The sequence below is a fragment of the Alnus glutinosa genome, chromosome 8 (assembly GCF_958979055.1).
Source record: "Alnus glutinosa chromosome 8, dhAlnGlut1.1, whole genome shotgun sequence".
Lineage (NCBI taxonomy): Eukaryota > Viridiplantae > Streptophyta > Magnoliopsida > Fagales > Betulaceae > Alnus > Alnus glutinosa.
The window spans coordinates 14,476,044-14,719,520 of record NC_084893.1 but is presented as its reverse complement, the minus strand read 5'-3'; the positions used below and the strand labels follow the sequence as shown (position 1 = coordinate 14,719,520).

Below are 243,477 nucleotides of genomic sequence, written 5' to 3'. Positions count from 1 at the left end.
TTCTCTAGTGATAATTTGAAGAGCATGCTTTGTATTCATTCAGATGTTCCTAACAAGCCTGGTTTAATTGTTGATGATTTGAGTACTTCTACGTCACATGCTTCTGATTTTGAATTAGATTCCACTATTATTAAGCCTGTGATAGTAGACACTACTTGTTTGGATAATTCTTGCTTGAATAATTGTGTGATGCCCAAGCCCAAGGAATCAGGAACACAAGGTAAGTTTGTTCCTACTTGTCATAATTGTGGAAAAATTGGTCATATTAGGCCAAATTGTTATTTGTTGAAATCCCACAGGCCTTGGATTAAGCAGGATGCTATGAGGAAAAGTAAAGTTGATGATTCTTCCTCATCAAAATATGTCTCTCCGCATAGGAGACATATAAAAGGTAAGGGCAATGTTATTTGTAAGAATGCTAACCATAATTTTGCAGAGAATGTCAAGAAGCATTCAAACAAAAGAAGCTTGCCCACCTGTCATCATTGCGGCATCACCGGTCACATCCGATCCAAATGTCCACAGCTCCAGAAGTTGAAGGTTCAGAGGAAGCTGCCAACAAGAGCTACATCAGGCACTCTACCTCCTATGGCACTTCAGGCTTCACGGCATTAGCAGCAGTTTGTTCCTGCCTATCAGAGTGGCAAATCAAAGAAGAACAAACCAAAGTGCTACAAGAGGAAGCCGCAGAAGCCCACTAGCAACCATGGCTATGAAGGGTTGCTGAGCCTGATGCAAGATATGCTAAGGAGTATGGCCAATATGGACATGACCCGCAAACCATCTCCACGGGTGAAGCAGGTATGGGTCAAGAAGGATGAGACCATTCACCCCATGAGGGGGAATGAATGCACCTAGCAGGAGAAGGTGTTCATGCCTAGGATTCGGTTCCTAATCCTAAGGCATCAGGTTTGATTGCTCAGTTTACTTGACATATTGTTATATGCAATCTAGGAACTTGTTATGTTTGCCCCCTATGTTTCTTGAGAGAACTGTGCATGTATTTTTTTTTGGGGAATACAGAAAAAGCAGGCCGAGGGACTGTTTTTTTGTAGTGGCATCATTGAGCGTATACAGGTTTGATCTTGCCTTTGCATATGATGTCATTTCCATATTGATTTTTTTTTTTTTTTTTTTTTTAAAAAAAAAAAAAAAAAAAAAAATTGTAGCATGTTGGTCCCTTCTAAGGTATGACAGCTCTCTCATGCATTTTACTTGGTTTATTAGTTCACTATGCATGGATGAATTTTTCTTACATATGGTTGAGAACACAAATTTGACATATGCAAAGGTTTCCTGCTCACTTGCTTTGATTGATAGCTACATGCGATGAAAAATGTGCACTATCTACGACTCTCCTATAAGGTACATCTTTCATTCTCTGACCTTTTTGTTTCTAGAAATTCTGGATAAGAGAAGAAGTTTTTGATACGATGACCAAATTGACCTCATGCTAGTTGAACCTAGAGCCTATAAACTCTGGCACTCCCTATAGTTTGCAGCACCATAAGAAACAAGCAGTTAATCGTATGAAATCTATGCTTTACAGTATATATTCTCTCCTTATGTGCTACATTTGCGTTATGCCTTGCCCTTTATGTGCAAGTAAAACATTTACGTTGTCCTTCATGGTACAAGTAAATCACTTAGGTGTTGCATCGCAGGGGGAGTGTATCAGATGAGGGTGGCTAGGCCCTAGTAAAGTTTGACTTTTGGCTTATCTTCCATTTATTTTCTCTTCTGTCTAAAAAAATCTGGTTGCTATTGGTCAAAATATTGAAATTCATACCTTATGGGTAAAGGTCTTCACACACCCATACATTGCATGAGCAAATAATGCTACTTTCCGTACTCGAGTTGCAAGGGACTCTGTGCCTATCTTATTTTTGTCTATCAACTATATGTTTTAATAATTTTGACATGCTTTGTGTCTAATTTCTCAAGACAGGGATACATGCGCGTGCTTTTATACTTGTGAAGGACCTATCCATGCTGTTTTTTTTTCTTCTTTCCATTCAGCTTGATTTTTTCCTTCCTTTTTGGTTGTAAAACTGGTTGACTTATATTACTCTGTTTCTCGGGTCCTTCTGAAACCGTTAGGGGGAGTAATTTTTATGACAGTTGGTTTTTATTACTCTATTTTACCTTTTGTCCTTTTGTGACAAAAATGGGGAGTAATTTTAATTTTTGGACTGGGAATGTATTTCCAAACCGGTCAAGTGATTTTTGTCCTAGAATGGCCAAATGGGGAGTTTGTTAGTATTTTGGCCCCATTCTGTGTTTGGACAAAATCACTTATGTGTAAAGATGCTGCAAACATGGATTCCACTTGTCAGAGCATTTTCAGAAGACTCTGCACTGCGAAAAAGATAGAAGATTTCAGTTTCCCTGTCAGCCGTTCGGACGACGTGTTCATCCCGACCGGACGCCAGACAGACCAGCATCATCCGTCCGCACGACGTATCTTTTTCGTCCGGACCCTACACTGTATCGAGAAGCTTCTGTTCCAGCTTGCATCCGTCCGGACATCTCAGTAGCCCGTCCGGACGTATATCAGTACTCGAACAGTCTCCGATTCTTTCCAAGTTCCAATAAAGGGAAGATCGATCAACCGTCCAGACGATGTGGTATCCTGTCCGGACGCGCGTCTCCTTAAGGCAAGAATCGCAATTCAAATATCACCGTCCGGACGTCAGTCAACCTTGGTCCGGACACGCACTCATCAGTTAAGGAAATTGCCGATTCGACTTCAACCGTCCGGACGTTCATCCTCCTTGGTCCGGACGCGCTAAGCCTTATATGGAAATTACTTGCAGCGGACGTGCGACCGTCCAGACGTCAGTGTCTCATCGTCCGGACACAGGTCTTAACAGGAAAGATTTTCAGCGAAATTTTCAGAAAATCCTATTGCACAGTTGTCCGTCTGGACGACCCAAGTTCACCGTCCGGACGGCTTCCGTACATATTACAGCAGTCGCCCATTCTGCACCTCAGCATATAAATAGAGGCCCCTGGGCATTGAGAACTGCAAGAATTCGGTATTGAATTCCACAAGAGCTCAGAGAAGTTCAAGATCCCTCTGAAGCTGTTTCAAGTGTGTTGCGCTACGACTGAAGCCTATCTTAGAGGTAGGCTCTGAGGTAAGGAATTCCATTGAAGACCCCTTCAAGTAGGAGACCTGGTTAGGAAGCGTTCGTGTTAGGTTACACGTCAGAGAGCAAGGTACGACCACTGCATCGGTACATGTGAGTGTTACTATTTTGTATCTAGCTTCGTCTTCTGAATAGTGGAATTCCTGGGTTTGGCTGCCCCAGAGTGGTTTTTCTCTTAATTGAGTTTCCACTTCGTCAACAAAAACTATGTGTCTTTTATTTTCCGCTGTGCTTGATTTTTGTTGACACTTGTTGCACACACTTTATTTTTAGAAGTCAATTTCAATTTTCATGCATGAGTACACTTCCTAGTCCTTTCTTTGAGGCATCGATGTACACTACAAAATTCTCAGATTCTGTATCTAGTGTTAGAATAGGTGCTGACACTAACCGCCTCTTCAACTCTTGGAAACTTTCTTTGCAAGTTTCGTCCATAAGTTGAGAGTGTTCTTCCTTGTGAGGGTAGTCACAGGTCCTGACAGTTTGGAAAACCCTTCAATGAAGCGATGGTAATAGCCAGCCAATCCAAGAAAACTCCGAATTTTGTGGACACTAGTTGTCCTTCTCCATTCTACTACTGCCTTCACCTTCTCGGGATCCATCGATACTCCTTGATGGGAATGGTGGGCTGAATCTTAAAGATCCCTTGCAAGTTCCAGATTGGCCAATCACAAGGTCAAGAGCTAAGAAGATTAAGGAAGCAATGCAAGGATTGGTGCAATACACTTGGGCCGAGTTTGCAAATTTATCAAGCAAGACCCTAACATTCAAGTTGGGCTTGAAAGAAGAAGAACCAACTTTAATCCATGTGGTTTAGTGGACTCTTTATTTCATTAAGTATACGCTTGTAGGCCTATTTTTATGTTTCTATGGTTGCAGGCATTTTGACCTTTTTAATTCATTAAGTGGACTTCTTTTATTAGCTATAGGCTTTTAGTTTAGGTTGTTTTGGGCCTGAAGATGTTCAGCCCATGTCTTTTAATTTATGAAGGCCTTAGTAGGCCTTAGGGTTTCTTGAAGATGTTTAAAAAGACTTGTAGCCACACTTTGAAAAAAAAAAGTTGAATTTGAATGAAGTTTTTCTTCATAGAAAACTTTTCAGTTTTCTCTACTAGTTCTTGATTGAACTATGAACTTATCAAAGGCAAACCCTTTGTGGCGTTCGCACCAAATCTAGGTTCTTGGACAAGATTTCAACGGGTCTAGATCGATTTTCTTGATTTGATTCTAGGTTCTTGGAACGGGATTTCAACGGGTCTAGATTTTCTTGACTTGATTCTTGGCTTTCTTGGGTAGGTTTCAATTTGATTGTGGGTTCAAAAGGGAGTTCGATCCCACGGGTGCACATCATTCCTTTACTAGAGATCATGTGCCCAAGGAAGGACATGTTATCCAATCAAAACTCACACTTCTTGAGCTTGGCGTAGAGTTGCTCCCGTTGTAAGTCTTTCCAACATCTTTCGCAAGTGCAACGCGTGATGCTTTTGATTCTTGGAGTAGATTAGAATATCATTGATAAAGACTACTATGAATTGGTCTAGGTGATCATGAAAAACCTGGTTCATAGTTCCCATGAATATTGTGGGGGCATTGGTAAGTCTCAAACGACATTACCAAGAACTCGTAATGCCCGTAACGCTTATGAAACGCCGTCTTGGGGATATCTCTTCCTTCACCCTAACTTGGGGATAACCTAATCGTAGATCGATCTTCGAAAACGTTGGCGCCTTGCAGTTGATCCAAAAAATCGCCGAACTTGAGCAATGGATACTTGTTCTTGACCGTGAGTTTGTTCAGCTTCTGATAGTCGATGTACATCCTCATCGATCCATCCTTCTTCTTCACGAACAAAACGGGTGCTCCCCATGGTGATAAACTTGGGTGAATAAAACTCTTGTCTAATAACTCCTGCAGTTGGGCCTTCAGCTCTATCGGCGCTATCCTATACGGTGCCTTAGATATGGGTCCCATTCCCGGAACGCATTCTATTCCGAATTCGACCACCCTTTTCGAGTGGTAATTTAGAAAAGTCCATTGAGAAGATGTCTAGAAAATTGTGTACTACAGGGATTTCTTGTATGTCAATCCCCTTCTTTGTGACTTCGATGATGAATGCTAAGTACGTTTGGCCTCCATTGATGATGGGCTCCCTTGCTTGAGCGGCAGAAACCACTGGAGGTAGAGGCTTAACTTACGATCCTATGAATGTAATTTCTGCCACTCCCCAAGGTTTAAGCGTTACTAGTTTACGTGCACAGTCTATACTAGCGAAATATTTAGCTAACAAATTCATTCCTAGGAGGTCATACCCGTGCAAAGCTAATACTACTAGGTTAGCTAGAAGAATCCTCTCGTTGATGTTTATAGGACATCCAAGTGCTATTCTACTACACGTTACCGTTTTCCCTACTGAAGTTGCTACGGCAAAACCAACTTCTAGAGTTCTAACGAAGAGTCTAGACGGTGTTACAAACATGCTAGATAAAAAGGAGTGGGTCTTGAATCAAATAAAACCGATGCCTTAAATCCAAATATGGGGATAGTACCTATCACCACATTCGTATCTCTTTCTGGCTCTCCAGGAATAAGCGAATAGACTCGTGCTGCAACCAACGATCTCGTTGCATTTCCTAGTGGTGGGGCTCCTACCTTGCCCTACAATCCTTGCTGAAATGACAAAACTGGCCACACCGATAACAGGTGCCTAACCCTACTCTAAAAAGTTCCCAGTGAACTTTGTTGCACTTTTGGCACAAACTTGGTTGCCTGACTCCTTTGGGACTGCTGGGGCTGGTTCTGTGGAACAGCTAGAACGCGTCCTTAAAAGTTTTATTGAAAGGGCTGACTTCCTATAGCCGCCCTCTTACTAGGTCCGACCCCTTTATAGGAAACTCCCTGAACAAATGTCCTATCCCTTTGCCCTGAAGGGCCGCTACATTTTCTTTCAAGCTCTCCTCGAAAATCAAGGCACGATCCATCAACTAAGAAAAGTTGCGGATGTCAAAGCACATCATTATGGTCTTAACGCGTGGGCTAAGGCCTGTCTTGAACTTCTTGGCCTTCTTTTCCTCATCTGGAATGAGGTATACATCAAACCTTGATAACTATATGAACTTAGTCGCGTACTCTATTACCGACATGCTCCCTTGAACTAAGTCCATGAACTTCTTGTCCTTTGCCTCCTACACCACTCCAGTAAAGAATTGCTTGTGGAACTCATCCCTACAGATTTCCCAAGTGATGGCATGTTCTGATCCCAATTCCAGGATAAGTAGGTCCTTCTTTGATTGCCACCATCTCTTCGCCTCACCAATTAGTCTATGAGTGGCATACCTCACCTTCTACTCCATGGTGCAGTCGATCGTATCCAAAAGCTCCTCGATGTCATTCAGCTAATTCTCTATGTTGAAGTGATCACCACTCCCATCAAAGTTATCGGAGTGGTGACTTTAAAAGTCCTTCAGGGTACAACCCCGTCATTCAGCAGGATACCTAGCCTCTTGGCCCTGTGCCATTGTCATGACTAGTTGGGAAATTGCTATCATGAGTTGTGTCGACTCTGGGTTGATAGCCCCATGAACCAGTATGTCCACGGGCTCAAGGTGGGTGTCCTTTCCATTATTCCCCAATTCTAGTGCGTTAAGCCTGGTCACTAGATTCCTTCGGAGTGTCATTATCTGCAATAAGCAGCAGAGTCAAAACCGACTCAAATCCAGTAACACTTAAGGCATAATTCTAAAGGATAACTATCCTAAGCTTTAGCATGATAATCTCCTTAGGGCTATCTTTGTAAGTCCAATAGTCTTTCAAAGCCTATCGCTCCGGTACCAACTGAAATGCCCTAGTGAAATTAACTAACTGGTAGTTAACTTCATGGTTCGTTTCTCAGTCTTATTCCAGCAGAACAAGACCACATGGATCTCGTCCTCTCTGAAAAGAGTCTGTAGCAGAAGACTTTCACTTAAAGGAATAAAGATAGAACTCTAAAATCCACAATCACGTCAAGAATAGCCAGAGTAAACTAAAACATCATCATAACATAGATAGCCAAAACTTTCAAAGTACTGTCAAGAGATCAGTCATCAAAATAGTAGAGATCCAAGCCAAAGGTCTAAGAGTCATCAACATCAAGAAGATACAACATAAAGATAATATCTATCAAATCACGGTAGGATTCACTAGGTCCTCTCCATATCGGCGCCAACCAAATGGGATCTAACTCCTCAAATATGATCCTAAGCACTCCCTCTTGTAGGACCAAATGTGCTCCGAACCCGTCATCACAAAAACTATCTATAAAACAATACATGTTTCATAAGTGGAAAAGATACAAGTGTAAGTTCACGACTTAGTGAGTAATAATATGCATGATACACAGGTTATCATTTGGTGAACTCAGTTTAAGTTTAAATCACATGCAAGAGAGTATTATTTCATTGTATAAGATGATGATGTATGCAATATAGATAGAGTATATGCTTATAACAATTGTCATGTCATAGTTCAGTTCCATATGCTTTACCTAAGATATTAACCCATTCCCAGCAGGGTGGCGCTATCTCAAGGGACTTGTAATACAATATTGATGTCTCTGATATGTACGCATACCATCATATACTAGCAGCCTGACCAAGTCTGACCTCGGAAGGCCTATGTGAAAATAAATAATGACTTCTAAATTACCAAGTGTGTGTTCGTGTGTAGCCAAATATCTTAAATGCGGAAAATAAAATAGACAAGATATTTATGACGAAGTGGAAACTCTATGAAGAGAAAAACCACTCTGGGCAGCTAAACCCAGGATATCCACTATACCGAAGACAAATCTAATTACAAGACACTTGTACTCACATACCTCTGATGCAGTAATCATACTTTTAACTCTGATATGAAACTCATCGTGAACGCTTCCCGACCAAGTCTCTTACATGAATGGGTCTTCAATGGAATCCTTTACCTTATGGCCGACCCCTAAGATAGACTTCACACGAAACAAAGAGCACACACCGGCAACGGTTAGAGAGCAAGCGGATCTTCAATTCTCTCTAAACACCATCTCTAAGCTCTATGGAATTCTATATTGAATTCTTACAAATTACAAGCCTAGAGCCATCTATTTATAGGCTTCAGAAAACCTAATTCTAGACAAATTCGAACTCTGGATGTGGAGCGTCCGGACGAAAGTTAGCCTCATCCGGACGGTCTTCTACGACCGCCTTTCCAGAATAGCACAACTCTTCCCAAAACAAGACCACGTCTGGATAGCTTGGCCGAGCGTCCGGATGGTCTTCACTGTCACTCCTTTTCGGGTCCGTAAAGGAAACGCGAAATATTTTGGAACGCAGGGTAGCATCCGGACTTGTTGCCACGTCGCTCGGACATCTTGCAGAAACTTCCTAAATAGTGTCGACTGAAACCCAACTCCGTGTAGAAATTGGATAAGCTTGACCTAGCGTCCGGATGGTGTTCCTCTGACATTCAGACGTCTTCAATGCTGAAACTTCTAGACACTGCGGGGCGTTCGGACGCCTTCAAAGGCCCGTCCGGACAGTTGCACAGGAACCGGTTGATTTGACTTGGAAATTGCATGGAATCTTCATGGACATCTTCTAGAAACTTGTGACCAATCACATGGCTTGAAACGAACGCTATCCATATAACTTGAAGACTTTAAATAAAACCGATAAACCTGTTTAAAAAGCAACCGTTTATAAAGTATTTTTGTCAACCAAAATGTTGCCAGCATAAAATACTAGCACTATGCTTCTAGCAAAACCGTAATCGTGACCCTCATTCAAGCATTGTGTGCCTGTCACAAAACAACCATTGGATCCAATCCCAACCATTACACATTATAGACTTTTGACCATAAAGAATAACCCGTATAATAGTATGCTCATGGCCATTTTTTCACATGAGACGGTGTACCATGTCATACGATGCAATTTAGTCTTCACCGTATTTTACATGCATGCTTTCATAATTTCATTATTTCATTATCTTGGCATTAATCACACATTTTCACAAAAATAGAATTTACTGTAATAAAATGGCATTTAATACGAGTTGTAAACATGCATGTTTTGATACACAAAGTATTTGCGCTATGCGAAAAAATAATAAGTATCCATGTGAGTTTTACTCACTTGTATTGCACGGCTCCTCCAATCTCCTTGAGGCTCCACAACCTCGAAATTTGAGAAAAACCTAACATCAGCCTTAAACTCGAGATAAAACAGGTCTAAAATCCTAATTAGCTCAAATTAGGCTTTCTGCCCGAATGACGATCGTTTGTCCAATGAATGGCGAACGTTCATCTCAGACAACGTTGTTCGTCTAGCGAATGGCAAACATTCGGCATTTGGGCAGAATCCTAAATTTGAACCTAAAAGCCATAAAATTGGTTCTAAGCAAGTTCTAGGGTCTTAACATGATTTCTAACAAAGTCCTAACCTCAATAACAACTCCATGCAGTACTAAGATGTTAAACCTACTAATCAAGCACTAATCTAGGAATAAAACCGAAAACTAAGAAAGGATGTAAAACTAGCTAGAGATATATTATCAAAACAATAAACTAGGCTATGAACACTAACTAATCAGTGCAAGGACAGCATAAGAAATGAGTTAGGTTAAGGAGGTTACTTCTCTTGAAGATCAAAGATTAAGAGAGCTCATTCTTTCTCCAAAACACCTCCAAGACACTCTTACTCTCCCTCAAGGGTTTATTGATGAAATGGGCAGAAATGAGGTGAAGAGGGCAAGGGTGGAGGATGTTTATAGGTGAAGAGATCGAAGTGGATAAGAATCAACTGATCTGGCTTTTGGTGAACGTTTGCCAAACGTATCGTGGACATTCGTGAAAAGCCTAGGGTTAGACGATCGTTCGGCATACAGCCATGATCGTTCTTGGTACGGTCTGACACACGTTGAAGGCGTGGGATGTACTGTCTGACACACAGTACAACACGTTAACGATTGTTCGTGATGGGGACCACGATCGTTCCTGAGGGAAAACCATGAACGTTCCTGGTGGGAACCACAAACGTTCTTAGTGGAACCACGAGCGTTCTTGGTGGAACTGCAAACATTCCTAGTGGAACTGCGAACGTTCCTGGTTCGGTCAACTCAAGAAAAAATAAAAAAGATCCCAATTTCCTATTTAGGACCTAATTTTCCTTGATAATTATTTGGGGCACTGCATAAAAAGTATGCACTTATTTATGGATTAATCTTGTCCAAGTTGTTTCAAAATTATATTGCTCAACCCAAAAATATGGGGGTAATTAAAATTTGCATTAAAAAAAATGCGCAACTTATCTTATCACCCATAGAATTATCCAAGGAAAAAATAACAGTTTAACACTACATGTCAGTTAATCCCCTTAACTCGCATATGTTAGCCTCTTAGTTTCATTGTGATAAAATATTTTTTGCTATTTTTGTGTTTTAAGCATCTTTAGAAATATAAAGGAAAAACACAAGTAATCCCTTGGTCTTAAAGCTTCAAATCCAGAAAAAGCAAATTCAGCAATTTTGCAAGGCAACACGCTCGAGCGCACATCAGTAAGGCTCGAGCGCATAAGAGTGCATTAGGAGCTTGAGCGTAGCAAGAATGCTTGCGCATAGGGAACCACCAACACATTGAGCTCGAGTGCAACCCGAGCTCGAACGCAGCAAGAATTGGGCTCGAGTGCATTTGAAGGCGACGTAATAGACAGCAAGGCAAAACTTGAAAAGGAAAGAAGTTTTACTTTTGATACTCGGACTGTGTGTTCTAGAAGGCCACGAAATCAACTAGGGTTGCTCTTGTATTCATGCATTAGAGAGACAACACATTACATAATATAAATTAATAGGGTTAGTGGCTAGATTTTGGGAGAAAAGTGCAGAATTTGCAGCAGCTTCTAGGGATGGAATGTTCATCAACAAAGGCGATTTTTAGCACCTCCATGAGCGGCTAAATCATCCATTCGGTATTGATGTAGACCTTTCCAAGTAATAATGGTGTAATTGTATTTTTCTTTGGGAATTCTATGAACGATGGTCGTTCAATCTTGAGATTATGCTTTTAATAAACCTTTTATCTTGTTTTAGAAAGTTGTTTATTTCTATTGAACTCAAGCTTCGTATTTTCTGTGATGTATAAAGGATGGTTTTACAACGATTTTAATAGACACGAAATCAAGAGGGTTTGATAGGCCATGCCTAAGAGGGATGAATTGTTCTACACCCTAATTAGTTTAATTTAGGTAGAACAATTCATGATTGCCGAAAGATGAGTTATACTTATCCATTGATTACGTGTATGCCAATAGATTTGATAACTCATACCTAGGGAAGGCGGATCATACTAAATCTTAATGGTTAGGTGGACGATCCATACTACCCAAAGATGAGTTATTCTTATTTCTTAATAAAAGAAATTTCTTGATGATATCATTGAGAACTTGACAAACAAACACGGGTCATATCATTCATGTAAATGAAATTCCCATGTCAAATACAATTTACCATTATTATGAGGGTAGCAGTGAAATCAATCCACTATATGAGTCCAACTTATTTTACTTCTACTTTTACTTCTTAATTAATTTCAATTGCAATACAAAAATCAAACATCTTTTCTAAATTAGATTAGAGTTAATTTCAGTAACTTAACAACGACGAACAGTCTATGAGGTTTGATACTCTCACATAGACTTATCCTATAAAGATTCGTTTTATTGCGAGTGATTATTTTTTTATTGATACATTTAACACCACATCAGTGATCTAACTTTAACAAGCATCATCCTCTGTTTTCAGTAATTGCTCAGGGATGAGATTAATGCGCCATTGCATACCAAATCTCTAGGGTTTCTAATTCATCTAGGTTATCTCAACATCACTACAATATGCATAGTAAGATTATACTAAATACACACATTTTATTTGCAGCATTAACCTAAACTAAACAATGATAATCTCTTACAAGTTGTGAGATCGAAAATTTAGCTAAGTTCATATCATCTCCCAAACCACAAGTAGTACGTTACCAATTCTATTTATTAAACGCACAAATTGTGTATGTGAGGAGACTACAAAATGTACTCAACCATACTCCCACGAAGTCCAACAAATACTATGTAATTTTAGGCATACCAATTTCTTCCCCAACAACATGGAATAAATTATGAATAGATATATTAAGATCATACTCTATTTCTCATAAAGAATTATATGGATCATAATATGCATCTCCAAAAAATATAAACATAGGCATATATCTCAAAAAAATATAATTTTAAACACATTGGATTTAAACACAATAATTCCAATTATTATAAAATATGCCAACCATATTTATGCATTTTATTAGATGGAATAATCACACAAAAAATCCAAATCATAAACTCATATGGAATAATTACACATAAAATTCCATTCAAATTCACTTTAGGCCAATAATATTAATTTCCTAAATATAAAATAATGGCAAATAATAGCACAAGTGCTATAGTAATGGCCTAACGGTGAAGGTGTGGTCAATGAATCATGAGGCAGGTAAGAATTTCCTCAAATCCAGTCTATAAATTTGCCATGTCTCCCTTAGTATATGAAAAGCATATGGTTTTTAAATAGTTATATTAAAATCATATGGTCTATAAATTTATCATATATCCCTTAACATATTAGAAGCACATAATTTTTTTTATTAGTTCTATTTAAAAATCACGCGATTCTCATATGTTCAAAGAATACATAGCAATTTTATAAAGTGGGTTAGATGAAAATTTTCCAACCCACTTGGAAGGAAATTTTTGTCTAGGCGTGGGCGCCCATAAATTGTTTTTTTAGCGGGTCAACAAGGTCGGGTTGGGAGTCAAATGCGAGCTAACATTCCCACGGATCCCAATGGTCCACTTGAGCAAGACTAGCCCAAATAGTTTAGCCCACCTCTCTCTCTCTCTAAAATAAGAATTTGGGCCAGTCCAAATGGGTTGCAAACCCTACCCGTTAGCCCAATAATTTGACTTGAAAAAAAAAAATAATTCTTTCACCCATTGCGGGCCAGGGCTGGCAAAACGGGTACCCGACACGACCCGTTAAGACTCGCGACCCATTTAAGCTAGACCCAGATACGACCCGTTTATGTTAACGGGTCGGGGCTCCAGACACGACACGACACGGCTATTTCACGGGTCACCTAACACGACCTGTGAAACCCATTTAACATAACGGGTCATATCAGGTCGGCATGACCCGTTTAGCATAACGGGTCATATCGGGTCGACACGACCCGTTTAGCATAACGGGTCATATCGGGTCGACACGACCCGTTTAACCCTTTTAAAAATAAAATAAAATTAGGATTCAGTGAATGCTTGTGAAACAGTTAATTCTTGGTGTCCTGCGGCTGATCTCGAAAAGTATTCACTGAATGGGGAATTGCATCCTTCAACAAAGGTTGCCGAGAAACAAAGCAAAAAATCCTCTGTTATGTGCAAGGTTCATGAAGTCTTGCTGCCAATTCTAGCATAATGGGTCGTATGGGTCGACACGACCCGTTTATAAGACAAAAACTATGATCAAGAATCATCAAGCAACAGAACCAAAATCAAACACTCTTCCAACTTCCAAGTACTAAAACCAAAGAGAAAGGAAAGTAAAAACAATGAAACTAGATGAGATTGAAGATGACCGAGAGTTTTTCCTCATTGCTTCAGCTCATCCATTAATTAGTAATTACAAAGCATTTACACTAACAAGTGAAGTTCGAACACATACCGCACGCCCTTGGTGGACTCGCCGGCGCAGGCGTCTCTGCCAAGCCTTCCAAAACCCTAACCCCGATCTAGATTTCCGGCAAAAACCCCCTAATTGGTTTGCAAACTTTGCAAAGATCATCATCTTGCGGCAAAGAGAACCCTAGGCCCACTTCTTGCGCCTGAGACCCAGCCAAGAAACCCGTGATCCGGCAAGTGCCTCGTGTCGACAAGGCCGCCGCCTCCACCGTGGCGGTGGATCTCGGGAACGACAGCGACACACGAGTCCGGTGGTCCACGTCGTCGGCGCCGAGAGGTAGGACCGTAGGAACCCTAGCCCTTCTGAGTTGAATAGGGTTTTCTCGGATCGGAGGGTTTTGGTGGGTGCAACCGTGCGAGTGCTGGGGGTAAAGGGATTGGAGAGTGGAAACTGGAAAGCAGAGGAAAGGGTTTAGGGATTCCGGTGTGAAAGGGAGTGAACTGTGAAGACACTGAAGGGAAGTCGAATGGGGTTAGGGCTTTTAGGGATCGTAGAAAAGGAGTGGGACATCTAATCAGACTAATCCCATTTCTTCTTCTTCTTCTTCTTCTTCTTTTAAATTTTTATAATAATAATAATAATAATAATAATTAAAAAAAAAAAAAAAGGTAATCGTGTCTGGTGAGTCACCCGCGGATGACCCGTGACATGACTCGTTTAACTGAGATAAACGGGTAGACCCGTTTATGACCCAAACCCGTTTAAAGTAGACCCAAATCCGCTAATTTCGTGTCGTGTTCGTGTCGGGTTGTCGTGTCGTGTCAAAATTGCCAGCCCTAATTGCGGCCACCCCTATACCCAACACACGACAACCATCGCTGCCTCGTTATCATCGAACACCACCATGGAGTGCAGCAAGCGATTGCGTAGGGGCCACTGCCTTTCGTGACGAAAGCCACCTCTATTGCAGCGACAATTCACTCCACCGCCCCATATAGATATGCTCCAGCTCCACCATTAAGAAGCATAAATCTACCGCTCCATCGCAATGACCATGAGGCAGCACACGAAACTCATGTAGCTCATATAATGCTTCTGTGCAGTGCGTGCACCGCCGCACCTGCTACAGGGCTACTGTGCACCCACAGTTCTATCGTTGCGCTGAGCTGCTCAAGCAGTGCTGCTGCTACTGCAGCTACGCATGGGTGGTGCTCCTGCTGCAGTACTTCTACATGGATGTTGCGTGTGTAGTGTTGCTGCTAAGTGAGCAATGCTACTGCCGCCGCTGCATGAGCAGCGCTGCTGCCACTGCACGAGCAGCGCTGCTGCCACTGCACGTGGTTCTGCTGCCATGACATTGTTGCCAGTTGCTGTGCGCATGCAGCATTCTATGGCAGGTCGTGCAGTGTGTGGGGTTGTGCAGCAAGTGGTACACAATGATCACAATCAAAAAACAGATGCAGGGCTCGCAAATACAACCGCTAATTTTATTTTTATTTTTTTAAAAAAAACACAATTCTTTATAACCATATTTCCATCAATTTCTTTCATACAGCATCATCAGAAACAAAAAGAATGAAGCTACAAATTTTCAAAGAATCATGTATTATCCCTTTTCTGACTTGCTTAAAGAATGTACGAGTATTTTTTGAATACTTCTGTGGAGGACAAGTAACCTATTTATCCCTTTTCTGATGTTGCAATGCAATTTTCAGTATACCTTGATTCTGAGAGATTTATTAGATCAATTATGGATTAATGTGAATGCTCTTCTAAAGTTCCAGAAACAGATTGCCAACTCCGTTCTCCAGATGGCACAGGCAGTGTTTGTACTGATTCCTCAAAGCTAAAACGAATTTGCATGTATTTCTTGTCCTACTTGAAGCAACGACTCAGGTTCTTGCTCTACTCCATCATCAATCTCATATCTCAGTAGTATCCCAAATAAAATCTTCCCCTGCTTCCATGAAACTTCTAGTGTTATATGCACTCAGAATAGAAATCAGCCAATAAAGAATCAAAATTCAAAGGAGTCTATTTTGGCGGACCTTTGATCTCCTATATGATGCTAAAGTAGCCAAAGGTTCATTTGACTTCTGCACTTGTCCAGCTTTGTGCACAAGATTGATCATCTGGCAACGGTTGCATCCACCCAGCGACTGAGAAAGAAAGCAGAGATGACCCATGAAAAGTTGATCAGGAAAAGTGCACAGATTCTCAGACCTTTCTGTCCTCAAGTATATATGATATTAAATCCAACTATTTTGGCTTCATAAATTTCCAAATATTCAATTAAGAAGTACGGATATACTTGGCAATGAAAGATGTAAATTAACAAAAAACTTTAGTTTCCTATACTCAACGCATCTCAAAACCAATGCAAGAAGATTATTCACATCTCCCAGATTTTCGCCCATACATCAGCTAGGGGGATAACAAAATCCGGACAGAACATTAGCTACAAATAAAATTTTAAAGGGTTTGCATCAATTTGTAATGATGAAGGTAACAAGAACTAGACTGAATTGAATCATTTTGCAGTTATGTATGCAACAGACATTATAGTTGAAAGGGATGCAACTACTTTGTGATGATGTATGAAGCAAGCATTATGGTTATGGAAAATTTTCATTACATCTGTAAAACTGTACAACATCACGAGGCTAAAGTTTTGTTAGTGTCAGGAATTAGCCAAAGCTTGTTGTTCTTTTGTGTTTTGACGCTGAATAGAAGCTGTTATCATTCCCATTCAAAGTTTAATGAACTTACTGTAAATTTGTTATCCCCAATTTTAAGATTTCTCCATCCATCTTCTGCATATGGTTCGCCTCCAGATATGACAAGGTTGGGGCGAAATGTCATTGGACTGGCTTCAACTGGCACTCCAAAAGAACCCTTCTTTACATCTGCTATCATCAATTAATAGTTTGCATACATTTTACAATTCAAAACATTTTCAGAACAAATGATACAAAAGTTGGAATGATAGCCAAAGGGGGAAAAAAAAATCCAGCTATAAGAAAAAATGGCTTGAATCTGTACTATTCTTTTATTTTATTTATTCTAAAGGAACACTATGCCTGATGTTAATCTAGAGCTTGTTTCAATGCATCCAAATATGTTTTTTGGGAAGCCAACTTCTGACTCAAACAAGCCCTCGATTACACACCTCTTGGCTGTGTCCTAACCATAGATCAAGTTACTTAGTATACCTTTAATTTTTAGTAAGCAACTTGACGCTCTATAAAGGTCAAGGTGCAATGATTTTTAAGTGAATGACTAATTCAATATTGCAAAGGGAAGGTCCAAGTTTATACACACCCTCAAGTAATTCCTTAGTATCCTAGATGTAGCAAAAAAGAAAAAATAGCCATTTCCATAAGAACTGAAAATTAACAAATTTCATTTAACTCAAACAAAACTGAATACAGTACGAGAACATACTTGAACTTAATCTGTTATTTAGGTCAGATACGCTCTCCTTGGATATTAATAAGAACTGAGCTTCATTGGAAAAATTCAATCTGCTCTGCCCATCCCTACACATTCCCACACTTCTGCTCTTATTCAAGTAATAACTGGTGGACATCGAACACCGCAACAAACAGCAAGGTTGCCCGACTGCATGGCTAAACCAAATATTGACTTCATTGTTGTAACCCTGGCCTTCATATCTACGCAACAAATAACAATTTGATTGCAACTTTGAGAGTTTAATATGATGAAGATAATGTATAAAGAATAAAAAGCATTTTCTATTTCATTTGATAGTTTGAATATAAAAAGTGATTCTTCCAGAGTTTTGAAAATTGTTATTTTAAACGTGTTAGACATTGTAACATTGTTCATAAAGCAGACTGTCTAAAATTGCTAACTCAAGAAGCCTTTCATCTGCCTAGTACAATCCCAAAAAACATCAGCATTCTTGTAAAAGACTCAAAGTTAATGAGGTCAGGTACATCTAGCAAGATGAACCATTATTAAATTGGCGTCTAAGAAAGAAGGTGAACGCATTTTTTATCTCATGGGAAATAAAACAAACCCTTTCTTGTATAATGTGGTCAAATGTATAAATCGATAATAAAGCACCTCTTGGTTAAAGTAGCTTAAATCTTTATATTTCTCAGAATTGGTAGTTGTGAAGAAGTTTGTAATTAAATGGAAAATGAAAGAAAAATAGATGAGGAAATAGAGAACATGGAAACAAAGATTTTCAAGTGGTTTGGTGATAAATACCTACGTCCACCACTAGGAAAAGCCTGATCGGGCTATATTATTTGATTACTATCACTCCTGCCTACAATCATTCCTAGAAGGTAATTATCCTATAAAAAGTATATACCTAATATGGAATCATATTATATATTCTAACATCCCCTTTCAAACTCAAGGTGAAAGATTTTGAAAACTTGAGTTTCAAAAGAAGGGCGTTTTTTTTTTTAATTTTAATTTTTTTATATTTTTTGCTGATTGGAATCTAATGTGGCAAGCATCAAAAACTGACTATGAGCTCAACCAACAACACCGTTGGATGAAGTTGATAAGATGATGAAAGCGATAACAATCCTGTGTAGTAGCAGCAAAAGGTTCGATGTGAGCTCAACTAGAGCAATAATCAAGTATGATGCGCAGAAGAATCTGATCGTAAACTCGATTTGATAGATGGTGGCTTACGCCCTACAACCCACCTGTACCAGCGATTCTGCCCCGCCCCGCTCTGACCCATGACTTGTGGAAATCACATGCAAAATTGTGGAATCTAATGTGGGCCTTTTTTTGGCTGACCTGCGGGGCGGCTTGTGGAAATTGGTTTCCCGCAAACCCCCACCACTCCGAACATACTAGTATATAACATATCTTTCTGCCTTTATGCCCCCAAAATGAATACCCTAAAAGTTCAGAAACGAAGCATCTCTCCCTACCCAGCCAGCCTGCAACTCTACTCCAATTCTGTTAGTTCATTGATCTTCAAGGCAATATCCATAGATTTCATTAATGGCTCCACAAATGTACTTCAGTCACAGACTGGTACTCTTATTTTATCTTACTCTGTTCCTCTTTGGTACTTCTCTTCTCTTCTGTGCCTGCTCAGAATCTCAGCTTCAAAGCAAACACTTCCATGCTAGAAGAAGGATGTTAGAAGTAAAAAAAGAACACTAGCCGAAGAAGAAGACCACCAGCCTATCAACCAAGATCCAGACCAAGCTTATCAAGCCACCTATCCTCCAAAAACCAAACCAAACTCTTCAAAACTAGTTTGTCCAGCAAAAACCAGACCAAGCTCGCCAAACCCATTTTGTCTTTGTCTAGTAAAAACCAAACCAAGTTCACCAAACCCGCCTCGCCCCATGAGAAACAATATAATTGCAGGTTGCGAATCACGGTTTTCAAACCCGTGACTTGCGGGCCAGGTCTATGAAAAACAGAAAAACAGGCCTGATCTGGTTAGTGCCCACCCCTGTACACAACGGCGGAAAGTTGTCGGAGGTGGGGCCCGAAAGGTGGACGGTGACGGCAGCCGAAGATGGTAGTGGCAAGAAGGTGGCCGAAGGTTGTGGAGGCTAGCAACAGTGGCCGGAGATAGGCTGAAAATTGGGCCAACAACAATAGGCTGATTATGGGCCACAACACACCAAACAACTTGGGCGAAAAATAAGGCCAACTATGGACCAAAGAATAGGGCTGACTTGGGCAAATAAATAGACCAACTTTGGGCCGAATATACCCTATGCCAACAATAGGCTGAATGACTGGGACAACAAACATGGCCAAAATATGGGCTGCATGGGCCAAATATAGGCTGTTTGGGCCTTTCATTTAGGGGTCATATCTGTTTAACCACCTAAACAACTTGTCGTTTAGAACAATTTATTTTGAGATTTGTTTTTTAGCAGTAGCTAAACGACCTATTGTTTAAGGGTCAAATATGTTGACACAACAGAGAAGGATGATGGGTTACCATTGCATGGTGGAGGGTGGCATGGTTGGCACAATCTTCTGGCGGCGCGTGTGAAACCTCCGTTGGGGCTGATTTTTGTGGCATTGTGTAGATTGGTCAATGAGCTTTCGAATGATGTGTTCAAAGATTTATTGGATGCTCAAAAGATAGAGATGCAAGACAAAAAGGATGTTGAACAACGGTGAGAGTCCTGAGAGAGCCGCCGCCGAAAACAAGGGAGGAAACAAAGGTTGGAGTCCACAAGGCCATTTTGGGTCAAAGATTGGCATTAGCTGATGGGTCTGATACTATGAAGAAACTCATAATGAAATGGAAAATAAAGAAAATAGCAAAGGAATAGAGAAAATAGAGACAGGGATTTTCGGGTAGTTCAGTGTTGCACACCTACATCCACCATTAGAGAAGAGCCTGATAGGGATACATTATGCTCTTAATTATTTGATGATATTTACATTACAAATTACTCCAATTTATAGGAGAATTGGGATAGGTGAAGATAAAGATAAGTATGGTAATCAAATCATTGATTTGATTACCGTCCAATTTGATTACAATCAATCCTAAAAGGTAATTATCCAATAAGGAATATATACCTCATATGGAATCATATCATATATTCTAACAAGTTGCAGTGGACCAGATATCAAAAAAGTGACCAAGCTTTTCATGTTGACCCAAGTTTACTCTAAGTTGCCTGACATATCATCGATCCTGATGTGAAGTTTGTTGCCAACTTTTTTTCTTCTCTGATAGTTACATAGCAATGTTATATTCATTGCTGTTGTCATCCTCATTACATCGTTGTTGCACAAGTTATGATCCTTAACCTAAAGATAGTATGCTAGTGCCAATCGATATCCCATTTTCTATCGCTGATAGATTTCATCTTTCTTTGCTAGCCAAGCAAATAAACAAGTAATTAGCAAATATAACTAGCATGTGCATTATATCTCACCTCTGGCCACGAAAACAAATTTCTTCTCCACTACCATTATAAGAGTCTGACTTAAGGTTGATCTGCAGCCTCTCTTTGCAACGTGGTGACTCTACAAATAGTATTCCTTGATGGAGGTCAATATAAGTACTTATAAGGCACATTTCTGGAACCTACAAAACCAAGTCATACAGATAAAAATTGAATTTGAAAAATATCCAAGAATGAATAAAGAGTATCTACTCATTTACATAATCAATACGTCAACCGAAAAATACTCCCACATAACACTTACATACATAATTGAATCATCTATGTTACCTAGAACCTTTCACTTTAACTTCACAGAGCCATGTTGACATGACATGGATAAGAGTATGGCCATTAGATACTGCTAAATTGTATAAAGTCTTTGGAAAACAAACTTCAATCCTGAACACGATATTAAACAAAATGAGACCTTTAATCTAAAACAAGGTCATCAGTGCTTTGCTGATAAGTTGAATCAGCAAAAAAAAGGTCAAGGACAGCCCATCCATGAGCAGAAGTGTAATAGATATGGCATAATAAACATGGCAAAAAAAGAGACAAACTGGTTGAAGGAACAAGTGGACTTTATCATAAATGCAGTATAAGAAATTGGGGAAATATGCCATTTCATTTTGTCGATTCACTAGCCTGCCATGACAAAATAGTGATCAACAATGCAAGAACCTAACCTCCTAATACACTCCTAGCACATACCTACACTATTAGAGGGTAAACACACTTGTTCTCAGCAATTACATTGAAGGCGGTTTAAGCAAGTTAAGAATCAAGGGATCATTGGCTAGTTGGATGATTTTGACATAAGTATTATCCTTACAAACAAGAGTTATAATTCCTATTGAAAGATCACATAAATTTATAACAGTATTGTCAAAGGCGAGCCGGGCGCTTGCCTAGGCACCTTGCCAAGACAATGGTCAAAAAGTTCTGGGCCAGGTACCATTAGTGAGGTATTCACCTTTGACACTTAGCGGAGCACCGTGCAAGAAGTCTTAGGCGCTTGAGGCAAGTGCCACGGTAAAATTTCCTACATTTGCAGCTGGACAAAATAGTTTGATGAGCATTGAATATTGCATTTTCAAGCTCCTTAATTCGTATATGTTAGGCCCTTAGTTTAGTTGTGATATGATGCTTTGCATTGTTTTTATGTAAAGATCATTCTCAAGACCTAACTGAAAAACACAAGTACTTCTTTGGTTTTTAAGCTTCAAAAGCAGCAAAAGCAAAATCCAACATTCTGCAAGGCAAAGGGCTCAAGCACCGCATCTAGCTTAATGAGCTCGAGTGCAATTTACGCTGAACTCGAGCACATTACCCAAAACATCAAGTTCGAGCGCACATCAGGAACCTCGAGCACAGACCTCAATCCACATCCTACGCTAAAGCGCACCTCAGGATGGGCTCGAGCGCAACCTGAGCTTGAGCGCCAATCTAAATGGGATTGGGCGCAGTCGTGCAGCAGAAGCTGACAGCAAGGCAAAATCAGAAAAGGAAAGAAGTTTCACTTCTCCTACTTGGACTAGAAGTCCTAGAAGACCACGAATTGAACTAGAGTTGCTCTTGTACTCTATAAATAGACCTCTAATTCGTGCTTTAAGGGTAAACCATATTACATAGAAGAAATCAATAGGATTAGTGGCTAAGTTTTAGGAGAAAAGTGCTTCAAAGTTCCAGCAACTTCTTGGGATGAAATTCTCCTCAACAAAGGCGATTTCTAGCATCTCCATGAGCGGCTAATTCATCCAAAGGGTATTGATATAGCCCTTTCCAAGTAATTATGGTGTAATTGTGGTTTTCTTTGGGAATTCTATGAACATGAATGATGGTTGTTTAATCTTGAGATTGTTTTTAATGTCTAAATTCGATTTTAATAAACGTTTTATCTTGTCTTAGAAAATTGTTTATTTTTATTGAACTCAACGTTCATATTTTATGTGATTATGTGAACGATGGTTTTACAACGGTTTTAATGGACACGGAATCAAGAGGGTTTGATAGCCATGCCTAGGAGGGATGAATTGTTCTACACCCTAATTAGTTTTAATTTAGGTAAATCAATTTATGTTTGCCGAAAGATGAGTTATTCTTATCCCTTGATTATGTGTCAACTAATTAGGATATTTGACAACCCATGCCTATAAAGGATGAATTGTTCTATACCTTAGTTTAGGTAGAGCATTCATACCTTGCTGAAAGATGAGTTATGCTTATTTCTTAATAAAGAAATTTCTTAACGACATCGTTAAGTGCTTGACAAACACACACGAGTCATATTATTCACGTAAGTAAAATTCTCATGTTAAATGCAATTTACCATTATTATGAGGTTAGTGGTGAAATCAATCTCCTATATCTTTTCCATACTATCTTGCTTTTATGTTTTTATTTAATTTCAATTAAAAACCAAAACCAAGTATTTTTTCTGAATTAGATTAGAGTTAATTTCAATAACTTAGCAACAACCCACAGTCCTTGAGGTTTGACACCCTCACATAGACCATATCCCATAAAGATTCATTCTATTGCGAATGGTTTATTTTATTATTGGTACGCTCACGACCACATCATAGTCCCCTTAAAGAAATGGTTGTTTAGACTTCAATAGGAGGACAATTTCGTTCACTTGTTTCTTTTGTTTTGTCTTAAGTAATAGAAAAGGCTTGGGGCAGCAAAATAAACAAAGGTATATCAGAAAGCGGGGTTGGATGGGTCCGATCAAATAAGTGAAAGGCAGAAAACAATTAGCCAAAAAATCGTATCAAAGACTGAAGCTTCAGGAGCCCATCTTGTTGGGACCACACAACCAGGAAACTACCTCTTGTTTTTTTCTTTTTCTTCTTTCAGTTTTTTAGTCTCTCTCCCTCTCTCCGCACCAAGAACACAGAACAACTGATCTTTCATTTTTTTAGGGACATCCATATCTCTCTCTTTGCTCTAAAAGAATTTTTACTTTTGTTTTCTTTTTTCAGTTATACTTAAGACTCTCTATCCATTGCAAATACTTTCTCTCTACCCCCCTAAATCTTTTCTTTTTCGACTTCAAAATCTTCTGGTACAAGTTAATGGCATTTATTTTCAAAATCTTTTGTTCTGTTAGGTAAATGGTTTTGGTGCTATGGGCTCGAGAGAAAGGCTTGGTAGAGAGTGGTGGTGGATTCTAAATATGAGAGTTCATGGGGCGTATGAGGTGGTGTTCTAGTGAGCTAGTTGGGGCGAATGTGGTAGGGTTATGGAAGAATATTAGGAGGGGTTGGAGAGAAGTTTCCAAGTCATTCCAGATTTGAGGTGGGAGATGACTCCAAGGTTAGAATTTTGGCATGATCTATGGTGTGGGGATATGGCCCTTAAGGAAACCTTTCTAGATTTATTTGGTATTGCTTGCGCAAAGAATGCTTCTGTTGCGGCTCACTTGAAACTTTCTGGAGGTTCCATTTAGTGGAATGTGAGCTTTGCTAGAGCGACTCATAATTGAGAGGTGGATATCTTTGCACAGTTCCTTAGGGTGTTGTATTTAGTGAGATTGAGACGGGAAGTTGAGGACAAACTGTAGTGGGTCCCTTCCAAAAGAGGTTTGTTTAGTGTTAAATCAATTTACAGTGTCATGGGTTATAATGATGGCTTCTATTTCCCTTGGAAGAGCGTTTGGCGGACTTAGGAAGATGGCATTTTTTGCTTGGTCGGAGGCCATAGAAAAGATCCTTACTATGGACAATCTCCAAAAGCGGCGCGTAATTGTGGTCGATAGGTGTTGCATGTGTAAAAAAAATGAGGAGTTCGTGAACTAACTTCTTCTCCATTGTAAGGTTGTTTGTGCCATTTGAAATGTTTTCTTCAATCGATTTGGGCTATCTTACGTTATGCCTAAATGAGTAGTCGACTTGTATGCATGTTGGTAGACAGCCTGCAACACTCAAAGTGCTGCTGTGTAGAAGATGGTGCTTTCGTGCCTTTTGTGGTGTCTATGGAGGAAAATGAAATACATAAGTTATAAGGACTGTGAAAGAATTTTGGAGGAAATTAAGTCTTTATTTTTCACCTATATCTTTGGACAATTGTTTTCGTTTCTCCTTTGGTGATTAGTTATCATTGTTTTTTTGTTCTTTTGCTCCTACTAGCTAAGTAGTTTCTCTTGAATACTCTTTGTATACCTGGGGGCACCTTACGTTTTTAATGATATCTCGATTACTTGTTTAAAAAAAAATTTCCATGGAAATTTCGGTCCTTTTCATAGTCTAAAACATATATAAATTATAAATAACTTATTTTTTCTACTTCAATTAAAATGGAAATCTTTTACTTAAAAAATATTTGTTTTGTTATTCTGTTTTGTTAGAATAGTAGTTTAATCTTATTTGACCGTTTTAGCAATCTATCTTGTTTAGAAGTTGTGACAAAACGTATCTTGTTGATAGACATTTTGTTAATCTTGAAGTATAATCTCGAGGCAAGTTTGAAAAGAGCTTTAATGCTACTTTTGTCTCTTTGATTCCTAAGAAGACTAGTGCCATGGATGTGAGAGATTTTCGCCCTATTAGTTTGGTAGGGGGGATTTACAAGATTATTTCAAAGGTCCTTGGGCAAGATTATCTCCAACACTCAGAATGCGTTTATTGGTGGTCGACAAATATTAGACTCTGTGCTTATTGCAAATGAATGTGTGGATAGTCAAATTCGATCAGGGGACCCTGGGCTGTTGTGTAAGTTGGATTTGGATAAGGCTTATGATCATGTGAATTGGGATTTTTTGCTATATTTGTTGCAACGTTGTGGTTTTGGGGAAAAATGGAGGGCTTGGATATGTTTTTGTATTTCTACGGTGAGATTTTCTATTCTTGTGAATGGAACCCCGTCGGGTTTTCTTAAAAGCTCTCGTGGTTTGCGACAAGGAGATCCTCTTTCTCCATTTTTGTTTGTCGTGGTTATGGAGGCTTTGAGCCGGATGTTGATTGCCGCCTTGGATTAGGGCAATTTGACAGGGTTTTCAGTGGGATCCAGGGAGTCCGAGTCTTTAGTCGTGAATCATTTACTGTTCGCTGATGGCACGTTGATTTTTTGTGGTGTGCAAGAAGAACAGATTCGACATCTGAGGTGTATTTTTCTATGCTTTGAGGCAGTTTCGGGCTTAAGGATTAACTTAGGAAAATTAGAAGTTGTTCCTATTGGTGCGGTAGAGGATGTCGATAGGTTGGCTCACCTACTTGGATGTCGGGTCGCTTCTTTGCCTTGACATACTTGGGTTTGCCATTGGGAGCTTCTTACAAATCCGTGTCCATTTGGAATGGTGTTGTTGAGAAAATGGAAAGGAGGTTGGCTGGATGAAAGCGTATGTATTTGTCTAAGGGTGGGCAGCTGACTCTTATTAAAAGTACGCTCTCCAATCTTCCTACATATGTCTTGTTGCTATTTCCTATTCCAGTGAGGGTGGCTAATCGTCTTGATAACATTCATAAGGCTTTTCTTTGGGGTGGTATTGGAGATGAGGCCAAATTTCATTTAGTGAAATGGAACAGGATTTGTACTCCTTTGCATTCAGATGGGTTGGGAGTTCATAACTTCATCCAGTTTAATCAAGCTCTTCTGGCTAAATGGTTGTGGAGATATGGTAGGGAGAGAGAGGTTTTATGGAGATTGGTGATTGACGCAAAATTTGAGAGCCTAAAGGGTGGGTGGTGTTCGAAAGAGGTGTCGGGTTCCTATGGAGTGGGTGTGTGGAAACATATTAGGAGGGGATGGGAGAAGTTTTATAATTTTGTTCGTTTTGAGGTGGCGGATGGGTCACTTATTAGTTTCTGACATGATTGGTGGTGTGGGGATAGTTCTTTGAAGCAGTGCTTTCCAATTTTGTCTAGTATTGCGAGGAATAAAGATGCGATGGTGGATGATAACTTGGTCATTCATAACGGAGTTATTCAATGGAATGTTCTTTTTACGAGGCAAATCCAGGATTGGGAGATAGAGATGGTTCTTTCTTTCTTCGATCGGATTTACTCCTCTTAAGTTCGATATGGAGAGGGCGACAGGTTAGTTTGGAACCCTTCTAAAAAGGGTTTTTCTGAGGTGAGCTCCTATTATGAAGTACTGATTAGAAGAAATGGCCCATCTTTTCTGTGGAAGAGTATTTGGCGTGTTAAGGCTCTGACTAGGGTGGCTTGTTTTTGTATGGTCAGCAGCTTTGGGTAAAATTTTGACGCATGATATCTTGCATAAGAGGAATGCCGTAGTGATTGAGTGGTGTTGCATGTGTAAGAAGAATGAGGAGTCTATTGATCATTTGTTGCTTCACTGCGAAGTCGCTCATGATCTTTGAAATTACATCCTTGTCCTATTTGGGGTAGAGTGGGTGATACCACGAACGGTGTTAGAGTTGTTGACTAGTTGGGGTGCGTCGGTTGGGTATGGTCGTGATAAAGAAGCTTGGCGGGAACGGAATGCGCGGCTCTTTGAAGATGTAGAGACATCAATGGTGGAGTTAAGGAAGCGTTTGCTTAATATGTTGTATATTTGGATAGCGCCCCATCATTGCTTGAATGCTTTTACTTTTATACTTTTTAAATTTATTCTCCTCTCGTCTCATTCAGGGGCTCTCTTGTATACTTCCCGTGTATAAGGGTTGCGCCCCTCTACGCTTTTAATGAACTGAGTTACAATTACTTATCAAAAAAAAAAAAAAAGTTGTGACAAAACGTATCTTGTTGATAGACATTTTGTTAATCTTGAAGTATAATCTCCTCTATAAATAATAAACGAAAGTGTGGTATCCTATGTGAAAATTAACCCACCATTTATTTTTTCAACATGGTATCAGAGCACGTTGGAGCAGGATCCACCAACAAAGAAGAAGCAGGTGGTATCGGTTTATCACAACGAAAGTATACTTTAGACCTTATGCAAGATACAAGATTCTTGGAGTCCAAACCAGTTGATAAGGCAATGGATCCAAATCAAAAACTAATGATTAATCAAGGAGAGCCTCTTGAGCATCCAAAAATGCATAGAAGAATGGTCGCAAAGTTGAACTATCTTCCCACTAGTCCGGATATTACTTTTGCAATGTGTGGTTAGTCAATTTCTTGAAAAGCCAAGAATGCCCAATTGGGTTGCAGTTCAACGTATTCTTAGATATCTAAAAGGATCACCAAGACGTGAATTATCATATAAAGCTAATGGACACTCATGTATTGGGGGTTATACTAATGTAGATTGGGCTTGCTCATCCTCAGATAGAAGGTTTGCCACAAGTTACTTGTACCTTTCTAGGAGGTAATTTAGCGACGTGGAAAAGCAAGAAGCAAATAGTGGTTGCCAAGTCTAGTGCAGAAGCTGAATACTGAGTAGTCTAACACTACTTGTGAGCTTATTTTTCTTTTGATGAATACTTGTGAGCCTATTAGTTAAGAAACTTTCTTCAAGAAATCGGTTTTAAAGTAGGAACACCTATGACACAGATTTGTGATAATCAGGGAGCAATCAACATAGCCACTAGTTCACTTTTCCATGAACATACTAAGCATATTGAAGTGGACTGTCATTTTGTTTGTGACAAGTTAGTCAATGAAGAGACCATTAGAAAATCAGAAGATCAAATGGCAAATTTATTCACCAAAGCTCTTGGTCACGGACGAGTTGCATATATTGTTTAGTAGTTTAATCTTATCTGGCTGGTTTAGTAGTCTATACTGGTTAGGAGTTGTTATAAAATGTATCTTGTTGATAGACTTTGCGTTACTCTTGAAGTGGAATCTCCTCTATAAATAATAAATGAAAGTGTGAGTATCCTATGTGAAAATTAACCCCCCTTTCGTTTCTCAACATCTTTAAAAAAGTAAAAAGTCGTTTAACTTTATCAAAATATCTTAGCACCCAAATATTATTTTCTTTTAAAAAATATGTATCAAAATACCCTTTTTTTTTTGTTTTTGTTTTTTTTTTTTTGGTTTTTTGTCTTTTGCTTTTGCTTTTGTTTTTGTTTTTTGTTTTTGGTTTTTGGTTTTTGGTTTTTTGTTTTTTGGTTTTTTGTTTTTTGTTTTTTGTTTTTTGGTTTTTATTTTTATTTATTTATGTTTATTTATTTATTTTTATCTGTCTTGTTCCATTGACATTTTTAAAATTATTATAAAGACAGTTCATTGTTTGTCAGAAAAATAATTTCCTATTTATGTGGTAATTTGAGTCCTACGTTTACATATCTTATTATTTTTTTTTTTGATAAGAAATCACCTAAGTGATCGCCTTTTTAGCATGTAATGCCTCAGACAACACAAGGACTTGGCACCTGGAGGTTGCCATTCGCCTTTGACAACACTGCTTTAAGACCAACACTACTATCTACATAACAATTTACCCATTTAAAGAAAAAAGTTCACCTTCTTCTGTGTAAGAATTTCACCAGTTAAGCTTTTAAGAAGCCACTCACGATCATATCCCAGACCTGCTCAAAATTCACAAATATATAACGTAAAATATTGCTCAAATCAATGACATGGTAATTCATTAACACTCGGGGACATCAAAACCATAGTGCTCATTACCAATCATGACATGTAGAAACATGATAAAAATGCGTTGATACAATGAATCCTAAAAAAATAGAATACAGATATGGTTAGAATATGAATCATGCATGACATCTTGTTTATTCATTGAAAAAGAGCATCATTCACCCAGAAAGGGTCAAATCCATGTCATAAACCCTTACAATGTCCATCCTTGCTTATGTTCATAGTCTACACTTTATAATGTCATATATACCAAGGCTTAAGGTGTGCCTGTTACATGTTTAAAAAAGGAAGAGAAAAATAGCATTTTGGATTCTCAAATACATTTAATAACCTATCAAATATGTACCAGAGTATATCCGAGATGTATACCTGCTACTCAGATCTCAAACAACAAAAAGCAATGACAAAAGAATCTAATCTCCTGTATCTCAACCATAGAAATACACTAGTGTAGGTGAAATGCACGTAACATGGTCAGGTGAAACACAACCTGTTAAAGTATGGGAAGAGATCGCTGACCTAATAATTGGATAATCATTCAATTTAAAATGAGATCAATATGGTCTTAAAAATCTGCTAGCACTTTGTTATATTACTACTCTATTCCATTCTTATTAGGTCAAAGGCTAGGCCACTTTGGAACTCAAAATCTTTCGAAGAGTTTGCAGAGCCATCCTATAAGGCTATATCTCTCACTTCTAATATTGTTACTCTCACGGAGGAGGAGGAGGTTGAGGAAGGTATAGTGCAGTTCTATGAGGACTCGTATAATCAACCAGAAGAGTGGAAACCAAACTGGAATCCAACTCTCTTCTATTGATTCTGAATGCAGTGGCTGGTTGGAGAGGCCATTGGATAAACATGGTGTTTGGGGGGCACTGAAAGAAATGAATGGGGAAAAAGCTCGTCAGGATGGTTTCCATACAAGATTCTCCAATCTTTGTAGGAGAGTGGTGTGAGAGGAGGTTATGAGCTATAACAGTATACCTATCTCACATCTCATCAGAAACAATGACAAGAAAAGAAGGTTCAAAACCAGCAACAAAAGAATGTATACTGCAATTATAAATGCGCAATATTTATTTTCCAGCAAAATATTTAAAATACAGAATCACAGAGAGATTATACTGCATGATTTCAATCAATTCGCAAGGTAAAGCTTCATGAGCATTGGGAGCTTTCACTGTCAGAACCGACAAACTGCACAGTGATTTGAATAATTGATATATAATTGGAAATAAAATCATATCATCATTGATATAATATTTGACATTTCACCTAACAATATGCATTAGTAAAACATGGTATTATCCCCAACAAACTAATGATGTTATATGCTCATCCAAGCATACAAAAATGTAATGTGTACATGACTTTGGATAATGCTGGCATTTATGGTGCTGACAGAGTCACTCAAGAGTATTACCAAAAGGACGCAAACATTTATAAAATGGCTACCATACTATGACAAAAGGAACAAGTGCACAGCCCTGTCAACAAACCGAGAATTACTAGAATTTAATGAGTGATGACTCATAATTCATCAAACCAAGACCAATTACAATGTCTAATACCAGTATTACTCAGAGGCCAACTTTCTGTACTGAATCCTGCACATGATTTTATTGGGTAGATGGTAATGGAGTTAAGGTAGAAACTACCAGCCAAGAGTCTGCTTCCAAGACCTGCAGTTTATTAACAGTTCAGATGCCAGATACAACAGAAAATGCATTATGTAAAGTGATGTTTCTGTCTAGCACAAGCACCATTGAGAGTACAAAATAATGCTGCATGGTTGCCTACTTTTAGTTTTACCACGGAAACTAAGCACCAGTTACGAGCAGAAGAATTGAGAAGTAAGATGATGAGAAGGAATCAACAGTGCAAACATGATAACAGCACAAACAAGTGACAACAAAGAAGAAGATTTCATTATATAAAAACTAAAATAGAATGAATCAGGACACAACCAAAGTTGTAATCCCTCCTTCCCACAATATTATTCCCTTCTTTCCCAAAATAGATGTCCCAGCTGCAAGGTCAAATTTTGAATTTTATATTTTCTAAACTTTTACCATTTCAAAGGAAAATTTTGAGACCCTTTTATAAACAAATCACTGAATAAGTTTTCAATTTTTGAGGGCTAGTTTTCTCACTTTTACTCCAAAGGAATGTGAATTAAATGCAAGATCTTTTCAAAAGTTGGAATCCCAAATTGAATTTGTTGAAGATGGAAACTTATGATATGCTGATATGTGTTACGGACCTCCGTAACAAGGGATGAACAATGGTAAATTGGATAGTAGGTGTGTGTGAATAGTGTGATAGTAGGGTATTCGAGGTACCCTGGGCCTCCTAATGTTACGATTATTTGAGGAGCCCTAAAAAACTCCCAAGCAACTACAAGAGTTGTCTAATAATTTTCTTCTTTATATTATTTCATTCTTCAATACCCTATTTATAGGGTTACAAAGCTGAAAATACGGAAATGATAAATAAATAAATATTACTAAACCTAATGGGATAATTAATTCCCTTATTTCCTTCCTAATAGAAAACCTAACATAATGGGATATAATTCCCTTAAATTAGGGATTCTTGCTTTATGAGCAAGAATCCAAATCCCTAAATATATTTTATTTGGTCATTGAGGCATAATATATAATTCCATGAATGCCCTTCTCACATAACCCTAGCCCCTAGGTACATAACAATATGATTCTCCATGATTTGATTGCTTGATTTTATTCCTATATGTGATCTGCAAAAAGTATCTTTCCATAATAGTTTCTAGTACTTTTCAATTTAAACAAATGTAAGAGCATCCCTAGTGAGCTCTCCATTTCAAATTTTTCACCACAATTTGGTGAAAAACTCAAAAAAATCTACTTCAACAAACTCTATAATTTCTCTATTTTGGCTATTGTCAGAATTTAACTCCAAATTTGGCTCACAAATTTCAAGAGTAATTGGATATTTAATCATTTCTCTCTCATTTACTTCACTTTTCACTTTTCCCCTCTCCTCATTTGTTAGGAGTGGTCCCTTAAAACCAATAAAAAATTAATATCTAGTTGAAATAGAGAAATATTTAGAGAGTTTGATGTAGGAAGTTTGTTAAAAGTAGTGGTTAAAATAACAAAAGTAGATTTTTTAACTAAAATTTGGAGAAAATTTTTGAGAGCTCACTAAGGATTCTCTAAGCATATGAAGTATCATCGAAGAACAAGTCAATATTCTTTTCTTCTTCTTTCAACTTGGGATCAGAGCACATTTGGTCCCTACAAAAAAAAAAAAAAAAATCAAATTTTTAGCTTTTTCGTTTTGTGTCTGTCCTGCTCAGATTGGTGATTTTAAAACTACGCTCAGTCTGCGCTTGTTGCCACAGCAGACTCACGTTCAAGATCCTTTGGGAAAGTCTAAAACGTTTCGGGCGAGTCTTTCCCGCCAGCACACCTGTGCCGATCGAAACTCTTCATTCTCGATCAGTGTGGTTGCGTGAAGGATCTATGTGGGCGAGGAACAACTGCACAGCCCTGTCAACTATATCGTCTGGTCCAAACCCAAACAATAGGTCGTTCAGCTATAGGCAAACAACAAGTCTCCCTAAAAGACAGGTCGTTTAGAGCAAGCAAAAAAAAAAAGAAAAAAGAAAAAGAAAATGAAGAAAAAATGCTGCTGAATTTTTGTTTCTTATAGACTATCTTATGCATGTTGCCAAGTTTATTTTTAAATATTTTGTTGAGTCCCGTTTTTGTGTAGTGGAACAATTATACTTGGTGTCTGATTTAAAATTGTCAAAGATAAATCAGATCTCAGATACTCACAAAAAGGGGTAGAGGGTTAGGTGATCTCCCATAGTGAAAATCTCACTCTCTAAATCACAATTGTGAAATTGGACGGGCTCAACTATCTTGTTTGGTCATAGTCTTCTCTTTCATATATTAAGAGTAGAGGAAAAATGGGATAATTGAATGGTAAAATCAAAGAACCAAAATTAGACAACACTGCGTATGACAAATGTGAAGCAGAAAATTCTACCATTAGGTCATAGTTGTTGCATTCAATGCAACGAAAGATTAGTCAGGCATAATTGTTTCTCAGTACGGTAAAGAAATTTGGGAAGTAGCAGCTCAAACCTATTCCAAAATTGGGAATGCAGCACAAATCTACGAATTAAAATGTCAGACTCATGGAACGACTCAAGAAGAGTGGTCTGTTGCAACCGATTTTCACTGGACTCGTGAATTCTCGTAGGAACTGGATCAATGCCAAAACTTCTAGACTGCATATGTTGCTGATGCTATGAAAATTTAGAAAATTATTGAAGAAGGTCGTAACTATGAATTTCTTGTAGGATTGAACACTAAATATGATTAAGTGCTTATTGTTAATGAATGCCTGGATAGTCCAATTAGATCAGGGAATTTGGGGTGTTGTGGAAGCTAGATCTGGACAAGGCGTATGATCATGTCAATTGGGAACTTTGCTCTATTTGCTTCAGCGTTGTAGTTTTGGGGAGAAATGGCTGGCTTGAATAGAGTATTGTATTTCTACGGTGAGATTTTCTATACTTGTGAATGGAACACCATCTGACTTTTTTAATAGTTCTCGTAGGTTGCGATAGGTGGATCCACTTTCACCTTTCTTATTTGTGGTGGTTATAGAGGCTTTGAGTCGGATGCTAATTGAGGTAATGGATCAAAGTCTCTTGACAGGGTTCTCAGTGGGGTCCAGGGATAATGATGCTTTAGTAGTGAATCATTTATTGTTGCTGATGACACACTGATTTTTTGTGGTGCACAGTCAGAACAAATTCGACATATGCTATATATCTTCCTATGCTTTGAGGCAGCTTCAGGGTTGCAGATGAACTTAGGAAAATCAGAAATTGTTCCTATAGGCAACGTGGAAGATGTCAAAGATTTTGCTCAACTCCTTGGATGTCAGGTCGCTTCATTGCCAATGACATATTTGGGTTTGCAGTTGGGTGCTTCTTATAAGGCCACCTCTATTTGTTTTCTTTGATAAGGAATAAACCAATCCTATTAAAAATGTAAGACGCCCCTTAGTACACTGGATTACAGAAAAGGAAATGCTTAACTTGAGAAACAAACTAGAAAATCATTTAAATTAAAAGATAAGGGGGACACAAGCCGTAGTCCAAAGCTATAAAATGTGATAAAAAGAGGATGAAATCTTCTCTAAGGTCTTCTCCAAATCCTCAAAGCGCCGATTATTTCTTTCCCTCCATAAGCATCAAAAGAGGCAAGTACGCCTCATTTTCCACACTGTAGCAATCCTTGGCCTACCCAACAACCACCAGCAAGCAAGTAGATCGATAACCCGTCAAGGCATAACCCAAGACATCCCAAAGAGACTGAAAAGAGTATTCGACAAAACAGAAGGCACATCACAATGGAGAAAAAGATGGTCCATGGACTCCTCAGCCTTCTTACACATGCAAAATTTGTTTATCATGATAACATGCGCTTCCTAAGATTGGCCAAGGTTAGGATCTTTCCAAGAGTCACCGACCACCAAAAAAAGGCAGCCTGAAGGAGCTTTGGTTAGCCACACACACTTCCAAGGAAAGCGAGTACCTTCAGAACAAGCCAAGGAGTGGAAGAAAGACTTGACCTTGAATAAGCCTTTTTAAGAAGTGACCCACCAAAGCTTGTCTTCACATCCTCTTCTAACTATAACTGAATGCAACACCTAGAAGAAAGAAGCAAAAACATCTACCTCCCAATCATAGGCCTCTCTAGCAAAGCTCACGTTTCACTGGTTGGAACAGCCCAAGAACTCCAAATTATTCTCAACAGAGGCGTCCTTCGCAGAGGCTATATCAAAACAGCTAGTAAAAGCTACCTTGAGAGTCGTATCCCCACACCACAATTCATGCCAAAAGCTAATCCTGGTCCCATTCCCCACTTCAAATCTAGTGTAGTCTGAGAAAGTCTCCCAACCTTTTCTAACATTCTTCCACAACCCCACCCTAAAGGCTCTTGCGGGCTCAAGGGAGCATCACACGCCCCGTAAACTGCCATATTTAGAGTCCACCACAATTCTCCACCAAGCATCTCTCTCAATTCCATAGCACCACAATCATTTACCTAAAAGAGCGCGGTTGAACATCCTCAAGTTACGGATACCCAACCCTCCCTCAGAGATCGGAGAGCAAACCTTAGCCCAACTAACTAGGTGAAATTTAAATTCTTCACCTATCCCTCTCCATAAAAAGTCTCATTGAAGCTTTTCAATACGATTAGCCACACTAACAGGGATGGGGAAGAGGGACAATAAGTACGTAGGTAGGTTGGGAAGTGTGCTGGTGACCCTGCAACCCTTGGACAAATACATCATTTTCCAACTAACCAACCGGCGTTCCAGCTTTTCCACAATGCCATCCCAAATAGACTTTGCCTTGAAAGAAGCCCCTAGCGGAATACCAAGATACTTCAAGGACAGAGAGGAAGTCCCACAACCCAAGATGCCAACCAACTCATCCACGTTATCCACATTAGCCACAGGAACCAAAACAAACTTGGCCAGAGTAACCTTTAAACCAGAAATAGCTTCAAAAAACAAAAGTAGAACACAGAGATAGCGAAGATGATTAGGGTTGACCTCACAAAAATCCAAAGTATCATCCACGAACAACTAGTGTGAGATATTTACGGGAAGAGGCCTAGATCGCACAAAGAAGCCTAAGAGAAGACCTCTATCAACAGTAGCAGTAATCATTTTGCTCAAAGCCTCCACGACTATTACAAAAAGAAAAGGAGACAGAGGATCGCCTTGCCTCAACCCACGAGAGCTACTGAAAAAACCAACTAGAGAGCCATTTACCAAGACGAAGAAACGAACTGAAGAAATGCAATGCGCTAACCAAGAACACCATTTCTCTCCAAAACCACATCTCCTCAACATGTACAAAAGGAATTTCCAGTTGATGTGGTCAAAAGCCTTCTCAATATCCAGCTTGCAAAGCAACCGAGGTTCGCCAGACTTGATACGACTGTCCAAACATTCACTAGCAATGAGGACCAAATCTAGAATTTGGAATTGGAACAGGATCTGTACTTCAATAAAATCAGAGGTGAGTTGGGAGTTCATAATTTTATTTAGTTTAATCGAACTCTTTTGGGAAAATGGTTGTGGAGGTATACTAGGGAGGGAGAGGCATTATGAAGATTGGTGATTAAAGCAAAATTTGAGAGTCTGAGTGGTGTTTGGTGCTCAAAAGAGGTTTTGGGGACTTTTGGAGTGGGCGTGTGGAAACATATCAAAAGGGGGTGGGATAAGTTTAACAACTTTGTTCGATTTGAGGCGGGGCTTGGGCCTATAGTAAGTTTCTGTCATGATCTTTGGTGTGGGGATAGATCGCTGAAGCTATGCTATCCGGTTTTGTTTAGTGTTTCTAGGCATAAAGATGCAAGGGTGGTGGATAATTTGTTTATTCAAGATGGAGTTACCTAACGGAATGTCATCTTTACGCGATCAGTCCGAGATTGGGAGGTGGAGATGGTACTCTCTTTCTTCGAGCAGATGTATTCTATTCAGGTTGAAAATGGAGAGGATTGGTTAGTTTGGAGTCCCTCCAAGAGGGGTCAATTTGAAGTGAAGTCTTTTTATGGTGTTAATTAGATAAGATGGCCCCTCATTTTACTTATATAAAAAAAAAAAAGATGGCCCCTCATTTCCTTGGAAGAGTATTTGGAGTGTCAAGGCTCTGTCGAGGGTGGCATTTTTTTTTTATGGATAGGAGCATTATGAAAAAATTTGACACATTATAATCTATGAAAGAGGAATGCTGTGGTGGTTGAGTGGTATTGTATGTGTAAGAAGAGTGGGGAGTCCATTGAACATCTATTACTTCATTGCGAAGTTGCACGTGATCTATGGAGTTACATTCTTACTTTTTTTGGGGGAGAGTGGATTATGCCGCGAAGGGTGCTGGAATTGTTGACTACCTAGGGCAATTCGTTTGTGTGTGTCCAACTAAGGAAGTTTGGCGATTAGTTCCGTTGTATTTAATGTGATGTTTTTGGCGTGAGAGGAATGCTCGGAAGCTTTTGCTTAACATGTTCAATGGACAGCGACACATCATAGCTTGAGTGTTTTTCACTTATGCAGATTTTTTGTATTTATTTTATATTCTTTCCTATTAGGGGTTCTCTTGTATACTCCTTGTGTATTAGAGTTGTACCCCTCTGCGCCTTATTAATGAAATGACATTACTTATCAAAAACAAAAATATGGTTAAGTTAGAGTTCAGATCTTGGGAAAGGATCCTCTTCCATCAAGCATTTGGCTATGTTCAGAATGAGGAGAGTTGCAGCGGTGCCATGTTCCACTCTTCTTCCCAAGAAAGATGGTCAGTCTTGGTTATTGCATCTCACCGCACTCTGGAAAAGGGGAATTCTAAGAGTCATGATAACAGAAAAGCAATGGATGCTACTTAGGATGAGAAGGATAAGTTGTTTCATGATTACATACTTGAGAGACTTGTTTGCGACTTCGTGGTCGCCCAAATCGGGGTAGAGGAGGTTGTTCTGGTGGTATTACTTGACCTTATGCTAATCACTCTTCAACCATTGATCAAACACCTGCTCCAAGATCTCCTAGTCCTAACAGTGTGGCGCTAAGCAAGGAAGAACTGGAAACCTTCCATCAGTTGATTTCAAAACTAGAACCACCTAACACTGCATCCTCCGCACATTCAAGTACTTCAAAGCTTCATGGTCAGAATGAAGTATAAATTCTCTGGAGAGTAGATAATGACTCCAATGCTCCAAGGCACGAACAAGAGCATAGAATTATTTGTCATAGGTGGAATACTTCTTTCGGGAGTCATTGAGCTTTTCACCGAAAAAGGCAATTGGCTTGCCTTCTTGGTTGAGAACACCACCAATTCCCAGATTAGAAGCACCACAATCAACTTCAAACAATTTGGAGAAATTTGGAAGCATAAGGGTGGGTGCCTCCGTTATTTTCTGCTTGAGAAGTTCAAAGCTCTTTTGGGCTTCTTTCGTCTACTTAAACATCCCTCCCTTAAGGCATTTTGTGATGGGAGCAATAATGGTGCTGCAGGTCATAAAAAACTTGCAAATTTTAAGCAGGAGTCTACTTGAAACCACAGGATTCAAAGCCCACCTTCCATAAAAACTACTTTAATATTAAAAGGTCATAAACTACTCGTACACGTTTTGTCTAACTAATGTCAGCTTTTACCACTGCAAATTCTAGATTAAGCATTTTACTTGTGTGAGTGGAAGTGTGCATGTGTACGAGATGATTCGTACTTACAAGTTCAGTAAAACAGTACCTAAAATGTGATCAAATCCATAAGCCAAACATGAATCAAATTATTAAAACTTCAATAGCTTCTATATTGTTCTGGTTTTATACTGTACATAGGAATATGAAGTCGTCACCAGAGTGAAGCCAAAAAATATTTCTAGTGTTGGGGGTAAGGGGAAACACTATACGTTGATATCAGAAATACCAGCACAAGTGGCAACGCAGCATACATCACAAGGTGGCCCAACTCATGCATGCAGAGTATGAAGTTGGTGCATGTGTGTGACCAAGTTACCCGATAAAGAGCATTAGATTTTCACCTCATTGATATATGGTTTTTCAAGTTTACAAATTTACAAACTATTCAAACTTGTATCAACAGTGACATCAATGACATAATATGAATGATAAAAGGTCAATTACCCATTGCCTGGTACTTGAAGCTGCGCATGGCAGCCCAAAACTTCACAATATGATTAATTTTTTTTTATTATTATTATTTTTTTAATAAGTAAAGATTTTATTAAAAGCACAGAGGGGCTCAATACTAGTACATAGGAAATATTCTGGAGAAGGCGAAGTCTGTCTAGTTACAGGTGCACTCTGTCCCATATCCAGGATAAGGCTATCCCTAGCTCCAGTCGTGTTGTTCCAGAATAGGATATCCACGGTTTAGTTTGGTCCGGTCCAGAACTTTACTGCCAGTTCCGTCCAGTTCATGCCCTTTTGATTTAGTTAGCTTCCGGTTCAGTTCAGCTTTGTTTATTTCGTCCGGTTCAGTATGTTTTAAGACTGGTGAGTCGTTTTTAGACCGGTTCAAGTGTGTTTAAGACCGGTTTAGTGTGTTCCAGGTTCAATTCAGTGTGGTTTCAGACCAGTCATTGGTGTTTTGTCCGGTTCAATTTGTTTTAAAACAGGTTCAATAGTTTTCTTCCAGGTTCAGACGGTTTGGAGATCAGTTCAGTATTTTTTTTTTTTTATAAGTAAGAAAACTTTATTAATAAAAGCGTAAGGTGTCCCGAAGTACATAGGAAGTATACACAGGAACAACCAATGCTAATCCGCAAAACCCACAAAACCTAAACCCCATAAGCCAAAAAAACACCCAAAAGAAAACTACAAAAGGGCCCAACTAAGATACAAGGCAACCCACCACCCGCCAAGGCACACCAACCTGCGCCATGTGTGCCTTGCCTTTCCGCAGTTCAGTTTTTAACAGCCGGTTCAATTGGTCTTTGTCTGGTTTAATTTTTGACCCATTCAGTAACTTTTCGCCTGGTTCAGTGTGTTTTTCACTCGGTTTAGTGGTTTTCTTTCCGGTTCAGCACATTCAGTGGTTGGTTCTTGCTATTTCTTGACTGGATTAGATGGTTTTTCAGCCGATTCAATTGTTTTTCGACCCGTTCAAGTGGTTTCTTCATCAGTTCAAGTGGTAGCACGATTAGGCTAGATGGAGCACCCATCGGGTTTGTTGCTCAAGTGGAGCAGTTCCCGTTCAAGTTTTCATTGTTGTTGGTTGTTTGTTATTGAGATCCAACCGGCCTTAGTGTTTTGCGGTGAGATCTGATTAAATCTTGGTTGTTGGTTGTTGGTTATCGAGATCTGACCGGCCTTGGCATTTTGCAGTGGGATCCGATCGGCCAAAGTGTTTTGCGATATCTGACCGGCCTAGGTGTTTTGCGGTGGTTTCGGACCAGTACGGTGGTTTCGGACCAGTAAGGTGGTTTTCGGTGAGATTCTATCAGCCCTGGTGTTTTGCGGTGAGATCCGACCGGCCTTGGTGTTTAACAGTGGTTTCCGACCGGTTTTTCGTGTTTTTCGGTGACATTCTACTAGCCTTGGTGTTTTGCGGCTAGATCCGGCCGGCCTTGATCTTTTGTGTTGAGATTCGACTGGCCTAGGTGTTTTGCGGTGGTTTCTAACCAATTAGTTGTTTTGCGGTGAGATTTGATTTACTTTTGGTGTTTTGCAGTGAGATCTAACTAGCCTTGGTGTTTTGTGGTGGGTTCCAACCAGTCGGCCTTGGTGTTTTGCGGTGAGATTTGATTTACTTTTGGTGTTTTGCAGTGAGATCTAACTAGCCTTGGTGTTTTGTGGTGGGTTCCAACCAGTCCTTCGTACTTTCCGACAAGATCCTACTAGCCTTGATGTTTTTTGGCGAGATCCGACCGCATGTTGTAGTTTTCCGATGAGTTCTCGACCGGCGTTGAAGCTTTTAGCGAATTTACCTGTTATATTTATTTTTATCAGTCTTTGTATTGTTTGCTCTAAGCTGTTCCAGCTCGAGGGGGAGTGTTAAGAGTACGTTTTTCCAGGTGTTTTTTCGTTTGCTTGTTTCTTCCAAGCTAAGCGTATATGATATATATGCTCCAGCTTGAGGGGGACTGTTAGAAGAGTCATTAGGGTTTGGGAGTATTTTGGTAATTGTAATGTTCCCCTAAACTTATATTACAAGATGTGTGTGTAGGCTACAAAACAAGTTGAATACAATAAGTTGAATAGCCTTCACCTTTTTCATCTAAATCGTTCAAACAAACTACAACAGGGTTGAAGCCGACGGCGATACATGACTACCTTCCTTGGGCCAAGAAAACACTCTCATTTTGAAAATAAATGGGCCTCCACATCCTCTTTCCCATTAGGCTTCATCACCTTAAGCCCTCTGGGTTGAAAATAACTCAAGCCCAAGAACCCAATGGCATGATTTAACATTACCTTCACCTTCCAACAAAACAATTGAAGCCTTCTCTCTCAGGTCCTTAAGATTGGCCTCTGTTGGGCTTTCAATCTCGGGCCCAAATACATCGAAGCCCATCTCTAATTTATCCAACCATTGATCTACTTCTTATTTAAGTGAAATCAAGAAATTCTCCGGGCAATGTCTATGCCTCTTTCCTTCCAAAACCTTCCAAACCCTTCAATGTTTGTATCCCTGAATTGCCCACAATACCCCTGATCGTAGTCTCTATTTCCTATAAGCGTCCCTTCCTACCAAAGCATCCACATATGACCGCCATCCATCCACCGCCGACTCCTAACTCCAAACTCCTTTCTGCTCAAAATACTTCACCACCTTCCTCATCTGTGAAAGCAATTGCCCCACTAGTACCTTCTCAGCCCTCCGAGATTATAATGAAGCTACGCCGCCCTCCTACACCGTATTCTGAAAGCTGTAAGAACCTTCCTTGCCTATTTGCTTGCGTCTATGCAACATACTCGAAGAGTCCTACATAAATCTCAATTTATCTGCTTTAAACAATTTCGCCACTGTATTAAACAACCATACCACGCTCAGCTTGCCCAACATCACCGCTTAATAAGCTCCTCTACTCCTCTCGGCAAATCGGACTCCACCGTTCCCAACTTTTGATAGAATCTCAAACAACTTAGCTTCGCCGTAAAAATAGCCCAAATAACCCATCGATAGTCGACGAAAACAAAAACTACAAAACTACGATGGCAATCCGCGTCATATTATTCTAACTACAAAATGCTAGAAACTGAATTTTCACAACTATCCTACAATGCTGACATTGCAATTCCAACCAACTCTTGGATTAGACATTGTTAAAAGTAAAATAAAAAATTTTAGGGGTTAGACGAGACTTTCACGTCAACATTGTGAGTTACACGTCACCAATGGTCAACACTTATGACAACCATTCTTCACTTACATCATAGATGACAACATAATGATGACTCCAAATTGACATTAGCAATAGATCAGGGGTGATTTGCAAGAATCTTATCACACCTTCCACATTTATGGGACTAACTAAGATTAATTATTACTTTTAATACAAAGGGTATACAATGCTAGTGCTTAATGTGGCAGCTTGTCCGAATGGAACCCTAATACCAACTACAGAGTAGTTAGAGGTGTTAAAACCACAACTTATCCCAAAAGCTTAAGCTAGTAGGAATGATGAATTTAATCATTTAATTTATATTTTAACACTTCCCTTCACGTGTGGACTCAAACTGCCCCTTAATAAATGAAGTCTAACACGTAAAAGATTTAATTGAAATATGAGGTAAATGACAGAGACATGGTTCAAACTCAGAACCGCTGTCTCTAATACCATGTTAAATCACCACTTATCCCATAAGCTTAGCTGATAAGAAATGGTAAATTTAATCATTTAATTTATATTCTAACAATGAGAGAAACAGAGAGAGATATCTCTCCACCTTGGTGCTATAATGTGTTGAAAAGTCTCAAAACTGCCTATGTTATACTACATCATAAAGCTTTTCTTTTTCTTTTTTTTAATTTTTTTTTTTTTAAAAAAAAACTTTTCCAGACTAACATTGTGGATAGGATATGGCAACCCATATTTCAGCTTGTACTAATAATGTTATAGTGTTAAGTGTCACCTTCAAGAACCAAAAGACACAAAATGCCTTCGAGTTGTATGTACATCCTAAAAGATGCTTCATCCCAGTTAGGAACTTTGGCAGAATAAGCTTGACTCTAGAATAATTGTGACGTGACATGTAGGGAATAAGCATGACCAGAATGGCCATAAAACCTGCAAACGATTTCTTATCTGCATAAGAGCGCCCATAGTGTGGCAACATAATTAAATATATAGATTTGGACTTATTGATAATGAAAGAACAGTGGAACTTGGGTGGAGAAGATGGTTAGGATTTGAATTAAATTTCAATTCATACAGAGCAAAGTATGAAGCAGCATGAAAAGGTAACCTTCGTCTGGAAAGGGGATGGACATTTCTCTAAAGTGATACCCACATCCAGTTTGATTTGGCAATGATACAAAGGAACTTCTCACGAAATCAATAAATTTCTGCATATATAACAAGAACGAAAAATAAGACAGAAAAAGAAAGATCCAACAAAATATTTTAAAAATTTATGATTTATTCACCTACATCTACAATATGTAATCTAACAATCGAAATTTTATTTGACAAAAAAAAAAAGAAAAAAGAAAAAAAGAAAAAAGTGAGCTATCTATGAAATTTCAAAGAAACTTATGCTAATTGGATGAAACTTGAAATATGCTCGGTATAATTTACCTAGAATATGTTCATGACATCATGAAAATGAAAGGAAATGCAGAACCATGAGAAAGGGTTCTTTAAAATTCGAGCATAGGCTTCGGGATAGCAAAATCTACCTTGGCATCTTCATATGTTGACATATAACCAAAGGACACTCTTACAGCTCCCGTTGGTTTTCCATTAACTACATCATAGTCATCCCAGCAAACATGGCCAGCCTAAACTCAAAAGTGGAATTGTTAGGCCAGGAAACCTTTATTATCATATAAAGATGAGCAGATATGAGCCACAAATACCTCAACATTTGAAAGAAGATCTGAGTGAGACAAGTCAAGATATTTTGCACATGCTCCAGGATTGCAAAAGCATCCTGTCTACACAGGGAAAGCATGCAAAAGATACCAATCAGCATTTTGTCAAAAAATGAGATGTTAAACCACTTATCTTCATTTTGCGCATCTGAGGTCATCAAGAACTAATACAAAGGCGTAAAAAAATTCAACAATATAAAATGCACATGTCTTAGGGCAAGTGGAAACATCCAACAAATTATGCTTAAGGCTTGACAATGTGAGCACAAAAGAAAAGGTTTTTAAATGTAATCTTACAACCAATCATTTTGGTCCACATACTAAGATACAAAAAGACCAATTAACAGAAAAGGTAAATTAAATACCACATGATGCCAATGCCAGATTTGCTTTCTCTCCCAGATGGCGGGAGTCGATTTCTCCCAGTGGCTGCACTTGGTAGCGGGAACCCAAGTGAATATTAAAAAAAAAAAAAAAAAAAAAGTTCCTCTTAACCAGTGGTTACACAGCTCTAAGAATGGGTCTGGCAGGTGTATGCTCAATTCTCCAGTGGACACTGTCGTAGAAGACCGAACCCTTCAGTCCAAGTTCTGTGGTCCCTTCCTCTGGTGTCCTTTGTATTAGTCCTGAGGTTTCCACTTTCAAATCCTCAACCTTTTGAGTGCGCCAAATTGAGTGCTCAAAATGGATCAAGAGACAAATGTATGGGCTAGAAAAACTCTTGGGGGTTTCATATGAACGTTTTGAATAGGATATTTCGGAGTTGTTCTCTGAAATTGAATCAGATGGAAGACTCAAGGAAGGGGACACTCACAAGAGGCCATCTGGAAAGTTATTAATGTGCTTTTAATGTAGAGCATTTGGAGAGGAAGAAATTGACTCTTCCTTTTTTTTTTTTTTTTTTTTTTTTTTTTTTTTTCTGATAAGTGAGTGCAGATTTTATAAATAACAGCGTAAGGCGCCCCTAGTATACACGGAGTATACAAGAAACAAATGCATCAACACCGACACGACCCAAGCAAAATCCACGTGAAACCCAAATCCCAAAAAATAGTAGAAGCCCCCGTCGAACACCCAAACCAGCTCCGAAAGCACCCCAACCTAACAAACCCCCCAAAACGCACCAGAAACCCCGAACACCCCTAAAAAAAAAACCAACAAACCCAAAACCCGAGCTGACATAAGCCGACAAAAAAAAATTACAAAAGAAATGCCAGAAATAAAGGGGAGAAAAAAAAAAAAAAAAAATTAGAGATGGTGGATTGTGGCGCCACACTCGCCGGCGCGGCACGGAGCCAGTGGGAGAAACCAACGGAACAGCGCGGATCGACTCCTCTTTGAGGACTGTAAGTCCAATGTGCTCTATTTAAAATCCTCCTTTTTGAAATCTCTCTTAGACTGGGCTCTAGGCAATAGAGAATTAAGAAGGTTAGTTTGCTCCATAAACTATGATGCGAACAGTGGCGGTGCTAGCCGAGGTAGAGTTAAGGGGAGAGTTGCTAGTTTTTTACAAAACCCAAGTTGTTATCACCTTCTAGAGGGGCTTCCGGTGGCATATTGGTTATGTGGGATATGTGGGTGGTGGAGAAAATCAAAGAGTGTGTTAGGGAGTACACTACAGCTTGCTCCTTCAGAAATGTCAAAGTTTCTCTTGCACTTCTTTTTTTTCTAGGCAATGTAATTTATTAAAAAGCGTAAGGCACCCCTAAGTAGGCAATATATACAAGAGACTCCAAAAAAGCAGAAGAAACCCTAACGATATAGCAAGAACACCCAAAAATCCCACACCTGAAAAGCCCTCAAACCCTAAACCCACAAAACAACAAAGTCCAAAAACCCCCCGAGGCACTCAATGCTAGAAAGCGTGAGTCTTACCTTTCCCCCACCTAGAGGGTGCTCCATTGGCATCATTGTTGATGGAGCATTCTAAGTTCAGAAGCTCCCTTCTACCCTTTTCCTTTTGAGGGGTAACATCTAAGCTGACATCGATCCCCTCACATGGATCCCCCATAAAAGCCCAATCCAAACGGCTGGCTGGGGGGAAATCACCCAAAGAGTAAGGAAAATCATTATGTTCCCTACCCCAGAAATCTCTGTCCACCTCTCACTATCCACCAACACCGAAGATGGACTGAATCCAATTGGCCACTTTTGGGATTGAACCAAGCCTGTCACCTTACCAAAAGAGAGAAGTGGGGCACAGAACACTGGCACTACCTTGGCGATCAAGCTATCACTTAACGGGTTTAGAGGTCAGCAAAGATGGCGACCCTAAATCAACAGCCCCAAGCCCTCCCAGAGCCAACCCTAGTATTCAAGTCTACATCAGAGACCCTAATTGTAGGAGTGGATGGAGGAGGGGCCACACCCGAAGCTTCCTTGCTCGAACCCATAATTAACCGACAGGGACAAAGGATTGAGAAAGCCATGTCGCAGAAGACTCTTCGCCGGTTTAGGTTTCCCTCCATCACTGGGCTGATCCACCATAGTAGACGATGCCAAAATCTGATATTCCAGAGTACTCTAGATGAACATTGACGACGACCTTGTCATCCAGGGAACATCGGCGACACCAGAACTTGTCGGGGCAGACCCAATAGAGACCCCTGCCAAAATCTATGGGACCAGACAAACCATTAGAGGAGCCTCCATCAAAGTCTTCGACATCCCCGAGACCTGTCACTGGTATTTTTCTGAAGCAAAGCTGAGAATGGAAGTATGAGAAAGAACCGAAGAGTGTGGAAGCTTGGAGAAGCTGAGGATAAGGTTGTCGGCTTAAGGGAGATACGTGGCAGAATATTGGCGGTAGCTCATGTGTGGGAGACAGCTAGGTCTCACTCACACGGGTGAAACGGTTCCATTTGGGAGCTTGAAGGCTTCAGGCTTTTTATGTAGATAAGCTAGTTGTTTTGATCAAATAATCAGCCTAGTCATTTTTGGGCCATTTCATGCGTTTTGTAAGGAACCGAGTTTAGACGGTATATAAGCTCAACCGGTAGGAATATTACCTAACTTTTGAATTGTGTTTTGGAGGTATTGGCATCCTCGAACTTCCTTCTTCCATTTGAATTTCCTTCTTCCAATTCCATCTAGTTCTTCTCTAAATTTCCAATAAACCAGAAAACCTGTTACAAATACCGAGAACATTTCCCGAATACTCTGGAATTGAGTCTCCTTCAACTTCTGCATTTTCTGCGTATCAGCTTGCAAACTTTGGATCTATGCAGCAGTCTGTTTGTTCACCTCATCCTGATGAAAATCGTGAGCCTGCAAAACTCCCGCCAACTCCTCACGAGTAATCAAATCAATACGAGATTGCAATGCAAGTTCTTTGGCCATAGTGGTAGATTGAGTTTTCATAGACAGTGGATCAAAGGCTTTGATACCAATTTGTAACAGGTTTTCTGGTTTGACAAAATATTGACAAAATATTATGTGAATGGCTGAGTTTAGCCTTGAGTTCTGTTTATTATATAGACGTTACATGAATACTATACATGGAAAAATAAAGTCCTGCATGATTCTAGCCTTCTACGTACAAACTATACAAAATAAGAGACGGAGAAATAAGGAAAGAATAAGGAGAAATAAGGAAAGAAATAATGGACAATTATGGACAGCTGTCCATTGACAGCCCCCCTCAAATTGATGCAGGGTGATCAACAAGCATCAATTTGCCACTTAGGAAGCAATGTCGATGACGAGTGAGCGCCTTGGTGAAAATATCTGCAATTTGGAGATCAGTGGAAATATGTGGAAGAGTGATAATCCTAGCTTCAAAGGCTTCCCGGATAGAGTGACAGTCCACTTCAATATGCTTGGTGCGCTCATGATAGACAGGATTGGCCGTGATCTGAATAGCACTGGTATTATCGGCATGTAGAGGTGTAGCATCAGTCTCAATAAAATCTAATTCAGCAAGCAAACCACGAAGCCAAATAATTTCTGAGCAAGCAAGAGACATAGCGCGGTACTCAGATTCCGTAGATGACTTAGAGACTCTGTCTTGCTTTTTACTTTTCCAGGAGATCAAGGCATCACCTAAGAACACACACCAACCAGTGATAGAGCGACGAGTATCCGCACAACCAGCCCAATCAGCATCACTATAAGCGGCAAGACGAGGAGAATTGCCGGCAGGAAAGAATAAACCACGGGTAGAAGTACCACGAACATAGCGTATAATTCTTCGGACAGCAGTCAAATGTAGATGACGAGGAGCCTGAAGAAACTGACTGACTTGCTGAACAGCAAAGGAAATGTCCGGTCTAGTAATGGTGAGATAAACGAGGCTTCCCACCAACTGCCGGTATAGGCTGGGATCAGCAAGTCACCCTCCTCTTTGCGAAGCTTGACATTTAATTCCATGGGAGTATCGACGGGAGGAGCCTCTTGAAGACCAGCTGTTGCCACCAAGTCACTAGCATACTTATGTTGATTGAGAGAAATGCCGGAGGGACCACGATGCACCTCAAGACCAAGAAAATATGTGAGAGACCCAAGATCTTTCATATGAAAGGACCCCGAGAGATGAGTCTTGAGCTGGTCAAGTAAAATAGAATCGGAACCAGTGATCACAATATCATCAACATAAACCAATAGAAGAACAATACCCATGTCCGATTTCCGAAGAAACAAAGAGGTGTCATACTTGCTCTGCTTGAATGAAAATTGCAATAAAGTGGTGCGAAATTTATCAAACCAGGCCCTCGGAGCCTGTTTGAGACCATAAAGGGAGCGACGAAGCTTACACACATGTGAAGTCGGAGAAGAAAACAAGCCTGGAGGTGGCTTCATGTAAATACATTCTTTCAGATCCCCATGGAGAAAAGCATTCTTAACATCCATTTGATGTAGGGGCCAATCATTAGAAGCAGCAAGGGCAAGAATCGTACGAACAGTTGTCATTTTAGCCACTGGAGCAAAAGTTTCTTCATAATTGACACCATACTCCTGATTATTTCCAAGAGCAACAAGCCTAGCCTTGTAACGGTCCAAACTTCCATCAGATCGAACTTTGACTGAGTAAACCCATTTGCATCCCAGGGGCACAACAGTAGGAGGACAAGGCTCAATGTCCCAGGTGTGATTGGCTTCTAGAGCAGCAATCTCTTCCTGCATAGCCTGTCGCCAACAATCATGCTTGGCAGCATGTGAGTAACAGTTGGGAATATCAAAAGTGGCCAATGTAGCAATAAGGGCTGAAATAGAACTGTCAGCATTGGAAGAAGAAAAACCATACCTATCCGGAGGTACAGACACTCGAGAAGAGCGACGAACCAAAGGCTCAGGAGATGTTGCCACGGACTGAATCTGGAGCGCGGTAGGATCAGATACCGGGTGAGCAACTGGAAGAGGCTGTGGGCGGGAGCGTCTTGTATACACAATACCTGGTTTAAATCGGGAACTGACAGGAGGAAGATCAGAGAGCCACTCCTCAAAGGAGGGAAGAACCACAGTAGAGGACGATGACAGAAAGGACACAGGAAAGAAATGTTGGTTTTCAAAGAAAATAACATTCCTAGAAATACGAGTACGACGTAAGATAGGATCATAGCAAACAAATCCCTTTTGACACACATTATATCCCAAGAAAGCACAACGGACAGATTGAGCTGATAATTTATGTCGCTCATGAGGAGGTAAATGAACAAAGCATACACAACCAAAAGTACGAAGATTATCATAACTAGGTTGCTTAGCAAATAAGCGGAAATAGGGAGACTCCATATGTAGAACTTGAGAAGGTAAACGGTTAATCAAGTGAGTAGCAGTTTTCATAGCCTCGACCCAAAACATGGACGGAACAGAAGATTCTAACAAGAGAGTACGTACCACATCAAGAAGATGACGATTTTTACGTTCGGCAACTCCATTTTGTTGAGGAGTAGAGGGACATGAACGTTGATGAAGAATACCCTTAGATGCCAAGAAAGCCTGAAACTCAGTAGACAAATATTCACCACCAGAATCGGTGCGTAATGTTTTAATAGAAGAAGAAAATTGATTGGCAACATATGCAAAGAATTCAGTAAAAATACGAAAGACCTCAGATTTAGAGCGAAGAAAATAGACCCAAGTAAATCTGCTATGATCATCAATGAACGTCACATAGTATTTAAATTTTTCATGTGAACTTACGGGAGAAGGACCCCAAACATCACTATGGATAAGTTCAAAACAGTGAGATGCCCGACTAGCATGCAAAGGAAAGGGAAGAATTTTGCTTTTACCAAGTTTGCAAGAAGCACACTCAAGAGAGAAAGAAGAACCATTTTTATTACCAAGCAAACCAAAATTCAATACATGAGATAAAATCTGAATATTGGGATGGCCCAAACGACGATGCCACACCATACTAAGATCGGAAACATTATTACAAGCAAAAGACTTAATAGAAGAAACTGGAGACGAAACTGGAACAGGTAAAAATAGTGGAAACAAGCGCCCCACTTTAGGTCCCTTCGCGATCTGCTCCCCCATTACCTGGTCCTGCACAACACAACCATCACCAGAAAATTTAACATCACAATTGTTTTCAACTAATTGACCAACCGAAATAAGATTTGTGGAAAGCTGAGGAGCAAGAAACACATCGGTGAGCGTAGGAGAGACATCTCCTACAGCAGCTATAGGCAGAGAACTGCCATTGGCAGTCTGAATAACAGAGTTACCAGCATAGGGTCGAACATGGCGCATAGCGGTGGGAGTAGGAGTCATGTGATTAGAAGCGGCCGAGTCCACATACCAGAGTTTAGGGGAATGTTTACCTTGAAACCCCATTGTAGATAAGGCTGAGATCAGAATCTGTTGTACCATTTCTGGGGTGCAAAAATCTGGTGGAGGGGCAGCAGGAACAGCAGTGGGCGCAGCAAGAACTGAAGTCTGAAATGCCTGGGCTGGACGATTTGAGGGACGAATACGACATTCCTTGATAATGTGACCCTTCTTCTTGCAATAAGAGCAGAATTTCTTATGACAATTAATAGCAATATGCCCAGACTCCTTGCAGCAAAAACACTGCAACGGTCGAGAATGCATAGGCGGTCCACGGCCTTGGGCAGAGAAGGCCACAGTGGCAGCCCCCGAACTGCCATGAGATTGCGCCAAAATAACTTGAGTACTAAGACGTTGTTCTTCACGAAGTAACTCACCAAAACAAACATCAAGAGAGGGAACCGGAGAGCGATTCAGCAAAGAGGAGCGAACAGGTTCATATTCTGGGCAAAGTTTCATAAGAAACTGATCACGCTGTGTAGTGGCGTGAAGAGTTTGAATAGCAGAAAGAGCGGCAGTAGGAACGTCCGCAGTAACCAAGGCCGCATATTCGTGCCAAAGAGTCAAAAAACCCGAGTAATAATCTTGGATGGAAAGGCTATTATGCTGAAACATGGCAATTTCATGTTCCAACTGAAAGCGACGAGCATCATTGACTTGATGATAAACCTGCTTCAAATAAGCCCACATGGCTTGAGCAGAGCGATGAGGCCGCAGGTGAGTGACAATATGAGGCTCCACCGAACCAAGAAGCCAGGACATGATACGGGCATCAAGCACAGCCCAGGACGGAGAAGACCCGTCAGCCTTAGATTTTTCAGAAGTTGACGATGAGTCAACATCCGTGCCATCAATATGAACCCAAAGCGCCTTGCCCTTGAGAAAGAACTCAAACTGAAATGCCCAGGTAGCATAATTGGTGCCGGTAAACTTAACACACACAGGAGCTGAATCCATAGGGAAGAAAAAAAAGAGACTCTGCAGAGAAGAGAAAGTCTGCCGAGAACGTCACTGAGAGGGACAACCCACACTGTTGCCCAGAGAAGTGCCGAGAAAACCACCGAGAACCACACAGAGACTGCCGAAACTACCAACCCAAGCTGCAGAAAACGATTTCGAGAGACTGAGGCCGAGAACCACCGAGAAACCGAGAAGCCACCGAGAAACCAAAAACTGCTGGGAAACCGAGAAACCACCGAGAAGCCACGAACCGAAAAAATCAGGAAGCAGAAAAATTTAGTAATTGTGCTCTGATACCATGACAAAATATTGACAAAATATTATGTGAATGGCTGAGTTTAGCCTTGAGTTCTGTTTATTATATAGACGTTACATGAATGCTATACATGGAAAAATAAAGTCCCGCATGATTCTAGCCTTCTACGTACAAACTATACAAAATAAGAGATGGAGAAATAAGGAAAGAATAAGGAGAAATAAGGAAAGAAATAATGGACAATTATGGACAGCTGTCCATTGACATGGTTTAATTGGAAATTTAGAGAACAACTAGATGGAAATGGAAGAAGGAAGTTCAAATGGATTGATCTGAAATTGAAAAGACTGAAAAGAGGCAAGTTCGAGGATGCCAATCCCTCCAAAACACAATTCAACACAATTCAAAAGTTAGGTAAAATTCCTACCGGATGAGCTTATAGACTGCCCAAACTTGGTTCCTTACAAAACGCATGAAATAGCCCAACAATGACTAGGCTGTTTATTTGATCAAAACGACTAGCTTATCTACATAAAACGCCTGAAGCCTTCAAGCTCCCAAACGGCACCGTTTCACCCATATGAGTGAGACCCAGCTGTCTCCCACACACATGAACTACCGCCAATATTCTGCCACGTATCTCCCTTAAGCCGACAACCTTATCCTTAGCTTCTCCAAGCTTCCACGCTCTTTGGTTCTTTCTCACACTTCCGTTCTCAGCTTTGCTTCAGGAAAATACTTGTGACAGGACCATACCAACCGTCGGTGGAACCTCCGGCATATTCTTCATCAAAATCTCCGACGTCTCTGGAACCAGGTTGGACCTTGGCATGGTTATGGAACTAGGCTTAAGAGGCCCTTTGGAATAAAACAGGAGCTTGGACTTGGACTTACGAATGGGATAAGGCTTGGGCTTGTGCGATTGCCTAAAGGCCCAAGGACCCATCTTACACCCAATAGGCTTATGACTCATCCCAAGCTTCACCATCCCAGCCAAAATCGAAGCCATCACCCCTAGCACCTTCTCGAAGCTGCCCTTCCACGCCCAAAGGAGAGAAAATAGATCCTCCTTTTTGCTTTGCACAACCCTACTCCCATTAGCAGCATCACGTGATGAAATGTCTGCGGCATGACTGGTTCCATCTATTGTGCTGGACCTTCTCGACCAGATTCTCTTGTGGTGTCTCTGGAGGGAACATAATAATAAAAGTTTCAAGGGCAACAAGAGGACATTGGCAAAGTTATGTCTTTATTATTTAATACTCGGTATATTTGGACAGCTGCGTTTTTAGCTCCTTTTGTGCTCAACTTTCATGATTTCCTCGTTCTTTTTTCCCCTTCTATCTAAGTGTACCCAAGTTGCGCCTTTCACTTTTAATGATTTCTGATAAACAATCGGCATATATCATTAAAATCATAAGGCGTCCCTAAGTATACAGAAAATATACAAAATGAAGCACCTACCTAGCTAGAAGGAGCAAAGAGAACAAGAAACTCACTATAACTAATCATTAAAGGAGACAGATAAAAAGTTGTCCACAGATACAAAGTTTTGAAAAATATGGACTTGATCTCCTCCAAAGTCCACTTGCAATCCTCAAAACTTCTGTCATTATAATGATATTTCCATTACTTATTAAAAAATAATAATAATTCTCCTCTTTGAATCTTGTAGATCTTCTCAACTTTTTTGAGTTCAAACGTTTTTAGGGTAGCTGTCACTCTTGTATAGTTTCTGTGCGAGGACTTTGCCTTTTTCTTTTAACAAATTAGTATTCATAAAAAAATGATACCAATGGAAAGAACCAAAAAAGATCATTAATTACTAAATATACACATAGTTTATGGAAAAAATCAGGAAATGACTACAAGATGCTTGCTTAGTGCCACTGGTATACACATGGAAATCTACAATTAAATGGCATGACCAGCATACTAAACAGGAGAGGCCATAGTCAGCATGCTACATGGATTGGTGGAAACTACTGAGAATAAATTATTGAGAGCAATCAATTAAATGTTGAAGTAGTTCAAAGAAATTGGTGTCCCTTTTATTTCAATTTTTTGCTAAGCATTAATCAATTTTGAATACATTTATTCTTTTCAGGGAGCCATCTATGTCTTCCATTTTGGGGACCTTTATTACTTTTAAGGAGATATTTGTAGCCAATGGTCTGCTGACTTTTCAGCTAGGACTACTCATCCTTCTTCATCTTTTCCCTATCTCTCTTTTTTTAAGTTGCAGAAAACTACTGTTGATCAAAGATCATACTAGCCTCTCTAATTTTGTGAACATATCGCATAATCAGTTTGCCCTTTTTCTTTATGCATAATAAAAAATTTATTAACAAAGAAAAAAGCAAATCCCTTGTACACGAAGAGTATACAAGAGAGTCGAGGCCTTAGCTGCTGCTACAATCTAGAACACAAATCAGATCTACCAGATTCCCTAAGGAAAAAGCACATTGGCTTCGTTATCCTCAAAGAGTCAACGATTCCTTTCTCTCCAAATGGTCCACAATAAAAGAGTGGGAATAACTTTCCAGATAGCCTCTTTAGGATGTCCCCACCCTAGAAATTTCCAGTAATGGAGAAGCTGAAGGATGTTACTAGGCTTGACCCAAGAGACCCCGAAGCTGTTAAGAACTAAGTGCCAGATATCAGGGGTATACTCACAATGAAGATGATCAATAGTTTCTTCATCCGTTTTACAGAGGCAACACCAGTTAACTAGTTGGATTAATCTTACCCTGAGATCATATTCCAAATTAAGCAGATTTGTTTCTTCAAGCACCTATCATCCTCCTGTTCAAATTGCATCAGATTTTTACTCATCACGCCCCCTCCATTTTTTGCTCAGTCCTGATCTGCCACATCTCTCTTGCCATAAAATTTGGAAGGCCTTATCATGTTTTAATGAATTTTGCTAATGAAGAAAAATTGGCAACTATCATTAAAGGGGATATGACTTCGGATACACACACACACACACACACACACAGAGACTAGACCTATATGACTTTGGGTGATAAACACAATGGATGTCATGTACCGATCATGCACTGTCAGGTATAAACTTAAAGGTCCTGTCTAGAAGTTGAAAACTCAATTAAATGTCGAAGGCCATAGTCAAACAATTGGTGGATATAGCATATCGGGATGGTGTTCCATGGATGGATGATTTTTGGCTGTCGGTTCCTAGGATTGAAACTAGTAAGGCATTTAATTTATGACTATTGACCTAGTTAAGCAGCAAGCCTGCAACTAATTTGCTGAAATTTTTAACGTGTAAATTTCAGAAAGTTTGGAGTCTTAATAAACCTGCTCTCGGACTTATCCTTAACATCAACTTTGGTGATGTTAAGTGATCCTCAACTTAAAATAGAAGCTACTTGAGAAAATCAACTAACCACTCTTAATGGAATAAAAACATGAAATCAACAATTTCTTATGCAGCAAAAGTCAAATACACAAATAAAATAACAAAATCAAAATGAAAACAGTTGATGTAAGCATCGGTTGATTTATCAATGTAAACGAATAAAACATAAATGTGCATGGGCATTTCACAAAAGATTTATCAATGTAAACGAATAAAACATAAATGTGCATGGGCATTTCACAAAATTTACCCGTAACTGAATTTCAGATAAAGATGCCAGTTTTTCCACTTCACGGTATCCAAACCAAGAACGATCTGGCCTTTTCAAGTTGAATGAGACTATAGGACCCCACTCATGACATGATACCTAACAGAAATGCCATAACTCAAATCAGATCCTTTTCTACAATCCGGAACAAGTTAGAAGGAAAAAGATGCATATCCATCTAGCGTCATAATTACTTGATTTATCCAAAAGTAAATAACTAAACTAATCACTTTATATGAACAATAACATTTAGGGACTCCAAAAGAGTGTCATGATCCAAGTTGCATGCACAGCTCAAGCTAAAAACGAAAATGATATAAAGCGTTACTTCTTAAAAGAATGTTCACAACCAAAAACACAAAAGGGAGGAAGCCTGCATTCTGGAAAAATTAAGGCATCCTTGTTCCCCAAGAGTAGGGCGCTTTTGGCCTTCACCCAATCATTTTTTTTTTTAATAAATAATTTATTTCATTAAAAAGAAAAAAGGGGCACAATCTTAGTACACAAGATGTGTATACAAAGAAAGTCCCCCTTCAATGCTAAAAGAAAAACAAAAATCCACAAATTCAGAAAAATTAGAAAACCGAGAGATATATGCGCCACAGTCCAACTAAAAAGCGATTTGACCAGGTTGTTCTTAAGCTCTTCCCTTCTCTTCTCACAATCTTCAAAACATCTAGCATCCCGCTCTCTCCATGTACTCCATATTAAGCACAACGGTACTATCCTCCACAAATATAGAACTGAAAGTCTACCCCCTGCCCTCACCAACAATCTAACACTTGTACGACCCTTGCAGTCATCACCCAATGGACTCCAAATAGGGTGAAGATCGCACTCCACAATTCTATTGCAACTTCGCAATGGAGTAAAAGATGATCAATAGATTTTCCGACCCTCTTACACATCCAACACCATTCCACCACTAATACTCCTCTCTTTCTTAGATTATCCAATGTTAAAATCTTCTCATGAGCTGCCGTCCAAAAAAAAAAAAAAAAAAAAAAAAAGAAAAAAAAAAAAAAAGAACCACCTAAACTCTCTCAAAGGGACTTTAACTTTCCAAACATTCCTCCATGGAAAAAAAAACCCCCCAGCTAGATAACTCATAACTCATGAAAAAACGACCTCACCTTAAATTTCTTCCTCTTTGAAGGAATCCATCGAATACAATCTTCACTACCTTGTCTCCATCTAATTGAAACTTTTTTTTTCTTTTGATAAATAATTGTAATTTATAAAAATAGTGCAGAGGGGCGCAACCCTTATACACAGGAAGTATACAAGAGAGCCCCTAAAAGGGACGAACAAAGAATAATTTTAAAAAGTCTACATAAGTAAAGACACTCAAGCTATGATGGAACGCTATCCAAATATATAACGTATTGAGCAACCGCTTCCGTAGCTCCACCATAGATGTCTCTACATCTTCAAAGAGCTACGAATTCCGCTCCCTCCAAATACACCACAATAAGCACAAAGGAGCTAACCGCCAAGCTTCTTTAGCACGACCACACCCAATCGCCGCCCCCCAACTATTCAACAACTCCAACACCGTTCGTGGCATAACCCACTATACCCCAAATAAAATAAGAATGTAGCTCCAAAGATCCCGAGCGATATCACAGTGAAGCAACAAATGATCAATAGACTCCCCACTCTTCTTACACAAACAACACTACTCAATCACTATAACATTCCTCTTACGCAAGTTATCATGTGTCAATATTTTGCCCAAAGTAGTTGACCAAACGAAGAAAGCCACCCTTGTTGGAGCCTTAACACGCCATAATTCTTCCAGGGAAAAGAAGGAAAAGGTGGAACATCTTTCTTAATAAGCTCTTCATAGAAGGATCTCACCTCAAATAAACCTTTTTTAGAGGGATTCCACACTAACCTGTCACCCTCTCCATGTCGAGCCGAAATGGAGTATAGTCAATCGAAGAAAGAAAGGACCATATCCATCTCCCAATCCTGGATTTGTCGCGTAAAAAGAACATTCCACTGAATTACACCATTATGAACAGCCAAATTATCCCCCACCATCGCATCTTTGTTCCTCACTATACTAAAAAGAACTGGAGAGCATTGTTTCAATGATCTATCCCCACACCACCAATCATGCCAAAAACTAATATTTGATTCATTCCCCACTTCAAAACGAACAAAATTGCGAAACTTCTCCCACCCCCTCCTAATATGTTTCCATACACCCACTCCAAAAGAGCCCGACACCTCTTTCGAGCACCACCCACCCTTTAGACTCTCAAATTTGGCATTAATCACCAATCGCCATAAAGCCTCTCTCTCCCTACCATATCTCCACAACCACTTACCCAAGAGTGCTCCATCTAATTGAATATAACACACACAAAAATGCAAGCACGAAACCTACCTCCCAATCTTGTACTGATCTGACAAATGACACATTCCACTAAAGAAGGCCATTGGAAGACATCATATTGTCCACAACTCACGCCTCCTTACAACAAGCAATACTAAATAACTCCAGAAGAGCTTCCTTCAATGGCTGATCCCCACACCAAGCATCATACCCTGAACAATATTAGTTCCATCACCCACTTCATAACTAATATATCTCAAAAACACATCCCACCCCTCCTAATATGTTTCCACACTTAACACCAAAAGGCCCCGCTACCTCTTAGAACACCAACCACCACTCAAACTATCATATTTTGATTGGACAACCACCCGCCATAACGCCTCCCTCTCCGTAGCAAAACGCCATTACAATTTACCCAACAATGCTTGATTGAACCTAACCAAATTTCTTACTCCCAAACCACCATATTGCATAGAATAACAAATCATCGACTAATTAACTAGATGGAATTTAAACTCCTCCTTAATACCTCCCCATAAAAAATCTCTTTGCAGTTTCTCAATCCTATTTGCCACACCCATATGATAGGAAACAAAGATAGATAATAATAAGTGGGTAAATCGGATAAAGTACTTTTGATCAATGTCATCCTCCCTCCCTTCGACAAATATAGCCTCTTCCAGGCCACCAATCGCCTTTCCATCTTTTCTACAATATCATTCCATATAGTAGCTGAATTGTATGGCGCCCCAAAAGGAAGTCCTAGATATTTCATTGGTAGCACCACCACCCTACACCCAAATATCCCAGCCAACCTTTCTACATCATTCACCTAGTTCTCAATATCGTCTTATCAAGACCAAGATTTTGAAAATGGACAATTAATTATTTTCTATCACTATAAAGGAAAACAGATTGGAGCATAGATACATCACGATGACACTATAATAGATGCAGTACAGCTCTAAACCAGAACAGAGACAAGGCAGCCACTAAGAACAAAATAATCGATGCTTCTGGCACCAAATGTGGTGCATTGATGAAGCACTTACTGCCATCTGTTGCAAGGTCTTTAAAATTCATCACTAAAACAACCAAGAAGGATAAAGTTTTCTTTTAAACTAATATGTGTTTAAAATGCATGTAATTTTCACATGCATGTTTAATAGACCATGTGAGAATTATTGGAAAATGCATGTGTTCACATGCATTTTGGACACATGTCAGTTGAATAGATTGGGTTGGCGGAAACCCAGTTAGAGGAAAACTTTATCCAACCAGGAAAAGTTAAGGCCCTTTGAGGCTGAAGCTGGTTTGAAGGCAAAAATTAGGATAAGGCTAAAAGGTGATCCTCTGAGTTGCACTTGCAGGTTTGATTATAAAACCAAAATTTGATTACAAATAGATAGGAAAGAAGGGAAAAGAAAGAAAAAAGGAACCCAGAATCGCACTACGGACTCTAAGAGAGCATCACACCAAAGAAAAGATGCCTTAACATCCAGCAAAGCAACGAATTTTTCCATATCCTTCATGAGCATCAGAAAAATATTGCTACATAGCAAAAATAAGTGGCCACCATCAAAACTTGTGGACCAAGTTACCAAGTCAATATGCTTGGATCAAACGCAAACCCAAAAGTGAAAAAAGCCACAAAACTCACCCACCAGGCACATATTAGCCAAGAACAAAATCTTAAACCAACTAACAAGATGCTGGGAAAAACTTAAAAGAATCACAATTCCCTAAGTCACCAAACCTCAAAATTTTTCAAGTGGCCGACTGAACAGGCTTTACCCTTGTTTCAGACATACTGATACTGAAGATCCATATTGAATAATAATTAAAGAAATCCTCTGCAGCTTTAAATCAGAGTGATACTCAACAAATTCCATTTCTTCTAAGTAAGATCTTTTGGGCAGCCTTTCAAATTTGCATCACACTTTCAAGGTGGAATCAAGGAACTTAAGTAGTTTTTTCAAAAAAAATCTTTAAGCTTTTCGATTATTGATTGTACAACATCTAGTCATTCTATCGAAGAAAGGCATCTCAACTTGTAACCAATTGGAAAGTCCTTTTATTATGTAACTAGTTGGATGAGACCTTAATGGGAGTAAAATCCTACCCAAGAATTTGGTTTGCAACAACTTTTGCAGGAGTAGGGGACCAGAGTAACAGATAATTTAAGAATACAAGGAATCATTTCCAAGTAATCATGTTGAACAAGGAGGCTTAGTAATGGTCTGGGCTTCTTTTAGTGTAGAAGAGAGGTTGAAGTGAACTATTTCTATTCTGAATAGAAACAGCCAAATAGCAGAGTTAAAACTTCGTGAATTTATTCATGTTATTGGAAGGAATTTGAATCCCCATGCAGATAAAGCTTTGATAACTTCACCTCAGTTAATTGTAACACTAAGCTTTAAGTCATGAGCACTGAAATTGTGAAGAGTTCTCTGTCGGCTGACTGTTGTAGTAGATAAGGTGGTGCAGAATGTGGCATCTTTAAAAGAGTAACGTCAGCTATTAATTAACAAAATTCACCTTTAAACTGTCACTTCCGTATACTGTGCACACACTGGCTCCATTGTCATGCCTTAAGGCCAAAAGCGTCTTCCTCACATACATAGTAAGTGATGCTGTATGCCTGAAAGGTAATAGTGAAGTGCACTTTAGAACGTTGCGTGTTAAACTAAAACATGAATATTCAATCAAAAGAGAAAGGAAAACAAACTGCAAGGAGAACGTGTCAAATTGAACTGAATAATAACTGAAATAATAACAGAAGCAAGCGAGAAAAGAGACAGAGAATTTACGTGGTTCGGTTTATGACCTACGTCCACAGGGTAAAGCCCAAAGGGCTACATTGTGCTCTTATTAACTTGCATTGTCTACAATACAAAGATCCCTATTTATAGGGTTTAGAGTAAATACTAATATGGTAATCAAATCCCCATGATTTGATTACAATTCAACATAAATAGAAAATATTACAATATCAACCAAATAAGGAATATACGGAAAATATAATATATTTTCCATATATTCTAACATCCCCCCTCAAACTCAAGATGGAAGATTCTGAAATCTTGAGTTTGATTATTCTTCTTTCTCTGAAAACCTTGAACGGGAACTACTCCCCCTGAAAACCTTGAATGGGAATTACTACCCCTGAAAACCTAGAATCACCAATCAGAACCGGATCATACCCAGAATCGGCCGCTCAGATGGCCCCCTGAAAACCAGGAATCACCGATCAGAATCGGATCATACCCAGAATCACTGATAGGAATCGGCTACTACCCAAAATCAGCCGCTCACATAGAATCGGCCGCACTAAAAAGGGGACTTCCTCATTCGGAACCTGTCCACGCCAACGGATTCCACAACCGTGGAATGACACCACACCAAGGGACCGCATCAGAAACGGCCAACCACACAGAAGAGAGGAGCACCCACTGGAAACCCACTCTCTGATTCACTCGAAATACTACTTCAGAACTTTTTTTCTTTTCTTTTTCTTTTCTTTTTTAAACTCCCGGAAAAAAACACACCACACGTCGCACAAAACACACTGCACCACACACTGCCCCCTCCACGTTCACCGAGAACCGCACAACAACCGAAAACGAAAGCACAAGAACCAAACCCTCCACAGATGAATATTAAGTCAGCAACCGAACCCCACAGGATAGAACCGAGAACACCAGCAGAATAGCTGATCAGCAACCACCGATCACCAAAAAATTTAGAACCACGGGACCCAGCCTTCCAAAAAAAATTCACCGCACCTCAGCTTTCCACAAAAAAAAAAAAATTCAGAACACCGAATCGCCGAACAGGATTTCTCATCATGAAGAACACTAGAAGCGCCGAACAGGTCCGTGAAGAACCTGCCAGAAATTCACACGACCAGAAATTCACACCAAAAATCCACACCCAGGACACTGACACTCACCAAGGAATGAATAACACACTGATTTCACCCGTCCTCGTTCACCAGAAATTCACAGTAGGCCACGGGAGGCCACTCCAGAAATTCACGACACCCACGAGAATAACACGCCAAACAGAAATTCTCACAGGAGTTCACGACAAACTCCTTCAAAGAAACACAAAACCTACCTTTTTTTTTTCCGCAACCAAACAGGCTAAACAACACCCCTTCTTCCCCAAATAAACATAATCAAAACATATCCACCGAAAAAAACAGCTCGCGAGCCCGAGCCCGAGCCTCCAGTTCCAGCTCTCTCCCTTTTTACACCAGCGCTGGAACAGGATGAGAAACAATGCAAACCTCCGGAACCGGTTAAAACCAGAAAACCCAGCTATCCTTATCCAGGATAGGGGACAGCAAACAACCAGAACCAAACAGTGACAGTCTTCTCCAACCAACTTGCTGGGAACCAGCCGGGACTACCAGAACTCCCTGGAAACGCCACTAAACACAACAGAAGTCCCCGGAAAACTAAAAAAAAACATACGATGAAATCCACAGAACTCACCTCACCACCCGAACCTTCAAAAACAATTGCCCAGACCAGATTGGCTAGGCACAGTACTCGTCCGACAGCACACCCACCGCCGAACACCAGACCAGCACAACCTCTTAACCAGAGATCCCACCAGACTCGGCTAACAGCCACCAAACCAGAGACGACCGAGAACTCCAAAAGCAGAGAACCACCGCACCCCCGAGAGACCACCGAGAACTCAACAGAGACGGCCGACTCCTTCACCAAGACCGGCCGGGTTCACCAGAAACGGCTGAGAATTCCACAGAAACAGCCGACTTGCCGAGAGACCAAGAGACTGACCGGAAACGGTTGAGAATTCCACAGGAACAGCCGACTTGCTGCTACCCAGGAACGGCCGACCAAACACCACCGGAAAAAGGGCACAGCCGAACCACCAGGGACATAATCAAACAAAACACCAAAGGAACACGTCGAAAATCATCGGAAATCACACCAGGACCATCCGACACCGTCAACAACCAAAAAATTGAAAAACTAGAAGAACCCTAATTTAGATGATTTTGGCTCTGATACCATGTCAAATTGAACTGAATAATAACTGAAATAATAACAGAAGCAAGCGAGAAAAGAGACAGAGAATTTACGTGGTTCGGTCTATGACCTACGTCCACAGGGTAAAGCCCAAAGGGCTACATTGTGCTCTTATTAACTTGCATTGTCTACAATACAAAGGTCCCTATTTATAGGGTTTAGAGTAAATACTAATATGGTAATCAAATCCCCATGATTTGATTACAATTCAACGTAAATAGAAAATATTACAATATCAACCAAATAAGGAATATACGGAAAATATAATATATTTTCCATATATTCTAACAGAATGTACTCTCTTCAACAATCATGAGATTATAACAACGCATACTCATGTTAAAAAGAAATACTCAAAAGTTGGCAGGCATTTTTTTCTTCACCATTGATGACAGATATGAGAACAAGCTATGTGAATTTACATAAAGGAGAAGCATCTAACAGTATTTTTGTTATTAATTAAAATCCAGTTGCAAGAAGTAGCTTCATTTATAACAGAAAACTAAGAGTCACTCTATACGTCAACACAAGGCACATCTTCCTTTCCAGAACTTTGAAAAGCTACATATGGAAAGCATTAAATGATTGGTCTATAAACTAAATCCTTGAACTCATATCAGTCATTTTTTCCCAGTCTGAATAACCATATGGACTATGAATTGTCTTATACTCTCAATCAAATAGATGAACTATGACTAGATAGGAAAGAACTGTCCAACAAACATTTGATCCTTTTGCTGCTACCAGTTCATCAGACATGGTCCTCTTGTTCCCCCAACTAATATTACTTAGGAGAAACTACACTAACCCTTAAACTTACACCCAAATTGAAATATCCTGCCCAAATGATTTAGCCCTTTTACTGAACCCCCTTCGTTAGGGTTTTTTGTTAAATCCAATGGAAAATGAAAATGACAATAATAATCTCATGCATATTATGGGAGTGGAGCTGGCCTGAAATAAAATATTATATTTCGGAATAAAGTAACCTCATCCACGGCTGGGACACCCATGAGAGTGGAGCCGAAAGAGACCCACGGAGAGGAGGGTTACGGCCAAGGAATTGTTTTACAATTTTTTAATTCAAGGGAATAATTGTGTTAGAATATCATATTACGGCCAAATATGGAAATTTAGGGGGCGTAAACGAGTTGAGCTTGAGCGAGTAGTGCTTCTTCGAGCTCAGCTCGTCTCAGTTTTTCTCGAGTACGAGCTTGAGCTTGTGATGAGCCCCATTTTTGTGATCAAGCTCGGCTCGCCAAGAGCTAAACCCCATGCGAGCTCGAGTACTTGGCTTGAGAAAGATGAAAGGCTGGAATGCCCCCACCGCCTGAAATTTTTCTCTCCAACAGATTCTAGGATAGATTCCAAGATTTGAAACACGGTAGCTTAAGGGTAGGCATTTTCGTTGATTTGACCAAACCAAACCAATTTCTCACCACTAAAGCTCAAGGGTAGGCACTAATCAAGAATGGCGAGTAGTTCATGGAGCGGAAGCTCAAGATGGGAGCTATACAGTTTACTTTCAAGTAATTTATCTCAATATGGTGCATGTGATCAGAAAAGGAAAAATTAAAAAAAAAAATAAAAATAAAAATAAAAAAATAAGTTGATGTTCAAGTTTGGGAAGAGTACTATGGAAAATATCACTTACCCCTTTGGTACTTTTGCTTACAGAAGAATGCCATCTGGACTTTGTAATGCTCCGGCTACCTTCCCAAGATGCTTGCTTAGTATTTTTTCTCACATAGTTGAACGATTTTTGGAGGTATTTATGGATGACTTCTCTGTTATTGGTTCATCATTTGATAACTGCTTATCTAATTGAAATTGGTTTTAACTAGATGTGAGGAAAAGCTCCAGCTGAAGGTGGGAATGAGATCTTGAGAATGGCCAACGGAAGGTGGGTGTGAGGAAGAAACTGTCATGATGTCACAAGTGTATTATGTTGGACATACCGTTGCACTACTACGGCCAACGGACATGTTGAAAGAAGAAAGGATTTGAAATCTTTTTCAGTAGCAGAAGATAGAAGACGCATTGGGAGATTGAAGGCTTGAAATCAGGCATGGTCTCAAGGAGCCATCTTTGTGAAAGAATTGGTCTTTCCAAGGCGTGGTGGCAAAGTGCAAGTAGAAGTGGTAAACAGTTGGAGAGCAATTAATCTTCTAAAATGTCCTGCGTTTTATTCTAAGAATAGGTGTTTTGGGGTGAGTGCGTTTTATATGCAGTTTCTTGCGTTTTGGGTATAACAGTGTAGTTGGTTTTATGTTATGGGATGCTGTAGTCTAAAAGACCTTGCTAACAAACACATTGGGCTTTTCAAACTATAACTAGACTATTATAAAAGAATCCAAGAAAGAGAGAAAGGTATCAAAAGAATAGACACAAATCAAATTTTATTTATGATAATATACTATATATAGATACATATGTATGCTGGTGCAGATTTGAAGAATGGCTCCATTGTGTTTGATGTGGTGTATATGGAGAGAACGGAATTCAAGCAATTTTGACGATTGTGAGAATGGCTTGCTTAAATTGAAGTTGGTGCTACAAACCTTGTATACGTGGAGAGTGTTGTTGACTACTTTGTCTGATTCTACTTTTTCTGATTTTTTAGATTTGAGTTTTTCTTTTTCTACGGATTAGGAGTTTCATGTATACATCATGTGTACTTTGGGTTGCGCCCTATAGGATTGCAATGTGCTTGCTAATCTGCCTGCTTCAATGTATGGTAGTATGCTTATATATATAGAGAACCAAAACATCTAGATAATCACTAGATGTGATTTACATCAATAGGACTTGTAGCAGCAACTATCTAACCTTATCCCATGATTATAGAAACCTAGTTTGTTACAACTCAACTAGTCTAACGTTTATCTAAAGAGGATGCTTCTTGATCTCACTTTACCACTTTAACTTTATCGTGAGTAGATGAGTAGTGTGATCCAATACGGCCCCTAATCTCGACGTGGTTAATTGAATGTTGAGGTTGGACTTGAGTATGAGGAAGCGTGCAGTAGCCAATGGCTTTGTGAGAATGTCAGCCAGCTGGTCTTTTCCTGAAATGAATCGTACATCAAGAGTCTTTGAGGCAACCATATCTCTTACAAAATGATAATCAATTTCTATATGCTTTGTGCGAGCATGATAGAGTGGATTTGATGTGAGATATGTAGCTCCAATGTTATCACAATGCAAGATGGGTGGTTGTGGTGATGTGACACCAAGTTCACCGAGAAGAGTCTGAATCCATACTAACTCAGCTGCAACATTTTGCAATGGCTTTATACTCGAATTCAGTGCTTGATCAAGATACTGTTGGCTGCTTCTCGAAACTCCATGAGAGAATGTTTTGGCCGAGAAGAACGCAATAGCCTGAGGTGGAACACCTGTCATCAGCGCAGCTAGCCCAATCGGAATCCAAGAAGGCAGTGATTTGACAGGAGGAGTGCTTGTAGATGCAAAATGTATGATTAATTGTGGACTTCAAGTAGTGCAAGATGCGCTTTATTGTAGACCAGTGAGAGTGCCTCGAGTCTTGCATGAATTGTGAAACCTTGTTGACCGCAAAGGCAATATCAAGACAAGGGATAAATATTGTAGTGATCCCACTATGCTACAGTAGAGAGTGTTGTCTATAATAGTAGAACCTTCAAAACTACTAAGAGTTGCAGAGGCCAACATTGGAGTGGAAACAGGCTTGGCAAGCACCATATTAGTCTTCGTGAGGATATCATGAATATATCTTTGTTGAGAAAGATGTAGGCCATCAGATTGCCAAGTAGCTTCAACTCCTAGGAAAAAGTGTAGAGGTCCTAGGTCTTTGAGAGCAAAGGAAGAGTGTAGATCACTTATAAGTTGAGAGATAGCTCCTGTGTTTGAACTTGTGATGATGATATCATCGACATATATCAACACAAAGATAATGGTGCCATGAGCTTTGTAAATAAACAAGGAAGAATCCGACTTGGAGCTTTTGAATTTCAGTTCAAGTAATCTGGCACTGAGACACGAAAACCATGCATGTAGGGCCTGTTTTAAGCCATATATGACTTTGTGCAGCTTGCAGACTGCCATAGGGTATGTAGGATGCTGAAACCCGGGAGGTTGACCCATATAAACTGTTTCTTGAAGAAGGCCATGTAGAAAGGCATTGCTAACATCGACTTGACGGACTGCCCAACCTGCAGATACAGCAATGAAGAGCACAGTTCTAATAGTGATAGGTTTAACTACTAGGCTATAGGTTCAGCAAAATCAATCCCAGGTTGTTGATGGAACCCTTTGGCTACTAAACGAGCCTTGTACCTTTCGATTTGCCCATCAGCCTTCCTTTTAATTCGAAAAACCCATTTGGAGCCAACTATGTTCATGGCTGGTGAAGGTAGGACAAGAGACCAGGTTCCATTTTTTAGAAGAGCATCAAACTCTTCATTCATTGTTGTGCGCCATTCAGCATGTTTGTTGGCTTGAGTGAAGCAGGTAGGCTCATCTTCCTGTAAGGCTAGGGAGGCCATGAGTGCTTGAGGAGTTGGATACTTGACCCGTCCATCATTAAACTTTGAAGGTTGGAAGATCAGATTCTGAGACCTTGTGGTCATGGCATGGACTCGGGTAGGAGCAGTTGACTCGGAATCAGTTTGAGATACCAAGGGAATTAGAGCATGAGTTGTGTCATTATCTGTGGGATATGATGCACTAGGAGAGGACTCTAGGAATGGAAGAGAGGGAGTATTATCATGATGCTGTGAGTTTGGAATGTTTGATGGAGCAACCAGTGGAACAGACACAGAGCTAGGTATGGGAGGAGTGGAGGGTCTGCTAGGATTGGAATTCATAAATGGAAATTTGTACTTATTGAAGACAAACATGACGTGTGATGTAGATTTTGCTAGAGGGAATGTGAAGACATTTATACCCAAGATGATTGTTGCTATATCCAATGAATACGCATGATTTTGATCGAAAAGCAAGTTTGGTGGAATTGTAAGAACAGAGGAATGGCCAACATTCACATCCAAAGATCTTTAGAAATTGATAATTAGGTGATATGTGAAATAAGCATTCATAAGGAGATTTGTGCTTTGTTACTTTTGATGGAAGTCTACTTATAAGATAAGTAGCAGCTTCAAAGGCCGAGTCCCATAGGTTTAAGGGAACACTGACAGTAGCCAGAAGAGTGAGTCCAGTTTCAACAATATGGCCATGTTTTTTTCTACAGAACCCATTTGATGATGGGTATGTGGACAGCTTAGACGATAAGAAACTCCCAAAGCATTTAGAGAGGTTTGAAGTGGTTGAAATTCACCACCATTGTCACTTTGGACACAGAGAATTTTGGTTCCAAAATAAGTTTCAACAAGTTGTTTCAACGAAGAAAAATAGCACAAACATCAGACTTTAATTCAAGAGAATAGAACCAAGTGTATTTGCTAAAATCATTCACAATACTTAAATAAAACCGATTGTTGTTACAGAATTTATTGGACCTGGGCCCCATACATTGAGAAAAGGCAACTGTAAAGGTTTGCTTGAAGTAGAAGGACTGATGCTGAAATGAAGACGATGACTCTTGCCCTGTTGACATGAAGAATGGAGGAGATCTTGGAGGAAAACACAGGCAGATTATTTGATCTAACAATTGGAGACGCTGGATGACCCAACTGAAGATGTCATTGATCCAAGGACACTTCCTCACCAATGAAGGCAGCAAGAGACTTGGAGGAAGAAGCATGAGAGGAGGGCCATAGATAGAGGCCGAATTTACTCAGGCCTTGGAAGAAAGCAGCTGGCGGGTTTGGAGGTCCATAACACAGAAAAAAGTTAGATGAAATTCAATGAAAACATGATTGTCACGAGTGAATTGGTTTACAAAGATGAGGTTTTTCTGGATTTGAGGTACATGTAAGAGTAAGAACAAATGAAAATTATGTGAAGGAGTAGGTAAGATACCATGACCAAAGTGTAAGATGTGCAAACCTTGGCCATTTCCTACTCAAATTTGGTTTGTGCCAGTGTAGTCCTCAGCATGCATGTTGAGGTTGGATAGATCATTGGTGAGGTGCACATTGGAGCCGGTGTCCGGATACCATGAAGAATCGGAGGCAGAAGTGGCTGAGGCCATGTCGGCATGCATTGAAGATGAGTCAACCTGGTAGCTTTGCTCATACCTGAACTAGCATGTGGCTGCTATGTGTGACACACTTGACATGTCGAGCATTGGGATGGGCTGGGACCAGATGAAGGGAATTGCTAAGGTGGTCCCTTACCGCGGCCACGGCCCCTGCAACAAGAAAAGTTGGTGTTACGATACCCGAAGTTGTATCCACGGTTGTTCTTTGGATAGGATGGACTTTGGCGTTGGGCTGTGTTAGCAATGGAAATATTCAAATCAATGGCTGATTTGTGTTGCTCTAAACACAACTCATATGATAGCATATAACCATAGAGATTATTAAGAGAGATGGAATCTTGCCTTGTAGTCACAGATGTGACAAGAGGATCATACTCGGCACCAAGGCTAGCAAGGATGTGAGAGACCAATTCGGAATCTTCAATGAGCTTGCCAACAGCAACTAATAAATGGGAGAATCCCTGCACTTTCTTAAAATAAGCGGAGATTGTTTGAGCCCCTTTCTTTAAGGTGGACAATTATTGTTTAAGTTGCATGATTCGGAATTGAGATTGAGCGGAGAAGAGTGTCTCCAATGTGAGCCATACATCACGGGAAGTAGAGAGGCCAACATGGGGTAAGGCTTCTACGGATAGCATGGAGATGATGGCATTGAAGATCAACCTATCTTGATGATACCAGGATTGATAGCCAAGATTTCCAACTAGAAGACCAAATGTGGTGTCTGGAATGAGCTGAGGGGGTCATAGAGTTTTTTTCATCGACATACCCGAACAGATTTTGGCCTTCTAAGAAGGGGACCATGAGAAACTGTCAAAGGATGTAGTTTTTGAGTGAGTTTCTTGGAGATGTGATGATGCACATTTTTGGATTTGTGTTGGTGTGGCGGAAGAGGGAAGGATGGTGGAGACAGGGGGTGAAGTTTGTGTGGATTCAGTTTCAAATGTGGGAGTAGCCATAGACGTTAGTCTTGAGATGGCTCTAATACAACATATGATTGTAACGTGTTTGCTAATCTGCCTGCTTCAACGTATGGCAGTATGCTTGTATATATATTGAATCGAAACATCTAGATAATCACTAGATGTGATTTACATCAATAGGACTTGTGGCAGCAACTATCTAACCTTATCCCATGATTATAGAAATATATATATATATATATATATATATACGAGTCGAGCCCTAACAAGCGAGTAGATCCTTATACGAGCAGGTTCACGAACATTAATCGAGTTGAGCCGAGTGTTTATATGAGTATGTATCATTTAATAATCGAACCTAGTTTCGTGTTCACGAACAACCCGTTTAATAATCGAGTTGAGTACGAGTTGAGTTTAATCGAGCCGATCCCGAATAAGCTCGCGAATAGCTCAACTCATTTACACCCATATATGGAATAATACACCATCGTTACGGTTACAACAAGTAACTTTTAAGTTTTTTATTCATGTTAGAATATCTTCGACTCCACTCTATTCTTTTGTTTCGTTGAGTGGTCCTTTGTTCGGCGATGTAGTTTGTTGAGGGGGTCGGATTAGTTTTGGTTGTGTCGCAGATGGATAAGAGTTTCATAGTGGAGTCGAAGTCCTTCACCTTCTTGGTCTTGGGTGGGGCGTCGACGTTGAGGGTGGAGGAGAAGAGGAGAAATTTCCTGGGTGTCGTCATCTTGAGTTCGCAGAGCTCCGAGTGGCTTGCGTCCACGTTGGATGGGTTGTTGGGTATCCCAGCAGAGCAAGATTTTGTTAAATCGTTCAGAGAAGGTTCGAAGGTTCTAATAGCTCGAAGAGGTGGGAATAAAGCTGGGAATTACTTAGAGGCAACAACGTTCGGGTTGGGCGGTCGGAAAGGGTCTATTTTTATCCTAGAGGGCCATGAAGGATGGGGATGGCTTAAAAATTCCGACGAGCTGAGAAAGATTGTAGAATTTTTCTCTGTCTCGGAGGGTTGCGGGCTTGGTTCTTCATCTTCGTCGGAGAAGAAGACTGTGAAGGATGTTTGGCCGACTCTAGGCTTGGCTCCAAAGTGGACGGGGCCTTCTTTCGCGGAGGTGTTGAGATCGGGCTCGACCTCTGCTGCGAAGACGATGGCCATAGTGGGTGATGGTCATTCCAGAATAAGGGCTTCGGTGGCGACACCTTGCGATTTTGATCTTCTTCCGACGGTGTGGCATGCTGAGGCTGATCCGAGAACGGCGGTGGATTGTTTCTCAATGGAGTCTCACACGCTTGATCTGCTGGACAAAGACCAGATTGTACGTCCACAGGGAAAGCATACTCGTTTGAATTTTGAAAATTCGAGATTGTGGACGTGGCGTAAGTCGGGACACGCTTTTTATTTGGCGTTGGGCCGGGCTGTGAGGAGAGTTTTGACCCGTTTTGTCGGGTCGGGGCTGCTTCGGAAACCCTTAGGTTTTCGCGTGGCCCGTCTCAAGCGGAAACCTAAAGTTTCCTGTCCGCCGCCTTCCTCGCCGGAGACGACATCGGAGGGATATTCTGGGTTGATTTTGAATCGGTTTCCTCCTGGGGGTTCGGAGGTTACAGCATTGGGAGCCAAAGAGGGCGCGAGTCCAGCTTCATCGGCCTTTGTTGGGGGCTCCTCTAGGTCGGAGCCCACGTCGGCAGCTGACACTGAGACTGTTACAGGTACAGAGCCTTTGTTCGGGGGGAAGTTGAGTTGCTCCCAGGTGTTTCCGGGTTTTTCTTGCCGGACTCAAGCCTCTAATCTGTTTGGTTTTCCCCCTTCTCCGGCAACGGATTTGGGTTTTCCAGCGGATCCGGCTACCTATCCTTCTAGGGTGCGGTCTGACTCTGTCTTGGTGAGGTCGGGTTTTGAGGACTATCAGGTTGGAAAGCATGGTGTCTCGTCTGGCGGTGGTGGGCTTGCAGAGTCTGGGCGTCCTTCGGTAGGCAGCGTTGAATGTGGCTCTCCTTCAGATTCTCTCCTTCGGCAGGCAGTGGTGCATTCGGATGCCCCTGCCTGGGTAAGGATTATTGGTGGGGGTCCTCATCTTGGGAAGTTTGGAGGTTCTCATGAGGTCTCGGCTCCTCTTTTTCAGTGGGTTGTGTTTCCTCCGTGGCCAAGGCCGTTCTCCCCTATGTATGGCTGTACCCAGTTTGTGTCGTCTGAAGTTTTTGAGGTGGGAGAATCTTCAAAGGGGGCCGGTCAGGAGGAAAGAGATGCGGTTTACCCCAGGGTTGTGCAGCATGCCAGTTCGTGTTTTCGCACGATGGGGGTTTCGTTCTTGGGAACTGATGAAAAGGGTTTTTTGGACTTCTTGACTTCGACTGAGAACCAGCGCTATGACTCTAATTCCCCTCCTAAGAAGGACAAGTTAAATAGGAAAAAGGGGAAAAGAGAGGTCAAGAATTTAGAATGCTCGATTAATTTCGATGCTAGGGGTGTGGGTTCCAGTCGGGTTCGAGGCAAGAAGTTGGGGTTTTGATGTAACTTTTCTTCTGTTTTTGGGTTTTTCGGGTGCTCTTCTTTTGCTTTTTTGTTTTTCTTTTGTTTTGGTGTCCTTTTTGTATACTTCCTGTATGCTTAGGGGCACCTTTATGCTTTTTTAATGCAATTTGTTTACCTATAAAAAAATAAAAAAAAAAATAAAAAAAAATAAAAAAAAAAATAAAAAATCGGAAAAAAATTATGATTATTACTGTTAGAATATTAATTAAATGATTAATTTCACTATTTCCTATTAGCTTAAACTTTTTGGATAACTGGTGATTTAACATAGTATCAAAGCAGAAGTTATAAGTTTGAATCCCAACTCCACAATTTACCCCCATTTCTGTTAAATATTCAAGCCTCACTTGTAGAGTGGGAGTTTGAGCATATACACGAGGAGAAGTGTTAGAATATTAATTTAAATGATTAAGTCCACAATTTCCTATCAGCTCAAGCTTTTGGGACAACTAATGATTTAACAATCATAAATAATTTTTCCTACACCGCATAAACACACATAAATGTTAAACAAATACATATACTTCCAAATTTTTCATCAGTAGAAGCAATATGCATACTACGAAGGAAGCCAATTCTACATACCGGGATATTGAAGATATGGTTAGGGAATTCAGAATTTTAAACCCATGACGAAGAGATGCTATGCTCAAGAATGAAGTGGTGCCATCCTCAAACAGTTCCTCAACCCCTTCTCTTCTTTTAACAAAGTCAATGTCAGCAATTGAGGCAGCAACTGTGCCTGTAAAGCTGTTATGGTAAAACAATCTGACAACCATGATGAGCACTGATTGCAAATTATATATCTAGGCACAAACCTCCGCTAAAGTAGTCTTTCTTCAATAACTTTGCAGCATCTGCAGAATTGAAATAATCAGAAACAAAATTAGGACAAGCATTTTTTTTTTCCTCAAAGATCAATAAGCCTAATAAAATTCTAAATTCTAAAGCTTCCATTCGCTGGATGATATAATACAAAGAATAGAATTCCAGGAGAAAAAAGAACACTTAAACAAATAAGCCATGTTGGTAAGAGAAAGCATAAGCATAGTCATTTCAATCTTCACTGCAGACAGTAGAGACAAAATATTAAACGGTATTGCTTCATTGAAACATAAATATAGATATTGCCTCAAAATACAATAAAAATTCTTGTTAAGTATATACATCTTTTACTTACTGATGTCCCGAAATTTTCTTTTTTAAAAGGGCAACTACCTACCAAGCATACTTTTACATTTGCATTGGCTTGTATATTAGAAAATAATGTTTTATAGCAGCTCTTCTTTTTCTAATATGAAGTACTTGGAATGTGCAGACTGCGGTATGATACTCAGTATGCACACTTACTGAGATTATTTCAAGAACTTAAACCTTTCATCCGTCAGCTCTAAATGTGCTTATGGGTGTGAATTTCCTTGGAATTTGTCTCCACCCGGGCCACTCGTATGTCTGTCTCTCAATATTCCTCAGAACCATTTCTGAGAATATGTAAAGGATAAATGAAATCAACAGAGTTGTTACTGGTACTTTGGCAACATTTTAAAACTGTTCTACAAGTTGGTGGCATTTTGGGAGGTACCAAATTAGTGAGTTTTGAAGGCCATCCCTTTGTTTCTTATGGGTACACCTGAAAGGAACGTTTGGCTTTTGAAGGCTGTGAACTATTAGTGCTGGAAAGAAGCTTCTTACTCTGAGATCACTGTATGTTTAGATGGATGCACCTCACCATTTCCTCTTGAATTTTAGCAAGTAGTTTTTTTTTTTACTTATATTCTTTTATTCCCTTTTATTTTTCCCAGTGTTTTCTCCTGTATACTCCCATATGTACTAGGTTGCACCACTTCTGCATTTCACTGATTTATTGATTTACTTGTCAGAGAAAAATCCTATCAGTTTACTATCTTCGACAGGAAGCACGCTATTCAAAAGAAAAAGTATAACCTCATCCATGACCATTTGTAACATGGTCGCCGACAATGTCTCAAAAAGATAATTCTGGTGCTAAGAGAAATGAATATTCACCAAGGACCTCTTCATTACTACGCTCGATGTCATCTGGATACCTTTCTCTTGTTTTTTATAGGTAATCAAAGAAATATATAAAAAGCATAAGGCACCCCTAAGCATACAAGAAGTATACAAAAAAAAAAAAAAACCAAACATGAGCAAGCCAAAAAAAACAAAAAAAATAAAGAGAAAACCCACAAAACCCTACAAACAGCCGAGAAACCAAGACCCATAGCCTAAACCGTAAACCTGCCAACAACACCCTAGACTACATACCATGAATAGTCTTTTTGCCTTTACCCCAACAAGAACGAACACTCCTAATATAAGATAACCTGCACTGCAGGACTCGGACCAAGAAACCCCGCCGAAGAAAGCCTTTCGCCGGGGGGAGACAGTGGTTGCCTCCACGGAGTCAGCAATCAATCCGATCAACTTCGCATCCTTCATCTTCCGAGAATATCTTGGAATCCGACGAATACCGAGTGGATAACTTTCATATGATATATATATATATATATATATATATGAAAAATAATAAAAAAATAAAATAAAATAAAATAAAGAACTACTAAACCTGAGTGGATACCTGTAAGAATGTAAAGTAGCATATTCAGCAAGAACCAGGGGTAAAAAACAACTGAAAAGAATTGATGAACTCTATATCTGGCCCATAAAAGCAATATAACAACTTATGCAGTATATGGGAGAATGTTCACATAAGAAACGCAAAAGCCTTTTAAACCACATGATACTTTCAAAACAATATCAATCTTTCAGCATCAAATGCTTACCATTTCGAGCAATGAGAGCTCCAAGTCCAGTTGGATAGCCAAATAGCTTTACAAAAACAATATGGAGACAAAAATCAATACCTTAATGTAGTATTTTCTTACTGATAAATTTTGCACTTATACACACACCTTATAGAAGGAGATAACAACAAAATCTGCAGGATGCTTTGATAAATCTAGTGGTTCGGTTGCACATCCTTTTGCCGCATCAATCAGTACCATCCAGCACCCTCTGTCAACATAAGAAGAGAAAAATTGCATTCTTTGACTGATATTCAAAATCATTCAAATCATTGATTTGAAGAACCAGCAAAGAGCCATCCTTTCTGTTACCCAGATGCACCAACAATAAGAATAAAATATGCTAACATTCACATACAACATTTCAAACTGATGTCTCATGCATTTGTTGTCATGCACACCATGATCAAAGATTCTGCAAAAAGGGGTTAATTAGACTTGTGGCTATAAAAGATACATGAAGTTTTTGTTCAACTCAAATTACACATGATCTCAGCAAGCCAAATCATCTCTCCTCTTCTTAAATCTAGCACGTAACTTAATCTCACAATTTTAGGTTCCTTTTAAGTCTTCTTTTCAATTAGAAAAAAAAAAAAAAAAAAAAAAAAAAAAAAAAAAAAAAAGAAGAAGAAGAAGAAGAAGAAGAAGAAGCAAGAACCAAATTATAGATATTTTGCACTCATTGTGGCGGCACAACAAACCTAGACAGGAATATTCAAAAAACAAAAGATGATCCTGGGCAATCATACGTAGATTTCCTAAATAATAATAATTGCAATCATGCCAAGGAAGAATGCAACCTCACCCTGAAAACGCTAAGAAGAGCTACTAAAATTTTATTAAACTTATTAAATTACCAATTGTCACAAAAGCGTAAACTTATAGGAAATTGTAAATTTAATCATCTAGCTAATATTCTAACACTCTCTTTCACGCGTGGGTTCAAACTCTCAAACTTCTCATTTACAAGTAAGGTCTAACTCATGAAATATTTAGGGGTAATTACCTTTTCTCCCCATAAACTACCAAAAAATGCGCGATGCCCCCATGAACTACCAACTCGACCAAAATAAAGCATTCAACTACCAAAGACAACCATTTTCCCCCCTTCCGTTAGTCAAAGGGGTTAAAATAAACGGTCAACAGGTCACGTGACCGTCACACGCCGTTTTACCCTTATTTTCTTCCTCTTTCCCCCCCATGAACTACCACCATCTTCCTCTTTTCCCCCCATGAACTACCACCATCTTCCTCTTTTCCCCCCATGAACTACCACCATCTTCCAACATGCCCCCATGTAAAACGGTACATGACCCGTTGACTGTTTCTTTTAACCCCTTTAATTGACGGAAGGGGAAAAAATGGTTGCCTTTGGTAGTTGAATGCTCTATTTTGGTCGAGTTGGTAGTTCATGGGGGCATCGCGCATTTTTTGGTAGTTCATGGGGGAAAAAGGTAATTACCCCAAATATTTAATTGAAATGGGGATTAAACTGTAGAATTCATGTTCAGACTCAGGACCTCTATTCTGATACCCTGTTAAACTATCGGTTGTCCTAAAGTATTAAGCTTATAGAAGATTGTGTATTTAATCATTCAATTAATATTTTAAAAGAATTCGATCTATATGAATTTGATAAATTAAATAGTAACCTTTAAATAGATTATTCCTAATCCTTTTCCTGCAAAGAGATTTCAAATAAAAAATAATAATTACAAAAGCAAGTAAGAAACTACTAACACAAAATAGAAAAAAGACTCAAAACACAAAAGAAGACTCCAAGGCCTCTGGTACAGCCCATTCCAACCAATCTAGAGATTTACCAGATTATCCCCACCTTACTGAAACTTAATTAGAACTGACCAACAACTTTCTAATGCAAAGAACCATAAAAATAAGACCTATTAGTAAATAAAATAGCCTACTAAAGGTGCCGATCAGATCCCACATTGAAACTAGAGCATATTTTTTAAAATATATATTCATCTTTGAACTTGTTTTCCCATGAACTTTTTTTCTGGCATCATTCTCCCCTAGTTAAAACAAACACGCCCTTGTGTTCTGAGGTGCTTTAGAATCAAGCTTTTCAATTTCTTTGCATCCTTAAAACAAAATCACAAGGCCAAGTTTGACACCACTTCACCTTCTTAAACAGAGGTAACAATGAAGATATTGGATGGTGCTTTTCAACCACATATTGAATTCGTCAGGGATGACAAAATCAAGTTGTGATTATTCCTTGTAAGGATTATGTTGTTGAAATTATTTTGAACTTGAATTGTGATGGCATTCCTATTCAATAGCTCCCTTTAAACAACATGTCCAGCAATCCCAGCCTCCACCTCTTTAATCTCTTCTTTCATCACACTATCCTCCTTTCTTCTTGTTCTAGAATAATACATGTGGATAGATGAGATGCACTTGACACCATCCAATGCTGAACAGTAGCAGGTTAATAGATTTATTTTCCTGCAACAGTAGATTTGACCCCTTTTTCTTCACTCTAATGTTTAATCTGCCATCAAGCAATTCAGTAGCTTTCTTCTCATCAAAAGCTTCTGCCTTTAGTTTTCCAGCATGCTACATTGACCAATCGTTTGAGCTCTGCTGCTGGTTCTTCTTGCTTTTCAACTTTCCTGCATGCATTTCTGACTCACTAACATGCTGTTCTGGCTTTCTAACTTCCTCCAGTGGCAGTTTAGTTCCACTCTCTACTCCTGTTGTCCAGCACTTCTTGCGTACAATTTTGGCAATTCAAAGATTATATTTAGAATGGAATGGAAAATTGTAGATTTTCTTTTTATAGAGTTTATGAATATCTCAAACTGCATAGCCATTTCATAGCATCTTCAAGATCTTCTTAAATGAACATGATAGATCTCTTTTTTTATGTTACATCTCAGCTCACTCTTGAATCAAGAAATAATCATAAATTAACTTCCAACTATTCCACAATTAAGAAATAGTTCTTACATTTCCTTGCATAATCAATCACACACAAATCACATTGTCGGAGAGATGGGCAAGATCATCTTGAAAACCTGATAGAATAATTTCTTCTTTCAGAAGTTTTTCACCCCTCTTCCCAAGTCAATACACTCTTGTAAGAACTCGCACTGTGTGAAATAATCAAGGCAGAACTTACTCCAACGCAAATTCAATGCATTCGAAATTCAGAACTAGATTAGGTTTCCTGATAAGATCTTGAAAACTTCTTGTATGGGATTTGATGTTTAAGGGCCTAGGAATGGTTAGATTATAGAAATAGAAACAGGTTGAATCTTGAAGGAATTTCATGGATGTTTGTTGTAGGGTTTGCATGGGAAGAAAACTAGAGGAAGAAGAGGCTATGTGTTTCTACATAACCTCTCTTAACTCATAATATATACTGTAAAATTCAAGACAAAGACCAAAATACCCCTGTAAAAAAATTCCTACCATCAATATACTCTTTTAACCCTAAGAAACTCTTCTAACACTCCCCCTCAAGCTGGAACATATATATCATATAAGCGCAGCTTGGAACAAATAAACTCTAAATTCTTTCAACACAAGGATTTTGTAAATCAGCTAACTCATCTCCGGACTTCACGAATGGTGTAGATATATCTCCACTAAATATCTGATCTAGAATAAAATGACAATCAACCTCAATATGCTTGGTCCTTTCATGAAAAACTGGCTAGATGCAATATATAAACCAGCCTGGTTATCACAAAACAATTGGATAGGAGTAGGAGCTGAGAATCCAATCTCTTAGAGAAAATGTTGTAACCAGGTCAACTTACTAGTATTATTAGCCATTGCCCTGTATTCTGCTTCGGCACTTGACCATGCCACAACTGTCTGTTTCTTACTTCTCCAAGTGACCAGATTATTGCTTAAAAATGTACAATTAAAATCCTGTAGTAGATCTGAGGGAACCTGCCCAATTTGCACCAGTAAAACCTTCTACTCGGAGGTGTCCATTCGGTCTGTACAATATCCCAAGACTAGGAGCTCTTTTCAAATATCGAATAATACAAGCAACAGCTTCCCAATGTGAAACCCTAGGAGCCTCCAAGAACTGACTAACAACACTAACTGCATATGAGATGTCTGGCCAAGTAATAGTAAAATAATTCAACTTTCCAACGAGACGACATTACCAACTAGGTTCTTCAAATAATTCCCCTTCATCCTTTGGTAATTTCTTATTAGGATCCATTGCAATGTCAACAGGACGAACACCCAAAAGACCCATCTATTCTAATAAATCAAGTACATACTTTCCCTGAGATAAAATTCATACATGTCCGAGATCTAGCAACTTCAATCCCCATAAAAAATCTAAGTTTTCACAAATCTTTCATATGAAACCACTGCTGCAAAAACAGTTTCAATCGATCAATGCCTCCTGAATCATCACAGAAAACACTGAGGAACACAGAGAACAACCTTGAACTAGTCAAGAAACACAAGAAACCAATCAAGAAACAAAGAAAACCGGCCAAAAACGTATGAAGAACACTTAAAATTAAACTTCACCTAATTAATTCTTATCCTCAATAAGGATATCCTTATTCCCGATAAGGAGTAGCGAGAACCAGAACCCAAACAAGGGTGCTCGTCTCCAACTACTCGCCGGAAACTTGCCGGCAAGACCAACTACGACTGCCACAAAGCGATCCGACAACCACGAAGCAAGACAATCCAACCTACCAACAATGTAAATGGCGACTGCAACGCTCTCTAACCACCATTGACATCACTGACCACCATAGAGACCTCCGACTAACACAACCATACACACTAATCAATTGTTTCTATGCAGGGTAGAAATAATACCTTAGCAGCCACAATATTGGTTTTGCCGATTACACCAAAACCATTGACGACGACGAAACTCTTGGCGGGGCTGACAATGACATCACACCACTAAAGACGGGGACATCGGTGCCATCTACCCCAAATCACAAGCATGAAGCCCAAAGTTCAGAAGTCCTCAATACCTCGATCAGCAAACAAGAGCGGAAGCAATGAAAGGGTGTGGGATGTAATCAAACCCTAGGTTCTTATACCATGTTGTAGGGTCTGCATGAGAATAAAACTAGAGGAAGAACAGGCTATGTGTTACTAAGTAACCTCCCTTACCTTATAATACATATACATATTGTATAGTTCAACACAAAGACCAAAATACCCCTATAACAAATTCACATACTTTAACGCCCCTTGATCTTAAAAGAGGTGTAGTGCAAGCCTTACTTACCTATACCTTTTTTATCTTCCACTCTCACGGATATTCACCAGCTTTGTTACTCTGGTGGCCCTTGACTGACCCTTCTCATATCGTTTAGATAGAGATTGTCATGGGTTTTTCAATCTTTTGTTAACCTTTAGCTGGGGGCCTTTGTACACGGAGAAAGTTGTCGAATAGCAGCAGAAACATTCCTATTGCTATTCTATGGTCTTTTCTGTCTTTCCACCTTTTTCTTGTGGCCTTTACCCTGAGGCATCCTATCTCAAGCAGGATCCCTCTGCTCTTTGGCGCTCGGGATTCAATTCAAGAACTAGTCACTCACCATCTGATTCACGCGGATCAGAGCCATCGAGTCGATAACAACAGTTCTTCGGTGCAGCTTTGACTCTACAGCAAGATCACAGCTTGTCGCCGTTAACTATCTAGTTCACCAACATACACTTTTAACCCTAATAAACTTTTCTAACAATAGTAGAACGGTAGATTAAAGGGCTAAAAAAATAAAAAAGGAAGATAGAAGATAGAAGATAAACCCAGGAGAATCACACCAAGGTCTCCTAAGCAATTACACCTAGAAAGGAAAAGGAAGTCACTCAAATATTTTTAAGAAAAGCTGAAGAAAGTACTGACCCCAATCTATCTGCAGATTTGATAGATTATATAAAAACCTTAATGTAGGATATTCATAACAGTTTTCCTTTAAAGACTAGGATTACTAAACAAAAACAGAAAGAGCTACTAAACCAAACAGAAAACTACTTAAGACCCAAAACATAAAAGAAGACTCATAGGCCTTTGGAATAGCCCAGCAACTTTCTGATAACAGAAAATATAAAAATAAGACTTATTAGTAACTAAAATAGCCTATGAGGGTGCAGATTAGATCCCACATTGAAACTAGACCATAGTTTAGAAACTTTTTTGTCGTGGATATTACGTAACGTTTTTGAGAAAGAGGGCTTAATTATCATCCCCATCTGTCATTCATTCATTCAAATTTTTAGAAGCTTTGTACAATATTCCAAACTAGGACAGCTCATTAGGGACAGATCACATCCCTTCTAGAACATGGACACATCACACAATACCCGTCATTCTTCTAGCAGTTTTCATTTTTTATCTTGTTTTTCAGAAAGCTTTTTGCTGGGTACATCAGATAACATACTCACAACGCATACTGACCAGCATTAACTCCATCCATCAAAAGCTACACCCAAATTAGATCATATTGCTCAAACACAAAATATCTTATTAGTGACATCATAATTACAAAAAAAATTACTATTTACAACCATTACAACATGTTATTTTATACAAACCAAATTAGTATGTCAAGAATTTCTAGTGGACCATAAAGTTAGAAAAGGAGTGCATAACATGATACGCGTTATATACTTGCAAATCGGAGAGCCTTCCAAGATTTTCTCTGAATCTTCCTTAATAATCTTCACCAAGTCAAGGCTGAATCTCAAACCTGAGAAATTGCACTCTGAGGGAAAGGCAAATAAGTTATATGTGTCACCTGCATTAGGTAAAATACATCATAAAGCTAAAGCGAGAGTCAAATATATGAACGTGTCCATCAATATCAAGCATATATAATGATGTAGCACCAGTAAACAGAGGAAAAAAGAAAGCAATCAAGAGAAAGAAGAAGCAGAAATTAAGAAAGGGAGAAAGAAGAAACCGAAAGATAGAGAAAATAGAGAGGAAATAATAGCGACGCACACTCAAATAATCATTATTCTTCAAAAACTATCTTTGTCTTCAGTTAACAGTGTTTAAATAGTAAATAGCAACCCTAATTAAACCCTAGAAGGGTTATGAGTGGGCTAAATAACTAAAACAAATAAAGCCTATAATTGAAGCCCATTATTACAACCCAAATAACTAAATAAAATAACAAGATGTCCGCATCAACTCTCCCGGGGTGGGAGAAAAACTCGACTCCATCGAGTTGTCAACTCCCAACAAACTGCGGTCAATCACCCAACCATAAGCTCAGTAGTTGAGCGAGCCTCTTTCGACGTCCATAAACACGTGTGAGTGGAGGGCGGAATCGGATGTCCCGACCAACTCCTCCGGAACGGGTGTGTGGTGCTCTAGGAAGAGGAAGATCCTGCTAACTCCAATAAAGCTCTAATAAATCTGGATCAAGCAGCTAGAGTAGCTCTCTAGGAATCCAGGCACAGTCTGAATCAGGACGATCTACCAAACGAACAAAGAAACGCTGCACCTCTCCATCATTGGTCAACACAATCTGTTCATCTAAAATAGCATCAATTTTATCTTTGTGTGCTGGGATAGATGGTACTGGAGTAGGGGTGGCAACAAGTTCAGGGTCAAGGTCCACAGATGGAGGTAGAGAAGGATCATTGGAGGGGTTAAAATGGCCTTTGTAAGCAACTAGATCCTCAACATTGAAAGTAGAGTGGTAACCAAAATGTGATGGAAGATCAATGACATATGCATTTTGACCAACTCGCTTTAAAATTTTAAAAGGACTAGTACTACGAGCCTGCAGTTTGGATGCGGATCCAGGTGGACGCCGCTCCAGTCGAATTCGAATCATAACATAATCCCCAATATTAAATTCAACCTATCGTTTATGCAAATCAGCTCTAAGTTTATATGATGCATTACTTGCTTCAAGTTGTTTATTGATCTCAATATGCAAGTCATGAAGATGTTGTGCAAATGCTTCAGCTGACATGGACACACTAGCATGGGGGGACATGGGAATAAGGTCTAACGGCTTCCTAGGCTTATAACCATGAACAACCTCAAAGGGACTCATACCTAAAGACCGATTCACAGAACTGTTATAAGCAATTTGAGCTGTAGGAAGGATCAAATCCCAATTTCGAAGATTTTCCTGGATTAGACACCTTAATAAATTGTCAAGACTGCGATTAACAACCTCAGTCTGACCATCCGTCTGAGGGTGGTAAGCAGCGGAGAATTTCAATTTAGTAACCACCATATGCCACAGAGTTCTCCAAAAATGATTAGTGAAACAAACATCCCTATCAAAAACAATAGTCTTAGGAAGGCCATACAATTTGACAATCTCGCTAAAATACAACCTAGCGATCCTAGACGCATCTGAAGTCTTGCTACAGGGAGAAAGTGAGCCATTTTCGAGAAACGGTCGACTACCACAAAAATAGGAGTATCTTAGCCACATCTTTCTTTAGGCGAGGCCAATAAAATTGACGTTCTACCTCCTCTATGGTCTTGTCACGTCCAAAATGTCCAGCCAAACCTCCAGCATGAATTTCCCAGACAATAAAGTCCCAAACTGAAGTCCAAGGGATGCACAACTTGTTGGTTTTAAAGAGATAACAAGCCTCAAGGCGGAAACCGTCCGCTGTATTCGACTGCCCGCTTTGCAACTCGAGAAAAATATCCTTCGATTTCTTCTGAGAGTTAAGGTAGCAAAGGGCCTCATGGTCTAAATAAAGAACAAACTCCTGTGGCCTGCACAACTGCATACAATTCTTTGTCATATGTGGAGTATCGTTGTTTGGCATCATTTAACTTCTCACTGAAATAAGCAACAGGGTGGCGTTCCTGGCTAAGGACTCCACCTATTCCTACCCCGGAAGCATCACATTCAAACTCAAAAACCTTGGAGAAGTCAGGAAGTCGCATAACAAGAGCTTCCGTCATTCGCTTCTTGATGAACTTAAAGGCCTTAGTTGCTTCCTGTGTCCACTGGAATTCTCCTTTCTTCATGCATTCCGTGAGAGGAGCCATGATAGTGCTAAACCCCTTGATGAAACGAAGATAAAATGTAGCTAGGCCATGAAAACTCCTGACGTCATGTATCGACTTGGGCTCAGGCCAACTAACAATGGCCTGAATCTTTGCAGGGTCAGCAGAAACTCCTGTAGAAGAGACAACGAATCCTAGGAAGACAACTTGGTCAGTGTAGAAAGAACACTTCTTTACATTAGCATACAGACTTGTGGCACGAAGAGTAGAACAAACCTGTGTCAGATGATCTCGATGTTGTTCCTTGGTTTTACTGTAGATGAGTATGTCATCAAAGTAAACGACGAGGAACTTTCCCATGAAAGGCCGAAAGGCTTGTGTCATTACTATCATAAAAGTACTTAGAGCATTGGTTAGTCCAAAAGGCATGACCAACCACTCATACAGACCATTCTTCATTTTGAAAGCAATTTTCCATTCATCACCCGGACGAATCCTAACTTGATGATACCCACTCTTTAGATCAATCTTAGAAAATATTGTGGCACCAACCATCATATCCAACATATCATCAAGCCTAGGGATGGGAAAGCGATACTTTACTGTGATCTGATTAATGGCACGACTATCGATGCACATCCTCCAAGAACCATCTTTCTTAGGAGTCAAAAGGGCCGGAACTGCACAAAGGCTTAAACTCTCACGGATAAATCCTTTGTGAAGGAGTTCATCTACTTGTCTCAGTAGCTCGGCATGCTCAGTGGGATTCATCCTATAATGAGGCAAATTTGGAAGAGGCGCTCCTGGAGCAATATCTATAGCATTTTGAATGTCTCTTAAAGGAGGCAAATGGTCAGGGAGGTCCTTAGGGAAGACATCCTGAAATTCCTGAAGAAGAGATTGGGCCTCAATAGAGGAGATGATTGGAGAGTCCAAAGGAACCTCCATGACAACCACAGCAAACACCACAGCATCATCCACGAGAGTTCGCTCAAACTCCGTAGGGCTAATGATATTTAACCCTTTACGTTCTATACCTTTCTTTGCTAGCTGCAAACCCATGGGTGTTGGGGGTAAAGCGTTCAGATGGATCTTCTTGCCCTTAAACACAAAGGAGCATGAATTGGATCGACCATGGATGGTCACATCCAAATCAAACAACCAAGGCCGACCTAGAAAAACATGACCAACATCCATTGGAATGACATCACACCATATGTGGTCCTTATATTCCAAGAACTGGATAGGCACCAGACAACGTTCTTTCACCGCTATGGAAGAATTATCAACCCAAGAAACGCTATACGGTTGAGGGTGAGGAGTTGGTTGCAATCCCAAGTGGGACACAGTAGTCACCGAAACGGCATTAATGCAACTCCCATTATCCACAATGACCTTACAACCCTTCCATTGATTTTGATATAAGTATGAAAAATAGCTGACGACGCCAGTCATCAGCATCTTTGGATTGGGTCAGGGTACAACGGACAACACTTAACCAGGGTGTATCAGAAACAGGGAGCTCAGGACCTAAATCCATAGAAAGGGTTCGGATACAACCTAAGAATGGGCCCTCAGCATCAACCAAATCATCAAACTCGTCCAGCTTAGGTTCATAGACTTGATCTTCCAGTGGCCCATCAACAATATCCTCACGTTCCTCAATAATTAGGGCTCGACTAGGACAATTGGCTGAAATATGGCCAAATCCCTTACAATTGAAATACTGCAAGCAAGAGGAAGTCTTAGGAATTTCTGGCCCTTTAAACTTATTCTCCCGTGCATGGTAACTACATGGTGGTGGCCCTAGAATAGACCTAGAGGGAAGAGTGGGCGCTGGGGAAACGGAAGGGCGATTATCACTACGCTTGCCATACGAAGTCCAAGTAATCGACTCATAATCTCTTACTAAAGAATACGCATGATCTAATGTATTGACTTCCCGAAGGACAAGCTCGCGTCTAAGATCATCTTTTAAGCCTTGTCTGAACCGACTCAAAGTCATGGCCTCATCCTCAACTACATGGCACCTGATTCGCAATTCATCAAATTGAGTGACATACTCAGTCATTGGTCGATTGCCCTATGTAAGAGCATTCCATTGGTCCAACAGGTTACCCCTGTAAGATTGGGGTAAGTACTTCTCTTGCAGACGACGCTTCATTTCTTCCCAACTTCCAACAGGAGGCGCATTGCGCCTCTCGAGGAGCTCTTCTACAGTTTCCCAAAAAAGCTAGGCAATGCCAATTAACTTCAAGCTGGCGAATTGAACTCTCCTAGTCTCGGGGATCCCATACCAATTAAAGAATTGATCAATATCCCTAGTCCATTGAGTAAAAACTCAAGGGTCCAAACAACCATCAAAAGTAAAGGCAGTTAACTTAATGTTTTTAAATAAGCGCTCTTCATGACGAGTAGGGGACTGAGTACCCTGACGGTAATGGTCTCGTTCGCGCTCATGATCACGGCCCCGGTTCCTACCATCACGTCCAGCATGTTGGATGTCCTCCAAATTGTTTAACGTAGTAGCTAGACCCCTGGTCTCCTCATGGTTAGCCACCATCTCATTATGGACACCCACTAATTCAGTTTGCAATTGTTGCTGGTTAGAGGCTAATTGAGCTAACTGACGGGTGACGGCCTCAAATTGGGACGGATCCATGGTGGAGGTACTAGAGGTAGGGGTAACTAGACGACCACTACGCAAATGCATGCAATGTAAAACCACTAAATGAAGTGCAATTGAGATCAATGAACATTAAGAGGCAGTAATGAAAAATATAAACCTAAGCAAATTTTTTTTTTTTTTTTTGGATTAAGTAAATCCAAACACAACAGACAAGTAATGTAGGTATTTTTTCTCATATGTCAAATTTGTTCTTCCAGAAATCCTGCGGAGATTAAGGAGCATTTAGTTCATTTTTACAACAATCTGTACTTGGAGAATTGTTCTTGGCGGCCTAGGATGGAGGGTCTATCTTTTTTATCCATTGATGCGGATGAGAGCATCTGGCTAGAAAGAGCGTTTGAGGAGAAGGAGGTGTGGGATGTAATCAGGGATTTGAATGGAGATAAGGTGCCGGGTCCTGACGGATTCACTGCGGCTTTCTTTCAGAAGTGTTGGGATTTTTTAAAAACTGACATTATGGATGTTTTTGCAGAATTTCATGCTCGAGGCAAGTTTGAAAAGAGTTTGAATGCCACTTTTGTCTCTTTGATTCCTAAGAAGACTGGTGCCATGGATGTGAGAGATTTTCGCCCTATTAGTTTGTTAGGGAGGATTTACAAGATTATTTCAAAAGTTCTTGCAAACAGATTTAAGTTTGTTGTGGGCAAGATTATCTCCAACACTCAGAATGCGTTTATTGGTGGTCGACAAATATTAGACTCTGTGCTTATTGCAAATGAATGTGTGGATAGTCATATTCGATCAGAGGAACCTGGACTCTTGTGTAAGCTAGATTTGGAGAAGGCTTATGATCATGTGAACTGGGACTTCTTGCTTTATTTGCTGCAGAGATGTGGTTTGGGGGAAAAATGGAGGGATTGGATACGTTTTTGTATTTCTACGGTGAGATTCTCTATTCTTGTAAATGGAACCCCATCCAATTTTTTTAATAGCTCTCGTGGTTTGCGACAAGAAGATCCTCTTTCTCCTCTGTTGTTTGTGGTGGTTATGGAGGCTTTGAGTCGGATGTTGACTGCTGCATTGGATCAGGGTAATTTGACAGGATTCTCTGTGGGTTCCAGGGTTTCTGAGGCCTTAGTTGTGAATCACTTGCTGTTTGCTGATGACACATTGATCTTTTGTGATGCTCAAGAAGAACAAATTCGACATCTGAGATGTATCTTCTTAGGCTTTGAGGCAGCTTCTGGTTTGAGAATTAATTTAGGAAAATCAGAAATTGTTCCAATTGGCGGTGTAGAGGATGTCGAAAGGTTGGCTAATCTTCTTGGATGTCGGGTTGCTTCTTTGCCGATGACTTACTTGGGTTTGCCGTTGGGTGCTTCTTACAAGTCCACCTCTATTTGGAATGGTGTTATTGAAAAAATGGAAAGGAGGTTGGCGGGTTGGAAGCGGATGTATTTGTCAAAGGGTGCCCGGTTGACTCTTATTAATAGTACGCTCTCCGACATCCCCACTTATTACTTATCTTTGTTTCCTATTCCAGTCAGGGTGGCTAATCGTCTTGATAAAATTCAAAAGGATTTTCTTTGGGGTGGCATTGGTGATGAGACCAAATTTCATCTAGTGAATTGGAACAAGAATTGTACACCTTTGCATGCAGGTGGGTTGGGAGTTCATAATCTCATCTAGTTCAATCGAGCACTCTTGGGTAAGTGGTTGCGGAGATATGGTAGGGAGAGAGAGGCTTTATGGCGTTTGGTGATTGATGCCAAATTTGAGAGTTTAAAGGGTGGGTGGTGCTCAAAAGAGGTTTCGGGTTCTTTTGGAGTGGGTGTATAGAAACATATAAGGAGGGGGTGGGAGAAATTTCGCAATTTTGTTCGTTTTGAAGTGGGGAATGGATCAAATATTAGCTTTTGGCAAGATTGGTGGTGTGGGGATACATCCTTGAAGCAATGCTTTCCAGCGCTTTTTAGTATAGTAAGGAACAAAGATGCGATGGTGGCAGATAATTTGGTGGTTCATAATGGTGTAATTCAATGGAATGTTCTCTTCACGCGACAAATCCAGGATTGGGAGATGGATATGGTCCTTTCTTTCTTCGATCGACTATACTCCACTTCGGCTCGACAAGGAGAGGGTAACAGGTTAGTGTGGAATCCCTCTAAAAAAGGTTTATTTGAGGTGAGATCCTTCTACAAAGAGCTTATTAGGAAAGATGGCCCATTTGTTCCATATTTTCCTTGGAAGAATATTTGGCGTGTTAAGGCTCCAACAAGGGTGGCCTTCTTCGTATGGTCAGCTGCTTTGGGTAAAATATTGACGCATGATAACTTGCGTAAGAGGAATGTTATAGTAATTGAGTGGTGTTGTTTATGTAAGAAGAGTGGGGAGTCTATTGATCACTTGTTGCTTCACTGTGAGGTCGCCCAGGATCTTTGGAGCTACGTTCTTATTTTATTTGGGGTTGAGTGGGTTATGCAGCGAACGGTGTTGGAGTTGTTGAGTAGTTGGGGGGCGGCGATTGAGTGTGGTCATGTTAAAGAGGCTTGGCGGTTAACTCCTCTGTGCTTGCTGTGGTGTATTTGGAGGGAGCGGAATGCTCGACTGTTTGAAGATGTAGAGACTTCTATGGTGGAGCTACAGAAGCGGTTGCTCAATACATTATTTTTTTGGACAGCGGCCCATCATAGTTTGAGTGTTTTTACTTATGTAGAATTTTTAAATTTATTCTCTGTTCGTCCCTTTTAGGGGTTCTCTTGTATACTTCCCGTGTATAAGGGTTGCGCCCCTTTGCGCTTTTTAATAAATTGCAATTACTTATCAAAAAAAAAAAAAAAAAGAGTAATGTAGGTATTTAAAATTAAAGCAAAGGTCAAATACCAGCCAAGATAATCCGATCAAGATGAATTTTTTTTTTTATTTTTTTTTTTTTTTAGGCAAGTTGGGAGGCTGAAAATACGAACAGTGGGAGGCCAAATGTGGGTAAAAATTATCTAGGGAAAGTAAAACAGTAAAAGGTCCAATTAGGTGGGTTTGGATTAGGTGCTACGGATAACAGCAACACAATAGAAAAATTGAACCAATTCTAGAATAAACTGACAACATAAAACCAAAGATAAAAGAGCAGGGACTCCCTGTTTTTCGTTGAGAAATCTGGCAGGGCTTGTGGCGACAACAGGGGCACGGGTGCGGCCAGGTGTGTGTTGCGACTGGAGCGGCGGTCTTCGTCGACACACCACGGCGAGATGTTCACTGTTTGGGGTTCTTCGATCTACCTCTATAAGTGTTTCCTCTCTTCTCTCTCAGATCGAGCTCGCTTTCTCTCGGATATACCGAATGGGTTGGGTCGAATGGGTTTTGGGTGAGAAACTAAGGTAGGATTTGGATCGAAGGGAGGTCTTTCGATGGTGGGTTGCTTGTGAGTGGTGGTGTATCTGGGTGTTGGTGTGCCGGCTGGTGTGTGGAGCGGACAGAGTCTGCCGGACTCCTGGGTTGGAGTGGATGGAGGCTTAGCGGTGGGTTGTGGCGGCTAGGGTTTGGGTATGGACAGCGCAAGGTGGGGCTTCTTCTGTGTAGGTTCCGTGTGATTTTCTTCTGTTGAGTTGGGTGGCGGCGCTGGTTCAGGGTGAGGAGAGTGAACAGGGGTGTGGATCGTCGGTTGGGCTCTGATACCAAATTTTATGTAGCACCAGTAAACAGAGGAAAAAAGAAAGCAATCAAGAGGAAGAAGAAGCAAAAATTAAGAAAGGGATAAAGAAGAAACCGAAAGATAGAGAAAATAGAGAGGAAATAATAGCGACGCACGCTCAAATAATCATTATTCTTCAAAAACTATCTTTGTCTTCAGTTAACAGTGTTTAAATAGTAAATAGCAACCCTAATTAAACCCTAGAAGGGTTATGAGTGGGCTAAATAACTAAAACAAATAAAGCCTATAATTGAAGCCCATTATTACAACCCAAATAAATAAAGCCCAAATAAATAAATAACTAAATAAAATAACAAGATGTCCGCATCATATAATTTTCATGATATTGTAGTAGAGCAATCCTACTCTTCACCCACATTTGTCAGACCCATTTCACACAGGGTGACGTAGTGTGTTTTAAGTGGCTTTCCTTTTTCTTTTTCTTTTTTGATAAGTACACAAGAAGTATACAAGAAAAGTGACTAAGGCGAAGAAGAAAAAATAACAAGAAAATCATGAAAGCTAAACACTAAGGGAGGTAGGAACGCAGCAGTCTAAGAGAACAAAGACTAAAAAAAGAAAGTTTTGGGCTCCTCAATCGTCATTTCTTTGTCCTCGAAGTTTCTATCATTTTGTTCCTTCCACAGGCACCAAAAAAGGCAAGAAGGAACCATCTTCCACACTACAACACTTCGAGAGCAACCACCCGTCTACGAGCAAGCGAATAAATCGACCACCTAAAGAAGCATAACCCAAGACAAACTAAAGCGGCTGAAAATAGCATTCTATAAGGCAAGAGCAACCTTACAATGGAGAAGAAGGTGGTCCACATACCCCCCATTCATTTTGCACAAACTCTCCACCTATCAATCACAATGACATGCATCTTTCTAAGATTATCCAAGGTAGGGATCTTCCCTAGCACCACCTACCAAACAAAAAATGCCACTTTCAAGGAAACCTTGGTCTGCCAAATACTTCTCCAGGGGAAAGAAGCTTCCTCTTTGCAAGCAAGGACCTTATAGAAAGAATTAACAACAAACTTCCATTTGTGAGGAGTCCACTAAAGCTTGTCTTCCCCTTCACTCTTCACTCCTCACTCTGATGAAGTACAACAAGGTGAAGAAGGAAGCCAACACTTCCACCTCCCAGTCGTGGGCTGCTCGAATAAAGCTGACGTCCCACTGAAGGGAACCATTCCCCGGAACCAAGTGAGCTGCAACAAGCGCATCCTTGTAACAGGCAATGCCATATAAAACCGGGAAAGCTTCCTTGAGGGTCATCTCTCCATACCACACATCATGCCAAAATCTGATCCTTAACCCATGTCCTAAAATAAATCTGATATGACTACAAAAGAAACTCCACCCCTTTCTAATATTCTTCCAAAGCCCCACTCCATGAGACCAAGGGGGATCTAAGGAGCACCACCCATCCCACCCACAACCATACTTAGCATCCACAATAAGTTTCCACTAAGCCTCTCTCTCATGCACATAACGCCACAACCATTTCCCTAACAGAGCCCTGTTGAAGATCTTCAAATTCTGAATGCCCAAACCTCCTTCAAAAATAAGGGAACAAACCTTGGACCAGCTAACCAGGTGATATTTAAACTCTTCACTTAGACCTCCCCATAAGAAATCACGATAGAGCTTCTCAATACGATTTGCCACACTAGCAGGAATAAGGAAAAGAGACAAGAAATATTTAGGGAGATTGGAGAGAGTACTCTTTATAAGGGTAACCTTACCACCCTTGGACAGGTACATCCGCTTCCAATTAGCCAACCACCTCTCATTCTTTCCAAGAACACCATCCCAAATAGACTTGGCCTTAAAAGAGGCCCCCAACGGAAGACCAAGATACTTTAAAGGTAACGAGAAAACCCCACAACCCACGATGCTAGCCAAACCATCCACATTATCCACACAGTCCACTGGAACCAAGACAGACTTAGCCAAATTAATCTTCAAACCTAAAACAACTTCGAAGCACAAGAACAACATACGAAGAAAACAAAGCTGGTCAGGATTAGCCCCCCAAAAGACCAAAGTATCGTCCACAAACAGCAGATGTGAAATGTTAAAGCTCTGTTTGGATGCAAGAGTGGAATTTTGAGTCTATTCAACTTTTTGCTACAGTGTTTGCTTTTTCAAAAACAAATCATATTTTATTTAACTTTTTCTAAACAAAAGAGAAACCTGAAAGAAGACCGCTCTGGCTAGTAGCAGTGAGCAACTTACTTAGAGTCTCCATAACAATAACAAACAGAAAAGGAGACAGGATCACCCTGTCTAAGCCCGCGAGAGCTACTAAAGAAATCAGATGAAGTGTCGTTCACCAAGACAAAGAAGCGCACTGAAGCAATGCAATGTGCTATCCAAAAAACACCATTTCTCCCCAAAACCACTTCTTCTCAGCATATACAGCAAGAAATCCCAGTTGACATGATCATAAGCCTTCTCAATATCCAGCTTGCAAAGCAACCCTAGTTCACAAGATTTAAGACGACAATCCAAGCACTCATTTGCTATAAGAATTGAATCAAGGACTTGCCTACCTTTCACAAAAGCATTCTGAGGTTTTAAGATAATCTTCAACACAACTTTTCTCAGTCTGTTCGCAAGAACTTTAGCAATGATCTCATAACCTTCGCTTATGAAACTAATAGGCCGAAAATCTTTAAGATCCAAAGCCCCATACTTCTTCAGAATTAGAGCAATAAAAGCAGCATTAAGGCTTTTGACAAACTTGCTATGAGCATGAAAGTCTTGAAAGACCCCCATGATATCAGTCTTGATCACATCCCTACAGTCTTGGAAGAACGCAATAGAGAACCCATCTGGACCTGGAGCCTTATCTCTGTTCGTGCCTTTAACCACCTCTAAAACCTCCCTCTCCTTAGTTCGAAACAAAGAGGCCTCAACTGCATCCAAAGAATCGAAAGCGAGGTCATCCAATCTAGACCGCCAATTGTACAATTCAACAAATAAGGTCTCATAGAGTTGAGCAGCATAATTCCTAATAACTGGCTGATCAAAAGAAACAAAGTCGTTGAGAGTTGGCAACTCGATGAAAAAAGTTTAGTCTATTTATCCCCCTCTTTAAGCCAAAGAACCCTTGACTTTTTTCTCCAACTAATATCCTCCTAAAGAATAGAATTCTCCAAATCTCTAATAACCAAACATTTCCTCTCCTCTTTAGGAGTTAAACCACGAACTTCCTCTAATCTGTCAAGAGCACTCAACTCTTCCATAAGAGCTTTTTTAATAAACTCCAAGTTACCAAACTCCTGCTCGTTCCACTTCTTAAGATCAAGCTTTAAGGCCTTAAGCTTTTGAGCAAAGATGAAGCTAGGAGAGCCTTGAAAGTGATAAGACGACTACCAAAGTCCCACCCTTCCCACAAACCCATCAACCTTTAACCACATGAATACCCCCACAGTCAAGGAGAATAGGGAGGTGATCAAAGCACAATCTCAGAAGCCTTTTCTGGAGAAGACCTGGAAACTTGACTTCCCAATCTAACAAGGAACCTATCAAGATGAGACCAAGAGGAAATATCTTGATTATTAGACCACGTAAACAACCCTCACTGCTAGGGGAAGATCCATAAGACCTTGCTCAGAAATAAAATCAAAAAAAATTCCAACATAGCGGCACTTAGGCGAACATCTCTCGATCTTTCAACATGAAAATGAGTGACATTGAAATCGCCCCCAATGCACCAAGGCAGCTCCCACCAAGAAGGCCAGCCAACTCAACCCAGAGAGACCTACTGATAGTGTCGTTACAAGGGCCGTAGACCCCCACGAAGGCCAAAGAAAAGTCATCAGCTATGCTTCTAAAAGAGTAGGCAAGAACAAACTCTCCCACGTACACTTCAATCTTTTCTATGAGCCTTTTGTCCCACATAAGCAGAATGCCACCAGAAGACCCACAAGAGGCTAAATAACACTAATCAACAAGATGACAACCCCACAAGCTCCTCACAATGTTATTAGAAATAATCTCCAGTTTAGTTTTTTGCACGCAAATAATATCCGCCTTCCATTGCCTAATGAAGTTTCTAACTCTCAAACGCTTACCACCCTCATTCAACCCTCCAGCATTCCAAGAAAGAATTTTATGCTTCGTAACAAACTTCTATACACCCTCCCCTTGCTCCTGCCACGAGAAGCGCTGCCACAGTGTGCATCATAATTAATAAAACAAGCTAACCTGATCACTTCCCTCGTACCTTTATTGCCCAATTTCATGCTAGGACCCTCTTCCTTCTCATCATTTCTAGATACAATATCCTCAAGCAAGGCCAAAAGCCGTCCTTCGAAACCATCGCACGAAAGCCCCACCAAATGACTGAAGTCCTGAACCAAATGCAAAACCCAATCTGAAAACCGCTTCCCAGACTTCCCCCCAAACTTGTCTGCTCGACAGCAAGACAAAGGAGTAGGTTCCTCCTCCAGAAATAAATCCAATTCCATACGACTCCTTTGCCCCAACTCAGAAAATTCGAGCGAGGTGTGAGTAAACAGGACAATCACCAAAGAATCCTCCGAAGGGCTCTGTAGACTGAAAATGGGTATAGGCAGCATGGCACTTGACACAGCACCATCGAGAGAGGAACCCGGAAAGTCCAACCCAGCCCAAATAGTCACAGCTTCACCAGAAACCACCGAAGATTTATCGGCAAAAACCAAAGACGCTACTGGGCCCAAGGCTGTTCTCCGGCAGAGGTTGAAAATCGGCAGGATCTAACCCAAAATCAATCTTTGGCTGAGGATTATAACTCACCGAAAAAGGGACAACAGGAAAAGAAGGCGGAACCGCGCCACCGGCATCCTTCATCTCGGCCGAAAGCGACCCAACAATCCCAACACTGGAAGGAATTGACCCTTAAAACAACTCCAAAAGAGAAGAGTTTGCCGAAATAGGAACAATAGGGGAAGGAGGCGGAATCGAACCACCAGCGTCCTCTAGCTTTGCAAAAGATGACCCAATAGTCCTAACACCGCCAGACCCCATCGCTGGAGCCAAATATTTCACCAGAAGTACAACCGGCAATGCAAAATCTCCAGGCTTCAGGATGTGTAAGTTAGGCTTAGAAAAAACTTCTAAGCCCAGCGCTCCCTCCTCTTCTTACGGCCAGCAACTTTGGGCTTAAAGCCAGGCCCACATTTCACGCCCTTCAGAGACACTAATCAGACCTTGGTCCACTTCAGCCTCTAATTTGGCGAGCTAGCACTTCCACTCCCAAAGAAGAGTATGAGACACCCTATTTCATGTAAGCTTACTCTCTCCCATGAGATTATCACCAAAATTGCCTCGAACAGCAGAACCATGTCGTTCGTCAGATGGAGACAGACCCATCATAGTCTCTGTATCACAGCGGTCCTTACCCAGAGGTTCCCCAAACTGCGTCGTCTTCTTCTCCACCTCTGAGAGTCTGGCCGCTGGACGTAGGACCACCGCATAAGATGGTGCAACAACTTTGCCAAAAGACCCAGCCCATCCATTAATTGCAGGATACTGAACCAGCCCTGTCTCAACCAATTTCCCAGACTCCTTTAACGCCGAAGATGGAGAAACAAACCCAGGCCTTCCTGAAGCTTTGAAAAAACCAAGAACCTTACCCAACTCAACGATGAAAAGGCTCCAGCCCCGCCCTTCACGACCCTCGGGAATCAAAATGATCCCTCTCCGGCCACCCACTGCGTAGACTGCCACCTCAAGGAATCTACCGGCTAGATTACCACCTCTCCTAACAATGAGAACCTTCAACCCCTCCCTGAATGACTTGACAAAATCCGTATCCCCCGAAAACTGCAGCATGTTCTCCATCATCGAACCAACCAAGCTAAGCTCAAGCTCCCAAAAAAAAAACCCAGAGAAGCTCCTCCTCCTTTCTTCCACTCTAACCACCAAGGCTTCTTCTACCACCGAGAACACAAAAGTTTTAGCCTCCACAAAACACCAACTCTCCATGACTTATCTCTATTCTTCCATCTAGTTTTATAGATCTAACTATTTGCATCCAATTGCCAACTCAAGGAGTACCATACATTCAATCATAGTTTCAACGTGTGTCAGATATATCATGTTAATGAATAAGTTGAAATCTCTAGTTTGGTATCAAGAATAGTGCAAATCAGAATAAAAATAGGAATTCCACATATGATCCTAAAGGATGTATACATGATACCCCTAATTCAGAGAGAAACAGAGCACATATCTAGAAAATTAAAATAAAAACACTCAAACATAGACTGTATCTTTACTCTCCACATAAACAATGTTTGCATCACCAACTTTTTCAAGTTAATCAAACCAGTATCACAAACTTCAAAACTGTGTGCATTTTGTTCCCTCCATAGACACTACATCAAACACAACAGAGCCTTTCGCCAAATAGGCATTAACGTCTGGTTGCCCTTTTGCCCCCTCCAACTCCGTAACATCTCTTTCACCGATCACGGCATTACCCACACAACACCAAACAGCTGGAAGATCCTACTCCACAATTCTATAGCAATCATACAATGCAGGAACAGATGATCAATGGACTCTCCAGCAGTCTTACACATATAGCACCACTCCATCACAATAATATTCATCTTTCATAAATTATCCAAGTTAGAATTTTTCCTAAAGTCGCCATCCACACAAAGAAAGCCACTCTCAATCCCAGCTTAACTTCCCAAATACTTTTCCACAGAAAAGAAGACTATATATAACTAGATAATACCTTATAATAAGACTTCACTACAAATTATTTTCTTCGCGCTAGAATCTAACAAATTTTATCCTCTCCTTTACACCTTACTTTAAGAGAATACAACATCTCAAAAAATTTAGTAACCACTTCCACCTCCCAATCATGTAGAGGTCAAGTAAACAAAATATTCCATAGAATTGTGCCATTTTGTCTCTACATATTCTCCTCCACCCATGCATCCTTGCCACATGCAATAAGAAACAGCTCTGGAAAAAGAGTCTTCAAAGGTAACTCCACACACCACACATCATGCCAAAACAAGACTTTAGAACCATCCCCAACCTCATATCTCACATGAGCTGCAAAAGCATCACATACCGTCCTAATACATTTCCATACTCCTACTCCAAAAGAACCCCCAACCTCCTTTGAGCACCAACCACCCCTCACACTCCCATATTTAATAGCCACTACCTTTCTCCAAAGAGCATCCATTTCTATAGCAAACCGCCATAGCCAATTACCCAGCAAAGCTCTATTAAACCGAATCATATTTCTCACTCCTAACCCCTCCTCGAAATCTTCAATGAACAAATCGTAAACCAATTAACCAAGTGAAATTTAAACTCATCTCCAATACTACCCCAAAGAAAATCCCTCTGAAGTTTGTCCAAACAATTGGCCACTCCCAGAGGAATAAGGAAGAAAGATAAAAAAATATGTAGGTAAATTCGAAAGATTACTATTAATCAATGTTAACCTCCAACCCTTAGATAAACACAATCTCTTCCACCCCACTAATCTATTTTCCATCTTCTCAATAATGCTATACCAAATATTAGAATCCTTATACTTAGCACCCAACGGAAGACCCAAATGCTTTATAGGAATCGAAGCCACACCGCACCAAAGAATGCTAGCCAACTCCTCCACCTCACCTACAGGAACAATCTTAGATTTAGACAAGTTGATTTTCAGCTCCAAAACCGCTTGAAAACATAGCAGCAAACATCTCAGATCGCGGAATTGTTCAACATTAGGGTCACAAAAGATCAATGTATCATTTGCAAATAATAAATGAGACACCATCATGCCTCTTGAGATCTCGATCCCACTGAGAACCCAGAGAATTGCCCACTTTCCACCGTTGTAGATAGCATCCGACTTAAGGCCTCCATCACCAACACAAACAGTAGCGGAGACAAAGGATCCCCTCGTCGTAGATCTCGTGAACTACTAAAAAACCCTGAAAGCGACATTGATAATGATAGAGAAACAAACAGTTGAAATACAATGAGCGATCTAGCCGTGCCATCTCTCTCCAAAACCACATCTCTCCAAAAAATAAAGCAAAAACTCCCAATTTACATGATCGTATGCCTTCTCCAAATCCAATTTACAAATAATAGCCAGTGTTCTAGATCGAAGCCGGCTATCCACGTATTCATTAGCCACCAATGCAGAGTCTAGGATTTGTCTCCCCTTGATAAATGCAGTCTGAGAATGAGAAACAATCTTCCCTAACACTGACTTCAACCTATTTGCCAGAACCTTTGAAATAATTTTGTAAATTCCACCTATTAAACTTATAGGTCGAAAATCCTTGATTTCCACCACTCCGGCTTTCTTTGGAATCAGCAAAACAAAAGTAGCGCTAGACTCTTCTCGAATTTTCCATTGTTATGAAATTCTTTTTTAGCACCACAATAATATCAGCCTTTAAGACCTCCCAACACTTTTGAAAAAATGCCATAGTAAATCCATCAGGCCCAGGGGCATTTTCACCTTTGAAATTCCACATTACCCCCCAAATTTCATCTTCCTCAAACTTTTTTGATAAGTAATAGCAATTTATTAAAAAGCGCAGAGGGGCGCAACCCTTATACACGGGAAGTATACAAGAGAGCCCCTAACAGGGTCGAACAAAAAATAAATTTAAGAAATCTACATAAGTAAATACACTCAAACTATGGTGTGGCGCTATCCAAAAATATAAAGTATCGATCAGCCGCTTCCGAAGCTCCACCATAGATGTCTCTACATCTTCAAACAGACGAGCATTCCGCTCCCTCCAAATACACCAAAGCAAGCACAAAGGAGCTAAACGCCAAGCCTCTATAGCTTGACCACTCCCCATTGCCGCTCCCCAACTCTTTAACAACTCCAACACCGTTCGTGGCATAACCCACTCAACCCCAAATAAAATAAGAATGTAGCTCCAAAGAGCCTGGGCGACCTCGCAATGAAGCAACAAGTGATCTATAGACTCCCCACTCTTCTTGCATAAACAGCACCACTCCATTACTATTACATTCCTCTTACGCAAGTTATCATGCGTCAATATTTTGCCCAAAGCCGCTGACCAAACGAAGAAAGCCACCCTTGTTGGAGCCTTAACACGCCAAATATTCTTCCAAGGAAAATAAGGGCCATCTTCCTTAATGAGCTCATCGTAGAAGGATCTCACCTCAAATAAACCTTTTTTGGAGGGATTCCACACTAATCTGTCACTCTCTCCTTGACGAGTCGAAGTGGAATATAATCGATCGAAGAAAGAAAGGACCATGTCCATCTCCCAATCCTGGATTTGTCTCGTGAAAATAACATTCCACTGAAGTACACCATTATGAACCACCAAATTATCCGCCACCAACGCGTCTTTGTTCCTTACTATAGAAAAAAGAGCTGGAAAGCATTGCTTCAAGGAACCATCCCCACACCACCAATCTTGCCAAAAGCTAATATTTGATCCACTCCCCACTTCAAAACGAACGAAGTTGCGGAATTTCTCCCACCCCCTCCTTATATGTTTCCATACACCCACTCCGAACGAACCCGAAACCTCTTTCGAGCACCACCCACCCTCTAGACTCTGGAATTTGGCATCAATCACCAACCACCATAAAGCCTCTCTCTCCCTACCATATCTCCACAACCATTTACCCAGGAGCGCTCGATTGAACTGGATGAGATTGTGAACTCCCAACCCACCTGCATACAAAGGCGTACAGATCTTGTTCCAATTCACTAGATGAAATTTTTTCTCGCCACCAATGCCTCCAAAGAAAATCCTTTTGAATTTTATCAAGACGATTAGCCACCCTCACTGGAATAGGAAACAAAGATAAGTAATAAGTGGGAATGTTGGAGAGCGTACTTTTAATAAGAGTCAACCGGGCACCCTTCGACAAGTACATCCGCTTCCACCCCCCCAACCTCCTTTCCATTTTTTCAATAACACCATTCCAAATGGATTTGGACTTGTAAGAAGCACCCAACGGCAAACCCAAGTAAGTCATAGGCAAAGAAGCAACCCTACATCCAAGAAGATTAGCCAACCTTTCGACATCCTCTACTCCACCAATCGGGACAATTTCTGATTTTCCTAAATTAATTCTCAAACCAGAAGCTGCCTCGAATTCTAAAAAGATACATCTCAGATGTCGAATTTGTTCTTCTTGAGCACCACAAAAAATCATTGTATCATCAGCAAACAGTAGGTGGTTCACAACTAAGGCCTCAGAATCTCTGGAACCCACTGAGAACCCTGTCAAATTACCCTGATCCAATGAGGCAGTCAGCATCCGACTCAAAGCCTCCATAACCACCACAAACAATAACGGAGAAAGAGGATCTCCTTGCCGCAATCCACGAGAGCTACTAAAGAAACCCGAAGGGGTTCCATTTACAAGAATGGAGAATCTCACCGTAGAAATACAAAAACGTATCCAACTCCTCCATTTTTCCCCCAAACCACATCTTTGTAGCAAATAGAGCAAGAAATCCCAGTTCACATGATCATAAGCCTTCTCCAAATCTAGCTTACACAGGAGTCCAGGTTCCCCCGATCGAATATGACTATCCACACATTCATTTGCAATAAGCACAGAGTCTAATATTTGACGACCTCCAATAAACGCAGTCTGAGTGTTGGAGATAATCTTGCCCACAACAGACTTAAATCTGTTGGCAAGAACCTTTGAAATAATCTTGTACATCCCCCCTATCAAACTAATAGGGCGAAAGTCTCTGACATCCATGGCACCAGTCTTCTTAGGAATCAAAGAGACAAAGGTAGCATTCAAACTCTTCTCAAACTTGCCTCGAGCATGAAATTCTGCAAAAACATCCATAATGTCAGATTTTAGAAAATCCCAACACTTCCGAAAGAAAGCCATAGTGAATCCGTCAGGACCCGGCGCCTTGTCTCCATTCAGATCCCTGATCACGTCCCACACCTCCTTCTCCTCAAAAGCTCTTTCTAGCCAGATGCTCTCCTCCGCATCAATGGCTAAAAAAGAAAGGCCCTCCACCCTAGGCCGCCACGAGCAATTCTCCAAGTACAAATTACTGTAGAAATGCACCAAGTGTTCCTTAATCTCCGCAGGATTTCTGGAAATAATACCATTAATATTCAAAGAGTCCACTTGGTTGAATTTACGGTGTGAGTTGGCCACCCTGTAAAAGAATTTTGTGTTCTTATCCCCTTCCCTTAACCACAAAGCTCTGGATTTTTGCCTCCAGCTCGTTTCCTCAAAAAGAAGGGTCTTCTCCATCTCTCTCGCCATATCTACCCTTCGGACTTTTTCATCCTCCTCTAGGCAACGGCGTTCTTCGATTAAATCCAGCTCTCGAATACCCTCCAATAATTCTTTCTTCTTCTTCCCTATATCACCAAACACTTCTTCATTCCATTTCTTCAAATCAGCCTTCAAGGCCTTCAGTTTATTGGCCAATACGAAGCTAGGCAACCCAGAAAACTCATAAGACATCCACCACTTCTTCACCTGCTCAACAAAACCCTCATACTTCAGCCACATGTTCTCAAACTTAAAATACTTGTTTCCTCCTCTATTTGTCCCACAATCCAACAACAACGGGAAATGATCGGAGAAAAGTCTTGTCAATCTCCTCTGAGAAACTTCAGGAAAACGATCCTCCCACTCCGGAGAAATTAAGAATCTATCAATTCTCGACCAAATTTGATCTTCCTGTCCGTTAGACCAAGTAAACTGGCCCTCTTCAAGGGGAAGGTCAACCAAATTATGCGTGAAAATGAAGTCAGAAAACTCTTCCATAGCTGCAGAAGAGCCAGCACCACTAGATCTCTCACTAGGAAAACGAACCACATTGAAATCTCCCCCAATACACCAAGGCATCTCCCACCAACTCATCAATCCCGCTAACTCAGCCCACAGATCCCTCCTCTCCCTGTCTTCATTTAGACCATAGACCCCTCCAAAAGCCCACACAACATTATCTCCAGTGTTACGCAAAGAACAGGCAACAGTGTATCTACCAATACACTCTTCCACTTTCTCCACCACCCTTCTATCCCACATCAACAAAATCCCTCCCGACGCTCCATTGGCACCCAAGTAACACCAATCAACATGAACGCAACCCCATAAGCTTTGCACCACCTCCCTTGAGATAACTGCCATCTTTGTCTCCACCAAGCAAACAATATCCGCCTTCCAAACCCTTAGAAGCCCTCTAATCTCCACTCGTTTCTTGATCGCATTAATCCCTCTAACATTCCACGTCAAAATTTTAGGCGTCATAAAAGCGAGACGGTCCCCTACCCTTATGCCTGCCTCTGTCAGACTGAACCCCTTTCTTCTCATAATTAATAGACCAGGACAGCCTATTTAATTCCCTCTGCCCTTTCACCCCTTGAGCAGGCGAAAGCATAGCCTTAGGATCTGCCAAAGAGAGGTCTCTGGCCTCTTCAATCTCCTCAAACAAAGCCACCAATCTGTCCTCAAAACGACCACAAGAAAGCCCAATGATTGGATAATACCTCTTAATTCTTTCCACCACCCATCTAGGCGACACCATCTGCCCTTCTACACCTTCCACTGCCAATGGAGTAACAACTATCGGCTCAAATCTCTCTAACTTCCCCTCACCATCCCTAACCTTGTCTTGCAGCAAGAGGCCTTCTTGATTATGCTCTAGCAATAAATGAGCACCCTCCTCAGCCACCATGCTTTTAAGAGAAGACCCACTGTCCAAATTGTTACCTGATTCTTCCCCGAGACCTTTTCCCTCTAGAGGTCCCCTTGAAAAAACTTCTGAATCGAATCCCACTTTACCTTCTGTTGCGGAAAAGATCACCAGCTCAAGACTGCCTTCTTCCTGCCTCTGAGACACTGAACCCACACCAAACCCAGAACTACCCTGTCCAACGTTCAACTGTGAGCTAGTTCCTGCCTCTGCCGACAGAGCCATGCTGAATCCATTTCTAGCGACAGAACCCCTCCCTCCTAGCTCGGTGTCCTTTGTAGCTACAGAAGAGCCGAGCCCAGACTGACGAGAGCCGTTTGAATCCATTCCAAGACCAGAAACAGCTAACTCCTCCGACTGTCTATCAACAAACTGTAGAACACTCTGCTCTCCTAACCCACCACACGGCAACTCCTCAGACGCCGGAGAAGTGTCCTGATCCCCAGTCGACGAAGAAACCACCACCTTTTCCTTGATCTGACTCGTTCCAGCATCCGGTTTAGATTGCCCCGACTTGATTTTCCAAACCGCCGAAGAAAGTTGGCTCCGAAACTTCCGACGTTGATAGACCCGGCCAGGCAAACCCGGTTTACCCGATGACCTCAGAACGGCCGGACCCTTACCCAACGACTCCGACTGCCCAGCAGAAGTAGAAGCACCAGCGTCCACGGAGAACTGACGAGACGGAATAGATCGCAGAACCGACCCAACCTTGGACTTAAACAAAAACTTGGGCCTCTTGATAGGGAACTGCAAAAGTGCTTTACCTTTAGAAGGTTGGGCCGTCTTTGATGGACCTTGGGACGAAGAGGTTCTTTCGGGCAACAGGGAATTGGGCCTAGAGATACTGGAGCCCAAGGAATTGGACCAACCCATCACCTCGTCTTCCAACACACGCAACCCATTCAGACAATGCCTTATTTCCTCATGCAACGACTCCAACGTCTTCCTGATATTGCTCAGCTCGAGGCAATCACCAACGTGTGACTTGCGTGGTGCAGAGGGCAACACAGAGGGGCTAGAACCCGCCCCCCTACCTCTTAGGTCTGACGCAGACTCACACTCAGACGACCTAGCATAGCCTGAATTTTGAATCTTCAGCCCTACCAGTTTCGCCGGAAAAGGCTTCTTCATCTTCTCTACCTTCAGCCCCGCCGGATTCGCCGGGTAATCCTTCACCAACTTTTCCTTCTTCAACCCAGCATGGTTCGACATAGCCAGTTTTGCCGATAAAACCGCTTGATCACAAGAACCCTTCAACAGAGAGGACGTCCTGGTCCGGGAATCCCCTTTCGGCAAAGAAGTTCTCAAAACTTCAGCGTAACTCCTCCTCCTCTCAACGTGAGACTTAATCTGTGTCACATCCTTGCCTTGAAAAAGCTCCGAGGAACTGCCGGCAAGACAATTGAAAGCTAAACGGAGCTCCTCCCCGAAGCGCTTCCACCCCTCGCCAAATATTCCTTTAGGCACCAAAACAGAACCTCTCCTTCTTTTCCCTTCAAATTCTTCTATGGTCAGAAAGAAACCATGCCTATTAGCACGTTGCTGCGCAAGAATCCGCGGAAAACCCAAAACGGATTGATTCCAGAACACCCTACTATCACGAGCCGTAACCAGGTCCTGAAAAGACTTAATCAACCAGGCAGCCTCATCTTTATCTATAAGAATGGACCTAGTCACTCCTTTCCTACGTTCATGAATCCTAATGCCTGTGAAACCCCCCACTACCGACAAGACAAACTCCTTAGACTCGACAGACCACCAACGAGACGAATGCATCATATCACTAAATCAACAAGTTGATTTTTACTGAAGAAAGGAAGTAGCTTCCACCCCACAAACAGACATTACTGGAGGAACTCAACAGTGCAAAAGAATATAAAGTAAATCAATTTTGTAGCCAACTAGGTGCTTCAAAGAGTGCAAACGCTTCTTCCAAGAACATCAAAGATTATTCTCATCAATAACAAACTGGCATGTAAAACCAGCACACAGAAAAAAGAGACACAGACAATCAGGATCTCATCCCCCCACTTAGTTTTATTTAGGTCTTATTAGTTAATTTCTTCCTCAAACTTGTGTTCCATCCATATTCTTTCCCCATCATTAATGGAAAGAAAAGATAAATCTCTGCCCTTGGACACCACTAATATTGCTCACAGTACAGCTTTCTATAAAAATCCACAATGTGATTTTGGATAACTGTTTTCTCATCAGTCAGATGTCCATCCACCATGTCTCCTATGTGAATTTGCCAACCGATGGAAGAATTTTGTATTACTGTCACCCTCTTTAAACCACAATGCCCTTGAATTTTGTCTCCAACTAACTTCTTCCAGATAAATACTCCGCTCTAAGCTTCTATAGTAGTCTTCTCTTGATATTTTCTTCTTCAGATAACGGTCTCTCCTCGGCGATCATATCCAGCTCACTCAGACCCTTTTCCAATTCCTTTTTTTGTACCCCTACATTCCCAAACACCTCCTCATTCCATTTTTTCATGTCAACTTTCAATGCTTTTAACTTTCGTGCAAACACAAAACTTGGTGTACCTTCATAAATATAGGATCCCCACCACCTCTTCACCTGCTCCTCAAAACCTTCCGCTTGCAACCACATATTTTCAAATTTAAACAACCCCATACCCCATCTCCCTACTCCACAATCTAGTAACTAAGGATAATGATCCGAAAGTAGACGAGGAAGACATCTTTGAGAAACCTCTGGAAAATATTCCTCCCATTCTATAGAGAGCAAGAATCGATCAATTCTGGACCAAGCGCGGCAATTAGACCACGCGGATCTCCCCCTGACCATTGGAATATCCATGAGACCATGTTCAAAAATAAAATCAGAAAACTCCACCATTGCTTGTGATGATCTCGCTTCCCCCCTCTTTCGCACAGAGATTGAACGATGTTAAAATCCCCTCCGATACACCAAGGCATCTCCCATATATTCATCAATCCAACCAGCTCATCCCACAGCCCTCTTCTTTCATCATCATCATCATTATGCCCATAAACAACCCGCAAACGCCCAATGAAAGTCGCCATCATGCTACGGAACGCACAAGCTACCACATACCTCCCCACACACTCCTCAATCTTTTCTACCACTCTCCTGTCCCACATTAACAAAATACCTCCCGAAGCCCCTCTCGATCCCAAATACACCCAATCCACTCGAATACATCCCCAGACACTACAAACCACCTCCCTACTAATAACCTCCATTTTAGTCTCTTGCAAACACACAATATTAGCATTCCATTTCCTCAACAACCTCCTAATCTTTGTTCTTTTCTCAGGCTCATTCAAGCCTCTCATATTCCAAGAAATAATTTAGAGCTTCATAGATAACATTTACCAACTCTCCCCTTTCTAGCCAACCTCAACGAATGACCGCCTTTTCCATCGTAATTTACCAAACACTCCAATCGTTTCACTTCACGTTGTCCACGACTCCCAAATTTTGCATTGAAATTGTTATCAGTCACCACCCCATTGGAATAACGATGTGCTTCAATGTCGTTGAACAACGCCATCAACTTGTCTTCAAAACCATCACAAGACAGCCCTACAACATGACAGAAATCTTTCACTCTCTCTACCACCCATTTTGTAGACATAGGGTTATCCCCTATTTGATCTCCCAAAACCGCCAATGGTGGAATATCCAGCATCTCGCTACCTCCACAAGCATCTTCTGTACGTATCACTACTGCGAAAGCATCCTTCCCCTCAACCCCACATCGTACTCCGTCTTCACAACCCATATAATCCCTAGAGTCTTGCGTAATCTCCACAAATTTCGAAACCAAACCAGAATTTAAATACCCTTCTAACCCCTTGCAAACTTGCGATGAATCCATCTCTCCCAAACCAAACAAACCCACCCCGATAGTAGCACCCCTCGGACTCTCACTCCCCTGATCACCCTCATCCCTATCTTCACCTCCACTCCATGCCTTGTGTATGTAGACTCCTAAGGCCCAAGAACAACAAATTCCTCACTGGCCATCTTCGTGCCCCAGAGACGCCATCTATACCCTCTGTTATAGCCATGCTTGAACCAAATGGCTCCAGTGTCAAGACTCCAACAATATTATCGGTGAGCTCTAAATATACCCCAAGCTTCCCCTTCACCCCTATGGTCTGTTCTGATACAGGCCCAAGTTGTCCAACCTCTGTGACAACACAGTCTGGCCCCAACCCTCTAAATATACCCCAAGCTTCCCCTTCACCCCTATGGTCTATTCTGATACGGGCCCAAGTTGTCCAACCTCTGTGACAACACAGTCTGGCCCCGACCCTCCAGACACACCAACTTGCCCCCATCAGCTACCACAACTTCCTTTTCTTTTCCCTTGGCAGAAACCCCGTCAACGACCTCAAACCACTTCTCGGTGTTATTTGCCTGAAACCCAACTGAGCTCATACTTGCCAACATCACCGCACCAGCAACAACTTCACTCCCAAAAGCTAGTTCAACCCTCTCAGACTGCACCGCCTCAAAAGCCGATTAACGATTGGATGTCAACGACGTTCTCAACTCTTCCGGTTTAGCTCTCCACTGAGTCTTTTTAGGTGTAGAGTGGCATGGTTACCAATGAAGTATTTGGCTCTTCCGTTGGGGGTGCCTTACAAGTCGACTATTATATGGAATGGTATTGTCAAAAAAATGGAAAGGAGGTTGGCGGGTTGGAAGAGGCTTTATTTGTCGAAGGGAGGAAGGTTGACGTTGATTAAAAGTACCCTGTCTAATTTGCCCACATATTATTTTATCATTGTTTCCTATTCCTTTGGGTATGGCAAACAAGATAGAGAAACTTCAAAGAGATTTCTTATGGGGTGGTCTAAATGAGGAGTTTAAATTCCATTTAGTTAAATGGTCACAGATTTGTTCTCCTATGAAGTTTGGTGGTTTGGGAATTCAAAATTTGTGTAAGTTTAATCAAACACTGTTGGGTAAATGGTTATAGCAATTTGCTACAGAAAGGGAAGCATTTTGGCGTTTGGTTGTGGAAGCACAATATGGTTGTTTGAATGACGTGTACTAAGTTGAGGGGCCTTTTGTTGTTGGAATGTGGAAACATATTAGGAGGGGGTGGGGAGTTTTCTCAAGATTTATTAGATTTGAAGTAAGAGATGGTTCTCAAATTAGTTTCTGGCATGATGTTTAGTGTGGGGATCATTCTTTGAAGGACGCCTTTCCAAAAACTAAATTATCTGATGGGAAGAGAACAAAACCATCATTTCTAGAAACCAAGTAAACTTTCTCAAAAAAGTCTCATAAGAGATAGACTAAGCAACTACCAGGAAATGATAGAGAAAAATATATATGTGAGAGAAAAATGTATCAGTAATTCCTTAAATGATATTCTCAGATAAAAGAATTTAAGGATTTGAAGGGCACAAACTTAGCTCATCTAAAAAGATACTTCACCTACTGCAACAATAGAAGTCATTCCAGTAGGCGGCAGTAGCCAAGTTTATACGAATCACCTAAGTTCCAAACTCATGCCACCAGAGCCCATTATGGTTTGGATGTCTCAAAAGACCCTAAGAAGCACTATCATCATTACATTCACAAACCATTTAAGCCCATAAGATCACTACAACCATGTAAAAAAGTCTCTGCCAATGGCTCATAAACTATTGCTTGTAAACCAGAGATGGAACACTAGATGTGTCCCTTATTAACCTCAGATTTACCTGTTGGCTCCTTCTCACGGAATCTTGTTTCACTTCTCCTTTGTATTTGGTGCTGGGATACCCTGACAGGCACTACAGTGCTTCTTGATACTACATGCTGCACAGCCTCTTCAATATCTATTGCAAAGGCTGCAGCTCCTTGACCAAGAGCATATCTAAATTTTAATAAGGATTGCCAGCTATGAAATTATAACACGGGGAGGGGGGGGAGGGAGGATAGTGTGAGATTATTCAGAAACTATGTCACATTTCTTAAAAATTTCATCTCCAAACAGGACAGAACCAAGGTTTTACTTGAAACTAAAGATAATAAAAAAGGCAACCAATGAGCGCAAAGACCAGATTAGCACCATACCCAAGGTCATACGCATATTGCTCTAACGTCATTCAGAAGTGACTCAAGCGAGTTGTCGTATAAAACTCTGCACTCCGGTTCTATAAATGAACTTCATGAGTGTTAATGAGATGTTTAACATGCCACAACACCTTTTGTAGTCTATTCATGTATTCTAAAAGTATATTAGTATATTACCATACACCACCTAAACTTCTGGAATATAACATAATAGCAGTCCATAAAGTAATTCCCTTCTATTTTGGAATTCATGAGTAGTTGAAATTGTGAATGTAGACCGCCTTTCACTTGGAGACACCAGTCCAGTTCTGATTCAAATGAAGCAAAATTAAAGATTATAAAGTTCTTACTTTATATACCTAGATACATAGATGTGTACATACATACATAAAACAATTGCCTCCTTCCCATGAATGCACAAAAAAGCCACCAAACATAACTCAAGTCAAAAGAACTCCCCTTCAACCAAATTTCAAGCATTTGATTAAGAGAGAGAGAGAGAGAGAGAGAGAGAGAGAGAGAGAGAGAGAGATAGAGAGAGAAGAAGAAGAAGAAGAAGAAGAAATTACATAACACAAACATAACAAATTACACTGCAAGTATTCATGATGTTTTATATGTTGGTAATCATCAATTTTACATTTACTAATATTAAATAAATATTAATAGTAACTACTATAAAAGAAATTGATGCTTACATTTTTCAACCAGCTAGGCAATCATATCAATTAATATTCCATCCACTTATTACCTTATCTGTCGGGCTACAAATAATTCAAGTCAATTTGAGCTTTAGCCTGTTTGAGCACGGGTTGATCAAAAAGCTCAAACATTAATCTTTGAGGTGAGCTTTAAAAATTCTGAACAAGCTAGACTTGACTAGATGAAAGAGCAAGTTCAGATTTTGAAGCTTAAAGTCACATAAATGTTTATTTGAACTTTTGAGGAGCTTTCACCAAATACCTATGCTCAAATTACAAAAAAATTAAAGCCCCTCTCACTCTCTCTCACACACACACAAATATATCCTCTTTGGATTTCTAAGCATATTTTAAGCCTATGCAAACCTTTTTAGCAAGTTTAGTGACAAGCATTGCCAACAAGCCTAATCAAGTCTTCTCCTTTATAGGGGATCTCTCCTGTATATTTATTCTATACATGGGTTGCGCCCCTCTACGCTTTCTAGTGAGAGATTGAATCACTTATAACAAAAAATAATAATAATAACTAGCCCAATCAAGCCGAGCTTTGCCTTGCTCAAGCTTGGTTTTCATTAAATAAGCCCATTTTTATTTTTTTTCATTAAGTTAATTATATTTTTTGAAGAAAAAAAAAAAGGCCCAGAGGAGCTCAACCCAAAGTACACATGATGTATAGATAATACCCCTAATTCAAAGAGAAAGAATAACACAAATCTAAAAAATCAAAATAAGAACTAGACATAGACTATAATGTCACTCTCCACGTAAATAAGGTTTGTATCACCAATTTCTTCAGATTAATCAAACCAATCTAACAATCTTCAAAACCGCGTGCATTTCGTTCATTCCGACACCACATCAAACACAACAAAGCCATTCTCCAAATTGCAACCAACAACCAATGCCCCATTGCCCCCTCCAACACTCCAACATCTTTATCACCGATCGAGGCATAACCCACACAACACCAAACAGCTGCAATATCGTACTCCACAATTCTGAAGCAACCATACAATGCAAGAACAAATGATTGATGGACTCTCCAAGTCTTACACATATAGCACCACTCCATCACAATAATATTCCTCGTGTAAATTATCTGAAGTTAGAATTTTTCCTAAAGTCGCCGTCCACACAAAGAAAGCCACTCTCGAAGGAACCTTAACTTTCCAAATACTCTTCCAAGGAAAAGAAGAATGTATAGGACTAAATAATACCTTATAGTAAGACTTCACTTCAAATGATTTCCTTTTCGAACCAATCCAACAAAATTTTTTTTGTTTTTTTCGATAAGTACCAATCCAACAAATTTTATCCTCTCCTTCATACCTTACTTTAAGAGAATACAACATCTCAAAAAATCTAGAGACCGTATCCACCTCCCAATCATGCACAGGTTGAGTAAACAAAAAATAAGCCCATAAATCCAGCTTGAGTTTGTTTATTTATCAAATAAATAAAAATATATGAACCCTTACTGAGCAAGCTTCTACCTACTCATGAATGGATTTGCTCATTTGTAGCCCTAGTAAGAAGTAACATAAACAATTTAACTTAGAAGTAGCAACCGATACCTCAAATTTTCCATTCTGCTCCATCTGGATAGAGTAACATAAATCATGGGTTCCTGCTACCAGAGTCTATAAAGCCTCGAGAATTTGTAGTGTTGAAACTGTCTTCGTATCTTCCTACCAATAAGTAACAACTCACATAGATATGTAGAGCTAATCAATATCAGAGGCAACACCTAATTGGTGGTGGCCCAGAGCAGCAACAATGTTCCCATTTAGTAATATTGATCAATCTTATCAAACAAGAAATTGCCCAATACTAACTACTAAGATCAACAAGGTGGCACTACTGTTATGTTTTTAGCAACAGAGCACCCACATCAATGAGATGGCCAGCATTAACATGGAAGATATGAGCAGATTTAGTAAGGTTCAACAATGAATTAATAAACTAAAAGGTGAAGTAAAAATGCATAGAAAATACTCAAAACCATTAAAAAAAATATGTGCCTAATCCTATCCTATATGGTGATCAAGGCAAGCTACTATAGGATACTCTCTGATCCCGAGTACGCTATTGTGATTCTCCATCGTGTACATAAAACTGCTCTGCCGGCTCCATGGAAAGGCCTCCCCAACCAGCTTTAATGCTGCAGTAGCCCCAGAAGTGAATATGCACTTGTAGTCCTTTGGGGATGCATTAAAAAAATCAAGGACCTGTATGTACTCACAACAGGCAATTCAAGAACTCATGGAAAATTTATAAGTTGGAACAAAGTATCACTTGATTACACATGAAACATGGAAATAAAATAGTCGTGAATACTAACAGGGAACATTGAAACAATGACTTCTATATGCAAATTATCCATTAATTTGTTCAGCGAACTCTGAAAATGAATCTTATACACAAACTATCCATTACCGTCTGCAGGTAAATTTGACAATGAACTTTATGAAACATTTTAAAAAATATATATATATTCTAAATCTGGAGTCTGACGTTCACAAAACCCCATGACCAGACACAAGAGGCTGCTAAAGATAACATATAGTACCTGTTGGCGAGCCTCCCTCATGAGGTCACAAGTAGCAGAGCTGGAGTCACTTTGGCTATCTAAGTTTAGATTAAGAATCACACTTGACAGAATGCAAGCATGAACATCCAAACATACAAATATGGTCAGAAAAACATAAAAAGTAACAAAGTAACCAGGACAACAACTGCATCTATTGCTTACCGAAACTAACTACCTCACCAGAGATTGGTTTAAAATAATGGAAGCCAATAAAAACCATATTCTAACTTCCACTGGGTCATGATTATATTTTGGAATTTTTTTCCTTTCTTCAATTATTTTAGTAAATACAGGGCTACTATTGTGTAACTAGCACAATTTGTGAATTCTATCCCATCAACTTGGTTCAACTCTATCTAGAGCCATACTACACGTTTAACATGTGGCAATCACGTCTCTCCTAACCGCATGAATATCTTCTTTCTTTTTTTTCTTTTTCTTTATTCTTTTCCTCATGGCATTCCTCTAGTCCTTTTTGCCTTCCACTTCAATATTTGGCTATCCACTTGTCTTTTTGGCACCTTTAACTTGAATGGAATCATTCTTCTATACAAGTGCATTGCTTATGTCTTAAATTGTCAAAATTTCTTTGACAACTAACCCTCATCTTGTCCATGAATGGTACCTTATCTTACCATTCACAAATGCATCTATTACTTATTCTAACTCTTGCAATGCTGCTCATCCATCCTCAAATACACTTTAGCATCACTCAATTTCTAAACAGTTATTCCCAGCATTATATGTAACACCTTTGATGATTACTTTGTTTGAGTCTATCTTATTCTTATTTTTTTCTCAAGTAATAGATATTATTGGAAAGACAGGAAACCTCATGTACAATTCATCTTATTAGCAATTTCTCTTCAATCTCCATTTCTTACAACTAATCTCAATTTATAAGCAACATTCTCTTCAATCTTCATTCCTTACAACTAGAAGATCCAATATAACAAAAATTGTCATTTCAAGCATCTCCTACCCATCAATTTCAGAATATTTTGTTGCAATATTACTTGACCCAAAACTTTTTAAATTCTAATCAGAATATCTATGTTGTTTCTATTACCTATACTTGAATTTTTTTATTAAAATTAGCTCCGTAATTTGTTTTTCTATTTTTGGATAGTTCATTCTTTTTAACATCAATGTTCATTCCTCAAAACCCAAGTAGTCGCAGATAACCACCAATGAGCACCAAAAAAATATTCTTCAACTATTTCCAAACCCATATAGTATTATTACAGTCAACATGCTCTGGATCAAAATTGTTCCTTCCCCCATTAAAAAGGGGTTTAGAGTGAGGTCATGGATTCAATACCTACTAAAAAATTGAAGACAAAAGGGATCAAAAGAAAAAGAAGAATGCTCAAAATTGTTCCTTCCCCCATAAAAAAGGGGTTTAGGGGGAGGTCATGGATTCAATACCTACTAAAAAATTAAAGACAAAAGGGATCAAAATAAAAACAAGAATGAAAAGCCAAAGTGCAAGAGCACTATTTTTTCAAAACTTGCCAAAAGAACTCCATCAAATCTGAAGGCGGTGGAAGGCAATGATTATTTCTATCAATATCGTGAGAAGTTTGTGGGGTTGCCATCATGTCGACTAGTGTTACCTACCTTCTAGAGGGGCATTTGGTGGTATTTTGTTAATGTGGGATAGGAGGTTTGTGCAGAAGATGAAGGGTGTGTGTGTGGGGGGGGGCACCCCCGGGGGGTGTAGTTTGTTGTGGCCTGCTCTTTTAGAAATGTTGAGGATGACTTTACCTGGGCTTTTGTGGGGGTTTACAGTCCTAATATCAGCAGTGACTTCAATGTCACCCGATTCCCTTCTGAAAGATCGAGCGAAGCTCATTTTAGCCCCTTGATGACGGAGTTTTCAGACTTTATTTCAGAGCAGGGTTTACGTGGTCCAATAATTCCTGTTGATCAAGACTTGATAGGTTTCTCATCTCTGCAGATTGGGAAGCTAAATATCCTAGGTTATCTCAGAAAAAGGTTCCTCTGACCATTTTCCTATTCTCTTTGAGAATATGTGGCTGAAGGAAGATGGATTTCTGAATAGGGTGAGGCATTGGTGGTGTCTTATAATTTTCAAGGCTCTCCTAGCTTTGTTTTGGCTCAAAAACTAAAGGCTTTAAAGGTTGATATCATAAGGTGGAATAAACAGGTGTTTGGTAATGTGGATTCTCTTTAAAAAAATCACCTCAAGGAACTGTGCACTTTTGATAAACTGGAGGAAGAGAGGGTTAGATTCTAAAGAGAAGCTAAGGAAAAGCCTAATCTCCAGTGAACTGGAAAAAATTATTTTTCAAGAAGAGATTAGTTTGAGGCAAAAATCAAGGGTTCTTTGGCTAAAAGAAGGTGATAAATGCACAAAGTTTTTTCATTGGATTGCTAATTCGAACAAGAGATTCAATTCAATAGAGTCGCTTTCTGTAAACAGCTAGTTTCTTCTGATCAACCAGTTATCTGAGATCACATTGTTTAGTTCTACGATACCTTATTTTCATAACAATACAACTGGTGGCCTAGGATGGATGACCTTACTTTCGACTCTATAGATGTGAGGAGGTTTCTCGAATAGATGTAGGCAAATTCTAGATTCAGTCCTCATTGCTAGCTAATATTTGGATAGTCATATCAAGTCTTGTGAACTTGGGTTGCTTTGCAAGCTGCAATTGAGAAGGCTTTTGACAACATCAACTAGAAGTTCCTATTGTACATGCTGAGACGAAGTGGTTTTGGAGAGAAACGGTGTTCTTAGATAGCGAATTGCATTTCTTCAATACGCTTCTTCGTCTTGGTTAATGGCTCTCCAGCTGGTTTCTTCAGTAGTTCTCGTGGGTTGAGGCAGGAAAATCCTCTATCTCCTTTTCTGTTTGTAATAGCCATGGAGGCTTTCAGTAGAATGATTACTGCTACTGTTGATAAAGGTCTTCTTTCAGGCCTCTCTGTGGGATCTAGGGCCGTGAATATCTCACACTTGTTGTTTGTGGATGATTCTTTGGTTTTGTTTGGGGTCAACCCTAATCATCTTCACTATCTCCGTGTTCTTTTATTATGTTTTGAAGCGGCCTCTACTTTAAAGGTTAATCTGGCCAAATCTGTTTCGGTTCCTATGGGTAATGTGGATAACATGGAAGATTTGGTTGGCATCTTGGGTTGTGGGATTTTCTCTCTACCCCTGAAGTATCTTGGTCTTCCGCTAACGGCTTCTTACAAGGAAAAGTCTATTTGGGATGGCATTGTGAAAAAGTTAGAGCATCAATTGGCCAGTTGGAAAATGATGTATTTGTCTAGTGAGAGCACTCTTTCCAACCTACCTACGTACTTGTTGTCTCTCTTCCCCATTCATGCTAGTGTGGCTAATCGAATTGAGAAGCTCCAACAAGGTTTTTTATGGGGAGGGATAGGTGAAGAATTTAAATATCATCTTGTTACCAAAGAGCCAAGGTTTGCTCTCTGATCTCTGAGGAAGGGTTGGGTATCATAAACTTAATGGTGTTCAATTGCGCTCTGCTAGGTAAATGGTTGTGGCACTATGGGATTGTGCACCCTTGAGCCCACAGGAGCCTTTGGGGTGGGGTTGTGGAAGAATGTTAGAAAGAGTAGGGGACTTTCTCAACCTGTACCAGATTCAAAGTGGGAGATGTGACCAGGATTAGCTTTTGGCATGATATGTGGTGTGAGGATATGACTCTCAAGGTAGCTTTTCCACTCTATTTAGTGTTGCTTCTGCAAAGGACACCTCTATTGTCGATAATTCACGGTTTTTGGGCAATTCCAACCAGTGGAACGTAAGCTTTGCTAAAGAGGGACATGATTGGGAGGTGGATGTTTTTGTTTCTTTTTTTTACATGTTGCATTCAGTTAAAGTAAGAAGAGGTAGTGAAAATAAGCTTTGGTGGATCTCTTCTAAAGGTCTGTTCAAGGTCAAGTCTTTCTTCTACTCCCTGGCTTGTTCTGAAGGTATTCGCTTTCTCTGGAAAAGTGTGTGGTGAACTCAAGCTCCTTCAAGGACGGCCTTTTTTGCGTGGTCGGTAGCTCTTGGAAAGTTGTGCAATGCTCTTTTCAATCGCTTTGCGATGTCTTGGGTCATGCCTGGACCGGTTATCGATTTACTTGTTGGTGGTCATCTGGAAGGCCGATGAGTGCTACGGTGTGGAAAATGGCACCTACTTGCCTCTTTTGGTGTTTATGGAGGGAAAGAATAATTGAAGGTATGAGGATTTGGAGAAGACCTCAGAGTTTTATCCTCCTTTTACCATACTTTGTATCTTTGGACTATGGCTTATGTGTCCTCTATGTCGATTAGCTTTAATGATTTTCTAGTTCTTTTTTCTCTTTCTAGTTATGCGATTCTTTTTGTATACTCCCAGTGTACTAAGGGGCGTCTTACGCTCTTAATGAGATTGGTTTCTTACTTATCAAAAAATCAAGACGGTGCATCATATTATATCAATTTAAAGACTCATCCAACAACCTTTAATTTAAACCATGTGAGTGTAGCTCTTTAAACCCTACTCTATAACATAACTATGAGAGTCATCAAAACGATAAAGTAATTAATGAAATATCCATCAAACCAAAAAATAATTCATTAATGAAAGTGATCCATTTACTATAACAATGATTTAACATGGGGTAATCCACTTGCCCTATAACTACCCAAATTGAAATTGGGCATTTTCTTGATAACGATCTACTTAAACCTAGATATACTCACTCATGTCTACTGATTAAGTAATCACATATCACTATACATACTACCATAAGCTATATAGTCAATATCACCTTATATATGACCCCAAAACATTAGGAAACTTTTTATTTATAATTTATTTTATGTAAGTAATAATTTTATTGAAAAGAAAAACTGGCACAACCCTTGTATACGAAATGAATACAAGAGAGACAACCATTGAAGGTGTCTAAAATCTAAGTTACAATAATTTAAAAAAAAAAAAAATAAATAAATAAATAAATGTATAACTTTCTAATTTTCTTTTCCTTTTTCTTTTTCTTTTTATTTTTTTGATGAATCTGTTTTGCATTATTTCTCACAACCAAAACAAATTTAATAGTATGATGTAACAACTGGACTTCAAACTAATTCTCAAAGAGAATCCCAAAGTTAGGTAAGCACTACCAAAAATTCATCGATGCAATTCCACCACAAGTCAAAATTCAGCAGGATACGAGGATTTCCATAAACACTAGTGGCGAGATCTTTAAAGACTGCTTCCATTTGCAACTCAGAGTACAAAGTTGCGCCAGCGTGGTCCAAGTATACAAGACCTACAATTCCAAAAATTCAACCCAAAAGGACAACAAGGACACTCAGCTAAAATTTATCATTTCGTGAGAACCAAACAGAGGGCAACTTTGAATTCTTTCCAAACGAGAATAAAAAGGGAAATTCTGACCATCTAATCTTTTGAACTCAGTAGCTCGGATTTCATCGATGGTCTTGGGACCGTTTGGGTACCCGTAATCCGCACCGAATTCCTTGAGAAACTCTTCCTTGTCTGTGTCCATGAGCTTCGGATTTTCTCCGCGCGCGCGCGAGAGAGAGAGAGCGCTACGAAAAGTAAAAACCACAAACGAACGTGGCTGCGTAGCTCCGGCTTTTAATTTAATTATCACTTCTAAATAATTCTAATTGATGTCTGAACCGAGCGGCCCGGCCCTTGTTAAATGCTCACACGTGTTAGATTTTTTTTTTCTTTTCTTTTTAACTTAATTCCCTAAACTTGCTTTACTTTTATAAGGCCATCTCCGGCCGGTAACGTTAAATTAGCTACTTAAAAACTACAAATATCTATTTTAGCTACTCCAACAATTAAAAACACTCCAATAATACTCTTTATTCTACTATTTATTTCCTTAAAATATTATTTTCCAATCTTTTTTTATTGTTTTATTTTCTTTCTCTCTCTTCCGTCCCCATCCCCAACAACCGGCCAACCCCATCAAACCCACAACCAAACCAGTGAAACCACCCTTGCCCACCCACACCCAAGACCCATAACCAGTCGATGGTGGCTGGTGCAATCAATGGTCCCTTGTCGGTGGTGCGATTACGAGCCAGAAAGCGAGTTGGTGAGTCCCCTCCACGGTCCCATTCGTGCCGATCGACTCGTCGACAGTGCCGAGGAAGCTGGAGAACGATCAGAACGCCTCGCCGGTGAAGAGGGCGAGGCTGAGAAAGCTCGAAGGTGAGTCTGGGGCGATACTAGCGGTGGAGATATCAGAGGCAGCGGATGGCCTACCCTATCGCCGCCATCGAAATCGCAACCTGAAAAGCCAGAGGAGCCGCCGAAATCCTTGCTAGTACGCGACGAATTTTGCGAGAAGACCTCGTCAAAGCTATTGCCCTTTTCCTTTTCCACTGTTCGTTGGAGATAACGAAGAAAGACCGATGGAGAGGAACAGAGGGAAGATTCGAACAAAGAGGGAGAGGGGGGAGAGAGAAAATATTAATAAAAAAATTTTGACTTGTGTGAACAGTTAATAGGCAACTCTGCCTATTCACTGTTCAATGTTAGATAAAAAAGTTTACTTTGGCTATTCTACTGGAGAGGAGAAAAGAGCAAAAATAGTCAAATTTAACCATTTCAGCTAAAGTAACAACTCTGCTGGAGATGGCCTAACTGCTTGTAAATGTGAGTTTCAAAACTCTCAACTTAATATATTGAGCTTTTAATTTATTACAATTTCACTTCTCTCGTTAATATTTGGGGTTAAATCAAACAAGCAAAAGGTAAACTTACTCTTATACCCTTGAAAGTTTTATAAAATTAAAATTATTTTAAAAAAAGTAAATTTTTTTTAAATAAGGGTATTTTAGAAATTTCAAAAGTCTTAGTTAGGATTTAACGAAAAATCCTAACAAAGTGATGAGATTAAAATTTTTTTAAAGTTCGATATATTAAATTGAGAATTTTTAAACTTTAGGATGTAATTGTAAAAATGATAAAGGGAAATTTTTCCTTTGGGGTAATTACATTTTCCCCCTATCAACTATCAAAAAATGCACGATGCTCCTACGAACTACCAACTCGACCAAAATAGAGTATTCAACTACCACAGTTACATACTTTGTCCTCTTCCATAAGTCAAAGTGGTTAAAATAGACGATCAACGGATCACGTGTCATCTAACAAATTTCTCTTCCTATTTTACCCTCGTCTTCGTTGTCAGTTCATGGGGCCATTTTGGAAGAGGATGGTAGTTCATGGGAGAAAAAGGTAATTACACCCATGTACTAAAGTTTTTTTTTTTTTTTTTTTTTTGTAAACGCCAACAATTCTTGTTTACAATTCAAATCAATTTCTTCATATTTTTATCTGAAAATGTTTAAATTTACGTAATTAAACTTTTATACTTAAATTTGTATTGATTTGTTCATATTTTTATGCTATATTTTTATGTAATTTGTATTGATTTGTGTATGTATCCAATATCCTCTCCTGATTTATAGTTTATGTAATTTCTTCATATTTTTATGCTATACTAATTGATTTGTTAATTTCAATTTGTATATACAATTTTATTGTTGAATATGGTTGTTTGTATATATAATTTTCTTGGTATATATTACTATCACGGCAATCACCAACAGCAATTCTAGTAAAATATGAAGTCAAAGATGTTATCATAAATAGTGTCCTTCCTCTAGCAAACCTTTTCATCCTTTGAGGATTGTCACTTGGAAAACCGCATACAAAAAGCTGAGAGAAAAAGACCAACGTCTTAATCAAGAGAGGATACATACATTGACCAATTTAAAAGAACAATTTAAATATAAAAGTTTAATTACGTAAACTTAAACATTTTCAAATAAAAATATGAAGAAATTGATTTGAATTGTAAAAAAGAATTGTTAGTGTTTACAAAAACAAGAAAAGAAAAGAAAAACTATAACTTTGGTACATGGAGGTAATTACCTTTTTTCCCCCGTGAACTATCATCATTTTTCAACATCCCCCCATGAACTGACAACGAAGACAAGGGTAAAATAGGAAGAGAAATTTGTTAGACGGCACATGACGGTCATGTGACCTGTTGACCGTCTATTTTAATCACTCTGACTGACGGGAGGGGGCAAAGTATGTAACTGTGGTAGTTGAATGCTCTATTTTGGTCGAGTTGATAATTCATAGGGGCATCGCGCATTTCTTGGTAGTTGATAAGGGAAAAAGGTAATTAACCCTTTTCCTTTTTTTCTAAGTAAAACAATCCCCAAAGAGTCTAAGGGGGATCTTTCCCGCTACAAATGAGGAATAAGGGTAAAGGAGCTCAAGAAATAGGGATGCAGCCTAACAAAGATTTAGCAGCGACGCAGCATACCACAGCATTGGCGCAAAATTTACACTTTTATTGATTTTCCTTACTTCCCAATATGAAGATGATGAGGATGGATAGGGTAGATGATGTCTAGGATAATCAGGGAGATGCGCCAATCTTGAGATAGGTTGAGGCGCTGGAGTGAGAAATGACAACCAGAGAATCACCTTCTAAAATTAAGCACTTGAGATAATGAGAGAGAACCAACTTGGCCGCTAAAAGAGCTGCTAGGGCTTCCCTAGTGTTAGGGTCATAGGTGGGGTTGATTTGAGAAGTTGCAGAGATAATTTTGCAAACAACAGCTTTTTGCAGAAAATGTGTCATGTACAGTTGCCAAGCTGATCTTGATAGTGCAGATAGGAGAGGCGACCATTTCTCAACCAAGATGTTGAGTTTTTTCTTCCAAGCAGTGTGATGCTCTAAAGTTACTTTCTTGATGGTCTTGGAAATAGGTTATTCCTGTCAAACCATAGGAGATCAGAGGCAACCAAAACAAAAATTTAGAAAAGATGGGTGTCTATAAGGGGGATTCCAAAGATACCTGCCAGGATAAATAATATTCTCAAGCAGCCAAAAATATTCCCTTCAAAATCACTCTCGCAAAGATGCAGTTGAAAAATTAAAAATTAAAAAGTGGGGAAAGGAGTCAAAATCAGATTTGCAAAGTGGGCAAAGAAGATCCATGGAGGGGATTTGGATAAAGGAAAAGATAATGGCTTTGGTGGGCACAATGTTCTAAGCAATCTTCCAAAAGAACAATTTTACCCTTTCACTGAAGTTTAGCTTCTAAAGGACATTCCATACCTTGTTAGGAAGAGGATAGGGGCAGGAGTTATCCAAGTTGAGATGTTGATAAGAAGAGTGAGTTTCCAGGAAATTTTTGTTTTTGAGCATTTCTTTTTAAGCAATATGATAAAAGAACCGAAATTTTATATAAATTGGGTTGGAGCAAATAAGAATTCCTCCAATTCAGTCTCTAAAAATGACATGTGTCTTTTAAACAAATAAGAAACACATGTTTTTTACTAATCTTATTTAAAAAGCATGTGAGAAACAACTGTTATATAAAAAAAAAATGTGATTCTCACATGTTAAAAGACACATGTCACTTTTACAGAAATTCCTCCAACCCAATTTGGAAGAAATTTTTTGTTCCTAAAACAAATATATATATATATATATAAGGATTTGATAATGTTTGGAATAATCCTACTCAAAGTCAAATTGGGTAGCAGTTCCAATCCGGGTCCAATAAGGACTTATTGAATAAGCTGGTTAATAGTCCAACTCCCACTTGAATGTGGATAGGACTCCCAGACCAAATTAAATTCCAGGCACTCTTAGTTTAAGTGGGAGTAGTAAACCTAATTCAGGTTTAACTCCACCGCTTTGTCTATAAATATGCGCATACCCCATGTATAAATGACAGACTGATTATTTTATGCATTGAGCATATTTTTCTCTCAGAAACTGACTTAAACATTGAAGTGAGACTTCCGGAAGAGTCTCTTAATTTTAATTGTTTTGCAGTATTCTATATTCTTGGAGAGCATGAAGAACATCAAAGAAAGTGCCGTACAAAATTAATGGAATTAATTGCATCTTTATTTAAAACCTGAAAACATTAAAACAACACAAAATCAAACAAATAACAATGCTAAGGAATTAACATATGCAAGTTAAGGGGCTTGAATGTGCAACATTCAGCGCTTATCACACCACAAACTTACATATTGCTAGTCCCTTAGCAATACAAAACAAGAAATAAAATTGAAAAACAAAAAATAAAATTGAAAAACAACAAGATAAATCATTCTTTCGTGGGATGTACGATTGCATTTAGCGTATGCAACAAGCATTTTAAACCCCTAGGACTCCCTAGTGGACGAGTGAAGTCTCGTGAGGGTTTGCTAGGAATGATACCCACAAACATTATTCCTACCATGTTATCCTCAAGCATGCAGCATCATAAAAATAATGGTTCTCATTCATTAGCAAGCTTAACAAAATAAACTCTATCTTCACAATTTCAGGGAATTAAAAATTAAGTTACTAACATGGCATTATGAGATATCACAAGATTCAATTAGTGTAAAGTGAACTTAACACATAATCATGAGATTTCAAAATTAATCTCAATCATGAATGGTTCAACACTCAAAATTTGCTGGACTCCCCATTAGATAAAACAACCAAGGCATATATATTTATTATTATTATTATTATTATTATTATTATTATTATTATTATTATATATATGCAGGTTGTGCAATGCTTAGTTCCCTTAAGCTTTCTAATTGACCCATGTAACGAGTGTTAGGTCAATGACTCCCAAACCAGATGGTTTTAGGGTATTAGGTGTAAAACACCCTAAAGACTTACTAACTCGAGTCAAAAAGGCTACGAAGCTAAACTTAGCCATTTATCAATCAAGGTAAACTTCCACATTTTGACGCGAATACTCAATGCTTAATGAGGCAAGAAATCCGGTTACTCAGTGAAAAGCTCAAAGTGATCAATATTATTCTTTTTTTTATTTCTTTTTTTCTTTTTTTCTTCTTTTTTTTTTATTTATATATATATATGCCAAGGTTATTCCTCTAATAAGTTACCCAGTTGCATCCAAGATATTGATAACAGACATAATTGATTTCAAATTTCATACCCCACAGACTAGGTGCTAGTGTGCTTGTGAGAATCAAATTGAAACAAGTAATATCTCATGCTGCCAAAGAAAACAACAAAACTTCTTAATTCCCTAGTCAAGTGATCATGTGTTCATCATGTTAAGCTCACCAATGAAATACAAATCAAAATTCAAAATCAACAGCATGCTCAAGAATAACATAGCAAAATATTGGACAGTGTTTCATCCTTCCATACCCCCAAACTTGAATCACACATTGTCCCCAATGTGTGTATAGAACTGAACATAACAATAAGAGGATAGGAATACCTGAATGAGCAGATGCGGGGAATATCATACCCCCAAACTTGTTTGCAAAAACACATGTCCCGAGAAAAAAAAGTGATACTCCAACCAAATACTAGTTAAGTGCAACACATTGTTGTAAAAATATAAACTAAGAATGAAGCAACAATGGAGAAGATAAACCTGGAAGGAGATCATGTATCCTGGCTTGATGGAGGACTCAAGCGTACAGGGCCTGTGCTCGAACCTATGATGCTGACTCATTTAGTCAAAATATGTGGGATTCGCCAAGCCAATGGAATCCACATCCTTGATGCGCTCAGTGCTCTTTGACCCTTAAATTTGAAGCACCAATCTTTTCTTCTCTTGGACCAGAGAGAATAAAGTTTACCTACAGAAAGGTAATTCCGAATGTCCGCATATTGAGGTAGATCCCTCTGAGTATTCTCAAACAGTTTCTCATCCGGAAGGGAATCATGAACTGTAATAGAATGAGGAGAATATACAAGGAAGTTTTCTACCTTGATGGTCTCTGTTTGTTCTTCTAATATCCCTAACAAACTACTCTCCTGACCTCTTGGTAAATCACAAGCAATAGGGGCTCGGGGTTCATATGGCGTTTCGAGAATAAGAGTGGATAATGAAGGAGCCTCAGTGCTCACTTCCTCGCCTTTTGCCCGATGTAGAGCTTGTGGGGCCTCAATTTGCTCCTCCTTCCCCTCCTCCACGTGAGTTTCGACCACTTCTCCATTATTCATTATTGTGATGGCTTGCTCATGATAAGTACTCTCATCCACCACGTAGTGTCCATTAAGATCAGCCTCTGATTGTCTTTGAAGCTCTTCTTCTTCTACTTGCTTTGCCATCTGCTCCATCTGAAGCTCTAACTTGGCAATGGCTTGACCCTGAGATTTCACAACCTGATTGATCTCACCTATAAGTTCCAACATCTGAGCTTGAAAGTCAGAACCTGACTGAGTAGATGGTGGTTCGGCATGGTATTGTTGTTGTGGAGACCAGTCGATAGGAGATGGCTCCTCTTCGTTAGCATCCATCTTGCTCATAAATTTCAACATTTGATCTTGAAAATCCGAATCCAATCGAAGCGGTGGTGTGGCCTGAGAAGAATGTTGCCAGTTATCCTCAAAGTCAGCACAATATGGAGATGATTGCCATTGCTGGTGGGGAGGATGGAAGTTATATGGTGGATAGGCCGCTTGATCATTGAACTCCAAATATGTCTGATGGTACAGTTCATGAAATTGTGGAGCATAACTTTCAGGAGCTTGATCTTGACATGAGAATACTACATCTTCCACCTTCTCTTGATCTTCTAGCTTGGCAATGGCTTGACCCTGAGATTTCACTACCTGATTGATCTCACCTAAAAGTTCCAACATCTGGGCTTGCCATGAGATATTAGACTGGTTACTCCATGCCGGGTCATAGGAATCACAGTAAGGCTAATTCCTCGATCTAGAGAACTGTGTGTTCATATGCTCATAAGAATAGTTAGAAAATTGTTCTACAGTAGGACAATCTTTAACATGATGATAAGGACTATAGCAATATGAACATGGTTTATGGGGTGTTGAAATTCCTCCCCACATGATCTAAATTGATAAAAATAAAACAAAATAACAAAAGAAAATAAAAACAAAAATTGAAAATAAAAAAAATAAAAATAAAGAAAATAAAATAAAAATAAAATAAAATAAAATAAAAACAAAAAAAAGAATCAAGTTAAATTAAATCTTTAAAACTTAATAACGCTACCGTTAAGCAGTCTCCGGCAACGGCGCCAAAAATTGATGTGGTCTTTTGTTTACCAAAATATATCAATAATAAAATTAACCACTCGCAATAGAACGAATCCTTGTAAGATAAGGCTATAGAGAGGGTGTCGAACCTCAAGGACTGCGTAGGTATTATTATCAAGCTTTTCGAGATTAAATATAACTTAATTAAAAAGATGTTTGATTTGGTTTTTGTTTTATAAAAAAGAAATACATAAAAGTAAAAGACATAATTTTAAAAATAGTAGGGATGAGATAAAGAATAGGGGATTAATTTTACCACTCACCACATAACAATGGTCAATCATAAGTTAACAAGGAAAATTCATACTATGCATGATATAGGGCTCATCTCACTCGAGTAGTCAAGAAATTACCTCTAAAGAATAAGTATAATCCATCTTCGGTTGGCACGGACCGTCCACCTAACCACTAAGATGCGGTACGACCCGTCTTCCCTAAGCATGGACTAGCTACGTCTTTAATAGGATATACATAATCAATGGAATAGTATAACCCATCTTCGGTTGGCAAGGACTGTCTACCTAAATTACACTAAACTAGGGTGTAGTACAATCCGTCTTCCCTATACATGGTCTATCTAATTCTCTTGATCATATATCAATTAAAACCGTTGTATAACAATCATTCACATAATCACAGAAAATATGAAGGATTGAGTTCAATCAATATAAAAGACTTTCTAAGACAAGATAAGAAATTCATAATGATTGAACATAAACATTAAAATCAATTCTCACAGTTATACAACCATCATGCATAGAGAAAATCCCAAACTAAAATACAATTAAACCATTGTTACTTGGAAAGGGCTACATCAACACCCTATTAGGAATTTAGCCGTTCATCGTGGTGCTGGGATGGCCTCCTGCCATGTTCTTCTCCTCTTCAACTTGTCAGGCCTCCAAGAAGAATTTTCTGTCTAAATCTAAGCACAAGCCCAAGCATCAAGCACCCTTCTCTTGAAGCTTAGGGGTCTATTTATAGGGAGCACACAAGTCCTAGAAGCCCTAATTCCAGAAAAATCGTCTCGTGAGTCTTCTTGTCCAAGTAGGAGATTGAAACTTCAATCCAAGTAGGAAAATGATTCCAAATTCGGCCAGAATTGCGGTCTTTTATTGCGAGACAATTTTAACATAGTAAACGTTTGAATTAGAGAAAAGCTATTTCTTACATATTTGTTGAATATTTTATTAGCTTTCCAACGCCACCAATTTCATTGCAATCCAATATCTGACACAAAAGTTATGATCCAAACACTGATACATATGCAGAATCCAAATTTGAATCCAATCTAATTTTGACTCTTAGTGGAGAAATTCCGATTTAATCCTTCACTTGATTTGATTAAACTTAACCACATCATATAGGTATTCTATTATGATTGGTTAAGTTTAAACATATCTTCTAGGTCTTCTCAAAGTGTGCTTTAAGCCCAAAATTAATGGAATTAATTGCATCTTTATTTAAAACCTGAAAACATTAAAACAACACAAAATCAAACAAATAACAATGCTAAGGAATTAACATATGCAAGTTAAGGGGCTTGAATGTGCAACATTCAACGCTTATCACACACCGTACCGGAAACTATCCCAACAGTTTAGTGATGTATGTGGGAATGATTATTTGTTTCTCATACCAAAAAAAAAAAAAAAAAAAAAAAAAAACCATCATGATGATAAAGAACTGGGACTATTCAAGATGATGCGGGGACTTGGAATGATCCCCTTGCGCAAATAGCAAATCTAAAACCCATGTATAACAAATTTATACGAATCCACTCAAATATGTGTTTACGCACAACGAATCCACATCCAACTATAATGGATCTACATTCACTCTCCAAATCGACGTTCATCCCCCTTGGTTATGCAAAGATTTATGTTCAACGGCCACGAATCCGTACTCATGCACACCAAGTCGGTGCTGGTCTTCACCGGACGTGCAAGATAAGCTTACATTTTTCCTTTCATTCTTGTTAGTAGCAGTTAACAATTTTAGCAGTTTATTGTCTTATTCTGTGACTTTCCATACAAATACATGCCTTCCGTAATTCCGAGAATTGTAAAAATTTATGACAATTGGTTTTACAAGAAAAAACAAAAGTTTGAATGAGAGTACTATCTCTTGAAAACAAGAAAGGGAGCAAACCCTAAGGCAAATCCAGGGAGACTGATACCAAACAGAAATGGAGATGAAAACAACTATACAAACTCACACTCAAAATGAAAGATAGAAGTTCATATCACAATGGATAACACCAAAGGGATATAGAATATCATTACCCAAAGGATTACAACAAGGGATATAGAACTTTAGAAGCTCACTGTCTAAGGATCACACCAAAGAGATACAAAGATGCAAGGAGAACTCTCCTTTTACAAGCCAAAGCCTGGTGTTTAATACAAAACTCTACTCTGTCCTATACTTGCACACACAAGTATTATATAAGCTTAGAACATTCTTCTAAGCATAGCATATGTAATGCCTCGCTTTTTACAAAAAAGAGTAAGTGAAAATTTCGATTTTGCACGTGACATTACGGCATCATCAGAGATTAGTTCTAGTAGAGGAATATACTTTTTTACTTAAAGACTTGGGAATCATAACACATTGAGCTGACTGAAAATACCTCTAGACATGTATTAAAGGTTATTTAATTTTCTTCACACTAATTACAACGAAACATGTGTCACAAATGACACGAAAGCATACATAGAAAGTTTACTAAATATAAGTACATCTCTAAACAGGTTACATACAAAGAATACAAACCTAAATAATTACAAGGTAATAAAACCTAACTACATTAGTTTTAAATCTTTAAGCTAGCAAATAATTTCCATCCATTATCTTCTGAACTTGCAACAATAAATATATGATGGTGGATTCTTCCATAATCACATACTGTATTTGTGTGAGTCAGCTGATTCAATAATATGATGCCTACTAATTTATTTAAATGAACATAATGTAATGATATGATGACAGTTCTATATGCAGAGTATTAATTAGTTTCGTTTAGTTCTTTCACTCCACTCGTTTTGAACCGTTACTCGATTAGCGATTATCCTCGGAGCCGTTTCTCCCACATTACTTTTTATTAGCATATTTTCATACTAGCAGAGTACGTTCCACGTCCCTCTCCTAGTACTTTGAGAGCCGTTCCTCCCAATATTAATTGTTATTGTTCTCAGTTCAGGCAAACATTCACATCCTAAACTTTTGGGATCCGTTCAACCCAATATTAATAAATTCATTATTTAACATTATACAATATTAAATAAACCATAAACATGATATTATGAAAACAACATCCTCAATAAGTATTTTATATTTACAGCCCTTTTGTGCAGTCTCAGTTCATTATCTGCAATAAATACATACATACATATATATATATATATATATATATATATGTGCATAAAAGGTTAATATCGTCATTTCATAAATCTTAATTGTATACTCATAGATACAATTATTGCTTTTCTTAGAAAATCATTTATATTTATAAATACTTAACATAATATGATTTAGTCTTAATATTATCTTTCAACAATAACACCTAAACCCATTTTTTGTAAAAATACCAATACTTCTAATAAAACCCAATCATTTTTAAGGAATATCAATCCAAGCACCAAATCTCCCATCTTTGATTAATTACATAAATTTAGCATCTATTAGTTTACAATTTCATAATCAAAGTAAACTTAACATATTTAACATGTTCTTAATTTAGTTTTTAAGACTGCATAATTAATATAATCTTTATTAAAAACCTATTTTTCCATAATTAAAAACCATTTTCAACAAATGTAGAAATTACCAAAATCAGCATCTCATTTAGTTAGAACATCAAATTCTAATCTCAATTTTAGAAATTAACAAGCCACAGGGTTGACAACATAAAGTAGGGGATCTACATATCAAAACTATACGGGGTTCAATCATGCATCACTAACTTAAAATCATTTTAACCGAAATAAGAGAGACTTGGCTAAGACAGGGAATAACACAAGCTCCAAAACCATGGATTTAGCCAAAATCACCAAAACTCAAATACATCACAACACCTATATCACAACACCAAATCTCCCATCATTACAGCAAACCCAAAATATCAAACCCATAATACACATCACACACATACTCAACCGATTACCCAACCGGCCGGAAGACACAAGAGATCAAAATATAGTTTTACAACCCAAACTACAATTGGCTAAAAGAGAGAAATACCAAAATCATGAAAAACAATGCGTCGGCCGAACACAACCAAACTCCATATTTTAGACCAATCAACTAAGATCAACACTCTGTTGTAGATCAAATGGTTAGGAATTATCAACAACTCAAATAAGTCAATACACAGTCAAATACCACACAATCTCACTCGGCCTGAAAACCCACAATCACGGTTTAGCTGTATTACACACGCGCGCACGCGCGCGCACACACACACACATTGTTGGCCAATCATCAAAACAGGAGAGGAACCAATTTTCAACACAAAAACCATTCGGCCAAGCACCACCACACACGGCCGATCAAAAACCCAATATCAAAACCGAGAAATACTCTCAAACAAGGAAGAACAACCGAAACACCATAAACCCAAAATACCCAATCAGTCATAAATCAACAATTATAAACTAACAAATTAAACTAAATCATAGGGTTATTCACCTTGAGGATTTTCATGGAAAATTCACCAAAATTTCACCGAAAATTGTACCCCTAAACTGGCGAAGGTCGTCTCTGATTCGCCGAAAATCGGCTCATGGAGGATCGGGCTTCTCTCTGATCTTCTGGGCTCACCGGTGACAATCCATGGAACCCACCGGAAATCAGCGCCTCCGGATCTTTTCCTATTCTTCTTGAGTCGGTCGGGCCTCTTGGATCTATCTCAATCTTCGGTTCCCTCTCTCGATCTCTCTCTGTCTCTCTCTCCCTCTCTGTTACCTCTCCTGATCTCTCATATCTCTCGATCTCTCTCTTTAATCTCCCTCTTAGTCTAACCCTCTCTCAATCTCTTTTTGTGTCTCAAGCGAAAGAGGAAAACAAAGAAAATAAAAGAAAGAAGAGAGAAAAGAGGAAGAAGAAAGAAATAAGGAAAGAGGAGGAGGAATGCGTGAGAATTTCAGAGAGCAGTGGGTCTGTTTTATAAAAATATGAGATGAGATACTTTTTTATAAATTATGGTTAGTTCTTATCTCAGTTAGATTAACCCGAGTTAAAAGTAAAATATCCGCAGATATTTTGAATAACCTACAGTTAAGTTCTATCTTAGTTAATTTAACCTGAGTTAATCTGTAGATATTTTGCAAAACTTACTAGTCACATTTTTACTGCAAATATTTTTCACCTCGGGTCTTTACCATTTTAATCTTTCTCATTAAAGTTATAACTTAATTTCGTTTTGAGTTTAGTTCGTTTCACAATTAATATTATTACCTTAATAATATTATTTTACTAATAATATTATTATACCAAATAATATTATGCCAATAATAAATATTATAATATACTAAATATATATAATATACCAGATAATATTATACATAGCAAATATCACACAATAATATTATATGCCAATAATATTATATTATTTAGCTCACTGAATATTTCAGTATGTCCATTAAATAATCCAGTAATATTATTAGAGTCTTATAATAATATTCTTTATTTATAAAATCATAGTTTACAAAATAATAAGACTAAGGAATATTTATTTTCATAAATATTATCACAATCTTATTAATTTCTTAGGAATTAATATTGTGTCTGAAGACACATAATTTTATTATTGGCTGGACGTGAATACTGTTTTCTATAGTATTAAGCCACTTGAGTGTCAAGTCTTGTGGATCGAGCGTTAACTCTAGACTTGTCTATTTTATTCAGTCTTAAATTCTAATTTAAGACATTCTATTTTAGGGTTTAAAATCTGGGGAACTACAACATAAGTATCTAATGAAGTTAAACAAGTAATAATGGCAGAAAACAATCATCAATTAGTGGGGCAGGAGACAAGGGGACAAAATGCCACCTTAATGCATATTCCCGAGAAGCCTAACCACTCAACTTCAAACGATCATAACTTTTGGCACGCAACTCCAACTGGACTGAAACCTTTTTCGTTGGAAAGATAAGATTCTGAACTTTAAATTAGACTAGGTATCTATTGGAAATGATGGATAATTGGACTCTTAATTTAAATGTGTGTGATCAATTTGTGTAGCAAAATATCTAAACGCATAATTTTAAAAAGACAGATATTTTGTTAAAGAAGTGGAAACTCAATTAAGAGAAAAACTACTCCGAGGCAGTTAAACCCAAGAAATCTACTATTCAGAAGACAAAGCTAGTTATAAGGCAAAAATACTCACATAACCCGATGTAGTAGTCGTACCTCTAACTTTAACATGTACCTATACGTGAACGCCACTGAACCAGGTCTCCTGCCTGAAGGGGTCTTCAATAGACTCCTTTAGCTTAGGGCTCCTCCCTAAGCTAGACTTCAAATGATCAAATCGCACAAAGAAAAACTCTTAGAGAGCTAGCAAATCTCATAATTTCTAACGAAACACTATCTCTAAGCACAATAAATACAAGTCTAGAGACCTCTATTTATAGGCTTTCGAAGACCTAATACAATACTGATTTGGAGTTCTTTGGGTGGCATCCGGACCTAGACAGAGGGAGTCCGGACTTCCATAACAAGTTTCACACGTTTCTTCATTAAACTTTAGTCTCTGAGTCTAGATGGTGTTGCCCTAGCGTCCGAATGGTTGCATGCCGTTTTCACCAAGCGTGTCTGCGGAGCTATTCAGAATCTTCTCGATCATTTATGGGCATCCAGACGGCAACTATGGAACCGACTTTTGCTGAGTTGTTTATCTATGCAAAATCTTCTTGGAATCTGGAAATTGCCTTCTTGATGCTTGTGACACTGATACTTGTCATATTAAGGCCCTTTCCATATTGGAGAAATAATATCTGAATATTCTGAAGACTCTGAATAATTACAGCATCCCTGTTACAGCAGCACACTTACATGATAGTGACTTTGTCAACAGAATGTAGCCAATAAAACTAACAAACTCCCTCTTTGGCCATTCTGGGACAAAATTCATTTGATCGGTTAAAAATACAATCTCGGTCCAAAAATTAAAAAATATTCCCCCTTTTTGTCTCTAAAGGACAAAGTGTAAGCAGAGTATTTAAAAATCATAGATTAAATAGTACTAATATTCAACAAAATATGAATAAGAGTAAAGTGTCTCAAACAATAGCCTAAATAAACACAGAAGTTTCAAACAAAACAACTGAAAATAAAACATGAGTAGCCAAAGCATTTAATCCTACCCATCATCATCATCATCATCCTCTGGCTCAAAGTGTTTGAGGCATCGCCTGATGTTAATATGGTTCTGCTCAACTCGAACACTAATAGTGTTGACCTCCCGCTGAATGGAAAGTAGAGTGTCGAGAATGCGGGAGAGCATGGCATCAAGGCTGGTGGAGTAGTCTGTGTGGAGGAAGAAGCTGCAACAAGATTAGCCTGAACTAGTGGAGCATGTGGAGGAGACTCTGCTTCCTCATGATCCTCATAACACAGTTGTGCGTCAGATTTCATTACCGTATGCTTTCCAAGGGTATCCTTGGTTCTCTCCTTTGGCTCCATGTCTATAATTTCATGTACAAAATGCAGGCAGATCTTCGTGACTAAGCACGCAAATGAAAGACTTGTCTGATGCTAGTCTCGCATCTCGAGCATGGTAAGCATAATATGCTTGCAGAGGCAAAAAGGTATTTGCGGGATCAGGGCATACAAAAATCTGGTAGTGGTTCACTCCGTCGAGCCAATGGCCATAGATTGTGTAGCACAATTTTCACAAGTAGCCAGTAAAGGGTGGAAAATATACTGATCTTGATTCTCTGAGGGGCTCTATCCTGAGCACGATGGTGAGGGTCGAAAAATTGGATCATCTCTTCCTTGGAGGGGGGGGGGGGGGGGGGTACCCACAGAATCAGGATAGGGGACACCCTCATGAGGAATTGGAGGGACCCCGATGAAAGCACTAACGAGAGCAGTGTCGACCCTGAAAGTCACGCCTTTGATTGTAGTCTGCAATGTGAGTCTGCTCTGTGCATTCTGAACTACTTCCATGTAGCCATAAAAATCCGTGACTAGTCTGGGATACACAGGGCAGGAGCAGTTGTAAAGAAACTGCTAGTGGTTCTCCTAGATTATCTCATCTATGAAGGAGAATGGAGCTACAATAACGTCGGCTCTAACAACATTTCGCTCTAAGAGAACTTGCATGTTCTCTATCCTGGATCTGGCAGCCTCAATGTTTGCCTGGGTCCTTTGTTGGACTTTGCGCTAGGAGCTACTGGCTGACATAATTTTGAAAATATTTAAAACAATATTTTCAAAAATAACACCAAAAAGAATTATTAGATCTTGTTAGTTCCAAATTTTTTTTGGCATTATGATGGCTGTAAATTAGATTCCCAAAAATTTTGCATATGAAAACATAGCAATCCAATAATGCAAATATGGACAGTCCAACCCCAACAGGCAGTAGAATTGATGTGAACCCGTGGGATCGAACTCCCTTGAACCCACAATCAAATTGAAACCTACCCAAGAAAGTCAAGAATCAAGTCAAGAAGATCTAGACCCGTTGAAATCTTGTTTCAAGAACCTAGATTCGGTGAGAACGCCACAAAGGGTTTGCCTTTGATAAGTTCTTAGTTCAATCAAGAACAAGTAGAGAAAACTGAAAAGTTTTCTATGAAGAACAAAAAAACTTTATTCACATTCAACTTGTCCAGCAAATGCAGGTACAAGTCTTCTTAAAACCTCTCCATGAAACCCTAAACCTACTAAGGCCTACATCAATTACAAGACATGGGTTGAACGTCTTCAAGCTCAAAACATTATAAACTACACTTCTATAGCTAATAAAAGAAGTCCACTATATTAGGCAGGTTTTGCGATCTGTTCTTCCGCTAGGGTTCTCAAGGGCACGATGGCGGCCGCCGGGGGCTCTAAGGGCCCTCCGACAATGGCGGGGAGGACTCGGTCTTTTGCGGAGTTGGTGTTGCTACCGCCTCAGCCCCTCCCTGAGGTTGTGGTTCCGTTTCGATCTCCCCAGGTTGTGGATGGGGAGGTTTGCGTACAGTTTTCCAGGGACGAAATTGAGAGATCGGCGGCCCCGTTTCGGTTTGCTATGGTGATGAAGTTTCTGAAGAAAAGGCCCTCTCTCGATCGGATCCGTGCGTTCATTAATGGGCGTTGGGGCCTAGTCTCTCAGCCGGTAGTCTCAGCGATGCGGAAGCCCATAAACGTGTTCGTTCGATTTTCTTTGGAGGCAGATTTTATCAAGGCTATGTCCCGTGAAAGCAGCGAGATTGATGGGGTCAATTACCGCAATTTTCAGTGGACGGTGGACTTCTCAAAAGAGGTGGAACCTGTGATGGCACCGGTTTGGATTAACTTACCGGGGCTTGCTCCGAACTTCTATCAAGAGTCATACCTACGAAATATTACTGCTCTGGTGGGAATTCTCCTTCGAAGAGACAATGCAACAAAATGTGCGACACGCACGGATGGGGCTAGGGTCTGTGTTCTAATGGATATCTCCCAACTACCAGTGCAACATGTGTGGATTGGGATGCCTCGCCAGCTTTCCAGTGTGCGTCAGGAAATTATTTATGAAACCCTTCCGGCCTTTTGCACCAAATGTAGTACACAAGGGCATAATATTGGCACTTGTAAGCTGTTGGTGAAGGACATAGGGAAAAAGAAGGAATCGGGTCTTGTATGGAAGTTGCAAAAACTCATAGCACCAGAGAAGATGGTCGTCTTGGGGGGAAATCGGTCCTCTGTTTCGGGAGAACTTGTGGGAGATGATTTGGCTGTCAAGGAAAATACTCTTGAGGCTAAAAATTCTGGGGTGAATAAGGAAGTTTCTGTCATGGAGAGTGAAAAAATTGGAACGTATTGCGGGGATGAAGGGATAGCTAGAAGTGACGAAGGGCTGTCCAAGGATCAATTGGAGTCAATGGAAATAAATGTTAAAGGTTCAACTGAGATGAGGGGTGCTGAATTGATCATAGCGGGAGCTGCTCTGGAGGTTAATACTAACATGGATTGTACGATGAAATCCGTGGAGATTGGTGGGGATTCTGGCAATTCTGGAGGGGCTGGCCTGCTGAATGGTGAAAAGGAGTGCGATCCTATATCTATAAATGGCTCTCTGGATGGTGTTATATTGGAGAATCTAGATGATAATGTTGAGGAGTTGGCCAAGGAAAATCTTGGGGGGAGGAGAGTTGAAAAAGTAGCCAAACCTGTGATGAGGAGTTCAGGGTCTGTTTCGGATTCAAAGGGAGTAGGTGTGATACCGCATTTTGCGAAAGAAAAAGATGGTGTCTCAGATACATAAATTTTGAAACCAAAGATGCGATCTAGTATGAAGCTACGCAGTTCCTCACAGGCTCCTAGCAGGCCTGAACGGATTGATCAATGTTAGACAACCTGTTGTCTTGGAATTGTCGAGGACTCGGTTCCTCGAAGACACGATTACATGATATGCTAAAAGTTTTAAAGCCGAAAATTTTAATTATTGCGGAGCCTTTTCATCAAGATTGTAAACTTGCACGTTGGCAAGGTATGTTGAAATTTGATGTTTCTTATTCGAATGGTGATTTGGGTGGTAAATTGTGGGTCTTCTGGAAAGATGAGGTTCAAGTTAATATTCTTCAGGAGTCGAATCAGCATGTTACTTTTATAATCAACTCTTCTTTGCTCATTTCTGCTGTCTATGCTAAATGTAATTACATGGAGAGAAGGCAGCTCTGGGATGGTCTTCTGTCATTTGGAGTTTTACAGATGCCTTGGATGATTATTGGCGATTTTAATACTATTCGTCATGATGGGGAGTGAAAAGGAGGTTGTCCGCGTCTGCCAAGGGCAATGGAAGATTTTTCCTCTTTTATACAAAATGGTGGATTGATCGAAGTGCCTTTTTCTGGAAATAAACTGTCTTGGTGTAATGGGCGTGGAGGTTTGACTCGTACTTGGGCTCGTTTGGATAGGGCTTTGTGTAATACAAGGCTTTTGGATAGTTGGTCGACGGTTTCATTGAAATATTTACCTCGGAAATTGTCATATCATGCGCCTATGTCTCTTCGGTTGGAGATTTCAAATAAGAGGTATGGTCCTAGCATTTTTAGATTCCAACAGATGTGGACGTTGCATGAAGGTTTTGGGGGGTTTGTTCATAATCTATGGAATGAGGAGGTGGAAGGAGCTGGTTTGTGGAAGCTTGCTTATAAGTTGAAAAAAGTTAAAAATGCTCTTAGAAGATGGAATCGTGAGGTTTTCAGTTGGACTACGGTGCACTTAAAACGACTGGAGGAAAAGGTTGAGCAAAAGGAAACTCAATTGTAAGAGTCTAATTCACAAGAAGTGGAAGCGGAAATGCTTGAGGCTCAAGCGGAATTAAACGCTTGGTTGAAATGAGAGGAAACTAGAATTGCTCAAAAAATTAAAAATACATGGATAGGGCATGGGGAGGTTAATGCTTCTTTCTTTGCAGCTTTGCAGACTAGGAAGAAGAGCATTATTAATTCAATGAAACTTCCGGATGGTAGAATGCTGTCTACACCGGAATAGATTCATAATGAAGCGGTTGTTCACTTTGCTGATTTTTTGAGTCGCAGGGCATCGGCGTTGGTGCTTAGTTTATCAGATATTATCCAAGAAGAGGTGAGGGAATCTGAAAATTTTAATTTATGTAGGAGCCCTACGGAGCAGGAAATTAAAGATGCCTTGTTTGATATTTCGATTAATAGCAGGCCTGGCCCAGATGGATTTACTTCTGGTTTCTTCCAACATTGTTGGGATTTTATTCAGACAGACTTGATCGAGGCAGTCAGGGATTTTTTTGCGGGTACGGTGTTTCCGAGGTATTACACCGCTTCCTTTCTTGTTTTGATTCCGAAAGTGCCGGGCCCATGTTCCTTTGATAAATTTAGGCCTATTAGCCTTTGCTCGGTTGTGTATAAAATATGTTCAAAGCTGATTGTGAATCGATTATCTGCTGTTTTGTGTCGTTTGGTTTCTGAAGAGCAAGGAGCTTTTCTGCCTGGCAGAAGTATTTTTGAGAGCATAAGTCTTACACAGGAATTGGTTCAAGACATAAATAAACCAATTCGGGGGGGGGGGGGGGGGGGGGGGGGTTAAAATTATGATGAAAATTGATATGGCCAAGGCTTATGATACGGTAGACTGGGAGTTTTTGTTGAAAGTGCTGAATGCGTTTGGGTTTTCTGATTTGCCTATCTGATTTCCAACTGTGTTTCTTCTTCTTGGTTCTCTGTGGTTATGAATAGCACTTCTAAAGGTTTTTTTAAGGCTGGTAGGGGTCTTCACCAGGGGGATCCTTTATCCCCCCTTATTTATTTATTTTGGTGGAGCAGGTGTTTTCAAGATTGTTGCGGAAGAAAGTTCAGGATGGGACTATTGGATATTATTTGCAGCCTAGAAAGGGCCCGTTAATATCCCATTTGCTTTATGCGGATGATATGGTTATTTTTTCGACTGGTAGAAAGAAAGATGTGTGGAGCATTTTAGAAGTTCTTGATATCTATGCCCAGTGGTTTGGTCAAGTGGTCAACGCCTCGAAGTCATCTATATTTTTCTCCAACTGTATACCAGATTCTAGGCGTCAGGAGCTGATTAGAGTATCTGGTTTTTCGATGGGGAATTTCCCAACGCGATATTTGGGGGTTCCCATTTTCTCTGGTAGGGTTAAATCTTGGTATTTTGATGACTTGTTGGTTAAAATTTCTAAAAAGATTGAGGGTTGGAAGATGAGATATCTTTCTGCTGGTGCCAAATTACTTCTGATTAAGCATGTTCTTTCAAGTTTGCCGGTGCATTTTATTATCAGTTTTACCAGTGCCCAAGCAAATATTTGGGAAGATTAACAGACTTTTTAGTACGTTTTTCTGGGGTTCGTCTGAAGGAAGGCCAAAGAGGAAATGGGTGAGTTGGGAATTTGTTTGCAGGCCCGTGGATGAAGGCGGCGTGGGGATCAGAAATATTATGGATGTCTACAGCTCCCTTCAATCCAAATTTGCCTGGAAATTCCTCTTGGAGGATACCTTATGGTCGCGTTTCTTTAAAGCCAAGTACGTGAAGAATCAACATTTTTCCCTTGTGGATTCCTCTAAAGGCTCTAGATTTTGGAAAATGCTTATTAAAGCAGTTCCCCTGGTTATTGACAAATCCGTATGGAGTGTGAAAGACGGGAACCTATCATTTTGGCGGGATAAGTGGATGGAGTCGGGTCCTATATGTCAGAATGTTCAGATATCTGATTTGCCTTTCTTAAAAATAAAAGATTGCATGGTTGAACATAGTTGGGATGTGGACTTGGTTGTTCAACTAGTGGGTCAAGAGGTTGCTGATGATATTTTCTCTCAGATTGATGCCACTAAACCAGGAATGGATCGTTTAAATATGGCTTGGTAGTAGGGATGGGAGATTTTCAACAAAGAGTGTTTGGGATTGGCTTCGTATTTCGGTTCCAAAGCACCAATGGACAAATTGGATTTGGCACTCTGCTTTACCAAAAAAAAATTCAGTTGTTGTGTGGAAGGCGATGACAAATAGCTTGAGTGTGGATGACCGTATAAGGCGTATTTGTATCTCTTTAGCCTCAAAATGTGAATGCTGTCCGCAAGGCGACTTTGAGGACCTGGATCATGTGCTTTACAGTGGCAAGATTGAGGCTAAGCTTGGCAAATATGCTTTAGTTTCCTGGGTATTCCTTATGTGGCTACTTGGTCTTGGTTGGTTACTGTTGAAGCTTGGTTTCGAAGAACCAAAAAATCCTCAAAGGTTGGTAATTTGATTGGGTTGATTCCCTGTATCATTATTTGGAATCTATGGATATGGAGGTGTTCGGCTCGTATGGAGGGACAAAAGGTTTGCTTTAATGTTTTGTGGCGGAAGGTTAAATACTGGATTCATTGGGTTGGTTTGAGGCTCAGGGATACCGGTAATTTGCATCATCGTGATCAAGCAATTCTTAAAGATTTAAATTTGTCGGTTGTTTCTTTTTTGAAAAGCAACTTCGTTGCAGTATCTTGGGAGAAGCCAGAGCTGGGTTGGTTCAAATTAAATACGGATGGTAATAGTTTGGTGAATCCGAGGGAATCAGGTGCGGGGGGGCTGATTAGAGACCATAAAGGTAATCTGATCGTTGCAGTTTCGAAGTATTTTGGTTTTGGTTCTAATAATAAAGCTGAATTATTGGGGGTTCTAATTGGTTTGTGAAAATGCAAGGCGATGGGTTTACGTAATATTGTTGTTGAACTTGACTCATCCCTGATTGTGACTTGGTTCGAGAAAGGTAGTTGTCGGGTTTGGTACTTGGAGGATTTTTGGGAGGAAATTTTCCTTCTCATCAGTGGCCTGAATACTCGGTTTAACCGTGTTTTTAGAGAGGCTAACCAAGCTGCGGACTCGCTCAGTAAACGTGGTAGTGCGAGGATTACGTATGAATATAATTCGAATAATATTCCTAAGGAACTCAAAGGGATATTACGAGTAGATAACTGTGGTTTACCTTGCTTAAGAATGAAGTAAGTTGTGGTCTGTCTTTCATGGGATGGTGGTTCTTTGTAAATCCTGTGAATTTTGGATGTTATCATGGTTTTCCTCCGCCAAAAGTGAGGCTTTTATCTAATAAATTTAGGTCGGGATCACTATTGGACATGTGATCTCGTCTTTTCTTAAAAAAAAAAAATAATAATAATAAAAGAAGTTGTAATACCCGGGAAAGACAACCCACTTAAGTTATCAAAATATGTGCATAAATATAAGACTTAAGAATTGCTCTTAGTCTAATTGAGTTATATAGTTATGCATGTAGAGAGTTGGATCAGTAAAGTGAAGTCGATCGAGCGACTTTCTGGTCGATCGAGCGATTATAGGTCGAAGTCGATCGAGCGACTTCGCCCAGTGCAGTGCAGTTTTCGCCAATTGCGAAAATTGATTTTTCCACCTAATGATTTGGGACCCACACGTGGTACTTGATGCCAAACGATCATGCCCATATTTAGTTAGCCTAGTTAGCCCATTTTGGTTGAAGCCCAACTAGATTTCCTTAGATATCATGTAATCATGGACTAAGATATGGAATAGTCACCTATGAGATTTGAGCTATGGATTTGAGGTGTTGGCTGGCTCAAATCCGGCCATTGAGATGATGATTTGTTGGTTAAATCTCAGCCCTTCAAGAGTGCTATATATAGGTTGCATGGGGAGTTGATTTTCATGAAGAAGAAACAAAACTCTAGCCAAAACTCTCTCTCACTCTAGTGCTGTAGAAGTAGCACGAAAATCCTCCATTTTTACCTCACTTTCCAGCACCTAGCAAGCCCAATTAAGCTCCAAAACCACCCTCATTCTCCCACAAAATCAGTGGTAGAGTGTGAGTGGAAACCTCATTTGTTTTGAGACCAAGAAACCAAGCTTTGCAAGTGGAACTCTCTTGGACAGCAACTCTCCTTCACTCTTTAAGTTATTGGGGAACTTTGGGTGAGTATTTTCTCCTAGATCAAGTAGTTCTATTGTTATTTGAAATCATGACTTGCTCTTGCTTTAATTATGCATGTTGTATGAAAAGTTGGCTAACTTACACGTGAGTATATGTGTAAGCATGTGGATGAGTATTCACTACATGAGATTAGTAATTTAGAATGGGTAAATTGTGTTTTAAAAATGGATCAAGAAATGTATATATATTAAGAGAGAAGAGGTGAGCAATATTTAGGTGTGTGTTACAAGGATGTGTGAATTAAAGAAGAGTAAAATCATATGTGTGCTTGATTATATGACAATGTATCCTTATTTTTAAAGTGTGTTATGTGATGGATAATTCTAGTAGTGCTAATACAAGAGTTGGTGAGTAAGCATTAAAATAGATAAATAAGAGATCATGTTTAAATCTGTAGCCATTGCAATTTCTAGGAAGAGATATGGTAATAATAATGATTTCATATAATGCTTTATAGTGTGTTTGGATTTGGAAACAAATATTTATTCTTTTCGGGTTTTTTCTAAAACCCGCCCACCCGCCCAAAACCCGAATTTTACACCAATTCAAAGCTGACAACCTGTTTAATGGCTGGGACCCACGCGCAGGACAACTTGTCTCAAAAAAACGCGTGGGTCCCACATTTAAATAATAAAATAATACAAATTTCAATAAAAAAATAAAATTAAAAAAAAGCAAATGGTGGCTGCCGCGCGGCCTCCCCCGACCAGCGGGGGTGGCCGCGCGGTCACCCCCGACAATGGGGGTGGCGCGCGGCCACCCCCTAAAGGGGTGGCTGCCGGCAGCCACCCCTGCATATATATATATATATATTTTAATTTTAATTTTAATTTTTTTTTAAAAAAATTATTTATTTATTTTTTAATTAAAATAATCAATATATAATAAATTATTATTTTACACAACTTTTCAAAATACCAATCATTATACACAACTTTTTAAACTTCCAATCATTTCTTACCATTAAAATATAATATTTTTCAATCTCAAAATTCAACATCCAAACACAATTTTTTACCTCGATATTTGTAAATAAAATTAGAATTCAATTCTAATTCTCAAAATTCAATACCCAAACGCACCATTATTAATTCATTATCATCATATGATGATTGTTATGCAGTTGTAAAGGAAAATATTTGGAGCAGAAACTAGTAAGTATCTCTATACTTACTGAGGACGAAGCTGGTTGACTTTCTTATAATATTATGTTTACTGTTTTATTTACTTGTTTGCGCATGTGGTTTTGCATATTTTATTATTTCTAATAACCTGTCTAATAACAAGCTGTTGGATCAAGATCCACGGTGGTATGCGAGGCTTCACATAAGTTCCAAGGTTCTCAGTGAATGAGGAGATACCTGAAAATAATAATAAATACAAAAACTGGTATACCAAGGTCACTAGGGAAACCAAGGTTTCCAGGAGCCAAGGCTCCCAAAGATTATAATTAAAAGTTAAGTGAGGAAACCAAGGTTTCAAATAACACGCTAACCGTGCCAAGGCCAATAGAGTAGTGGAAAAAGGAAAATACCTAAAACTCTACACTTAAAACTGTCATTGCCTTATGATTACGTTTATGTTCACTTTATGTCTATGACTCGCAATCATGGATTATATTTTGTATATACATGTGATTATATGGCCACTGCATTATGTTGCATTAACTAAATAAATCAGCACTCATATTATTATTGGAAACAGCGGACTCACTTTAGTGTTTATGTTGTTTTCTTCTCTTTGTATGGTATTTGTAATGGTTCAGGCTATGAAGAAGAAGAGGATTATCAGGACTATCCCGACACATAGATGGTTCCTGGTTCAGTTTTTGTAAGGCTGGATAGCCTATATTTTGGGACTACCCTGTTGTAGTTCATTAGCCTAACTTAAGACAATACTTATAATTCTCCGGTTATATGTAGATATTTGGCTTGTATGATTATCTAGCCCTGTGTGGCATGACTGGTATTACTGTCTGTATAATTATGCTGACTGGCTCATTATATATATATTTTGAGGTATTTCAGTAGTAGCTCTGAGGTGTCAACCTATTCCCAATTTATATTACATTTATTCCGTTGCCAATAATTACCTCTGATAAGTTAGTAATGTCTCGTGGAAATTCGAAAATTTTCACTTACGCTTTTTGCAAAAGCGGGGCGTTACATTTTGGTATCAGAGCAGTTTGCTCTGAGGAACTTAGGTTTGACCTTAGCATAAGACCTAGCGCACAGAGCTATAAGGACATAAAAGTATTTTTGCTTCTATATATATATATGTATATGCTAGATATTAATTTGAATTTCATGAGTTAGAATAAGAATAAAATAGATAAGATGTATATGTGCACTTAGAATTTTGTGGTTTACGATCATTGTTTATTTGAGTAATTTTGAGTGTTACAATTATTTATAACATGATTTGTTTATGAAATCTTTATTAGTGGCTGATTATGTCCATAGTTTGAGCTATCAAAGGCAAGAATAAAATTAAGATTTTGAGACATCATAAAAATAGGAGTCAAAAATAAATATGAGGATCACACTCAGGAAATTAATCCAAACATGAGTAAACCTGCTCTGATACCAATTGAAAACAAATAGACTCCTAATTTAAATGTGTGTGATTTGTGTAACAAAATATTTAAATGCGGAATTTAAAAGAAGACATATATTTTGTTAACAAAGTGAAAACTCAGTTAAGAGAAAAACCACTTCGGGGCAGCCAAACCTAGGAAACCAACTATTCAGAAGACAAAGCTAGTTACAAGGTAGTAATACTCATATAACCCAATGCAGTAGTTGTACCTCTAACTTTAACACGTACCTATACGTGAACGTCTCCCAACCAGGTCTCCTACTTGAAGGGGTCTTCAATATACTCCTTTAGCGTAGGGCTCCTCCCTAAGCTAAACTTCAAGCGATCAAATCACACAAAGAAAAACTCTTAGAGAGCTAGCAAATCTTACAATTTCTATCTAAACACACTCTCTAAGCTCAATGGAATTAAATACCGAATTGTATGAATAATACGAGCCTAAATACCTCTATTTATTGGCTTTAGAAGACCTAATACAATACTGATTCAGAGTTCTCTAGGCGACGTTTGGACCTTGATAGAGGGCGTTCGGACAGCAACCAGCAATCGACTTCCATAACAAGCTTCACTCGTTTCTTCATTAAACTCCAGTCTCTGAGTTCGAACGGTGTTGCCCTAGCGTTCGGACGGTTGCATATTGTCTTCACCAAGCGTGTCTGCTGAGTTGTTCAGAATCTTCTCGAACACTGATGGGCATCTGGACGTTTCTCTGGATCGTCTGGACGACAACTAGGGAATTGACTTTTGCTGAGTTGTAAACTGCACAGAATCTTCCTAGAATCCGGAAATTGCCTTCTTGATGCTTGTGACATTTATACTTGTCATATTAAGACCCTTTCCATATTGGAGAAATAATCTCTGAATATTCTAAAGACTCTTAATGATTACGGCATCCCTGTTACAGCAGCACACTTACATGGTAGTGATTTTGTCAACAGAATGTAACCAATAAAACTAACATTTTTTGTTTTAAAAGGAAGTGAAAGAGAATTGAGAAGTTGGCTTTTTATAATGATTTGTGTGGTGGCTACAATTTGTTTGCTTTATTTAGATCAATGGCTAGGGAATGCTTACTCACTCACGTGGTTGGCTTAAATGAGGGGAAGTGAAAGTAAGCAATCATGATTTTTGCCAAAATATCTTGTAACGACCCGCCTTTTACAAAAAGACGTAAGTAAAAATTTTGAATTCCCACGTATCGTTATGACATCACATTGACGTCATCAGAGTATAGATTGGCAGCGGAATATAATTTTTCTTTTACAACTTAGGAATCAAAACACATTGAGCTGACTGAAATACTTCTAGACATTCATTTGGAAATTATTCAACTATACATTGAAATAAGTGTTACTGATGACACTAAAAACGTACATGGAAAATCTATCAAATACAAGTATTCTTCTAAGTATACTATTTTCCAAAAGAATAGAAACATTACAAGAAAATCATCAGCTACATTAATATCAACTTAAACTCTTCAATGCTAACATAATCCAATCCTTTAATTTAATTACCCTTTGTACTTGCCTAATAGACTACTGCCCATATATAAATATATGGGTCAGTCTACTGCTTTCAATAATATAGTGAATATGCACTTATTTATGAAATGCAACACAATGAATATATAACTCTATGATTATATGTATATGTAATTCATGTTCCAGGCAAGAAGAGAATCTAAACATAATAATAAAGCAATAATGCGACAGTTTTAATGCAATGTCTTAATTATAATCATCTTTTTTACACTTCACTCGTTCGTGAATTCATAAGTCCAGTGTTAGCGAGTTCACCAAGGATTACCATCCCCTCACTTAACGTTTAGTTGTTTGTTACTGGAAGCCAAATGTCTCAGCGTCATGTTATTTACTAGGTTCAACTGGGATTTGATGGTCCCACCACTGGCATATAACCCACTCTGCCTACCAGCTCGTTATTAAGAATTAAAATATGTAAAATATGTAAAATCACATGCACAACCAAATAAACAAATCTATAATCATGACATTATAGAAAGTTACAAGTAAGTATTCTAGAAATACTTACTACCCTCTGGTGCAGTCTCTTAACTCATCATCTGCAATAAACACATTTATATACATAGAAATGTTAATATCATTACTCATGAATCCCAGTCATATACAATTATCGATTTATCATAGAAAATCCTTTATAGCTACTTAACAAAATATGTTAAGATTTCACATATTAACTACTAATAACAAACACTTGTAAATCTTTTAAAACTCATATCATATTGTATATTATTTTAACATTCAGAATCCTTTTTCTTTAAGGATTAAAATCATTCCCAACTAACAAATCGACACTCACACAGCCATAGATAAACTCATTACACAACCAAATCACAAAACACACTCAGTTGGATCCATCAACAAAATACCCACTGTCGACTCACTAAAGCTATAACCCAAAACATATCTAAGTCGTGATATATATATATATATATATATAACTAAAATACCCACAATTTGATCTTTCACCCACTATTGACATCAAAAAGCCACAACCGGCCAACTTACGAAAACCTAAGAAATCCAGCCGTGGACTCGAAACAGAGGAAAACTACACACAAAATTACAGAAAAACCCATTTCAGTCCATATACCCAAAACAGGGAACACCACATTCACACACCCATATTCACTGTCACTTCTTAAACCCAAAACAGATAACATACCACCACAGGGAACACACGGCCAAGAACAAGGAACCCAAAATATGTAACGCCCCAAATTTGAGCTTGCAAATTCGTAAGCTTCTACCTTTGATTTCCACGTGACATTACTACATCAGAGATAAACTCTCGCAGCAGAATTTTTTTTTTTTTTTTTTTTTTTTCTATAGCCTTAGGAATTGATAGCATAACACATTAGAGCTGACTGAAATACCTCGGTAATTTATTAAAAGTTACTTAGGTTTATCTTTACATGCCATATGCACACTAGGTGCATCAAATTTAGTGCCACAGACGGCACATAAGCATATAACATAAAACATGCCAAACATGTCATTGTTATAAATATTTACATGCCATAAAATAAGACACACATAAATACAACTAGTAATTTTTAAGCTAGCACATAATAGTTCGATAATGGTTTCAAAAACCATCAAAACTGGCATATAAGTCCATGTCTTCATTCTCTAGATCTGCATCAGTAACTATGCAAATATGACGTCATCATATTTACATAGACAAACAAGTGAGTCATCTATTTTCATAACTAAGTTACCACAAGATTTATAATAGTTCATAAATAATACAAATGCAAAGGTTGTATGATTATGTATCGTAATAACCATTTAGTTTGTGTTTTATGATCATCTTACTTCAGACCTCTCGTTCTTAGGTATCCGAACCCGTTCATGTTGTAAAGACCAAGAAAATAAGTAGGGAGTTTAATAATTAATAAATTATATTTATTAAATAGACTATGTTAGTATTTTGGCCTCATTCTAGACAAAATCACTTATGTGTGTAAAGATGCTGTAAATAGGGATTCCCCTATTCAGAGCACTCTTAGAAGACTTTGCACTTCGTGAAAGATCGAAGATTTCGGTTCCTTGTCAGTCGTCCGGACGATCGAGCCATCCCGTCCGGACGCCCATCTGACCACTGTTCCATCCGTCCGGACGACGTGCCATACCGTTCGAACGCTAGTCAGACCAAGCATCATCCGTCCGGACAACGTGCATTTCTGTCCGGACCCTCCACTGTGTCGAGAAGTTTCTATCCAGCTTGTATCCGTCCGGACGTCTCAGCAACACGTCTGGACGCCTCTCGGTACTCGACCAGTCTCAGATTCTTTCCAAGTTCCGATAAAGGAAAGATCGATCAACCGTCCGGACGATGTGGTATCCCGTTCGGACGCGCATCTCCTTAAGGCAAGAATCGCAATTTAAATATCACCGTCTGGACGTCAGTCAGCCTTGGTCCGGACGCGCGTGCAACTAATATGGAAATTGCAGATTCGACTTCAACCGTCCGGACAACTACCTCTCATGGTCCGGACGCGCGCATAGCAGATATGGAAATTGCGTGTTGAAGTTCAGCCGTCCGGACGCTCATTCCCCATGGTCCGGACGCGCGAAGCCTTATAAGGAAATTACTTGCAGTGGACGTGCGATCGTCCGGACGATGTGCCATCCCGTCCGGACGCGACTCTTAAACAGGAAAGATTTCTCAGCGAAATTTTCAAAAAATCCTGTCGCACAGTTGTCCGTCCAGATGGCCATGACCACCGTCTAGACGGCGCCCAGCTATATTTTACCTAACGCTCATTTGAGCCCCCAGCCTATAAATAGAGGCCCCTGGGCATTGAGAACTGTAAGACTTCGGTATTGAATTCCACAACTGCTCAGAGACGTGATTTTTCCTCTGAAGCCATTACAAGTGTGTTGTTGCTGCGCTACATCTGAAGTCTATCTTAGGGGTTGGCCCTAAGGTAAAGGATTCCATTGAAGACCCCTTCAGGTAGGAGACCTGGTTGGGAAGCGTTCGTGTTGGGTTACACGTCAGAGAGCAAGGTACGACCACTGCATTGGGTATATGTGAGTGTTACTATCTTGTATTTAGCTTTGTCTTCTGAATAGTGGAATTCCTGGGTTTGGCTGCCCTGGAGTGGTTTTTCTCTTGATTGAGTTTTCATTTTATCAACAAAAATCTCTGTGTCATTTACTTTCTACTGTGCTTAATTTTTGTTGACACTTTGTGCACACACTTGCCTTTTATTAAGAAGTCAATTTCAATTTTTAGACTAGACTAATAATTATATTCTAATTGATAATGTTTATATTATAGAAATAAAATATAACGGAGTTAGAATAATAAATAATAATAATAGGTTTAGTGCGGTGAAATCACACTTAAGGATTTAATTAAGAAAGGTGAAGAGACAAAGGTAAAGAAATTATTTAATGGGTTAGTGAACTAAGGAAATAGATTTTATCATTTTATCATGGGCTTGTGTAACTTATAAATGGTAGCCCAAGTAGTGGGAATAAAAGTGAACTTAATAGGCCCAAGTGAAGGTTAAATATTTAAGGCCCATCCTTCTTTCTTTCTCACTTATGCTAGAAGGGCACTTTTGTAAACACACATTCTCATCTTATCCTCTCACATTTCCAACACACTGCACATTTCTCTTCCCCCACACACGTGACCCTCTTCCATTTCCTTTTCCTTTCATTTCTTCCTGTCTCCCTCTCACGCACAACATGTAATAGCCCTCCCCATTTCTCTTTTCCTCCACCCTTCATCACACACACACACACACACGTCGAGTGGGAGAGATCGAAATTGAGAGAGAGACCGAAACTGAAAGAGATGCAGAGAGAGACATCCAAAGAAGAGAAGAAGAAGAGGAGAAATGGATTTTCGGCCATGAGTCTTTATAAGGTAAAATCTCTAGTTTTTCTTTGTTATTTTGTTATACCCGTTGTATATGGAGCACGAAAATCATGTGGGTCATTATAGATTAAAATGGAGTTGGGTTTGTTTTGATTAAACCATTTGATGGGTATTGTTGTTTTAGAATGGGTTTCGATTTTGTGAAGATTATAGTTGATTTTTGAATGGTTTATTAAGGGATTTATTCCATGGAAGCTATAAGTGTAAGGTTTGAAGCCTTCTTTGTGATTTCACTATACCCATTGATTTTAGAACTAAGAAACCTTGTATTTTTGTTATAATCTTGATGGGGTCCGAAATTAGGGTCTTTGTTTAGAAATTTTGGGGTTTCCATGATGTACTTTCCGAATGAGTGTTCTAGGAGTTTGATTTTTAGGATTTTGATATTTGTTGTTTTGGTAAGTTATTGCATTAAATAACCGAATTTGGTAGGAGGATATTAATTATTGTGGTAATGGTAATTGTTATTGAATCATGTTTATGAGTTTGAGTTGATGGTTATTTTGCCTATGACGGAGATTGGGTTCAATTGGATTTGTGCTATGTTTCATGAGTGTAGATTTAGTGTAGAAGTTGGTTTCAATATTTTAGGATGAATTGTTAATAGTTGGTTGGAGAATATTGTTGTTAATTGTCATTGATGATTGTTATGGGATTTAAGTGGAAAGTGTTTCCAATTAAGAGAAGTTGATCTTTGTTATGTAAATGAAGGATCCTGCTTGTGCTTTGGTGAATAGCTAAGAATATGGAAGGTAGATTGTGGTTTACGGAAGAAAGTTGTAATTGATTTTAAGTTGTTTATTTAAGAGATTAACTCTATGTGTTGAATTCATCGATACCCGTTGGTTTGAGACTTTATTGTGATGTTAGAGAATAAGTTTAATGTTTATGGGAGCTTACGTTAGTTAAAATTTTGATTTGGGTAACTGTTGACATTGATGTTAAACAGTTGAATTTATTTGGATTGGTTGAGTGTGGGCGTTAGCCGTAAGAGTTGAAATAGCCGAATTTGTCATATGTGGATTAGGTGGCTGATTTAAGGGTTGAGTTCAATATGATATTACTTCTATGGAGCATTGTGGTGTTGAAATAGGATGGCAATTTATCTAGGGGAATTGTGTTAGATTATGTAGTAAAATTCTAGTCTTTGTGTAAATTGTTGAGAGTTGGTTTTCATAGTGAAATTGATGAGTATGCATTGGGCTTTAGTGAAAATTGAATTATGAAGCATAATGGATTTTGAAAGTAAATGGTGGTTTAATGATGATAATTGCTATGAGATTTTGGGTAGAAGATATGGGGTTATTCCCACTTGAGAGAGAAGTTAGTCTTGATATGTAAATAAGGATTTTGTTATGTGTTGGATAGAGTTGAATCGATTAAAGTTATATTCCTTAATATGTTTCATTGGAGTTTAAAGAAAAGGAATGGTCAATTAGTGTTTAAGTCCTCGCCTTGGTATTAAATGAGAAATAAGATTAAGAGTAAAGTGTGGAAGATAATAATTGAAAATGGAAATGTCATGGGATTTATAGTTTAATCAAATTAGGTCCATAACTTATTAAATTAATTAAGTTCTATAACCTAAACTACTTGAATAGTTAGGAACTAGTAAGAGCAAAAGTATAAAATGGGGTGGTTAAAATGAGAATGTCGTAGAATCGTAAATAATTTAAAATAATTTTAACACAACGAATATAAGTTGGTAATAATAATAGTAGGTGAACAAAATATATTTAGGGTTAATAAACATGATGAAAAGAAATCGAGAAACAATGATAGTCTAATAATAGTTTAGGTACTTAGCTAGACTTAGAAGCGAGTGACACGACGTGTTGGCACGCGGGTGGTTTTAGTGTCATAGAATGAGTCCCATAGCATAGTCTAACGTTATAATGTTTGCAAGATACTGTCCGGATTGGAGACTTCAATTGATTCTCCAATGTAGAGTCAAAGTGACTAGAATCCGAGGGCATGTTCAAGTCAAGAGTCCAAAGCAGTCAGGTGATATTTTACTCACTGCGAAACTATTATTTTTATATATTATAGAATTGCAAAATATATATGTGTTTTATAAATCCGAACCAACTGTATGTTGAATATATCTGTTTTGCTTGATTTGAGTACTTTAGAGTATGTTCAAATATATCAATGATAGTTTCAGAATCTAGTATTGTGTGTTGCATGATTTGGATGAAGTATTGAATTGTTTAGTAAAGTATGATTTAACAGCATGACACAGTAAGGTAATATTTACTGGTCAAGCACAGAGCATAGAGCATGTAGCATAGAGTATAAAGCATAAAGCATACAGTAACTCAGCAGTAACCCAGTAACAGTTCAGTTCAGCAGTTTAACAGCAGCACAGTAGCATACATAGCATGATTTAAATTATGTGATGTTTTCATGATATAAAATATTGTGGTTTTTATATGCTAGACGTATTTGTATGCCTAAGAGTTTTACTGGCAAATAACCTATGTATACTTCTATCGTCATTTAAGAACATTGAGCTTGGACATACAAGGATATTGTCATGGTTCGGTATGAGTAATACAGTGTTCTGGGAGTAGGTAGATGAATTGTCGTGGTACACCAGTAAGAAGTGCTTGGATATCAGAGTTTTACTCTAGTAACCGCATGGACAACTATGTGCCTTCGACATGAAGTTGTAATGCCCTAGGATTCGGTGTTAACCATATTCGGAAAATGATAGTAAGCTCGTACTAAAGAGCGAGATGGCATGTTTTAAGCTTGGTGTACTTGGATGTGAGACGCTATTGGTTGCGATATCAGTGTGACTTGGGAGTAGGTAGATGGATTGTCATGGTACATCAGTAAGAAGTGTTTGGATATCGGAGCTTTACTCTAGTAACCGCATGGACAACTATGTGTCATAGACATGAAGGTTGTAATGCCCTGAGGCACGGTGATTTAACAGTTGGTAACGTTAGCTTTTTGTTCATCTAAGCTACCAACATAAAAGTATTATTGTAGGTGGGCGTATATGTAGTTGCTTCCAAGCCATTGGAACTTCTACGTATGAGTTCAACTACATAGTGTGTTTTAAATGTTTTCTGATAGTCGGTGTTCGCTATATCAGCTATGAGGGTTTTCAAACAAAAGTTTATAAATTGGTAGCTGTTATAGTGTACGCGAGACTAAAAGGGAAAATTGGTTTATTGCGAAAACTCTGTTAGTTCAATATCACTGAGGTCTCGATATTATGTACTGAGACGGTGAACTCACTCTTTCACCTACACGGATGTGGCAAACCCCCACAATCGTATATATGATGTTCCTCTGGCTGCAGGTACTTCGGTCGTAGTGATGGTGTTTTAGATGTGCGAGTGGGATATTATGACCGAAGCTTGCCGCGACGGTCGTAATTGCGGGACCATGGGCGTCCTCTATTTTATGAGTTTTGTTGATGGCTTGTGACACCTGTGTCACTTGTTATTGTATAAATCCATTTCTATTATGTATTTATATTGAGAAAAGACTTAAACACATAGACGTTAAATGACACTTGTTGTTATTAATTTATGATAGATATTTAAGATGTGATTTCCGCTATTAGGTTTATGTTTTCCTCTGCATAGTAGTTAGATATTGTACTTTGATTTACCAGGTACAGATTATGGGGTATGTACCATATGTTGGCTTTACGACACATCGTCGTGCTACTGTGAGAATCCATTTGTATATAAAAAAAAAATGGGTTGTCACACATGTCCTTTGCCTCACACTTAAAAGTCTTACCCTGGGTCACTATGAACCCCTTGGGTCTACTGACTAGCCTTCCTTCCACTTGCTACTACATCAGCTTGTTGATGGCTATCACCTCAGAAGTTATATTAATTGGACACAACATGCAATGCATGAACAACCACATGCAATGAAGATACACTACACAGTCCTAATGAAACATAGAATCATTCCTTAGTAAGTAACTTTATACTTATTCTCCTTAGTGTAATTTCTTAGCTCCTTTTCAATCTGATTTGGAGAGAAAAATAAACTTCAAGAACACCAAAGTGGTCGTGGGATAGAAGGAGGGAAAAAGGGAGAGAAAACCAAAGCAAAAGTTTTCATGAAAGTTGTCTATGATTTGTGTGGAAAAACAAAGACCCTTGCATGCTTATTTATAGAAGGTAAGTAGGGATAGAAGGTGCAAAATGTAATAAAAGAATTAACTTATTAGATAATTTCTTGCAAACTAGTCCTTGCTTTATTATCTATTTGAATTTTAGAATTTTCGTCCAACTAGAGAGCAGCCTACTCCGAGAAATTTTTTGATGGTCAAACCTACTCCGATTGACGTAAAATTTTGAGGGTAGATACAGGACTTTAAGACTAACACTTTCTCTTTTTGGTTTGACTCATGTTGAGTTCGTTTTAACTCAGTTCTAGTCCAGTCAAAGTTTTTTTCTTTTAAGCCAAAATATCTTTAAACTACTTTCTGCGTTCACATTTGCTTTATTGATTTTTCTTTCTTGTCATGATTACTTTTGTGATATTCTTCCTTCATTAATAATTTTTGTTTTTTATACATAAATGTTTCTAGAAGCACGGAGATATTTTTCTTTGATAGTTTTTCGTTTAATTCGACAGTCGGGTCATTTAAGCACCGGTTTTGGATAAAAAAAGTTAACTATTACTAAATTGAATTCTGACTTCACAGGATTCAAATATAAACTATATATATATATATACTATATTGAGTAATTATAAGCCATAAAAACATATTTATCAAGCCTAAATTTAGAGGTCAAAGTTCAACCAAAAGTGCCACTTGCACCTAAATAGTCAATTACAAATCCAAAAAGTCAACTTGTGGACTTTTCACAAAATTTTATCATATGATAGATATAAATCTATTGTGAGTACAACGGTCTTTGAATCAACTAAATCTGAGTTTGTTTGACCTGTTTTGGTTCAATTAAAGTTTAAAGCTTAAATGTTACTTTTAGGTTTTTAAGGGTTTTTAGGTTTTGATCTTTTAAGTTTTCAAAACAACTTTAGGTTTTTTTTATAAAAACATGTGGATATTGTCCCTTCAACAATATCAATGATTTCTTAAGAGTTTGAAATTATAGAGCGTTACAAGATATCACCCAACCGACCACCAAATAACCTCAAGTCCACAACACGACTCAGCCAAAACAGAGAGAAAAAACACCATCAATAACCGATCGAAACAGGGGATAAAATACAATAAAATAATCAAAACACTCGGTCCAAACTACCAAAAAAACACTAAAAATCATCAAAGCCGGAATACCCAAATTCATCAAACCGATTATCACACGAAATTACTATTTTAAAAATCCCAATTTGAAACTTAAGAGGTTCACCGGAAATCATCTCCTCTGTTGACCCACCGGAAAACCCAGCTCTGGTTCAGCCAAAAATCGAGTCCTCTAGCCTCCGATGGCGTTCTCAGCTCCGATCGACCCCAACCCCGCTCCACAGGAACCGCCAGACCGTCTCTGGTTCTCAGGTTTTCCCGGGTTTCATTGGAAACCCACGAACGGATCGCTTCCCCTCCCGTCGTCTCTCTCTCTTTCTGACTCTCCCTCTCCAGCTCTTTGATCTCTCTCTCTCTCTCTCTCTCTCTCTCAGTCTCATTCTCTCTCTCGGTTATTTAGACGGAAGAAAGAACGAAGAAGGGAAGAAGAGAAATAAAAGAAGGAAGAAGAAGGAAATAATAAAAGGAAAGAAGTGTTGAGAGTTAAGTAGGCAGAGTGACTTGTAGAATAAGTTGAGGGATGATGAGTCATGTAGTGAGTCGTCATAATAATAATTATAAGGAATATATTCCTTCAAATATTTTTACTTAACTCCAATTAGATTCTATTCTGGTTAATTTAATCAGAGTTAAAAGGTAAAATATCTAATTAATTCAGGGTTAAGTTTTATCTAGTTGATTAAACTTGAGTTAATCTAAAGATATTTATTCAAAACTTACTATTTACCTTTTTTCCGCAGATATTTTCACCTCGGGTTTTTACCATTTTAATCTAACTCCTTAAAATATAATTTTAATTCTGATGGAAACCAAGGAGCTGGACATGCTGATCATACACATGGGAATGGGGCTGAAGTTGTGCAAGACCCTTTGTCACTTCCTAGTGGCCCAATTACAAGACTTAGAGCCAAACGTTTCAAGGAAGCACTAAATGGGCTAATCCAAGAGAATTGGGCTGATTCTAAAAAGACCAAGATGGGCTCAAATAATAATCAAGGCTTAGTCCATGTCATCAAAGCAGTTGAAGAGGATAATTAGCATGCAAAAACGTGACCAGCTTGGTTTGACCATTAAAGGGTGTGAACTCGTTGAGTTTCAAGGATATTAAATAGGGGAATGAACTTGGTCTTGGCTGGTTATGAATTTAGTCATTTAGTTATTTTGGTTGCCTCTAGAAGTCCAAAGAGACCTAAAAATATTGGGACTTGTTTATGTTGGCACTTGTGTTGCTTTTAAAGCTATAATTAAGACTTTTCCTATTCTTGGAGGGTTGTTCCAAGTATATATATGGGCATAACGAATTTTGTAAGGGATATAGAATTTTGTTTTCAGAAAATTATTATTGTGAGGTCTTGTGTTCCTCTTTGTTCTTGAAAGAATTTTTTGAGCTTATCAAGTTAATCTTGTGGCGTTCAAACAACCAAACTTATCACCTTGATTCTTGAAGAGATTCAGATTCTTGGTGTGGCGTTTCAATCCTTCGTAGTCTTGGTTTCTCATCTAGTTAGGTGACGGGTCAAGCCTCAACAATTCTTGTCTACACGATCTTGGGGTTTCAAACCATCATTGCTATCGGGTTTCATCACATTTGTTGGTGGAGTTCATATCATTTTGGTATCAGAGCCTTGGTTCTAAGGCAAGTTTGACTATCTTTTATTATTGTTTCTATTTTTTTTTAATCTCCTGTTCCCTGCTGTAAAAAAAAAAAAAAAAAAAAAAAAAAAAAAAAAAAAAAAAGAAAAGAAAAGAAAAGAAAAAGTACTCGACTCCAGTAAGAAAATTTCTTACTTTCTATCTTGTTTCTCACCTTATTCAAGTTCTTGACCTTTCTGAGTAAGAAAATTTCTTCCTTTCTATCTTGTTTCTCACATTATTCAAGTTCTTGACCTTTTTGATGAGTTTTGGTTATTTCTCAATTGCTGCTGGATTATTTTGAATTAGTTTCTTGAAGTTCGATTAAGAACTAAGAAGACACAAAAGAGTGGAAAAAGGCAAGAGTGTGTGAGACCAAAAGAGGGTAAAAGCCGTTTAGAGTGAAAACACGAGTGTAAGTGTATTAATTCTTGAGTGAAACACGTGAGGGAGTGCTTGTGAGGATTCTAACCTTGTTTTGCAGATTCTAAACATGTCCAATAATCAAGAAGAAGACACAACCGAAGAATTTCGACAACCCGCAGCTTCGAACCTCCAAATGCAAGCGTTGTTAGGGGAGATGAGGCGTATGTTGAGGGCTGAATTAGAACCTATTCACGAGAGGTTGGACAGGGTAGAAGCAGAAACTCCTAGGGGACAGCAACAAGACAATCCCAATAGGCAACAAGGTGGGCGTGTTCCGTGGCGGAATGTTGAGGAAGAGGCGGAGTTGGAGGAATTTGATGAGCCATATTTGAACCGAGGCAGGTTTGAGCGTGGGTATGGGAATAGAGAAGCTAGGATGGGTAGGCCTAGGAGGGATAATGATTTAGGAAACATAAAGATTAAAATTCCGTCTTTTCAAGGTAAAAATGATCCTGAAGCTTATTTGGAGTGGGAAACTAAAATGGAGATGGTGTTTGATTGTCACAACTACTCGGAGATAAAGAAGATTAAGTTGGCTGCAATTGAATTCACAGATTATGCCATTGTTTGGTGGGATCAATTACTGATTAATAGGAGGAGAAATAGAGAGCCACTCGTGGACACTTGGGAGGAGATGAAAATGCTTATGAGGAGGCGTTTTGTACCCAACCATTATTATAGGGGATTGTATCAAAAGTTGCAGAGGTTAACTCAAGGTTCCAAGAGTGTGGATGAGTATTACAAGGAGATGGAGGTAGCAATGATCCGGGCTAATGTAGAAGAGGACCGAGAAGCCACCATGGCTAGGTTTTTGCACGGTTTAAATCGTGAGATTGCAGATATAGTCGAGTTGCAGCACTATGTTGAGTTAATAGATATGGTGCATCAAGCCATAAAAGTGGAGGAACAATTCAAACGAAAGGGATTGGCTAGGAGGGGACAACCTATGGCTACCAACAGCCCATGGAAGACAGCTCCAAAAAGGGACGAGCAGCTTCAAAATAAGCAAAAATTTGAACCCTCTAAGAATGCCAAACCAACAACCACCACTACTTCAGGTAACACCGAGGCTTCTATTTCTAAAACACGTGATATTAAGTGTTTTAAATGTCAGGGGAGGGGACACATAGCCAGCCAGTGTGTAAACAAAAGGGTGATGGTGATAAACGCCCAAGGAGAGCTTGAGTCGGAGAATGAGGAAGAAGTAGATGATGATGACATGCCACCTTTGGAGGATGCCGATGATGAGCAAAATGCTGTGGTTGGAGATTTATTGGTAGCAAGGCGAGTTCTCAATGTGCAAGTTAAGGAGGAAGAAAGTAACCAAAGGGAAAACTTGTTTCATACTCGGTGCTTTGTAAATAACAAAGTTTGCAGCGTCATTATTGATGGTGGGAGTTGCACAAACGTAGCCAGCACTTATTTGGTGGAGAAATTGGCCTTAACCACCTTGAAACATCCTCACCCTTACCGGCTTCAGTGGCTGAATGAATGTGGCGAAATCAAGGTGACAAGGCAAGTGTTGGTGGCATTATCCATTGGCAAATATGAGGATGAGGTGCTTTGTGATGTGGTTCCTATGCATGCATGCCATTTATTGTTGGGAAGACCATGGCAGTATGATCGGAGGGTTACACATGATGGATTCACAAATAGGTATTCTTTCACTCTTAAAAGGCAACCCATTACTCTTGTGCCATTAACTCCAAAACAGGTCATGGAGGACCAACTAAAGTTACAAAGATCAAATGAAAAGAAAAAAGAAAAAGAAAGGAAGGCCGAAAGTGGAAAAAAAGAGTTGAAAAAAAAAGAAAGAGAGAAAAACATTGATTAGAGTGAAAAAGAAAGAGAGAGGATTTCGGCCATAGTGAGAGCAAGAGAGGAAAAATTCAGTTACATTGCAAAAAAAAGTGAGATCAAGAGAGCATTATTTTCACACCAGCCCCTTATTGTACTCATGTACAAGGAGGCTCTTTTATGTACTAATGATCTCGTCGGTACTTTGCCGAGCAATATTGTTTCTCTTTTGCAGAAGTTTGAAGATGTCTTTCCCGAAGAGGTACCTAGTGGCTTACCTCCAATCCGAGGGATTGAACATCAAATTGATTTCATACCCGGTGCATCAATTCCTAACCGACCTGCTTATAGGAGCAATCCTGAGGAGACCAAGGAACTTCAGAGGCAAGTAGGTGAATTATTGGAGAAGGGGTATGTGCGTGAAAGCATGAGTCCTTGTGCGGTCCCGGTGCTATTAGTTCCTAAGAAGGATGGAACATGGAGAATGTGTGTTGACTGCCGGGCCATCAACAACATAACGGTAAAGTATCGTCATCCTATTCCTAGGTTAGATGATATGCTGGATGAATTGCATGGTTCTTGTGTCTTTACAAAAATTGATCTTAAGAGTGGATATCATCAAATTAGGATGAAGGAAGGTGATGAATGGAAAACTGCTTTTAAAACTAAATATGGTTTGTATGAATGGTTAGTGATGCCTTTCGGCTTAACTAATGCGCCAAGCACATTTATGCGTTTGATGAACCATGTTTTGCGTGTATTTATTGGCAGATTTGTAGTTGTGTATTTTGATGATATCCTAATTTATAGCAAAAACTTGGAAGAACATGTGATGCATTTAAAATCTGTTTTGGAAATCTTGAGGAAAGAAAAGTTGTTTGCTAATCTCAAGAAGTGCACCTTTTGCACGGATAAGCTTGTGTTTCTTGGTTTTGTTGTTAGTAAGAGAGGAATTGGGGTGGACGAGGAAAAGGTGAAGGCAATCCAAGAGTGGCCAACGCCTACAACAATCAGCCAAGTGAGGAGTTTCCACGGCTTAGCTAGCTTCTACAGACGGTTTGTGCGTGATTTTAGTAGCTTAGCCGCCCCTCTTACTGAAGTCATCAAGAAAAATGTGCCGTTTAAGTGGGGAAAAGAACAAGAAAATGCATTTAATCTGATCAAAGAAAAGTTAACTAATGCACCTTTGCTTGTTTTACCTAACTTTGCTAAAACTTTTGAAATTGAGTGTGATGCTTCAGGAATAGGTATTGGAGCTGTTTTGATGCAAGGTGGTCATCCAGTTGCTTATTTCAGTGAAAAGTTGAGTGGGGCAGCCCTAAATTACCCCACTTATGATAAGGAAATGTATGCCTTGGTAAGGGCTTTGGAAAATTGGCAGCACTATCTATGGCCAAAGGAATTTGTGATTCACACAGATCATGAATCTTTGAAGTATTTGAAAGGACAGCAAAGGTTGAACAAACGCCATGCCAAGTGGGTGGAATTCATTGAAACATTTCCTTATGTGATCAGATACAAGCAAGGTAAGGAAAATGTGGTGGCTGATGCATTGTCCCGAAGGTATGCTTTACTTTCCATTTTAGATACAAAATTGCTTGGCTTTGAATATATTAAGGATTTGTATGCACAAGATTCTGATTTTGCTGATGTGTTCAATGCATGTGAAAAAGTGGCGTTTGATAAGTTTTATAGGCAAGATGGATTTTTGTTTCGGGAAAATAAACTGTGTGTGCCTATGTGTTCTTTGCGTGAATTGCTTGTGAGAGAAGCTCATGGTGGTGGTTTGATGGGTCATTTTGGTGTAGCTAAGACTTTAGGAATTTTGCATGATCATTTTTTTTGGCCTCATATGAAACGTGATGTGGAAAGAATCTGTGAGAAGTGTATCACGTGTAAACATGCTAAGTCTAAGTTGAAACCCCATGGTTTGTACACCCCTTTGCCAATACCTAGTGAACCTTGGACTGATATTTCTATGGATTTTGTTTTAGGTTTACCTAGGACTAAGAGGGGGAGAGATTCAATTTTTGTGGTGGTAGATAGATTTTCCAAGATGGCACACTTCATTGCTTGTCATAAAACTGATGATGCATCACATATAGCTGATTTGTTCTTCAAAGAAATTGTTAAGTTACATGGCATGCCTAGGACCATTGTTTCTGATAGGGATGCAAAGTTTTTGAGTTACTTTTGGAAGACTTTGTGGGGAAAGTTGGGAACCAAATTGTTGTTTTCTACTGCTTGTCATCCACAAACGGATGGTCAAACTGAAGTAGTAAATAGAACTTTGTCTTCTTTGTTGCGTGCTATCATTAAAAAGAATTTGAAAACATGGGAAGATTGTTTGCCACATGTTGAATTTGCTTACAATAGAAGTATACATTCTGCAACTAAGTTTTCACCATTTGAAATTGTTTATGGCTTTAACCCATTGTCACCTTTGGATTTAACTCCTTTACCTTTGAGTGAACGTGTGAACTTAGATGGCAAAAAGAAGGCAGAATTTGTAAAGATGATTCATGAAAAGGCACGGCTGAACATTGAAAGGAGGACTCAACAATATGTCCATCAAGCCAACAAGGGACGCAAGAAGGTAGTATTTGAACCAGGAGATTGGGTTTGGTTACACTTAAGGAAGGAACGTTTTCCAGAGAAACGGCGTTCAAAACTCCTACCTCGGTGTGACGGACCATTCCAAGTAGTGGAGCGCATCAATGATAATGCCTACAAGCTTGACTTACCGAGTGAGTATGGTGTTAGTGCAAGCTTTAATGTTGCTGATTTGTCTCCATTTGATGTAGGTGATGATTTGAGGACAAATCCTTCTCAAGAGGGGGAGAATGATGGAAACCAAGGAGCTGGACATGCTGATCATACACATGGGAATGGGGCTGAAGTTGTGCAAGACCCTTTGTCACTTCCTAGTGGCCCAATTACAAGACTTAGAGCCAAACGTTTCAAGGAAGCACTAAATGGGCTAATCCAAGAGAATTGGGCTGATTCTAAAAAGACCAAGATGGGCTCAAATAATAATCAAGGCTTAGTCCATGTCATCAAAGCAGTTGAAGAGGATAATTAGCATGCAAAAACGTGACCAGCTTGGTTTGACCATTAAAGGGTGTGAACTCGTTGAGTTTCAAGGATATTAAATAGGGGAATGAACTTGGTCTTGGCTGGTTATGAATTTAGTCATTTAGTTATTTTGGTTGCCTCTAGAAGTCCAAAGAGACCTAAAAATATTGGGACTTGTTTATGTTGGCACTTGTGTTGCTTTTAAAGCTATAATTAAGACTTTTCCTATTCTTGGAGGGTTGTTCCAAGTATATATATGGGCATAACGAATTTTGTAAGGGATATAGAATTTTGTTTTCAGAAAATTATTATTGTGAGGTCTTGTGTTCCTCTTTGTTCTTGAAAGAACTTTTTGAGCTTATCAAGTTAATCTTGTGGCGTTCAAACAACCAAACTTATCACCTTGATTCTTGAAGAGATTCAGATTCTTGGTGTGGCGTTTCAATCCTTCGTAGTCTTGGTTTCTCATCTAGTTAGGTGACGGGTCAAGCCTCAACAATTCTTGTCTACACGATCTTGGGGTTTCAAACCATCATTGCTATCGGGTTTCATCACATTTGTTGGTGGAGTTCATATCAAATTCTATTTAGAGTCTAGTTCGTTTCATTACAAATATTATTATCCCAATAACATTATATTACTGACAATATTATTATACTAAATAACATTGTGCCAATAAATATCATATAATATTATTAATTAGTTCACTTAAATAATTAGTCTGTCTATTTGTCAATTAAGGACAGGTGGTAGATAAATATCCATTTATCAGAATAATGTCGATCGAGCGACAAGTATTGTCGATTGAGCAATTGATCAATCGATCGGTTAAAAGTGGTCGATCGAGCGACTAAAAGTATGGATTGATCGTCACGAGTCTTAAATTCTATTCAAGACGTTATATCTTAAAATCTAAGGCTTTACATATCTCTTATCTTTAACTTAAGGTAATTACATCTTAATTAAGCCTAAAACTAGCCTTAACTCACAATTGAAAACTGGCCGTACGTGGGTTAAGTAAAAATATCCCGAAAATCAGTCCAGCAATTTGCTAGACGTGGGTGCTGCCAAGGGCTTGGACTGTCATGTGGCATTTTTGTGCAACCCAGGGCCAGTGTGCTCTAGGAGAATTTTTGCATTCTTATCGAAGTCCAAAAATTATAAAATTTGGAGGGTAGATAGAGGACCCCGATAAGAGTATTTTAGCTTTTGAATGAATTAAATTGGAGTTCGTTTGACTCATGTTTCGTCATTTTGAAGTTTAAGGTTTGTTACACTTTCCCATCAAATTGGAGCTTTAAATATGCTACAATTGACTCCAAATTTCTACAATGTATTCTCCACACTTTTAATTTGTGGTAATAGTTTGTTTCATAAAAATATCTTCAAAATTGAATATTAATTTTTTAGTCACGTGTTTGAGTAATAAAAGAAATAATATTCTTTATTATTTCTTATAAAACATTTCAATTTCCTTAATATGTCTAAGGCTATTTTATGACCTTTAATAATTATTTTATTGGGCTATACAGCGGCTTTGTCAATGTCCTCATGATCAAATTGCTTAGCCAAGGGATGTTCTTAAACAATGTGTTGCGATCAACAACTACTGCACAAACTAGGAAGTCCAAGTTCTGGTGGCGTGGAGGATAAGCTTGCCAAGCTCAACTATGGAGATCATGTGGCCAACACATGAGGATTTTTTTTTTTTTTTTTTTTTGTGGCTTCGTGTTCTGAGAGGTATGAATTGTCTTTAGAATTAGACGGCCACGTTAGTATTGTTTAAACCGAATATGTTAGTTCCTTTTCAAAACAATACGTTTGGGTGTTCGATTTTTTGAAATCAGAATGCAATTATTATTTCGTGCGCGAATTCTGACGCAAAAAAACATATTTGGATTTTGAGTAGACTTTAAATTGTATTTGAAATCATGTTTGGATGAGAGTTACATGAGAGTATTTTTTCCACGGATAACCATGATAGCAAATGATTGGAAATATTAAAAGTGTGTAGAATGATTGAAGTTAGATTGACTTTGCTTTAAAATTTCTTTCATTTAACTTATGCTGTCCGTTTTTTAACAGCATATCTGCTGTTTTTTCATTTTACAGCAATGAAGCCAAATTCCTTTTCTTTTATCCCAAGAAGAGTGAAATAAAGCTAGCATTATCTCTCCTCTCTCTCAAGAGTTTATTTTCCCTTCTATTTCTTTCCTTTTTTAATATATATTTTTTTTGGTCGTTACCGACCAGTTGAAACGACAAGGTACATAGTCTGTTAATTAGCCTTTCGTTAATTCTTAATCCGTATCTCCCACCTTAATTAGACAAGTGATTGATAAAAGACACCTCATTTCCTACTCTTCTCCAACACTTAGAATTCTTCCTCCGTCTCTCCCCACCTCTGCGAAAAATGGACGTATCAGTACTTGTGATCTACATTCTTCAGGTTACAATCCTAACGTTGGGGTGGAGGATTCTGAATTGGGTGTGGCTGAGGCCGAAATACCTGGAGAGGCGCCTGAGATAGCAAGGGCTTGCAGGCAATTCCTATCGGCTTTTCTTGGGAGACATGGACAGATCCATGATGTCGAAGCGGGCAAGTTCTAAACCCATCAATATCGCTGATGATATTTCGCCTCGTGTGATGCCCTTCGTCCATCACACAGTGGAGAATTATGGTATGTCTACGACACCCTTAACTACTAGTTTTTGTAAAGAAATTGAAGTACCCTCGAGAGAATTAAGCCGATTGGCCTCTTATTATATTGAGTGCTCTTTATATTATAATTCATCAACTTGTTTGAGAGAAGACATGACGAATTACATGGAATCAACACACTTTCTCTCGTTAAAGATACAGTAATGAGACTAAACTAATTTTCTCAGTCTCACTCTTTCACAAGTGAAGGACTTGAAAACAAAATCTTTCAGACCCAAATTTCAATTTCAAGCACCAAGTATGGAATATTTTATTTTATTTTATTTTTAATTTTTAATTTTTTTAATTTTTTTGGAAGTCATAAGAGAGATGAAACCCAAATTCTTATACAGAAATAATACTTTTACATCTCATATATATTTTTTTTACAATTCATTTTTAAATTTACCTTTAAATATGAGAATAACATTGAGTCCCACAAATTTAATAATAGATTTAAAACTTGGTTGTATGTAAATACATAAAAAAATGTATAGGCGATGTAAGTGTATCTGTTACGACCCAAGGAAAAGCGCTAGTCAGATTTGCGCTATCACCTCAAAAATGACTAGTCAATTTGGAGCTTTCTTAGAATCTTTTATAAAACCTAGTTTCATCTAGTAACTAAGCAATGTGGGACTTAGCACCCACAAGTATCTTTATTAACCACTCACTCTATCTGAACTATTCATCTCTTATCAATAAAGGACAAGGGTGTTACAAACTCCCTTTCTTAAACTCCTGACGTCTTCGTTTGGGCCACATCATTCGGTGCTCCAGTTCCACATTGAAAATAAATATTTACTTCTAACAACCAAGTGTGTGTGTTTGTGTACAACAAAAAATATCTTTAAATGCGGAAAATAAAAAGACAAGATATTTGTTAACAAAGTGGAAACTCTGTAAAGAGAAAAACCACTCCGGGGCAACCAAACCCAGGAAATCCACTATCCAAAGACAAAGCAAGTTACAAAGCACTCGTACTCACAAAACCCATTGTAGTAGTCATACCTTTAACTATAACACGAAGCCCATCGTGAAGCTTTCCAACCAAGTCTCCTACTTGAAGGGGTCTTTGATGGATTCCTTTACCTTAGGGCCGACCTCTAAGATAGACTTCACACGAACTGTTGAGCACACACCGGCAACGGCTTGAGAGCTAGCGGATCTTCAATTCTCCCTAAACACTCTCAAAGCTAAGAGAATTCAATACTGAATTCTGTACATAATGCATGCCTAGAGCCTTCTTTATATAGGCTTTACAAATCCTATTTCAACTCAAATAAGGAGTCCTACACCAACAAAGATTCGGACTCTGGGCGCGCTTCCGGACGTTTCTCTTGGCCGTCTGGACCATCAAGTTGTATCATTTTTTGTTAGCTTTCCAATGACACTAATTTCATCCCAATCTGATATTTGAGCAGAAAGTTATGATCAAAATACTGGAGGGCATCCGGACGACTTGATCGAGCGTCCAAACGGTCAACTACAATCGCCTTTCCAAAATAACGCAATTCTTCCCATAACAGGTCCACGACTGAACGGCTTGGCCGAGTGTCTGGATGGTCTTCGTTGTATCTCTTTTCTGCGCTCGTAAAGGAAACCTGAAATATTCTAGAATGCTAGACATACATTCCGAACGTGTTGCCACGTCGTCCGGACTTCTTGCAGAAACTTTCCAAACAGTGTCGACTGAAATCCAACTCCGTGTAGAAATTGGAGAAGCTTGACCTAGCGTCTGAACGGTGTTGCCCTGACGTCCGGACGTCTTCAACGCTGAAGCTTCTAGACACTACGGGGCGTCCGGCCGCGCCTTCAAAGGCTCGTCTGGACGGTTGCACAGGAACCGGCTGTTCTGACTTCAAAATTGCATGGAATCTTCATGGACATCTTCTTAGAAACTTATGACCATACACATGGCATGAAATGTTATTTGAAGACTCTAAATAGAACCGATAATTCTGTTAAAAAGCAACCATTACATAAGGTGTTTTTGTCAACCAAAATGTTACCAATATAAAATACTAACACACATGACCTGGCGTTATTAGTTAGGTAGCTTTGATACCATTTGTAACGACTTAAGGAAAAGCGCTAATCAGATCTGTGCTATCACCCAAAATGACTAATCAATTTGGAGCTTTCTTAAAATCTATTACAAAGCCCAATTTTACATAGTAACTAGGCAATAAGGGACTTAGCACCCATAAGTATCTTTATAAACTACTCATTCTATGTGAACTATTCATCCTTTCCCAATATGAAACCGAGTGTTGCAGTATCATTTCTGAACTGATATGGGAAAGCGATAGACGGCAACATCTACTCCAACACTTATTGGTTTCTCCAATTTGAAGTTCGGGATAAGTTGATGGGAATGGTGGGCCGAATCTTAAAGATCCCTTGCAAGTTCCAGATGTGCCAATCACAAGGTCAAGAGCTAAGAATATCAAGGAAGCAATGCAAGGATTGGTGTAATCCACTTGGGCCGAGTTTGCAAATTTATCAAGCAAGACCCCAACATTCAAGTTGGGCTTAAAAGAAGAAGAACCAACCTTAATCCATGTGGTTTAGTGGACTCTTTATTTCATTAAGTATAGGCTTGTGGGCCTATTTTTATGTTTCTATGGTTGTAGGCATTTTAGCCTTTTTAATTCATTAAGTGGACTTCTTTTATTAGCTATAGGCTTTTAGTTTAGGTTGTTTTGGGCCTGAAGATGTTCAGCTGATGTCTTTTAATTTATGAAGGCCTTAGTAGGCCCTAGGGTTTTTTGGAGGTGATTAAAAAGACTTGTGCCACACTTTGGAAAAAAGAGAGTTGAATTTGAATGAAGTTTTTCTTCATAAAAAACTTTTCAGTTTTCTCTACTAGTTCTTGATTGAACTATGAACTTATCAAAGACAAATCCTTTGTGGCGTTCGCACCAAATCTTGATTCTTGGACAAGATTTCAACAAGTCTAGATTGATCTTCTTGATTTGATTCAAGGTTCTTGGAATGGGATTTCAATAGGTCTAGATTCTCTTGATTTGATTCTTGGCTTTCTTGGGTAGGTTTCAATTTGATTGTGCGTTTAAAAGGGAGTTCGATCCTACGGGTTCACATTAGTTGGTATCAGAGCTCTTGCATTTGGAGCTGTAATTTCTTCTTCATTCTTGTTAATTTCGTGTGTTAGAATTCAGATCTGTGATTTTCACAATTGATTACTCGTGTACTTGATTCAAGAATTCAGATCTATGAATTCTTTAATTAATTACGCAAATTTTTGCTTTAATTTTTCAAATTTGAATTCCATTCTTAATTGATTTGCGAATCTTTGCTTTAATTTTCAGATCTATAATTTCAATTGTCCTTTTGTCTATTTCCATGTTCTTGTTGAAATTTTCCAGACCTGTAATTTCAAGATTTGGATTTCTTTTCCATATCTGCAATTTCCATATTTGAATCACATGTCGTTTTCAGTTATCCTTTTGTCTATTTCCATGTCCTTGTTGGAATCTGATCAATCTTTTTCGGAAATTACAATTATTGTTTTTGATTGAGACTAAAAAAAGAGAGAGAAGGCATCGTATTCAATTATTGTTGCTGAATAGTTGAAAAAAAAAACAAAAAACAAAAATAAAAAAAATTAGAAATTGTTGTTTGATCTGTATCATCTTTAGTATCTTGTTTTGTAATTACTCTTTTCCTCGTACAAATTCCTTGAGATCTGTGTCATTTTTTCTTTTCCTTTCTTGTTCCTTGAATCTATTTTGGGTTGGAATAATACAAGGTTGTGTCTTGATTAGTTCAACTAGTTCTTAAAGAACTTGAAAGAGAAAATAGGAGAGGTAAAAGGAAAGAGTGTGTATTGGAAAAGGCCAAAAGAGTGAAAACACGAGTGGAGTGACAATATTTGAGTGTAAACACGTAAGGGAATGTGTGAGGTTTTCCCACTAACATTCTTGTTTTTGCAGCGCATTAAAAATGTCTCATAAGCGTGACTCAACATCCAAGGAGGAGGCGGATAAATCATTAGTTGTGTTGCAGGCCATGCAACAACAGTTTGAACGGCTTAATTTGGTGTTAGGGGAGGTGAAGGTTAGGATGGAACTACGAGAAGTAGTGATTAGAAATCTGCAAGGTGGGCGCGATAGGAGGAGACATGCGCCTAGCGTTGAAAATAAGTATGAGAACGAAGGAGAGATGATGATGATGAGGAAGACATAACATCTGAAGTTGGAATAGGTGGAGTGGGCAGAACTAGAGAAGAGTTAGGCATGAAAGAGGACCAAGGAGAAATCTAGGGGTCAAGATGGGGTAGATAGGAACCTTGGGAGCATCAAAATTAAAATATCATCTTTCCAAGGTAGGAATGACCCTGAAGCATATTTAGAATGGGAGAAGAAAATAGAGTCGACTTTTGCTTGTCACAATTATTCAGAGGAGAAGAAAATGAAGCTGGCAGTAATTGAGTTCACTGATTATGCAATTATTTGGTGGGATCAATTAGTGACCAATTGGAGGAAAAATCATGAGAGACCTATAGAAACTTGGGGTGAGTTGAAAGCTCTCATACGATGGAGATTTGTACCTAACCACTACTATAGAGACCTATACCACAAATTACAAAACCTTACACAAGGGTCTAGGAGTGTAGAGGAGTACCATAAGGAGATGGACGTGGCTATGATTCGAGCTAATGTAAAGCAGGATTGGGCGGCCACAATGGCCAGATTTTTAAGTGGTTTGAATAGGGACATAGTCAATGTAGTTGAGTTGCATCATTATGTGGTGGTAGAAGACATGGTGCACATGGCTATGAAGATGGAGAGGCAGTAATAGAGAAATGGGGCAGCAAGGTATACCTTAGTTTCTAGCACTCCTTGGAAACCAAAGTGGGATATAAATGATCGAGCTGCAGTAAAAGATGGACAAGCAATCAAGCTTGCTCCTCTAACCGCAAAACAGGTCTATGAGGACCAACTTAAGCTCACTTGAGCGAAAAAGAAAGGGTGAGACCGAGACACAAGAAAGAAAAATGAGAGTGAGGCCGAAATCTCAAGAAAAAGAGAGAGTGAAAAAGAAAACAGAGAGGTGGCTGAGATTAAAGAAAAGAGAGTGGAGCCACGAGAGAAAAAAGAAAGAAAACCTGCAGAGAGAAAAGGAAAGACAAATATGAGTTTTTATGCACAGGAGAGTGAGGTTAAGAGAGCTTTCTTAGAAGATCAGCCAATGGGTTTTATTGTTTACAAAGAATCTTCTCTTAATCTTGATGAAACTAACCAATCTCTTCCTAGTTTAGCTGTTTCTTTGTTGCAGGAGTCCCATGATATGTATTTTCGGAGAAGATGCTGAGTGGGTTGCCACCCATTAGAGGTATTGAGCATCAAATTGATTTTGTACCTGGAGCCGTTATTCCAAATCAATCAACCTATAGGAGTAACCTGGAGGAGACCAAGGAGCTTCAAAAGCAAGTTGGAGATTTGATGAGCAAGGGGTACGTGAGAGAGAACATGAGCCCATGTGCAGTACCAGTGCTACTAGTGCCACAGAAGGATGGGACTTGGAGGATGTGCATTGATTGCAGAGCGGTCAACAATATTACGGTAACGTATCGTCATCCCATTCCTAGATTATATGATATTCTTGATGAATTGCATGGCTCATATATTTTCAGTAAAATAGATTAAAAAAGTGGATACCATCACATTAAAATGAAAAAGGAAGATGAATTTCACACTCTTCACTGTAGAGGTAGTGCCTCCATATCTTCAAAGTATAGACAACTGCTACTAACTATAGATCATGAGTAGAATAGTTCTTCTTATTATTTTTTTGGCTTTCTTGAAGCATAGGCCACAACCCGGCCTTGCTGCATAAGAACGCATCCCAATCCCTTATTTGACGCATCTGTATACACAACAGATTCTAGTACGTTGCTCAACGCGACGATACGTGGATTTTAAATTTATATATTGAACCACTCGCAATAGTACGAATCAATTGTACTATAATAAGGGTTATCAAACCACAAGGATTGAGAGGTTGTTTTGCGTAACAGGGTATTTGAAGGAACATATTTAATATGACTTTGAAATAAAAACAAAAGCAAAGGTTGTAGAATTGAAGCTACAACAAGTAAAGTGAATAAAACGAAAGCGTAAAATGAAAACAAACTTAAAAGAAAACTTAGTGTAATGATCTTATCAAATCCTCAACCAATGGAATGCTTAAAGTCTAAACGAATCTTCCTAACATACATGATATGAGCGCGTAATAGGCGTCAACCATTACAACAACCTCGACATGAAAATACTTTAGTTAAGACGTAATTATAAAGCATATAGTTTCACATCAAACACTTGCCACGTAAAGATTTAAACTATAATAAAAAAAATAAAAATAAAAATTATACTACCAAAGGTGTGGGGGATTGATGCTCCCTAGCTTACTATTCTGTAAAACATTCTAATAAGCATACACAATACATGAACACCCTAGTTAGGTCACAATGATAAGGTATTTTAATTTCACACTGAAAAATTGAATTGACTTCTAAAAATAAAGTGTGTGCATAACTGTCAACAAAAATTAAAGCACAGCGGAAAGTAAATGACGCACAGATTTTTGTTGACGAAGTGGAAACTCAGTTAAGAGAAAAACCACTCCGGGACAGCCAAACCCAGGAATTCCACTATTCAGAAGACATAGCTAGATACAAGACAGTAACAATCACATGTACCGATGCAGTGGTCGTACCTTGATCTCTAATGTGTAACCCAACACGAACGCTTTCCAACCAGGTTCACGTACCTGAAGGGGTCTTCAATGGAACTCCTTACCTTAGAGCTGACCTCTAAGATAGACTTCGGTTTACAGCACAACACACTTCTAAAACGGCTTCAGAGGGATTGATGACTTCTCTGAGCTCTAATGAAATTCACACCGAATTCTTGCAGTTCTCAGTGCCGAGGGGCCTCTATTTATAGGCTGGGGGCTCAAATGAGCGTTAGGCAAAATATACCTGGGCACCATCCGGACGGTGGGCTGTCCGGACGGACAATTGTGCGACAAGATTTTCCGAAAATTTCGCGGATAAATCTTTCCTGTTTAAGGACATCGTCCGGATGGGATGGCACATCGTCCGGACGGTCGCACGTCCGCTGCAAGTAATTTCCTTATAAGGCTCTCGAGTGTCCGGACTATGGGGGATGAGCGTCCGGACGGCTATTCTTCAACATGCAATTTCCATATCGGTAATGCGCGCGTTCGGACCATGATAGGCAGTCGTCCGAACGGTTGAAGTCAAATCGGCAATTTCCTTCTTTGATGCACGCGCATCAGGACCACAGCTGTCAGACGTCCGGACGGTCATATTTGAATTGTGATTCTTGCCTTATGGAGACGCGCGTCCGGACGGGATACCACATCGTCTGGACGGTTGATTGATCTTCCCTTTCCTGGAACTTGGAAAGAAATCAGAAACTAATCGAGTACTGGGAGGCGTCCGGACATGCTGCTTGAAACGTCCGGACGGATGTAAGCTGGCACAGAAACTTCTCGATACAGTATGGGGTCCAGATGGAATGAACACTTCGTCCGGACAGATGATGCTGGTTTGTCTAGCGTCCGGACGGGATGACACGTCGTTCGGACGGATGGAACAGTGGACAGATAGGCGTTCGGACGGGATGGCTCGATCGTCCGAATGGCTGACAGGGAACTTGAATTCTTCTGACTTGCAGACTATGAATAATGGAATTCCTGTTTACAGCATCTTTACACTTAAGTGATTTTGTCCAAACACAGAATGAGGCCAAAATACTAACACACACAGATCTACCATGTAAAGATTAAACTACAATGGAAAGATGTTTTACACTACCAAAGGTATGAAATGACCGGTGCTCCCTGGCATACCCTATAAGAACACCAATAGGCATTAAACCCTGCTTAATGGATAACCATTTGCTCCCAATGGGAAATTCTTTCTCATCTTAAATTGAAAATTGAGACGATTGGATTTACACCAATAAAAACCATAAATTTTGATACACAATAAATAGAAGGATATGATAGATCCTTTTTAGATAGTGAATGGAGTTCTTCTATTTTATCCTATTTATTGGTACTGATCACTGATACTGGAAAAATTGGTTCTTTTCTTTTGTCCTAGTCCATGCTCTAAACGAGTCACACATACACCCTAGTACATGTTCCTCGTCGCTGAGGGCATCCCCCAAGGGTGGGGGATTTCGTGACATTTCTGATTGGCTGTCTTGTCTTTCTAATAAGTTGTTTAATAGTTGGCATGTTGACTCGTATACATAATGAGTTGGTTTAGATCGATCCTAACCGGATGATTAGGCATTACTTCTATATTAAGAATTCTATATTAATAGATATATTAAATATAAGAAGAGAAAATTGAAAATGGCATATTTGCTCAAAATCCCTGCTATTTTTTATTCTACCGCTATAACATCAACAATTCCATGAGCTTGGGCTTCTGTTGCTGACATAAAAACATCTCTTTCCATGTCTTCGGATACAACCCATAAGGGTTTGCCCGTTCTTTGTACATAAACCCTTGTGATGGTTTCGCGTAACTTCAACAGTTCTTCCGCTTCCAGGATAAATTCTCCCGTTTGTGCCTCATAAAAAGAACTAGCAGGTTGATGGATCATTACCCTGATTATATAACATAATAAATGGTTCTTCTATCTCGAAGATAAATCAAAGAGAAGAAATAAAATAAAGAATAATAATACGAAAAACAAGATAGAATTGAACAACCGTACATGCATCTTTTTCGCATTGCATATGGCTCTACAATGGAATTCGCTTTTACCTCCCATCCAATCAACATAAAATATAGGGTCTATCAGACCAGACCCTGATTAGTAAATAATCCAATAACCATCCTTTCTTAGCACAAGCCCTAAGCGATAATAATTCCCTTTTTTGGAGTAGTTAAAAAAATACTATGATGGCTCCGTTGCTTTATATTTATATATTTTATTTATTAAGTCTTTTATTCAGCAATCCCAAAGTTTCTTCTTCTTCTTTTTTTTTTTTTTTTTTTTTTTTTTTTTTTTTTTTTTTTTTTTGTATTCTTTCATAACATAATTAGCCTTCTGGCGTGAAAACAAAAAAGTTTGTGACGCTGCAATAGATTTCCGATAGATCAGATAAAATTGGAAATGCCCCTTATCTCATACTACTCTTTCGATATATAATCTAATAGTTTTTTTAATTAAAATAAAATATATTTCTCATATCGAATTCAAATGCCATGCTATTATTACTTAATAGTCATATTTCATATCGCGAAGGCATAGTCTTTTTTTTTTTTTTTTCTTTCTCTCAAATACAAAACTCATTGGCCCTGAGCATGAGGGAATGCTAGACGTTTGGTAATTTCTCCTCCGACCAGAATAAAAGATCCCATTGAAGCGGCTAATCCTGTAACGTCCTGAATTTGAGCTTGCAAATTCGTAAGCAGAAACCTTCGGTTTCCACGTGACATTACTACATTAGAGATAAACTCTCGCAGCGGAATATATATTTTTTTTCTTCTAAAGACTTAGGAATTGATAGCATAACACATTAGAGCTGACTGAAATACCTCGATACGTTTATTAAAAGTTACTTAGGTTTATCTTTACATGCCATATGCACACTAGGTGCATCAAAATTAGTGCCACAAACAGCACATAAGCATATAACATAAAAAAAGTAATCGTTCTCGATAAAGTCAGTTGATTAGGATAAAATTGTATCCTTAGGAACCGTACGCACACCTTTTGATGCATACGGTTTACCAAAAATCGCGAAAAAAAAAGAATCAATGTGTAGATTACAGCCCTCATTCTTTTTTCATAGTGGGCTCCTTCTAACTTCTAGCAAAGGGCTTTTTTCTTCTATTTTTCAAGAAAGATTAGTTTTGGTCTGTTTACTTTACCTATAAATAAAAAAATAGATAAAAGTAATCTACTAAACTTATCGAACGAACTTCTCATTGATTTATTGTTTCATCGAGATCAAATCCAAATCACGATGTCATTTTCTTGTTCCGGAATGGGCTTCTTCAATTTTTTTAGGTTTATGCTCTGCTCCGAGTAAAGATCGAACCCGATTTTTATTTGCACATATAGGGCAAATGCCCCAATACCACATGTTTTTGCTATGGCTTATTTATTTATTTATTTCATGTCTTCTGCCAAATATTCAATGTATTTGTTATATTCCTTGATTGCTTAAACAGTTTGAGATCGCTCCTGTTTATAATATGATAAAAATAGTAATCATAGATATATTACCAATTGGGTTTTTTCTAAACGGAGCCTGGATACTTCATTTTATTGGTCCAATTGAGCCAACTATAAATTATTCTAAATCATAAATTATTCTAATTGATAATATTAATCTGGATATCCCCTCCAAAAAAACAAAATAAATATAATTGCACTTCACGCTCCAAATTTTTGATGATTCAATCAATCTTTCTTGGGCGAAAGAGAGGATATCTCGATCGGGGGAGAGAATGGGGGAATCCCATGTGACCCAATATATCTGACAAGTCGCACTATATGTCAACCCAAGATGCATCTTCCTCCCCGGGACTTCGAAAAGGTACTTTTGGAACACCAATAGGCATTAAATGAAAGAAAAAAAAAGAATTAAGTACTATATCTTACTTTGATGTGGAAGCGTAAAAATGGGTTTATTGTCTGAATAAGATAGCCTTTATCATAGTTTATCCAAAAATGGAATAAGTTCATAACATAAAAAAAGAAAGAAAAGAAGACAGAATGACTATGACTAAAGAAGAAAATTTTTAAGAATGGGTCTTTTGAATGATATGAATATATGCATGCTTCCACTCATAGAAAATGAAAGCGGGATCCCGCCCCCCTACCATTGCGTATTGGTACTTATTGGGTATAGAATAGATCTGTTTCTGTTTGTTCCTACAAACAGAACTCTTCCTAATAGATAACCATTGCAAAAGACATCGTTCTCTTTCAAGAACGTTGGATTTATTCAAGAAATCAAGAAAAAACTCATAGACAAGTATATCTCTTTTTCATGAATAAATGAATTTTTCAGTTTTTGATGTGAACCCGTGGGATCGAACTCCCTTGAACCCATAATCAAATTGAAACCTACCCAAGAAAGCTAAGAATCAAGTCAAGAAGATCTAGACCCGTTGAAATCTTGTTTCAAGAACCTAGATTCGGTGAGAACGCCACAAAGAGTTTGCTTTTGATAAGTTCTTATTTCAATCAAGAACAAGTAGAGAAAACTAAAAAGTTTTCTATGAAGAAAAAAAACTTCATTGACAATCAACTTGTCTAGCAAAAGCGGCTAGAAGTCTTTTTAAAACATCTCCATGAAACCCTAAACCTACTAAGGCTTATATCAATTAAAAGACATGGGCTGAACATTTTCAAGCCCAAAACATCCTAAACTAGACTTCTATAGCTAATAAAAGAAGTCCTCTTAATGAAATAAATAGGCTCAAAAGCCTACAACCATAGCAACATAAAAATAGCCCCACACGCCTATACTTAATGAAATAAAGAGTCTGCACTAAACCACTAGGCTATGCCGCCCCCATCTGTCGCTTGTATCACATGGATTAAAGCTGGTTCTTCTTCTTTCAAGCCCATATTGAATGTTGGAGTCTTGCTTGATAAATTTGCAAACTCGGGCCAAGTGGATTGCACCAATCCTTGCATTGCTTCCTTGATCTTCTTCGCTCTTGACCTTGTGATTGGCCCATCTGGAACTTGCAAGGGATCTTTAAGATTCGGTCTACCATGGGGCCCATCATTCCCCCTCTCCTCAAAAGGATTCGACCTTTAATCGCCACCGTAATATTGTTGACCATTCTGCAATCAATGCACATCCTCCAAGTCCCATCCTTCTTTGGCACTAGTAGCATTGGTACTGCACATGGGCTCATGCTCTCTCTCACATACCCCTTACTCAACAAATCTTCAACTTGCCTTTGAAGCTCCTTGGTCTCCTCCGGATTACTCCTATAGGCTAGTCGGTTTGGAATAATTGCTCCAGGTATAAAATCAATTTGGTGCTCAATGCCTCTAATGGGTGGCAACCCACTCAGCATCTCCTCCGGAAATACATCCTCAAACTCCGCAACAAAAAAACAGCCAAACTAGGAAGAGATTGGTTAGTTTCATCAAGATTAAGATAAGATTCTTTGTAAACAAGAAAAATCACAGGCTGGTCTACTAAGAAGGCCCTTTTAACCTCACTCTCCTTTGCATAAAAACTCATCTTTGCCTTTCCTTTTTCTCTCTGCAGGTTCTCTTTCTTTTTTCTCTCGTGGCTCTACTCTCTTTTCTTTATTCTCAGGCACCTCTCTATTTTCTTTTTCACTCTTTATTTTTTGCTCAATCTCACTTTTCAGCTTCAGTTGGTCCTCATAGACTTGTTTTGAATGTTTTTCCATCCTTCACAAAGTTGTAACTGTTCGTAAACTCGTCATGAATCACCCTCCTATCATACTGCCATGGCCTCCCCAACAAAATATGGCCAACATGCATAGGAACTACATCACAAAGCACCTCATCACTATACCTCCCAATGGTAAAAGCCACCAAAACTTGCTTATTGACCTTGAACTCCCCACATTTGTTCAACCATTGCAACTTATAAGGTCTAGGATGCTTTAGTAAAGGTAAGGTCAACTTTTCAACTAGGGTGGTACTAGGTACATTGGTGCAACTTCCCCCGTCTATAATCATACTACACACCTTGTTTACATAACATCTATTATGAAATATGTTCTCTCTCTGTTGCTCCGTATCGTCTATCTTAATTTGCGTATTGAGAGCACGCCTGGCAACAAGAGACTTACCTTCTACAGGGTATTCCACTCCATCATCATCACTAGCATCGACCAACTCAGGCATCTCATCACTATCTTCTTCACTATCAGTCATCACCTCTCCATTGTCTGGCATAACCATCACTCGCTTGTTTGGACATTGAGACGCGATGTGCCCTAAACCCAAACATTTAAAACATCTAATATCTCTATTCTTTGAAGGTTGGAAATCTACCTTAGATTTGTTCTTGCTAGTTCCCTTATCTTTTCCCTTAGGTGGTTCAGCCTTCCCCTTTACTATAGCTTGATCATTTCTATCCCGCTTTGGTTTCCAATGAGTGCTAGAAACTGAAGTATACCTTGCTGCCCCCTTTCTCTTTAACTGCCTCTCCACCTTCATAGCAATGTGCACCATGTCTTCTACCTCCACATAATGTTGCAACTCAACTACATTGGCTATGTCCCTATTCAAACCACTTAAAAATCTGGCCACTGTCGCCTCCCGATCCTCCTCTACATTAGCTCAAATCATAGCCACCTCCATCTCCTTATGGTAATCCTCTACACTCCTAGACCCTTGTGTAAGATTTTGTAATCTTTGGTAGAGGTCTCTATAGTAATGGCTAGGTACAAATCTCCGCCTCATGAGAGCTTTCAACTCATCCCATGTTTTTATAGGTCTCTCATGATTCGTCCTCCTATTGGTCACTAATTGATCCCACCAAATAATTTCATAATCAATGAACTCAATTACTGCCTATTGGTCACTAATTGATCCCACCAAATAATTGCATAATCAATGAACTCAATTACTGCCAACTTCACCTTCTTCTCCTTTGAATAATTGTGACAATCAAAAATCAACTCTATTTTCTTCTCCCACTCTAAATAGGCTTCAGGGTCAGTCCTACCTTGGAAAGATGGTATTTTCATTTTGATGCTCCCAAGGTTCCTATCTACCCCATCTCGACTCGTTGGATTTCTCCCATGTCCTCTTCCACTCCTACCTCCTCTAGGTTTGTCAACTCCACCCATTCCAACTTCAGATGCTATGTAATGTAACGCCCCGCTTTTACAAAAAGCGTAAGTAAAAATTTTTCGATTTCCACGTGACATTACTAACTCATCAGAGTTATAAATTAGCAGCGGAATATAATTTTTCTTTAACGATGACACATCAGAGCTGACTAATTAACCTCATTATATAAAATAATAACCTTTTGTTTTGACATAATAATTACATCCAAAATAATAACATATGTGCCACATGCGGCACTTAATAAATTCATGACTACTGTTTTCTCCAAATAATGATTATATGCTAAAAGCCTCCTTTATACCTGCTTCCTTTATACCTGCAAAATTCGCATGTGATTGTGATTAACACCACAATCTCATGCTGCGGTCGAGTGAGTCAATGGTCCTCAACCACAGTGATACACTGATTTATTTAACCATATGCAATGCAATCAAATGATGACAGTTATATTCACATACATTTAATCACATTCATTTATCTGCTTTAACTTTTTATTTACTTAAGTCATATACTTGCTTATTGGTTCTTAGGGCCTTGTGCCTCGACTGTGAGCCTCGTGCCTGCCAGTCTACTACGGAGCCTTGTGCCCGCCAGCTTATCATCTTTATGGAGCCTTGTGCTCCCTTTGGGGGCCTTGTGCCCGCCAGCTTATTATCTTCATTCCTTCAACCTTTGGTTTATCCGTCGGTCTTATCAGTGAATTGATGCCTTGGTACCTAAACTTTGGTTTACCCGCTGGTCTAGTCAATTGCTTGACGCCTTGGTTTGTAAACCTCAGTTCATCCGTTGGTCTCCTCAATCACTGACGCCTTGGTACCTAAACCTTCGGTCTTTTTATTAACCTACTCATAACTCATAACTTTACCACAATATAATCATGTAAACCACATCATATGCATAATTCCAACCAAAACATGATAAACATATCAAATGTCAGACCATATGCATACAATTAAATAAAAACAACAATCACTAGTCATTAAAGACTAAACCACACGTATCATCCTCAGTGAGTAAGAAATACTCACAGTAATTCTTCTGGCTTCAGGAAAAGCGTTTACAAATAAATATTCTCTACAATATAATTTTAATACAAACAATAATAGATTAATATAATTCACTAAAAATACATTTTAACTCTATTATCATTTCTAACCTTCAAACCTTAACATAATTTCCTATTTTCGCTTGAGCATAACCCCGACATATAAAATTGGTCCAATTACTAATATTTTATGCGGGATTTATTACGGCATTTATTAAGATCCTTAAGCATAATATTCCTGCCTCTATTTTTTATCTTTAATAAATATAATGTCATTTGGACATTATAACGGCATATAAAATTGATTAATTATAGTGCCACATATTTCATACGGGCTTTATAATAGCATTTATAAATAATAACCAAAATACCTATTTTAGTTAAAATAGCATTATAAAAGCTTTAACATTAAAAATCATATATATATATATATATATATATATATATATATATATATATATATATATATATATATATATATATATTTATATCAAATAAACATAACAACTTACCAAATATAAATAATGAACCTTATTTTATTCCTATAAAATTTGGGCAGCATAACTGCATTAGTGTTAATAACGCTTAAAATACTTTAAAATAATAAAAGCTATAAAATCACCAAAATATTAAAATAACACTTTATTTAAAGCTAAATATCATTTTCCTTCTTTTATTCTTTTTCTCTTTTTCTTTTTCTTTTTCTTTTCTTTCTTTTTCTTTCTTCTTCCTTTTGTATCTTCTTCTTTACTGCAAGTAACCGAGAGAGAGAAGAGAGAGGGAGAGAAAGAGAGAAAGAGAACTAGAGAGATTACCCACGAGAAAGAGAGCTTCCTTGATGCTTCTTCTGATCTTCTTCTACCTTTCTTCTGCTGGACAAACCGAGAGAGAGAGAGAGACAGAATTTGAGAGAGATTGGGAGAGAGTTTGAGAGAGTTTTGTGAGAGAAATGAGATGTGTGATCAAAGGAAAGGATTGGGTTCCTTTTATAGTGAAATGGACGGCCAAGATTGCTCCAAAACAATCACATCTAACGGCTGGGGAGAAGATTTGGTATTAAATATCAGATTTTCAGAGATTCGGTGCATGAATCTGTTTCTGCAGAAAGTCGATCGGTCGCATTTTTACACTATGAAATAATCGATCGATCTAATTGAACAGTAGGTCGATCGATCTCTTTTTACACTATCAAAAAATCTATCGATCTATTATACTTAGCCAAATTTTCATCCGTTTCAGTACCTATATAACTAAATCGCTCGATTGATTATTTAATCGATCTATCGATTTCGGCTTCTAATAAGGGTTCGATTCCTTAATCGCACGATCGATTTTAAGACATTAAACAATCGCTCGATCGATTCTATAATCGATCGATCGAATTAGACTTAGTTTAATTCTAATCCATTTTAACTCTTATATACTTATACACATATTTCTAATAAATATTTAATCTCTTAAATATTTATACCTATTTTGATGAATATTTATTCTACAAATATTCATATGTATGTTATTCCTATTATTAGGTCTTAAATCATATTTTAAGATATTTTACTTAATATCTTAAAATACGGGGTATTACAGTCTTTCTCATCATCATCATCATCATCTCCTTCGTTCTCAAACTCATTTTCAATGCTAGTTGCACGTCTCCTCCTATCTCACTCACCATGCAAATTTCTAATCACTACCTCTTGTTGATCGATACTATCCTTCACCTCCTCCAACACCAAATTCAACCGTTCAAACTGTTGTTGCATGGCCCACAATATAAAGAATGAATTATCCACCTCCTCCTTAGGTGTTAAAACAAAAAAAAAATGTTAGTGGTAAAAACCTCACACACTCAAATATTGTCACTCCACTCATGTTTTCACTTTTTTGGTCTTTCACCTCACCTATTTTCCCTTTCAAGTTCTTTAAGAACTAGTTGAACAAAATCAAGACACCACCTTATGTTATTCCAACCAGCAACAGATTCCAGAAACAAGAAAGGAATAAAATGACACGGATCTAAAAGAATTTGTACAAGAAAAGAGTAATTAGGAAACAAGATACTAAAGATGATACATTCAATCCCATTGAAGATAAAGATCAATCAACACCAAATCACTTTAATTTTCGGATTGCAAAGTATATCAAATAGCTATTTTTCGAAATTTCTTTTTTTTTTTTTAATTTTTATTATTATTATTATTTTTATTTTTTAAATAACAACGCAACAACTTTTGAATACGCTAACTATACAACAAGAAACGGAAGTAGACAAAGGATAGACGCTAACAAAAATGGAATTAAAATTTGGAAAATTACAGATATGAAACTTAAAGCAAGGATTCAAATTTGTAAAAATCGAAGCAAAGATTCAAATTTTGGAAAATTAAAGCAAAGATTCAAATCTGGAAATTAAGACAGATTCAAATCTGGAAAATTAAGGCAAAGATTCAAATCTGGAAATTAAAGCAAAGAGTCAAATTTGAAAATTAAAGCAATGATTCAAATCTGAAAATTTAAGCAAAGATTTTGTATACTCAATTAAAGAATTCGCAAATTTGAATTCTTGAATCAAGTATACGAATAATCAATTGTAAAAATCACAGATCTGAATTCAAACACACGAAATTAACAAGAATGAAGAAGGAATCGCAGATGAGACTAGAGAACCTTAGAACACGCCTAAGACAAGAAAAAGAGAAAGAAAAAAAACAAAAACAAATGGAAGAATTAAAAAGGATAAATCAGACCTGATTTGGAACTGAGCTCTGATACCAAATGATGTGAACCCGTGGGATCGAACTTTATAGAACCCACAATCAAATTGAAACCTACCCAAGAAAGCCATGAATCAAGTCAAGAAGATCTAGACCCGTTGAAATCTTGTTTCAAGAACCTAGATTTGGTGAGAATGCCACAAAGGGTTTGCCTTTGATAAGTTCTTAGTTCAATCAAGAACAAGTAGAGAAAACTGAAAAGTTTTCTATGAAGAACAAAAACTTCATTGACAATCAACTTGTCTAGCAAAAGCGGCTACAAGTCTTTTTAAAACATCTCCATGAAACTTTAAACCTACTAAGGCTTACATCAATTAAAAGGACATGGGCTGAACATCTTCAAGCCCAAAACATCCTAAACTACACTTCTATAGCTAATAAAAGAAGTCCTCTTAATGAAATAAATAGGCTCAAAAGCATACAACGATAGCAACATAAAAATAGACCCACACGTCTATACTTAATGAAATAAAGAGTCTGCACTAAACCACTAGGCTATGCCACCCCCATCTGTCGCTTGTATCACATGGATTAAACTTGGCTCTTTTTCTTTCAAGCCCTTATTGAATGTTGGAGTCTTGCTCGATAAATTTGTAAACTCGGCCCAAGTGGATTGCACCAATCCTTGCATTGCTTCCTTGATCTTCTTCGCTCTTGACCTTGTGATTGGTCCATCTGGAACTTGCAAGGGATCTTAAGATTCGGTCTACCATGGGGCCCATCAGTTTTGAAATCCTATAGTCTTACACAATCATCAAACATATCAAGAAAAACTCAAGAACGTCAAGAACACTCCAAGGTTTTTGGAAAAGATTTCGATCAAACCCAAACGGATTTAGCTAGACATGAAATAAACTAATCTAAGCATTAATCTATGAAAAGAAGTAAAGGAAACAAGATTTAAACACACTAAGAACACTATATTAATCTAAGAAAATTCGGATTACAAAAGGAAATTAAAAGGAAAAGAAACTAAGCTAGAACAAAGAAGAAAAAGGAAGAAGTGCTCTCTGGATTTTGGCCCCGAGAACCTGCATCAAAGGAAATCACTAAGCACGAAAATTAAGCTACTGATGCCCTTGGAAAATCAAAACCCCAAGTAATGCATCAGTAAACCGTAATCCATCAGCTCATATATATAGAGATTTGGAATTACAAAATATCGTCAAGAATCAATTCTAGCCACACAAACAAGGGAGGTCGACGTCTATTTCTATCCATTGAACTCAACTTTTGATTTGGATCACACTAAGATTTGGAAATATATGAACCTTATAGAAGACGCAAAAGTCGATCGATCGGTTATAATGACAAACGATCGCATTTCGCTCGATCGCAGTCGGGGTTGTCCTGGTACGATCAATTGCATCTCGCTTAATCGATTTTGATGCAAACCAAGGAGCTGGACATGCTGATCATACACGTGGGAATGGAGCTGAAGTTGCACAAGACCCTTTGTCACTTCCTTGTGGCCCAATTACAAGACTTAGAGCCAAACGTTTCAAGGAAGCACTAAATGGGCTAATCCAAGAGAATTGGACTGACTCTAAAAAGACCAAAATGGGCTCAAATAATAATCAAGGCTTAGTCCATGTCATCAAAACAATTGAAGAGGCTAATTAGCATGCAAAAACATGACCAGCATGGTTTGACCATTAAAGGGTGTGAACTTGTTGAGTTTCAAGAATATTAAATAGGGGAATGAACTTGGTCTTGATTAGTTATGTTAAATACATTAAATTTAGTCACTTAGTTATTTTGGCTACCTCTAGAAGTCCAAGAGACCTAAAATGTGGGGACTTGTTTATGTTGATGTTTGTGTTGTTTTTAAAGCTGTAGTTATGAATTTTCCTATTCTTGGAGGGTTGTTCCAAGTATATAGATGGGCATTACGAATTTTGTAAGGCAAATATTGTTTTCAGAAAATTATCATTATTGTGAGGTCTTGTGTTCGTCTTTGTTCTTGAAAGAACTCTTTGAACTTATCAAGTTAATCTTGTGGCATTCAAACAACCAAACTTATCACCTTGATTCTTGAGAGATTCTTTGGTTTCTTGGTGTGGCGTTTCAATCCTTCGTAGTCTTGGTTTCTCATCTAGTTAGGTGACGGGTCAAGGCTCAACAAATCTTGTCTACACGATCTTGGGGTTTCAAACCATCATTGTTATCGGGTTTCATCACAATTGTTGGTGGAGTTCATATCAGATTTTTCTTCGACTGATGAACTTCGATCGATCGATTTGCCTTAGCCAATCCTTCAATTGGCAGGAGCAATCTCGAACTCTGGAAATGACTAAAATGCCCTTGATGTATTTTCAGGTCTAATTCAAGTGTTTTGAATTAGATTTCAATTAAGCCCTAAAAATGAGACAAAACACAAAACTACAACAAAATATTATATTTACAACACCCCCAAACTTACATAATGCTAGAGACTAGCATTACAACTAGAAATTAAAATATAACCAACTAATCTACATCATCTTTCGTGGTAAACACGATTGCATTTAGCAAATGCAACAAGCCTTTTAAACCCCCTAGGCTTCCCTAGTAGACGAGTGAAGTCTCGTGAAGGTTTAGTAGAAACGCTACCTACAAATATTTTTTGTATTCATGTTAACCTAAGATTTAAGTACCTTCAAAATAATGGATTCCTATTCATGAACAATCTTAAACTAACAAACCCATCTTCAAACAGTTTGGGGAATTCATGTCTACTCACTCACAATTGGCTGGAGAAGATATCAAAAGTTCAAATTGATGCCCTCTGATATTAACACATAGCTATGGGGCTTCAAAGTATTTCCTACATACATGCTCTAGTATCTCAAATTTCTTCAAATTTTTCACAAGATGGAATAACCAAGGCATAGGTAGTGTTTTAATATTATTTACAACATTTATATGGCTGTACAATGCTTTAACTCCATTAAGCGTCTAATTGACTGATGCAAACCAAGGAGCTGGACATACTGATCATACACGTGGGAATGGAGCTGAAGTTGCACAAGAGCCTTTATAACTTCCTAGTGGCCCAATTACAAGACTTAGAGCCAAACGTTTCAAGGAAGCACTAAATTGGCTAATCCTAGAGAATTGGGCTGATTCTAAAAAGACCAAGATGGGCTCAAATAATAATCAAGGCTTAGTTCATGTCATCAAAGCAATTGAAAAGGATAATTAGCATGCAAAAACATGACCAGCATGGTTTGACCATTAAAGGGTGTGAACTTGTTGAGTTTCAAGGATATTAAATAGAGGAATGAACTTGGTTTTGGCTGGTTATGTTAAATACATTGAATTTAGTCATTTAGTTATTTTTGGCTGCCTCTAGAAGTCCAAGAGACCTAAAAAACGTAGGGAGTTGTTTATGTTGATGTTTGTGTTGCTTTTAATGCTGTAGTTATGAATTTTCCTATTCTTGGAGGGTTGTTCCAAGTATATAGACGGGAATTACGAATTTTGTAGGCATATATTATTTTTAGAAAATTATTATTATTGTGAGGTCGTGTGTTCCTCTTCGTTCTTGAAAAAACTCTTTGAACTTATCAAGTTAATCTTGTGGCGTTCAAACAACCAAACTTATCACCTTGATTCTTGAGATATTCTTAGGTTTCTTGGTGTGGCGTTTCAATCCTTCGTAGTCTTGGTTTCTCATCTAGTTAGGTGATGGGTCAAGGCTCAACAAATCTTGTCTACACGATTTTGGGGATTCAAACCAACATTGTTATCGGGTTTCATCACAATTGTTGGTGGAGTTCATATCATTTTGGTATCAGACCCTTCGTTCTAAGACAGGTTTGACTATCTTTTAATTTTTTATTTCATGTTCCCTACTGTGAAAAAAAAAAAAAAAAAAAAAAAAAAAAATCTTCCTTTCAATGTTGTTTCTCACCTTATTCAAGTTCTTGACCTTTTTGATGAGTTTTGGTTGTTTCTCATCTTTGAATTGTTGCTGGATTATTTTGAATTAGTTTCTTGAAGTTCGATTAAGAACTAAGAAGACACAAAAGAGTGGAAAAGGGCAAGAGTGTGTGAGACCATAAGAGGGTAAAAGCCGTTTAGAGTGAAAACACGAGTGCAAGTGTATCACATGAGGGAGTGCTTGTGAGGATTCTAACCTTGTTTTGCAGATTCTAAACATGTCCAATAATCAAGAAGAAAACACAACCAAAGAATTTCAACAACCCACAGCTTCAAACCTCCAAATGCAACTGTTGTTAGGGAAGACGAGGCGTATGTTGAGGACTGAATTAGAACCTATTCACGAGAGCTTGGACAGGGTAGAAGCAGAAACTCCTAGGGGACAGCAACAAGACAATCCCAATAGGCAGCAAGGTGGGTGTGTTCCGTGGTGGAATGTTGAGGAAGAGGCGCAGTCGGAGGAGTTTGATGAGCCATATTTGAACTAGGGCAGGTTTGAGCATGGGTATGGGAATAGAGAAGCTACGATGGTGATGTGAACCCCGTCAAGAATAACGAAACCCAACAACGAAAGGGAACCCAAGACCGTTCTAAGGACAGATTCGAATGGAAAAACCTCGACCCGTTGTTTATGACAAACAAGAACCTCGGTATAAGGAAGACGCCACAAACGGTGGTGGAAATTCCGTTTGATAAGTCGAGATGAACGCCACGGGAAATCCCGATAAGTTCGAGTAGTTCTTCAAAGAACCAAAGAGAATAAAACCTCACAAGTTTTATGAATCATCAATGTCTTCTCGATTACATGGTAGGTACACCTATTTATACAAGAAAATTACTTGCGGAGAAAGTAGTTCTAATCCTAATAAGTAAACAAATCAATTCCTAGCAAGGAAAGAAAATAAAGTCCAAATCAATTCCTAGCAAGGAAAGAAAATAAATAAAGATCTTAGGTAGGTAAAGAAAATAAGTCTTGCAATCCGATCCTTCTAAATTAACGAACAATTTCAGCAGTTCTTAGCCTTGACCGGATCCTTCTAGAACTTGAATCAAGGTGACAATTCTTTGTTGCCCACGTGGATCATGCTCAATGGGACTCCCCGAATTTGCTTGAGCCCATAACTCTTGGATGAGTCCGTTGAGCACATCCTTGAACTTCTTTGCTCGTGCTCTCGTAACCGGCCCAATTGGTACTTGAACGAGATCCTTCAAAGCGGTGCCTTGATCTCCATCATTCCCCTCCTCTTGAAAAGGATTTGCCCTCAAATCATCACCTACATCAAAAGGACTCAAATCAGTAACATTAAAAGTGGTACTTACATTGTACTCACCAGGTAAATCTAGCTTGTAAGCGTTGTCATTGATACGCTCGAGGACTTGAAAAGGGCCATCTCCTCTTGGGAGCAATTTGGAACGTCTTTTCACCGGGAATCTTTCTTTTCTCATATGCAGCCAAACCCAATCTCCGGGTTCAAAAACCAGGTTGCGACGTCCCTTGTTGGCTTGTGTGGCATATTGTTCCGTTCTTCGCTCAATGTTGAGTCTTGCTTTCTTATGAATCTGCTTCACAAAGTCAGCTTTCTTTTTGCCATCTAAATTAATGTGCTCCGTCAAAGGTAAAGGAGACAAATCCAATGGAGTTAAAGGATTAAACCCATACACAATTTCAAATGGCGAAAATTTGGTAGCAGAATGAACAGCTCTATTATATGCAAACTCAACATGTGGTAAACATTCTTCCCATGTTTTGATGTTCTTTCTAATGATTGCCCTTAATAGAGTAGACAAAGTCCTATTTACTACTTCAGTTTGACCATCAGTTTGTGGATGACAAGTAGTGGAAAACAATAGCTTAATACCTAGCTTACACCACAAAGTCTTCCAAAAATAGCTCAAGAACTTAGCATCTCTATCCGAAACAATTGTCCTAGGCATGCCATGTAATCTCAAAATCTCTCTAAAGAACATGGAATAAAATGTGCCATTTTAGAAAATCTATCCACGACCACAAAAACTGAATCTCTTCCATGTTTAGTCCTAGGCAATCCTAACACAAAATCCATTGAAATATCAATCCAAGGCTCACTAGGAATTGGTAAAGGAGTATACAAACCGTTGGGCTGCACTTTGGATTTAGCTTGCCTACATGTGACACATCTACCACAAATCCGTTCGACATCTCGTTTCATGTGAGGCCAATAGCAGTGTTCCTGCAAAATAGCCAAAGTCTTTGCAACTCCAAAATGTCCCATTAATCCCCCACCATGTGATTCCTGCACTAATAACTCCCTCATAGAACAATTAGGCACGCATAGCTTATTTTCTCGAAATAGGAATCCATCAAGTCTAAAGAACTTACCAGAGGCGATTTTCTCACAAAAAAAAAGTCCAAAAAAAAAAATTCATTATTCTGTGCTTCCAAAATTCCAAACTGTCATATTCCTTCTATTTCTAATATGAAAATTTCCATATTCCTTGTGTTCAAATCTGAAATTCCTTGAGTAGTTCTGGGTGAATTGTTGCTGGAAATTTTGAGTTGTTTGTTTAGTTTCAAAAGAACTAAGAGAGAATTATCGAGTGGAAAAAGGCAAGAGTGGTGAGAACATCAGAGGGTAAAAGCCATATTATTTTGAGTGAAACACGAGTGGAGAGTGATCCACCTTCTTGAGTGTAAACACGTAAGGGAGTGATTCGTGAGGATCTTTTTTTCTTTCTAACCTTTGTTTTGCAGCAATCATGTCTCACGATAGTGGTAAGAGCATTGTCGAATGTGATACAAAATTGGCCGATCCGAAAATGTTTATGGAGGCCACGATGAGTGAGATGAGGCGAGTGATGAAGATGGAGATGGAGCAGGTTCACGAACGGATAGATCAGATGGAGAATAGACGTGAGGAGCAAACACAAAACGGTCGAATTTTCGTAGAAGGGAAAGAGTTCCACCGAGGGAGGAGGATGAAGTGCGTTATGGGTCTGGTTTTGATGAAGAAGAAGATCGGGGTTCCATTGTTAACAATAGGAGACCTGGAGGAAGATTTAGAGAAGCTAGGAATCGTGAAGATAACAACTTGGGTGGTATTAAGATGAAGATTCCGTCCTTTCAAGGTAGATTTGATCTTGAGGCATATCTTGAATGGGAGAAGAAGATGGAGTTCGTGTTTGATTGTCACAACTACTCCGAGACAAAGAAGGTAAAATTAGCTATGATTGAATTTTCTGAATATGCTATTACTTGGTGGGATCAGCTTGTGATAAACAGGAGGCGGAATAGAGAACGCCCAATAGACACATGGGAGGAGATGAAAGTAGTGATGAGAAAGCGGTTCGTTCCAAGTTACTACTACCGAGAGTTGTACAAAAGGCTACAAGGTCTTAGACAAGGGAGTTGAAGCGTAGAGGGCTACTTACTACAAGGAGATGGAGATTGCTATGATCCGTGCTAATGTAGAGGAGGGTCGGGAGGCTACAATGGCTAGATTTTTACTTGGCTTAAACCGGGAGATCCATGATAAGGTAGAGATGCAGTATTATGTGGAATTGGAAGACATGGTGCATATGGCTATCAAAGTGGAACAACAACTCAAGAGAGGGAGTGGGACACGTGCAGGCCATAACTCTAGTTCTACCTCTTGGAAATTGAGTCAAGCCAAGCCACTGGACAAGTCACAAACGCCCAAACCCGAGCCCAAGTCCGTGACCACCAGCCACGTTCCTCAAGGTAAAACCGAAGCCTCTACCTCTAGGAATCGTGATATTAAGTGTTTTAGATGTCAAGGCAGGGGCCACATAGCAAGTCAATGTCCAAACAAGCAAGCCATGGTGTTGCAAGCCAATGGAGAAATTGTGACCGATAATGAAGATTCCGACACCGACAACATGCCGCCATTGGAGGATGTTTCCGATGAGGAGTATTTAGCCCCTGACGCATTGACATTGGTGGCGAGAAGAGCATTGAGCTTGCAAGCAAAAGGAGTTGATGAAGTACAACGGGAGAACATCTTTCACACAAGGTGCTACGTTAAAGACAAGGTATGTAGTGTGATTATTGATGGTGGTAGTTGTACTAATGTTGCAAGCACAATTATGGTGGAGAAATTGGGATTGCCCATGATAAAGCACCCTAGACCGTACAAGTTGCAATGGCTAAATGATAGTGGTGAGATAAGGGTGAACAAGCAAGTGTTAGTTGCATTTCGAATCGGTAAATATGAAGATGAAGTGTTGTGTGATGTAGTACCGATGCAGGCGGGACACTTATTGCTAGGGCGTCCATGGCAATTCGATAGGCAAGTGAAGCATGATGGCTTTACGAACAAGTACTCTTTTGTACTTAATCAACGATTAATCAACCATTGACACCGCAGCAAGTATACGAGGATCAAGTGAGATTACAAAAGGAGAGTGATCAAAAGAAAGAGAGTGAGCAAAAGAAAAAGAGTGAAAAACAGAGAGAGGCCGAGAAAAATGAGAGAGAGAAAGAAAATCAAAGTTCGGCCCTTGAGAGAAAATCAGAGAGAAAACAAAAGAATTTTTATGCAAAAGTGAGTGAGATCAAGCGGGCAATGTTTTCAAAACAGCCGATGATTGTACTTTTGTACAAAGAGGCACTTTTAAACAATAACGAACTTGACCTTGCTTTGCCTAGTTCTATTGTTTCTCTTTTGCAGGAGTACGAGGATGTCTTCCCCGAGGAAACACCACATGGGTTACCTCCAATCCGAGGGATTGAACATCAAATTGATTTAGTTCCCGGTGCAACCATCCCAAACCGACCAGCTTATAGGAGCAATCCCGAGGAGACAAAGGAGCTTCAACGGCAGGTAAGTGAATTGTTGGAGAAAGGGCACGTGAGGGAGAGCATGAGCCCATGTGCGGTTCCGGTCTTACTTGTACCTAAGAAGGATGAGACGTGGAGAATGTGCGTTGATTGCCGAGCCATCAACAACATAACGGTTGATGAGGAGAAGGTACGAGCAATCCAAGATTGGCCGAGCCCCACAAGTGTAGGTAATGTTCGTAGTTTTCATGGACTTGCTAGTTTCTACCGGCGGTTCGTGAAGGACTTCAGTAGCTTAGCCCCACCGCTTACCGAAGTGATCAAGAAGAACGTTGGATTTCGGTGGGGAGAAGAACAAGAGAAAGCATTTCAATTAATCAAAGAGAAGCTGACTAACTCACATTTGTTGTCTTTACCTAACTTTACCAAAATGTTTGAAATTGAATGTGATGCTTTAGGTGTTGGTATAGGCGCCGTTATATGCAAGAAGGACGACCAATCGCTTACTTCAGTGAGAAACTCAGCAGGGCAGCCTTAAACTACCCAACTTATGACAAGGAGTTGTATGCATTGGTTCGGGCTTTAGAGACGTGGCAGCACTATCTATGGCGTAAGGAGTTCGTGATTCACACCGATCATGAGTCCTTGAAACACTTGAAGGGCCAACACAAGCTAAACAAAAGGCATGCGCGATGGGTGGAGTTCATAGAGACGTTTCCATACGTCATTCGATACAAGCAAGGTAAGGAGAATGTAGATGCCGATGCACTTTCTCGCAGGTATGCCTTACTCTCCACACTTGATGCAAAATTGCTCGGTTTTGAACACATTAAAGAATTATATGCTGAAGACCACGAATTTTGTGAGGAATATAGAGCTTGTGAGAAAATCGCCTCTGGAAAGTTCTTTAGGCTTGATGGATTCCTATTTCGAGAAAATAAGCTATGCGTGCCTAATAGGGAGTTATTAATGCAGGAATCACATGGTGGGGAATTAATGGGACATTTTGGAGTTGCAAAGACTTTAGCTATTTTGTAGGAGCATTTCTATTGGCCTCACATGAAACGAGATGTCGAACAGATTTGTGGTAGATGTGTCACATGTAGGCAAGCTAAATCCAAAGTGCAGCCCAACGGTTTGTATACTCCTTTACCAATTCCTAGTGAGCCTTGGATTGATATTTCAATGGATTTTGTGTTAGGATTGCCTAGGACTAAACGTGGAAGAGATTCAATTTTTGTGGTCGTGGATAGATTTCCTAAAATGGCACATTTTATTCCATGTCACAAAACGGATGACGCTTCGCATGTTGCAGATTTGTTCTTTAGAGAGATTGTGAGATTACATGGCATGCCTAGGACAATTGTTTCGGATAGAGATGCTAAGTTCTTGAGCTATTTTTGGAAGACTTTGTGGTGTAAGCTAGGCACCAAGCTATTATTTTCCACTGCTTGTCATCCACAAACTGATGGTCAAACTGAAGTAGTAAATAGGACTTTGTCTACTCTATTGAGGGCAATCATTAGAAAGAACATCAAAACATGGGAAGAATGTTTACCACATGTTGAGTTTGCATATAATAGAGCTGTTCATTCTGCTACCAAATTTTCGCCATTTGAAATTGTGTATGGGTTTAATCCTTTAACTCCATTGGATTTATCTCCTTTACCTTTGACGGAGCACGTTAATTTAGATGGCAAAAAGAAAGCTGACTTTGTGAAGCAGATTCATGAGAAAGCAAGACTCAACATTGAGCGAAGAACGAAACAATATGCCACAAGCCAACAAGGGACGTCGGAACCTGGTTTTTGAACTCGGAGATTGGGTTTGGCTGCATATGAGAAAAGAAAGATTCCCGGCGAAAAGACGTTCCAAATTGCTCCAAAGAGGAGATGGCCCTTTCCAAGTCCTCGAGCGTATCAATGACAACGCTTACAAGCTAGATTTACCTGGTGAGTACAATGTAAGTACTACTTTTAATGTTACTGATTTGAGTCCTTTTGATGTAGGTGATGATTTGAGGGCAAATCCTTTTCAAGAGGAGGGGAATGATAGAGATCAAGGCACCGCTTCGAAGGATCTCGTTCAAGTACCAATTGGGCCGGTTACGAGAGCACGAGCAAAGAAGTTCAAGGTGTGCTCAACGGACTCATCCAAGAGTTATGGGCTCAAGCAAATTCGTGGAGGTCCATTGAGCATGATCCACGTGGGCAACAAAGAATTGTCACCTTGATTCAAGTTCTAGAAGGATCTGGTCAAGGCTAAGAATTGGCAAGAAAACAATCGCAGGAAATCTAAATCAAATTGATGCGGAATAAATTGATGGTGGACTGACATGGAAATATGAAGAGTGCCATATTTAGAACGATCTTGGGTTCCCTTTCATTGTTGGGTCTCGTTATTCTTGACGGGGTTCACATCACAGATGGCTTTAGGTCACTGGATGTAGAACATCCTAAAAGGCTTAATAACTCAAGTAAAAAAGAACTACTTAGTCAAACTAACCATTATATTTATTTACTTACATCTTTTGACGCGAACACTCAATCCTTAAAAACAAAAATACAAGAGGTCTGGTTACTCAAGTAATCTTAGTTTTCCAAGACACTAAAAACAAAAATGCAAGTTATTAACTTAAGCACATACCCCACAAACATATGTCAATGTATGTCATGATTTTTCAAATTTACAAGTGAATCTCATAGCCAAAAGTAATTAAGCGGACTTAGACTCCCTAAATTGTGTGATCATGTGTTCAAAATTTTAAAATTGTCAATGAAAATCAAATCACAATTCCAAATCAACTAAATTCTACAAAATAGCACAAATATTTACAAAGAAATTTGAAAATATTTGTACAAAATTCGGACCAAGTGTCATTTCTTACCCCCAAACTTAAAATAATACATTGTCCCCAATGTGTATAAAATAAAAGCATAGTTAAGGGATAAAGAAAACCTAAATGGTTGTATGGCTCATAGCATACCCCCAAACTGAAATGTAAGAACACTTAACTTGAAAAACGAAACTAAAAGCAAGAATAAAATACAAGATACAAAAGAAATTTCACATTCCCAATGGCAGTATTAAAACCAAAAGTCTTGTTTATTACTAAAAAATGGCATGTTAAAAGTACATTGTGTAAGAAAAGATAACATCATAAAGAACACCACAATGTCTACCAAAAATACAATGCCATATCAAAAGAAAGAAAGACGTCCAATGTCACTCATGGCGTAACATCTGGAGGTGGTGGAAAATGACCTAAGATCTCAAGCAACATGTCCTCCATAGCAAACTAGCGACTAAGTATCTCCGTCTGTGTGGCTCTCACTTCTCTCATTTCCATAGCCATTCAGTGCATTTATCCCTGGAGTACAGAAAGATCTGTGGGAGTGGACAAAACTGGCTTCTCTCTAGGAGCTGATGGCTCACCCTCATTCATCTCATCTACCGGGTTGTCATCAACTTCCATATCTACCTGGCATTCACCCAGCTGGGGCATATGTGAAATACTATGATTCCACTGAATGAGTCCAAAAAACTAGGATATTCCTATCAAAAGGAAGAGGTCTCTGTGAACTACTTACCAACCGCTTTTCTATCATATCTTCCCAACACTTGTGCAACTACTTCCAAATTAATTCAGGGATATTCACCCAATATTTCTCCTCTAAAGCATATAGAGCAGCCAATACGTCACCTATTCGTTGTGTTTGTGTCCCAATGGACACACATTCCTTTTTAGCATAGAGTCTACAAGCAATAAGTTAGGTGGAAATTGGGTTCTCTTAGTACAAGTTCTTATATCATCTCCGTATACACCTCCAAACATATCGGTAATGATGAAATGTAAATCACAATAAGGAGGGTACTCACCAAATCTATCCTGGGTGTCATCGCAAGGGTAGTTAATTGCATCCGCAATTTCAAAATGCCCACATATATGTCTTGATAAAAAGTGGTGGATGATAGAAATGTGGGAATCTTCGTATCATATCTTAGATTTTGATAGAAAAGACGTGATGTGAACCCCGTCAAGAATAACGAGTCCCAACAATGAAAGGGAACCCAAGATCGTTTTATGAACAGATTCGAATGGAAGACCTCGACCCGTTGTTTATGACAAACAAGAACCTCGGTATAAGGAAGACGCCACAAACGGTGGTGGAAACTCCGTTTGATAAGTCGAGATGAACGCCACGGGAAATCCCGATAAGTTCGAGTAGTTCTTCAAAGAACCAAAGAGAATAAACCTCACAAGTTTTATGAATAATCAATGTCCGTCATTTTCTTTACAACCCCATGCTTAAATAGGCTTTACAAAAGACTAGCAAACTCTTTATCCCTACGCAATCTCTTGCGGTCCAAGCAATTATTTGGGCAACAAACCCATTATGGAAAACTTAGAACTATCAAATCAAAATATACTTAAATATCTAACTTAAATAGGGCATGAAATCGTTCTAAATATGGTACTCTTCATATTTCCATGTCAATCCACCATCAATTTATTCCGCATCAATTTGGTTTAGATTTCCTGCGATTGTTTTCTTGCCAATTCTTAGCCTTGACCGGATCCTTCTAGAACTTGAATCAAGATGACGATTCTTTGTTGCCCACGTGGATCATGCTCAATGGGCCTCCACGAATTTGCTTGAGCCCATAACTCTTGGATGAGTCCGTTGAGCACATCCTTGAACTTCTTTGCTCGTGCTCTCGTAACCGGCCCAATTGGTACTTGAACGAGATCCTTCGAAGCGGTGCCTTGATCTTCATCAAGACGGACAAAAGGGGCATAGAAAAAATCATTTGCTGGCCTCTAGAGTGGCAACAAACGACGCTTCTTGAATTGACAAAATGCCCACTTCACCGGTGTCTTTTCCTTAAATTCGCCAACCATGTCGAAACGTGTTTTGACATTCCATGGCCTACGCTCCCATTCTCTATGTAGGAAGTGATCGGGGGGTCCGGGACTAAAGGGGAAGGTTCAGCTGGTTCCATGAAAAACTCTCTTTTAGGACTTTTGACAAACAGTGGTGTGCCAAAAAAAACTTGCAAAGGAAAGCAAATTTTTGGATTTCTAAACAGTGGGGAATGTAAAGAAAAGGGAGGAGAAGAGATTTAATGCAAAAGAAATGAAGGAATATGGTGAAAAATGGAGAAAATGGGGGGATGGGAAGAAAATTGTCGTGGGTTGAAAGAAGCTCTCGGGTGGTGGGGGAAAAATTAAAAAAAAAAAAAATGAGGGAGCATGCCGGTTTAAAATCGGTCATGTGCCTACTGGACGAATGCGATCGATCGATCAATTTTTTTTTTAAATAGAAAAATAATAAACATAAAATAAACACTATGATACAAAAAATATTGCAATTATAAATATCTACATATACACAAAAGAAAATTAAAAAAAAAAAAAAAAAAAAAAAGAGAAAAAAAAAAAGAGAAAAAGAAACTTCATGTATTAAATGCCGAAACATCAACAATGAAATATTCCTAAAGAGCGCTAAGTTTACCGTCTTCAGCCAGACCCTTCAAAACTCACTACTAATGAATGGGTTCGTGACTGGCAGTGGTTGGGCAAAATTTATCGTTTCATGCCCTTAGGATCCTTGAGACAATGTGGATACGGCACTTCAGGTTTAAAATGTGTTTCAAGAAGCGGTGTTGTGGAGTGCGGTGCTTCGGTAAGCACTCCCTTACCTTTGGCAATTTTTATCTTTTCTGATTGCCCTATTTGTTCAGTCCTTGTCTCAACCACCTTTGGGTTAATAATTATCCCTCCACTTCGAGAATTAGTAAGAGGTGAAGTAGAACACTTCCATGGCTCTCTCTCATTAAGTGACTTTAACTAGTTGTCCAACCAGAGTGGGAATTCTGAATTTGAATCTGATACTAGTCAACATCTTTTCCTTAAATTTAGAATTGCTAGGAGGTGGAGGGATTGCTATTGTTGGTTGTGGGGACGACTATTAGGTGGCGGCTGAAATATTTGATTGTTGGACTACTGATATGCTTGGTTTTGCAATCCATTAAATTGTGGAACATTAGGCCGCCACACATTAGTATTGTTTCTAAAACCTGAGTTATCAGAATTATTAAAATGATCACTACCCAGTCTAGAGAAAGCTACGTTCATTTGCTCAATAAGGGGCTCAAAAAACTGTCCAATGTTAGGACAATCTCTTGCCTGATGTGATGGGTCAGAGCAAAATGAACATGCTTGTTAAAACAGTTTCCGGTAGGTGACGTGTCGATCAAATATTTGTCTTGTATGCTCCTGGTCCACCTGAAAAAGAAGGCTGCGTCGGGGGGTTCCGACAACCCCACTCCGATGCTTAAGTGAGTGTATGGTTCTGAGAATAAATGCGCAGAATAATGCCAGAAAGATTGATTAGCATGTACCTTAACATATGAGAGGGTTCTAGTATTTATAGAGGTTGAAGAGCAGTTCAATTAGCCTCTCAATTCGTGCACGAGGCGGTTGGAGGAGAAGTGGCCCCGGATGAACGGATTTTCGGGTTCCACTTACCTCGGAAGCACCATCAAGTTTCATGACGTGCATCGTGTCCCTTAGATTCCGGGTACTGCCGAGATATATACGTGTAGATGTGGATATCAACTAGTATTTGGGTCGACAATTCGGGCCAGTTGTAATAGATTGCGCCCAAGTGGTCTTAACGGGCTTGGGTGGATTATGCTCTCTTTAATATTTGGGCCTGGTCGGGTGGACCAGAGTGGGCCTAGTTCTAGGGTTGGGCCCGGCGCCTGAGAAGGTCAATATTCTTCCCAACAGCTACCATTGTTTCTTACACAAATTTTGTGCTTGAGAGAATTTATGTACAAACAACCGTTATTAAATCGCGTTTTATTTTGAGACTGGGCCGGAGGAATACTGCCGAGAACAATAGACTGGCTTTATACCTGGATCGGTGGCGTAACTGGATATTTTCATTTTATTTGTTGCTTCAACCGAGTGGCATCAATCCGAGAACCTCTGGGCGCCATTTTCGAAAATCCCGCACTTTTTATAGAGTCCCGTGCTTTTCTAATTTTAAATTCCAAATTTCAAATCTTCTTCTCTCATCGAAATCCGCAAGCTTCGGGATTTGTTGACGTACGCCGACCGAGCATTAAATGCGATTGGACGTTGGTTCATCTTTTGAGGCGTGTTGCAGCTGTCAGGCGTGCAACCGGGGGCTCTTTGGCTGCCGGTTTGGAGGGAGGAAATTTGAATGAGACCCTTCGACTACTGGTCACTAGAAACCGGCCAACCCGGGTCACCTGCTAGTATAAATACTCATTCCACACTCCGCCCATTTTCACCTCGAATTTTCTTTAGACTTCCAATCCTCTCTGGACTTCCTCTGAAATCATACCGCACATCATTTCCTCATTTTCTCTTATCAAATGTCTAACTCGGAGGAATTCGAAACAGTCGACGTTCCGGAGCTTGAAGAAGAAGATGCTCTGTTTGACGATGAGGTGATGCCCGAACTGGGTGACAATCCGGTTCAGGGAGGGATCGTCCTCTGGCCTCTTGTGCCCCTTGATCGTCGAGGGGCTTCGAGGATTCATATTGGGGACGAGTTCCACCTCCGGAACAACTATGACATTCTTCCACCAGTACTCTTCTCCACTTCCAGAACCCAGTCACCCTGGAGATCCAAAGGGGTGACATAGTTATTTACGAGAAGATGCTTACAACCGGGCTTCGACTTCCGTTTCCTGACATAGCTCGGGAGATGGTGTTATACCTCGGGGTTTCCCCGAGTCAAATCGCACCGAATGCGTGGAGACCTCTTCGCGTCTTTCATCTTATGGCGTACGGTGCTGGAAGCCCGGATGACGATTCCGGAGTTCTTCAATATATAAAGAGTCAACTATAAAAGGGAAGGTGTTGTTGAGTTCACCGTCTGGGAGAACCCGATTTTCATTTTTCTCTCCCAGAGTTACTCAAACAACCGGGGGTGGAGATCTGAATTCTTTAGGGTCTCGGGTGAATGGGAGTCGGCTACACCCCTGGTGGAGAACCAAAGGATGTCCCAGGAGTGGAGACCAATCCAAATTGACCTTAGGGAACCTCCGGCCCTGAATGCAACAGGGAGGAGGAGGGTTGCCACAATGTTGACCTTCTCCCAAACGCCAACCAACGTCTTGAAGATTGATTATGACAACATCGTTACCAATGAGAACATGCGAAAAGTTCTCAAATATCAAATTCCCACCGGCAAAGTTTGGTACAACAGGAAGGGAAAAACAATGGTGAGGAAATCCGGGAGCGAGGCTGCTCCAACCCCCGGAGCTAATGTCTCGGTGGCTTGCCCCGAGCCAAAGAGGAGCGCTAAGCCGAAAACAGACTCTCCCAAATCGAAGGTCGCAAAGCCGACCATTATTCCGGGAGCAGGTGACCGCACCCCCACCGTCTCTGTCCGTGAAACTGTTCCCCAGTGTAAGTCAATCGGAAGTTCAGGAAAAGAGCTTCCAACTACTTCTGCCCCACTAGAATCCGCTACACTTGCGAAGGATTTGGCGGAAACGTTCGGGGAAGAGGTCCCCAATGCTTCGTCCGAGGATCACCTGGCCGGAGTCGATAGTGCTCCCGTCTCCGATGTGATTGAAATTGACGACGAACCTGAAGAGCCGGAGAGGGAGGTTCCTTCGGTTCAAAATGCAGCCAAACGTAAAAGGAAAGGAGAAAGTGCAAGGGTCAACAAAGAGGACCCGCTTTGCCTCAGATCCTCGGGATTACGCGCTGACTCGGGCCAATGAAGCCGAGCTTCTTTTTGGTCGCCCGCGCTTTGTTTTGCCAACAGCGCCGGTGATAAAGGAGATCCCGGCAAAGCCTTCCCTTCCAGACTCCGATACTTCAGCCGTGCCATTTACTGGGGAGCCTGTGGACCGATCATCCGTTGCCGAGACCGAGGCTCGCTCAGAGTCTAGTGTAGGCTTGATATTTGAGGATCGACTGCTAGTGGAACCTGAAGCCTCGCTAAGTCCCGGATGTGCCTTGAAGACCCAGGATCATATAGAAACCGAGACAACGAATTTATTAAAGCCGGTTCAAGAAGGATCAAATCCGACCGAAGTGGTGGTTTCGCTAGGGACCAACAGACTTGGGGAAACCAGTGCCTCCCGGCCGGGAGCGTTGATAGACTCCCTAAGGGAGGACTTAATGGCCTGTCCCTTGGAGGCTTTGAAGGAGGTACTCCCAGAAGGGTCTTTGTCTGTGCTAGGGATTGGGTCCCAGGAAGAACTCGCAAAGGCTGTACTTCACGCCCAACTTCAAGTAAGTTGCCCGCCTAACTTCTCATACCCATTATTTTCCATTTCTTACCCTTTTTTTTTTCTTTTTTTTTTTAAAAAAAAGGGTATAATAAGGATGGTTGCCCTGTGGCGAATCCACCGGGAAGCTTCCGCGAATCAACCCTCTTTGGCGGCCAAGGTTACCGAGATGCAGTCCTGAATTCAGGAGCTGGAATTCGACGTGTCTAGGACCGAAGATTTGGAGTCCCGGATCGAGACCTTAAAAAATGACATTGAACTCCGAGATCGGACAATTGAGGCTCGGGACAAAGATCTGGTTCTAGCTCGGAAGCAGGCAAAGGAGGCTTGTGTCCAAGCCGTTGAAAATGGGAAGACCCTCGACCGGGTGTTGACTAACCTTACTGAGGCTAACGAACACAAGGCCGCTCTGACTGCCCGGGTGGCCGAGATGGAGATGGAGAAGGACTCACTGGTAGCTGAGAAGCTAGCTTTTGCGGAGAAGCAAAAGGAAGCTCGTGCTCGGTGCAAGAAGCTTCGGAAGAAGATTCACCATTACAAGTCCAAGTCCAAGCGCTTGAAAAAGCAACTCGATTTGGTTCCCTAGCTCAGAGGCCTTAGTTGGGGCCGGGGGTCAAACTAGGGTTTCTAGAGCTTGAGAACTATGCTCCTTCATCCGAAAATTTTTGAAGTCGATCCAGAGACTGTAACTCCCAACCTCATTGAGATGCCAAAGAGTGCTACTAATGAACTTCAAACCTTGGGCGTGGAGTTCTTTCCGGACGTGACAGATTGGACCGAGGACGCTCCCAACCCATACCGTTATGATTTGACATCCGGGCCTTCTGTCTTGGACTGCACTCCCGGAAATGAAGATGTCATGGAAGTTGAAGCTGGTGACGAAGTCGACTCGCCAGGCAGTCCAAACGTATAAAAAATATTTTATTTTATTTTTTATTGTATTTTGAACTGAGACTTTTAATTTTGCAGCCGGGTTGGCATATAAATAGAATTATCATTTTGTATTTAAAAGAATTATTTTGATTTGAATGTGTTTTGCTTGTGTTCCGAGACGGTTGTGTTTCAAACCGAGGAACACAGCACAGTTGATTTGTTTTGAGCTGGTTTGATCTGGTTTGATTTGAACCGAGTAGATCCGAGTCACCCCCTGATGGAAACCAAGGAGCTGGACATGCTGATCATACACATGGGAATGGGGCTGAAGTTGTGCAAGACCCTTTGTCACTTCCTAGTGGCCCAATTACAAGACTTAGAGCCAAACGTTTCAAGGAAGCACTAAATGGGCTAATCCAAGAGAATTGGGCTGATTCTAAAAAGACCAAGATGGGCTCAAATAATAATCAAGGCTTAGTCCATGTCATCAAAGCAGTTGAAGAGGATAATTAGCATGCAAAAACGTGACCAGCTTGGTTTGACCATTAAAGGGTGTGAACTCGTTGAGTTTCAAGGATATTAAATAGGGGAATGAACTTGGTCTTGGCTGGTTATGAATTTAGTCATTTAGTTATTTTGGTTGCCTCTAGAAGTCCAAAGAGACCTAAAAATATTGGGACTTGTTTATGTTGGCACTTGTGTTGCTTTTAAAGCTATAATTAAGACTTTTCCTATTCTTGGAGGGTTGTTCCAAGTATATATATGGGCATAACGAATTTTGTAAGGGATATAGAATTTTGTTTTCAGAAAATTATTATTGTGAGGTCTTGTGTTCCTCTTTGTTCTTGAAAGAACTTTTTGAGCTTATCAAGTTAATCTTGTGGCGTTCAAACAACCAAACTTATCACCTTGATTCTTGAAGAGATTCAGATTCTTGGTGTGGCGTTTCAATCCTTCGTAGTCTTGGTTTCTCATCTAGTTAGGTGACGGGTCAAGCCTCAACAATTCTTGTCTACACGATCTTGGGGTTTCAAACCATCATTGCTATCGGGTTTCATCACATTTGTTGGTGGAGTTCATATCATTTTGGTATCAGAGCCTTGGTTCTAAGGCAAGTTTGACTATCTTTTATTATTGTTTCTATTTTTTTTTAATCTCCTGTTCCCTGTTGTAAAAAAAAAAAAAAAAAAAAAAAAAAAAAAAAAACAAATAAAAAAGAAAAATAAAAGAGCAAAAAAAAAAAAAAAAAGAAAAAGTACTCGATTCCAGTAAGAAAATTTCTTACTTTCTATCTTGTTTCTCACCTTATTCAAGTTCTTGACCTTTCTGAGTAAGAAAATTTCTTCCTTTCTATCTTGTTTCTCACATTATTCAAGTTCTTGACCTTTTTGATGAGTTTTGGTTATTTCTCAATTGCTGCTGGATTATTTTGAATTAGTTTCTTGAAGTTCGATTAAGAACTAAGAAGACACAAAAGAGTGGAAAAAGGCAAGAGTGTGTGAGACCAAAAGAGGGTAAAAGCCGTTTAGAGTGAAAACACGAGTGTAAGTGTATTAATTCTTGAGTGAAACACGTGAGGGAGTGCTTGTGAGGATTCTAACCTTGTTTTGCAGATTCTAAACATGTCCAATAATCAAGAAGAAGACACAACCGAAGAATTTCGACAACCCGCAGCTTCGAACCTCCAAATGCAAGCGTTGTTAGGGGAGATGAGGCGTATGTTGAGGGCTGAATTAGAACCTATTCACGAGAGGTTGGACAGGGTAGAAGCAGAAACTCCTAGGGGACAGCAACAAGACAATCCCAATAGGCAACAAGGTGGGCGTGTTCCGTGGCGGAATGTTGAGGAAGAGGCAGAGTTGGAGGAATTTGATGAGCCATATTTGAACCGAGGCAGGTTTGAGCGTGGGTATGGGAATAGAGAAGCTAGGATGGGTAGGCCTAGGAGGGATAATGATTTAGGAAACATAAAGATTAAAATTCCGTCTTTTCAAGGTAAAAATGATCTTGAAGCTTATTTGGAGTGGGAAACTAAAATGGAGATGGTGTTTGATTGTCACAACTACTCGGAGATAAAGAAGGTTAAGTTGGCTGCAATTGAATTCACAGATTATGCCATTGTTTGGTGGGATCAATTACTGATTAATAGGAGGAGAAATAGAGAGCCACCCGTGGATACTTGGGAGGAGATGAAAATGCTTATGAGGAGGCGTTTTGTACCCAACCATTATTATAGGGGATTGTATCAAAAGTTGCAGAGGTTAACTCAAGGTTCCAAGAGTGTGGATGAGTATTACAAGGAGATGGAGGTAGCAATGACCCGGGCTAATGTAGAAGAGGACCGAGAAGCCACCATGGCTAGGTTTTTGCACGGTTTAAATCGTGAGATTGCAGATATAGTCGAGTTGCAGCACTATGTTGAGTTAACAGATATGGTGCATCAAGCCATAAAAGTGGAGGAACAATTCAAACGAAAGGGATTGGCTAGGAGGGGACAACCTATGGCTACCACCAGCCCATGGAAGACAGCTCCAAAAAGGGACGAGCAGCTTCAAAATAAGCAAAAATTTGAACCCTCTAAGAATGCCAAACCAACAACCACCACTACTTCAGGTAACACCGAGGCTTCTATTTCTAAAACACGTGATATTAAGTGTTTTAAATGTCAGGGGCGGGGACACATAGCCAGCCAGTGTGTAAACCAAAGGGTGATGGTGATAAACGCCCAAGGAGAGCTTGAGTCGGAGAATGAGGAAGAAGTAGATGATGATGACATGCCACCTTTGGAGGATGCCGATGATGAGCAAAATGCTGTGGTTGGAGATTTATTGGTAGCAAGGCGAGTTCTCAATGTGCAAGTTAAGGAGGAAGAAAGTAACCAAAGGGAAAACTTGTTTCATACTCGGTGCTTTGTAAATAACAAAGTTTGCAGCGTCATTATTGATGGTGGGAGTTGCACAAACGTAGCCAGCACTTATTTGGTGGAGAAATTGGCCTTAACCACCTTGAAACATCCTCACCCTTACCGGCTTCAGTGGCTGAATGAATGTGGCGAAATCAAGGTGACAAGGCAAGTGTTGGTGGCATTATCCATTGGCAAATATGAGGATGAGGTGCTTTGTGATGTGGTTCCTATGCATGCATGCCATTTATTGTTGGGAAGACCATGGCAGTATGATCGGAGGGTTACGCATGATGGATTCACAAATAGGTATTCTTTCACTCTTAAAAGGCAACCCATTACTCTTGTGCCATTAACTCCAAAACAGGTCATGGAGGACCAACTAAAGTTACAAAGATCAAATGAAAAGAAAAAAGAAAAAGAAAGGAAGGCCGAAAGTGGAAAAAAAGAGTTGAAAAAAAAAAGAAAGAGAGAAAAACATTGATCAGAGTGAAAAAGAAAGAGAGAGGATTTCGGCCATAGTGAGAGCAAGAGAGGAAAAATTCAGTTACATTGCAAAAAAAAGTGAGATCAAGAGAGCATTATTTTCACACCAACCCCTTATTGTACTCATGTACAAGGAGGCTCTTTTATGTACTAATGATCTCGTCGGTACTTTGCCGAGCAATATTGTTTCTCTTTTGCAGGAGTTTGAAGATGTCTTTCCCGAAGAGGTACCTAGTGGCTTACCTCCAATCCGAGGGATTGAACATCAAATTGATTTCATACCCGGTGCATCAATTCCTAACCGACCTGCTTATAGGAGCAATCCTGAGGAGACCAAGGAACTTCAGAGGCAAGTAGGTGAATTATTGGAGAAGGGGTATGTGCGTGAAAGCATGAGTCCTTGTGCGGTCCCGGTGCTATTAGTTCCTAAGCAGGATGGAACATGGAGAATGTGTGTTGACTGCCGGGCCATCAACAACATAACGGTAAAGTATCGTCATCCTATTCCTAGGTTAGATGATATGCTGGATGAATTGCATGGTTCTTGTGTCTTTACAAAAATTGATCTTAAGAGTGGATATCATCAAATTAGGATGAAGGAAGGTGATGAATGGAAAACTGCTTTTAAAACTAAATATGGTTTGTATGAATGGTTAGTGATGCCTTTCGGCTTAACTAATGCGCCAAGCACATTTATGCGTTTGATGAACCATGTTTTGCGTGCATTTATTGGCAGATTTGTAGTTGTGTATTTTGATGATATCCTAATTTATAGCAAAAACTTGGAAGAACATGTGATGCATTTAAAATCTGTTTTGGAAATCTTGAGGAAAGAAAAGTTGTTTGCTAATCTCAAGAAGTGCACCTTTTGCACGGATAAGCTTGTGTTTCTTGGTTTTGTTGTTAGTAAGAGAGGAATTGGGGTGGACGAGGAAAAGGTGAAGGCAATCCAAGAGTGGCCAACGCCTACAACAATCAGCCAAGTGAGGAGTTTCCACGGCTTAGCTAGCTTCTATAGACGGTTTGTGCGTGATTTTAGTAGCTTAGCCGCCCCTCTTACTGAAGTCATCAAGAAAAATGTGCCGTTTAAGTGGGGAAAAGAACAAGAAAATGCATTTAATCTGATCAAAGAAAAGTTAACTAATGCACCTTTGCTTGTTTTACCTAACTTTGCTAAAACTTTTGAAATTGAGTGTGATGCTTCAGGAATAGGTATTGGAGCTGTTTTGATGCAAGGTGGTCATCCAGTTGCTTATTTCAGTGAAAAGTTGAGTGGGGCAGCCCTAAATTACCCCACTTATGATAAGGAAATGTATGCCTTGGTAAGGGCTTTGGAAAATTGGCAGCACTATCTATGGCCAAAGGAATTTGTGATTCACACAGATCATGAATCTTTGAAGCATTTGAAAGGACAGCAAAGGTTGAACAAACGCCATGCCAAGTGGGTGGAATTCATTGAAACATTTCCTTATGTGATCAGATACAAGCAAGGTAAGGAAAATGTGGTGGCTGATGCATTGTCCCGAAGGTATGCTTTACTTTCCATTTTAGATACAAAATTGCTTGGCTTTGAATATATTAAGGATTTGTATGCACAAGATTCTGATTTTGCTGATGTGTTCAATGCATGTGAAAAAGTGGCATTTGATAAGTTTTATAGGCAAGATGGATTTTTGTTTCGGGAAAATAAACTGTGTGTGCCTATGTGTTCTTTGCGTGAATTGCTTGTGAGAGAAGCTCATGGTGGTGGTTTGATGGGTCATTTTGGTGTAGCTAAGACTTTAGGAATTTTGCATGATCATTTTTTTTGGCCTCATATGAAACGTGATGTGGAAAGAATCTGTGAGAAGTGTATCACGTGTAAACATGCTAAGTCTAAGTTGAAACCCCATGGTTTGTACACCCCTTTGCCAATACCTAGTGAACCTTGGACTGATATTTCTATGGATTTTGTTTTAGGTTTACCTAGGACTAAGAGGGGGAGAGATTCAATTTTTGTGGTGGTAGATAGATTTTCCAAGATGGCACACTTCATTGCTTGTCATAAAACTGATGATGCATCACATATAGCTGATTTGTTCTTCAAAGAAATTGTTAAGTTACATGGCATGCCTAGGACCATTGTTTCTGATAGGGATGCAAAGTTTTTGAGTTACTTTTGGAAGACTTTGTGGGGAAAGTTGGGAACCAAATTGTTGTTTTCTACTGCTTGTCATCCACAAACGGATGGTCAAACTGAAGTAGTAAATAGAACTTTGTCTTCTTTGTTGCGTGCTATCATTAAAAAGAATTTGAAAACATGGGAAGATTGTTTGCCACATGTTGAATTTGCTTACAATAGAAGTATACATTCTGCAACTAAGTTTTCACCATTTGAAATTGTTTATGGCTTTAACCCATTGTCACCTTTGGATTTAACTCCTTTACCTTTGAGTGAACGTGTGAACTTAGATGGCAAAAAGAAGGCAGAATTTGTAAAGATGATTCATGAAAAGGCACGGCTGAACATTGAAAGGAGGACTCAACAATATGTCCATCAAGCCAACAAGGGACGCAAGAAGGTAGTATTTGAACCAGGAGATTGGGTTTGGTTACACTTAAGGAAGGAACGTTTTCCAGAGAAACGGCGTTCAAAACTCCTACCTCGGGGTGACGGACCATTCCAAGTAGTGGAGCGCATCAATGATAATGCCTACAAGCTTGACTTACCGAGTGAGTATGGTGTTAGTGCAAGCTTTAATGTTGCTGATTTGTCTCCATTTGATGTAGGTGATGATTTGAGGACAAATCCTTCTCAAGAGGGGGAGAATGATGGAAACTAAGGAGCTGGACATGCTGATCATACACATGGGAATGGGGCTGAAGTTGTGCAAGACCCTTTGTCACTTCCTAGTGGCCCAATTACAAGACTTAGAGCCAAACGTTTCAAGGAAGCACTAAATGGGCTAATCCAAGAGAATTGGGCTGATTCTAAAAAGACCAAGATGGGCTCAAATAATAATCAAGGCTTAGTCCATGTCATCAAAGCAGTTGAAGAGGATAATTAGCATGCAAAAACGTGACCAGCTTGGTTTGACCATTAAAGGGTGTGAACTCGTTGAGTTTCAAGGATATTAAATAGGGGAATGAACTTGGTCTTGGCTGGTTATGAATTTAGTCATTTAGTTATTTTGGTTGCCTCTAGAAGTCCAAAGAGACCTAAAAATATTGGGACTTGTTTATGTTGGCACTTGTGTTGCTTTTAAAGCTATAATTAAGACTTTTCCTATTCTTGGAGGGTTGTTCCAAGTATATATATGGGCATAACGAATTTTGTAAGGGATATAGAATTTTGTTTTCAGAAAATTATTATTGTGAGGTCTTGTGTTCCTCTTTGTTCTTGAAAGAACTTTTTGAGCTTATCAAGTTAATCTTGTGGCGTTCAAACAACCAAACTTATCACCTTGATTCTTGAAGAGATTCAGATTCTTGGTGTGGCGTTTCAATCCTTCGTAGCCTTGGTTTCTCATCTAGTTAGGTGACGGGTCAAGCCTCAACAATTCTTGTCTACACGATCTTGGGGTTTCAAACCATCATTGCTATCGGGTTTCATCACATTTGTTGGTGGAGTTCATATCATTTTGGTATCAGAGCCTTGATTTGAACTAGTTTGAGCTGGTTAGATCCGAGTCACCCCCCAATGACTTAGACAAATTTTGAATTTGTTCAAGTCATAATCGAGGGACATGATCGGTGGTTGTGTTCCGAGACGGTTGTGTTTCATACCGAGGAACACAATATTTGACTTGATGTGAACTGGTTTGAGCTGGTTAGATCCGAGTCACCCCCCAATGACTTAGACAAATTTTGAATTTGTCCAAGTCATAATCGAGGGACATGATCGGTGGTTGTGTTCCGAGACGATTGTGTTTCAAACCGAGGAACACAACACTTGACTTGATTTGAGCTGGTTTGAGCTGGTTAGATCCGAGTCACCCCCCAATGACTTAGACAAATTTTGAATTTGTCCGAGTCATAATTGAGGGACATGATCGGTGGTTGTGTTCCGAGACGGTTGTGTTTCAAACCGAGGAACACAACACTTGACTTGATTTGAGCTGGTTTGAGCTGGTTAAATCAGAGTCATCCCCCATTGACTTAGACAAATTTTGAATTTGTCCGAGTCATAATCAAGGAATACGATCGGTGGTTGTGTTCCGAGACGATTGTGTTTCGAACCGAGGAACACAGTACAGTTGATTTGATTTGATCTGGTTTGATCTGAGAAATAAGTTGCATAAAAATTGAGCTGTACAAACTCTAAATTTGAACTTACTGAAATCATAATCGGTTACATGTGATTTACATAAAGTACTTCTTCAAATGCTCGGCATTCCATGCTCTCGGTAGTACCCTGCCGGTTGTATCAATCAGATGGTACACCCCCTTGTCGTGACACCGTATCACTTTGTATGGGCCTTCCCATTGGGGTCCGAGCTTTCCTTCAGTTGGATCTTTGGTTATCGGGCTTACTTTCCTCAAGACCCAATCCCCGAGTTGGAACTTCCGAGGATTTACTGTCTTATTGAAATAACGGGCAGCTTGGTCCTGGTATGCTGCCCATGTGCTTCATCTCTTCTTTCTTGTAGCAAATCCAGATTGAGCTTGATCCCTTCATCATTTAATCCTAGATTGTAGTGTGACACTCGGAAGCTTGGTGATCCAACTTCAGCAGGGATGACCGCTTCGGAACCGTATGCCAAAGAAAAAGGAGTAGCACCTATGGGAGTTCGTGTTGTGGTACGATAGGCCCAGAGCACCTCGGGAACATACTCGGCCCAAGCTCCCTTCTTCTTGCCGAGTTTCTTCTTTAGTGTTTTAAGGAGTGTTTTGTTGGTGGCTTCCACTTGTCCATTTGCCGGTGCATGAATCAGAGTGGAATAGTAATTTTGAATTCGAAGTTCCGCACGCCATTTGCGAAATGGTCCGCAGTCAAACTGCTTTCCGTTATCGGTGACAAAGGCATGGGGAATGCCGAAACGGCATACGACCGAGCTCCAAAGAAATTTTATCACGTTAACGGTGGTGATGGGAGCGAATGCCTCGACTTCGGCCCACTTCATGAAGTAGTCTACTGCGACAAAAAGGAATTTCCGTCCTCCTTTTCCCGGTGGCATGGGTCTGACTATGTCAACCCCCCATTTTGCGAATGGCCAGGGCGAGCTGATCGGATTGAGTTTTTTAGAGGGGTTTTTCATCACCCGAGCAAACCTTTGACACTTGTCGCATTGTTGAACTAGCTTGACCGAGTCCTTGTTCAAGGTTGGCCAGTAATACCCGGCTCTCATTGCTTTTTGTGCTAGCATCCGAGAGCCTGAATGGTTCCCGCAAACTCCTTCGTGTATTTCCTTCAGCACATACTCTGCCTCCGAGTTTGTGAGACACTTGAGAAGCAGCTCGGTGTACCCTCTACGGTAAAGTATTCCTCCAACAAGCACGTACCGAGTTGAGTGCATTTTTACCTTACGAGACAGCAGTTTGTCCCGGGGTAAAGATCCGTCTCAGAGGTACCGAATTACATCAGTGGCCCATTCTGGGTCAGTCGATCCTTCTTCGGTTTCCATCACTTCTAACTTAGGAGTAATTGATGGTTCGGATTGTATCACCACCCCGTAGACTGACGTTTTGACATCAGGTCCGGTACCCGAGCCCATCTTGGAGAGGGCGTCTGCCTAGATTTTTTCCTCCCGGGAAATTTTTGTCTTGGCGGTCCTTTCAAAGTTAGACTGATGTTTGCGTACTTTGTTGAGGTACTGGATCATTTTTCTCCTTGGGCCTCGGCAATTCCCTGTACGTGGCTTACTACTACCTGGGAATCGCTTCGGATTTCTACATTCTTTGCTCCCATTTCCCGAGCTATAGAGAGCCCGGCCAATACGGCCTCGTATTCAGCTTCATTGTTAGTAGTAACGAAATCTAATTTGATCGCGTACTGAAATTTTTCTCCATCCGGGCTTACTAGAGCAACACCGACTCCACTTTTCCGGTTGGTTGAGGAACCGTCGACATATACCACCCATGTCACTTTCTTGGGCAGCTCTTCGCTTTTCGGGTGTATTGTTGAATTCTAAAAGGAAGTCAGCTAGTACCTAACCCTTGACGGATGTTCGAGGATGAAATTCTATGTCGAATTGCCCGAGCTCTACCGACCAGTTCACCAGCCTGCCCGAGAGGTCCGGTTTTTGCAATATTTTTTTCATTGGATACTCGGTCAGTACCCGTATGGCATGTGCTTGAAAGTATGGCCTGAGTATTCGTGCCGAGACAATCAAGGCGAATGCTAACTTTTCTATCTGGGGGTACCTCTCCTCGGCTCCATGAAGTGCTTTGCTGGTGAAATACACCGGTTTTTGGACCCCAGAATCCTCGCGAACCAAAGCCGAGCTTACGGCCGAGGGTGATACTGCCAGGTAGAGATAAAGTATTTCGCCTTCATCCGGGCAACTCAGGAGCGGGGGATTGATCAGGTATTCTTTTAACTTCCCAAAGGCCTCCTCGCACTCGCTATTCCATTCAAACGCTTTTCTCAATATCTTGAAGAACGGGAGACATTTGTCTGTAGATCTGGAGGTGAAACGGTTTGAGGCTGCGATTCTTCCAGTCAATTGTTATAGTTGCTTGGTCGTCTAAGGCGATTGCATACCGAAGACTGCGTTAACCTTCTCGGGATTTGCCTCGATTCCTCTTTGCGAGACCATAAACCCCAAGAACTTCCCGGAGGAGACGCAGAAAGTGCACTTTGCCGGATTGAGCTTCATCTTGTGACTCCTCATCGTCTTGAAGGTCTCCCTCAGATCTGCTATATGGCTAGCGGTTCGGATGCTCTTGACAAGCATGTCATCGACATAAACTTCTACGTTCCACCCGATCTGATCTTGGAACATCTTGTTTACTAGCCTCTGGTACGTGGCCCCTGCATTTTTTAGACCGAACGGCATCAACTTGTAGCAATAAAGTCCTCGGTCGGTAATGAAAGATGTTTTTTCTTGGTCGATCTCATTCATGTGAATCTGGTTATACCCCGAGAAAGCATCCATGAACGTGAGTATTTCATGCCCGGATGTAGAGTCTACTAGCAGGTCGATCCGAGGCAAAGGGAAGCTATCTTTGGGACATGCTTTGTTGAGGTCAGTGACATCGACGCACATTCTCCATTTTCTGGTGGTTTTTTTTACTAGCACCACGTTGGCCAACCACTCCGGGTAATCTACTTCCCGGATAAACTCGGCCTTCAAGAGCTTCTGTACCTCCTTGGCTACAGCCTGATTCCGTTCAGGAGCAAAACTTCTTCTTCGCTGTTTAACCGGTCGGTGACTCGGGTCGACCATTAGTTTGTGGACAATCACGGATGGGGGTATTCCTGGCATATCTTCATGGCTCCACGTAAAACGTCTTGGTTTCGTCTAAGGAACGCTACCAACGCCATTTTTATCTCCGGGGAAAGCTGCGAGCCTATACGGATCGTCTTCTTCAAGTCACCGAGCTCGAAACTTTCCAACTCTTCTACCGGCTCCCCCAACGGTGATTGCTATTTTTTGTCGTCTTTTTTCCTCTCTTCGAGTCTTGCAGCTTCTGGGAGCTTTTTCAAGCTTGTGTTGTAGCATTCTCGAGCCATCCGTTGGTCTCCTTTTTCGACACCAACTCCTTCGGTGGGGAATTTCATGCTCAGGTGGGGGGTTGAAGTTACCTCTTTAAGCTCGTTGAGAGCTGTTCTTCCAAGGATGGCGTTGTAAGCCGATGGACGATCTATTATTAAGAACCGTACCATTATCGTATTCTGCCTCGAGTACGTTCCTGCTGTCACCGGGAGCTCGATGGAACTGAGTGGGAGCACTTGTTCCCCTGTGAATGTGAATGTCTTGCCGGGATCACCTTGTTTCGATCTATCTTCATTTGCTCGAAGGCTGACCTATAGAGGATGTCAGCTGAGCTTCTTGTGTCAATCAAGATACGATGTATTTTATGGTTGGCAATGACCAAACTTAGTACCAGAGCGTCGGTATGGGGAAGAGACACCCCCGTATAATCATCATCCGAGAACCCGATCACCTGGGCGTCTCGTTTCTGAGACTTTGGAGTTTTCTGCATCGAGTATACCTCGAAATCCCGTAACTGCTTTGCATATGCCTTCCGTGCCGAGTTAGACTCTCTTCCTCCTCCAAAACCCCCCGAAATCGTCTGTATCTCCGGAAGGTTTTCTTGTGGTGCTAGTCTGGCTCGGCTCCTGCTTCTTTCTTGTGTGAACCGAGGGTCTGGCCTGCGTTCTGGTTCCCTGATCTCTTCCTCGGTCATTCCGAGGATTGTTCGGATTCTGATGGAACCGATTGTAGTTTTCCTGGGGGCAGTTGCTGTGCCCCGGATCCTGTTGAATTCTTTGATTTGCGAGGAAACGTACGAGCTTTCCATTTTCTATAAAATGTTCTATCAGAACTCTCAAGGAAACACAAGCTTCGGTGCGATGCCCTGTGGTATCATGGAAAGCACAATACTGATCTGCATGGGGTGAATTCGGGTTCACCAGCACTGGCCTGGGCTTCCGGTACATGGGGTCTCGCTTTATCTCCAGGAGAACATCCATGATGGGAGCATTGAGGGGTGTCCAGTTATGACCCCTTAACGACTCCTGATCTCGCTTTGGCCTAGCCTCCTCTTCTTCCGGAACACGCTTGCGCTCTTCTTTCCGATGATCCTTTTTCTTCTTTTTGTTCTCGGAAGTGGAAGTGCGATTCTGCTCGAATCCTAGCAGGGCTCGGAGCGTTTCCTCTTGGTTGATCTACTTCTCGGCTTTATTCATGAAGCCGTCTAGATTCTGTGGAGGCTTTCGGGCTATGTCAGCCATAAGAGCTCCATCTTTCCATATTCCCTGGAAGAGGGCTCCATATATGAAGTCATCGGTTGCGGTCTCAGCTTCGAGCCTTGCCTGATTGAATCTCAATAAGAAGTTTCTGAGAGACTCCTCGGGTCCCTGGTGTAATGACATCAATGATCCGGATGGCTTCCTTCTAACCCTCCCGGCCATGAATTGCGTAAGGAACATCCTCTCGAGGTCATCGAAGTGACGGATGGAGTTTGGTGGAAGCTTCCGGAACCAGTTGCGAGCATTACCCGAGAGGGTCAGAGGGAAAGCTCGACAAGCTACCATCTCGGGCGTTCGATGAAGGTCCATGTGGGCGCGGAAATTGTCCAGATGCTCCACAGGATCTTCAAGGCCTGTATAAAACGGAATCTCCGGGATTTTAAACTTCTCTGGGAGATGAATGTTGGCCACATCCTCGATGAATGGAGATGTGGTTTTTTGTAGAAGATTCTCAGAGACTAGGGAGGCTTTTCCCTTGTCATTCCGTTCTATAGCTGCAGTCAGAACATTGCATCTCTGTTCTAGTCGGGTGATCATGCCTTGCACCGCCCTTTCGGCCTCGGTTTGAGGAGGGGAAAGGTGCACGGAAATCTCTTCTTCTTGGTTGTTTCTTTCTCCGGATTCCTCGACTCGGCTGCCTCCGGGTCTTTCGTCCTCCCGTCGCTCTCCGATATGACTATTGTGGACCTCTTGGACTTCTGGATCTGTGACTATCCGGTGGATTTCCGGAACCCGAGCTTGAAGAATGGCATTCATAGTTGCCAAATCCTCAATACTTTTGGCCATTTGCTCAATTTTCTCGTTCATGCGGGTGAGTTGGGGATCGTTTGAGTTTCCTTCTTCTCGGGCATTTCTATCATCCCGAGACGCTCTGTTCGCTTCTGATCTAGTGTTCACCATAGCGGATTTGTAGTAGAGAAACAACACAAGTCGTTCCCGCAGACGGCGCGAAACTGTTAAAACAGTTTCCGATAGGTGACGTGTCGATCAGATATTTGTCTTGTATGCTCCTGGTCCACTTGAAAAAGAAGGCTGCGTCGGGGGGTTCCGACAACCCCGCTCCAATGCTTAAGTGAGTGTATGGTTCTGAGAATAAATGCGCAGAATAATGCCAGAAAGATTGATTAGCATGTACCTTAACATCTGAGAGGGTTCTAGTATTTATAGAGGTTGAAGAGCAGTTCAATTAGCCTCTCAATTCGTGCACGAGGCGGTTGGAGGAGACGTGGCCCCGGATGAACGGATATTTCGAGTTCCGCTTACCTCGGAAGAACCATCAAGTTTCATGACGTGCGTCGTGTCCCTTAGATTCCAGGTACTGCCGAGATATACGCAGATGTGGATATCAACTAGTATTTGGGTCGACAATTTGGGCCAGTTGTAACAGATTGGGCCCAAATGGTCTTAAAAGGGCTCGGGTGGATTATGCTCTCTTTAATATTTGGGCCTGGTCGGGTGGACCAAAGTGGGCCTAGTTCTCAGGTTGGGCCCGGCGCCCGAGAAGGTCAATATTCTTCCCAACAATGCTTCATGTGGAATAGAAATGTGAGAAGCAGTCGCTGGTACAAAACCAGATGCAAGTAATTGGTCCAATTTTCTAGATAAAGCATCTATCTTGACATTCAAGTCCAAAGGCTATGATACTTCATAAAGAGTATCAATAATGCATTAGCAAACCCTAATCCATCATCTCATATATATAGAGATTTGGTTTTACAAAATATCATCAAGAATCAATTCTAGCCACACAAACAGAGGAGATCGCGTCCATTTCTGTCCATTGAACTCAACTTTTGATTTGGATCGCACAAAGATTTGAAAATATCTGGACCTTCTTGATGTGAACCCCGTCAAGAATAACGAGACCCAACAACGAAAGGGAACCCAAGACCGTTTCTAAGGACAGATTCGAATGGAAGACCTCGACCCGTTGTTTATGATAAACAAGAACCTCGGTATAAGGAAGACGCCACAAACGGTGGTGGAAGTCCGTTTGATAAGTCGATATGAACGCCACGGGAAATCCCGATAAGTTCGAGTAGTTCTTCAAAGAACCAAAGAGAATAAATCTCACAAGTTTTATGAATATTCAATCTCTCCTCGATTACATGGTAGGTACACCTATTTATACAAGAAAATTACTTGCGGAGAAAGTAGTTCTAATCCTAATAAGTAAACAAATCAATTCCTAGCAAGGAAAGAAAATAAAGTCCAAATCAATTCCTAGCAAGGAAAGAAAATAAATAAAGATCTTAGGTAGGTAAAGAAAATAAGTCTTGCAATCCGATCCTTCTAAATTAACGAACAATCTCAGCAGTTCTTAGCCTTAACCGGATCCTTCTAGAACTTGAATCAAGGTGACAATTCTTTTGTTGCCCACGTGGATCATGCTCAATGGGCCTCCCCGAATTTGCTTGAGCCCATAACTCTTGGATGAGTCCGATGAGCACATCCTTGAACTTCTTTGCTCGTGCTCAAAGAAAATAAGTCCTAATCTAAAAAGTGAACAAATCAAAATATACTTAAATATCTAACTTAAATAAGGCATGAAATCATTCTAAATATGGCACTCTTCGTATTTCCATGCCGGTTCACCATCAATTATCTTTGTGGTCCAACATATTTCCATATAGCCCACCATCAATTATTCCACATCAATTTGGTTTAGATTTTCTGCTATTGTTTTCTTGCCAATTCTTGGCCTTGATCGGATTCTTCTAGAACTTGAATCAATATGACAATTCTTTGTTGGCCACGTGGATCATGCTCAATGGGCCTCCCTGAATTTGCTTGAGCCCATAACTCTTGGATGAGTTCGTTGAGCACATCCTTGAACTTCTTTGCTCGTGCTCTCGTAACCGGCCCAATTGGTACTTGAACGAGATCCTTCAAAGCGGTGCCTTGATCTCCATCATTCCCCTCCTCTTGAAAAGGATTTGCCCTCAAATCATCACCTACATCAAAAGGACTCAAATCAGTAACATTAAAAGTGGTACTGACATTGTACTCACCAGGTAAATCTAGCTTGTAAGCGTTGTCATTGATACGCTCGAGGACTTGAAAAGGGCAATCTCCTCTTGGGAGCAATTTGGAACGTCTTTTCACCGGGAATCTTTCTTTTCTCATATGCAGCCAAACCCAATCTCCGGGTTCAAAAACCAGGTTGCGACATCCCTTGTTGGCTTGTGTGGCATATTGTTCCGTTCTTCGCTCAATGTTGAGTCTTGCTTTCTCATGAATATGCTTCACAAAGTCAGCTTTCTTTTTGCCATCTAAATTAATGTGCTCCGTCAAAGGTAAAGGAGACAAATCCAATGGAGTTAAAGGATTAAACCCATACACAATTTCAAATGGCGAAAATTTGGTAGCAGAATGAACAGCTCTATTATATGCAAACTCAACATGTGGTAAACATTCTTCCCATGTTTTGATGTTCTTTCTAATGATTACCCTTAATAGAGTAGACAAAGTCCTATTTACTACTTCAGTTTGACCATCAGTTTGTGGATGACAAGTAGTGGAAAACAATAGCTTAGTACCTAGCTTACACCACAAAGTCTTCCAAAAATAGCTCAAGAACTTCGCATCTCTATCCGAAACAATTGTCCTAGGCATGCCATGTAATCTCACAATCTCTCTAAAGAACATGGAATAAAATGTGCCATTTTAGAAAATCTATCCACGACCACAAAAACTGAATCTCTTCCATGTTTAGTCCTAGGCAATCCTAACACAAAATCCATTGAAATATCAATCCAAGGCTCACTAGGAATTGGTAAAAGAGTATACAAACCGTTGGGCTGCACTTTGGATTTAGCTTGCCTACATGTGACACATCTACCACAAATCCGTTCGACATCTCGTTTCATGTGAGGCCAATAGAAGTGTTCCTACAAAATAGCCAAAGTCTTTGCAACTCCAAAATGTCCCATTAATCCCCCACCATGTGATTCCTGCACTAATAACTCCCTCATAGAACAATTAGGCACGCAAAGCTTATTTTCTCGAAATAGGAATCCATCAAGTCTAAAGAACTTACCAGAGGCGATTTTCTCACAAGCTCGATATTCCTCACAAAATTCGTGGTCTTCAGCATATAATTCTTTAATGTGTTCAAAACCAAGCAATTTTGCATCAAGTGTGGAGAGTAAGGCATACCTGCGAGAAAGTGCATCGGCGACTACATTCTCCTTACCTTGCTTGTACCGAATGACGTATGGAATCGTCTCTATGAACTCCACCCATCGCGCATGTCTTTTGTTTAGCTTGTGTTGGCCCTTCAAGTGTTTCAAGGACTCATGATCGGTGTGAATCTCGAACTCCTTAGGCCATAGATAGTGTTGCCACGTCTCTAAAGCCCGAACCAATGCATACAACTCCTTATCATAAGTTGGGTAGTTTAAGGCTGCCCCGCTGAGTTTCTCGCTGAAGTAAGCAATTGGTCGTCCTTCTTGCATAAGAACGGCACCTATACCAATACCTGAAGCATCACATTCAATTTCAAACGTTTTCGAAAAGTTAGGTAAAGACAACAAAGGTGCATTAGTCAGCTTCTCTTTGATTAATTGAAATGCTTTCTCTTGTTCTTCTCCCCACCGAAATCCAACGTTCTTCTTGATCACTTCGGTAAGCGGTGCGGCTAAGCTACTAAAGTCTCTCACTAATCGCCGGTAGAAACTAGCAAGTCCATGAAAACTACGAACATTACCAACACTTTAGGGGCTCGGCCAATCTTGGATTGCACGTACCTTCTCTTCATCAACCTGTATACCTTGTGCACTAACAACAAATCCCAAAAATACAAGCTTATCGGTGTAAAAAGTGTACTACATGATCGTCTATGTTTTTGCTATAAATGAGCATATCATCAAAATAGACAACAACAAATCTGCCTATAAATGCACGCAAAACATGGTTCATAAGTCTCATAAAGGTGCTCGGAGCATTAGTCAAACCAAAAGGCATAACTAACCATTCATACAAACCATATTTTGTTTTAAAGGCAGTTTTCCATTCATCTCCTTCTTTTATCTTAATTTGATGATAACCACTTTTTAAATCAATCTTAGAAAATATGCAAGAACCATGCAGCTCATCTAACATATCATCTAAGCGTGGGATAGGATGACGATACTTTACCGTTATGTTGTTGATGGCTCGGCAATCAACGCACATTCTCCACGTCCCATCCTTCTTAGGTACAAGTAAGACCGGAACCGCACATGGGCTCATGCTCTCCCTCACGTGCCCTTTCTCCAACAATTCACTTACCTGCCGTTGAAGCTCCTTTTTCTCCTCGGGATTGCTCCTATAAGCTGGTCGGTTTGGGATGGTTGCACCGGGAACTAAATCAATTTGATGTTCAATCCCTCGGATTGGAGGTAACCCATCTGGTGTTTCCTCGGGGAAGACATCCTCGTACTCCTGCAAAAGAGAAACAATAGAATTAGGCAAAGCAAGGTCAAGTTCGTTATTGTTTAAAAGTGCCTCTTTGTACAAAAGTACAATCATCGGCTGTTTTGAAAACATTGCCCGCTTGATCTCACTCACTTTTGCATAAAAATTCTTTTGTTATCTCTCTGATTTTCTCTCAAGGGCCGAACTTTGATTTTCTTTCTCTCTCTCATTTTTCTCGGCCTCTCTGTTTTTCACTCTTTCTTTTGCTCACTCTCTTTCTTTTGATCACTCTCCTTTTGTAATCTCACTTCATCCTCGTATACTTGCTGCGGTGTCAATGGTACAAGAGTGATTGATCGTTGATTAAGTACAAAAGAGTACTTGTTCCTAAAGCCATCATACTTTACTTGCCTATCGAATTGCCATGGACGCCCTAGCAATAAGTGTCCCGCCTGCATCGGTACTACATCACACAACACTTCATCTTCATATTTACCGATTCGAAATGCAACTAACACTTGCTTGTTCACCCTTATCTCACCACTATCATTTAGCCATTGCAACTTGTACGGTCTAGGATGTTTTATCATGGGCAATCCCAATTTCTCCACCATAATTGTGCTTGCAACATTAGTACAACTACCACCATCAATAATCACACTACATACCTTGTCTTTAACGTAGCACCTTGTGTGAAAGATGTTCTCCCGCTGTACTTCATCAACTCCTTTTGCTTGCAAGCTCAATGCTCTTCTCGCCACCAATGTCAATGCGTCAGGGGCTAAATACTCCTCATCGGAAACATCCCTCCAATGGCAGCATGTTGTCGGTGTCGGAATCTTCATTATCGGTCACAATTTCTCCACTGGCTTGCAACACCATGGCTTGCTTGTTTGGACATTGACTTGCTATGTGGCCCCTGCCTTGACATCTAAAACACTTAATATCACGATTCCTAGAGGTAGAGGCTTCGGTTTTACCTTGAGGAACGTGGCTGGTGGTCACGGACTTGGGCTCGGGTTTGGGCGTTTGTGACTTGTCCAGCGGCTTGGCTTGACTCAATTTCCAAGAGGTAGAACTAGAGTTATGGCCTGCACGTGTCCCACTCCCTCTCTTGAGTTGTTGTTCCACTTTGATAGCCATATGCACCATATCTTCCAATTCCACATAATGCTGCATCTCTACCTTATCATGGATCTCCCGGTTTAAGCCAAGTAAAAATCTAGCCATTGTAGCCTCCCGATCTTCCTCTACATTAGCGCGGATCATAGCAATCTCTATCTCCTTGTAGTAATCCTCTACGCTTCAACTCCCTTGTCTAAGACCTTGTAGCCTTTTGTACAACTCTCGGTAGTAGTAACTTGGAACGAACCGTTTTCTCATCACTACTTTCATCTCCTCCCATGTGTCTATTGGGCGTTCTCTATTCCGCCTCCTGTTTATCACAAGCTGATCCCACCAAGTAATAGCATATTCAGAAAATTCAATCACAGCTAATTTTACCTTCTTTGTCTCGGAGTAGTTGTGACAATCAAATACGAACTCCATCTTCTTCTCCCATTCAAGATCTGCCTCAGGATCAGATCTACCTTGAAAGGACGGAATCTTCATCTCTTAATACCACCCAAGTTGTTATCTTCACGATTCCTAGCTTCTCTAAATCTTCCTCTAGGTCTCCTATTGTTAACAATGGAACCCCGATCTTCTTCTTCATCAAAACTAGACCCATAACGCTCTTCATCCTCCTCCCTCGGTGGAACTCTTTCCCTTCTACGAAAATTACGACCGTTTTGTGGTTGCTCCTCACGTCTATTCTCCATCTGATCTATCCGTTCGTGAACCTGCTCCATCTCCATCTTCATCACTCGCCTCATCTCACTCATCGTGGCCTCCATAAACATTTTCGGATCGGCCAATTTTGTATCACCTTCGACAATGCTCTTACCACTATCGTGAGACATGATTGCTGCAAAACAAAGGTTAGAAAGAAAAAAAAGATCCTCACGAATCACTCCCTTACGTGTTTACACTCAAGAAGGTGGATCACTCTCCACTCGTGTTTCACTCAAAATAATATGGCTTTTACCCTCTGATGTTCTCACCACTCTTGCCTTTTTCCACTCGATAATTCTCTCTTAGTTCTTTTGAAACTAAACAAACAACTCAAAATTTCCAGCAACAATTCACCCAGAACTACTCAAGGAATTTCAGATTTGAAAACAAGGAATATGGAAATTTTCAGATTAGAAATAGAAGGAATATGACAGTTTGGAATTTTGGAAGCACAGAATAATGAATTTTTTTTTTTTTTTTTTTTTTCTAGTCACAAGCAGCAATAATAATTGTAATTGCCAAAAACGATTGATCAGATTTCAACAAGCACATGAAACTATACAAAGGACAATTGAAAGCGACATGTAAAGATTCGCGTAATCAATTAAGAATGGAATTCAAATCTGAAAATTTCAAATCTGAAAAATTAAAGCAAAGATTCGCGTAATCAATTAAGAATGGAATTCAAATCTGAAAAATTAAAGCAAAGATTCGCGAAAATCACAAATCTGAATTTTGACACGATTTTTTTTTTTTTTTTGATGATTAGCAACTGGCTTTTAAGAATAATGAAATAAAATTTCAAAATAGTGATGTGAAGGGATATGCAAACCTGAACTAGAAACTGAGCTCTGATACCAAATGATGTGAACCCCGTCAAGAATAACGAGACCCAACAACGAAAGGGAACCCAAGACCGTTTCTAAGGACAGATTCGAATGGAAGACCTCGACCCGTTGTTTATGATAAACAAAACCTTGGTATAAGGAAGACGCCACAAACGGTGGTGGAAGTCCGTTTGATAAGTCGATATGAACGCCACGGAAAATCCCGATAAGTTTGAGTAGTTCTTCAAAGAACCAAAGAGAATAAATCTCACAAGTTTTATGAATATTCAATCTCTCCTCGATTACATAGTAGGTACACCTATTTATACAAGAAAATTACTTACGGAGAAAGTAGTTCTAATCCTAATAAGTAAACAAATCAATTCCTAGCAAGGAAAGAAAATAAAGTCCAAATCAATTCCTAGCAAGGAAAGAAAATAAATAAAGATCTTAGGTAGGTAAAGAAAATAAGTCTTGCAATCCGATCCTTCTAAATTAACGAACAATCTCAGCAGTTCTTAGCCTTGACCGGATCCTTCTAGAACTTGAATCAAGGTGACAATTCTTTGTTGCCCACGTGGATCATGCTCAATGGGCCTCCCCGAATTTGCTTGAGCCCATAACTCTTGGATGAGTCCGTTGAGCACATCCTTGAACTTATTTGCTCGTGCTCTCGTAACCGGCCCAATTGGTACTTGAACGAGATCCTCCAAAGCGGTGCCTTGATCTCCATCACTTCTGGAAGACACAAAAGTCGATCGATCGATTATAATGTCGATCGATCGCATTTCGCTTGATCGTAGTCGAGGTTGTCCTGGTTCGTTCGATCACATCTCGCTTGATCGATTTTAATTCGACTGATGAACTTCGATCGATCGATTTTCCTTAGCCGATTCTTCAATTGGCAGGAGCAATCTCGAACTCTGAAAATGACTAAAATGCCCTTGATGTATTTTCAGGTCTAATTCAGGTGTTTTGAATTAGATTTCAATTAAGACCTGAAAATGAGACAAAACACAAAACTACAACAAAATATTATATTTACAACACAAACTAGGTATAACAAATGTAATTAAAGGGGTCTTGAATAGAATATTTCATGACTTATCAGATTCCATGTGTAGTATCAATATCGATGCAGTTACAAGTCTGTGCTTTAGCTCTTGGAAGTTCTCTTCACATTCCTCGCTCCACACATAGGGGGCATTCTTCCTTGTGAGGGCAGTGAGTGGCCTTGACAATGAGAATTCCTCTATGAATCTCCTGTAATAACCTGCTAGGCCCAAGAAGCTTCGGATCTCCCGAACGCTTGTAGGTTGTTCCCGCTCAGCCATAGCTTTTACCTTTATTGGATCGACTGCAAGTCCATTCTTGTGCACAACATGACCCAAGAAGGACACTTCTTCAAGCCAGAACTCACATTTCTTGAGCTTGGCAAATAACTTTTTCTTCCTTAGCTTCTCCATCACAGTCTTCAAGTGTTCTTCGTGTTCAACATGATTAACCGAATAGATTAATATGTCATCTATGAAAACCACCACAAAAGAATCCAAGTATTCGTGGAATAGCCGATTCATCAAATCCCTGAACACTAACGGTGCATTTGTCAATCTGAATGGCATAACCAAGACTCATAGTGGCCATACTGAGTTTGGATCCCAGTCTTCGGATCGTCTTCTTCTCACACCATTAACTGATGGTATCCCGAAAGAAGGTCAATCTTTGAGAATACCGAAGCGTCCTTGAGTTGATCGAACAAGTCGTCGATCCTTGGTTAGGGATACTTATTCTTGATGGTCACAAATATCAAACTTAGGATCTCAAGCATATGTAATCATATTCTATTAAAGCACAAAGAACTGAGATATCAAATATAGCTAAAAGACTTAAAAAGAACAACCTGCATCTTTTCCCCTAATTTTTTTTTTTTATTACAAAAACAAATCATGCTTCCAGAGGAAAAGACTAAAGAACACACTAAAGTCTAATCCTAGCATGAAGAGAGACATGTCTAGGACATGTTACAAATAACAATGGCTTTTCTAAGAGACTCAAACCTGCTCCCATCGAGAGGTTTGGTAAGAATGTTAGCCAATTGAGAGTCGGTGGGTATAAAAGAAAGAGATACTACCTGGGATTCCACAAGAACACGAATGAAGTGCGGTCTAATGTCTATATGCTTGGTACGAGAATGCTGAACCGGATTCTTGGAAATATTAATGGCACTTGTGTTGTCATAGTGGATGGCCATGGTGTCTTGAGTGAAACCATATCAACTAAGTGCAACAGCTTCCAGCAGCAATGTACTCGGCCTCAGCAGTTGAGAGGGAAATAGAAGATTGTTTCCTACTCATCCAGGCCACTGGATTAGTCCCAACATAAAAACATCATCCAGATGTACTCTTTCTGTCATTAGCATTGCTAGCCCAATCTACATAAGAGTTGCCTCCAAGCATAAGATTTGTTTCTCTAGAATACCAAATGCCATGGTTAATAACATACCTGATGATGCGCTTGACTGCAGTGAGGTGGGATTCCTTAGGATTTGCTTGAAATCAAGCACACTAAAGGCAACATTTGTTCGATTGGCTGTAAGGTAGAGAAAAACTTGTTTGCCTGTAAGATCAGCACATTGATCTTGACACTTGTACCCATGGGAGTACGAGCATGACTCTTCCCATCTAGACCAAACCGCTTTACCAGATCTGTAGCATACTTGGATTGAGAGATAAAGATCTCTTCAAGAGTTTGCTTAACTTGAAGTCCCAGAAAATAGGTCAACTCACCAATCATTCTCATCTCAAAATCCTGCTTCATCTCCTCAGAAAAATCATGGGCTTGGGAATCCAGAGTTGTTGTAAATATGAGGTCATCTACATAAATTTGAGCAATGAGCTTATGATTACCTTGATTCCTGATGAATAGAGTCCTGCCAGCCTATCCTCTTGTGAATCCTTTAGCTAGAAGGTAAGTAGTCAGATGCTCGTAACATGTCTGGGGAGCTTGCTTGAGGCCATACATGGCTTTCTTCATCTTGTAGACATGTTGAGGATGATAAGGATCTTGGAACCCTTTTGGTTGTTCTACATATACCTCTTCCTGAAGTATGCCATTCAGAAATGCACTTTTAATATCCATCTGATAAAGCTTGAATCCAAGATGACAAGTAATGGAAAGCAGAATTCAGATGGACTCTAAGCGAGCGACTAGAGCAAAAGTTTCATCAAAATCTACCCCTTCAATCTGAGTATACCCCTAAGCAACGAGGCGAGCCTTGTTCTTGAAGATCCACTTGGTGCCAATGACATTGTGATCTGAAGGTCTAGGAACAAGAGTCCACACATCGTTTCTGGAAAACTGATGCAATTCCTCATGCGTTTCAATGATCTAGTGATGAGAATCAACATGCACCAATAAAGGATCCATTACATGTTTCAGTTGGGCCTATTATTAAAGCAAGATTCAAGAAGATCAAAAAAGTACTTAATGGTTAGCATTCAATAGATTTGAGGTGATTCTAAAACAGGGCATTCCAAGCTTGGCTCAAAGGAAGATGATGGCGTAATAAATTTAATCCAAGCTATTGATGGGGCTGACCTTGCTTAATTGGGGGTGAATTAATGGCTGTGATTTCTTTAGAAATGGCGTGGATTAATTGCTAATTATGGCTTGATTGGGCGTGGAATTAGAAGTAGATGGTTTCTGATTACTTTTTAATTTCAGACAATTAATTGGCTGATTGACTTGCCTATTATTAGATCTAAATTTTAGGTTCCTATGTTTTTAGACTTTTTTATTATTATTATTATTTTTATCTATTTTCTTATTTTCAAAATACATTAGTTTCCTTTTCCTCATAGTGGGCTTGTAGGGCTGAAAATGTTATAAATAGCCTGCACTCATTGTAATGAACTATCCTTGAATCGAAAATGTAAGGTTTGTTTTCTTCTATTGATTCTTTGGATAACTTTTGAACTTATTAAGGATTCTTGCTTGTGGCGTTCAAATTTTATACCTTAGTTTGTGATTCAATTATAATCATTGGGTTGCAGTTTGTAATTTTATGCATTTGGTTTGTGATTTAATTATAATCATCGGGTCGGGGTTTGTTACTTTATACCTTCTGATGAAGGCCAAATATCGTATATTTGGATCCCTTAATTTACATTTGTTAAACCTTTATCTTTATTATTTTATAATATTTTCGGTTAATTTTGGTGTTTTGCAGGTCTTTGAGAAAAAATGTTAGTTTTTAAGTAAAATTGCAAAGAAGCGGAAAAACCGGTCACATAAATGTATAGAGGCCGTGGGGGATTAAGGTCCATGGCTGATGTTTGCCTTGACCAAAACCAATTCGTGCGGCGCAAGGGACCTGCTCAGTATTTATTTTAGTCCTTTTTGAGAGAACATAGAAGAGGCGCCAGCACGATTTCTTTCCAAATTCCTCTTGTAGAGCAGACATGTGCGGCGCAAGTTTGGGAAACTTTCTTTTTGTTTGGCCTAAGTCGGGCGTGCATTGTAGGACACGAGTGCCATATTGGAAAGATTTTTTTTCCAAAACTGGCAGCTAAGCACCGAACCACACGCATGTATATTTCTTTTCTTGGAAAAAAAAAATTAAACATGATCATGGACATGTAGAGGAGGAACTGTAGTAGAGCATTATTTCGCACTTGGAGGCACCGAGACCAAGGCGCCTAGAGGAGGCACCGTAGCTTTTTTTTTTCTTTTTTTTTTTTTTTTTTTTTTCCACCACTTCATGTTCTTCTTCTTTCTTTCTTTTTTCTTCCTTTATAGATCTAAGGGAAAGTGTGTAAAGTAGTGGAGTTATCAAGCGGGACTCACGTGGAAAAAAAAATACTATAATGAAAAAAATTAATGAAAAATAATAAAAAAAATAATATAGAGTTAAAAATAGATAATCAGATGTATAGTACATTTTAAAACTCATTAGCCAAACTAAATAAAATAGATTTTCATTAACTATTTTAGATTGAAAAATACATAAGTCATTAAGAGTGCCCTAAGTGTGTAAGTGGGGAACTACTGAACAGAACAAGTGACGTGCAAAAAAAAAAAAAAAAAAAAGGAAAGAAGGTCATGGGGCGGCGCAAGTTAGGTTTTTCTAAACCTAAAACACGAATGGAGTTGCCAGTTTTTCTAGCGTGTATATATATATATATATACACACATTTCCCTCTAGAGGGACGTGGGGGGTGTGAGGCGCCTGACCTAAGGGGCTAAACGTGTACATACACTAGAGGGCAGAATGTGAACGTGTAGTGGTGGAGAGTAGCAATTCATGTTATATTTTCTTTTCCCACCAAGGCATGTAGTGGTGGAGAGTAGTTTTATTTTTATTTTTATGTTTTTAATAAAAAAGTAATATTTTCTTTTTAGTCATGAGAGGCTAATTCATTAAGCCTTACAATTGATTACATTTTGTATTTTCATGATTTGTTCGTATAATCCGAATTTATGTTCATTTTAATTTTAATTAAAGGATTAAAATTCTTTTGATTGATTGTTTTGATTAATATATGTATAAACGTTGGATATTCAATGTGTTTCATCCAAAGGATACATTGAATCTTTTGATTTAATTTGAATATCCATTGTGATTTGTTAATCAAACGGATAGATTGTATCGTTTTGAATTAAATTGGATATTCATTGTGATTTTTGTAGAAATAATGGATTTATTGAATCTTTGAAAAGGTAATTTTATGAAAATTAGAACATGCATGAGAATATGTGCTTTGATTTGGCGATGTGGGTTCTAAAACCGTAGTACTTTTTATTAATTGTTCTTATACTGTTTTATTTTTAGTTTATTATTTTTTACCCCAAAATCTCAAAAAATTGGAACTAGGTTAAAATAGATAAGTTTGACTAGAAATGAATTTTCGCAACACAATTCTTTGTAGATTCGACCTCGCACTTACACACACACACACATACTATATTGCGCACACAGAATCTTCCCGGAGTCCGAAAATTGCCTTCTTGATGCTTGAGGCACAAAAACTAGTCATATTAAGGCTTTTCCATAGTTGAGAAATAAACTCTGGATAAATACGGCATCCCTTTTTTAGCAGTACACTAACATAAAACTGTCAAATACAATAAATGAGCCATACATAAGTCTATTTGTTTAAGGCTTCGACATAACATTAATTACATCACAAAAGAATGGCTTTACAAAATAATGAATGACACAAGTGTCACAAGCCATATACAAAATGTACAAAAGATTGACAACCCATGGTCCATCACATTACAACTGCCAAAGGAACCTCATCTTTATAGTTGTGGTGTTAATCACATTCGTATAGGTGAAAGTATGAGTTCACCACCTCAACAATTGTAACGCTAAGCAAATTCAATCTCTTAAGAAATCATTGATATTGTTGAGGAGACAATATCCATAGGTTTTTATAAGCAAACCTAAAGTTGTTTTGAAAACTTATAGATCAAACCTTAAAACCTTTAAGACAAGAAAGTAACATTTAAGCTTTAAACTTTGACTTAACCGAAAATAGGTCAAACGAACTCAGATGTAGTTGATTCAAAGACCATTGTACTCACAAAAGAAAGATCTATCATATGGAAAAAGTTAGTAAAAAAGTCCAGCAGTTAACTTTTTGACCCAAGCTTAAATGACCCAACTGTCAAATTAAACAAAAAATATCATAGAAAAATATCACCATGGTGTTCTAGAACATTTTTCTGTAAAAGTTAAGAGTAATGATGAAGGAATAAAAGATCTCAATAATATCACAAGAGTAATCATGAAAAGAAAGAAAAATCAGTAAAGCAAGTGTGAACGCAGAAAGTAGTTTAAAGATATTTTGGCTTAATAGACAGAAACTTTGACTTGACCGGAATTGAGTCAAAATGAACTCAAAATGAGTCAAACCAAAAAGAGAAAGTGTTTGTCTTGAAGTCTTCTAACTACCCTCAAAATTTCATGTCAATCGGAGTCGGTTTGACCATCGAAATGTAGGTCAAAGTAAGCTGCCCTCCATTTAGACGAAAATCCTAAAATTCAAATAGATGATAAAGTAAGGACTAGTTTGCAAGAAATTATCCAATAAGTTAATACTTTTATTACATTTTTCACCTTATGCCCCTACTTGTCTTCTATAACTAAGCATGCAAGGGTCTTTGTTTTTCCACACAAATCATAGACAACTTTCATGAAAGCCTTTACTTTGGTTTTCTCTGCCTTTTTCTCTCCCTTTAGTGTTCTTGAAGGTTTTTCTCTCCAAATCAACTTGGTAAGTGATCTTGATGCATAGAGTGACTTCTTGGATATTCCTAAGAAAACGTTTAATTCACTTCCACTATATCGAGTCCGAAAACTCAAAAGATATAGTTTGAACGTGAAACTTTCAAAGGAATATCTTATGAACAACTTGGCATCAAAATTTCATTACTTGTTTTTATGAGTTGTTTAAAGACCCAATAAGCTTAAGAGGTAAAAGAATTAAATTAACAAGTAATATAAACTGCTTTTACATTTTATCATTCTCATGACTGATCTTATGACTTTCATGAGTTCATCGTATTTATATTTTCTTTTACATTTCATTGTCCTCATAACTTTCATGAATTACTCGTATTTATATTTTCTTTACATTTCATTGTCCCCATGACTTTCATGAGTTGATAGTATTTACTCTTATGTCCTTATGATATATTTTAAAACCTTCAAGTTCATATTTGGTGGTATTGGTTATATAGCCTCGTCATCAAATCCATTGTGTGGATGGATTTATATGCACAAAAGAAGTCTAAGGAACTACACGGAGAATAGTGTAAGTATGGATGTACTTACTGAGGGTGATTCTACGTTTCATTAGGATTGTGTGGTGTGTGTTCATTGCACGGGTGTTTGTTCATGCATTTCATGTTGTGCCCAATTCATAAAATGGCTGAGAAGATAACCATTAACAAGCTGATGTAGTAGCAAGTGGAAGGAAATGACTGCATAGTTACCGATGCAAATCAGGAGGATGAAGGCATGGACCCATATGCCAATTTTGATGGTTTTTGAAACCATTATCAAACTATTATGTGCTAGTTTAGAAATAGCTAGTTGTATTTATGTGTGTTATATTTTATGGCATGTAAATATTTATAACGATGTTATGTTTGGCATGTTTTATGTTATATGCTTATGTGCCGTCTGTGGCACTAATTTTAATGCACCTAGTGTGCATATGGCAAACAATTCTCACTCCCCCTCTATTTTTTTCACCTCTCCCAAAAAAGTTAAATAAAAAACATTCTTTCTTTTTTTCACTTTTTATATCACATTAATAATTTTTTTTTATTATCCAAATAAAAAAAATCTACTACAAAACAAAACTTTTTTACTTTTCTATAAAACAATTCCAAATTTTTTTATACTTTATATCACATCAATCACTTTTTACTACTATTCAAACAAATATTCTACAATTACAACCATTTGCCAAACAAGCTCTAAGACTTTAGAAAAAAAATATATTCTGCTACGAGAGTTTATCTCTGATGTAGTAATGTCACGTGGAAACTGGAGGTTTCTGCTTACGAATTTGCTAGCTCAAATTCGGGGCGTTACAACAATATAAACTAAGGTCTCAGTGGTATAAAACTTACTAAGTTTTCTCATAGAATCGACCTTTAAAGTATCATTCAGTTACAATAACAGCTACCATTTTTAGCTATGAAAATCATTTCCTTGAAAACATATCGTAGCTGATAAACTGAACACAGATATTTCAGAAACACATGAAAACATACTATGTAGATGTGAAATACATAAGCATTCCAATCTACCGCTTGGAGTTGCATACTGATGGAGATCAAGGCACCGCTTCGAAGGATCTTGTTCAAGTACCAATTGGGCCGGTTACGAGAGCACGAGCAAAGAAGTTCAAGGATGTGCTCAACGGACTCATCCAAGAGTTATGGGCTCAAGCAAATTCGTGGAGGCCCATGGAGCATGATCCACGTGGGCAACAAAGAATTGTCACCTTGATTCAAGTTTTAGAAGGATCCGGTCAAGGCTAAGAATTAGCAAGAAAACAATCACAGGAAATCTAAACCAAATTGATGCGGAATAAATTGATGGTGGACTGACATGGAAATATGTTGGACCACAAAGATAATTGATGGTGAACCGGCATGGAAATATGAAGAGTACCATATTTAGAACGATTTCATGCCTTATTCAAGTTAGATATATAAGTATATTTTGATTTGATATTTCTAAGTTTTCCATAACGGGTTTTTTGCCCAAATAATTGCTTGGACCGCAAGAGATTGCGTAGGGATAAAGAGCTTGCTAGTCTTTTGTAGAGCCTATTTAAGCAAGTGGTTATAAAAGAAAAAGACAGACATTGATTATTCATAAAACTTATGAGGTTTATTCTCTTTGGTTCTTTGAAGAACTACTCGAACTTATCGGGATTTCCGTGGTGTTCATCTCGACTTATCAAACGGAGTTTCCACAACCGTTTGTGGCGTCTTCCTTATACCGAGGTTCTTGTTTATCATAAACAACAGGTCGAGGTCTTCCATTCGAATCTGTTCATAGAACGATCTTGGGTTCCCTTTCGTTGTTGTGTCTCGTTATTCTTGACGGGGTTCACATCATTTGGTATCAGAGCACGGTTTCTAGTTCAGGTTTGCATATCCCTTCACATCACTATTTTGAAATTTTATTTCATTATTCTTAAAAGCTAGTTGCTGATCATCAAAAAAAAAAAAAAAAATCGTGTCAAAATTCAGATTTGTGATTTTCGCGAATCTTTGCTTTAATTTTTCAGATCTAAAATTTTCAGATTTGAATTCCATTCTTAATTGATTACGCGAATCTTTGCTTTAATTTTTCAGATTTGAAATTTTCAGATTTGAATTCCATTCTTAATTGATTACGCGAATCTTTGCTTTAATTTTCAGATCAATAATTTCAAGATTTGGATTTTCTTTCCATATATGCAACTTCCATCTTTGAATTACATGCCGTTATCAATTGTCCTTTTGTCTATTTCCATTGATGGAAACCAAGGAGCTGGACATGCTGATCATACACATGGGAATGGGGCTGAAGTTGTGCAAGACCCTTTGTCACTTCCTAGTGGCCCAATTACAAGACTTAGAGCCAAACGTTTCAAGGAAGCATTAAATGGGCTAATCCAAGAGAATTGGGCTGATTCTAAAAAGACCAAGATGGGCTCAAATAATAATCAAGGCTTAGTCCATGTCATCAAAGCAGTTGAAGAGGATAATTAGCATGCAAAAACGTGACCAGCTTGGTTTGACCATTAAAGGGTGTGAACTCGTTGAGTTTCAAGGATATTAAATAGGGGAATGAACTTGGTCTTGGCTGGTTATGAATTTAGTCATTTAGTTATTTTGGTTGCCTCTAGAAGTCCAAAGAGACCTAAAAATATTGGGACTTGTTTATGTTGGCACTTGTGTTGCTTTTAAAGCTATAATTAAGACTTTTCCTATTCTTGGAGGGTTGTTCCAAGTATATATATGGGCATAACGAATTTTGTAAGGGATATAGAATTTTGTTTTCAGAAAATTATTATTGTGAGGTCTTGTGTTCCTCTTTGTTCTTGAAAGAACTTTTTGAGCTTATCAAGTTAATCTTGTGGCGTTCAAACAACCAAACTTATCACCTTGATTCTTGAAGAGATTCAGATTCTTGGTGTGGCGTTTCAATCCTTCGTAGTCTTGGTTTCTCATCTAGTTAGGTGACGGGTCAAGCCTCAACAATTCTTGTCTACACGATCTTGGGGTTTCAAACCATCATTGCTATCGGGTTTCATCACATTTGTTGGTGGAGTTCATATCATTTTGGTATCAGAATGGGAGGAGATGAAAATTCTTATGAGGAGGCGTTTTGTACCCAACCATTATTATAGGGGATTGTATCAAAAGTTGCAGAGGTTAACTCAAGGTTCCAAGAGTGTGGATGAGTATTACAAGGAGATGGTGGTAGCAATGATCCGGGCTAATGTAGAAGAGGACCGAGAAGCCACCATGGCTAGGTTTTTGCACGGTTTAAATCGTGAGATTGCAGATATAGTCGAGTTGCAGCACTATGTTGAGTTAACAGATATGGTGCATCAAGCCATAAAAGTGGAGGAACAATTCAAACGAAAGGGATTGGCTAGGAGGGGACAACCTATGGCTACCACCAGCCCATGGAAGACAGCTCCAAAAAGGGACGAGCAGCTTCAAAATAAGCAAAAATTTGAACCCTCTAAGAATGCCAAACCAACAACCACCACTACTTCAGGTAACACCGAGGCTTCTATTTCTAAAACACGTGATATTAAGTGTTTTAAATGTCAGGGGCGGGGACACATAGCCAGCCAGTGTGTAAACAAAAGGGTGATGGTGATAAACGCCCAAGGAGAGCTTGAGTCGGAGAATGAGGAAGAAGTAGATGATGATGACATGCCACCTTTGGAGGATGCCGATGATGAGCAAAATGCTGTGGTTGGAGATTTATTGGTAGCAAGGCGAGTTCTCAATGTGCAAGTTAAGGAGGAAGAAAGTAACCAAAGGGAAAACTTGTTTCATACTCGGTGCTTTGTAAATAACAAAGTTTGCAGCGTCATTATTGATGGTGGGAGTTGCACAAACGTAGCCAGCACTTATTTGGTGAGAAATTGGCCTTAACCACCTTGAAACATCCTCACCCTTACCGGCTTCAGTGGCTGAATGAATGTGGCGAAATCAAGGTGACAAGGCAAGTGTTGGTGGCATTATCCATTGGCAAATATGAGGACGAGGTGCTTTGTGATGTGGTTCCTATGCATGCATGCCATTTATTGTTGGGAAGACCATGGCAATATGATCGGAGGGTTACGCATGATGGATTCACAAATAGGTATTCTTTCACTCTTAAAAGGCAACCCATTACTCTTGTGCCATTAACTCCAAAACAGGTCATGGAGGACCAACTAAAGTTACAAAGATCAAATGAAAAGAAAAAAGAAAAAGAAAGGAAGGCCGAAAGTGGAAAAAAAGAGTTGAAAAAAAAAGAAAGAGAGAAAAACATTGATCAGAGTGAAAAAGAAAGAGAGAGGATTTCGGCCATAGTGAGAGCAAGAGAGGAAAAATTCAGTTACATTGCAAAAAAAAGTGAGATCAAGAGAGCATTATTTTCACACCAGCCCCTTATTGTACTCATGTACAAGGAGGCTCTTTTATGTACTAATGATCTCGTCGGTACTTTGCCGAGCAATATTGTTTCTCTTTTGCAGAAGTTTGAAGATGTCTTTCCCGAAGAGGTACCTAGTGGCTTACCTCCAATCCGAGGGATTGAACATCAAATTGATTTCATACCCAGTGCATCAATTCCTAACCGACCTGCTTATAGGAGCAATCCTGAGGAGACCAAGGAACTTCAGAGGCAAGTAGGTGAATTATTGGAGAAGGGGTATGTGCGTGAAAGCATGAGTCCTTGTGCGGTCCCGGTGCTATTAGTTCCTAAGAAGGATGGAACATGGAGAATGTGTGTTGACTGCCGGGCCATCAACAACATAACGGTAAAGTATCGTCATCCTATTCCTAGGTTAGATGATATGCTGGATGAATTGCATGGTTCTTGTGTCTTTACAAAAATTGATCTTAAGAGTGGATATCATCAAATTAGGATGAAGGAAGGTGATGAATGGAAAACTGCTTTTAAAACTAAATATGGTTTGTATGAATGGTTAGTGATGCCTTTCGGCTTAACTAATGCGCCAAGCACATTTATGCGTTTGATGAACCATGTTTTGCGTGCATTTATTGGCAGATTTGTAGTTGTGTATTTTGATGATATCCTAATTTATAGCAAAAACTTGGAAGAACATGTGATGCATTTAAAATCTGTTTTGGAAATCTTGAGGAAAGAAAAGTTGTTTGCTAATCTCAAGAAGTGCACCTTTTGCACGGATAAGCTTGTGTTTCTTGGTTTTGTTGTTAGTAAGAGAGGAATTGGGGTGGACGAGGAAAAGGTGAAGGCAATCCAAGAGTGGCCAACGCCTACAACAATCAGCCAAGTGAGGAGTTTCCACGGCTTAGCTAGCTTCTATAGACGGTTTGTGCGTGATTTTAGTAGCTTAGCCGCCCCTCTTACTGAAGTCATCAAGAAAAATGTGCCGTTTAAGTGGGGAAAAGAACAAGAAAATGCATTTAATCTGATCAAAGAAAAGTTAACTAATGCACCTTTGCTTGTTTTACCTAACTTTGCTAAAACTTTTGAAATTGAGTGTGATGCTTCAGGAATAGGTATTGGAGCTGTTTTGATGCAAGGTGGTCATCCAGTTGCTTATTTCAGTGAAAAGTTGAGTGGGGCAGCCCTAAATTACCCCACTTATGATAAGGAAATGTATGCCTTGGTAAGGGCTTTGGAAAATTGGCAGCACTATCTATGGCCAAAGGAATTTGTGATTCACACAGATCATGAATCTTTGAAGCATTTGAAAGGACAGCAAAGGTTGAACAAACGCCATGCCAAGTGGGTGGAATTCATTGAAACATTTCCTTATGTGATCAGATACAAGCAAGGTAAGGAAAATGTGGTGGCTGATGCATTGTCCCAAAGGTATGCTTTACTTTCCATTTTAGATACAAAATTGCTTGGCTTTGAATATATTAAGGATTTGTATGCACAAGATTCTGATTTTGCTGATGTGTTCAATGCATGTGAAAAAGTGGCGTTTGATAAGTTTTATAGGCAAGATGGATTTTTGTTTCGGGAAAATAAACTGTTTGTGCCTATGTGTTCTTTGCGTGAATTGCTTGTGAGAGAAGCTCATGGTGGTGGTTTGATGGGTCATTTTGGTGTAGCTAAGACTTTAGGAATTTTGCATGATCATTTTTTTTGGCCTCATATGAAACGTGATGTGGAAAGAATCTGTGAGAAGTGTATCACGTGTAAACATGCTAAGTCTAAGTTGAAACCCCATGGTTTGTACACCCCTTTGCCAATACCTAGTGAACCTTGGACTGATATTTCTATGGATTTTGTTTTAGGTTTACCTAGGACTAAGAGGGGGAGAGATTCAATTTTTGTGGTGGTAGAAAGATTTTCCAAGATGGCACACTTCATTGCTTGTCATAAAACTGATGATGCATCACATATAGCTGATTTGTTCTTCAAAGAAATTGTTAAGTTACATGGCATGCCTAGGACCATTGTTTCTGATAGGGATGCAAAGTTTTTGAGTTACTTTTGGAAGACTTTGTGGGGAAAGTTGGGAACCAAATTGTTGTTTTCTACTGCTTGTCATCCACAAACGGATGGTCAAACTGAAGTAGTAAATAGAACTTTGTCTTCTTTGTTGCGTGCTATCATTAAAAAGAATTTGAAAACATGGGAAGATTGTTTGCCACATGTTGAATTTGCTTACAATAGAAGTATACATTCTGCAACTAAGTTTTCACCATTTGAAATTGTTTATGGCTTTAACCCATTGTCACCTTTGGATTTAACTCCTTTACCTTTGAGTGAACGTGTGAACTTAGATGGCAAAAAGAAGGCAGAATTTGTAAAGATGATTCATGAAAAGGCACGGCTGAACATTGAAAGGAGGACTCAACAATATGTCCATCAAGCTAACAAGGGACGCAAGAAGGTAGTATTTGAACCAGGAGATTGGGTTTGGTTACACTTAAGGAAGGAACGTTTTCCAGAGAAACGGCGTTCAAAACTCCTACCTCGGGGTGACGGACCATTCCAAGTAGTGGAGCGCATCAATGATAATGCCTACAAGCTTGACTTACCGAGTGAGTATGGTGTTAGTGCAAGCTTTAATGTTGCTGATTTGTCTCCATTTGATGTAGGTGATGATTTGAGGACAAATCCTTCTCAAGAGGGGGAGAATGATGGAAACCAAGGAGCTGGACATGCTGATCATACACATGGGAATGGGGCTGAAGTTGTGCAAGACCCTTTGTCACTTCCTAGTGGCCCAATTACAAGACTTAGAGCCAAACGTTTCAAGGAAGCACTAAATGGGCTAATCCAAGAGAATTGGGCTGATTCTAAAAAGACCAAGATGGGCTCAAATAATAATCAAGGCTTAGTCCATGTCATCAAAGCAGTTGAAGAGGATAATTAGCATGCAAAAACGTGACCAGCTTGGTTTGACCATTAAAGGGTGTGAACTCGTTGAGTTTCAAGGATATTAAATAGGGGAATGAACTTGGTCTTGGCTGGTTATGAATTTAGTCATTTAGTTATTTTGGTTGCCTCTAGATGTCCAAAGAGACCTAAAAATATTGGGACTTGTTTATGTTGGCACTTGTGTTGCTTTTAAAGCTATAATTAAGACTTTTCCTATTCTTGGAGGGTTGTTCCAAGTATATATATGGGCATAACGAATTTTGTAAGGGATGTAGAATTTTGTTTTCAGAAAATTATTATTGTGAGGTCTTGTGTTCCTCTTTGTTCTTGAAAGAACTTTTTGAGCTTATCAAGTTAATCTTGTGGCGTTCAAACAACCAAACTTATCACCTTGATTCTTGAAGAGATTCAGATTCTTGGTGTGGCGTTTCAATCCTTCGTAGTCTTGGTTTCTCATCTAGTTAGGTGACGGGTCAAGCCTCAACAATTCTTGTCTACACGATCTTGGGGTTTCAAAACATCATTGCTATCGGGTTTCATCACATTTGTTGGTGGAGTTCATATCATCCATGTCCTTGTTGAAATCTGATCAATAATTTCAAGATTTGGAATTTTCTTTCCATATCTACAATTTCCAGATTTGATTTACACGTCGCTTTCAATTGTCCTTTGTATAGTTTCATGTCCTTGTTGAAATCTGATCAATCGTTTTTGGCAATTACAATTATTATTGCTGCTTTTGACTAGAAAAAACAAAAAAAAAACAAAAAAAAAAAAAAAGTTCCGGACAAAAAAAAAAAAATTCACTATTCTGTGCTTCCAAAATTCCAAACTGTCATATTCCTTCTATTTCTAATCTGAAAATTTCCATATTCCTTGTGTTCAAATCTGAAATTCCTTGAGTAGTTCTGGGTGAATTGTTGCTGGAAATTTTGAGTTGTTTGTTTAGTTTCAAAAGAACTAAGAGAGAATTATCGAGTGGAAAAAGACAAGAGTGGTGAGAACATCAGAGGGTAAAAGCCATATTATTTTGAGTGAAACACGAGTGGAGAGTGATCCACCATCATGAGTGTAAACACGTAAGGGAGTGATTCGTGAGGTTCTTTTTTTTTTCTAACCTTTGTTTTGCAACAATCATGTCTCACGATAGTGGTAAGAGTATTGCCGAAGATGATGCAAAATTGGTTGATCCGAAAATGTTTATGGAGGCCATGATGAGTGAGATGAGGCATGTGATGAAGATGGAGATGGAGCAGGTTCACGAACGGATAGATCAGATGGAGAATAGACGTGAGGAGCAACCACAAAACGGTCGTAATTTTCGTAGAAGGGAAAGAGTTCCACCGAGGGAGGAGGATGAAGAGCGTTATGGGTCTGGTTTTGATGAAGAAGAAGATGGTTCCATTGTTAACAATAGGAGACCTGGAGGAAGATTTAAAGAAGCTAGGAATCGTGAAGATAACAACTTGGGTGGTATTAAGATGAAGATTCCGTCCTTTCAAGGTAGATCTGATCCTGAGGCATATCTGAGTGGGAGAAGAAGATGGAATTCGTGTTTGATTGCCACAACTACTCCGAGACAAAGAAGGTAAAATTATCCGTGATTGAATTTTCTGAATATGCTATTACTTGGTGGGATCAACTTGTGATAAACAGGAGGCAGAATAGATAACGCCCAATAGACACATAGGAGGAGATGAAAGTAGTAATGAGAAAGCGGTTCGTTCCAAGTTACTACTACCGAGAGTTGTACTTTTGCTACAAGGTCTTAGACAAGGGAGTCGAAGCGTAGAGGACTACTACAAGGAGATGGAGATTGCTATGATCCGTGCTAATGTAGAGGAGGATCGGGAGGCTACAATGGCTAGATTTTTACTTGGCTTAAACTGGGAGATCCATGATAAGGTAGAGATGCAGCATTATGTGGAATTGGAAGATATGGTGCATATGGCTATCAAAGTGGAACAACAACTCAAAAGAGGGAGTGGGACACGTGCAGGCCATAACTCTAGTTCTACCTCTTGGAAATCGAGTCATGCCAAGCCGCTGGACAAGTCACAAACGCCCAAACCCGAGCCCAAGTCCGCGACCACCAGCAACGTTCCTCAAGGTAAAACCGAAGCCTCAACCTCTGGGAATCGTGATATTAAATGTTTTAGATGTCAAGGCAGGGGCCACATAGCAAGTCAATGTCCAAACAAGCAAGCCATGGTGTTGCAAGCCAATGGAGAGAAATTGTGACTGATAATGAAGATTCCGACACCGACAACATGCTGGCATTGGAGGATGTTTCCGATGAGGAGTATTTAGCCCCTGACGCATTGACATTGGTGGCGAGGAGAGCATTGAGCTTGCAAGCAAAAGTAGTTGATGAAGTACAGCGGGAGAACATCTTTCACACTAGGTGCTACGTTAAAAACAAGGTATGTAGTGTGATTATTGATGGTGGTAGTTGTACTAATGTTGCAAGCACAATTATGGTGGAGAAATTGGGATTACCCATGATAAAGCATCCTAGACCGTACAAGTTGCAATGACTAAATGATAGTGGTGAGATAAGAGTGAACAAGCAAGTGTTAGTTGCATTTCGAATCAGTAAATATGAAGATGAAGTGTTGTGTGATGTTGTACCGATGCAGGCTCACTTATTGCTAGGGCGTCCATGGCAGTTCGATAAGCAAGTGAAGCATGATGGCTTTACGAACAAGTACTCTTTTGTACTTAATCAACGATCAATCACTCTTGTACCATTGACACCGCAGCAAGTATACGAGGATCAAGTGAGATTACAATAGGAGAGTGAACAAAAGAAAGAGAGTGAGCAAAGGAAAAGGAGTGAAAAACAGAGAGGCCGAGAAAAATGATAGAGAAAAAGAAAATCAAAGTTTGGCCGTTGAGAGAAAACAAAAGAATTTTTATGCAAAAGTGAGTGAGATCAAGCGGGCAATGTTTTCAAAACAATCGATGATTGTACTTTTGTACAAAGAGGCACTTTTAAGCACTAACGAACTTGACCTTGCTTTGCCTAGTTCTATTGTTTCTCTTTTGCAGGAGTATGAGGATGTCTTCCCCAAGGAAATATCACATGGGTTACCTCCAATCCGAGGGATTGAACATCAAATTGATTTTGTTCCCGGTGCAACCATCCCAAACCGACCAGCTTATAGGAGCAATCCTAGGGAGACAAAGGAGCTTCAACGGCAGGTAAGTGAATTGTTGGAGAAAGGGCACGTGAGGGAGAGCATGAGCCCATGTGCGGTTCTGGTCTTACTTGTACCTAAGAAGGATGGGACATGGAGAATGTGCGTTGATTGCCGAGCCATCAACAACATAACGGTAAAGTATCATCATCCTATCCCACACTTAGATGATATGTTAGATGAGCTGCATGGTTCTTGCATATTTTCTAAGATTGATTTAAAAAGTGGTTATCATCAAATTAGGATGAAAGAAGGAGATGAATGGAAAACCGCCTTTAAAACAAAATATGGTTTGTATGAATGGTTAGTTATGCCTTTTGGTTTGACTAATGCTCCGAGCACCTTTATGAGACTTATGAACCATGTTTTGCGTGCATTTATAGGCAGATTTGTTGTTGTCTATTTTGATGATATGCTCATTTATAGCAAAAACATAGACGATCATGTAGTACATTTGAAATCCGTTTTAGATGTGCTAAGGAAAGAAAAGTTGTTTGCTAATTTAAAGAAGTGCACTTTTTACACCGATAAGCTTGTATTTTTGGGATTTGTTGTTAGTGCACAAGGTATACAGGTTGATGAGGAGAAGGTACGAGCAATCCAAGATTGGCCGAGCCCCACAAGTGTAGGTAATGTTCTTGGTTTTCTTGGACTTGCTAGTTTCTACCAGCGGTTCGTGAAGGACTTCAGTAGCTTAGCTGCACCGCTTACCGAAGTGATCAAGAAGAACGTTGGATTTCGGTGGGGAGAAGAACAAGAGAAAGCATTTCAATTAATCAAAGAGAAGCTGACTAACGCACCTTTGTTGTCTTTACCTAACTTTTCTAAAACGTTTGAAATTGAATGTGATGCTTCAGGTATTGGTATAGGCGCCGTTCTTATGCAAGAAGGACGACCAATCGCTTACTTCAGCGAGAAACTCAACGGGACAGCCTTAAACTACCCAACTTATGACAAGGAGTTGTATGCATTGGTTCGGGCTTTAGAGACGTGGCAGCACTATCTATGGCCTAAGGAGTTCGTGATTCACACCAATCATGAGTCCTTGAAACACTTGAAGGGCCAACACAAGCTAAACAAAAGGCATGCGCGATGGGTGGAGTTCATAGAGACGTTTCCATACGTCATTCGATACAAGCAAGGTAAGGAGAATGTAGTCTCCGATGCACTTTCTCGCAGGTATGCCTTACTCTCCACACTTGATGCAAAATTGCTTGGTTTTGAACACATTAAAGAATTATATGCTGAAGACCACGAATTTTGTGTGGAATATAGAGCTCGTGAGAAAATCGTCTCTGGTAAGTTCTTTAGGCTTGATGGATTCCTATTTCGAGAAAATAAGCTATGCGTGCCTAATTGTTCAATGAGGGAGTTATTAGTGTAGGAATCACATGGTGGGGAATTAATGGGACATTTTGGAGTTGCAAAGACTTTGGCTATTTTGTAGGAACACTTCTATTGGCCTCACATGAAACGAGATGTCGAACGGATTTGTGGTAGATGTGTCACATGTAGGCAAGCTAAATCCAAAGTGCAGCCCAATGGTTTGTATACTCCTTTACCAATTCCTAGTGAGCCTTGGATTGATATTTCAATGGATTTTGTGTTAGGATTGCCTAGGACTAAACGTGGGAGAGATTCAATTTTTGTGGTCGTGGATAGATTTTCTAAAATGGTACATTTTATTCCATGTCACAAAACGGATGACGCTTCGCATGTTGCTGATTTGTTCTTTAGAGAGATTGTGAGATTACATGGCATGCCTAGGACAATTGTTTCGGATAGAGATGCTAAGTTCTTGAGCTATTTTTGGAAGACTTTGTGGTGTAAGCTAGGCACCAAGCTATTGTTTTCCACTACTTGTCATCCACAAACTGATGGTCAAACTGAAGTAGTAAATAGAACTTTGTCTACTCTATTGAGGGCAATCATTAGAAAGAACATCAAAACATGGGAAGAATGTTTACCACATGTTGAGTTTGCATATAATAGAGCTGTTCATTCTGCTACCAAATTTTCGCCATTTGAAATTGTGTATGGGTTTAATCCTTTAACTCCATTGGATTTATCTCCTTTACCTTTAACGGAGCACGTTAATTTAGATGGCAAAAGGAAAGCTGACTTTGTGAAGCAGATTCATGAGAAAGCAAGACTCAACATTGAGCGAAGAACGGAACAATATGCCACACAAGCCAACAAGGGACGTCGGAACCTGGTTTTTGAACCCGGAGATTGGGTTTGGCTGCATATGAGAAAAGAAAGATTGCAGGCGAAAAGACGTTCCAAATTGCTCACAAGAGGAGATGGCCCTTTCCAAGTCCTCGAGCGTATCAATGACAACGCTTACAAGTTAGATTTACCTGGTGAGTACAATGTAAGTACTACTTTTAATGTTACTGATTTGAGTCCTTTTGATGTAGGTGATGATTTGAGGGCAAATCCTTTTCAAGAGGAGGGGAATGATGGAGATCAAGGCACCGCTTCAAAGGATCTCGTTCAAGTACCAATTGGGCCGGTTACGAGAACACGAGCAAAGAAGTTCAAGGATGTGCTCAACGGACTCATCCAAGAGTTATGGGCTCAAGCAAATTCATGGAGGCCCATTGAGCATGATCCACGTGGGCAACAAAGAATTGTCACCTTGATTCAAGTTCTAGAAGGATCCGGTCAAGGCTAAGAATTGGCAAGAAAACAATCGCAGGAAATCTAAACCAAATTGATGCGGAATAAATTGATGGTGGACTGATATGGAAATATGTTGGAACAAAGATAATTGATGGTGAACCAGCATGGAAATATGAAGAGTACCATATTTAGAACGATTTCATGCCTTGTTCAAGTTAGATATATAAGTATATTTTGATTTGATATTTCTAAGTTTTCCATAATGGGTTTGTTGCCCCAAATAATTGCTTGGACCGTAAGAGATTGCGTAGGGATAAAGAGCTTGCTAGTCTTTTCTAAAGCCTATTTAAGCATGTGGTTGTAAAAGAAAAAGACAGACATTGATTATTCATAAAACTTATGAGGTTTATTCTCTTTGGTTCTTTGAAGAACTACTCGAACTTATCGGGATTTCCCGTGGCGTTAATTTCGACTTATCAAATGGAGTTTCCACCACCGTTTGTGGTGTCTTCCTTATACCGAGGTTCTTGTTTGTCATAAACAACGGGTCGAGGTCTTCCATTCGAATCTGTTCATAGAACGATCTTGGGTTTCCTTTCGTTGTTGGGTCTCGTTATTCTTGACGGGGTTCACATCACATACATACATTACTTTTATTCTTGGTAGCTCAGCCATATACATGGACACGAGCATTCCTACTTGGGAAGCTTCCAGCATATACAAGTATGTCTAAGCAAGAAAACAATTGGCATCTTGCTTGATTATATAAAGAGACTAGCATTTCCAGGCTCAGGCAAGGTAGTATCTAAGTACATTGAAGCTCAATGCATCTTGCTTAGCTACACAGAGACTCGTTCATTTCAAGACTGGGCAATGCACGTATCTAAGTACATTGAAGCTTAATTCATCTTGCTTAGCTATACTTTACTCATGCATTTCCCAGCTTGGGCAACGTTAGACTATATGCACATTGAAGCTCGATACCTTTAAAACATATGCAGGCTAGCTGTGATGTGAACCCATGGGATCGAACTCCCTTGAACCCACAATCAAATTGAAACCTACCCAAGAAAGCCAAGAATCAAGTCAAGAAGATCTAAACCCAATGAAATCTTGTTTCAAGAACCTAGATTT

The 243,477-nt window shown here is 39.4% G+C and overlaps 3 protein-coding genes, 1 long non-coding RNA gene and 3 pseudogenes across 8 annotated transcripts; 3 read left to right on the top strand and 4 right to left on the bottom strand.

The window, feature by feature from the left end:
• Positions 1 to 15,362: 15,362 nt before the first annotated feature.
• LOC133874895 (molybdenum cofactor sulfurase) lies at positions 15,363 to 118,462 on the bottom strand. 5 transcript variants are annotated; one of them, XM_062312790.1, is made up of 22 exons: positions 118,249 to 118,461; positions 118,022 to 118,120; positions 112,799 to 112,857; positions 112,297 to 112,457; positions 109,174 to 109,328; positions 82,089 to 82,215; positions 75,560 to 75,662; positions 75,431 to 75,476; positions 73,445 to 73,483; positions 73,212 to 73,368; positions 60,492 to 60,594; positions 55,589 to 55,705; positions 43,949 to 44,026; positions 43,769 to 43,870; positions 43,336 to 43,435; positions 30,894 to 31,004; positions 29,185 to 29,249; positions 20,795 to 20,946; positions 17,325 to 17,554; positions 16,650 to 16,756; positions 15,929 to 16,039; positions 15,365 to 15,837 (listed from the first exon to the last, which is right to left on the bottom strand). In XM_062312790.1, exons 1-22 carry the CDS (start codon positions 118,358 to 118,360, stop codon positions 15,727 to 15,729), a joined length of 2,445 nt encoding a protein of 814 aa, XP_062168774.1. In that variant the 5' UTR covers positions 118,361 to 118,461; the 3' UTR covers positions 15,365 to 15,726. The 5 variants fall into 5 exon arrangements, with proteins under 5 accessions (XP_062168778.1, XP_062168774.1, XP_062168773.1 ...); XM_062312789.1 differs by having other exon boundaries at positions 15,366 to 15,837; positions 16,650 to 16,786; positions 118,249 to 118,460; XM_062312791.1 differs by having other exon boundaries at positions 15,366 to 15,837; positions 16,650 to 16,786; positions 82,089 to 82,182; positions 118,249 to 118,460.
• On the bottom strand, positions 69,488 to 69,586 carry LOC133876602 (small nucleolar RNA Z247; annotated as a pseudogene).
• Positions 118,463 to 136,916: 18,454 nt separating the features above from the next.
• On the top strand, positions 136,917 to 139,481 carry LOC133876152 (uncharacterized). The gene is made up of 4 exons (XM_062314435.1): positions 136,917 to 137,389; positions 137,666 to 138,134; positions 138,425 to 138,872; positions 138,973 to 139,481. The coding sequence occupies exons 1-4, from the start codon at positions 136,917 to 136,919 to the stop codon at positions 139,479 to 139,481; spliced, it is 1,899 nt and encodes a 632-aa protein (XP_062170419.1).
• Positions 139,482 to 151,515: 12,034 nt separating this feature from the next.
• Positions 151,516 to 153,189, top strand: LOC133876464 (uncharacterized). The gene is made up of 2 exons (XR_009901542.1): positions 151,516 to 151,614; positions 152,924 to 153,189. It is a non-coding gene; the product is annotated as an uncharacterized LOC133876464 (long non-coding RNA).
• A 36,105-nt stretch (positions 153,190 to 189,294) lies between these two features.
• Positions 189,295 to 192,834, top strand: LOC133874590 (uncharacterized; annotated as a pseudogene).
• Positions 192,835 to 213,250: 20,416 nt separating this feature from the next.
• Positions 213,251 to 214,234, bottom strand: LOC133876151 (uncharacterized). The gene has a single exon (XM_062314434.1). It carries the CDS (start codon positions 214,232 to 214,234, stop codon positions 213,251 to 213,253), a length of 984 nt encoding a protein of 327 aa, XP_062170418.1.
• Positions 214,235 to 216,355: 2,121 nt separating this feature from the next.
• LOC133874647 (uncharacterized) lies at positions 216,356 to 220,246 on the bottom strand (annotated as a pseudogene).
• Positions 220,247 to 243,477: the final 23,231 nt, after the last annotated feature.

What these genes read in the sequence shown, in the direction of transcription:
- LOC133874895 (XM_062312789.1), bottom strand. Translation starts at nt 118,360, where the DNA reads ATGGACACAGACAAGGAAGAGTTTCTCAAGGAATTCGGTGCGGATTAC. An exon ending in AAATTCTTACACAGAAGAAG is followed by an intron (nt 20,947 to 29,184) that starts GTGAACTTTTTT and finishes TTGGTTTTGTAG; the next exon opens with GTTCCAGAAATGTGCCTTAT. An exon ending in TTGGGGATAACAAATTTACA is followed by an intron (nt 16,040 to 16,649) that starts GTAAGTTCATTA and finishes TTTCTTTCTCAG; the next exon opens with TCGCTGGGTGGATGCAACCG.
- LOC133876151 (XM_062314434.1), bottom strand. Translation starts at nt 214,234, where the DNA reads ATGGTGAACACTAGATCAGAAGCGAACAGAGCGTCTCGGGATGATAGA.
- LOC133876152 (XM_062314435.1), top strand. Translation starts at nt 136,917, where the DNA reads ATGGAAGATTTTTCCTCTTTTATACAAAATGGTGGATTGATCGAAGTG. An exon ending in GAGCAAAAGGAAACTCAATT is followed by an intron (nt 137,390 to 137,665) that starts GTAAGAGTCTAA and finishes TTTGAGTCGCAG; the next exon opens with GGCATCGGCGTTGGTGCTTA. An exon ending in TAAGTCTTACACAGGAATTG is followed by an intron (nt 138,135 to 138,424) that starts GTTCAAGACATA and finishes TTGGTGGAGCAG; the next exon opens with GTGTTTTCAAGATTGTTGCG.